The 271,450-nt window shown below is 44.7% G+C and overlaps 3 protein-coding genes and 1 long non-coding RNA gene across 6 annotated transcripts; 3 read left to right on the top strand and 1 right to left on the bottom strand.

The window, feature by feature from the left end:
- Window positions 1-4,437: 4,437 nt before the first annotated feature.
- On the top strand, window positions 4,438-127,081 carry ATP8B1 (ATPase phospholipid transporting 8B1). 2 transcript variants are annotated; one of them, XM_038525924.1, is made up of 28 exons: window positions 4,438-4,547; window positions 62,672-62,878; window positions 80,585-80,682; window positions 82,382-82,495; window positions 84,442-84,540; window positions 84,638-84,699; window positions 87,697-87,769; window positions 87,874-87,944; window positions 89,960-90,042; window positions 90,163-90,321; window positions 90,487-90,575; window positions 92,735-92,925; window positions 95,263-95,471; window positions 97,745-97,788; window positions 98,374-98,530; window positions 103,648-103,836; window positions 105,965-106,077; window positions 107,698-107,862; window positions 108,618-108,729; window positions 109,744-109,819; window positions 113,017-113,149; window positions 113,758-114,046; window positions 118,597-118,820; window positions 120,438-120,521; window positions 121,283-121,528; window positions 121,853-121,991; window positions 123,802-123,932; window positions 125,325-127,081. In XM_038525924.1, the coding sequence occupies exons 2-28, from the start codon at window positions 62,698-62,700 to the stop codon at window positions 125,544-125,546; spliced, it is 3,753 nt and encodes a 1,250-aa protein (XP_038381852.1). In that variant the 5' UTR covers window positions 4,438-4,547; window positions 62,672-62,697; the 3' UTR covers window positions 125,547-127,081. The 2 variants fall into 2 exon arrangements, with proteins under 2 accessions (XP_038381852.1, XP_038381851.1); XM_038525923.1 differs by having other exon boundaries at window positions 4,455-4,547; window positions 62,676-62,878.
- On the bottom strand, window positions 119,245-147,510 carry LOC111095132. The gene is made up of 3 exons (XR_005353443.1): window positions 147,472-147,510; window positions 145,476-145,561; window positions 119,245-120,562 (listed from the first exon to the last, which is right to left on the bottom strand). It is a non-coding gene; the product is annotated as an uncharacterized LOC111095132 (long non-coding RNA).
- A 20,856-nt stretch (window positions 147,511-168,366) lies between these two features.
- NARS1 (asparaginyl-tRNA synthetase 1) lies at window positions 168,367-185,633 on the top strand. Of its 2 annotated transcripts, none has more exons than XM_038525925.1 (15): window positions 168,367-168,525; window positions 170,120-170,202; window positions 171,950-172,015; window positions 172,116-172,208; window positions 172,296-172,385; window positions 173,693-173,771; window positions 174,581-174,651; window positions 177,333-177,419; window positions 178,615-178,836; window positions 178,950-179,149; window positions 179,572-179,707; window positions 180,655-180,768; window positions 182,855-182,986; window positions 183,316-183,447; window positions 184,554-185,633. In XM_038525925.1, the coding sequence occupies exons 1-15, from the start codon at window positions 168,483-168,485 to the stop codon at window positions 184,683-184,685; spliced, it is 1,680 nt and encodes a 559-aa protein (XP_038381853.1). In that variant the 5' UTR covers window positions 168,367-168,482; the 3' UTR covers window positions 184,686-185,633. The 2 variants fall into 2 exon arrangements, with proteins under 2 accessions (XP_038381853.1, XP_038381854.1); XM_038525926.1 differs by having other exon boundaries at window positions 168,369-168,525; window positions 170,123-170,202.
- An 8,726-nt stretch (window positions 185,634-194,359) lies between these two features.
- FECH (ferrochelatase) lies at window positions 194,360-230,350 on the top strand. Its single transcript, XM_038525927.1, has 11 exons — window positions 194,360-194,539; window positions 200,717-200,843; window positions 206,748-206,867; window positions 208,231-208,379; window positions 215,070-215,204; window positions 218,044-218,150; window positions 221,493-221,591; window positions 225,566-225,673; window positions 226,106-226,270; window positions 229,682-229,741; window positions 230,216-230,350. Exons 1-11 carry the CDS (start codon window positions 194,494-194,496, stop codon window positions 230,348-230,350), a joined length of 1,251 nt encoding a protein of 416 aa, XP_038381855.1. The 5' UTR covers window positions 194,360-194,493.
- Window positions 230,351-271,450: the final 41,100 nt, after the last annotated feature.

The following is a 271,450-nucleotide window of genomic DNA, read 5'->3' on the forward strand; positions in this document are numbered from 1 at the left end:
TACCTCCCTGACATCTCTTGCCTGTTAAGCATGGGCAGTAACAAAATAACCGAGACACACTTAGTTACCTGTTTTTTGTTTTGTTTTGTTTTGTTTTGTTTTAGTTACCTGATGTTTAAGGTTTCTTTTGCAATCCAACTTTTCATTTAAAACGGTGGTCAGAAAAAAAGAAGTCAGTAAGTAGTAAAGGAGGTGGAATTCCAGCATATTAAATCAGAAGGAATTTGGAAAATTATCTTTGCAGAGACAACAGACTTTATCATTAATATCTGTTGTCTTAAATATCATTTAAAAGAAAGTGGGACACCCTATTTGAAGCTTCTAATTCCACTTATTGCAAAGACAGGCTCACCTACGAGGTACCTTCTTACCATGTTTAGAATTCTGGAGCTGGTCTAGAAAACGGCTGGGAAGAATTTGCCTTCCAACTGAGTTGATCCTGACTGCCAAGCACAGGTTACAATAGCACCTAGTGGGGCATAAATACCTTTCCGCTGGCATTAAATACTTAATTTCAGTGACCACTGAGCTTAGTAAAGCACTGAATACAGGCAGTATCACCTCCCTTTAAACATTTCTTTTGTTCTTTAGCTCCTAGCTTGTAGAAAAAGATTCTAGGAAATGAATTTTCAGTAAAATGAGCTAGATCTTTTGGCAACCTCTCCAGCCTTCCTACCCACATCATGAAAATGCACAGGAGTGTTGCCAAGAAATGGGGAAGAGAGAGAGAGAGAGAGAGAGAGAGAGAGGAGAAAAAAAATCCCAAAAAGAAACAGGAAATTACAAAAGCTGAAAAGCATTGTTACCCTTATTTAGAAATGATGGTTTCTGTTAATTATTTTCCCCTGCATGGAATTATTTTCCCCTTGCAAGGTAAAGGGAATGGGAGTGGCTTCTAAATAAAACCAGAATGCTTATTTAATCCCATCAAGGTGCGCTGAGAAAGAAACGAAGAGGCTGGTGGGATCAGGGCTGCTGCCAGGACAAAGAAGTGACTCATGTAAGATACGTTTCAAAATCAATCTTTGTCGCATTCATTAAACACTTCCAGGGATTGACCTGGCAAGGCACCCTGAAATTTGGCATGGTTCTTTCAAAGAGGACAAAAGTCAGGACGTCCAGGTCATCTATTTCCTTTCTCAGCCATGGCAGCTGACATGATCTGAGAGTTGTCTTCTCAATGACAGGGAAGGTGACATGGGAGGGAAACTCAGTGGGACACGGTTTGAACATGCTTTGGTGGGTTCTAGGGGAGAGGACTGTTTTAATCTCTTAGCCCTGCTCTATTTTTATTATTTATTTTTAAATGTAAAGGTCAGTGAACTCTTATATATGTGTACACTCATATGACCATCACCCAGATCAAGACATAGGGCTTACTTTTTTTTTTTTTTTTAAGATTTTATTTATTCATTCATGAGAGACACACAGAGGGAGGCAGAGACACAGGCAGAGGGAGAAGCAGGCTCCCTGCGGGGACTCCTAGATCACACCCTGAGTCAAAGGCAGATGCTCAACCACTGAGCCACCCAGGCATCCCAAGATATAGGATCTTCATAGCATCCTAGAAGTCTCCCTCAGCGGCCTCCTCCCAGCCAGTCCTGTTCTATTTTTTTTTTTTTTTCCAGAACATCTGTCACCTTCTAAGATACAATTTGCCTGAGTGGTTCATTGATGTACCCAAGCAACTAGAACAGTGCCTACTATGTGCTATTGTTAAATGAATGAATCTTTAAAATAATGCCCATTATGTCCCCTTATCTCCACCTTTCCCCACTCTGTGTGACCTGTAGGAAAAACAAACTAGCTGGAAACCTTCAGTGTGTCCCCAGGAGAGTTAAATACAGCCACAGCGACATTATTGATCAGATCTGAGTGTAGGCCGCACTGGAGGTGTCTTAGTGTGGTCTCTCTTGTATGCAAGGTTTTCCTGGACAGCTTGAGCCCTTGGCTGGTAGATCTGTAAGAAAGAACAGAATCTTTCCTTTAGTCTAGAGTCATCTCTTGATTCTTCAGCTTACTAGGGCCTTTCTCCTGGTAGGGCAGAGGTCTCCTCAGAGGCCTTCCTTCCTTCTGACTGTAGCACCTACCTCGGAGCACTTGGCTCATGTCTGCGTTTCTGTCTGCCAGTCAGTTGCAGATTCTGGCCACACTGCGCCCTGCCACGTCTCCGCTGCTGTCCCTGAAGGCTCCTTCTCCTTCTTCCTTTCAGTGGCAACTCCTTCGGGACATTACATTGCTTGACTAGCTTCTTAGCGGTACCCTCATCTTCAGTCCTATCTTCTTTCAAACGAGTCCCATTACTTCCCCTAAAACACAACCTGGATCATGTCACCACTGTGATCAAGAGCTTTCAGTGCTTAGCAGGTGCTGTCAAAGGAAGCCCACACTCCCTAACCTGCCTTCAAAGGCTCCATTTCCCTCTCCAGCCTTCCGGATTACCACCGCCCTGCCAGCCACCTGGTGTTCCCCCTCGTTGCTCTCCGGGCCCCGTGTTTTCTGGCTTCTGTACCTTTGCTGTGGTGCTGGGTTCAGAAAATGGAAGGAAACGTTTGAGATCATCCAGTCCAGTCTCATTGTATAGATGGGCAAACTGAGGCCCAGAGAGACCAGCCCACCTAGTCAGAAGTCACGTGTGGCAGGACGCCTGGCTGGCTCAGCCATTGGAGAATGTGACTGTCCATCTCAGGGTGGTGAGTTCAAGCCTCACGTTGGGCTTAGAAATTACTTTAAAAGGGATTCCTGGGTGGCTCAGTGGTTTAGCGTGCCCTTAGCCCAGGGTGTGATCCTGGAGACCCGGGATTGAGTCCCACATCGACCTCCCTGCATGGAACCTGCTTCTCCCTCTGCCTGGGTCTCTACCTCTCTCTCTCTCTCTCTCTCTCTCTCTCTGTCTCTCATGAATAAATACATAAAATCTTTTTTAAAAATCTAAAAAAATACTTAAAAAATCAAGCTGGTCTAATGAAAAATGAAAAATTCAGCACAGTTTAGGGTTTAACAATATGGGTTGAATCTTACATATACCTAGAGATGAAACAGTGGCCTAGTCTTTGACTATCCTCTCCACCCAACTCTGAATCCTAAAAGGTTGGAACTTTGAGCCCCCTCGTTTTTTTGTTTTTAAAGATTTTATTTATTTATTCCTGAGAGACAGAGAGATGCAGAGACAGGCGGAGGGAGAAGCAGGCTCCTCCCGGGGCACCCAGTGGGGGGCTGGATCCCAGGACCCCCGGATCCCTACCCTCAACCACTGAGCCCCCCAGGCGCCCCTCTGAGCCCCATCCTAGGCATGGCCCGCTCGGAGAAGCCTTCCTCGAGCCCCCAGGTGGGCGTCGGAACTCAGGCCAGTGACCCGGAACTCTCTGATCTGCAGGTAACTGGATATTCACCCACGAATTCTATCTCCCCTGCTACATTTTAAGCCGACTCTTTGATTCCTCTGACTTTCTTCCGTTCTCCGCAGTGGCTCTTCCACGGCGGGTGAGCAATAGAGTCCGCGGAACGGGGGCTGCGGTGTAGACTCGCCCCGCAAGGCCGCTGCCGGGGCCTTCTCGCCCGCCGCTGCCCGCCCCGACCCCGACCCCGACCCCGGCCCGAGGCGCGGGCGTCCGTCCGCTCTCCGCCGGACCCTCGGGGCTCTGGCCTGGTCCCCCTCTGTGCACCGCCAGGCGCGGTAGGCGACCGCGCCCGGGACGTGCCTCGGCGTCGGGAGGGCACAGCTCCGCTTACGAGGGAGCCCGCCAGCTCCCCGACCCCGGGAGGCTGCAAAGCGGCAAAGCGGCAAAGCGGCAAAGCGGCAAAGCGGCGCGGGGCGGGCGGGGCGGGCCCGGGGAGGGGGCGCCCGAGGAGCTCGCGGCCACCCAGGCTGCCGGGGCCCGGCCAGGCGGGGCCGGGGGCGCGCTCGGGGCACGGCCGGGGGCGGGGGGCACTTGCCGGGGGACCGGGGCACCTGCCGGGGGGGGGGTGGGGCACCTGCCGGGGGCGCGCTCGGAGCACGGCCGGGGGGCGGGGGGTCCCTGCCGGGGGCGCGCACGGAGGGCGCGGGTCCGGACCCGGCGTGGCGCGCCCGCCCGCCCGCCCCGGGGCTCCCCGCCCGCTCGGCCCCTCTCCGCCCCCGGGAGGGACCGAGGGAGGGCAGACGCCCGGCACCGCCCCCGCCCCGGCCCGGGCCCCGGCCACGGCCGCCGAGAGCGACTGCAGGCGCCGCCCCGGAGCGGAGAAACCAGTTGGGCCGGTCGGGCGTGCGCAGGGCGAGGGCGCCGCGGAGGACGGGCGCCCGGGCGCAGGGCGCGGGGCGGGGGAGGGCGGGGAGCCCCTGGCGACGGGCGGGAGCCGGAGGAGTCGCCGCCGACTGGACACGCTGCCCGGCCCGGGGCCAGCCCCCGTGCGCCATGCAGCGCTAGCGCGGCCGCCGGGGCCGGGGCCGGGGCCGGGGCCGGTGCCGGGGCCGGGCGACGACGGCGGTGGCGGCGGCCAGGTGCGCAGCGAGCGCGCGGAGGGGCGCGCCCCCGACGGATGTCCCAGCCGGGGCCGGAGAGCGCCAGGTAAGGAGGCCCCCCGGCTGCCCCCCCCCCGCCCGGCCCGCGGTGCCCCCGAGCCGGCGGCCTCCCGGGATCCGGGATGCGGTGGCCGCAGCTGTCCGCGCCCTGCGGCTGCGGAGCCCGCCCCGGGGTGGGGGGGACCAGGCGGGGGCCCGGGACACCGGGCGCGTCGGGGCTGGCAGCGCGGTGCAGGAGGCCGGGAGGCTTCACCTGCCGGGAGCACACGGGGCTCGCAGGTGGCGTCTGGGTGGTTTGGGTTGGCCGCGCACCTGTCTGCGGTTCAGCTTTGGGGGGCGAGCCTGGCAGGACCTGCGGGTCCTCCCGGGGGCGGGCGGGATGCTCTGGCTTCCCCGCAGGGTCGGCCGCCCCTCTCGAAGTCCCTAACCCTGACCCTTAGGGAGCCGATGCCAAGGTGCCCGGAAAAGACCTTACTTAGCCCCTAATGCGCGCGGCGCACCTGCGGGCGGGGATGGAGGGCGCGATCGCTTCCGCCGCGCCTGCGGGAGGACCAGCTGCCCTCCCCGCGCCTTCGAGAGCTGCAGGCCCGGGGTGATGAGGAAGGGGGACACTGGCCTCCGGGATGGCAGGGACGTCCCCGCAGCTCCCGTGGCACTGCCCCGGGCCGTCTCCTTCCCTCCCCGGGGGATGCCCCGCGCTGTCACTGGGCTGGCGTGCGTGCAGCCTGGCGGCGCCGGGGGTGCAGAGGGCGGGGGGTGCTTCCCCCCACTTCCCCCACGTCTTCCCCAAGTGGAAGAAAAAGCGTCTAGTCGTCCGCCCAACTTCTCCGAGGGGGGTGCGCCCGGGCCCCGGAGCGTGGCCAATTGGCCGGTTGTGGGGGGGCGGGGGGGGGACGGGCGGTTAGAGGGGATGCGGGCCGCGAGGCAGGGGCCCTGCACCCCTACGGACCCCCCCGGACCCCTCCCCCGGTCCTCCCGGCTTCGCTCCCTTCCCGGAGGCCGCCCGGCCTGCGCCCCAGAAAGGATTCTCCGCAGCTTCGCGGTGCGCGGGCCTGCAGCGGGGTCCGGCCTCTGCTCCCGGGAGCTCGGCCAGGGCACCGGGCACACAGTAGGGCACGCGCGAAGGACGCTGCCCTTAGGAAGCAGGACTGCACGTGTGTGATCTAATCTCCAGGGATAGTAAATACAAGAGCATCTAAAAAAAAAAAAGGCACAGAAAATGGGAAGTCGTCTCGGGAGTACTTTTGTGTGAGATGTAAAATGCCTTTCCTTAATGCTGGGCCCGTTGGTGGAGGCTTTATTTGAACCTCCTATAAATACCTTTACGTGCAAAAGATAATTGATGCTTATTAGCTGATTGCTTTCTGGGGGAGAAGTCTGCCTGCAATTACTCTCTGAATTTTCTTAATGACTTTCATTATGTAGTGGAGGCTTCCTTGTTTTAATTTTAGGTAAGGAAACCTTAACCACTGTCTTCTTTTGCCGCTTGCTGGTGGCGGTGCTCTGGTAATTCTTGGTGGCTCTGGGCATCTGTTACGGGGGGTGACAGAGGTGCATAGGGCTTAATACTGGTGGTGAACAAAAATGCCATCTGTGTGACAGCAGCTCTGGCCGTTTTTAAGCTTTGCTTCTGGCTTTTTTATTTTAAAGAAGATGCTTGCCAGTGTGCACTTGTTCTCTTAGTGACAGAACGAGGAGGTGGGTTTTTTGGTTTGTTTGTTTTAGATTTTGTTTTTATTTTTTTTTAAATAAATTTATTTTTTATTGGTGTTCAATTTATAGATTTTGTTTTTAAATGGAGACTTTACAATAAGATTTGGTGGGGTGCCTGGGTGGTTCAGTGGGCTAAGCATCCTGCTTCTGCTAGGGTCCTGGGATGGAGCAGGACATCCTTTGTGCTCAGCTGGGAGTCTGCTTGTCCCTCCCCCTTTGCTCCCCTTCCCCTGCTCACTCTCTCTCTCATCCATGCACGTGCATGCACTCTCTCAAGTAAATAAATAAATAAAATCTTTAAATAAATACAGTAATGAGTTGGTAAAGCAAGTGGCTTAACGAAAAAGTCTGCCAGTGAAGGCAAATTTAATGCTGGCTCCGTGTTTCACCTGGATTTTAGTCTCTAGGATCTTAGCCTTCATGGCACCAACCAGCTCCTGCTCTAAGAGGTTTCTCACCCTCCCTGCCTGCCTTTCTTTTTTTCTTTCCATCCTTCCTTTCTTTTCCTTCCTTCTGAAAGCAAAGAGTAGTGGAAAACAAGTGAACTTAGGTTCCCACAGGTTTCATTCAGTTCTTTTACTTATTTGAGATTGTATGTGCTTTTAAGTTATATTTACTTTCTTAAAATCGACTAACCTTAGATAAATTCCTAATTTTTTTTTTTTACGATTTTATTAATTTATTCATCAGAAACAGAGAGAGAGGGAGATAGAGACACAGACAGAGGGAGAAGCAGGCTCCATGCAGGGAGCCCGTGGAACTCGATCCCTGGTCTCCAGGATCAGGCCCTGGGCTGAGGGTGGGCGCTAAACCACTAGGCCACTGGGGCTGCCCAAATTCCTAAAATTTCTGAAGCTCAATTTCCTCAAATAAGGGTATTATCAACTTCCTTTAGTTGTTTCGAGAATTAAATGAGAGAACAGGTGACTGTCCCTTATCCACAGTATTGGTGTTCCAGGGTTCTTACTTTCTTCATTAAACTGATATTTTAAAAATAGTACAATGCCCAGGTGTTTGGTGTATCTTTAATATTTTATTGCCTTGCTGGTTTGAATTCCTTTTTAGTTTTTCATAGAGGACGTTCATGAAATCCAGATGATGCTTATAACTCTAGGGAGACTTGAATCTACTATTTACCTTTGCTCTTGTGAATGCAGAGGAACTTGCTTTTTAGTTACCAGAACAAGTTTTGTGGGGTCCATTCGTGTCACGTCTGTCTAAAGAAAGTGCCTTTAAAGTACCTTAAGCATATAATTTTATTTTTTATTTTATTTTTTTAAAAGATTTTATTTATTTATTTATTCATGAGACAGACAGAGAGAGAGGCAGAGACATAGGCAGAGGGAGAAGCAGGCTCCATGCAGGGAGCCCAACGCGGGACTCGATCCCGGGCCTGGGATCAGGCCCTGAGCCAGAGGCAGGCACACAACCGCTGAGCCACCCAGGCGTCCCAAGCACATAATTTTAGATTTGCTTCTGTATTTGTTCCTAGATTCCTCTCCTGAGAAGTTTTTTGGGGGGCAGGGGGAGTCTTGTGAGTTTTTAGGTGTTTGTTGGCACCAATTAGTTTAATTCTATTCATAATACCTGTAGGTGTTTTGTTACTTATTAAGATAAGTAAAAATTAATTTGCTGTCAGAGAGTTTTAATAACATAAAAAGAAGATAGCTTATCCTTTATTTTGTTAACCAAATTACTCCTGAAACCCCATTCCTGTGCCCAGCTAAAAAGAATGCCCAATCTAAGATCTTTTGAGGTCCTATGTTACCAAAGACCTGGCATGATGAAGAATCTAGAAAGCATGTATATATAGAAGTCTTGTTTCTTGTTCTTAGCAAACAGGAATTATTATCTGATCACTCAGAAATACATTAGTACTTTCCCTAATACTTTTTTTTTTTTTTTAAGATTTTATTTATTTATCCATGAGAGACACAGAGAGAGAGAGGCAGAGACACAGGTAGAGGCAGAAGCAGGTTCCAGACAGGGAGCCCGATGCAGGACTCAATCCTGAGACCATGGGATCATGCCCTGGGCCAAAGGCAGGCGCTCAACCGCTGAGCCACCCAGGCATCCCTTCCCTAATACTTCTAAATGCATTGTGCTTTTAAATAAATTGTTTCCCAAACACACACAATAGGAAATATGTTCAGTAAATGGTGCCCTTGGCACCCGGAAGCAGCAGTAAAACAGACCCTGGTGACATGTGCTTTGGAGTCCTTTGAACTAGCATGGAATCCCGGTCTCACTGCTCTCTTAGCCCATATAACCTAGGGCAAGTTACTTAATCCTTCGGGCTTCAGTTTTGTTTTTTTTTTTCCCCTGTAAAATGGAATAATAATAGTTGTGTGATGAGTTTCAAATGAGAAAATGAGTCTAGCTGAATTTAGCTTGGTGCAGAGCTCAATAAGACATAATCATTAATATTACTATTGTGTCAGGGCGCCCAAGTGGCATAGTTGGTTAAGCCTTTGACTCTTGGTTTAACTCAGGTCCTGATCTCAGGTGAATGAGACTGAGCCCTGCCTTGGGCTCCACACGCAGTGTGGAGTCTGCTTAAGACTCCTTCTCTCTCCCTCTGCTCGTTCCCCTGCCCTTGCTTGCATGTGCTTGCTCTCCAAAACAAAACACAAACAAAAAAAATTATTGTCATTGTTATCGTGCTCAGTAAATATTTATTGCTCATCCAGCAATTGCATTTCTCCTAGACTGTGTAGGAACCAGGAATCACTTTGCATGTTAGTATTTCTTTAGCAAACATAGGTGACTATTTGCACCAGGCACTGGCAAGGAAGAGTCCCCTAGGATAGGGGCGAGATTCTGAACCTCCACATCCAAGGCTTGACTTCTGGAGCATAAGTGTCTGGGGACAGCATGAAGTTCCGTGGTCCTTGGTGGCTTAGAGACATGCCACTCAGTCACAGTCACGAGGTCCTGGGTTCTCCTTCTGCACGGTGGAGGCTCTTGGGACATATACAGAAAGCACTTCTGTGCCTTCTTTACCACCGCCCCCCCCCCCCCCCCCCCCCCCCCCCCGCTGCACCTCCTGTCAGCCTCTGTCCATTAAAAAAAAAAATTACTCTTCCGTGTTCAAAACTCAGGAGTTTCTGGAACTTGAGTCTTCCTGAAAGGATCTGTGCTCTCTGCCGGTGTCTCTCATTTGCAGCACCTAGTAAGCAGTGCTAATCAGAGACCCTTAGTACAATCTCATTAATTCATTTACAAAATGCCTGAGGATCTTCTCCAGGCACTGTCCTGGATTTCCTCCCTGCTTCACTGAAGTCTGTGAGTTTTGCAGAGGGCCTGAGTTGTGGGTGGTTTGTTTAATTCCTTCTTTGGTTAGAAAGGAGCCCTGGTGTTCTCTTCCCCTCTGCTCTCTGGATGTTGTCCTTTGCAAGGGGAGGCGGTTGCCTAAGACCCTGGAGGGTGGCCCAGCCCACTTCCAGCCCCCAAGCTCTGTGTTCCTTATCAGTCTCCAGACTAGTGAATTTGCATTTAAGAAGGGAGAGCTGTGCCCCAAAGTTGGCTGTCAGTGTGGGAAAAGGCACTGACTCCTGGGGTGGGGGTGCGGAGGTCACCCTTGGCCTGGGGCAGCCCTTCAGTGTCGGATGGCCACCTCCCATTTGTGAGACGGAGAATCCTGTCACTTCTGCATTGAGTACATGTGTGTCCTGACCTTTGGCTAGTAGCTTTGGTCTTTATTTACAGGGCTGTCGTTGATGGCTTTGCCTCTTTGCTGAGTGACTTTCGTTCCACCGGACTTGAGGTTTGGTTTAGAGCACACAGTATTTGAAATCAGTTTTCTGACCTTTACTCAAGTTGAGCTGGAAAAGCCTCATTGGAACTCCTTGAGCAGCAAGCGTTGTCCTCCCACGGTCTCCCACTGTCCATTCTTGCTGTTGGGGAAGCTCCCACAAGTTGGGTGCATCATGTATTTTATAAAGCACGGCCTGAGAGATTCTTACTGTGTCTTCTAGGGATGCACTGAACTACTGAGACCATCCCCAGACATATGGATATACGATCTGTGGATCCAGAAGAAATGTTTGCTGATTTCTATAAGAAAATAGATAACTGTCTTGGGTGGTTTAAATATTCACTTACATGGGAAGATGGGTCAGAGTTTATATATTTCATGCTGGAAACTATGGGCCTTACCGCCACATCAGGAGTCAATTTCCAGGCTTCTAGCAAATGTTATATAAAAAAAATCTGGGGGTGCCTGGGTGGCTCAGTTGGTTAGGCATCTGCCTCCGGCTCAGGTCCTGGGATCAGCCCTGCATCAGGCTCCCTGCCTCTCCCTCTCCTCCCCCTGCCACTCCTCCCGCTTTTGCGCACGCATTCTCTGTCAAATAAATAAAATTAAAAAACAAATTCTGGAACCTTATAAAACAAAGGAGGTGTGTAGGGTTCATCAGACAGGAGAGGTTGTGAGGATTATGTGAAAATATGTAGTCTATTTTTGGTAACAGAACTTCATGATCTCACCTTAGTGCAGAAGTTTATTTCAAGGGAATTTTGTTTTAGTTGTGGCAAAATATTTATAAAATTTGCTAGTTTTAGGGCAGCTTGGGTAGCTCAGCGGTTTAGCGCCGTCTTCAGTTCAGGGCGTGATCCTGGAGACCCGGGATCCAGTCCCACATCAGGCTCCCTGCATGGAGCCTGCTTCTCCCTCTGCCTGTGTCTCTGCCTCCCTCTCTCTCTCTCTGTGTGTGTCTCTATGAATAGATAAATAAAATCTTTTTTAAAAATTTTGCTAGTTTTAGTTTTTATCTTTTAAGGTTTTTAAATTTTAAATTTAAAATATATACTATATATACTATATATTGGCAAATGTATATACTGGTGCTCATCACATCGCCTGCCCTCCTAAGTGCCCTTCACCAGTGACTCCATCCCCCACCCACCTCCCCTTTTGTGACCCTCTGTTTCCTTCCAGGTGTCAAGAGTCTTTCATGGTTTTTCTTCCTCTCTGATTTTTTCCCACTCAGTTTCCCCTCCTTCCCTTGTGGTCCTTTTCACTATTTCTTAGACTCCACGTATGAGTGATACCATATGATAATTGTCTTTCTCCGATTGACTTACTTCACTCAGGATAATACCCTCCAGTTCCATCCATGTTGAAGCAAATGGTGGGTATTCATCCTTCCTGACGGCTGAGTAATAATATTCCATTGTGTACATAGACCACATCTTCTTTATCCATCCATCTGTCAAAGGGCATTGAGGCTCCTTCCACAGTTTGGCTGTTGTGGACATTGCTGCTGTGAACATTGGGGTGCAGTTGTCCTGGTGTTTCACTCCATCTGTATCTTTGGGGTAGATTTGCCTTTTTTTTTTTTAAGATTTTATTGATTTATTTATTCATGAGAGAGACAGAGAGAGAGAGAGAGAGAGAGAGGCAGAGACACAGGCAGAGGGAGAAGCAGGCTCCATGCAGGGAGCCTGATGTGGGACTTGATCCTGGGTCTCTAGGATCAGGCCCTGAGCCGAAGGCAGATGCTGAACCGCTGAGCCACCCGGACTGCCCAGATTTGCCATTTTTAAATGTGAATTCAGTGGCATTAAGCATCTTCAGAGTATCAGGCAACAATCATCACTGTCCATTTCTGAATTTTTTCATCATCCCATTCTGATACATCGTACCTTATAAACAGTAGCTCCCCATTTCCTCTCCCCACAGCTAATAATCTCTATTCCACTTTGTCCCCATGAAAATAAGTTTGTCCTTTTGCAACTGGCTTATTTCACCCAGCACAATGTCCTCCTGGTTCATCCGTGTTTTAGCAGATACCAGAGTTCCCTTCCTTTTCAAGGCTGAATAATCACGGTGTATACACCACATCTTGTTTATCTGTTCATCCATTGACAGACCCTTGGGTTGGGTCCACCTTTGGCTATTGTGAATAATGTTGCTATGAACATAGGCAAATACGTATTTGTTCGTTCATAGGAGTTTTTGAGATCTTATTTGGTTTTGTGACATTTATCTTTCTATGAAAGTGACTAGGATGGGCAGGCCCGATTTCCTCCCAAACACCTCCTCCCATACCAGCTTGGAGATAATGTGCGGAACTGCAGGGAGGATGGTTGCATGGAGGGCGTGTGAAGGGCATGACACGCTTCTCCTTTTCACCTGCAGCTGCTCTCGTGAAGCTGGTCCATGGAGTGGCCGACACTCTGCCCTGTGCCAGCGCAGGCATAAAAATCTCAGGAGGCCTGGCTCTACATTCTGGAGGCCTCTGCAGACCACAGCTGTCTTCCAGGACGACATTCTGTAGTAGAGAAAAAAATCCTTCACTTTCCCCCAGAGTTGACTTGGATTAAAACGAATGGGGTTTTTTGGTGGAAGGAGTGGAAGAAGGTGAGAGAAACTGATATTTAAATGTTTGAAAAATTGAATACTTAATAGAGTACAGTTCGACCTTAGGAGTAGAATCCATGGTTTTCAAGATAAGCTTCAAGGCCAAAAGTCAGTTATAGACTGGGGATTGGCCCCACATAGCACCTAATGTGTCCTTTAGGATCACTTGGACCAACACTCTTTTTGAAGCCCAAGGACATTTACTCAGAATTTTCCCATGTTGCATCTTTGTAATAATAGCACAGCAAGAACAGAAGCTTTTCTTAGATGATTAGAATCAGTCTATTAGGTTAAAGGTATCTTAATCTATATTTTCTAAGGATCAACAGACTCTCAGTTTATGTTCAGACTGTGAAAAGGTAGCCAAAAAAAAAAAAGGATTTTCATGTTTTGAAACCAGGTTTTCTTTTCTAAGTGGGAAAAAAAAAATTCTTCAGACTAAGCCCAAATACCACCATCCTTAGGTATATTCCCTCTTCCTGTCCTATGCTGGTCACAGTCACAAAAACGGTATTGGGGCTGCCATGGCTGATTTCTTTTTTTTTTTTTTTAATATTTTATTTATTTATTCATGAGAGACAGAGAGAGAGAGAGAGAGGCAGAGGGAGAAGCAGGCTCCACGCAGGGAGCCCAACGTGGAACTTGAACCCGGGTCTCCAGGATCACGCCCTGGGCCAAAGGCAAGGGCCAAACCGCTGAGCCACCCAGGGATCCCCTACTATGGCTGATTTCTCCGAGCTTCAAAACTTTTTTTGGTCTAGCTCAACTTAAGATTTTTAGACTTTTTTAAAAATCAATCTTAGACTTCAACCCTTCCATAGAGAAACATGGTGAACATTCTCAAAAGTCAATTTGAGAATCTCAGACTGTGCGAATGGTGGATACATAGCAACTAATGTGTCCTTTAAGATCACTTGGACCAACACTGTTTTTGAAGCCGAAGGACATTTGCTCAGGCTTTGTCTCCTGCTTAACTCATGGTCTCCCTTCCTGAGTTCTCTGGCCAAAGACGTACACTCCTGGTTTCTCCTAGACAGCTTTCTGTCTCCTCGGGCATTCCACAGAGTGGACCCTCTTCCTTAGCCTCAGAGGCCTCATTTATCCATCCTGCCAGTTGCCCACCAGATATTAAGAGGCACATCCTGTGTGCCAGGCACTTGGCATCCGTCGGTGAATCCAGTAGACGAAGAGCCTGCCCTCCTGGAGCTCACCTTCTAGAGGAGGGAGAGAGAGAGAGAACATAGCTACTGACAGTGGTAAAGGGGTAAATGATATGGTATATCTGAAGATAAGCACTAGTGGTGATAAAAAGAGAAAGCTGAACAGAGTAGAGGGGTTTGGGGGAGGGGGTCTGGGGAACGGGATGCAGTTGTAGCATGGAGAAGGTGACATTTGAGCAAAGGCTTAGCAGGGAGAGGGGGAACCATGAGGATCTGGGAGCAGAGTGTCCTGGACAGAAGGGACCGATTTCTCTGCGCAGAGGCCCTAATGTCCAGGCACTTGACTCCTGATTTGTCTGATGAAGCCAGTGAACAGGTGGTTGGCTGTTCCTCAAACCTGTGAGTGCGAGGGGTATGGGAGGAGAAGCTGAGAGCAGCAGGAAGGGGAGCCCCCACCATGCAGGGCTTTCCTGGTGCGTGAGGACCTTGGCTTTGACGTTGCGCAGGGTTGGGGGGCGGTTGGCGCAGGATGTTGCTCACTGGAGTAGCGTGACCTGTGGGCTGGTTGCATTTTAAAAGGGTCATTGTGGTTGCTGTGCGGAGATGATGGAGGAGGTGGTCCCAGGCAGGGAGACCAGGTAGGAAGCTGACCCAGGTGAACTGTGGATGGAGGCTTGGACCTGAGCGAGCTGCGGGAGAAAGAGAAAGCTGTGGGTATACTTAACAGGTAGAGCCAACAGGACTTCCGGACAGACTGGCTATGGGGTGCTAGAGAAAGAGGAACCAAAGATAACTTTCTTGGCAGAGCCTGGGCTGCAGATGGAAATCTGAGTTTCAAAGTGCTGTAAACTCAGTGGGCTGTGTTCAGGTCACTCACAATAAGTTATAAAGAAGCTCTTCAGAAATATATGTATATTTATGTAAAGTTTTGGTCCAGAGAGCATTACCTTTGCTTATCCTCAGAGCATGTGTTCCTACTTTGGTGCAGGCAGAGGACTGGTGTTAGAAAAAGGAAATGGGGGAATCCCTGGGTGGCTCAGTGGTTCAACGCCTGCCTTTGGCCCAGGGCATGATTCTGGGGTCCCGGGATTGAGTCCTGCATCAGGCTCCCTGCATGGAGCCTGCTTCTCCCTCTGACTGTGTCTCTGCCTCTCTCTCTATGTCTATCATGAATAAATAAATAAAATCTTAAAAAAAAAAGGAAAAGGAAATGATTTGCACAAAGCAGAGACCTTTACTGGAAGGAGATGGTCTGTAATCCACAGGATTTGTGGGGTCAGGGAGCCTCTGCTGTGAGGGAAGTCTGTGCCTCCAGGGCTGCTGTCAAAGCTGCTGCCCCCCTTGCTGTGTGTTGATGACTTGGGAAGGCAAGCTCTTCCCAACCCTCCAATGCAGGTAGCTGCCTCCATCTCCATCTATATGTTGTCTTTTTTTTTTTTTTTTTTTTTTTTTTTTTTTTAGAGAGAGAGTGAGAGCAAGTGTGGGGTGGTGAGGGGCAGAGAGAACCTCAAGCAGACTCCCCACTCAGTGTGGAGCCCAAGGCGGGGTTCCATCTTACTCCCTGGGGATCATGACCTGAGCAGAAACAAGAGTTAGAGGCTTAACCAACTGAGCCACCCAGGTGCCCCCACCCCTCACCACGTTGTCTTTCTTTTAAATGGCTTTATGGAGATATAAATCACATATCATATTATTCATCTTTTTAAAGGGTTCAGTCCAGTGGTGTTTAGGATGTTTACAGAGTTGTGCAACCATCGCCATAGTCTAATTTAGAACCTTTTCATTATGTAAAAAAAAGAGATCCTGTACCTGTTAGCAGCCCCCATGTTCTCTCCTCCCCTCAGCTCCTGGCAACCTCCAGTCTGTTTTCCAACTCTGGATTCAATGTATTTACCTATCTGGACGTTTTGCATAAATGGAATCATATAACATCTGTTCTTTTGTGATTGATTCCTTTTGCTTAGCAGAATATTTTCTTTTTTTAAGGATTTAAAAAAAAAATCTATTCAAGAGCATGAGAGAGCGCACAGGGATAGGAACAGAGTGGGAGAGGGACAAGCAGACTCCACACTAAGCATGGAGCCTGACTTGGGGTTTGAGCTCATGACTCTGAGATCATGACCTGAGCCCAAACCAAGAGTCAGACATTTAATGGACTGAGCCACCCAGGCGCCCCTGAGCAAAATGTTTTCATAATGCTTTACCTAGCATATCAACCACATTGTAACGTGTATCAGTATTTAATTCCTTTTCCTTTGCTGAACACACAAGCTACTTTTGTACATGATGCATTCTTGAAGAAAAACACAGGAAATGGAAATGTTAGTCACAAACAGATTGACTCTCGTGTTACAAGGGAATTGTTTGTGTCCAGACAGCTAAGTGTGTGTGTGTGTGCGTGTGCACACACATGTGCATGCATTAGTTTGCTCTCTTTCACAGTTGAATACAAACCATTTGGAACCTGTGAATGCACCTAAAGACCAGTGGCTTTCTGGTGTCCTAATGGTTTTCTTTCATTCAATGATTCAACAATTACTTATCAGATCCTCACTATGTTCCAGGGCCTGTGCCAGGAAACGGTGGTTAATAGAAGGATGAAAAAGGCATACATGGTCCTCCTCTGTGTGGAGCTTATAAGGGTCGATGGGGCGTGGGATGGCAGGAGTAGATATTAAGTAAAATATTGGACAAAAGAGATATGAAACAAACTGATACCAGAATTATAATCTACAATAAGCACTTAAAGGAAAATAAGACACTATTAAGAAAATAATGAGATCTGGGGTGCCTGGGTGGCTTAGGGTTAAGCAACTGCCTTCGGCGCAGGTCATGGTCCTGGGGTCCTGGGATCAAGCCCCACATCAGGCTCTGGTGTCTGCTTTTTCTGTCTACCCCTTCCTCCTGCTTGTGATCATGCTCTCTCTTCTCCCTCTCAAATAAATAAATAACATCTTAAAAAAAAAAAATGAGATCCTACTTGAAAAAGCCCCTGAGGAACCCAGATGGCTGTCGATGGCTGAATGGATAAACAAAATGTGGTGTATCCTTACAGTGGAATGTTATTCAGTCTTAAAAAAATAAAATAAAATCTCACACACGCTGTAATATGAGTGAAACCCTGATGTTTAAAGAGTCACAGTCCCAATGGACACCTCCAATATCTATAGACCCAAACCTGGACAATACATATTCCAGAACATACTCCAGATTTTGAGGAGTTCTTCCGTTTCTCTTGGAATGTACTCTTGCTATATGCGGCCTGTACTAACCACAGTTTGGCACCATGTTTGAATGTATGGCTATAGTGGACCCTGTCCTTAATGACACCTTTGAAGGTCAATTTCTTTTACTTTTATTTTTTTTTAAGATTTTATTTGTTTATTCATGAGAGACACAGAGAGAGGCAGAGACAGACACAGGCAGAGGGAGAAGCAGGCTCCCTGAAGGGAGCCAGATGTGGGACTCGATCCTGGGTCCCCAGGATCACGCCCTGAGCCAAAGGCAGATGCTCAACCACTGAGCCACCCAGGCGTCCCCATTACTTTCACTTTTAATGCTGACTTTACAGAGCTATGGCCATGTTAGAAATAGTGTTGCCCTTCAGATATTGACTATTTAGTGGGGGAATCCTACAAAAACAGATCTAAAGTACAAGGAAGTGATGGTTTTCACACAAGGTAAGAAATAAGACACCTGCCTTTCTGATGGCAGGTACGTGCAGCAGGTCCTGTTTTTCTGTTTTCCGTATTCACTTTTATGAAGAATTTTTTTATGTCTATGCAATAAATACTATAGATCCCTTTAGAATATTTTTCAAATTAGAAATGAGGCCTTTTTATTTTAAATGTTTTTTCCTTGTATTTTGAGAAAATTTAAATCAATGGAAAAAAATAATACCAACCTTCATGTACCTAACCACTGAAGTTTGACAAAATTTGAAGAGGTTTTAAATGAAAGGAATATTTTTTTTTTAAAGTTAAAAATTGGTAAAGCCGTACAATCAATAAGGCATTAAACCAGTTTTGAAAAAGAGGCTCCCAGGGTAGCCCCCGTGGCCCAGCGGTTTAGTGCCGGCTTCAGCCCAGGGTGTGATCCAGGAGACCCCAGATCGAGTCCCACGTCCGGCTCCCTGCATGGAGCCTGCTTCTCCCTCTGCCTGTGTCTCTGCCCGCCCTGCCCCGTGTGTGTGTGTGTGTGTGTCATGAATGAATAAATAAAATTTAAAAAAAGAAAAAGAAGCTCCTAGCAGGACCCAGCCAGAATAACAAAAGGAAATCTATGGTGTGTCCCCTGCTACCCAGCATCAGTGCTCTGGTGGGACTTTATGCTTACTTTTTATCAGATAAAGTTGTATTTTATATATCGGTTCCTTGGCATGTGTCATAAGGAAATCAGTAAGCATAATATGGCTTTAATTGTACTTGTCAGAGGACTAGGAGCATAAGTGTTGGTGACCGCTGCAAGAACAAAGGTCCATCTGATCATCAAGTAAAATTTTGTTTGCTGCAGTGTCTTAGGAGTGGTACAATGATCCTTAGAGTGCTCTTACAATTTATTAATGTCACAAAGTTCATGGTCTTCCAATTTTTACGTTAGAAAACGTCAAATCTTTCAAAACAATGTATTTTTTAAAGATTCTATTTATTTGAGAGAGCAAGAGTGAGAGCAAACAGGGGGAGGGAGAGGGAAAATGAGCAAAATTCCCAGCTCTTCCTATTTATGGTACGTTTACTGGATCCTTCCCTCCCCGACCTCTGCCCACATTGACCTCCACTTAATAAGTGACCCTGAGATTTCTATTTTATTTCTTTGCTTGTTTCCTGGACGGGTGCCCGTCCGATCTTTAGACCGACTCTGAGCAGCCTACATTTGCCCATTTCCTTAGTAGTGAAATTAAAATGGCAGAGTGATTAGTACTTTGTGATCTGGCGTTGGGATAGATTCTTTTTTTTTAAAGATTTTCTTTTTTAGGGGCGCCTGGGTGGCTCAGTCAGTGAAATGTCTGCCTTCAGCTCAGGTCATGTGGGGTCCTGGGATCCAGCCCCCCATCAGGCTCCCTGCTCAACGGAAAGCCTGCTTCTCCCTCCCCACCCTGCTCGTGCTTTCTCTCTCTCTCTCTCTCTCTCTCAAATAAATACATAAAATCTTTTTTTAAAAATGATTTTTATTTTATTTTATTTTTCTTAAAGATGTTATTTATTCCTTCATAAGAGACACAAAGAGAGAGAGAGGCAGAGACACAGGCAGAGGGAGAAGCAGGCTCCATGCAGGGAGGCTGATGTGGGACTCGATCCTGGGTCTTCAGGATCAGGCCCTGGGCCGAAGGCGGCGCTAAACTGCTGAGCCACCCATGGTCCCCTAAAAAAAGATTTTAAAAAAAGTAATCTCTACACCTAGTGTGAGACTTGAACTTGCAACCCCGAGATCAAGAGTCACATGCTCCACCGATTGAGGCAACCAGGTGCCGCTGTGACAGATTCTTATAAAGTCCAGGCTATTGTTTAAGGAGGAAAGCACTTAATGCAAAGAGAAAGGCTGACAATGATGTATTTGATTATTAAAATACTTTCAGTAGGAAAGGAATGTTTTCATTCCTGAGATTAATGGTGCAGTCGCTTCTACTAATGTTACCTGATTTGAAATGTCATTTCCCTCTTAGCTGGAATTCTTTTTTTTTTTTTTTTTTTTAAGATTTTATTTATTTATTCATGAGAGAGAGAGAGAGCGGGGCAGAGACACAGGCAGAGGGAGAAGCAGGTTCCCTGCAGGGAGCCCGATGCGGGCCTCGATCCTGGGACTCCAGGGTCCTACCCTGGGCCCGAGGCAGGCACTAAACCACTGGGCCACCCGGGCTGCCCTTAGCTGAAATTCTAATGGGACTGAGCACAAGCCTCTGTCTCAGGGTCCCCACATGTACCGTGTTCTTTGCCCGTGACTCCCTTCCCCCCTTACCTGCCGAGCAGGTGCTACTTCCTCCTGGAAGACTTCGGATCCTCCACCTCCCAGGTCAAAGTGAAGGCCCCCCCGTTTGTTCTGGTCCGTTGCTGTACATTCCTGACCCCGAACTCGCCACCTCACAGAGATGGCAGCTAGCTTTGATTTCCTGTGCCATCTCCGCTTGATTTAGTGGTGGTTACCTAGACACTGCTTTTCAAAGAACCGTCCGAGAGCAGCAGCAGCAGCAGTAGCAGCCACAGCCTTACTGAATTGGAAACTCGGGAGGTCGGGCCCAGCCATCGTGTCTGAACAGAACTTTCAGGTGATTCTGACGCTGGCTCTAGGTTGAGCACTGTTGACCTAGAAGTTTCTGGTGAGTAGAATTCTGAAGTCACGTCCGGGCAGGGCAGGGCAGGGCAGGCCACGATAGGATTCCCTAGTGACCTGCCTCACCTTGAGCAGGTGAGAGGCAGGACAGGTGTGGGCCCGAGGTGGTGCCATCCTTAAGGGTGTTGTAATCACGGGTCTATGTGTCTCTTCGCTCGGCTGTCACCTCCATGAGAAGACACCTGCTCCCAGATGTGACCCAGCCCCCAGCACAGTGTTTACCGTGTAGTAGCTGTTCTACAAGGATGTGTGAAAAGGGAGAGTCTCAGACATACGCCTTTTTCCACACTTAGAGGCACGAGAATTAGCTGCCATCGTTGGAAGATGTTCTCTGAGAGCAAATGTTGAAGCTGGTTGTTTTTGTAGTGATCTAGGGTCAGAAGAACCACCGGCGGCCTGATCAAGTGAACATTATGGCTTCAGTGCTTTGGTAAGATGCCAGGAGAGAATAACCATGTCCTTGGATCGTATTACTTATTAAAACAGTCACAAACAAAAGTTGGTATTTAAGATGCTTAGCACCGAATTCTGGTACATATTGCCATCCTTTGCAAATGCCACAAAATACCAGGAGTTATTTTTAGTTAGCTCCCACTTGGGGAAAAGTGGGCTCTTATGACATCTTGATTTGGAGAAGAGATCTTTTTACTAATGATACTTGGAAGCTTCTAGACCATTCCGTAACTCGGAGCTATCATGTACTTGCATACGAAGGAAAAACAGCTAACACCAATATCCACTCACTGCTGGGGGTTCTATCTTTATCATCAAAAGACAAAAAAAAGCTAATAGGTTTTCAAGATCTGTAGACTATATTGGGGTTAGGACAACGACAGTTGTCTCCTAGGTCTGGTTTTACTCAGCCAATTCTAGATGCTTGTCCACGAAGCCAGAACGTGAGAAAGTCGAAGCGATTTATGAGACTCTTACCCCGGGTTGGTTATGAACTTTCAAGACCCAAACCAGGCCCTGGCTTTATTAAGGACTGCAAAAGCATCCCTAACCTAATCAACCAGGGCGATTTGGGGCCCTAGGGGATGTGTTAGGTTGTCACAACTCAGGGGGTGCTACTAACATTGACAACACCCCAGGGACGCTGCTAAACACCCCACAACGCACAGGGCTGCTTGCACAACAAGGTGTCCCACCCGAAACGTGTAGGCTGGGGCTGAGCAGTCTCTCCCCACACCATGGACAGGAGTCGCCCGAGACACTGGTTCCCCAGGACTCAGTCCCAGCGTGCTTCTGCTTCCCTGGGGAAATGTTCCCCATTTCTGTGGCTTTCACTACCATCCACACGCCAGTTCCTGCGGAGTGTCTAGCCTGTGCTCTCCGCTTGTGGATCGCCAGAGCAGTGCGGTCACAGGGCATCTAGGGCTGACCGCCCCCCACCCCCCAACCTGTTCAGAGGAGGACTCCTCTCCAGCTGGTGCTAAAGCCAGACACCTAGATTTGAATCGTGACACCCTCCTCCCCCACATTGTATGCCTCCACCTCCATTTCCTTTTTTTTAAGGATTTTATTTATCTCTTTGAGATAGAACATGAGCCGGGGGGTGAGGCAGAGGGAGAGGGAGATGCAGGCTTCCCCCTGAGCAGGGAGCCTGATGTGGGGCTCGATCCCAGGACCCTGGAGTCCTGGCCTGAACCGAAGGCAGATGCTTAACTGCCTGAGCCACCCAGGCACCCCTCGATCTCCATTCCAATCCATCTCTTAGATCTGCTGCTTCTACCTCCATAGGGTCTTGAGTCCACCCGATTGTCTCCAGTGCCACCCCCTCCTGGGCCATCATCCCCCCAGAGTCCCCTAATGATGTCTCCATTCCCAGCCATTGCAGCCACGCAGGTCCTGGAGCACGTGTGTGCCCGGCTGCATCACCATTGCACTGGTGACATTCACCTCCGTCCCGAGGCTTAGCAGGCCCAGCCTGTGTGCTCCTGCCGGCTTCACGCTTGTCCTGCTTCAGCTTCTGGAGCATAAGGAGCCCTTTCCTGCCCTGGGCCGGGCACATTTGTTGCTTTCTCGCCTGAAAAGCTGTCCCCCGCAAGGACACCTTATCTTTTGCGTTTGGGCTCAGGGGTCATCTCATCTCATCTCTGACCACCCCCTATCAAAGCAGGGCTGTCCTGGGGTAAGCCCCTCGCTCTCTTTCTCGTCCCTTCGTTTGCTTGTGGGATGATTGGCGTGCTGCTCCCCGAGTCTGGAAGCTTCCTGAGAAGGGACCACCTCTGTCCTGCTCTCTAGAGCTCAGGGGCCCAGGGAATGGCTGAGGCTTCTTGTCTGATCACTATTTGGGGGATGCTGGTAGGCGTGGTTGCTGCCTGGGGGGCTGGGTGAGTGAAGGGAGACCAGCCTGCAGGGGCGAGGGAGGGGGTGGAAAAATGTCAGGCTGGAACACAGAGAAGGGAGTCATTCACTCAGTTCTCAGATGTTCAGGAAGCTTCCCAGGAGGGTATTTACACTGGAGGACAGTCTTGGCGAATGACTGGGGCTTCCCCAGGTTCAGGAAGTGATGAAAAGCTTCACTTGGGCCGGGGAAAATACTTGAAAGTAAATGGAGCCTAAAGAAATTCTGGCCTCTGACTTGGCCACACGTGGTTGCGACAGGCCATCGGGAAAGTGGCTACTTCCACGGTGTAGACCTCTGTCTTCTCAAACGTTAACGGTGCGTGTGGATTCCGGGGGGATCTTATGAAAATGTGATTTCAGGGTTGGTTGGAAGGTGAAATTCTGCAGTTCTCACAAGCTCTGGGTGATGCGGATGCTGCAGGCCTGCGGGGCCGGCTTCGTGTTGAAGGGCAGCCCTGTCCTCACGTGCCCTTTGGTAATGGTAGGAGACATGACTTCTGTGTTCTCTCCGATGCTTAATTTTCTTCTAGACCTTCCCATGGAACACAAAGAGAGGCATCTGTTGGCTTCATTTTAGGCAGCATCTACCAGCTGTATTTGATGACTTTAAAGTTCTGGTTCCCTGGGCTTACCTAGGTTATTTTTATTTATTTATTTTTTTTGGCTTACCTATGTTATTAAAGGAAGTAGAGACCTAAGCAGGGTTGCTTCTGAGTCCCTATGCTCAATACTGTTACCTGTCGTCAAGGGACCACGGTGAGCATGTTAGTACTCTGTTAAATATAAATCTGCTGAACTATTACTCAGCCTGCATTCCTCTGGGTGCGCTTGCCTGTAATCTGCACGTTATCTATTTTATGGTTTCTCTGCAGCACATTTGTTACTCGGACAGTCTGTTCTCTGCCACTTGTCATACTTCTGGGCAACCCCCGCCCCCACCGCCTCCCCTATCAGCCTGTGTATCTTTAGAAAAGGCAAACTAGTGTTAATCCAGGCCAGTCATCATTCAGAGGGTGCATCTGTTTTTCTTGAAAGAGGCGCATCACAGTCCAGGCTGAAACAAATGGATTTCACATGATCTGGAACCTGCCTTAAGATGTATAAATCAGCAATGGCTGAGGAGTTGTGTATGTGTGTGTGTGTGTGTGTGTGTGTGTGTGTGTGTGTGTGTGTTGGGGGGCTGTTCAGTGTTCTTGGGGTTGTAATAAAGGAAGTTCTCAAACTTGGCTGCACAATGGAATCACCTGGGGAGCATCTGTGAGTCCCCCCTGGGAGGATGGGGGGGCAGGTGTCACCCCAGTGGGGTACACCTGGGGGGATTCTGGTGCCTAGTGGAGGCAGAGAATAGACACCGTAGGAGTCTGCCCTCTATGGGATGTCTTTGAGGGCGTCAAAAATTCACCTGGGTTTATGGAAATGTCGGGAATCTTGGCATATGGGACAAGGGGTTGAAATAAATGAGCAGTGTCACTCAGATGCCCAGTTGGGTTCTGTGATGCATCACCTGTGGGCGGCCTTCGTGGAGTCCACCACCCCAAAGCTCACATCTATGTAGTGACTTGCTGATGACAAAGCACCTTCACCTGCAGTATCTTATATTCACAAGAATTCTAAAGAGAGGGCAGGCCACCTTTGTCCCTTTGGCCCTTTCTCCGAGGGACATGATTCTTTATCATTCGAGATTCAGCTGCAGTGTTCTCCTGGCCTGGAGCCCCTCCTGGGCCCTTCCCAGACTGTGTTAGGAACCAGGCTCCCACTGCAGCCAGAGCATGTTCTGCTCTCCTGACACTTCCCATATGGAACTCTTATGTTTTCTCTCCCTTTGAGGGTCATCATATCCTATTTCTCCTGAGGGTGTCTAACCGATGATTTAATTCATCATCCATCACTATTTTTCAGGTGGGGACACCAGGCCTGGGGAGATGAAATACCGTTCAGTGCTCACCTCCCCTAACCTGAGCCCCAAATTCCACTCGCAAAAATGAAGAGTTTGGGAAGTTTCTCTAACATCCCTTAGAGCTCTAAAATAGGTGGTTCTGTTTTATAATTTTAACTCTTCGTTGCAAAAACTCAACAAAGCTTTCTAGGCGGGTGTGACATGGTCTCAAGAAGAAAGAGTAAAGGTATGATCAAGGTAAGTCATCAACTGGCAGGAAAAGAAATCTGTATTCCACTTCAGCCCGGACCGGTGACCCAGTCCTGACTGCTGTGGAATAGAATCCCCTCAGGAGGCTGAGAAAGCAGAAACCCCTGTGTCCTACCCTTTTCTGACCTTCCCCAAGTGATTTTGAAGTAGACCAATGGGCACTCAAGGACCACTGCTTGCTATTCTGAACTTTGCTCCCATGACCAGCAGTGGTTATAGGAATGAACTTCCAGGTCCATTTTTATGAATTATATTTTTTAAAAATTTACCTTTTTTTCCTTTTTTAATTAATTTTTTAAAAAAGATTTTATTTATTTTTTCATGAGAGACAGAGAGAGAGGCAGACACAGGCAGAGGGAGAAGCACGCTCCCCGTGGAAAGCCTGATGCGGGACTCAATCTCAGGACCCCGGGATCACAACCTGAGCCAAAGGCAGACAATCACTGAGCCACCTGGGTGCCCATATTTTTTTTTCCTTTTAAAAATTTATTTACTTTTAAAGAGATTTTTACTTATTTATTTGAGGGAGAGAAAGTGAGAGAGCCTGAGTGGAGAGGGAGGGGCAGGGGGAGAGGGAGAAGTAGTCTCCCCACTGAGTGGAGAGCCCAATGTGGGGCTCAATCCCAGAATAGTGGGACCATGACCCGAGCAAAGGCAGCTGCTTAACTGACTGAGCCACCCAAATATCCCCTCCTTCTTTTAAGTTCTAATTCAAGTAGCCAACATATAGTACATCATTAGCTTTGGATGTAGTGTTCAGTTGTTTTTATGAATTCGAAACAGCTGGCTGACCCCAAAAGAGCCCCATTGTGCAGCCAGCATTGGCCAGCATAGTGCACCCATTGCTGAGATGAGGAAGGGGGTCGTCTGTCCAGGTCATGATGGAATTAGGGACGTGGCTACTGAGACCTGACCTCTGACCACTTAGAAATCCCTTTCTAATCAGGGAGGAGGAGGCGGGCTTAGTGTGGGCAAACAGAAGAGAAGAGGAAATGTGAAACCACATCTTCCTTCTCTTGGGCAAAACTGTTCAAGAAAAAATAAATTGTTCACCTATGATGTACAGTATTATTTGCATCAGGCAACTCCTTTGGGTAAAGCCAATGAAATTTTGAGCTTTGGGGCACTGGGGTGGCTCAGTCCCCTGAGTGTCTGATGCTTGGTGTTGGCTCAGCTGGTGATCTCAGGGCCCTGGGATCGAGCCCTGCGTTGGGCTCTGTGCTCAGTGGGGAGTCTGCTGAAGCTTCTCTCTCTCTCCCCCTGCCCTTACCCCATGCTCTCGGGCATGCTTGCTCTCTCTGTCTCTCTCTCTCTCTGTCTCTCTCTCTGTCTCTGTTTCTCAGATAAATGACTCTTAAAAAACTTTGAGAGTTGTAAAATGAGATCATTTCTCTGGCCTTGCGTATGACTGGCAGGCGATTGAAAATCCACATCGCCAATGTAATCTGGCTCTCCCCGGCCCAACATACACGTTGGTTCTGAGAAGTTTTCTTTTCCTTCCCCGCCCCCACTCCCACCCCCACCCCCAGCTCTGAATTGGAAGGGAGCCTACCTTGGGCTCAGCAGTGTGATAAGATCTGACTCCTAATTGTTAAATTCCCAAGCTGTTAATGTATGTCAACATGCAACAGGATGTTCCCTACAGCTGCACATCAGGACTTGGGAGCCAGGCCAAAGGGAGCCACTTGCAGAGTAAATCCTGTAAAACCTTCAGTTATGTTTATAGCCATTGTGAATGCAAGAATTTTCATTGTAAAAGGACTTTTTAAGGAAATTGACAAGTTAAATATTTTTTAATCCTTTCAAGGATTTACTTCAGAGTAAAAGATTAAAATGGCCTCATCCTTTACCTTTTCCAACTTCGGATTAAAAAAAAAAGTCTCCGTTTATTGATATCTCCAAGACAGTTTTACATCTACAGACAAACTTGTGAGTAGGAGATTCATAATAATCAAATAGGATCAGAGACATGGACTTAGGGGTCAATTGATTTATCTGGCTTTTCGACTCTGGCATTTATATGCTGCAGTGATTTATAGTGGGCTCAGCGAAAAGAGAATGTTTAATGTGATCACCCACCTGCATGTTTCATTTCTCTTTTGTTGCATAACACAGGCTAAGAATTGCTAATCATTCCCCCCCAAATAGGATATAAACACTATGTTCAATGGTGCTAAAATGTAAAAAATCAACATATCACACCAGGGCTGATACCTCTTTGATTTTAAAAAATTTGAATTTTACTTTTGCCCCTTCTGGAGCCTTCCAGTTCTGTGAGTGCTCACATCTGCCGGCGTTCTTTGGTGGGAAGTTGTGGTTTCCATTTTACTGCTAGGCTTCTCATGCTTGTTGCATGCGAGCTGTCTCGAGGGACTTTTTGCCAAATTTGGGGCCCTGCTAAAATGTCTCAGGATTCTCATAAGTGTAATTTGTGGCTTCTGCTGTTTCCTTGAGTAGGAGCCGGACCTGGGAATGCACTTGACATGAATAGAATGTGGCAGAAGGGATGGGAGGTCACTTCCAAGGCTAGGGTGCAAAAAAGACCCTCCTTTGACTTGCTCTCAGAGAGCCCAGCTACCCTGTTGGAAGCTGCGCTGTGGAGAGATGTGCATGGCACAGAACTGAGGGCGGCTCCCAGCCAGCAGCCCACGAGGAGCCAGATCCTGCCAGCAGGACTGTGGGTACGCTGGGAAGCAGAGCCTCAGGTCAGGTCCAAGATCCTGAGCCTATTACAACTGAGATAATACTTGTGTTTTAAACTGCTAAATTTGGGGGTCATTTGTTATGCAGCAGTAGGTAGCTCATACAAGGACACAGATTTAAGGTACAATTAAAATGTCCTCTGCTGTTGGGGCATTCGCCATCTGTCTAGTAAGCGCTAGAGTCTCTGGGCATCACTGGTAAACCAAGATGTGAACTCACCATTGTTATTTTCTGATGAAGGACTCCAACAAAAATAGTTTCCAAGCTTCAGTTTTGTCTCACGTATTTGTTGTCTTTCAGTTTAATTTTTTGAATAAGGAAAACACGTGAATGATATAACCTTCGAAAGGTATGAAAGGATATAAAGTGTAAAGTCAATCCTCCTCCTTCTGCGTCAGTGCCCCCCTTCCCCTCCCCAAAGTCAACAGCTGTTACCAGTTTATTGGTTACCTTTCCACAGAGAGTCTTTGCCTTTACCAGTGTGTACACTACATATGTGTACAGACCTATCCCGCCCCCACAAAGAAACCACGTGGCTGTGAAATTTGACTTTCCACTTGGACTCGAAATCAGGAATATGTTTGATACACAACCGATTGAAGACTTACGTAATTTCTGCCAATGGAGTCTGCCCTGAACTTAACAGATAAGAAATTAACTTAAGGAAACAGTTGAAAAAACCTTTGAGAGAAAGATAACAAGTTGTGTAATGATTGGGCCCAGGAAAGCTATCTGGTTTGTCCACTTGCCTTGGGCAGGGTAGTATTTAAAACATCCAGGTGAGCTGCTTTTAAGAGAGTTCCATCATGAAATATCTTCTTGATCTTTGGGGGAGATGGGGAGATGAAAATAGCTCTCCATATCAGAATATGTCCCAGACGGTGGCTCTAGACTTTTCTCCCTAAGAGCTCTTCATATTGAAAACTCAGGGCTGTGGGTGGGTGGGATTTGCTTCTGGGAACAAGTCACTTTTGGGAAACTAAGATGATTCCGGGTTAGCTGTGGAGAGAGTTCTCAGAGTAGATATGAAGAGAAAGGCTCACTCTTGCTCTTCTCCCTCTACTTTTTTGTACTGTCCCAGTGGTGGAGACTCTGGGTAACTGTTGTTAATTGTGTGGGTTGTGTCCCCAGCGGTGGAACAGGTGCTAACTCCTTCCACGGCTGGCCCCGCGACCTTTGTCACACGTCTTAACCTCTTTGTGTCTCCCTTTCCTCTCTGCAAGGTGAAGGGGATGAAGCTGTAGCTTTCAAGGATGGTGGCAGCCTACTTCACGTGGTATTTGAAGACCAATAAATGCCTTAGAAGAAAGATGCCTTATGAATTTGAGGTGGTTTTTTTTTTTTTAAGATTTTATTTATTTATTTGAGATTGAGAGTGAGCAGAGAGGGAGAGGGAGGAGCAGGCCCTCTGCTGAGCAGGGAACTGGATGCCGGGCTCCATCCCAGGACCCTGGGATCACGACCTGAGCCGAAGGCAGACGCTTAACCGACTGAGCCACCCAGGCGCCCTCGAGGTGGTTATTCTTATTACAACCACTACCTTTACAATCACAGGCAGCGTGCCAGACAAGTCACAACAGAGACGAAAAGAGTAATTGCACGGAATTCGCCTGAACACAGATGTTAGCTTTGTTTCCTTTATGTGTAGCTTCAGCTTTGAATTGAATTGAATAAAAAAAATATGCTCACCTGGATCGTTATCACAAGATCAACCAATGCTCTGCATTTATTTTCAAAGAACAGTAGGAGAAAGCATCCTACAAACAACCGTGATGGTGGTTGTTCAGTGACTCATGGTTCCTTTGACTGGAATCCAGTGTATTGTCTGTTCCTTGTTCTGGCGTCCCTAGTAGATATTTCTTTTTATTTGGAATAAGGCACACAGGAATGGATAGGTTTCAAATCAATGCTTACTTATGTCGCTGCCGTCTGACAGGCTCTTTCTCTACACATAGAAATCTGAGAGCCAGTTAAAGTTTCTTCAGTTGAGGCCACTCCTCTGTGACCCAGTGGTATAGGGTGAGAATTCCTTCCTTCCCGCCCCCTTCCTCCTTCCTCTCCCCTCTCTCCATCTCTTTCCTTTCTTCCTTCCACCAAACATTTGAGAACCTCCTGTGTGCCACTGTTCTAGATGTTCTGGATTCATCAGACAGAAAAAGAAACCATGACCCTGCCCTCGTGGAGCTTACATTCTCATATGGAGACAGTGAGAATAAGCACGGGAGCAAGCATATCTGAGCTGGTGATGAGTGCAATGGGGAAAAATAAGTTGGGGCAAGGAGTAAAGAGTGACAGTGAAGGAGGTGAGGGTTTAGGGCCTTGCACAGGTCGCTAGGGAGGCCTTTATCACAAGGTGCGCGTTCATCCAATCACCAGGTACCTATGAGCTGCCTACTGTGTGCTGGGCTGTGCCCTGGCTGCCCACTTAACCCCAGTGGTTAAACTCTGTAGCCCCCCGACCCCCGCCCCAGCTGTCCCTGGCTTTCCCTTACACTGTTTTCCATACCGCTTCCCAGCTGCTAACAGACCCTACGATGTCCTGACATGCCATCTGTCTTTCCCACCAGAATGTACGCTTCCTGGGGGAAGGGGGTTTTGTTTCTTCCACTCAGATCTATCCTCAGCATCTAGTGAAAGCTGTTGCTTCTCCCTCTGAAAGGCTTTCCGTGAGGCCCCTGCCTGCCCTGCCTTCACCTCCGTCCATCATCTTCAAGCCACAGGACCGTAGGAGCTTCCTGCCAGCTTGTCGCAGCCACAGATTGACTTCACTGCTCTCTGGAGTCCCTGGTCAGGGATCTCGCTTCTAAACAGCCTATCTGGAGAGGCCCCAGGCTCTTTACACAGATGGTTCCGTGACCACTGTTCCCCCACCTTCCCTGCTCTGCTGAGGCTTCAAACCCCAGAGCCATCCTTGCTTGTTCTGGGATGTCCCTGCCCCTTCCTGTGTCTCCACGTTCTCACTGTCCTCAGTAACCTCTCCGGCACAGTGGGCCTGTCTACCCGGAGACGGAAGGGTCAGAAGGACAGGTGTGTCTTGCCCACCAGCCGCTGACCGAGTACCTGTCAGAAGGCCTGGAGACACCTGTCCAAAGCACGAGGAGCCTCAAAAGGCCTCTCCTTGCTTAGCACACGAATTCCAAGTGCCTCTCACCTCCAAGGACTCCCCAGCCTAGCCTCAGTCTACCTCTCTAGTCTTGTCCTCAATCCATCTTCCTACACCTGCCTACACTCTGGTAACCTGCCTACATCCTGGCACCCTGTGGTTTCCTCTCCCCAACTGCCTTCCTTCTCCACGGTCTTCCTTCTCCACGGCCCAACTCCCGTAACTCCCCTCCTCTCTCATCCTTCCCTGAAGTCCCTGCTGCCTCCTGTGGCTCCTCCTAGCACCTGTCGTGCTACGTCACGGTGAGATGGGTGTTTGTCTCTGTGGCTGCCTAGACTGCAAGCGTATGAGGACGGGGCTCCTATTTTATACATCTCTGTATGCTTTCGATATATCGATTTTTATCTTTATAGCTGTGCATATCTTTAATATACTTCATGCTAATATCTCTAATTTGTTTATCACGTGGTGTTTGGGATTAATAGATGAGATGGCGGAGTTTTACATCTTAGGAGGCTTGTTCCTTGTGACTAATCTTAACTTTTTTTGGGAACACGCTGATAGAATAGAATTACAGTTTGACCTCAGCGTAGGAAGGTTTTCCTGTGGCGGGAATTCGGGGCTTGATAATGTGGCTTATTCATCTCAAAGCTAAAAGTAGAGCCTGCCTTTTTCCTCCTGAGTCTTTATCATGGGTTTCTGGGCCTCAAGCTGTGCTCTCTCCTGAACGAAGTTGTCCTGGCTGTTCCAAGAAAAATGCTGGGGATGCCCGTAGACATTACACGAAAACCAACTTCCCTTGTTTGACACTACTCAGATCTTTGGAAACTGGACGTGTTCTGATCAGATCACTGGTTTCCAATGTTGGGGATTATCATAAAATTTAGACCCGAGGCAGTGCCCCAGAGCCGCTCTATGTGTGGCCTGTGTGACTGACTCATAAGGCTCATCACGTACCAAAAAGGAAACCCTGCAATGGACACTTACTTATTGACTTATTTTCTATTAGGCTGTGTGCCCAGCATGGGGCCTAGTGCGGGGCTTGAACTCCTAACCCTGAGATCAAGAGCTGAGATCGGGAGTCGGACACTTAACCAAGTGAGCCACCCAGGCATCCCCTACAAATAGGCTTCTAAAGTGCAAATGCCTAAAAATAACTACTCAGCCTGATTTTTAGAAACTTGGAAACTTGATAATCTCAGATTACTTAGGAATTACGAAGAGGATGAATAGAAGGGTCAGAGGTAGAGCAGAGGAGGGAATTGTCTAGAAATAAGAGATGCACAAAGCCCACTGCCGAGGGGTGGGCTGTATGACGAACGATGAAATGCCATCTGCTTGTGCAAAGGACTGCCAGCCTCGCCTCCAAAGCAGGGGATTGTCTCCGAGAGAAATGGCTCTATGGGGAGTCTATGAAGCGGCTGTGGGAAAAAAAGAAAAAATGACCCTCTCAATTTTCCTATCAGCTATACTGGCGCTAAATCCAAATTTCCTCTTGATGAAAATTAAAGTCCACGCCCCTACTAGAGAGGGGACATTAAGTAACCCACGTCGGACTGTCCCTTTTCTGTTCTCCTAGCTCCCTTCAGCAGGAGGGCACCTGCAGAGGTTTCGGCCCGTGGACAGGTTGCTGTGCCCCTGACCTGGGCCTGCTGGCCTGCTGTTAATCACGAGGTCCCCGTCCCCTCTCTGCTCCTCTAGACCCTTCCTTCCCCGTGTCGCTCCTGTGTCGGTTGTTTGGTTCTGGAGGGAGAAGCCTTGGGTCACCCGCAGGCCACAGTGAGCCTGGTGAGGGGTGGGGAGGGGACGGCAGGGCGCCAGGTGACCAGCTTCCATGGTTCTGTCTTGTGTAGAACACAGGCCTCTCCAGGCAAATGAGCATTTTTTAAAAAAATATTTATTTATTCATGAGAGACACACAGAGAGAGAGAGAGAGAGGCAGAGACACAGGCAGAGGGAGCAGCAGGCTCCATGCAGGGAGCCTGACACAGGATTCGATCTCGGGACCCCAGGATCACGCCCTGGGCCGAAGGCAGACACACAATCACTGAGCCCCCTGGGCTGCCCGCAAAGGAGCATTTTGTGGACGACTCTGGAAAGATCCACCCTGACGTTCAGACAAGAGACTAAAATCTTTGGATTCCTATCGGCAGCCCGGGGTGAGGGGGCGCCTGGGAGGCCTGCTGAGCTGCTGTGCTTCCACCTGAGAGCAGAGAAAGGAGTTCCGGGTGCGACAGTTTGTGAGCAGGATATGCTGGAACCCGAGGGCCCAGATTTGAACCCGGGCTCTGTGGCCTACCAGGCGTGAGATCCGGGGAGGGCTGCTGGGCCTGTAAAGTGGGAACCACAGAAACCGCCTCACTGGGCCCCTGTGAGCTCCACGGGCATGTCCGCGTGTTCCTGGCACGTGGTGTCAGCTCAGAAAGCTCTGGCTGGTGTTGTCATCAATATGCTACTAAGTCAGAATGACAAGCAAACGTTTCTTGGATACTCTGTGCCGTTTGCTGTGTGTCCGGGCCCGATGAGTTGAGCTCTTCTCCATTCTCCACACTCCCATCTCGACTGTTCCAGGGCCCACGTTGGTGTTTCCTGCTCTTGAGATCATCCCCAGACTGCTTCCTGCTTTGCTCTGCGCCCCAAGGGCCCTAACGCTGCTTCTTGCTAGCCGCTGCAGATTTTGGCCAAACCAGGAATTGGTAAACAAATGGTCTTCCGCTTGTGGTGGTGGTTCGGTGTGGAAAGGCCATGGGCATCCCTGGAAAGGCTCTAGAGAAACTGGTTTTAACCTGAGGAAGGCTTCTAATCAGAGCACGGAGGAGGGAGCCAATTAGATCTTCATTTCCAGCCCTGCAGGGCAGATCTGGGCAGAGATGAAGCGCAGCGAGCAGGCCGCTGGACTGCAGGCCGGCAGGAGACAGGGCTGGTTGGGCTCCCCTGGGCTCCAGGGCTTTTGAGCAGTGTAGACACTCAGCCATCCTTTCTGTCTGAGATGCCCCCGCCCCTTAAAATGCCCGAGTCAGGAGAATGTTGAGCAAAAAGGCAACGTGGGGTCAGCCTTGATTTGCTTCCCAAAGGCACCTCCGTTGGCATGGGGACCTGAACGCTCAGACAGTCTTTCTCCTCCTTGGAAACTTGCCCACCAGGTCCTTCAAGGAGCAGTGAGGGGTGGCTCTTGGGTCTTGCCTACCTTACTCAGGCTGCTCAATTACTTTCTGAGCTTGCTAGAAATGCAGAAAAGAAAAAAAATCTCTGGATTTTTATTTGCAGAAGTCCTCACCCACCTCTGGCTTCCTGGGCTTTTTAACTGGCTAAAAGCGGTGGCTGGTGTGGTCGGCCCAAGGGTTAAATCTCTCTCGTGGGCGTGTGTTTCATTTTAGAGCATAACTCATTTCCTCCTTGCATCAGCTTCCAGTTGTCCTCGCTTGGGGTTTGTTACCAACTTGGCATGCAAAGTCTCTTGCCTTTTATTTTTAGAACTTAGAGTAAGGATTAGCAATGTAATATTATGAATCCTGTGTATTGAATTAGGTAGACTATACAGTAGAGAGAAAGCCTTAAAAGCTTAGCTTTTTTGGCATGTAAGCAGTAAAATGGCCTTGTAGAATTTTAATCCAGGGTTTATTGTCCTCCCTCAATTCCCCTGGCCAGTTATTTGGAGGATTTAGAAGTGACTTCGGAGAGTGAGTGTGATGCTAGGATTGTTCCTAGTGGCTTGGAGAAAATAGTCCTTATAGGTCTTATATAAGTGACGTCTGTCTAGGGTATTTATAGCTTGGATATATATTATGAGGATTTGCCAATTGTCTAGGTTTTTACTATGTGATTAAAAAAATTATTTTAGAGCTCTGTGTGTATTTGTGTGTTTTCCTTCATAGAGTCCCAAACCAGTTACGTGCTGGTTTAATGTGGTAAAACCAAGATGCCTGTCACGTCTTCAAGCCAGTTGTGCTTTTATCTCCCAGACCAGTACTGTCCAATAGAACTTACAGTGATGATAAAAAATGTTCTGTATCTAGTCACTAGCCACACGAACACTTGAAATGTGGCTAGTGCCATGGAGGAACTGGCTTTAATTTTAGTTGATTGAATAGCCTCACGTGGGTTCCTTGTATGGGATCTCACAGTGGACCGAGGCTGTTCTCACCTGAATAGCCTGTAACTCAGGCAGCAATTGGCTTTCTGAGAAGCTAGAGCTTGGATCGGGTGGGATGAACCTAGAATCAGAGGGACAAGTGCCATTGTCTCTTCACTAACCTCCCAAGGCAATGCCTGTGTTGGACATGAGCCCTCCTGGAGACGTCATGATCTGGCCTTTGGTCTTAGAGTTAAAGCCATCAACGCTGAAAGCCCTTTGTGAGACTCTGTGTTGCCGTGAGGATAAACTCTTAAGATCCTCAGTGCCCTTTAGTATCTGCTTACCTCTCACACCCTCACTTATCACCTTCCCTATTAGCCCCTAACTTCCTAGCACAGGGACTATCTTGTGTTCCAAGAACAGGTGGTGTGCCTTCTCCCCTCTCAACCTTTGTAAGTCCTGTCCCCTCTGCCTGCAATTCCCTTTCCTTCCCATTCACCTGCCTTTCTCCAACATGTCCCATAGGTCTTGGCTTAGAGGCCCAGTCCTATAGCACCTCCTCTAGGAAAGGCTTTCTTGGTCTCTTCTAGGACTGATAGGTGCCCCCGCTGGTAGGCATCCTAGGTAGAGCCCCATGATAGTCTCTACCACACTTGATTGAAATTGCTTATTTACCTATGCATCTCTACCTTTCTACTAGAGGGGGGGTCTCCAAGTGGGGTCCCTGGACCAGCAGTCTTAGCATTACCTGGGAGCTTGCTAGAAATGCAGACTCTGAGGCCTCAGCTAAGACCTCCTGAATCAGAAATTCTGGGAGTGGGACCAACCAATTTGCATGTAACAAGCCCTCCATCTAAGTCGGCTGCGGTTGGGTTAGAGGACTGCTGAGCTAAACCATAGCCCTGTGAAGATAGGGATCTCTGACTTGCTATTTGCCACTGTGTCCCTAGCACACTGCCTGGCTCGGAGTCATAGATCCTCAAGAAATATCTCCAGAAATATTCTGTTATTCTCTGGGCAACTTGTCCACTTCAGAGATTTTTTTAGCTGAAATCTATTTAAATCTCTTTGTTCTCTGGAGGAAAAAAGAACAACTGAGTACTTAAAAAAGAATTAGGGTAAAATTAAAACAACGAAATTCATCATTTTGACAATTTTTTTTCCCCATTTTAGCCATTCTTAAATGTACATTTCAGTGGCAGTAAGAACATTTTTATTGTTGTGCACCCATCACCACTAGCCATCTCAAGAACTTCATCTTTCCACCCTGGAACTCTGTACACATTAAACACTAACTCCCCATTGCCCGGTGTGCCCCGTCTCTGATAACACTATTCTTCTTTCTGTCTCTATGAATTTGACCAACTCTAGTTACCTCGTATAAGTGAAATCATAGTGTATTTGTCCTTTTGTGACTGACTTATTTTACTTGGCATAAAATCCTCAAGGATCGTCCATGTACCACACTTTGTTCATCCAATCACCTGTTGATGGACATTTGAGTGGTTTCTAGCTTTTAGCAGTTATGATTAATGCTGCTATGAACCTGGGTGTACAAATATCTACTCAAATCCCTGCTTCAGTTCTTTTGGGTATATACCCAGAAGTGGAATTGCTATAATATATGGTAATTCTGTTTGACTATTTATTTATTAAAAATTTTAAAAATTTTACTTAGAGTGAGGGTACAAGTAGGGGGGAGGAGCAGGGGTAGAGGGACAAGCAGACTCCACACTGAGCATGGAGCTGGATCCCACAACCCCCTGAGGTCATGACCTGCGCTGAAATAAATCAAGAGTCAGGTACTTAACCAGCTGAGCCACCCAGGTGCTCCTTTGATTTTTTTTTTTTTTTTTTTAAAGGAAACACCAACCATACTGTTTTTCCACAGTGGCTGCATCACTTTCTATTCCCACCAGCAGTGCACAAGAATTCCAGCTTCTTCACCTCCTTAACAACAGTTGTTATTTTCTGTTTTTGACAACCAAGCACTTAAGAGAGAAAAGCTAACTTGAGGATAATATCAGAGAAAGAGCTCCGAAGTTTCTTAAATGTACTACTTTAATCAGTTAAAACCTGTACACTGAGGACCTACTTACTGTACAAGAAGTTGTATTAAAAGAAAATCAATAGAGTTTCTTCCTTTTGGCCCATGAAAAGGTTTGTTGGGATTTGATGGGGTGTGTCGGGGGGAAGCATATGGAAACTTAAATGGTGGGATGTTATAGCTCCTGATACCATTTGTGGAAACAGAACTCCATCTTTAAAGAATGGTTTTTTGACAACTCTTCTGTCCTTGGCATTTATCCCTCTGGAAATGACTGAATGACTACAAAAGTATATGTTCAAGAAGCTTCATTTCCCCTAAGATTCTCATTGTTTTGGCTTCCGAATTTCATAGAATTTCAAGTACCAATTATCTTTGGACCAAGGGAAGTAATTTCTATCAATGCCTGGTTGTCATCTCTTAGAGTTCTTTCTTTTTTTTTTTTTTTCTTTTTTTTTTCATCTCTTAGAGTTCTTAAGAAAACTAATTTAAGGCTCTAAAGTCATTGTAATTGATCAAATCTGGGAAGCACATTACGTATCCGGAAATACCTATGGGTTTGGTAGTTTAAGTGACAGCGATCCACCCAGTCGGAAAAGATGAAAAAGCTAAGTGCTTTTAAAAGGGAAAAGTGAAAAAGCAAAAAAGTAGATTTGTTTATGGTGTGTTTATGGCCATTACACCCATGTTCTGTGTAAATATTTCTGATTTGTCCTAACTTCAGGATCAGTGCGTTATCAGCCGACTTCCCTCTCTCCTGCTGCCTTTTATTGTGTGCCCCCTCTCAAGAGCAAGTCCTATTCAAGGGGGTATTTATTTACTTATTTTTATTTAAATTCAGTTTGCCAATGTATAGTATACCACCCAGTGCTCATCACACCAAGTGCCCTCCTTAGTGTCCGTCACCCAGGTACCCCATCCCCCGCTCCCCTCCAGCAACCCTGTTTGTTTCCCAGAGTTGAGCATCTCTTATGGTTTGTGTCTCTAATTTTTCCTTAAGGGGTTATTTAAATCAGGAAACATGCATGTCATTGTACGTGTGTGTGTCAAGCCCCATAGCATGTACACCACAGGGACTGAACTGTCACATAAACTATAGACATTAGTTAATAGTTAATAATAATGTATCAATATTGGCTTCTCAGCTGTAACAAATATATGGTACTAAGCAAGATGTTAGTCGTGGGCAACAAGGCAAAGGGCTAAGAGGGTAGATGGGAATTCTCTGTACTTATTGTTCCATTTTTCTATAAACCTAAAACTATTTTTTAAAAAGTCTAATTGGGAAAAGCATGTTTTTAATTTGATGAAATTAGGAAGTGTAATGCCCGAAGGGATCTCAGACATTTTCTAGAAAAGCCTGAGGTCAGTCTACCCCTGCTTCTCAGTCCAGTTTCAGGTCTGGGTTAGCAATCTATTGTTTTTAGAAGCATTCCATGGGATTCTCTGTGTGGTCCTGTTTCAGAATGAGCGATCTGGTCAAGAACCTTTGCTTACAGATGGAAAATCTGAGCCCTGGTGGCCTAAGGCCATACAGCTGGTGCTGGCTACACCAGAGTGCAGGTCCTTCTCCACTACTTTGTACTATCTCAAGGACCTCCAGAAAGGCCTTTTTTTTTTTTTTTTTTTTTAAAGATTTTATTCCATTCTTTCATGAGAGACACAGAGACAGAGGCAGAGATGTAAGGAGCCCAATGTGGGACTCGATCCCGGGACCCCAGGATCACGCCCTGAGCTGAAGGTAGATGCTCAACTGCTGAGCCACCCAGGTGTCCCCAGAAAGGCCATTCATTTTAATTTAACAATTGCTTGAAGCATAGACAGCACAGTTACTCTGGTCTCTTAAAAAGAAAAAAAAAAAGGCAAGGATAGGGATGATTCAACTGACCCTTTGGCTGGATAATCGTCATATTTTCTCTTGTTTGGAGAAAATCTTTTCCCGCAAACTGCCCATCTGGGAAGGTGTAGATATTTTTATGACTTCTTCCACTTATGGTAATAAAAATTCTCAGTGATGACTGATTCTGGAGCATGTTATTCCAGTTAGACATACTGATCCTTTTAAATGCTTTCTCTAGGACAGAAGCAGTGTTTCAATTGTAGAGGAACAATTGCATTAGAATCCATTCAATCCAGATATGGGGTGTGTGAATAATACCTATTTCTGTTAGGTACATTTCTCTTAAGAAACCACTTCTGGGCACTAAACTTTTGTTTTTGTGATATAGTGGTGAACCCCAAGGGGAGGATGACAGCATTTTGTTAGAGTTTCATGAAAGGGAAAAGCTGTTGCAGGAGGTCGAGAAATAAAACTCTAGGATGTGCATTACTCATGAGCTGTATCTTGCAGAAGCCACTGGCTTCTCTTTTCCCGCAAGGGACAACAGTGTTCAGCTTGGGGAAGGTGAGAGAGAAAAGGTGAAGGTAGAGAGAGGCTGGCTATGGGAGGGGGTCATCAGGCATTTCTGGAGTGGGCACCACCCAGCATGCCCTGCTCCCAGCTGGCGGGGTCCTGGGGACAGGACTTTTCCTTTGGCTAGACCTAGGACAGGTACAGAGGTAGAAGCTCCTCAGATGGTCCATCCACCCAAGGCCTTACCCCATAGTGATTGTTTTTGAAATGTGAACCCCCTGAGACTATTAATGATATTACTATAGTGAATAATTCTGTGGCTGACATTTCTATTTCTTTTCTTTTCTTTTTTTTAAGATTTTATTTATTATTTATTCATGAGAGACACACACTGAGAGAGAGGCAGAGACACAGGCAGAGGGAGAAGCAGGCTCCATGCAGGGAGCCCGATGTGGGACTCAATCCCGGGTCTCCAGGATCACACCCTGAGCCGAAGGCAGGCACTCCACTGCTGAGCCACCCAGGTGCCCCTATGGATTTCTTCCAGGGAAATGATTTGTACACATACATGAATGTTTCTCTACTTGTAAACAGTGCATGAAAAGTGGCTTCTAAGTGATTTCCAGGAGATAGTAAATAAAAGAAGCAAGTGCAAAGGAGAATATATGTCTTCTGCTTCTGTACAAGAAAGATGAATATGGGGGCACCTGGGTGGCTTGGTCAGTTGAGCATCTGGCTCTTGATTTCGGTTCAGGTCATGATTTCCCAGTCGTGGCATCAAGTCCCATGTCAGCCTGCACGCTCAGTGAGGAGTCTGCTTGAGATTGTCTCTGTCCCTTCCCTACACCTCCCTCCTCTCTCAAATAAATAAATAGATATTTTTAAAAAGAGAGAGAGAAATATGAACTACATATATCTGCTTATTTTTATGAAAAGAAACACAGGAATAATAAACAGGAATCAATGAAGTTAATTACCAACAAGGAGTGGGTGGGGAAAAGAAGAGGATATGTGAGGGAGAGCCACTTGGCTGAGTATGCCTTTCTGCGGTGTTTTGACTTTCAAGAGCATGTTAATGTTCTACGTATTCAAAAACTAAATTTAAATCAATAAAAAATGAAGAGGAAAAAACCCTAAGATGGAAAATGAAATGAGATGAATGAACCCAATTGCTTTTCAAGTGAATACCACAAGCATGATGAAAAGGGAAGAAAAGAGGAAGAATCCAAGGAGCTATGAACACAGGATTTTGCCATAAATACCGAGTCTTAGACAAGATGTGGGAGAAAGACCAAAAACATCCTCAATAATTTTAGTGGCTTTATGTAGCGATATTGGCAGAGCAATTCCGAGACCATTTTTAGATGTTAACGTTGAGCAGATGAGTCGATGTGTTGTTTGGGGAGCCAGGTTTCTCACTGAGGGAGAAGGAACATCCAGGTAAGAGGTGAGAGAAGTTGTGGAGATCAGGTGGGATTAGAGGTTTTGGCACAAGCTCAGTCTCTGAAATATGTACATGCAGAAGCCTTCTCCTGTAACATGCCCGTGTTTGTAGGTGTATTTGTGTACATATGTGTGTATATGTCTTCTGTCCACCAAAGTGCCAAGAAGCAAAGACACCCCAGTAGCAGTGAGTGCATCTAGAGCCCAGACTTTGGTCTCTAAAGTCATTCCGCCACTGAAAGGAACAGGCTGCAGTGGGACAGGGGCAGTGAGCCTAGAACATCTTGTTACTGCTGCAAAGTATGGAAAAGCTCCAAGAATGATGGCGGCCTCCCAAAGACATACATGCCAGCTTGAAGGGACTCCCACTGGCCACACCTTGGGCAATTTTTTTTTAAAGATTTTATTTATTCATGAGAGAGACAAAGAGAGAGGCAGAGACACAGGCAGAAGGAGAAGCAGGCTCCATGCAGGGAGCCCAATGTGGGACTCAATCCTGATCTCCAGGATCATGCCCTGGGCTGAAGGCGGCACTAACTGCTGAGCCACCTGGGCTGCCCACCTTGGGCAATTTTGAACACTGATTGTAAGGAATTAGAAACCATTAGGAAAAATAGGCTTCCATACTGATAACCAGTTGATAGACAAGTAAGTGGGAAGAGGGGAGCCTTTGCTGACAGTGGAATGTTCAGGCTGGCTGAGGAAGGTGAAGGGCATGCTGGAAGTGGGGAGTCATGCTGTTGTAGCCATTATAGCCAAGATGGGATTGGGCAGGAATCCCCAGTGGATGCCATAACTAGGAAGAAATTTTGATAGAGTGTGGGATGTTCCCGTCATCTTAAAGTGTCTCCCCGCAGATTACAAGTTAAAAAAAAAATACACTAGAGAAACCAGACAACACTCTGCCCAAGTGATGAAAGTTAAATCCCCAGTGAAGGGTGGAGGGCATCATGCGCTTCCAGATGCGAGGTCCTGAGAAGGACCCGGCATCACCTATGCTATTGTTCCAGCAAGGGTGCATGACCTGGATTCAATGGTGAGGAAACCTCAAAGCCCAAAAGAGGAAGTCTCTGTTGAAGAAAAAAAAAAAAAAAAAAGGGTGGGGTGGGGACTGTATTCTTTAAAGACTCCAGTCATCAATGAATGACATCAGTGACCAAAAAAATAGAATGTCCAGATTAAAGGACTTGGCCATTTAAAGTAATTCTGGACTGGATTCTGGACTGGATCTCAGCCTGGAGGAAAAATACTGTAAAGGACATTGTTGAGTCAGTAATAAAATGAGAATATTTTAGCATGTTAATATTGGATTGTGTGAAGTTGATGGCTATATTGTGATTATGTAAGGGAATGAAAGAGTTTACGCCTAAAGCATGTAGGGGTACAGAGATGTGGAGTAGCTGATCCTCAAATTGCTCAGAGGGAAACACACCCAGAGTGAGGTAAGAGTAAAGCAAATGGAGTGAAAAGTTGGCAGGTGGATATGGGTCAACCACAGCCAAGACTGGTAATGTGGAACCAGTCTGTAGTTTGGCAGATAATTTTACTTTTCTAAGAAGTTGTGGCAAATCTGTGGCTCCCTTCTGTATTCGAATTCAGAGCACCCCCTAAGGATTAAGTTTAGAGGGTGCTTTCTCTCTTGCAGATAGAGAATTTGAAAATTACCCAGATGTGTCCCTGTTGCCCTTTGACATGCTAATTCCCTTGCTAAAAGGGGACAAGTGAGCAATGGAGCGAGGTCCTTACAAACACCAGTTCTGGAGTGAAGCCAACTGTGATTGCAACTCCAGCTTGCCGCTTACTAGTTGAAGCACATTGAGGAAATCGCCAGCCTCCAAGCCTCGGTATCCTTTTCTGTAAAATGGGAAGAGTGATGGTATTTGCCTTTCCCAAATTCAACTCCTGCAAGGACCGGGGAGGGTCAGGCTGGCTGGGTGAGGACCATAGCAAGAGGGGTGCAGTACGCATCATTCAGAAGGAGAGCTGCTACTCTGCCCCCACTGGGAGCCGTTTTGCCCAAGTGTTGCCAGATTTCCCGATTTAAGGAAATTTGGAAATCTGGATTTATATGCAAAATGAACGGATTTTTAAATGCAACTAATTAAAGTTTTCAACAAACAAGAAACCCTCAGTGAGCCAAACAGCACAGGGCTGCAGGTTGCATTCAGCGGCCAGGGGATGGTTTCTGCTCCAACCCCAGCGGGGTCAGGAGCTGGCCTGGGTGCCCAGGAATCTGGCATCCACTCCCAGCAAGGTGCTCCCGGGTTCTGGGCTGAGCGCCACCGCGACCCTGTCCAGAGTACCTAAAAGCATATGGAAGGATTCTCTGTATTAAAGCCCTGGAAAAGATTAGGGTATTGACCACTCCTGCCCATTCTTTAAAGGGTTAAAAGTTAAAAACTCCCTCTGGGAGCTTGCCTGTGTAAACAGGTGAGGCCAAGCAGCTGACCAGGGAGGGAGCCCAGCCTGGGATCCACAGATAGCGAAGAAATCAATCATTAAACGTGTAAATAATCAAGGATTAACTTGATTAAGCAGTCGATGTGAAATTTCCAAAAGCATTGGAAATTTTATCAAGAATTTTGATCTCGGTAGGAAAGAAAGGAGACAATTCCAGGGTCTTGTAACCTTTCCCTTCCCAGATGTTGACGTGGTTGTGTAATATGTGAGTTTTCCTACTTAAACAGGAGGCTTTCAGAGGGAGAGTTTAATAAAGCAGTTCTGATGGACGTGTAATATGTGGACAGAAGACTACGTTCGGCTCGAGGTTCTCCAATGTACAATTACACATTGTTGATAAACAACAGAGACTATTTTGGGCTGGCAGGTATAGCGTGTCTCTTGTTGGCAAGATCCACACCGTATATTGTGGCGGAGGTGTCAAATGTAAAGACGGTTTCTGTTTCTGAAAATAACACTTTCTCTTTCAGAAGAAAGAAAAAAAAACCCTGCTTTTATCCGTTATACAAAAATATGGACCGTAAGGTGTTCTATTAATATTATACTTTCAATTCCAGAGCCTGAGTTTTGTAACTGGTTTCCTCTTTGCTCAGGAGATCTGCAAAAGGAGGTAATGGAGACACCCGGGCTGCTTTGTTGTGAGCAGCTGGGAGAGTAAAATATTTAATGTTTCTCTCACGACTAGGGTGACACAGCAGGTTACGAGCTAGGTATTTCCCTGGCCATCAATGATTCAGATGAAGGTGAATTTGAGCCCAGGCATGGGCCGTAGTAGCTTCTCAGCTGTTCCTGAAGTGTCAGTTTGGTCACACATTTCTTCTCTTGGTGTTTAATCCTTCCACATAGGATGGGCAATGGCTAATATTTCTTGTGCCTTTCCCAGGGGCCCAGCTTGATACCAGGTTTTTTTGTTTTTTTGTTTTTGGAAAGAGAGAGCAAACAAGCAGGGGCAGAGTCAGAGGGAGAAGCAGGCTCCCAGCTGAGCATGGAGCCCGTTGTGGGACTCGATCCCAGGACCCCGGGATCTTGACCTGAGCCAAAGCAGACACTCAACCCTAAGCCACAGGCATTACTATTTTACCCATTTTGCAGATGAGCAAGCTGAGGAACAGCAGTGTTAAGGAGCTTTCCCGAGGCCCCCCATCTGGCAGGGACTGTGGCTCCAGCCTCTTCCCCCTGCACCAGAATGAGCTGTGGGCGTGCTAGGGATGCCGTGACCCAGCGCAGCGGCGTGGCCTTGGCAACTGGAGAATTTTGACATGGCATTACCTTCATTTTGTACATGAGGAGGCTTAGTGAGGATAATTTTCCCCCAAGGTGCCCCAGGTTGTAAGTGGTAAGTGATTCTCCCCCACTTGGGAAGTGAGAGTCCTGGGCCTTTAAAATTTACTATTTTCTACAACACCAAGCACCAACCAAGGGAGAATAATACAAAGAACGGGTTGGGCAGACAGTAAGTTCCAGTGCAAATGAAAAAGCCATTGCAGGAGGCTGTAGGAAAGGGCCAGAGGGCCCCGTTGCCCTGGCGAGTGTGTGAGCACGGTCCTGTAAGCGGATGGGGAGCAGAGCCACCTGCCACGAGGGGTGGGCAACAGGGAGACCAGGCCAGTTTCCAGTGCCATGTACGACTCATAATTTCCGCAGCAGCAGCACACGACACATGCCATCTGTCACAGCTCGTGACATCCTGACTAGTCTCACAGATTTCTCATTTGACCCACCACAGCCATTTCTCGAGAGCCATGAATTCAGAGGTCAGAATGTGTTGAACATTACGTGTATTTTGTATCTGGTCTAGACTGCAAATTTTGAATGTCATTCCAAGGAGGCCTCTTTTATTGGCAGCCTAAGAGTTTAAACAGGGACCAGCATCCGTAATCTGTAAATCTCATGTGATAACATATGCAGAAGTAGCTGCGTCGGGGTTGGGGCAGCATTGTTTTCTGTGCCTGAGGTTTAGACTTGGGAAAGCCAAGAGACAAATTCACCATAGCCAGAGCTCTAAGGTGCAGGAGGAAAAGGGAGGGTGCAGCCTTTGGGTTTGGGTTGGGGTGTTGCCCAGTAGTGAGCCCAGGGACAGACCTGCTAGGCAAGTCTGGCTGAGGAGTGCTCAGAGGTGGCCTCTCTTGTGGCCAAAAAACTAACTTTGGGTCTTACATAATTTGGCTTTTCATTGACTGATGACAAGGCCTGTATCACAACTTTGAAATATTAGGTAAATCCAGAGCATGGTTTTTTCAGACTGCTTTTAAACACATGCTGTGAAAAGATTTTAATTAGCTCCAAATATGTGAAGTTCAAATCTATGTGGTGTTTAAAGGCTTGTAAGTAGTTTCTTCTTGGGTTGTGCACTATACATACATATTGATTTCTGATTTGGTTACATTGATTTATGGGTTATTTAAGCCCCTCATTTATTCCTGGTGCTCTTCTTTTTATTCTTCTATTAATTTTTTTCTTTCTTTCTGCCTGCCTGCCTGTCTGTCTTTCTTAAAGAGTTCTGGGAAGTCAGGAGGATTATTTTGCTGAAATATCAAAGTTTAGGACAGGTTGATTTGCTCCTTTCGAAATTTATCCCTAACATTGGTTTGTGATGGCCAGTTGAGGAAATAGAGTGTTCTCGGGAATAGAGGTGGAATGGGAGGTAGATTGGCTGAAGATGAGGAGAGAGTCCTCTGAACAACAGAGCCTGTTTCCTCCCCAGAACTATAAGGGACAATTACAGTGAGCTCTGTTTCCTAAGTACAGGACTGATCTTCCTAATTCAACTCAGAGTTCTACAGTACACCTTCACCTAAATCACATGTTAAATATTACATAAGTATATAAGCATTAGTAATAGTAGGATAAAAGTTATAAATAGTATGGTGATTACAGTGGGGTTGAAGAAGTAATTTTTCTGTGTCATGGGTCCAGTTGGATTCAAGAAAGTCCATGCAAGAAATGGGGGTTGATGTCTGGGTCTCTGGAGAAAGGAGGTATGCAGAAGAACAAAAATATTCAAATGCGGTTTGGTTGGTTGGCTTACATTTTATTTCACTTCAGAGTTGAGGCAAAAGTTCTCCCTTTATCGTGGCTTTGAGAGTGGGGTAGGCATTGCCAAGCCAAACCCAAGACCTGACCACCGAGCTAAAACTCCCAAAAGGCACCCCAACCTTAAAGGGAAGCAAATGTTGATGAAGAAGAAAAAATGTCACCCGAAGAAGAAAGTTCTGGGATGAATTGGCATTTTTCCTGGGGTCATGTTTTTTAAGAAATGGGGTGGAAAGCTTATTTAATTGGTACTTCCTTAAAACCTCAAAACAGTTTGATGTTTTCATCAGTGTTGTATACTTCTACGGGTTTGTGTTTCCTCTCTTTTTTTAACGTTTTCTCTTAAAATGCAAATCAAAATATGTGTTTGTGCAAGGCCTGCATTAGTCATCCCTATCTGAGCCGCCTGTCCTTATTTGCATTAAACATTAGTATCTTCTGGGTATTTCCTCAAATAATTTTTATGTTCTAGTTAAGTAGCAAAAAATAGCACGTTTTATCTTTGGGAAATTAGAAGAGAGAGAAGAAAATATGGTCCTTTATGTCTTTTTTTTTTTTTTAAGATTTTACTTATTTATTTATTCATGAGAGACACAGAGAGAGAGAGAGAGAGAGAGGCAGAGACACAGGCAGAGGGAGAAGCAGGCCCCCTGCAGGGGAGCCTAATGCAAGGACTTGGTCCCAGGCCCCTGGGATCAGGACCTGAGCCAAAGGCAGACGCTCAACCACTGAGCCACCCAGGCACCTCCTGGCCCTTTATGTCTTAATTATATAATATAATGTGTTAACAAAAAGTAGCCACAGCTTTCCCTTTTAGGTACACAGTCATGGTGGTGGGCGGTGAACTGAGTTTGTAGACAGTAAGCGGTGTCTGACTTCACCATCCTCGGTAAGGGGGTGGGGGACGCCTTGTGACTAGAAGTACTCAGAATTAGCTTCCATAGAATCCAGTGTTGATTATAGGATCAGTTATTTTCTAAAGTGCTTATTTGACACTTCTAATGTTACCAGAACGGAGTGGTAAAAGAAAACAAAGCAGAAAACTGAGCGGTAACTACAGCAAAAAAAGATTTTTGAGAGGAGTATTTTATCACTGACATTATCCATTTATGGTGATAATAAAGTAATAAAAACTATCATTCTTTGGTTGGTTTAAATCTTCTATGGGGGATGCACTTTCTTATTACCTGCAAGCTGAGCCAGTGAGCCCCTCCTGCCCCCCTGGTCCGTGGCTGCAGTAGCTGTGGGCATTTGGGTGAGTTGCATTAAGGGTTCTGCACCCAGTCCCGACTGTGTGGGGGTTTTCTGCACCAACGAGCAATTCTGTGACACCAGCTGGGTGTCGGACAGCCTAGCACAATGCTGACACAGGCTACCTGGAGATAGCATCAGATCCCACCGGTTTGGGGCTGTCCCACAAGACTGCGTCACTCCCCACTTCAGATGCCAACTGCCAGTCCGGCTTAGCACCTGGTGCTAATGACAGACAGGCTATAGACTGGAGGTTCCAACGCCCCCCTTTCTGCGTTCAATTAATTCGCGAGAGCTGCTCACGGAACCCAGAAACATTTTACTTACTAGATCACTGGTTTATTACAAAAGGATATGACTCAGAAACAGCGAGATGGAAGAGAAGCACAGGGCGATCTCTGCCTTCTTCGCCAGGCGGATCACTCTCCCCGAAACTTCCTGTGTTCACCAACCCTGAAACTTGAAACCCTCTCCTTTTGGGTTTTCATGAAGACGTCATTACAGAGGCATGATTGATGAACTCACTGGCCATTGGTGATGGAACTCAATCTCCAGTCCCTTTGCTCCCCCTCATCCTTAGGTTAGCTGGTGCTTTCCAAAAGTCACCTCATTAACATAACAAAAGAACCTTATCACTCTCATCACCCAGGGAAATTCCAAGGAGCTCTGTGCCAAGAACAGGATGATCAAATACATATTTTTTCTCATAGATCACAATATCACATACATGAGCTCTCATTCTTAGTTCCTTGGGAGAATGGGCTAGGCAGTGGTCATATGTTTTGTTTGTTTTGTTTGTTTGTTTGTTTGTTTTGAAAGCCAAAGTTCTTTATTTTTTTTTTTTAAGATTTTATTTATTTATTCAAGGGAGACACACACACAGAGAGAGAGAGAGAGGCAGAGACACAGGGAGAGGGAGAAGCAGGCTCCACTCAGGGAGCCTGATGCGGGCTGGACTCGATCCTGGGACTCCAGGATCAGGCCCTGGGCTGAAGGGGTGCTAAACCGCTGAGCCACCCGGGCTGCCCCCAAAGATCTTTAAATAAAAATTCTCTAGTATTCCATAGTCAGATTTAAAAGAGATGGCAGCTGAACTGCTGGGTCCTGCTGTCCTAGGAGCTATGCTCAAGAGCACTGCCACAAGGCATCTCTGGAAAACCTCCTGACCAGTCTGGGTGGGGAAGGAGCAGGGTGGAGGCCAGGAGGAAACCAGGGAGCCCTAAGGACTGCTGCTCTCCATGCAATCAGATGGAAGAGAAGCACAGGGCAATCAGAGGGCAAAAGGCATTTCCTACAAAGTCAGAGACCTGGACTCTAGGTAAGGGTGGAGAAATTCTCCTGAGAGGGTAACACACACTTGCTCAGCTCATGGTGTGTCTGATTCATGCCCCTCCCCTTTCGCAGTTTCTACCCCGAGTGTCACAATCAGGGGATGATGTCAGATGGCTGGGCGCCCACCCATTCTAGCTCCAGTGCAGATTTAACTGTATGTCTTTTAGTTATTTGTTTCTTCAAATTAAATTACATTAACCGTCTCTTCCCCAGTTCACGCTACAGAGATATTAATAGGTACAGTTCAGGCACAGAGTGTTGTGACTAAGAGCATAGACTACTGGGTGGCTCAGTGATTATGGGTCTACCTCCAGCTCAGGTCATGATCCCGGGGTCCTGGGATCGAGTCCCACGTCGGGCTCCCTGCATGGAGCCTGCTTCTCCCTCTTCCTGGGTCTCTGCCTCTCCCTCTCTCTCCCTGTGTCTCTCATGAATAAATAAGTACACTCTTCGGGAAAAGAAAAAAAAGCATAGACTACTGACAAGGAATTTTATCCCGGTTACCACCCATATGTGCTTGGGCAAAGATCTTAATCTCTCAACCTCCATTTCCTCACTTGTAAAATGGGGATGATAATTTGACCCTCAACAAATGATATTAAGATAACGCATATCAAGCTCAGTCTCTTCTCTTGTGAACGCTTACCAACATCATCCCATGAAAACCCTGGGAGCTTCAGAAGCTCTATATTATAAGTGTTATCATAAGTTCTTATAACTATTAGATACATAGAAACGTTGGGCACTCCTGTTAGATACATAGAAACGTTGGGCACAAAATCTGAAAGCCAGAACAGATCGTTAGAATTACCCACTGTCTATAGGAAACTCTGGAGGTGGTTCAAGCCAAATGTGTTACCAAATGACATATAAAATATTAACCACATGTTTGCAGTATGGTCTTGGTCCAGAACTTTGGGTGTGAATTCAGCTGTCTGGGAAGAGTTTGTAATCTAAGTTGAATCCTCTAAGCTGACTTTAAATACAGCAGAGGAGACAGTGATTAAATATGAAATGTGGCCCTCATCTCTTAGACTTCCGGGATCCAGAACTTGCAAAGGTGCTTTCAAATGGAATGAGAAGTAAGGTTCTGTTGACCAGTTGCAGGCATTCATGAAACCATGACAGTGTCTAGAAAAATATCCACGAGGTGCCCCAATCATACTTGATGTATCAATCCTACATAGTGCCCACTTGAACCTTGGCATATGTTTATATATGAATATTTGGAAAATTTTAAATATATGTACGTATAATAAGAGTGCCATGAGGGAGTCTTATGAGGGTTCAGATTTTCAGTAGAAGCCCCAGACCTTTAAGATGCAGATTGCAAGGGATGAGGAACTACGAGCTTCGCAAATCACTTTGTCACTGGGCCTGTGCCCAGGGTTCTTGAGGTCTGTTGTCCTTAGTGCATGAAGGTCACTGGCTTGAGGTCTCCTTCCACACGTAGTGTAGGTCAGCAAGGGCTCTTAGGGGAAGAGAATGGACATAGACCAGATTTCATGGCATCTCATGATCGTTAGGAGAGAAGTGGAATCTTGCGTTTACCAATGTGGAAGGTACAATGACGCAAAGGAGTAAACATGGTAGGTTTCATCTTTCCTGCCCTGACATGCAAGCCATCCCTTCTCTGGCCACAGACACCATCTCTGGATGAAGCCAACCACTGGCTCTCATGCTGCTGTTTTTGGTTTTGTAGTCATTTGCAAAGACAGAATGATCATAAGGGAAGTGTGGGTGGGCATAGTCATAACCCTGATGCAATTTTTCACCCCCATGACAAATCTTAAGAAATTTGGGGGCAGGGCTCAGTGGTTGAGCACCTGCCTTCGGCACGGGTCATGATCCCAGGGTTCTGGGATGGAGCCCCATGTCTGTGGCTCCCTGCTTAGCGGGGAGCCTGCTTCTCCCTCTCCCTCTGCCCCTCCCCCCTGCTCATATATATATTTTTCTCTCTCTCAAATAAATAAAATCTTCAAAAAAAAAAAACAAAAGAAATGGTTCAGTTAAAAAAATTAATGGAAGTTGTATTGAAAACATTTCCTATGTTTCTATGGCTGTCATTTTTAAGGGCCACCCTAAAATTGTAATTTATAGAACCATTATCCCGTTGGGCTTGCAGGTGTTTTCTGTTCCTGCTTTTTATAGTTTACCATGACAATTAAAACTTTTGTGTGAATAGCTCTTTTACTTGTTTGTTTATATTGGAAGAGTCTCTATAAATGAGATCATTGGGTCAAATGTTATACATATCTCTTTAGTGTTCTTGGTGTGTAAAATGTTGCTATATTGTTTTCATGCCTAAGGAATGTGCCAGTTTCAGTGCTAGCAGCAGCCGTGTGTGTGTGTGTGTGTGTGTGTATGAGTGTGAGAGAGAGAGAATTCGTTGATTCAACCTTAGCCAACGCCTAGATGTAGTAATTGAATATTGTTAACCTAAAAGCATGAAATGGTGTCTTGGTTTTCATCTGTGTGCCTTTCTTTGATTTCTAGTAAGAGTACTCTTTTCCCTGTGTGTTTATTATTCCAGTGACCTGTATCTGCCCTTTCTACTTCCCCTTCTACTCAAACAAGCAATCCTAATGACTCTTAATGGGAGAATATAAACTGTCTCTTTGTAGATCGCAAGTTTTAAGGTTTATGTTTATTTCTGAAAAATTATGCCGATGCTTATGTCTTTCTGTAGTGTAGTCTTTTAACTTTTTATTTTTTTTTAAAGTAGGCTCCATGCCCAGCCTGGAGCCCAACGTGGGGTTTGAACGCACAACCCTGAGATTGAGACCTGAACTGAGATCAAGAGTTGGATGCTCAAAAAAAAAAAAAAAAAAAGAGTTGGATGCTCAACCGACTGAGCCACCCAGGTGCCCCTGTGTGGACACGTTACGTTAAATGTGTCCAATTTATCAGTAGGTTGGGGACTCTTCAAACATTAAAATTAATTTAACTCGACAAATTTATTTTTTTTTCACCTTTCAGGCAGCTATCAATTGTAAGACCCCTATGGTTTTATATTATGCAAGCATGAATATAACTTAAAAACCTAATCATGGGCACCCCGGGTGGCTCAGCGGTTTGGCTCCCGCCTTCAGCCCAGGGTGTGATCCTGGAGTCCCGGGATCGAGTCCCACGTCGGGCTCCCTGCATGGAGCCTGCTTCTCCCTCTGCCTGTGTCTCTGCCTCTCTCTCTGTGTGTCTCTCGTGAATAAAAAAATAAAATCTTTTTTTTTTTAAACCTAATCATAGAGGCAGTAGTAATGAAGTAAAAATAAGGCTATTGTCCCCACCAACTGAGAATGAAGCATGACTGCACAAACAACAATGCTTTTCCCCTGGTGACTTTCAGTATTTATTATAAAATATGCTGTAGATTGAGGCTGAGTCTCTAAAGTAAACATCTGGGGGAATTCTGGTATTATTATCCTATGGGAACAAGTTCTAGTCTTTTGTTTACTTTTTTCCTTAGTTTTCCAGACAAAAGAATGGCAGCCCCACCCGGTCTTAATTTTGAACACATTTTGCCACCACCCTAACTCGGGCCTGTATTGCTCTTCAGCTCTGTTCCCACAAGGGGTGTTGTTTCTGAATGTGGCTGCAGAGGTAATATGACCCGAACTCCTTGGTTTTACAGATGACAAAACCATGATGGGCGATGCTCGGTGTCCAGGGTGACCTCTGGCTGGTCTCCCTGTCTGGCTCTCACCTTCCGGGCCACCCACACACCCCCTCTGTCGGGTTAATCTTCCTGAAGCACCGTGCAGATCATGTCCCTTCCTTGTAGACACCTTTCCTGGTGCCTTCCACTGCCTGACAGAGAGCCTGGCCAAGCCCTCGTGGGCCGGGGCGGAGGACCCCAACCTGCCTGCCCCAGCTCTTCTCGGGCACCCCTAAATCTTTCGGGTGGGTGGGTGCCTCACACTGCCTGCTGCTCCGTCTTCACCTCAGCTGTTCCTCATTCCTGAAAGTCTCCCCCCCTCCATCCACCCCAAGGGCTCAGTCACCCCTGTGACTCTCATGTTCCCAGCTCAAAACACAGAGGAAATAATTGTTGATTTAAATACTCTCTCACATGATCTACACTGGGGAGCATGTATAGTTTCCCCACTCCTCAGCCTAGGGTAGATCCATCTGTAGATCACGAAGTTTGCTTTATTTTGCTTGCCAGATCCCCCATTTCTTGCGCTTTGGTTTTTCTCAGGACTGATGATGCTCTAAGCTGGTGTGTGGCAGGAGAGAAAGCAGTGGATGCTTGTAGCAGGGAAGCAGGCGCAGGTGCTTCCAGTCCGACTGCACACGTGTTGACTGTACCGCACAATCCACATAGCACACCTCGGCTCTGCAGTCGGAGGGCTTGGATCCAACCTGACGTTACCAAGCTGAATAACCTGGGGCTTCGACGCCCCTCTTTTCTCTTTGGTAGCATGGCAACAACAGTGCCTGGCTACGTGTCTCAGAATAAGTGCACGACGATTGTGAGAGGCGAGAAGTGTGAAAGATGCCTAGTGATCTGTAAGGGAATGCTTCTTTTATTTTTTTTTAAAGGTTTCTTTTTTTTTTTAAGATTTTATTTATTTATTCATGAGAGACACACAGAGAGGCAGAGACACAAGCAGAGGGAGAAGCAGGCTCTATACAGGGAGCCCGATGTGGGACTCGATCCCAGGTCTCCGGAGTCACACCCTGGGCCCAAGGCTCAACCGCTGAGCCACCCAGGGATCCCAGGGGATGCTTCTTATTAACAAGAAGTCATCGTCCTTGCTAGACGATGTTGGGGAGCTCATAGAGAGTTGGGACCACAGCACCAAGAAATCCTTTCTGTTTCACCAGGACCATGAGGAACCTGCCCTGCTCTGCGAAGTCAGAGTGTTGGGCTTTCCCTGCACCTCTCAACAGTAGCTATCAGAGTTGTATGGCATGACGTGGTCGTTGGCTTCCTTTGTGGTGGGCCATCAGAGGAGCCGAGGAGGAAGCTGTGACCCAGCCTTTTCTGTCCTGAGGAAAGGTCTTGGCTGATTGTCCCCACAATGGTGACATCCTTAGTTTTATGGGAGTTAGCGCAGGCTTCTAGGCTTCCTAGGTTTCGGTTTAGGAGGAAATAAAAAATATAACCCTGTTTGTCCTAGGGGCAGTAGAGTCATGTTTCGGTAACTGAGTAAAGTTTAAATTTAATCTAGATCTTAGATATGTTTTATTACTATTGCTTCATGAGATTGTCTAATTACAACTGTTGGATTTACTCTGCAGAGTATTGGGCAGATTCCAAGCAGGGTGTGACAGGTATCTGGACTCACTAGGATTACAGAGAAGATTTCTGCTGCCTCTTAGATTGGGTTTTTCTTCAAAATAACTTGGAGATAATCTTGCCACAGAATCATTATTATTCATAATTAATAACATGTGTGTTAGTTCTCTGTCCTTACAAACTACTCCAAAATGTCGCAGCTCAAAAAAACACGTTTGTTAGTCTCCAGTTTGTTTGTTTTTTAAAAGATTTTTATTTATTTATTCATGAGAGACACAGAGAAAGAGAGAGAGAGGGGCAGAGACAGAGGCAGAGGGAGAAGCAGGCTCCATTCCATGCAGGGAGCCTGACGTGGAACTCGATCCTGGGACTCCAGGATCACACCCTGGGCTGAAGGTGGTGCTAAACCACTGAGCCACCGGGCTGCTCTAGTTCCCAGTTTTTATGGGTGAAGAATCCAGCACCACTTGACGGTGTCCTCTGTTCTGGGGTCTCTCACAAGGCTGCAAGTTAGACATTAGCCCAGGCTGGGGTGTCATTCTGAAGGCCGGACTGAGGAAGGATCCACTTCCAAGTTCACGTGGTTGTTGGCAAAATTCATTTCCTTTCCCCCACCTTAAAAAAATTTATTTTGCAGTTTCACTGAGATATAATTAACATGTAACATTGTATTGGTTTAAGGTGTACAATATAATGTGATATATGCATATATTGTAAAATGATCACCACTGTAAGCTTAGTTAACATTCATCACCCTCATATACTTAGAATTTTTTTTCTCTTGTGCTAACTTTTAAGATCTACTCTGAGTAACTTTGAGATATACAGTATGTATTGGTAACTAGTCACCATGCTGTACATATCCAAAATTCATTTCCTTGAGGGTTGTTGGTCTGAAGACCCCAGTTCCTTGTTGACTGTTGCCTGGAAAGCCACTCAGTTTCTTGCCATGGGAGCCCCTCCCTCCATAGGACAGCTGCCTCATCAAAGCCAGGAAGGGGAGCAAGCTGGCTGGCTGGAAGGAAGTCATAGCCTCTTGTAACCTAATCATGGATAAAACATCCCATTACCTCTGTCATATTAGGTTGGTGAAAAGCAAGGTATTATGGGGGGAGGAGGGAAGAAAAGCAAGATACTATGTCCAGCCCACTCTCATGGGGAGAGAGTTACACAAGAGCAAGAATACCAGGTAGTGGCATCACTGATAGCATCGTGGATTCTCCGGCTGGAGCTGTAATTTATTATATTTAGTATAGAACATATAATAAAAACATGCCTAGTATAGGACACATAGAATCCTAATGCATGGGATCCCTGGATGGCTCTGTGGTTTAGCGCTGCCTTAGGCCCCGGGATCGAGTACCACGTCAGGCTCCCTGCATGGAGCTGCTTCTCCCTCTGCCTGTGTCTCTGCCTCTCTCCCTCTCTGCCTCTCATGAATAAATAAATAAAATCTTAAAAAAAAAAAAAGAAATCTAATGCACAAATTTATTATATCATGTTAAATACTTTGCATTATCAACAACAACAGCCATAGTAATATATTAAGAGGCAAAGGAGGGGCACCTGGGTGGCTCAGTCGTTGAGCGTCTGCCTTTGGCCCAGGTTGTGACCCCAGGGTCCTGGGATCAAGTCCCACATTGGGCTCCCCACGGGGAGCCTGCTTCTCCCTCTGCCTGTGTCTCTGCCTCTCTCTCTGTGTCTCTCATGAATAAATAAATAAAATATTTAAAAGATAATAATAGGCAAAGGAAATGAGGAAAAACACATGTTAGAAATACCCTTTCTTATTGAGGGCTTTAAGAGCCATGAAACCAATGATGTAAAATGAACAAAGATGAATTTTGTGAATCTTCCTTTCTAAGCTGGACATGAATCAAGTCCTAAAACAAAGCTGTCATTGACTGGGGACCTTTGGCCTTTGCCAGCCTCTGAGTTCCCTTTGTGTCTGCACACAGATCCCACCCGAGCCATGACAAAACTCAGCTTTTTGTCCCTGGCTTTCCTTCATTGAAATCTAGAAACCTTGTGATAGCAAAACTTTGTGCTTTTATTATTACTGACTTCAGACTTTAATCACAAGGGCAGAAAGAATTCTTTTCACCTGGGCTCCCTTTCTCTCTTTCCCTTACTGCCTCCCCCACAAAGGAAAGAGGGTATCATTCATTCATTGTCTTCGTAGGTAGTTGGTAGCTAGGTCTATAAAGGTGACAAATGATGGGTGTTAGAGTTCATGTTTGGAAACTGTTCTTTACCCGTTCGGTCTTTGGGGGTTTATGACCAAGAGGGCTGAATGAACAGTATGGAAAATGAAGCCCCACTTTATTCAGAGCAGGAAAAGACCCAAATCAAGCTCGGATATAAATGATGCCTCTCGGTTCCTACTGCTCCCCTCCCCCTGTACCCGGCACTCGTTTTTAGGCAAGACCTGCAGGAAAGTCTGGAGTCTGCTAACCAGACAGCTGTCTGGTCAGGGACAGAACAGGGAGAGAGGAGGACTGTTGCCAGAAGGCAGGGCCCCTCCTGGCTGTTGCTCTCACAGAGGTGGTAAGGAGGAAACAACCCACACACTATGCTGAACTTCAAACCCAGGTAGCAGAGTAACAGGACCTCCCTTAGGGCTGCAGGCTCTGAGCTCTATGGTATCAAGCCCCTTCCTTGGGAGGAGCAGGTGGCTGGGGAGGAAGAGGCGGGGGCTGAAGAGTCCTCCCCTGTGGTAGGGATAGTCTTTGAGTCTTTCTTGTACAAATCCCTGCCTCTTAAGGACTCTGAAAAGAACCCAGTGGAAACCAGCACGCATACCTGTATCTCCGCCCTGTGGGCTGCAGCTGGGGCCTTTACCACCAGGAGGGATCTAGACAAACCCTCACAGTATCTGAAGGTAACTACCCCCCACCCCTTTCTCTTCTTTAAAGGATGGGAGAAATAAGCTTCCAATAACCCACCCAAGTCATAAATTAGTGACTAGTAGACCTGGGATTTGAATCCAGACCCATATTCTTTCAAATAAACAATGTTGTTTCTCTGCTTGACCAGAAGCTGAATAAGACTGTTTTCTAATGATCATGTGACCAGAAAAGTCCTGGAATGCTAAGTCCTCAGTGAATAAAAAAGAGTAATGATGGGGCACCTGGGTGGCTCAGTGGTTGAGCATCTGCCTTCAGCTCAGGTCATGACCTCCGGGGTCCTGGGATCGAGTCCCGCATCGGGCTCTGCATCTCTCATGGATCAATAAATAAAATCTTAAAAAAAAAAAAATTGTGATCGATCTTTTGCCTTCGTGCTCTAACACCTGGTCACATTGGCTTGGACACCATGATCGTAAGCACATGGAGTCATGACAAAGTCCCGCACTGGGTGCACCGCTTCCTCCTGGGCCGAGGGCGTGGGCAGGCGTGTGTCCTCTGCAGTCACACAGCTGGCAGCACCTGAGACACTACCGTCCCCGATCAATAGGACACCTCTGTTAGGGATGTTGTTCGACCACCATACCTGGTGGTTTACCCCGTGTCCCCCAAGCCTGCATGGTTTACCCAGGGCGATACGGATATCCTCTGGTTGTGGGCCTTTGACATCGACCACACATTGCTGCTGACTCTTATTATCTTTTGTTTTAGTCCAAGGGTCAACAGACTTTTTCAGTAAAGAGCCAGATAGTAAACATTTTAGACTCTGAGGCCCTGTGGGGTCCATCATAACCATCCAACTCCGCCGTGGGGTCAAAGCAGCCTAGATGGTACGTAAAGGAACGAATAAGGTGGTGTTCTAATAAAACTGGATTTATAGGGATCCCTGGGTGGCTCAGCGGTTTAGTGCCTGCCTATGGCTCAGGGTGCGATCCTGTAGTCCTGGGATCAAGTCCCACGTCGGGCTCCCTGGATGGAGCCTGCTTCTCCCTCCTCCTGTGTCTCTGCCTCTCTCTCTCATAAATAAATAAATACATAAATCTTAAAAAAAAAAACAAAACTGGATTTATAAAAACAGGTGGCCGGCTGAGTCTGGCCTGCAGGCTGTCGGTTGCTGTGAGCCCCCTCAGGACAGAGGCAGAAGCGTCTCCTGTGTGGCAGACACTTGCCAGATGCTGGGGTCATAGTGATAAACACGGAAGATCGGGGCTCCCCATCCGTACTCCACTACCTTACCTCGGGCTGCTTTAGTTCTGTGTATGTAGTAAAATCTCAGGCAGTAAGTTCTGGATGGGCTTGAACAGTGAGACTCCTGAAGAGTCTCCGGGGTGTGCAGCTTCTGCACGGGGCAGTTCCTGTTCTGTTACCATGGCTGTCAAAGCTCTCCTCCTTCATCCAGCGGCTGTCTGAAGCCTTTCAGTGCGTGCTGGGGAGGGACTGTGGAGAGATGGCAGAGATGTCCTTGAGGGCCTTACCGAAAGCTAATCTGTTCCTTCCCCAGATCTTTGTGTGGCAACCGGACGATAGGCACGGAGTATTCACACAGATGGGACTCTGTTCTTGTGCAGCTTGTGGCCTGGTGCGAGAGGCAGAGGACAGATAAGGAAAAGCAAATGCATATTTAGAAACTGTGGTAAGTGCCAGGAAGAGAGAGAGGTGTTTGAGAAGCTAGTGGTAGCAGGATGAAGAGGGCAGATGCTTCTTCAATAGCATCAGTGGAAGTGGCTCTTGAAGTCGAGTTGATCTAAAGAATGAGAAATAGTAGACATGCAGACAAGTGGGAGAAGAGCATTTCAGGCGGTAGGAAGAGCATGTGCAAAGGCCCTGAGGCGGGAAAGCCCGCACTTGCTTAAGCTGAAAGCAGGGCCATGGGGCTGAGGATTAGTGAGCAAGAAGGAAGTTAGAAGTGTGCAAACCTCTCAGACTTGGGGCAAAGTTTGGATTTACTTTAAAGTATAGTAGAAAACCATAGTGTATTAATCTGCTTGGACTGCCATAGCAAAGTGCCACAGGCTGGCTGGCTTAAACCACAAGCATTTGTTATTATTTTTTAAAGATTTTATTTATTTATTTGACAGAGCGAGAGAGCACAAGCAGAAGAGCAGGAGAGGAAGAAGGCAGGCTCCCCGCTGAGCAGGGAGCCTGACACTGGGCTCGATCCCAGGACCCTGGGATCATGACCTGAGCTGAAGGCAGACACTTAACTGACTGAGCCACCCAGGCTTTATTTGCTCACATTTCCAAAAGCTGGAAGTCCAAGATTGAGGTGCCAGCAGGGTCAGTTTCTGGTAGGGCCTCTCTTCTTGGCTTGTAGTTGGCCACCATCTTGCTGTGGCTTTTCCTCCATGCACACATGGAAAGAGAGCTCTCGGATGTCTCTTTCTTGTCTTATGAGGACACCAGACCTGTCGGAATAGGGTCCCGCCCTTATAAAATTGGTCAGCCATTATTACCTTCTTAGAAGCCCTGTCTCCCATGTCACATTGGTGGTTGGGGCCTCAACCTGTGATTTTTTTTTAAGGGGACACAGCTCTGTCCATAACACATAGGAAAGCGCCAAGACGCGCGGGGTACGTGGAAGTTGATCACGGGAAGTCCAATTAGTGTCCCCTTGCAGCGTTGCAGGAGAGAGTTGATGTCAATCTGAAAAAGGGGTGGCGGCCATGGAGACGGAGAGGAGGGAATGGATTGGACGTGTGTGTTGCAGTGGAAGTGACTGGCCTTGCTATGTCTTGTGGCTCTAATGCCCAGTGTACTTACCTGTACCCCGTGAATAACCTGGAAGCCTCCAGAGGGTCTGTTTCCAGTACTAGGTGTGGTAGTCTGCACCATGCAAGCGCTTAATGAAGGTTGAGTAAGAGCACACATGGCTGCCATGTGCGGCCGCGCTGGTAAGAGACATTACAACGTTCTTCTAGGTACAAATTCATCTTCTAGGTAGTGCCTGCCTTAGAGGTGTCATGGTTTCCACCCAGAGAGCTGCTCATGTCACTGAGGGCTTCAAGGGAATTATTTCTTCCTAATTTTTCTTTGGTAGTGGTAAGGTGATGAGCTAAACCATTCCCATGCATGTCTGCATCACACACACACACACACACACACACACACACACACACACACACACCCCCGCAGAGAACTTCCACTCAGCTCAGAGCTCTGCCTTCCAAGCAGCCCACGCCATCTGGCCTGGGGTGGATGTTCCCATGCTGAGGTGGCTGGTTATGCAACGCCTTGCTTATTCTGGATCACATCCTTGTGGTTGTTGAATCCATTCCCCTTTGTCTGCTTGTCCCTCAACCTCGAAGGACTGAATCCTGTCTGAATGTGGGACGTCAGCATGGACACACTTGGCAATAATAATGAGGAGGAGAAAATGATCTCTTACAGAATGGGTCTAGGATACACTTAATGCTCTTGGCCTGGGCACCTAAAAATGGTCACAGTGGCTTATTTTATGTTACGTAATATAATAATAAAAAGCTGTTCCTATATGGTGCTTCCAGACTTGTTAATATTGTATACGTCCCCATGATGGAGAGATTAGGTCCTAACTTCTGCTACGTAGCAGCTGAGCCTGAGAGCCCTTCTCCGTAAGATGAACTAATATTATCTCTCTCACCCAGTGGTCCTATTTGACACACAGCAGGTGCTCAAATAAATGGTAACCAGTTTCATTACTTTTGTTCTGAAAGGTTGCTGGTGAAAGTTTTGCCTTTAAGGGTCTGGGAATTTTAAAGAGAATGTATTAAATTTAAATAATGGTGGCAGTATATTACAAAAACCACAAATAAGGCCAATGAAACATGTATTAAACTCCAAGAAATAGTTATTCACTAGCCCACAGAAAATTGGGAAAGCAGGAAAATGTTTTACACTGCAATTAAAAGGTTTTAAAACGGAATTCGCCTATGCTTAAGTCTGGTCATGTGATAGTCTAATATTTTACCTCCTGGTCAGGGGCAGGTACATTTTAGAAGAGATTTCGGGAGATGGAAAAACCTAAAAGGGAAAAATCCCCACACCCTTCCATTTGTTATTATAAATAACATTATTTCTAATTATGGAGATCATGTCAGCAACAATGACTTCACGTGTGTGTACTTACTGTACTGGAAGGACTGTATTGGGTACTTGCTACTTGCTGGAGGCTAAGTGCTGAATTGAGCACTTTGCACACATGATGCCTGGCAATTGTTGATATTTTGGAAAATGACTAAATGTGTGAGTAACTGAGACTATATTATACATATGGATTGTTAACTCACCTCTTAATTTACCACGTGTGGACTTTTGTGATGTCGTTAAAAATTCTTCTGATCGGGGCACCTAAGTGGCAAGTCAGTTAAGCATCTGACTCTTGGTTTCTGCCTGGGGCATGATCTCACAGTTGTAGGATTGAGGCCCACGCTGGGCTCCATGCTCAGCTGGGAGTTTGCTTGAGATTCTCTCTCCCCCTGCCTGTCCTGCTCTGCACGTACATGCTCTCTCTCTCTCTCTCTCTCTCAAATAAATAAATCTTAAAAAAAAAAAAAGCAAAAACTCTTCCAATCATGATCTAAATTGTGCACTGTCCCATAATAGGAGGGTATCACAATTTATTTACACGGTTGCCAATCACTGGATACACACGTTGCTTCTGAGTTTTACTGTTTTAAGCAAACCTCTCCTATAAATATTAAGTATTTCTTACATGTTCAGTTATGGCTGTACAAATTTAAATGTCGAAGATGCTAGATTTGATACGAAGCATGCAATCAGCCAAGTGGTTCCACGCAAGGCAACTGAGACCTGATTAAAACATATAAGAAACTGTAGGATATAGAAGATCTCTCCTAGGAAAGCAATTGTTTTTGCTGCAAATTTTTTTTAAGTAAGCTAGACGCCCAACCTGGGGCTTGAACCCATGACCCTGAGATCAAGGGTCGCATGCCCTCCCCGTTCAGCCGGCCAGGAGCCCCTTTGCTGCAAAATTTTAATAATCACTGCGCAAGTTATTCAAAGAGTGTTGGTTTTCTCCTCTGTAGAGCAGGAATGACAATAATACCTTCAGCGGGGTAGTGTGGGAAGTTTCAAGGAGCCAATGCCTCTCAGCATTTTGTGCAGGGCCTGGTGTGCAGTTAACACTAAATAAATGTGAGCTGCTATTTTTAACAATGTCAAGCACACAGCAGTGTGATGTTTAGATAAATAATGCCAGGCTGTATGTCTGTCATCGTGTAACCCGTGGTCTTTGTGTAAATATTTTCCTTATATAACTAAGGTTGTGCTTGTCACTTCTGCAGTCACTTTAAACAGTGGTGTGCACACAAAGCCTACATTACAGGGCGTGGGTGGTGGTAGGTAGGAAGAGAGGTTAGGGAGGGCTCCCAGGAAGTCCTTAGTAAAATGTGAGGACCTAAACTTATATTTAAAATGTATCACAGAGGGGATCCCTGGGTGGCTCAGCTGTTTGGCGCCTGCCTTCAGCCCAGGGCGTGATCCTGGAGTCCCGGGATCGAGTCCCACATCGGGCTCCCCACATGGAGCCTGCTTCTCCCTCTGCCTGTGTCTCTGCTTCTCTCTCTCTCTTTGTCTCTCATGAATAAATAAATAAAATCTTAAAAAAAAATAAAATGTATCACAGAGTAAAGTCTCAGAATATCAGCATTAGCAGAAACCAGGTATCCTACGGCGGTGTTTCTCAAACTTTGCCGACAACCCACAGTGAGAGATGCAATTGCATTAAGACCCACAATGCAAATAAATGTGTGTATGTGTTGGTTTTGTCAAACGGTTTCAGCAAGGAATTCTGACTCTCGGGATGCCTGCTGTACGCTGATATTTTCTCGGCTGTTTCATGTTACTTTAATGTAGGTTATGAGTTAAATTTATTTTGCTGGGTAGAGACCCACAATTTGAAATACTAGCTTAAATTTGCACGCGCTTTTAGGAAAGAGTTTGCAGCTACATTTTTGTTGTTGTTCTTACCAAAGCATTTAATCACTAATGAATGGTTTTGTTCTTATTTGCGTGATGATTTGAACCTTTGGGTCACTTTTCGGGACGTATTTGCTTGTGAGCGAGATGATGTTCTGTTAAAAGGGCATCGTAACAGGATGCAGCCAGAATTAAGCCAAACACTGGGCATGAGTCATAATTCACCCTGGTTTCTCTTTACTATAAGCCAGGTGCCTCCAGTTTGCCAGCAGCATGAATTCAGAAAGAGACTCAGAGACAACCTTTGAGGAGGATTCTCAGCCCAATGACGAGGTGGTTCCCTACAGTGATGATGAAACAGAAGACGAGCTGGAAGACCAAGGCCCTGCAGTTGAGCCAGAACAGAACCGAGTCAACAGAGAGGCAGAGGAGCAGCGGGAGCCACCCCGGAAAGGTAACCTCCCTGGGGCTGGCTGCTGGGTCCTGTCCGGGTCCGTCCCTGTGGGGCGGCGGCAACAGGTGCACAGGATGGCCGGTCCACTTAGATGGTCCAGGGGGCGTCTCCCTTCTCCAAGGATGCGGCTGGGACAACTGGTCGCTCGTGGCCCTCAGCCTGCTGGGCTGCTTGACCCACCCGACAAGGTCTGCCCGGAGGATGGGAAGTGGGGAGTTGCACGTTTAGACGAATTGGCAAATTCAGGTTGTTGCTGATTTGGAATTTGCTAGTTGCTGCACCCAGGATGCTTAGAGTCACCATGTCTTTTGCTTAGCCACTTGTGACCGTGAGATGGTTTGGGCTCCGCCTGCTATGAGGGGCCTGTCATACATGCAGCAGACGGCGCCACCTGCCCAGAATCGGGGGGCTTCCGGGCTGTGTCTGGACCAGGGGCCGGGGCCAGACAGCAACCGTTTCAGGCTCTGTGTGCCACGTGGACTCCGTCACATGCTCTCAATGCTAAAAATAGCCCGAGCCAGTCTGTCATTGGGGCTGATGAAGCTCTCTCCCCTGTGGCTTTTCCGTTTTGTTTTCTGCTGCTTCTCCCACCCTGGCAAGCACACGTGGGCTTTTCCTGTAGCTCCCCGCTCCCCCAGGGAGCCGATCCTTTCCTGCTTGGGCCCCAGATCTCAGGCTGAAAATATTTCTTCCACTGGTCCTCAAATTCCAACAAACCAACTTCAGTTTCTCATTTACAGATATTTCCAGTAAATTATTGCTTCTGACTCTCTGGATGCTGCCTCCACAGCCTCGGGCAGAGTAACCTCTGGTTATTCTTCTCCAAGGTCCCCGTCACTACCCCTCTGTCCTTGCAAGTCCCCCAAAGTCTGCTTACCTTGTGTCCCTCCCTGCTTCCCTCATCTTTCCTCCTGGCTTCTGCTCCTTGGTTGATGTGAGGGTTGTTTTGTTTTGTTTTGTTTTGTTTTGTTTTTTTAATTTTTTTTTCTTTTTCAAACCATTTTCACCTGTAGGAAGAGCAACAGGTGTGAAATGCCGCTTAGGGGAGGATTCCTCCTGCTAGGGCCGGAGGCTGTCGCTCTCCAGCTCTCCTGTGTGGGGAGCTTTTCCTTGGGCAAGGGCACGTGTCCAGACGGGCCTCAGCCTGCAGTGGGCTCCGACACCTGGCAGGCCGTCGACCCATGTATGCTGTTTGCTATCCTCGGTTTCTCTGTATGCAACATTTAGGATGACCAGAACTTGCTGTGGATTTCTGGGCATAATTTCAAGCTATCGAGTGTTAAGCTTAGGGCTTTCTGTCTGGAAGCAGAAGATACTAAAATCATGATAATTGGGCTGAATTAAAATGGAAACACTGCCAATCTGGACAGGAATGTGGCCTCTGCATAACAGGTCCGGACTGGATGTTGCTCGAAGGGCGATCAAGCCGAGGTAGCCTGACAGATCAGCCAAGGAGTTGCAGCTGACTGGGCCAGTGGTGAATACCATGTTTCTTCCTCATTCTTTCCCCCACTGAACCTCTCAGTTTGCTAGCACAATCTCGGAATCGCTATCCTATGCGGGTATCTGATGAGTTGGCGGAGAGCCGGCTTAGTGGGTTTCAAGGTGAACTGAGCTGTTGGTGCCAGGTGCCACGCTATAAGATGCGCGGTCCAGAACAACCCAGGCCTGGGGTTGGGTGCCTGCAGAAACGTCGGGGAAGCACGTAGTGGGTGGAAACTCTCACCTCTGGTTTTTTCCAGTCCGCCTTCACATCCTGGTGCTCAGAGCCCTTTCCTGATCATTCAGTTTGCAAGTCATCTTCCTTATAGATTTTTATGGTTAGAATCAAGGTCTCCAGGGAGCCCAGACTCAATCTTGCCTCCTCATAGTCATGTCCAATTGTGGGTAATAGTTTTAGGGGAGTCAAGTGCTTCATTCATTCTTTCTTTCCTTCAAAGATTTTTTTTTTTTTTTTGAAAGGCAGCAGAGAGTAAGTATGAGTCTGCTTCTCCCTCCTAAGCAGGAAGCATAACACAGGGCTTGATCCCAGGACCCCGAGATCATGACCTGAGCCAAAGGCAGACACTTAACCAGTTGAGCCACCCAGGTGCTCCCAACACACTTTTTTTTTTTTTTTTTTTAAGATTTTACTTATTCACAAGAGACACAGAGAGAGAGAGGCAGAGACACAGGCAAAGGGAGAAGCAGGATCCCTGCTGTGAGTCTGATGCAGGACTCGATCCCAGGACCCCGGGATCATGACCTGAGCCAAAGGCAGATGCTCAACCACTGAGCCACCCAGGTGTCCCCCATCTTTTTTTTTAAGATTTTATTTTTAAGTAATCTCTACACCCAGCCTGAGGCTCAAACACACGACCCCAAGATCAAGAGTTGCCCGCTCTGTGGACTGAGCCAGCCAGGCACCCCCCCCCGGGGGTTCTTATTTCTTAAAATTCCTGTCAAATGACCTTGCTTGTGACTTTGGAAAATATTATTATTCTAACACCTCCACCTGCCCTTCCCAGACACACAGAGGACACTCAGTAAGTGCTTGAGCCTCTCCCCCTGCATTCCCGCTGTGCCCTGCATGCCTCACTGCAGATCTGCTCCCCGTCCTCCCTCCCCCCCTTTTTTTCCTCCACACCCTCCTCCTCCCTTGTTCATTTCTTTTTGCATATTCCCACTTGGCCATTTCCCCAATTAAGATTGTGTCCTTCTGACTCTTCATTTTAACCATCCTCTGTCTTGACATTTGATCTGAAGGACAGTTTTCTTCAAAGAATTCAGTTCTTTAAGGGCACCCGGGTGGCCCAGCAGTTGAGCATCTGCCTTCTGCCTTCGTCTCAGGTCATGATCCTGGAGTCCCAGGATAGAGTTCCCCATCGAGGTCCTGCATGGAGCCTGCTTCTCCCTCTGCCTGTGTCTCTGCCTCTGTGTGTGTGTGTGTGTGTGTGTGTGTGTGTGTGTGTCTCATGAATCAATGAATAAAATCTTAAAAAAAAAAAAAAAAAAGGAATTCAGTTGTTTAGAAACCAGAGCATGGGGATGCCTGGATGGCTCAGTGGTTAAGCGCCTGACTTCAGATCAGGGCATGATCCTGGAGACCCAGGATCGAGTCCCACGTCGGGCTCCCTGCATGGAGCCTGCTTCTTCCTCTGCTTAAGTCTCTGCCTCTCTGTGTGTGTGTGTGTGTGTGTGTGTGTGTGTGTGTGTCCCATGAATAAATAAATAAAATCTTTAAAAAAAAAAAAGAAGAAAGAAAGAAAGAAAGAAAGAAAGAAAGAAAGAAAGAAAGAAAGAAAGAAAGAAAGAAACCAGAGCATGAGTCAGTCTGTGAAGTGCTGTCGGCCTGAGGAATGCCGGGGGCCAGTGCCCATCACAACAGAGCAGGCCTAGAAGTGTACGAACCACCATCAGTTCTTTGAAAGTATCATCTTAGTGCATGAAGTTGGTTTTTTAAAGATGCCCCAGCCCAAGTCAGTTAAGCAGGTGTTTCGAGAAACGTACCATGAGTGCTTTTCAGCTGAAGGACCTTTATTTAACTGTGTGCTGGGAGAACGTCAGTAAACTTAGTAGATGCTGTTAGAACGTGCCACAGAGGAGAGAATCCGGCAGATTCTACTAAATAATTTAATCCTTCATTTGCTTTGAACAAGGATTGGCAAAAACAAATGGGAATTTCCCCGCCTCCTACGGGCTGAACCCTCATGTCCTGATGAGTACATGAGAGCATCATTTCCCAGAGTGCGTTCTGGGAAACACAGCTTTTGGCTGATGCTCCAGGGCACCAAGACCTGTGGCCCCTGAGACCGAAAACTCAGAATTCTTGAATCTCTTCTTCTTCTTCTTCTTTTTTTTCTTTTTTTTTTTTTTTTTTTTTGGTTATTTACTTATTTATTCATTAGAGACACAGAGAGAGAGAGGCAGGCTCCATGCAGGGAGCCCAATGCGGGACTCAATCCCAGGACCCCGGGATCACGACCTGAGCCAAAGGCAGACACTCAACCACTGAGCCACCCAGGCACCCCCTTGAACTTCCTGGAGGTTAAGGTTGTCCATTAGCTTAAAAGGATCCAAGAAGCTTAGGCATTTAAGAAAGCGGTTTAATTTTATTCAACCATAGGTTCCTAAAACTCCTCGACTCTAAAATGCTGTGGGGTTTTTTAATTTGCTTTTTTTTTTTTCCATCCCACCATTCTGGTGTCCCCTTGGCCAACTCCTTGAGTAATTCTGGACCGATCTCGAGGTGAAGTCCCTGGGAATACATAAGTGCTCGGGAGAGGTTCCTGGGTGCACCCTGGCTCTTCCTTGTGAGCTGGGGATGGAGGGGAAGGCGGTCTCCTGCCTCCCCGGCCACACTGCCCTGTGGACCCCGTGGACCCCCTCTCCGCCTCCCCAGGCTCCACGGCCTGCAGCACATTCCTGCCCCTGCCCCTGGCTGGTGCCCTGCCTCCTGTTCTCATGGCCAAGCTTCTGGAAATGCAATCCTAGAGCAACACCCCCTCCCAGTCCCCTGGGCTCGTCCCCTCCCCAGGTGCCCCTCCACCCTGAGCATGAAGCACTGTCAGCCGTCACACTCCAACCTGGTCTCCCCGGAGCGCCTGACCTTTGTAATAGCTCGGGAGGTGGCAACGCCCTCTTGTCCCAGCACTCCTCCTGTCTGTCCTTCCTCTGGACAATGTTTACATCCCCCTTCGTACTGCCTTCTCTCCCCGGGCCTTCCTTCGGCGAGCGGACTCCCTTTAACCTGCTCACCTGCCTCGCCTCTGTGGCTCTCACGGACCAGGTACATGCTGGGGAGGAGGGAGGACGGCCCCTCTCTATGCCTCAGTGTGCCCACCTGGGAAATGGGCATAATATCGGTGCCTACTTCATTGGGTAGTTGCGAAGATTAAATCGGAAAATAGATGTAAAGAGTTTCAATCAGGTTCAGGCACAGGGCAAGTGCTCAGTCAGTGCTCTTACCCTCAGCCCCCTGCAGCCAGTTCCTCCCTTAAGGTCTTTCACATCACACTGAAAGTGTCCACCCTTCCCCATCATCTCCTCTCATCTTTCCATCACTGGACCACTTTCTTGACCCCTCTACTCAGGGGTGCTCAGATTCTCCTGGACATTCCACAGGCTGAAGCTGTGGATTCATTCTTTTATCTATCTATATCTATCTATTTATTTTTAAAGATTTTATTTATTTATTCATGAGAGACAGAGAGGCAGAGACATAGGCAGAGGGAGAAGCAGGCTCCCTGCAGGGAACCCGATGTGGGACTCAATCCCAGGACTCTGGGATCACGCCCTGGGCCAAAGGCAGGTGCTCAACCGCTGAGCCACCCAGGCACCCATGGACTCATTCTTTTAAACAGCTCCTTCTGTCCCCAAATCCAAATATGATGAATGTTTGGAGAGATGGATGGGATCCAGAACAGTTTGCTTTCCCAGCAATGAGTGTGCCCACAGATCGAGGAAACTTGGGGTGATTTAGGGTCACCCCGGCCCCTGCCATCCTGTAAGCCTTTCCCATGAACACAGCCCTCTTCAGCCTTTTCGTTTGCAGACCTCTGGTCACTCAAGCCGCTGCCACCCGCCTGCTTTCCCAGGCCCCAGTGACTTCTCAGGTGAAGCGTTGCACCTGGCCTCGGGTAGCTCAGCGCCCCCGCAGGAGCTCAGGGCAGAAATGTCTCCAGACAGAGGAAGCGGGGAGCTCGTGTTTCTGGAAGAGTTGAGGCATGCACACGGGAAAACCACAGGGGCCAAGCCAAAGAGCCCCACTCACGCGGTGACTCGGTCTTGTAATGGGTTGACCTGTGTGTCCTGCTCCGAGGGCTGGCACACTTGAGCTGCGGGTGGGAGGTGGGGGGAGCCCCGGGGGAGAGGGCAGAGGGGCCGGAGGGTCCTGGATCAGGGACCACGAGCAAGGCAGCCCGCTTGCAGTGCGGGGGGAGACCAAGGAACGCGGCTGTTGTGGGGTCACTCGGGCCAACTCACCCCCTTTCCAGCAGCTGCCACAGCGTGATCAGAGGCCGGGTGACTGGCTCTCTGTTGCCCGTCTTCCATCTAATGGGTCCTGTGCCACGCGGGTGTCAGGGCACCAGGCACAGTGGCCGGCGGGTTGCGGGGACCCGTGGCTGCGCGCATCAGGGGGTCAGCACAGGGCTGGAGAGGGAGTCAGGGGAGCCCCCGGCGGCCTGCCTGGGTCAAGGAAGGCTTCCTGGAGGTGCGGACACCTGAGCCCAGTGCTCAGTGAGTGTGAGAGGGGAATCAGGAACAGGGTGCTCTAGGCTGAGCCCACGTTCAGGGCACAGTGAGTCCGTTTTGGAGCCTAGGTGGTGAGTGGGCAACAGGCTGCTCCTGAAGGCCCCAGAGAGCCCCAAATGCAGCGTAGGCCGAAAGCGTGAGACGGGCAGGAGCCTCCTCCCCCCGTGGCTGCTCCGTGGCCGCTTGCTCCTCCCCGTCCAGTCTTCCTCGGGGAAGATGACTTCCCTGCTCTTGGGATCGGGCTCCAGCTCCGCCCCTGGCTGCTCAGGCCCACGGAACCTGGTTCTGTTGTCCTCTCCCGGCTGCCTGCCGCTGGTGTCCGGCCTTATTCACTGTGCACCTTCACCCAGTCCTACCCTCAGTTTCTGGTTCGTGCACACACACCCTCACCCCAGCCTGTGACTTTCCCTTTTTTTTTTTTTTTTTTTTGTTTTTAGAAAAAGACTTTATTTATTTATTTGACAGAGAGAGAACACAAGCAGGGGGAGCTGCAGGCAGAGGGAGAGGGAGAAGCAGGCCCCCTGCTGAGCAGGGAGCCTGATGTGGGGTTTGATCCAGGACCTGAGCCCCCCAGGTGCCCCAACCCTGACTTTCCCGATGCCTAGGGCAGCCCCTTCCCTGTGGGGGGCTCCTTCTCACCCTTCAGCAATCAGTGGAGTTGCCAAGTCTTCTGTGTGCCCCAGCCCAGCCTGAAGCAGAGCCCCGTTGGATGAGCACCTTGTGCTTTCCTTCATACCCCTCAGGGCACTTAGGATTACGTCCTTGAGTGACAGTGTGACTCCCACCAGACTGGCGGCTTCATGAGCCTCGGGGCCATGTTCATCCCATGCAAAGCACATAAAAGGCACTCCATAAATATGCCCGGTACATGGGTTTATTTGAGAAATCTCATGTTGGCAAGAGAAGGGAGAAGGGAGTAGACAGCAATCCAAGTAAAAACCGGTCAGAGCCTAAAGCATGATGGTCAGGATGGAGAGAAGGGCGACAGATCACGATCGATGTCAGGGGGTTGACGTTCATAAATCCCATTAGATCTGAGGGTCAAGAGAAGTAACTGCTGGCTTGGGCGTCCCCGTGGATATTCCAGGGATCTATTGCTGCATGAAAACCTCCCCAACTTATTGGCATAAAATCATCATCATGTTCACAGATGACTCAGGAATTTAGACAGGACATGGCAGGAGTGGTTTGTTTCTGCCCTAGGATGTCTAGGCCCTCAGCTGTGAAGACCTGAGGTGATTTAAACCACTGGGGCCTGGAATCCTCTGGAAGCTGCTTCACTCATATCTGGCACCTTTGGGTAACTCAAAGATGCAATTGGGTCCATAGATGGAAGCATCTCTGCATGGCTTGGGCTTCTGCCTGCATGGCACTGGGCTGCCATGGGAGTGTCCTACGGGGTGGGGTGGGGTCTGAAGAACTAGCATCCCGAAAGATCAAGATCAGAGCAGGAGCTGGCTGCAGAATTGAGGCAGCATCACTTGTACTCAGCATCCCTTGGTTACAAGAGTCACTGAAGCTGATTCAAGGGAGGGGAAATTAGATGCCATTTGTTGATGAGGGGTAAGAAGGTCACATTGCAGGTTGGGAGATACTCTTGCAGCCACCTTTGGAAAGTGCTTTCTGCCTCCGTGGATAACGGAGCCTTTTGTAGGGATGATATAAGGCGGGGGGGGGGGGGGGGGGGGGAGAGGGTTGACCTTTGGAGGTCGAAGAGAGAGGGTTGTTGTTTTGAACCTCACTAGTTAGGGGTATCGGTAGGACAGCCACTTGTGTTGCTGGCTACCTGGCAGTTGAAAAAAATTAAAAATAAAAAATATATATAGTAAGAAATGACCTGGAATAGAGCCTCTTCTTTGTTGCCGGGAAATGGTAGCATTTCAGATTCTTAACCACGAGGTCATAGCTAGCACTGAGCTGTAGTCCCCAGGCTGCCATCCCAGTGAGAGGCGTTGGTTGACCTCTGGGTTTTGCTGCACCCATGTAAGTGGCATGTTCTTAGGGAGAGGGTGACAACAGGTAATGGCTTTAGGAGAGGAGTCTCTCCAGTGTGTACTCGCCACCCCTTCCATAAGGGCACATACCCCCCCCACACGGCACAGCTGTCCCCCAGCACCTGGGCTCCTCGCCCACACACCTGCCTGGTTTCATACCTTCTTGCGCTTGAGCTTAGCAAAGACATGTGACCACTGTGTATGAGAACTAATTCTGCTTCTACAGCTTTGAAATTGGAGCCAATTCACACAGAGGCACCAATGTCATTTATCTCTCTCTCTCTCTCTCTCTCTCTCTTTCTCTTTCTTTTAAAGTAAGCTCTAGGTCCAACATGGATCTTGAACTTATAACCCTGAGATCCAAGAGTCACATGTTCTACCGACTGAGCCAGCCAAGTGCTCCCAAACTGCATTTCTTTAAAACTCTTCTCCAACTCAGACTTCTGTTGTTCAAAATTCCATTCTGGGGTGAAATGATCAACGGTTGGCAGTGTTCAAAATGGAATGTTCGATTCATCAAGGACATATATGGAGGAAGTTGTCCTTGCGCGGCGTGATTTTGGATTGGGTGTGGCGTCAACAAAACGAGGTCAGCTGGCTACCTGATGAAAGTGCTATCTTCCAAGAAGAATCTGGAATTAAGGATGTGGATTTCTAGAGCATCCATAAATTAATTTTTACCTGGGGTCAAAAAACAGATTAGCTCATTGAGATATGTAAGTCATAGGAAATCCATGAAACATGCTGGGGAGCTGTAGTTTCCACTCGAGTGGATTTTGACTTTTTGACACATACTCCATGTGGAAATTCCACTTTGTGGCTACTTACTTTTTGTGTCTAGGAAGCTGTGGGCTGCCTTCTACCACTTGAGCTTTATGAATACCCCAGGTGCTGTCAGCTTGTAAAATGAACAACGTGTGGGGCTGTTTCTGGCTGAGTGAGTTGTGATGGGGGAGGAGGTGATGAGACTGTGTTATCTCAGTTTATAGAATTGCTTTTGAGTAATGTCATTTATGACTGAACGTCCAGCAAGAAGCTCTTGGTCATAGAGACCTACGTGGTGGTGGTTTTTCTTAGTGCCAGTTTGAAACCTGATTCTCTAAAGTCGGTTTTTTATGCTCGATGTTCCCTTAGGAAGACACTTGCACCGACTGGGGCTTCTGGACCCTGCTGTCCCAAGAGAATCTTGTGGGGCGCTATTAAACTCCATAGGTGCCTGGGCTCAGTCCTTGGAGATGCTGATAGGGTAGGTCTAAGAGTGAGACAAGGGGGGGTCGATCCATATTTTAAAATGAATTCTGGGGCGCCTGGTTGGCTCAGGCCATTAAGCGTCAGACTTCAGCTCATGATCTTGGGGTTCTGGGATGGAGCCCCCTGTCGGGTTCCCTGCTCAGTGGGGAGTCTGCTTCTCTCCCCTAGCGCTTGTGCTCTCTCTCTCTCAAATAAATAAATCTTTTTAAAAAATAAGGTGAATCCCACCAGGTTCAGTCTTACGTGAGGACAATCGTCTGACTCCTCTACTGCACCTGCTCCTCAGAGTGAGGTCTCTCAGCCAGCCTCACCTGGTGCTAATTAAATGCAGAGCCCTGGGCTCCTCCCAAACCAGCCAGTCAGAATCTGGTAACAAGGTGATGAGCACACACATGAGGTCTGGGAATAATGGTTCTCTGAGGGAGAGAGACATTTATTTCTGAAGACCGTCCAAAACCCGAAGTCCTGCCTTGCTCAAACCCTGGGCCGTGTTGCTTCAGGGGTAAGGGAGGGCTCTGGGGAGGGCTTGTCCCCCTCGGGCAGGTTGGAGGCAGGAAAAGGCTGAGAGCAAACGCTGTCCTTGAGCAGTAGACGGCAACTTTGCCTGCAAATTAGGATCACTTGGGACCTTCACTGGGCTCCGCCCAGACTAAAGTAGAAATCCCTGGAGCTGGAATCCTGAGCATCGGGGGCCATAAAAGCCCCTCTTGGGGATTCCAGTAACGTTGGAAGCAACTCGTCTCACAGTCCAGGTGCATAGGAATCCATCTGGGATCTTGTTAAGATGCCATTCTGGTGCCACGGGGCTGGGATTCTGTGTTTCTAACTGGGTGTTTGGTGATGCAGCTTGTCCACACTCTGTGTAGCAAGTGCCAAGAACAAGGGGCAACGTTGCGTGTATGTGTTTTCATAAGCAAGCAGCAGCATTTGGCTTTTTGCTTTGCTTTCATTCTATCCATTTTTGAGTTCTTTTTGGAGGGGGGAGGGCGATGGGGTAGACTAAGGGAGCAACAGAGCTGAATGCTACCAACGCCACACAAACAGGCAGATGGACGTGATGGGTTGTTGACGCCAACCTCCTGCCTGCCCGTAGTTAGTGCCTTTCTCCTCTTCTCGAGAGCTGTTCAAACTGTCCCTGCTCCTCTGAGGGCGCCCACTTGCAGCCACCTCATCTCCACACACTGAGACACTCCAGGCTGTGCAAACCCTCACTCATCCTTCTGTGCCCCTCACCTGGGACGAGGAGCCTGGCCAGCCACCTCCTGCACCCCAGCCTCCTGCACTCCAGCCATCACCGCTCTCTTCCTCTGTTCCTCCTCCTTCAGGCTCTCTGTCCTGAAACCACCCCCCAGTGAGCCCAGCCCCCCTTTAGTTTCTTATGCAGAAGAAAATTCTCTTATTTCTAGAAGGCTACCAGCGGGACTCTGATCACCAAATCACTGGGCACCTTTTGTCCCTGCTTACCTGGCACAGCTCTGCTTGCTGTGGCTCATGGAGCTCTCACTTTGTAACACGAGTTCTCCTGATTCCTCCTTGTAGTCTCTTTCCTGGATTCCTCCTACCTAAATATCTACTCTTAGCTCTGTTTCCTCCACCTCATTTCCTACGTGGTCCATTCCCGCTCCTGGTTTCAACCCACATCTGCACGTCCAGCACCTTGTGATCTGTATCTCTCTGCCCTCAACTTCCATCTGGAGTCCAGATCTGTTTCTGTGGCTCTCGGATGGTCCTTCCCCCCACACATTCTAGAGGTATCTTCAGCTCACCAGTCCCCCCAGCTAGACTTCTACCTCTGTATCCTCTAGCTCGTCCATGGCACCGCTGTCCACCCAGTCACCCAAGCTGGCATCCCGGGGTCACCTTTCTCTCATTTTGATTTCGTTTTGATTTCTCATTCTTTCTGGCCCACATTCAGACAGTTGTCCTTCAGTTGTTCTTGAATCTGGCTTCAGTTCAGTTGTTCTTGAATCTGGCTTCTCTCCCTTTTCAGTCCCTTAGGTCTGGCTCAGGCTCATATCTACTCTCCCTTTGATGCTTGCAGTGGTCTTCTGGCCTCCGATGTGTTCCCTTCATATCCATCCTGCTCCCTGCTGCGAGTGTGACCGGGGCAAACTATGATCCCTCCGTGCCACTCCTGTCCTGAAGCCCTGTGGCTTGGCTGGGCGTCAGAACCCATGACCCCATAGACTTCTGTCTTTTCCTATGTTGTTCTCACTTGATTTATTCCCACCTGTCATCCCACTGCCTTTAGAAAAAAAAAATTTTTTTAAAGATTTTATTTGTTCAGGATCCCTGGGTGGCTCAGCGGTTTGGTGCCTGCCTTTGGCCCAGGGCGCGATCCTGGAGTCCCAGGATCAAGTCCCACATCAGACTCCTGGCATGGAGCCTGCTTCTCCCTCCTCCTGTGTTTCTGCCTCTCTCTCTCTCTCTCTCTCTCTCTCTCTATCATGAATGAATGAATAAATCTTAAAAAAAAAGATTTTATTTATTCATGAGAGACACAGAGAGAGGGGCAGAGACATAGTTAAAGGGAGAAGCAGGCTCCATGCCCGGAGCCCGATATGGGACTTGATCCCAGGACTCCGGGATCACGCCCTGAGCCAAAGTCAGATGCTCAACCCCTGTGCCACCCAGGCGTCCCTAGAAAAATATTTTTAAAAATAGTAAATAGATGGGAATCCCTGGGTGGCTCAGCAGTTAAGCGCCTTTCGCCCTGGGCGTGATCCTGGAGAACCCGGATCAAGTCCCACGGCAGGCTCCCTACATGGAGCCTGCTTCTCTCTCTGCCTCTCTCTCTCTTTCTCTCTCTGTATCTCTCATGAATAAATAAATAAAATCTTAAAAATAAATAAAATAAAATAAAATAAAATAGTAAATAGAATTGTGTAATGACCGTAAGAAAATCAAGCAACTTACACATTGGCTTTATATGTAAACCTATAGAGGGAAGGAATTGAATTGTAAGCATGTTGTTTTAGAAGGTGATACATACCTATAGGTCTAGTTCTAGGAGGGGACAGTGAAGATGAAGTCTCCTTCCTTGCCCTCTTTGTCCTTCAGCCGTGCGGTGTCCTTTCCCAGAAAGAAACTAATGTCAGTGTTTCAAACATCCTTCTGGAGATATACACACACTTATATGTGAAAAGAATACTTATAAATGCACATCCTTAAAAAAAACAAATGCACATCCTTGTATACCTACAGATACATAAACATAACCTGTGCCAGCACGTGAATTTGCATGCATCCCTATTTTGCATTACTTCTGTGTGTCCCGTAGCTGAAAGCACAGTAACGACAACACCTGCTTTGGCCCCTTAGTGTAGTTTGGAGATCTTTAGGAGTACACGGACAGCTGCTTTCTTCTTCTTCTTCCTTCTTCCTTCTTCTTCTTCCTTCTTCTTCTTCTTCTTTCTTCTTCTTTTGTTTATATGAAAGAGAACATGAACAGGGGGAGGGGCGGAGGCAGAGGGAGAAGCAGACTCCCTGCTGAGCAGGGAGCCCAACGCAGGGCTGGATCCCTGGACCCCGAGATCATGACCTGAGCTGAAATCAGACTCTTAACCGACTGAGCCACCCAGACGCCCCAGCTGCCTTATTCTTTTTTGCAGACTGGATAGACTTATTGTGTAGATGTTTAACCAGCTGCTTGTGGTGGCATTTGGGTTGTTTCTGATCTTCCTGATAACAGGGCTGCACTGCATAACGCTGAGACATGTCATTTATCCTGTGTCTGAATATATCCGTGGGGGGCAAATTCCTAGAAGTGGGATTGCCGCGTCAGCTAGTGCATGTGTGTGTGTGTGCATGTGTTTGTGTTAAAATCGACAGATGTACTCTTTACCGTCCACAGAGACCATGTAAGAGGGCCTGACTCTCCATTCTCTTTTCAAACCAGTGTGTCATCAGAATCTTTCCTCTTTGCCAGTATTTTGTCATTATATGCTAAAAATAGTTTTAGCATTATATGCTAAAAATAATCTCCCCGAAGAACTGCACTTTTTTTTAAGAACTTGAGTATTGTTTCACATATTTAGCCATTTGAACTTCCCTTTGTATAAAATGTCTCTTCGTGTCCTTTACTCATTTCTCTCTTCTGTGGTTTGTTGGTTTTTCTTTTTGATGTTCAACTTTTGATCTTTTTGCTCTGCTGGATTGTTGTAGTTCATACCAACCTGTGTAGCTGTTTGGTTGTTGGCATGTTTGTCAGCAAGAATTCAGAACTGGCTGTAAGGATGAGAGGGGCCAGGGGAAGCTTACTTTCTTTTCCAGATGGCAGTGATCAAAGGTTTGGGTGACAGTGGGAGCACTCTGAACATCATGTAACAATGTTTAGATGTATTGAATACACATTTACCAAATTTGGGGATGATTTGGGGCCATATCTAGCTGATGTCAAATACGTATCTGGACATATGCACTGATGGTTTTATGCAACGCTGTTAGTTGATTTCTTCATAGCTTTTTACCAAAGGGTCATATGTGCATTTTTTGCTGGTAAATTTATTATTTCTTCTCTTTTCTTAGTATTTTCATTCTAGAAAATGGGACAAGAGATCTTCTTTTTCTGTAAATTAGCCTACTGGTCCAAATGTCTAGTAAAGTTTTCTGTTCCAAGTGAGTAATTAGTAAATGTTTGATCAGAAAGACAAATATTTCCAAGTGCTGTTTTGCTGCCCATCCTAAAGGCATGTGCTTTAGCACAGCATTTCTCAAACCATGTTAGTAGGTGTTCCATGATTTTTTAAAAATGTGCCTGTGGTCACATTAATTTTGAAAAGCCTGAATTAAATAAAATTAAATAAATTTCTTCTCAGAGCCTTTAATATACCAGTAGTCCTTTGAATGTCCAAAAGAGGGATGCAGTACTACATGCTGTGTTTTACAAATGTATTTGACCACAGAACACTGTTTTCACTTTTTTTAATGGTCTCTGCTTGAAATATTCCTCAAGCAATTAGCATGACACTTAGAGGAGAATCAGAAGACATCAATTGGTTTGGCCTCTGATTTATCTGAATTATGCCAAACAAGGAACCTTGTTGGAAATGGGGTTATTGATTATTTGACTGCAATCAGATTTCTAAAATTAACTAGAAAATTCCTGTGGTTAAGGTCAGCATGTTGCAGATAAAGACATACTGGATACTCTCTCCAGCCTCCCCACTGTGTTATCACAGTGCAGAATTGAGAGACCAAGGTCATTTCCGGTAGACCCTTCCCTGCCCCTGCTTGAGGTCAGGTACCACTTTCTGTCGGAGGCATCTACATCCACGTGGGCTGGGGATGAGATGTAGCGCGGGACAGACAGAGGAACCACTGGCTGGGGGACTTAATTATGAGGGAAATTTCAAGCAAACCGAGGTTCCCTGGAGGTGAGGGAGGTGGAGGGATGGGGTCACTGGGTATGGACATTAAGGAGGGCACGTGATATAATGAGCGCTGGGTGTTGTATGCGACTAATGAGTCACTAAATTCTACCCCTGAAACTAATAATACACTACATGGTAACTAAATTGAATTTTTAAAAAAGATTTTATTTACTCATGAGACACACACAGAGAGAGAAGCAGAGACACAACAGGCAGAGGGAGAAGTAGGCTTCCCCCGGGAGCCCCATATGGGACTTGATCCCAGGATCCGATGATCACGCCCTGAGCCGATGGCCAGTGTGCAACCACTGAGCCACCCAGGCACCCCAACTAAATTGAATTTAAGTAAAAAAATTGAAACAAAAAAGAGCCACAGTGGGGACCAAAGAATCCAGCTCATGAACTAACCAGGCAACTTATTTTTTTCCTCTCGAGTTTTTCTGAGATTCATATTTTTATCCCTTCCCCTTGGCCTTTTCTTGTTTCTTGAGGAGTCCTGTCTATTTTCCTTCTCAGGATTCTTGAATTTTAGAACAGCAGCTCAGTGAAGTTCTGGAATACTGGTAGCAGGAGGTGTGTCACAAATCATCTGCGAGCTGAAGTAAACCATTAAAAGCACGTATATTTTCAAATGACCATAACATAGAAAGGATTTGAGATTACCCTATAAGATATCCTTTTTAACCTACTTTTATTTAGACCTCCTATGTGAGTGGGAAGGAAATGTTCTGATTGGGTGCAGTATACTCTGATTGTGTAACAGGTAATGCACATCGCAACAGTGCTTATGAGTTGTCTTATAGTTCCATTTAATTTAATTTCTCCCATTTGATAAATTTGCACCTCAGCTAGTAAGAGGCTGGGAGCAGTTCTATTTGTAATGACACAATCATTATGATGACCCAATGAATGGCAGCCAAAACGATACAAGAGGAATTTTCAGTAATAGGATTGTGTTTTTTTAAAAAGTAACAAGGTTAGTTATTTGCATTCTTCATTAGTTCACACTTGTCCCTTTTGCAGTATTATCTGTACTTCCTATGAGGGAAAGGTCTAGAAAACGAATCATTTAAAAAAATGAAATACAGTATTTTCAAAAGTATGTCTTTATTTTGATATTGTATAAGATGGATAACTTCAGAACTCTTTACTTGTAAATGTTCTTTAATATGTTCCCATCTCCAGAAATAGTTGAGTCCCATCAGTTATTAATATCCCTCCCTTACCAGGTGGCAGGGGAGAGAGGGGCCTATCAAAACCGTGTTTACCCATTCATGTAAATCCTACAAAGGAAGTTCATCCGGTGTGCACATGCAAACACGAGTCTGTGGAGAACCTGATGCCAAAGAGGTGCTTCCTGAACTTTCCTTCCTAATTGATGATATCCTTGTCTTGAGCCTTCATAGCAGCAGCATGCTTATGCCTTCCTGTTACAAAACCAAGCACGGCCTGATACTTGGCTTCCACCTTTCCTGATGGAAAGGTCAACCCTATGCTCATAAGCAACCCTCCCACATCAGCTCATGGGGAGACTTCTCAGGACGGTTTGGAGCATTGGTCACAAAAGAAGGCCCAGTCAGTAAAGCGAAGTGGACAGAGAAACTGGATTACTTGGCATGAGGCCTTATACATAGTAAACACTGAACAAATGTCAGCTATTGAGCTATATAGCATCATGGGACAGAAGAACCCCAAGGAGAATCAGGTTAGAAAGAGTTAGTACTGGGCGGTCAGGGGTGGCTAGGCAGAAGGGTTTCATGAGGCACCTACTGCGTGAGAAATGGTCCCCCCAGCAGTAGAGATGCTGTGGACTTTCTCAAGTTCCCTGGAATTTGGACATGTCGATTGAATGGACGAGTCCACTCAGTCCTAAGTGCATAAGGTAAGTCCGTGTGCGCTGATCTGTGATCAGGACCCAAAAGTGCTGAATTAGCTGGTGGTGGCCTTTTTCTTTGATTTACCCATTCACTAAATATTTAATGGGTTATAGACTTTACAAACCAAGTAGATGAGTTTGAAAACAATAACTTGATTTAATTTAGCTGTGACCTTCCTGGGCTCTGGCATTTTGCTTGGGTCCTGTTTAACCGAGGATTACTCTTTTAGAACTCCCATGTTCTGTGAATAGTTGGCCAAATTATGACATGTCCATGAGTTGACAAGGGTTGCTGTAACCAAGTGTCACAAACTGGATGGCTTCAACAGCAGAAACTTATTATCTCACAGATCTGGAGCCTAGAAGTCTGCAGTCAAGGTGTAGGCAGGGGGGTGCCTGGGTGGCTCAGTTGGTTGAGTGTCTAACCCTTGGTTTTGGCTCAGGTCATGATCTCAGGGTTGTGGGATCGAGCCCAGTGTTGGGCTTTGTGCTTAGTGCTAAGCCAGCTTGAGATTCTCTCCCTCTCCCTCCTTTTCTGTCCCTCCACTCAAGCTCTTTTTCTTTCCCTCTCTAAAATAAATAAATAAAATCTTAAAAAAAAAAAAAAATGTGTGGGCAAGGTTGGTTCCTATGGAGGCTGTAAGGGAAGGAAGGGTCTGTTCCAGACCTCACCCGTTGGCTTCTAGGTGGCCATGTTTCCCCTGTGACTTTGTCTCGTCTTCCCATTATGCGTATCTGTGTGCAAATTTACTTTGTTTTAGAAAGTCATCAGTCATACTGGGTTGGGGGCCACTCTAATGACCTCACATTAACTTGATCACATCTGCAAGAACCCGGTTTCCAAATAAGATCATATTCCATGGCACGGAGCGGGAGTTCGGACTTTAACAGATGAACCCAGGAAGGATGCAATTCAGCCCATAACCATATATTGCTAATTTTCTGCTTGACAGTCTTTTTTCTCTTTCTTTTTTAAAAGATTGTACGTGGCAAGTCAAAGCTAATGATCGAAGCTTCCACGAACAGCCTCACTTTATGAACACTAAGTTCTTTTGTATTAAGGAGAGCAAGTATGCGGTAAGTTGCTTTTAACTTTTTTTCTTTTAAAGATTTTTAATTTATTTATTCATAAGAGACACACAGAGAGAGAGAGAGAGAGAGGCAGAGACACAGGCAGAGGGAGAAGCAGGCTCCTGCAGGGAGCCTGATGTGGGACTCGATCCCGGGTCTCCAGGATCACTCCCTGGACTGAAGGCGGTGCTAAGCCGCTAAGCCACCCGGGCTGCCCTGCTTTTAATTTTCTAAATCATCTTTAGCAAAAGCCAGTTTTTTTCTGGTAGCCTTTATGCTTACCAGCTTCATGAGACCCCCTCCCCACGTTCCAGATAATCCCTGGCCTGGGCCTTTGATAATCATTGTCAGTTCTATAGAATATCGTTTTTATTCATCACATTAGTTTTCATGAAGGGGGTGGCTTGACACAGACCCAAACAAAATTACGTAGATTGGAATTGTCCCTATGTATGCACAGAGCTCTCTTAATGTTTTATATAAGAATTTATAATAATGTCACAGAAGCCTTATGTTTGAAAGTGATAAGAATTTGAAAGGAGGGGACGCCTAGGTGGCCCAGTGGTTGAGCATCTGCATGAGGCTTCCTGCAGGGCCTGCTTCTCCCTCTGCCTGTGTCTCTGCCTCTCTCTGTGTGTCTCTAGTGAATAAATAAATAAAATCTTAAACAAAAAAAAAAAAAAAAAGAATTTGAAAGGAGTCTTAATACCTCTCTCCCCCTTCTCTGCCTATGATAGATTTAGAGACTTTGAAGATATTTTTACCTCAAAAATCCTTATTACCTTTAGAATATTGTGTGAGAAATGGTCCCTGTCAAGTGTGTGCTTGCATGTCATAATGTATCTCTTAGTTGGCTAGGACAACTACAGCAGAGCCGCAAATGGGCTGGTCTAAGCCAACAGAAATTCATTCTCTTACATTTTAGGGGCCAGAAGTCCAAAATCAAGGTGTCAGAAGGGTTAGTTCCTTCTGGAGGGCCTGAGGGCGGGTCTGTTCCAAGCTTCTCCCCCAGCTTCTGGAGGTTGCTGACAGTCCTTGGTGTTCCTTGGCTTGTAGATGCGTCCCTCCAGTCCCTGGCTACATCTTCACATGGCCTTGTCCCTATGGGTTTCTGTGTCTGTGTCCAGTTGTCCTCCTCTTCTAAGGACAGCAGTCATTGGATCCAGGGCCCCTATTAATCCAGTGTGACTTCACTGTAACTCAGTTACCTCTGCAAAGACCCCATTCCCAAAGAAGATGGCAGTCCTGGGATTAGGCCCCAGGATTACGATTTGACCATATCTTTGGGGGCACACAATGCAACACTTTACACAGCAGCCTCCATCCCTCTTTAAGTAAAAGGATCCTCCTCTTCCAGCTTTGCGGTCCGTGTTGACATCTCTCTTTGCCCCATTTTCTAAGAGGCCCCGAGGAGTCAAGGAATCTGCCAGCAGCATCCACTGGGTCACAGCCAAATTTGCCACAGAGACCTTTTGACGGGAAATGTCTGGTTCTTGTTACTGTCTCTGTCCTAAGCCTCTAAGGAGTCATGGAGGCCTGGTTAGAATTAAAAGCATAAAGGAAATCTTAGTGTCTTTCTGGCCGATGTCCCTGTGTCACTGTAGGCCATCAGGCTTTAGGGATTTTTGCAGGTGTGTATGCACTGGGATAAATGTGTGACCTCACGTAGAATGACTTTGCTTTTTTCTTTTTCTTTTTCCAACAGAATAATGCAATTAAAACATACAAGTATAATGCATTTTCCTTTCTACCAATGAATTTGTTTGAACAGTTTAAGAGAGCAGCCAATTTCTATTTCCTGATCCTTCTTATCTTACAGGTAATGCCCTTTGATATCTTAAATCTGTTTTGAATTATGATGACTCAGTAACATTGAAGTCGTGGACATGTGTAATCTTGCAAGTTGTTATATTAACCTCAGGGGTCTGCAAGTAAGGGAATAATGCCTCGTACAGAACCAGCTCCCTGGTGTTAAACGAACAGGGAAAGGAAGCAAACGGAAATAGTTTAATTCTATATTTTTTAAAAATTCTACTTCATCCTGGTGTGAATGTTAGAACTGGTTTCCCTGAAATGAATACAATTAAAACCTTCACTTTAGAATTATTTGTTCCTTAAAGTTCTATTTTTTATGTGTGTGCTTGCCCTTGGTTTTTTATTCAGATGCTTGATTTCCTCAAGAATGTTATTTATTTGTATTAATATTTTGTTCGTAGTTCCTCAATTAATTATTTTTGCAAACTGTTTTTTTTTGTGGGCAAAAGGCCTAATCTTTTCCTGAGTCTTTTTCTCAATCGTGGCAAAGGATTCACTTATCTGGAGAGTGTTAATTTCACCTTTCTAGAAACTGCTGTTATAATCAAAGGAACTCTACACCCTCTGGGTACCAGAGTATCAGCCTTTAGCACCTGATGTGCAGGCTACAAAGGATAGCATAGCCACTTGGTTTTATCAGATTCTTTGCATCAAGCATTGGATTTGGAAAACAGTCTCATCTGCTGGGATTTCCTCAGGAAGGCTTCGTGAAGCTAAGAGCCTGAGTGTGTCCAGGTGGGGGTCGGGGATGCAGGGAGTGAGAGGAAGCGTGAGGGAGACATGGATACCGAACAGATTTAGTAGAATATGAAATCCACTGGCTTGATAGTATAGGATGGTCCTCTTATCAAGAGGGGCCTTTGAAACAGGCCTGTGTAGACACAAACACTAAAAATGGAAGGTGAAAATTAAATAAATAAATAAATAAATAAATAAATAAATAAATAAATAAATAAATAATTGAAGATGCTGCTATGTGATAAGTGAGCTATTTTCCTTCCTTCCTTCTAGCAAGGAAAATGCGATGTTACTCGCATCGATAACAATGTGGCAAATGATCTTTCTCTCTCCCAACCAACACCCAGTCCTCTTAAGATAGAGCAATTTAAATTAGAATAATAGGTATAACCTTAGATGGCCATGTGCTTGCCTTGTTACTTCCTTGAATTCTTGTACTCTGTGTTGGAAGGGCTGTCCTAGCCTCTGTTTTGCAGAGAAACTGAGGCCTGGTAAGGTATGGAACTTGCTCAAAATCCCAAAGCCCTAAGTGAGAGAGCAGGACAGGATTTGGGTCCAGGAGCTTCACTGCAAAAAGCCTATCATTTTAACCACTACATTATATGGCCTGACGATCCTTAGGATGATCACAAGAGAGCTTTACTAAACTTACATCCCAGTATTTTGTTCCAACTTGAAGCCTATCTTAATGGGGTGAGTGGGGGGCAAGGCTTCCTGAGGGGGCCAGCCTCTTTCTGGGCTGGATCAATAGTGAGGACCCCCAGAGATGCCCCGTGCAATCACTAGCTTTCACTACCTACTGCTGCCCTCACCTCCATCCTGAGACCCTCCGAGACCCCAGTCTGAGCCACCAGCAGTGGCGAGCCTGCCATACGCACGCCCCCTGAAAGGTAAAGGGCTGCTTGCTCCAGCTGCCTACACTGCCCACCCTCCTGTGAATTATGGTTTTCACAAGAAGTTTAGAGCTATTCTCTTTCAGCCTCCTCGATTTCCAGTTAAGGCCACAATGAAACAAATCTAAGGAGCAACCCCCCTCTGGGGTCTGTTCCAGGAGGCCAGAAGCCAGAGAGGGAGGCAAGAAGGGGGTCGGCTGGAGGCTCAGATGCCTTTCCTGCAGGCTCTGCGGGATGTAGTCTTGGCTGATGGTGGAGGTTGGGATCCGCAGGAATGTGTAGATCCTGGGCCCACGTGTCTACCTTGTGTGTCTTCCAGGCAATCCCTCAAATCTCGACCCTGGCTTGGTACACCACCCTGTTTCCCTTGCTCGTGGTGCTGGGCATCACGGCCATGAAGGACCTGGTGGACGATGTGGTAAGGATTTCTCGTGCAACTGTCTCCTCTCTGCGGTGGCGTGAATACCTTCTATTTTGAGATTATTAAAATAACCTTTCTCCTTCTCTCTTCTAAGGCTCGCCATAAAATGGATAATGAAATCAATAACAGGACGTGTGAAGTCATTAAGGATGGCAGGTACTGTGCCTGCCTTAATTTGCAACTGGGTTACAAGGACAGAATGGATAACCATGTCTAGAAACATGCTTAGGGATCACCACTCCAAACTTACAGGTGTCAGCACACCAGCCATTTCGCTGTAAGGGTCTCTCTTCATTCCCCAAGACTCGGTCCCCTCCTGGTGACCCAGAGGCTATAGCCAAATCGGATTGCATTGGATTGAGCGTGGTTGCCCACTGGGCCCTGTGGTGTCAGCATTCTTGTGTTTTTTGTTTTTTGTTTTTTTTTAAGATTCTATTTGCTATTTATTTGAAAGAGCACACAAGTGGGAGCGGGGGAGTAGGGGCAGAGGGAGAGGGACGAGAGGACTTCCGCTGGGCAGGGAGTCTGATGTGGGGCTTGATCCCAGGACTCCGGAATCCTGACTTGAGCCAAAGGCAGACACTTAACTCACTGAGCCACCGCGGCACCCCAGCACTGCTGTTTGCACGGCTCCTTCAGCCTGGAGCCTCCTACCTTTGCTGTTCCCAGATTTGTGTGTTCAGGACTTTGCTCAAACATTTGACACCTTTCCTGATTCTCCAGCTCAGGTGACCGCTCCCTTCACTGCACTTTCAGAGCATTTTTGCTTTCCTCTTTCTTATTATGGTGGGACTTTTATTAGAATTATTGGTGTCTGTGTCTCATGTTCTGTCCTGAACTGGAAGTTTCTCAAGGAGACCGTCCTAATGGTATTTGGTTAGGTTTTTTTTGTTGTTGTTGTTTGAGTTTTGTTTTTTGGTCCGACAGAGCCTCCAACACACAGAAAGTGCTCAACAAATGTTAAATAAACATTGTCAACTGTGACCAGCATGACAACTCACAGAGCAGTAATGAGTGGTTTTTTGAGCAAGCGCCTAGAGGCAGAACCACAAAGTCAAGTGCTAAAAATAGTGACTAAGAAAATGCCAAATCACTATGATGTACACCTGAAGCTGTAGGAGATTTTCTATCAGTTCTACTTCACTAAAAAAGAAAGAAAAAAAATAGTGTGAGGGCCTAATACAAAGACTTCTTCTGTGTCAACCCTGAGAAAAATAAGGTGATTTATAGGCATAGTTCTACTGTGTCTAATTTGCATATAGACTATGTCAATCTATAAATCTGTTTGGATGGCTTTGTTTCCTTTCCAAACAAATGGATTCTGTTCTGAAGGTTACCTTTCAACAAATCATTCAGAATTTTTGTAATGAGAGTGGTAAGATTCACAGCTAGCCTGCACAACTCTGGCAATAGCTCACAACCTGGCTAACTCACTCATAAAGAGTAGCTCTGAGTGGCCTTGAATGTGGGGGTCAGGGACGCCTGGGTGGCTCAGTGGTTGAGCGTCTGCCTTTGGCTCAGGGCGTGATCCTGGAGACCCGGGATCGAGTCCCACGTCGGGCTTCTTACATGGAGCCTGCTTCTCCCTCTGCCTGTGTCTCTGCCTCTCTCTCTTTCTGTGTTTCTCATGAATAAATAAATAAAATCTTAAAAAAAAAAAAAAAAAGAATGTGGGGGTCAGGATGCATATCTGATAGAGCAATGGCCCCAGCTCCCGCTGGAGTGGAGTCAAGCCTGTGTGGGCACTTGGGGGGAAACAGTAGGACCTCCAAGGGGAAACCAGATGTCATAGTGGAAGGGCCCAACAGAATTGCCTCTAATACCCCAAAGAGCTGTGGCGAGGTTCTTAACTTGTTCATTTATAATTTGACACTCACATGCAAATTCCAATTTACAGGTTTACAGATACTGAAATGTAAACCAACTGCAATTTCATTTATTGAAAGATGAGCCAAGTTTTTTTAAATCCTAAAGAATTGTGTCTTCAATTCTAATAAAATTGGTGAAATTGATGCGTAGGCATATATCTAAAATGTATTTTAAATGGAAAAAAAAACAACCCCAAAATATATTTTCAACTCCAGGTCTCTTTTATCCATAAAGTAATGGGAGGACAAACATGGTAATTGGATATCTGCCTCCAAAAACGGTTAAGTCTATTAGTTGTGACAGATTCATGCTATTAGGGATTATCTTTTCTATGTATGAAAATCTTTAAAACAGACTATGTATTTTAAAACTTTTTAAGATGTTTATTTGTTAGACATTTAAATGGGTATTTCCTAGGAAATTTAAGCCTGAAAACAGTCATCTTTTTATTTAATCTTGCATTTTATCAGTGTCCTTATTGGACTTATAAAAGTGCTACACACTCCTTGGAAAGGTTTGTTACACAGTAGGGAGGAGCCATGCTCTAAAATGCCAGTGGGGGGGATCCCTGGGTGGCTCAGTGGTTTGGCGCCTGCCTTCGGCCCAGGGCGTGATCCTGGAGTCCTGGGATCGAGTCCTGCATCAGGCTCCCTGCATGGAGCCTGCTTCTCCCTCTGCCTGTGTCTCTGCCTCTCTCTCTCTCTCTGTCTCTGTCTCTCTCTCTCTGTCTCTCATGAATAAATAAATAAAATCTTAATAAAATAAAATAAAATAAAATAAAACAAAATAAAATAAAATAATAAAATAAAATAAAATAAAATGCCAGGAGGATCCCAGGTGGCCTGTGGGGGAACAAGAATGCATTCCTACCTTCAGACCACCTGGGACCTGCATCCTGAGCAGGTGAGGGATAACCCAGAAGAGAGAACAGGAGAGGTAGGAGCAGAGTCCGTGAGTAAAAACAAAGGAGCAATCTGCTATCTCCTTGCCACACAATTTAAGTAGCTCAAGCCTCCGTTACATGATGTAGGCTGGAAGCACACGTCAAAGTGGTCACCGTTTCCTTTCGAGAACCACCACCACCACTTCCTTTAGAGAACCGCGATTCACATGACCACTTAATGTGCTTTCATCATTCAATGGCTGAACTTTTAGGAAACCTCTTCTTTGTGATATCCACGTTTTCCCCAGAATTGCTGGCTTCTAGAAAGAAGAATCCCCAATTGTTTGCCAGTCAGTTTAAGAAAGCCAATAAATAAACCATCATTGTTTTCAATATTTTAGATTCAAAGTTACCAAGTGGAAAGAGATTCAAGTTGGAGATATCATTCGTCTGAAAAAAAATGATTTTATTCCAGTAAGTGAATAAGCCCTGCATTCCTCACCCCATGTCCTCCCTGCCGCCCTGGCGGTCAGTTTGCCTTGGAGATCTCTGTTATTGGTGTGTTTTGTTTTGCACAGGCTGACATCCTGCTACTGTCCAGCTCTGAGCCTAACAGCCTCTGCTATGTCGAAACAGCTGAACTGGATGGGTAAGTGGGTCTTCGCTGGGCCTGTTTTAAGACTGACCTCGGAGGGCACAGTCATTCCATTGAAAATTGCATCTGAAAAGGAGCTCTGAGATCTGGCCTTGCCCCCAGCATTTGCGGGCTGTCTAATGGTGTTCCTAGCAGACCAGCCTCTCTTTTTTTCTCCTTTTTTTTTTTTTTTTTAAGATTTATTTATTTATTCATGAGAGACACAGATTGAGAGAGAGAGAGAGAGGCAGAGACACAGGCAGAGGGAGAAGCAGGCTCCATGCCAGGAGCCCGATGTGGGACTCGATCCTGGAACTCTGGGATCACGACCTGGGCCGAAGGCAGGCGCCCAACTGCTGAGCCACCCAGGCGTCTCTTCTTTTTTTTTTTTAAAGATTTATTTTTTTAATTTCATCTGTAAGTGGGGCTCTCAAACCTGCCCTTCCTTGCACTTTGAGGGAAGGTAAAATGATCGATGCCTGAGCCCTTTGTAAATAGCTGAGCAGTTCCAGACACATACAAGTGACTATCAATTTAATCTATTTCAGAAAAAAACTGTTTTTTTTTAAAGTATTTGTCAACAGACCATTTTTAATTTTCCCTGTGTTGGCTTTGTTACTATGCTACCACTTAAAGAGAAGAATGTTCTCCTTCTGGCTATTTTTGAATGCATTTATTGGGTGCCTACGATGTTTCATTAGCATTATGTATTAGCTACCTTAATCTTTTCAGCGACCTTATGAGACTAGTATTATTGGTACCTTGTCATTACCCATGAGGGAAATGAGACCCAAAGAGGTGACATAGCCTGTCGAGGGTCACACAGGAAGTGGCAGGGTTCGGACACTGCTCCCCTGTGCTGGCTCTCCAGGCTGGTGTCTGCATTTCTCCCCTGAGCTGTGAACGCCTTTCCTCATACCCTACAAGTGCATAATTTCTTTACGGAGAGCTGAAATCAGCTCAGGGAAACTAGGTCTGCTCTATAAATGAGTCCGTTGGTCAATCTTACGTATAAAACTGCCATTATTCCCATGAGTGAGAGATTCTGAAGCTTTCCAAAGGTAGCAAAGGTAGCAAAACATACCTGTCAGAAAAGCAGAATGGGAAGGTTGAAGGCCACAGATCAACTTCTGGATATATGGGAACCCCAGAGTCAGTGTTTGTCAACCCACAAAAGGACGTCCATCATGTGAGGGCAGCACTGCCATCCAGAACCCAAATGCCCAGCCTGACATTCCTCATTCCAGAGCATGCACCTTCCTTGCTCTGTGGGGGGAAATGCCAAGTATTGGGGGGTAAGGTTCCCACCTCCTTTCCTAGGTAGAATTATCATTCAGAGATACAGGATCCAGTTATTCACTCTGGAAAATAATAGGTTGACAGAGTCCAAACACTTTTGAAAACAAGTATGTCTTGTAGAATCATCTTAGTGTGATTAAATATTAGAAGCTAAGTTTTGTTTTTGTTTTTGTTTTTTTTGAAAAAAGATTTTCTTTCTCTATTTTAGAAAGAGAGAACACGAGCAGGGGGAGGGGAAAGTCAGAGGAGAGAGAGAATCTCAAGTAAGACTCTGCACTGAGCATGGAGCCCAACGCAAGGCTCGATCCCAGGACCCAGAGATCATGACATGAGCGGAAATCAAGAGTCCGACACTCAACAGACTGAGCCACCCAGGAGCTCCTAGGAGCTAAGTTTTTAAATAGCAGTTTGATAGTTTAGGCTGGTGGTGAAAGCTAAGTTAGTAAGAAAGAGGATAGGAAGCTTGTAGATGTCTCTGTCCCAACCATACTGGCCCACAAAAACAAATGGCGAAGGGGACCAACATTTCCCAAGTTAGAAGGTTTTCTGTAGCTTGAGAAATAACCTCACTAAACCCAAAGTTCCAAGGCAAACAGTTTGAAAATCGGAAAAGCTAATGAGTTAGCTTTGGCTTCTAGGTATACGTAATGTTACTTGGTACAATTTTCCTTCTATTCCTTCTCAAGCTCCAAGATTTGTTCATTTAATTCTTTTTTTCCCTCTCCCTTTAGAGAAACCAATCTAAAGTTCAAAATGGCGCTTGAAATCACACACCAGTATCTCCAAAGAGAAAATGCATTGACAACATTTGATGGTTTGTGCAAACACGTCTTACTTTGTTTTAATTTTTAGTTGCCCAACTCTGTCCCAATTAATTATAACCAGAAAAATCTTTCATATGTGAATCCTTATGTGAATCAAATTTTTTTCAAAGGTTTTATTGAATGTGAAGAACCCAATAATCGACTAGATAAGTTTACAGGAACATTATTTTGGAGAAACACAAGTTTTCCTCTGGATGCCGATAAAATTTTGTTACGTGGCTGTGTAATTAGGAACACTGACTTCTGCCATGGGATGGTCATTTTTGCAGGTAATTTCAGAGTTTCTTGGGAAATCGATCTGATATTTTAAGATTTAAAGGAGGGGATTGCTCCTCTGTTCATTCTCCATCAAAGCAAAAGAAAGAGTAATTTTATTGACATTACCCTGAATTGATTTTCCCAACTACTAATAATATTGAATTTTCTACTTTTAGGTGCTGACACTAAAATAATGAAGAATAGTGGGAAAACCAGATTTAAAAGAACTAAAATTGATTACTTGATGAACTACATGGTTTATACGGTACTTGTTTTCTATTTCAGTAGATAAGTGACTAGACTGCCATCTTTTGCTGTAATTTTTTGTATGCTTTTCTTATGCAGAGAAATCTAACCTCTCCAAGCCAAGTAGAAGAATGCATGAGGTGTTCCAAGGCTGGATGGGAAAGAGAGGACTCTCTTACTTTTTCTCAGAAATCCATATTTCTAATAGGAGAATCCTTTTCGGGATGGAAATTCCAGTTATAGGGGCCCCTGGGTGGTTGAGTATTTTGTTAACTGGAGTGACCAGTTGGAAAACCAGGGAGCCTGAGATAAGTTAGTGGGGCTGGACTCCAAGAGTCAATGTAGGGTTGATTTTATTGCTATTAGTTTCCCAAAAGCATAGTTCTCTTAAAAACAAACTCCCCCCCACCCCGCCCACACTCACATGATGTATATACTGTATAAGTCTACATATAAGGCAAGGCTCCATAGAAGGTGTGTTGAGGGTGCCCAAGACCACCCCCAGGTTTGGTGATTCACTAGGACTCATAGAATAGAGCATCTAGTTGCCCTCATAGCAATGACTTAATGTAACTTATTACAAAGTAAGATTAGCAAAGGCAAATGGCCCATGAAGCAGAGTCTGGAGGAAGCTAGGTGCAAACTTCCAAGAGTCCTCTCCCGGTAGGGTCACACAGCGAGACACACTTAATTCCCTTAGCAACAATTTGTGACAGCCCATGTGAAACATTGTTTATTATCAGGGAAGCTCATTAGAGACTCTGTGCCTGTGGTTTTATTGGGATGTGGTCACTTAGGCACCACCTGCCAGGCATGTAACCAAAATTCCAGATTCTCTGAAGGAATGCAGGTGGTCGGCATAAACCATATTGTTTTATACAGTTCAGCATAAGGAATAAGGAAACACATCCAAAACCTACATTCCCAGATGCCATCCAAAGGCCAACTTGCAAGCAGGTCTTTTAAGGATAGCATCTCAGGCCTGGTACCAAATATTAAGCAGTCTTCCGATTTCTCAATGAGAATTATTTTTTTCCCCAAGTTTAATTTGAATACATAAACTTTTAGGGACTTCTAATAGAATACTTTACATATGCATATTTAAATTCATATAAAAATAATATATTAATTTAAGAATTCTTTTTTCTCTGATCCCACATTTCATGAAAACTTTATTTGAACTTTTCACATGCATCTTCCATGTCATTGTCCAGGTTATGGCCAAAGTACTCACCACGAATCTGTCTCTCCTTCTGAGCCTCATGGTTTTGAGATATAGCACTTCTGGAATCTGTGTTTAGAAATTTATTTTCCTTTTTTTTTTTTTTTTTTGGTGTGTGTTTAGAAATTTAAATCTGCCCTATTTCTACCCACAAATATCAAATACCACAAGACAGTGGACTTTCTATCTCCTAAGTGTATCCTCATCATTTCCATAACAAAATACTTACTGTGCCCACTTCTTAAGTGATTTTAAACCTGAAATGAAATTTCTTTTAATTAATTAATTGATTAATTAATGACACAGAGAGAGAGCATGAGTGGTGGGGAAGGGCAGAGAGAGAGGGAGAAGCAGACTGTCCGCTGAGCAGGGAGCCCAATGCAAGGCTCAATCCCAGGACCCAGAGATCATGACCTGAGCTGAAGGCAGACGCTTGAGCTACTGAGCCACCCAGGTGCCCCAAACTTTAAGTGATGATTAAACCTTCAAGAATAATTACCCAAATCTGGGTGAAATTCCCTTAGCTTCTCTTTTAAAAACTTATTTCCGTCAAATATTTTCTATAAGCATCCCAAGTCAGCATTGTTTGAAACTATTTCATGCTAACCTGCCCTAAACAGTATATTATTCAAAGTAAAAGCCATTGATCGAATGCCTTGTAATATGAGGTTGTTTAAGAATTTGAATATAAGACACCACCTTCTCTTTTGAACTATAGTTTGGGGAACAAAACTGCACCTCCCTGTGTTACATAGGATGAATCAGTCAATGGTGGAACACAAAGAGGCTCTCAAAGCATCTCAATGGCACTTTCTTTCCTTTAAACGTGTTGTTTTTGCAGACTACTGAATTATCATCAGTATGCGAAATATTGAGGAAGGTTAATTAGCACCTGTGGCATTCTGCGGGTCGGCAATCTGCCTTCCGAATCCATTTAAAACTTTCATGTCTTCTAGATCTTTGTTGTTCTCATCCTGGTGTCTGCGGGTCTTGCCATCGGCCATGCTTACTGGGAAGCTCAAATTGGCAATAATTCTTGGTACCTCTACGATGGAGAAGACTATACACCCTCCTACCGTGGATTCCTAAATTTCTGGGGCTACATCATTATTCTAAACACCATGGTGCCCATCTCTCTCTATGTCAGGTAAGGCTGTCCTCTCTTTGGCCTTCTGTTTTAAGAATGTAGTACATTTTCTCAACTTCGCACCTTTATTTCTATCAATAATTGTTGGCCTTGGAGGCCATAAGGAACAGGTAAGAAAATAACATTCATTTCAGGACTGAGGAGTAATATAGGGGAAGGAACTTAACATTGGAGTGTCTGCTCGGTGCCGGGCACAGCACCTTGTACCTTGACCACTCTGCAGATGAGACTCCCAGAGTCCAGAAGTCACTCCCTTGGTAAGATTCCTTCTCAGTGGACTTCAAATCCCAAGCTTCAGAACGGGCCTTGGGAGGTGGTGGAGATTTCAAACGTCATGGGAAAACTTAGTTCTTTTCCTTTTCAGAAGCCTTTTCAACCTCTTAGCTGGCTCTTCCTTATTACCACCTGGCATATCCATCGCTTGTAAAATGCTTCCTGGCCACTGCTTTCCACGGGGCACACCCCTACCCCTGCCCTCATTCAGCCTCCCGAAATGTTCTGTTTCTTATCTCAGGCTCAACCACGATAGAGGAGTCAGAGTTCTAGCCCTGACAAATGGTTATCACCTTGCTTGGTGAGATTCCTTCTTCACTTTTTTCTTTCCTTAATACCAAAGTTTGCTGTCATTCACCAGTTGGATGTTAGACAACTGGAAGGGGCATTGTGCCTTGGAATATACTCAGCAGCCAAAGTCTACTCTGAGTTCCAATTAAGTAACAGCCCAGAGACCCACAGGATCACATACACTTCTGTAATTAGAAGCACTTGTTTTATTTTAATTTTATTACATGTGCATTTGTTTTATTTTTAATTTGATTACAGGTCATTACTGTTGTTCTTTCACCATGAAGGGGAGCCCTGGGGAGCCATGTGTTTGCAGTCACTTAAAAAAAACAACAAAAAACTGAGATGAGTTTTACCTTTGTTGGGGGAGCTGCTGAACAGATTATTTTGTTTAAAACCGTATATTGTAAAGTAAGCTACATATGTTGTTTTTAGTTTTAAAAGTCATGTCATGTGACTAATATGATTTCCTTATTTTTCTTGGAAATCAAGGTCCTTCTAGAGCGTAAGTTGGATCAGGTCATTCTGCTTTGTTTTCTACCCTGCGGTAGCTTTCCGTTTTAGAATAAACTCATTATTGAGGCCACACTATGAGGCACGAGGCCCAGTGTGGTCTGGTGTTCTCCCCCTCCTCCACCCGTAACCTCCTTCTCGTCCTTAGGCTCCCTTGATTCTCCTCAGTATGGTACCAATACCTGCCACAGGGCCTTTGCACTTGCTCTTGTCTCTGCCTAGGACGTTCTTCCCTCCTATCTACATAATTGCTCTTTCATTTCCTTCAGGCCTCTGCTTGAACATCACCTCATCACGCTGGCCTTTCCTGATGCGCTCCATTTTATTTTATTTTATTTTTTATTTTTATTTTTTTTGACACACTCCATTTTAAATGTCACTTCCGTTCCCTATCGGTCTCCATCTTCCCTTACCCTGCTTTGATTTTCCGCAGGGAATTTTCACCACATAATATATTTACAAGTTTATTTATTTGTCCTCATTAGATCATAACCTAATGGGGGTAGAGATTTTGTCTCTTTTGTTTATCGATGCGTCCTCTTTACCTAGAATAGTGTCTGTACACAGTAGGCCCTCAGGAAATATTTGTAGGGTGACAGAGGGAGTTGTTTTTCCATCTCTTTAATTTATTATAAAGACATCTTTTGCCCTTTTAACGTTTGCTGGATATGTAAACAGCTTCCTTATAACTGAGATATATTTAATCCCTTAGAATTTTAAAATTGAGATGATTCTTTTAGACTATCTTATTTGGGACATTCTTTAACCTTCTAAGAATTTAGGGAAAGAAAAGACTATGCTTTCTCACAGTGTGGAATTGCAATGTAGGAGTTATTTGCCAAAAGCCCTAGAGCCTACTTTGTGAGTACACAGGGTCTGTAACTTAGTGGACCCTCACCAGTTAGAGGGCAACATTCCAGTTGTCCCTGGGGATGATGGGAATGAGAGAAGAGGGAATAGGGACCACCACAAAGTCACCATGTCACAGTCCCACAGGGCTATGTGCTGAGCGTGGGGCACTGTGGCCAGATGTACACAGGAGTGAATAGGAAATCACATTAAACAAGGTGCATTGACCCTGAGCTGGAGAAAGAGGGGTCTGGTCAGGAGAACCCAGAGGCTGGGCACATGGGCCGCTGCACAGCTTGTCTCTTAGCAGATAAGCAGCTCGATTCTGTGCACGCAGGTGAAGACAAAGCCTGCCACCTGCCTGTCGTATCTGAGCGCCAACCAGAGTAATCCTTTGTCCTGTCTTCCTAGTGTGGAAGTGATCCGTCTTGGACAGAGTTACTTCATAAACTGGGACCTGCAGATGTACTATCCTGACAAGGACACGCCTGCCAAGGCGAGAACCACCACACTGAATGAGCAGCTGGGGCAGATCCATTACATTTTCTCTGATAAGACAGGGACACTCACACAAAACATCATGACGTTTAAGAAGTGCTGCATCAATGGGCAGATATATGGTGAGTGGAAGCCGTTGCTTGGTCCCAGGGAATGTGTGAGCAGGGCCTGCCTTCCCAGGATTGCTGGTCCCTTCCCCATGAACAACCCTGGTGGCCGAGTTCTGAAGTGGCTTTGCTGGTGGCATCGGGAACACGTGCACAGGAGAGGTCAGCTGTCAGAGATAGGCACACATTCCTCAAAAAATTAAACATAAAGTCACCGTGTGATCTAACAGTTCTGCTTCTTGGGGTAAACCCAAAAGAACCCGAAGCAGGGCCTGGGAGAGGTAGTTGCACGGGTACGTTCATGCCAGAGGTGTTCACAATAGCTCAAGTGTGGAAGTAGCCCAAGGGTCAGTTGGGGGAGGAGTAGAGAATGAAATGTGGAGGCGCATACACGGGAATATTATTCAGTCTTGAAAAGGAAAAGGTTCCGATACACGCTACTCTGTGGATGAGCCTGGAGGACGCTATGCTCAGTGAAGTGAACCAGTCACAAAAGGACACGTATAGTATGATTCCATTTGGATGAGGTAGAACAGTCAGATTTACAGAGACAGGAAGTAGGATGGGTGATGCCAGGGGCTGGAGGGCAGGGAGGATGGGAAGTTACTGTTTGATGGGTGCAGAGTTACCAGATGAAGGAGCTCTAGGTGGCAGTGGTGATGCTGCGTAGCAGTGTGACTGTATTCCATGTCATCAAACTGTGTACATTGTAAGAATGGTTGAGGTGGGGGTGGGGGTGTCTGGGCGGCTCAGTCTGTTGAGTGTCTGCCTTCGGCTCAGGTCATGATCCCAGGGCCCTGGGATGGAGCCCCAGGTCGTGCTCCCTGCTCAGCTGGGGGAGCCTGCTTCTCCCTCTGCCCCTCCCCCTGCTCCTGCTTTCACGTGGGCACTCTGTCCCCCTCTCTCTCAAATAAATAAATAAAATATTTTTGAAAGATCTTTAAAAAAAAATTTTATGTTATATGTATCTCCCCATAATTATTTTGAAAAAGTTGATTTCCATTTTAATATTCTGAAACATGCTGTATTATTTATAAAAATATTAAGTCTAATACTATATTCAGTTAGAATGCTCTAACTTTTAAATAAAGACTTGATATGATTTTGGGGGGGTTTTATGATTTTATTTATTTATTTGAGAGAGAGCACAAGTGGGGGGATGAGCAGAGGGAGACGGATAAGCTGAGTGTGGAGCCCAGTGTGGGGGCTCCATCCCACCACCCCAAGATCATGGCCCAAGCCAAAATCAAGAGTCGGAATCAGGGTCCTGGGTGGCTCAGTTGGTTAAGTGGCTGACTCTTGGTTTCAGCTCAGGTCATGATCTCAGGGTCCTGGGACTGAGCCCTGTGTCGGGCTCCGCGCTCAACAGAGAGCCTGCTGGAGAAGTCTCTGTCTCAGTCTCTCTCTCCCTCTGCCCCCTCCCCTGCTCCTCATGTATGGGTGCTCGCTCGCTCTCCCCCAAATATCTAAGCACATCTAAAAAAAAGAGAGATGTTTAACTGAGCAAGCTACCCAGGTGCCCCACTTAGTACAATTTTTAAAAAGAGCTATGAGAACACTGAGTGCTTTTTCCTAATGTGAAAACTATACTGCAAATGTGTTTTCACATAAGGAGCATCTCAGACATGAGGCACCCTGAGGACAGTGGTGGGGCACCGAGGGTGAAGGAAGTGCTTCTCATGTACATGGCAGCAGTCCCCTTCCAGCTGGGGGGTAAGGAAAGCACTTCAAAAGGCATGAGTCTGGCCCCAGAGAAGGATGTAGCACAGAAGGACAGAGGCACCGCAGTACTTGAACCTCTAGACCAGGGGGTCAGCAAACCTCTTCTGTCAAGAGCCAGATAGAAAGCATTGGAGCCTTTGCAGGCCATATATTGTTTGCATATATTGTTTGCATCAGATTTTCTTCTTTGTTCTGTTTTGTTTTGTTTTCACAACTCTTGAAAAACATGAACATCATTCTTCTAAACTTTTTTTTTTTTCTAAGATTTTATTTATTCATTCATGAGAGACACAGAGAGAGAGAGAGAGGCAGAGACACAGGCAGAGGGAGAAGCAGGCTCCATGCAGGGAACCCGACGTGGGACTCAATCCCGGGTCTCCAAGATCACGCCCTGGGCTGAAGGCAGGCGCTCAACCACTGAGCCCCCCCCCAGGGATCCCCCAACATCATTCTAAACTTGAAGGCTGTTCAGAAACAGGCTGAGACCGATAGAACCAAAGCAAGGTGAGGAGGGACCTCTGTACACAGAAGGAGACGCAATTGATTTTGTCCTGTTTGTTTCTCAGGAGACCATCGAGATGCTTCTCAAAACAACCACAGCAAAATAGAGGTGAGTCGTTTCATTTAAGGAAGCGTTTGGGGGTGTGTAGGAGTTGCCCCAGAAAATGGGGGCTTCAAACAACAGAGATGCATTCTCTCACAGCTCTGGAGGCCAGAGGTCTGAAATCCAGCTGCCAGCAGGGCCCCTCTCCCTCTGAGGCTCTGGGGAAGATTCCTTCCTTGCCTCTTCCTCACTTCTGGGCTTGCCTGCAATCCGTGGTGTTCCTCGGCTTACACTCCCATGCCACCTTCCCCGGTCACATGGCATTCTCGCTGGGTGTCTGGGTGTCTGGGTCCAGATCTCCCTCCTCTTCCACGGACACCAGTCATTGGATTAGGGCTCACCCTCGTCCAATAGGACCTCCTCTGAACTCGACTACATCGGCAAAGATCCTATTTCCAAAATTCCAACCCACAATAGGGTGTCTTTTTGTTTTAAGACAGGTGTGAGCCTCTTGACACTTACGAGTGTGTTAAACTCCTAAGATAGCTTTTCCATAAAGACTTGGCTTCAGAGACAAGCCCCTGTCATTTGGTAAGCCCACACGGACGTTTTCCAAATCACATCTTTGTTTCCTTTCTCCACTGCTTTCAGCCCGTTGATTTTAGCTGGAACATGTTTGCTGATGGGAAGCTTGCGTTTTATGACCACTATCTTATTGAGCAAATCCACTCAGGGAAAGAGTCGGAAGTTCGACAGTTTTTCTTCCTGCTTGCAGTTTGCCACACGGTCATGGTGGATAGAATTGATGGTGAGTGTTTCTCTGGCATCACGGACACGGGGGCCCCGTGCTTTGGTTTACAGGTAACTCTCACCTGGCGTGCAGATGCATGTAAAGCGGTAGGCTTGACGAGCCCGTCTTTACCCAAGCAGTGAGTGTCAGTGAGCAGTGAGTGTCAGTGAGCCTGATGGTGTGAGGGAGCAAAGGAGGAGACCAGCTCTCAGTTTCTGAAAATGCACACCTTCTTCACAGTTAACAGCTCCAAATGTGTTTATCACTTTGCAAGCAAAATCTTATCATTAGGAGAAATGATGGACTCTTGCCTTAGGCCAGAAGAATCCCAGTCTTCCCACCCTGCAGTGACCTGACGTTTATTGAGAGGGAAGAGTCAAGCCTTATCTGGGGCATAAGGGGAACTTTGAGCTCGAACAATCAGAGTAATTTCGGAGGGAATTTATTTTCTAGCTTCAGATGTGTTTGGGGTTTGAAATAATATCTACCAGGGGCACCTGGGTGGCTCAGTCGGTGAAGCGTCTGCCTTCGGCTCAGGTCATGAACTCAGGGTCCTGGGTTAGAGCCCCACATTGGGCTCCCTGCTCAGCAGGTGGTCTGCTTCTCCCTCTCCCTCTGCCCCTCCCTCTGCTTCTGCTCTCTCTCTCTCTCTCTGTCAAATAAATAAATAATAATCTTAAAAAAAAAAAAAGGAAGCAAGAGCACCCACCAGAGCCTGGGCTGACTTCAGGGGCCTTTCTCATTGGAAGGAGCATAATTAACGTGTATTTTTGCATGGGAGCCCACAAAGCTGACCTGCAGGTTCCTTCCCGAGCTCTGAAATGCAGCTGTGCAGCAGCTGTGTCCCGTGTCGGTGAGAGCGAGCCGTTCTTTCACGCATGCACGTTATGATTAGTTCTGTCAACACACCTGTGCTTTTTGTGGAACGTGCAAAAGGAGCCCTGCCAGCCCTTCGGTGACGGAGCACCGTCTGCCCGTCCCGCCTGCGCTCAAATCAGTGCAGCATAGCAAGGGGCCTGTTTTCTGCCCCTGCGGCGTCATGTGTGGCAGGTGTGAGCTCTCCAGGTGAGGAATATTCAGAGAAACTGAATGTGTGCAGCTCTGTGTGCCGTGGTGCGGCAGATCCCCAAGAAGCCCATTCCAAGGATGGCTGTACCGCCCCACCAAGCGAGATAGCCACAGAGTTCACGAGATAGTCCAGATGCCTGGAAGGTTATTGGGTTGGGGGGGGGGGGGGGGGCAGGAGGCACGCCAGGCCGTGAGTAACCACCGCAGAGGTCAAAGTCTGTTTCTAGCTGCGACCTGATCCTCTTAGGCCTTGACTCCTGCATAAAAGTATCCTGCACCCACCCCACCCCCCGCCCCAAAGTGTGTGGTGGTATCTTGAGAACTAACCAGCCGACCTAGGCAAACACACTTTGGTCTTATGGCCTGTGCTTTCTTCCCTCCTCCCTGGAGTGTTCTGGGAAGGGCCCCTTTCTGCTAGAGGTGGGCCAGCCCAGTTTGGGTCCCTGCCACAGCATGTGGTACAGACCCGGGTCTTTGGCCTGAGGGCCAGCGACCTCGGTGTTGCAGGCAGACGGTTGGCACCCAGGGTCCCTCCCAGCCTAATATCGTGCAGCCCTTTGTCCCACTGTCCGCTGAGGCAAAGAGTTGTACACCTGGAGGAGACTTCTTTCGCACAGTCTGTGACAGACGCTTGGTCTAGCCACTGTGCCTGGATGACAGCTGATCTCCAGGGGCTGGAGGTTAAAGATCAATTGGTTTTGGGTTTGATACATGAGGTACCTCAAAAGGGTCCCCTGGAAGGACCTTGGGAACCCCTCCTCCAAATATGATGGATAATCCAGACCCAGAAGGTGCAGGGACCTGCCTGACCCATGCAGCAGGTCAGACCCCCTTCTAGTGGGGTCCCCTTGCCATCCCCTATGCTGCGACACCTCTGCTCTTGCTTGTGCATTTTCTCTCGTTTGTAAGAATAATTGAGACTAGTCAGTCTTCTATGATGCGTCACATCAACAGGAGAGGGGAGGAAATCCTTCCATATGTGTTGCTGTATACAACAGACTAGCTCAGCAGGCAGTTTGTATGACCTGAGTGTTGAGTCCCTGTGGAGACACATGGGGACAAAGCATGGAGAGATGGCTTTGGTTTTCTACTGCTCTGTAATGAGTGACCACAGCTCAGTAGCTGGAAGTTCCCATTCATTAGCCCAGCGTTCTGTAGGTCAGAGGTCTGGCCATGGCATGATGGGGCTCTCTGCTCAAGGCCTCTCAAATCAAGGGCAAGCCTTGTCATGTTCTCGTCTGGAGCTCCAGGTCCTCTTCCAAGCTCATGTGGGGGTGCAGGACTCAGTTCTCTGCAGTCAAAGGCCTGGGGTCTTCATTCCCTGCTCTTAGGAGCCTCCCTGCTTCCTGGCCACATGGCCCCTTCCATCTTCAAGGCGAGCAAAAGAAAATCTCCCTTCCAAGAACCCCTTACACGCTTCGAATCTCTCTCCCCAGGAGAAGGCCTGTCCCTTTTAAGGGTTAACCTAATTAGGTCGGGAATACTCCGATAATGTCCCTTTTTTTTTTTTTTTTTTTTTTTTTTTTTTTTTTTTATAATCTCCCTATCTTGAGGGCAACTGATTTGGACCTTAATTACACCTGCAAAATCCCTCCCCAGCAGTACCGAGATTAGCATTTGAATAACTGAGAGGAGGTACATGTGTATGCCAGGGGGGTGGCAGGAACTGTAGGGTCACCTTTGATTCCTGCCTCCTGCAGAGGCTGTGTGAGAGTGGAGGGTGGAAGGCTTAGAGGCCCTTTCTCTCCCTGCAGGCCTTGACGTCATGATGTGCTGTGGTCAGAGGCCACATTTTAGGAGGTTGGAGTGGGGAGACCCTAGACCCCAGGGAAGCTGAGGGCCTGGGTTAGGGTGCCATCTGTGGGAAGGATGAGTGAGTCACAAAGGCAGGAGGCATCCGGCAGATGATTTGCTGGTGGGGAGATTGTTGGGGGGGGGGGGGTAGTCGTTGGAGAGGTAACTTGTTTCAGGGCTGGTACCCGCAAGAGGAAGCCAAGGTGGCAGGATTTGCAGTTTGAGCATCTTTTTTATTTGTGCTGGTTTTATGATCCATAACTTAGTTTCTGGGAGAAAAGAACGTCTCCCTGGTTGCCCCAAGGTGTACAGTAAACCAAGAGTTCTCTTCAGAAATGGTTTCTGAGGATTATTTTTTTAGTTTTCTTCCTGCAGACATCAAGTTGGAGTTTGGACCAGCTCATCAAGTTCCTTCCTGTCTGTCTAAGTCTGCAGTTCTGTGGCTCTATTACGAGAACCAAATGGAAGGGTTTTTTGGATAATGATAACGATATCAGTGTTTGTTTCAGATATGATTGTCTTAGTCATGGGAACTATACCACCTTTTATCATTGCTTTTTTTTCTGTTGGAATAAGCTTGCCATCAGCACGATGCAGTAGAACACTGTGCCAGCTCCCCTTGTCGAAGGGAGGGGTTGTGTTCCTGCTGCTGCTTGCTTAGCTCTGCTTCAATATTTTGCCCTCTGGAGTGTGTGCCTCTGTGTGTGTGTGTGTGTGTCCAGAATGGACAGATTTAGTGTGTATATTTGTAACGCTGGTATATGACCTTCTGGATGAGCAGGAAACAACCTAAATTGTCATCTTCAATTACTAATTGGGAGTTGATTTGTACTGATTTAATTAGTGAGCCATCTGAGCAGGTGCATGAAGGAGGCAGGTCCATGAAGGAAGCAGGTGTGTGGAGGTGCAACCATCCCTATAACTGGTAGCTGATTCACCCTGGAACATCCTTCCCGTCCGTGTAGACTGATGGTGTGAAAAAGCTGCCCATCCATCCATGGTCTGCATCTGGCTCGAACCGTGGTGGGAACACAAAATGCCTCTTCCTGTGAAAATTCACCTGGCCATAGAAGTACTTTTCTTTCTGCTTTAAAGCAGAATAAATTCAGTAGCAAAATGGAAAATATTTTTCAACTCTTTACCGAAGCACAGCCGTGTATGGAGACAAGCATATGGCTCAGTGAGTTTGCACAAACCAAATCCTCCCTTGTCATAAACACCAGATTTTAAAAAACCAGAACATTATGAATCCCGTAGAAGACCCTTGTGTTCCCTTCCAGCTGGTGCCCCCACCAAGGGGACTGGTCCTAACGTGGAATAGCCCTAACGTGGAATAGCCCAGGTTAGCTTTGTTGGTCTTGTGGCCTGTAAAATGCAGTCACGTAGCATAGACTTGCATGTCTGGCTTCTTTGGCTCAACTTGGTGAGATTTATTCCAGTTGTCGACATGTGCTTATGAACAGAAGGCAACTTTCCATTAATTAAACATCAGGAGATTGAACAGATTGATGCATTTTGAGGGTTTTTTTTTTTTAAACGGGAATATGGCTGTGGTGAAGTAAGCACACTCTTCTGGAGGGAAGATAAAGCGCACAACCCTTTTAGGAAATAAATGAGTGATGTTTGCCAACAGACTTAAAAATTATCAGTATTTGTCAGCTCGGTGTTTTCACTACTAGGAAGCTATTCTTAGAAAATAGCAAAACCTCCGTACACAGACAAAATTGTTATTTACCATGTTATTTTTGAGCGCAGAAAAATTTGGAAAAAAAGCCAAGTGCCTGTAACTGGAACATGGTGACATGTTTACATTCATTATAATAATGTTCAGAAAGAACTTTTAAAGCTATGTTAACATGCTCAGAATATAAGGTTAAAATCACCAGGATGCAAATGTATATTCAGTATGATAGAAACTACTACAGAAACAGGCATTTTCAAAAGGACTGGAAAGAATTATAACATAATGTCAATAGTGTTGTTTTTCCTCCAGATGGTGGGATTATGGGAAATTTTGCCTCCTATTCCTGGCCAGTTTTTTTTTTTCTTTTAACTACTGCTTTATATTACTGTTTATAATTAGAAATAAAACCTTAAAGTTTGAAAAGTGTGAATGTTGGCATACTCCTTAAAAATCAACGATCTCCTTTCTGGAGGGTATCTTGGACTTTGCAGAGCTTCCTTACCCCCCACGTGCACCTCAAGCGAGCCCTGGGTGGGGAGCCTGTGCCTGGTTTCACAGCTTTTCTGGTTTCCTCTCCTGCCTCTGTCAGGTCAGCTCAACTACCAGGCAGCCTCTCCCGACGAAGGCGCCCTAGTGAGCGCTGCCAGGAACTTTGGCTTTGCCTTCCTTGCGAGGACCCAGAACACGATCACCATCAGTGAGTTGGGGACCGAAAGGACCTACGACGTTCTTGCCATCTTGGACTTCAACAGCGACCGGAAGCGAATGTCTATAATCGGTAGGTCGCCCTCAAGAGTGTGTCCGTGTATCACTCATTTAGATGCTGCCTTTTGCATATTTTATTTAATGACACCCAAATAAAACAGGCAACGGAGGAACCATTGGCTCCTGGGAGATGTCCGGGGACTGGCTTGGTGTCCATCATTCAGGGGACAACTGCAAGTGTATCCGAATCTTGCAATTTTGACTCCACGACATGAGCTGCTGGAGTGAGGGTGGTGATACAGTGGGCGCTAGATCCACACACACGTTTGTGTTTTGTGAGGCCCTCTGAGCGCTGCTGCCTTATACTTGACATTAGGGAAGGGAGAGGCAGCAAGAGAGGGGTTCAGAGAAAAGCGAGGCTGTGCTAATGAAGCGAAAATGTACCTCCAGTCCAGGTACATGACAACAGGCCACCAAGTGGAAGGGATGACTGCTTCCCAATATTGAGATTCTTAAGTTTTAATTTTAAACAATACCAGACTTATAGAAAGACTGCAAGAATGGTTTAAAAAACTCTTATTGGGCAGCCCGGGTGGCTCAACGGTTTAGTGCCATCTTCAGCTGAGGTGTGATCCTGGAGACCCAGGATTGAGTCCCACGTCGGGCTCCCTGCATGGAGCCTGCTTCTCCCTCTGCCTCTCTCTGTGTGTCTCTCATGAATAAATAAATAAAATATTAAAAAAAAAACCAGGGGATCCCTGGGTGGTGCAGCAGTTTAGCGCCTTCCTTTGGCCCAGGGCGCGATCCTGGAGACCCGGGATCGAATCCCACGTCGGGCTCCCAGTGCATGGAGCCTGCTTCTCCCTCTGCCTATGTCTCTGCCTCTCTCTCTCTCTCTCTCTCTACCATAAATAAATAAAAATTAAAAAAAAATAAATAAATAAAATACAAATAAAAATTTAAAAAAAACAAAACTCTTTTATTCTCTTCCATATCCACCAGCTATTAGCATTGGCCACATGTCCGTCATCATTTTCATCATATACAGGTTCTTGTTTCCTGAACCATTTGAGAGTAAATTAGGGAGCTAATGCTCCTTTCCCCTAAATACGTCAGCAGGTATGTCCTGTGAACAAGAACATCCACTTATATATAAACAAAATGACCAGAATCAGAAAATTTAACAGGAAACAATGTTGTTATCTAATCTACAGGATGTTTTCAGATTTTATCAGAAATTTTCTTTCTTCTTTCTTCTTCCCTTCCTGGTTCAAGACCCAAGATTGCACGGTGCATTAGGTGATTGTTAACTCTGCTCTCCTTTAATTTAGAACAGTTTCCCAATTGTTTTCTTTCATACATTGACATTTTTGAAAAGCACAGGCCCATTATTTTGTCAAAAGTCTCTCGATTTGGATTTGTCTGATATCCCCTCATGATTGAATTCACGTTATACGTTGTTGGCAGGAGGAGTACGTGGATTGGTGCTGCGTCCTTCCCAGCCTATCACATCTGGAGGCCACGTGATTATTAGTGATGTGAGCTTCGATCACGCAGAAAGTGTTGACGAGCTTTCTCTACTCTGAGATTGAATTTTTAACCAGTGAAAATATATGGGTTCAACTGTCTGCTGAACTCTGAGTAGGCACATTTTGCTGAGTGCTTTCTCTGCCTAGCCCTGATGTAGGCTGATTATCATGCCCGGCATTTACCTTGAAGAATTCAAAATCGAGTTAGCTACGAGGCACATGCTATTATTACATGACCACACAGATCCCAAAACCTAAGAAAAAAAATGGCCATGGGAGTCATGTTATGGTCTGAGTATTAAAGGTAGTAAGTGTTAACAGATTTATAGGTAAGATTCCTATGACATAGACAAAGAAGGCATTATGGAAGGAACTAGCCCAGGGCATAGCACACAGTAAGAAATCAGTCAATGAGGCTGTAAGAACAAGTAAGAATATGAAAAACTCAGCTGACTAAGGAAATCTTTTCATATTTATTTCACTGTTACATTATATGTAAATGGTAAGCCTACTGACTTTGTTGAGAGTGAAATCTTTCTAGGAGCATTCATGATTTTAAACTAAGGGTGAATTACTAGCAGAGCAACACTTCAAATTAACTTTATAAATGTAATTTTCTATTGAGAAATCAAACCTACCTTTATTATTTGCTTTTCCTCCCCTTGCTACCAGTAAGAACCCCAGAAGGCAACATCAGGCTTTATTGTAAAGGTGCTGACACAGTGATTTATGAACGGTTACATCAGATGAGTCCAACAAAACAAGAGACACAGGACGCCCTGGATGTAAGTGTCATTCTTATTCTTTCTGCCGCAGATTACGAACTTCCTTTTTGAAACTATCTTGTAAGCTCAAATGAAAGCTCTGTATGAACTGTTGACCCTTCCCTTGTCTCGGTGTAGTTGTGTGGAAAGGGCGTGAATGTAGGAATACAGCAGGCTGGTTCTGGTTCTGCTCCTGCTGCTGACCTCCTAGGACATGACCATGGTGTCCTTTCTAGCATCCAGGTTAACAGCATCTGTAGGACAGGCCCAGGGTATTGATTGGTCTCTCTTCAGCGACCTTGAACAAGCTACAGAACCATAGCTGCGTGGCCTCCAAGAATCTCACCGACCTCCTAGTGTACAATGAAGGAAAGAAAGCATTCGTGTATGATGGGGAATGACAAAGCAATGCGGTAGATAATTGAGTTCTGATGCCTTTGTCAGTGAATCAGTTTGGTCTGCACTACAAATTTGTTATCTGAGGGGAGTGTAAACTTAGTCCAGTGATAATTTGCAGTCATTCAGAATGCTTCTGGAAATTTCTCTCTTGGAGTTGCCTACTAATCCTTATATTGCTTTGGTTCTGTTAATGATGGCAATGAAGTATGGAGAATATCCATCAGACCTGGTATTCCAGTTCTGCCTTTTTATTTGTTTTGTGTCCTTGGGGGGAAACTGAAGCGTTAACTGCCCATGTAAAAGAGGAAGAGGAAGTGGGTACATCCCACCTAGGAAGGTTGTTACAAGGGAAAGCATTTTTGCACGATTCCCAGCATTTAGTAAAGGGTAATTTTTTCCCTTCATTTTAAGGGTATGGTTGAGTTTTGGGGCTAGCCAAAGGTCCTTCAGGAAGAAGGCTGTATATGATGTTTACTTCTTGGGGTTGCATTTTAAGTTTAGATATGTTGTTGAAGCAGTTACAGTGGATAATTTCTCTTAAGCATATGAACAATGGCAATTTAATCAAACAGATGCAGAACCTTCCAAAGAATCTTTGAAAGCACATACTCAGTTGGGTGAACTAGTTCTGCCATCTTGGCTAGACAAGATGCAGCTGTGAAGTAATAAACCATTTTTATTGGCTCAAACTTCAGCTCTTTAAAATAGCTTAAATCTGCTCAGCATGATTAAATTTTCCAGATGCTCTTTTCCAGTAAAATGTTTTATCTTAGCTTTAACAGTGGCTCAGGTATTTCAGAATTGGTTTGAGGAAATAATGCTTGGTTGAGAGTTCATAGTTGATTGGTCTCGTAACAGTTTGTGGGAACAAGTTATAAAGTTGTGTTTTTAACTTTACCTGTGTAAACACAGGTCTGTGTTTACATCATTACACCCCAAGGCAGCTCGCTTGTCTGTTATTTTCTGAGTCATCATGAGAAAAAGTTTTCTTCATTCTAGTGACTTGATTTAGAAGAAATGTATACTTTTTTCTCTAATTTGGGAACTACAAATAGGATTCTGAGAATACTTAGACAAAGTATTGGTTAATCTCCTCCACAGAATGTATTTATTCAGAATTCAGTATCTTTCATGACTCTTTTTAAATTCTCTTATTGTATTACCTCAAAGAAAGATTTCAAACTTGATCTTGAATTACATAAAATTAACTGTTGTTTGTTGGATGGATTATCTTTTAAATAGATCTTTGCAAGTGAGACTCTTAGAACTCTGTGCCTTTGCTACAAGGAAATTGAAGAAAAAGAATATGAAGAATGGAATAAAAAGTTTATGGCTGCCAGTATAGCCTCCACCAACCGGGATGAAGCTCTGGATAAAGTGTATGAAGAGATTGAAAAAGACTTAATTGTGAGTTTTCACCTTCATAACGTGGTATTCTAACAGAACTGGAAGTTTTATTAAGTTTTGTTATATTTTTAATCTTATGCTTGAAAGATCATTCCAACTTCAGCATTTCAAATTGGTACAATGGAACTCCGTCATTTGGATTTCTTTTGTTCGGCAAGCAAAATAGAACTTGCCATTATGAGAAACCAAAAGACAGAAAACATTGAGATTCTAACCCAATTCTATTACTTTTATATCACTCATTAAAATGCGTTATAATTTTTACATAACAAACTACATATTACATTTTGAGAATCACCAAAATGATTTTTATTTTGCAAACTTTGAAATAAGATAGTTTATAAATGAAATTTCTCAAAATTAAATACATATTGCCCGTAGAGTTTAGATTAGACAGAAATGTTCAACAACTAGCTAGTATCAACCTTTAGTGAAAGGAAGTGGCTTGTGTCCAAGCCACTTGTGTCCAAGTAGTATGTATACAATTAAAGTACATTTTTAACGTCCTTAATTTTGTACTTACATTTTTGTCTTGGTAAACTACCTTAAGAAAAAAGTTTTTGAATGCTTTGGTTTTTGGTGAGTGTGAAACACAGCAGCCTTCCCTGTCAGTGCTGGCCAGCAGCCCCAGTAGAGTACCAAAGGGGGTGGATAATTAGCCCTTCTTCTGTTTACAGGTTGGCAAACTGCAATTACAGAACATTTTGAGCTTATTTGCTAAATCCTTTTTTTTTTTTTTTTAATGTACATTCCAGTTATTGGGAGCAACAGCAATTGAAGACAAGCTACAGGATGGAGTCCCAGAAACCATTTCAAAACTCGCAAAAGCTGACATTAAGATCTGGGTGCTCACTGGAGATAAAAAGGGTAATTCAATTTGTGGGGAAGCATATCTGTTAACTCCTTAAATATTCATAGCTCCTATTTCCCCTGCCCCAGATGACACTCTCAGACTTTGCATCCTACACAAATACTGACCATTTCTTTGAGACAGAGATGCTTTCTTAAGAAAACCTTCTCCATTATTCCAGCTCTTACTGACAGTATCCTTCTGGAAGGCCTCTCAGTAACAAGACTTTATGTCTTATAATTGAGGTCCTGGTTGTGCCATGCTGACTGTGACCAGTCCTCTCTCTCCAGCCAGGCGTGGGCTCCTCTCGTGAAAGGACCCCTTTTGCCCCTTCTGTCCTCCCCAGCACTTTGCCGTTTGTTGGATGCAGAATGGAACAATACAGAATGCTGACCATCAACTTTTGTTTTCTTGCCTATTTTATTGCTTGGAAACTATAAATTAAATTTTATACCCAAGGGATGATCTTAATTTTTAAATTTAGAGCTCTACAAGGAGTTGTTTGGCATTGCTGCCTCACCCTACAAGCCTCCCATGGAAAACCAGATCATTTCTCTTACTTTGACCTGGTTAATGGGTTACATACTCTGATAAGCCAAGGGAAGTCCTGACCTTAAACAAATAACAATGGGTGGTGATGGAAAAAGGGGAAAAAAAATCTCCAGTAGGGGCCCCATGTGAAGGTTTATGGAAGCAGTTATCGTTTTTTTTTTCCATAACAGAATGATGAAACCACAGGAACCGACTGTGCTTAATATTTCAATAAATATTGATTTATTAAATAACCAGTTCATGTATTTGATAATATAGTACTTTTTATAATTGAAAACATCTCAAACCAGATTTTGATTTCTACTTATTCTGCCACAGAGAAAGGACTTTTTTCCCCGCTTTGTGATTTCTATAATGTTACGGAAAAATACAGCGTATTTGTTTGAATCTAGCTATTTCATGACTTGAAAAAAATGCTCATGACTAGCAAAGTCAATTATTTATCAATAGCGACAACACTTCATGTTTTTCTGTTGTAGAAACTGCTGAAAATATAGGATTTGCTTGTGAACTTCTGACTGAAGACACCACTATTTGCTATGGGGAGGATATAAAGTAAGTAAAGGCAAACTCGATGCAGTAGACACAGCAGATGTGGAGAAATGGGAGCTAGACTTTACCTCAGACAGTTTTCCTCACATTTAAATGAAGCAAAGGAACCCCAGGTAGTTCCAAGTTATCATGGTTTGACCTTATTTTGAGCTGATTTTAGTGTTAGGGGCCTTCATTTGCTCGTTCAGGGGCCATTTCTCCACAGTTCTTACAGAGTCCTAAGTGCTTGCCTGCTGACTAAAAAAGTGAGACCAGCACATCACTAGCCAATTAATATGAATTCTATCCATGTGCTGCCTTTTCTAGAAATTGTAATTTTGAAAGAAACATAGAAGGAAAGAACCTCACGATTTTGCTTGGAAGGAAACATTTGGATGGGATGCACCTCTGGTCTTGTCTGGATGGGGCGGGATATTTCAAGGCGTAGCCTATCCTGAAACACTCCAGAGCCGAGTCACAGTGGACCTGGACACGTATAAGGAAGAGCTCTGTCCTATTATAAAGCTAGATGTGTGTTGCACAAGTTACCAGGCTGTGCTATCTTGACCAGGCTGTTCTATTTATTTCTCAAGTCTTTTCCTTACAACACCTCCCCCAGGCTATCCTAAAGGCCCAAAGCTGGTGGATGAGGGAGTTACACTTGATCTTAGCCCAAAGGCTGAGAAGTGATAAGATGATGAGGGAGTTGAAAGTGGTTGTTAATCTTCTTTCTAATGATGGTGATGGAGCTTTTGTGAGTTGTTCCAATACATTAGGCACTTGGCTAAGTTAGACAAACAAAATCAGTAGCTCTAACATCTGAATAGATCAGTTCTGTTTGACTGCATAAACCATGACCCTTTTTGCTTTTAGCTTTAGACAAATAAATACTAATGTGTTTACTTAAATAGTTTCTTGGTTTCAAGTGACTTGGCTAATTGCCAGATGGTTTTATTTCCTGTAGATGGAGGGCCTTAATAGGTTCTGGTCTCTCTTTCTAAAGTGTTGAAAATTGGGCCCTGAGCTAAATTAGAAGGTAAAATTTATGCAAGTAGCAAATTTTATGATCATGCTCTTGGCTAGATTTACCTTTCTAGAGGGCTGAATGATTCCATCCATCTTTCTAGATGGTTCCTGAAAGGATGATTCCTATAGAATGGTTTGAATTGGTAACTTTCTATTTTTTCTCTTCCAGCCTTTTAGTGATTTGTCTCGATCACTCCTTATTTTCAAGCTTATTTTCATTATTGAAAATGAGCAATTAATGTAGAAAAAGAATACTAGATGCCTAATCCTCTAGTGCAGTGGTTCTCTTTTTTTTTAAGATTTTATTTATTTATTCATGAGAGACACACACAGAGAGAGAGAGAGAGAGAGAGAGAGAGAGAGAGAGAGAGAAGCAGGCTCCATGCAAGGAGCCCAACGTGGGACTTGATCCCGGGTGTCCAGGATCATGCTCTGGGCCAAAGGCAGGCGCTAAACTGTTGAGCCACCCAGCGATTCCCCATGCAGTGGTTCTCAACCAGGGATGACTTTGCCTTACAGGGAACATTTGACAATATCTGGAGACATCTTTAGTTGTCATAATAGTGGAGGCAGGTTACTACTGGCTTCTAGTAGGTAGAGGCCAGGGATGCTGCTAAACACCCTACAATACAATGGACAGCCATATACAACAAAGAAGTACCTGGCCCGAGACATCAGTAGTACTAAGGTGGAGAATAGTGGCTGTGTGTGTGTAACAAGGAAAGCTCTAGGCTAAGAGTAAGGAGACCTGAGTTTTCATTGCCATTTTCCCATCATCTTGGTGCAGGCAATCACATCATCTCCCTTGGACTTGAATTTTTTATTTGTAACATGAAGAGTTTAGATTAGATATTTATGGACCCTTCTACTCCAAAATTCCATGACTCATTTTTCTATCACACGAATGTGATATATACGGTCTTCTCAATTATTTGTTGATATATAGATAGTACTGAGAATTTCTCAAAAGCAAACATAACTTTATGTAGGAGTAATCTTATTTTTGCCAAATAGTAGCCACTGTTTATAATATACTGGGAGTTCGTGCCAGGTGTTAAAATTCAGATCAAAATTGCCTTCCTTCTGTTGCTCATGAACACATTTTCAACTGTATCTTCCTTTAGCTGTCTTTGGCAAATAATGAAGCACCAAAAACATGGTATCCTATGGGAGAGGAATTAAACTTAATAAAATTATGTCATCTGGTTTAAAAATGGGCTAAAGACTTGAACAGACTTTTCTCTGAAGAAATCTACCAATAGCCAATAAGCATATGCAATGATGCTCACCATCACTAAAAATTAGGGAAATGCAAATTAAAGCCACAATAAGATATCACCTTATACCTTTTTAGGATGGCTCTTATAAAACAACAAGAACAACAACAACAACAAATAAACCCCAAAAAACAAATAAAAAGAACCCAGAAAATAACAAGTATGGGCAAGCATGTGAAAATTGGAACTCTTGTGCATTTTTGGTAGGAGATAAAATGGTGCAGCTACTGTGGAAGACAGTATGGTGGTTCCTCAAAAAAATTAAAAATAGAATTACCATATCCAGCAATTCTACTTGTGGATATATATCCCAAAGAATTGAAAGCCAGAATTCAAAGAGGGATTTGCACACCCATGTCCATAGCAGCACTATTCACAATACCCAAGAAGTGGAAGTAACCCAAATGTCCATTGACGGATGGATGAATAGATAAACAAAATGTAGTATATTCATACAATGAAATATTATTCAAGAGGAAGGAAGTTCTGAAATGTGCTATAATAGGAATGAATCTTGAGGACAGTGAACTAAGCCAATCACAAAAAAACAAATACTGTGTGATTCCACTTATAGGAGTTATCTAGAGTGGTCAAATTCATAGAAACAGAAAATAAAGTAGTAGTTACCACAGACTAGGGGTCAGGGGAAATGGGATAAGGGGAATTTAAATAAAATCACCATAGTTTCAGTTTTGAAACATGAAGAAGGTCTGGAGATTGGTTACAAAACAGTGTCAATATTCTTAATACTATTGAAGTGTACACTTAGAAATACTTACTTTAGAAATTAAGTTTAATAGAAATTTTATGTTTTTTTAACCACAACTAAAAAAAGATATTATAATATCAAAAGTATCTCACAATAAAGGGTCTATTTATAGTCTTGTATGCTTAAACACTTAAATATCTTTCCCCCAGTGCTCTTCTTCACACAAGGATGGAAAACCAAAGGAATAGAGGTGGAGTCTATGCAAAATTTGCACCCCCGGTGCACGAACCTTTCTTTCCATCTGGTGAAAACCGTGCCTTAATAATCACTGGTTCTTGGTTGGTGCGTATTATTACTCTGTCTGTGCCTTTGGCTTAAACTAAAGCAGTTCACCGTGGACTGATTTTAGATGGTTTTCCCATATTAACTGGCAGCTTAAAAATCTCTTAGCCTATAAATGAACAGGCAATTTCCCAAGTGTGAGACTTAATATTATATGATCTATGAAAGGAATTATATCAGACTGGTAACAGTGGTTATTCGTGGTTTGTCAATCAGTGGATAATTTAAAATTTTCTTCTTTGTACATTTTTGTATTTTCTGAATTTTACAGTAAATAGGTTTTATAAACAAACAGTATCATCAATGATATAACCCAAGAACCATCCTTCACATGATTAAGGTCTTGGGAATGGTGCTTTTATTAAGACTGATTGATTGATTGATTTGAAAGAGAGAGAATGTGAGCACACAAAGGGATAGGAAGGAGGAAGAGGGAGAATCAGACTCCATGCTGAGCAGGGAGCCTGATGTGGGGCTTGATTCCAGGACCCTGGGATCATGACTTGAGCTGAAGGCAGATGCTTAACCAACTGAGCCACCCAGGTGCCCCGAGGGAATGGTACTCTTCATATAAAAACTAAAATGGTTGTAATCCTCTCATTTCACAGAATGAAATTCTTCTGGAGAAAAAGACCAAGAGAAGTAAGATTCTGAAGCTGAAGTTCCCAAGGACAGAAGAAGAAAGACGGATGCGGACGCAAAGTAAAAGGCGTCTGGAAGCTAGGAAAGAGCAGCGACAGAAGAACTTTGTCGACCTGGCCTGTGAGTGCAGTGCAGTCATCTGCTGCCGGGTCACCCCCAAGCAGAAGGCAATGGTGGTGGACCTGGTGAAGAGGTACAAGAAGGCCATCACGCTGGCAATTGGAGACGGGGCCAATGATGTCAACATGATCAAAAGTGAGTCTTGCCCACGGCCAATGCCCCTGGAATTACCAGAGAGAAGAAATGGCAGGGGTGTTTGGGGGGTAGTTTTTGCAAATGTCACTGCTTAGGCTTTCATAAAGCCGATGTCTGACAAAGGCACTTACCCATGATGACGACACCTGTTACCCTGCCCTCAGGAAGCTCAGGCTACCCACTAGGAGAGAGCAGGTTGGTCAGTGCCACTGGAGAATGCCAAATAGAAGTCGAGTTTCATATGGGTGACTTGGCCTTCTTTGTTTCCCTCTTTTATGTACATGTGATTTGGTTTGTTTTCCCTTTCTTGCTGTTTCTCCTCCTTATTTCCTTAAGGTGTATAAAAAAAATTCTGCTATTTAATAAGTTTTGCAAAAATCTCTGCTCAGCTTAAATTGCTGAATTCTCTTTGGTATCTGTTGGAGAGTATTTTTCTTTCATTTAAGCATCTTTTTCTGGGGCTTTCTTCTTGCCCTTGGTAAATTGGGGGACCTAGTATGAGCTCAGGGTAATACATGTGGCATTGAAACAAAGCTTCAACATGGTCTCACCATCCTCCTACCTTCCTAGAAGACCGTGAAGGGTCTTTTCCCTGGTTGGAGGATCCTAGGTCTTCACAAGGTGAAGAATTCAGTCCCATTGTGTAGAAATACACTGTGCTAGAATTAAAGCATGCAGAACCAAATCCTCATCAACATGTCTGAATCCTGGATTTTTGTTGTTTTTTCCTCCTGGTATAACTGTCCAGGAGAATCTTGTAATGAAAAGGCCCCAACTAGTGAGACCTGAATACTTCGTTCTGTTGCCAACATGCTGTGTCACATTGGGCTCATGCTCAGGCCTCAGCTTTCTTATCTGAAAACAAGAATATTATCTTTGATGTCATCTCCAGTTTTGTGATATTATTAAGATGAACCGTCACATGACCACACGTGTCCTGCTATGCTGAGTACCTTAACTGTATAATGTATAACCAGAGTTCATTCAGCCTATTTTGTAATTCATGTGTCTCTTTCTTTTCTTAGCGTCTCTTCCTCCTCCTCCTTGATCTATACTAAGAATATTCCAACTTTATCTTCCTCAGCGGGAGTCAGCTATATGACGTATGTCTTCTTGCTTCTTTATCATGTGTATGTCTGTGGTCGCTGCCAGTTTAATTCCTCTCTAGTGCTGTGCATGTGCTCACCCTACCATAGGGCTAACATTTCTTAATACATCAATTTCTTCACAGCCAGTTCTAGGTTATTTTCCATTGTATACCCTTGACACAGATAGTTGTTCCAAAAGGGCAAGTAACTCAAACATTATTTTTATAAAATTATATAAAGTGACAATGTAGACTTCTAGATGTTGGAGAGAGAGAGGTTACCTTGCAGATTTACCATCTGACTATGTGACTTAGACTTGAACATTTTTTTGTTCCTCTGAATTTACCAATTAATAATGAGAAGGATCACAAAGAGTCAACATAAGTAACCTTATAGAGACTTGTTTTCTGAAGTTTTTCCAAGAATTTTATTAAGCTCTGTTATATGTCAGGTCTTTAATATAAACAGGGAAGGGACGCCTGGGTGGCTCAGTGGCTGGGCGCCTGCCTTCAGCTCAGGTTGTGATCCCCGGATCTGGGATCGAGTCCCACATCACGCTCCCTGTGAGGAGCCTGCTTCTCCCTCTGCCCATGTCTCTGCCTCTCTCTCTCTCAGTCTGTGTCTCTCATTAATAAATAAATAAATCTTAAAAAGAAATACAACAGGGAACATCCATTTGGGATGAAAATCAAAGAAACGCAGGTCTCCTTGGAAGTCAGTAGCTTTATCCAAGTATTGATAGTGCCTTTTAGAAAGACTGGCATCACTTTCATCTGCATAAGAGACAATATACAGAAATTATATTTGTTTATAAAGAAGTAGAATGAAATTTAAGTGTCCAAAATTCTGTCCATTTGTTAGCATGTTCCATGTTTAGTACTGTAGCCCATTACAAGTTGAGGGAATTACAACCCGCCATGTTTTTGTGCTAGCAAGGATCCAGGGACCCTCTTGGACTGCCTGCCCTCTCTCCCTCTCTTAGGTCTGAAGATGTCTGTTGGCTGGTGGGTGTTTTTCCTTGGTCTAACATGCTAAGAATGAACAAGGAGACAGAGGCAGAACTGACTTGAGGAAATGATGGGTTTGTTAAGCAACCATGAAGGAGCCTACCAGTGAGGCATCTGAAACTACAATTTTGAAGCTTTAGGAAAATCCAGGTGTCTATATTTAGATAATAGGGGAAAAAAAGTGAGGCCTTATGAAGTACATCTATTTAGTTGCCTTGAATCCCCTGCGAGCTGTGGCAGTGTTCACTTCACATACTGTCCCTGGTGTGCTCTGCTGGGCTGGACGTCAGGGCCTGTGGCAGGGGTTCCTTCTCCTGGGCTCCAAGAGATTCTCAACATTTCCCTTTGTTGCTTGTTCAGGAAAGAAGGCCACGGTTTGGTAGGAAAGAGCAGTTTGGCAGCTGTGACTAGTCATAAGAAATATTTATGTGTTTTGAAAGAAGTCGTAAATATTGAATGAGACATGCAATTTATTCTATTTTTTTAGAATTGCAAAATGTTGCTGAAAACTTAGGTTTGGCCAAGTCACTGTGTCGCTTTGTATTTGCCAGACCTTGGATCCTACCACTATGGCTTCTTTTAGTTGAAAACCTTGCTGAGTTGGCAGTCACTCCCTGGGTCTAAGTAATAATAGGTTGTGTTCTCCAACACACGTTCTCTAACTGATCTCAGTAGGTCTTTACTTCTATGCCTTTAAAGACCTAGGTAAAATTCGTAATTCTCTAAGTTGAAACTGACTACATGACTATTGGAAGGATGGATAAAATTGTGACTTTCATTTTTATCCCTTCTGGAACCTTTCCCAACAACAACAACAAAAAATTGTGCCAGTTAAGGTCATGGTGGGCCATGATTAAATGCTACAAGTTTAATAGTATCCCAGTTAAGACACTTTTGATTGCGAATATTAGAGAACTAAAGTAATAATAAAGTAAGCTTAAGACAAAAAGATATTTATTTTAAAATATATAAAGATGGGGGTGCCTGTGTGGTTCAGTTAGTTAAGTGTCTGCCTTCAGCTCAGGTCACGATCCCAGGATCCTGGGATCCAGCCCCATGTTGGTCTCCCTGTTCAGCAAGCAGCCTGCTTCTCCCTCTGCCTCTCCCCTCTGCTCCTGCTCTCTCTCTCTCTCCCAAATTATAAAAAAAAAAAAAAAAAAAAAAAAGATGATGTTTTGTACCTCCCAAGCAGCCAGGCCTCAGGAAGATGCTGGAACCAGGACTTGAAGCTGCACCAAGAATCCAGTTCCTGGTTTCTCCCTCTATCTATACTACTTTACTTCTCTGCCCCTCAGGAAAAAAAAAAAAATAGGGATCCCTGGGTGGCGCAGCAGTTTAGCGCCTGCCTTTGGCCCAGGGCGTGATCCTGGAGACCCGGGATCGAATTCCGTGTCGGGCTCCCAGTGCATGGAGCCTGTTTCTCCCTCTGCCTGTGTCTCTGCCTCTCTCTCTCTCTCTCTCTCTCTCTCTCTGTGTGTGTGTGTGACTATCATAAATAAATTTTAAAAAATTAAAAAAAAAGAAAAAAAATATACATCCATCCCACAACTCAAAAATGTATACAAATATACCCGAATCTTAATTCCAAAATGTGAAAGAGATTCTAATTGCCCCAGCTTGGGGTTTTAGTCAAGGATAGTAGAAGAAACAGACACCACTGGGTACTTTAAGGAGGAAGTGATTAACACAAGGAACTAGGTACTCATAAAAACTCTGGATGGACCGAAGAAGTAGGTGCTAGCTTGAGTCTCTAACACCCTAGTCACTCACCAGAGGAACTTCTAGCTTTGAGACTCCTTTGAAGGGCTTTTGAGTTGAGAAGCTTTTGTCTATCAACATCCAGGCAGCTGGAGAGAGGATATGAACTCTGCTGCAGAAATGCCAAGAAGGGAAGGGGTGCTGGGCTCCAGTGCTTGCTTTGATTTCCACTTCCAGTGGCTCAGAACAAAAGAACCCAATTCACTAACAGAACCTAGCTGCAAGGGAGTCTGAGCAATATAAGGTTTTTATTTGCTTTCCCACCCTTCCAATAGAACAAGGGTGGAATGAAGGTTGACAGAGCCAATTTGTAGTATCTACTACTGAGGACATATCTGCCCACAGCTGACTGAGCTGTGGCCGGGGAGGCAGGGCCACACAGCATGCATGGACTCCTTGGGTTCACTACATGGGTGGGAAGGATAGCTTATGAGCTGGGCCGATAATCCAGGTGGACTAAACACCTACCTGAGATCTTCCATAAGTACTTTTATGAGGCCCCATCATGTGCTCTTTTTAGCAACTTCTATCTCTGACATTAAGTTGAGTTCAGAAGCTGGGTGGGGGTGGTGAGTGAGAGTTTTCACATGTATTGCTCCATGAATGGTTTGTTTTGTTGTGGAAACATTTTTATCACCTTGGGGTTTTGCCTTAAAATTAGCTTATGATTCTCAATGTCTTCTCCTCTGCCCCACAGCGGCCCACATCGGTGTTGGAATAAGTGGACAAGAAGGCATGCAAGCTGTTATGTCAAGTGACTACTCCTTTGCCCAATTCAGATACTTGCAGAGATTGCTGTTGGTGCATGGCCGGTGGTCTTACATAAGGATGTGCAAGTTCCTACGATACTTCTTTTACAAAAACTTTGCATTTACTTTGGTTCATTTCTGGTACTCCTTCTTCAATGGGTACTCTGCACAGGTAATAGAATAATAATTATTATTATCTGATGAGTAGAAGAAATCTTACATAATGGGACACCTGGGTGGCTCAGTGGTTGAGCGCCTCCCTTCGGCCCAGGGAGTGATCTTGGGGTCCTGGGATCGAGTTCCACATCGGGTTCCCTGTATGGAGCCTGCTTCTCTCTCTGCCTGTGTCTCTGCCTCTCTCTGTGTGTCTCTTGTGAATAAATGAATGAAATCTTTTAAAAAAAAATCTTACATAAGTAAAACCCTATTTCTGAAAAAAATATTTCCCCTCCATACTTGCAGGGTTTTTTTAAGATTTTACTTATTTATTCAGAGAGAGAGAGAGAGAGAGAGAATGAAAGAGAGAGAGGCAGAGACACAGGCAGAGGGAGAAGCAGGTTCCATGCAGGGAGCCCGATGTGGGACTCGATCCCGGGTCTCCGGGGTCACACCCTGGACTGAAGGCGGTGCTAAACCACTGAGCCACCCGGACTGCCCCACATACTTGCAGTTTTGATGCTCTATCTCTTAATAGTTGAGGCACAGGTTGAGATTATAGATGACTCATCTAAAAGGTTTCTGGTGCTTTAAAAATACTTTATTTTGCCTTTAAGAAGTTGGGATTTTGTTTCTGGTCTTCTGGCTTTTGTTATGTGTCTTTGCCTTCACTCTAGATTTTTTTCCTAAGTTACCTTGCCATTAAGAGTAACAACAACAACAACAACAAAGGGGAGGGGGACAAATTATTCGGCATTGAATGTATAAAGAGATATTGTGACCAAGGCTAAAGGGATTATATAAATTTTGGTTGATCACAGATCTGTTATTTTTTTTTATTGGAGTTCAATTTGCCAACATATAGCATAACACCCAGTGCTCATCCCATCAAGACAGATCTGTTATCTTAATCTGTTGATTTTTGTTTGAGTTATTGCTGAAATGGGAGTGTTGAAATCATGATAGAGCAGAAAAATATCATTAGTAAAACTGAACCTATGTCAGTGCTTGTGGTTGTCCAAACTTCTGGTGCTTTGTCACAGACAGATGGTATCAGAGGAGCCTCAGAGACCAAGGGCCTTCCTTCTGCTCCCGCGTAGGACTGAGTAGAACTGGTGGTGATAAGCTTATTCCCTCTCTGCCACCCTAAGGACTGATGTGCGCACAACCCTGCTTATCCCTTTCAGAAGCATATTTTTAATATTCAAATTCTGCCTCACAAAACGTTTACATGGAAATGCAGGACCTGCAAAGTAAAAAAATGTGAATGATACCTTAAGGGCTTTTGGAACCAGTTTTGTTTTATGTATTCTAATTCATTAATAAAGGGATATAAAAAGGCTCAGCACCAATGTGTTTTCCAGCACTATTCAAACTGAATGGACTCCTTCTCCAAAACATTTTTTGGTGTCTGTTCTCCGTTTTGAAGGAAGGTTTGTTTCTGTGGAACGGTCTTTGATTCCACCCATTCCACTGAACCCAACTCACATCTTCTGCAGATGTAGACAAGGGGTGTTTACTCTGGCTGGAGTCCCACACATCCTGGGGCCTTCCCCACTTTGAGAGAGATGAATGCATGTTGACGAGGCTGGCAGTACATCTTGGTTTATGAGACTCTGTAATCTCCCCGCAGACGGCGTACGAAGACTGGTTCATCACGCTCTACAACGTGCTGTACTCCAGTCTGCCCGTGCTCCTCATGGGGCTGCTTGACCAGGTAGGCGCCTCATGTCACCGTGGGACACACGGAGCACCTGTCTGAGAAGTTAAAAGCAGTTATTTCAATGCATTCTTTTCAGTTTTTACTTCTTCCTGAGAAAACCCTATTATTGTCCTGTTAGGCTCAACCAGAGTTAACTGCTGTGCTTCTTGTATTATAGTAACAAAAGAGGATTTCTGTGCCTGGGTTGAATTCATTGCCAAAAAATTTTCTTGTCTTCCTTTCGGACACTAGGAGTTTCCTGTTAAGACACCTGACAGTTTAGTATGTCTGTGTAATAATAACTTACTTTAAAATTATTTTAATATTTCTCTAAACTTAGATGTTTCATTCCCAAATTAGTCCACATTCTATCTAGTAGCAATTCTTAGAGAAAGTACGTTAATGATTAAAAATAATTTGGAATTAACCCATCAACTTGTACGTAAAAATACCTTACAGAAAAAATTAGAATATATTCTCCCAGGAGGTAAAAAAGCCTCCCTACACTTTGTTGACATCACTCTTTGCTCTCTTTCTACAAGCAGCAATGTATCTGTAACTTCCAATGTATCTAGTCCCTTTCTTAATTAGATATCAAATATTGGTGGACTAAAGTAAAGAGGTTGATCTCCATGCCGAAACTGCTCAGGACTTATCTTGTTGAGTTTTTGCTTTCCTAAAACTAAGTTGAAACTCTTCGTGAGATCTAAATTGGAATAGATCTTGGAGTTCTTAGATTCTGGATGGTACACAACTAATTGTGTTTTCCCTTTAAGGATGTGAGTGACAAACTGAGCCTCCGCTTCCCCGGGTTGTATGTAGTAGGACAAAGAGACTTACTATTCAACTATAAGAAGTTCTTCGTAAGCTTGGTGCATGGAATTTTAACATCGATGATCCTCTTCTTTATACCTCTTGGAGCTTATCTACAAACTGTGGGACAGGATGGAGAGGCACCTTCAGACTACCAATCTTTTGCTGTGACAATTGCTTCTGCCCTTATAATAACAGTCAATTTCCAGGTACATGGCTTTTGTCAACTGTTTTCAGTATCTGTTAGTTATCTGTTTTCTGTACACAGAGCAGTGTGTGCATCCACCTGGCTCCCACTCTCTGTCCAATCGAGCCTCTGCCATCTTATAAAATATGAATGCTATCTTCACCCCTTACACCAAGCACATTTCCTACTTCTCGCCTGAGCCAAGGGTAGTTTCTGAATGTTGAGTAATCAAGCCAAATCATGTCTAAATTGTTGAATTTGAATTCTATTTTCAGAACCCTGAGATCCTTTATTTCTTGGTAACTCCCCAAAATGAGTGTTCTGTTTTTCTCTGGTTTCCCAACAGATTGGCTTGGATACTTCTTACTGGACTTTTGTGAATGCTTTTTCAATTTTTGGAAGCATTGCACTTTATTTTGGCATCATGTTTGACTTTCATAGTGCTGGAATACATGTTCTCTTTCCATCTGCATTTCAATTTACAGGTTGGTATTTTCTAAATTCCCTAAATAAAGGTATAGAAAAATGTTACTAGTTTAGATTCTGACATAACCTCTAAGTAAAAACACAAAGTGTAAATTATTGTTAGTGAAAATTAATGTCCTGACTGGCAACTGAATGACAGTGGTAGGCTGGAAGTGGGATAATGTGACAGGAAGAAAGGAAAATTAAAAACTTTGTTACGTGTATCTGTTTAGTTAGATAGTACCCACCCCCCCACCCCACCCACACACACACACACAAAATCTAATATGGTAGATTATTGGGAAATTGAGTATACGTGTATTGCTGGTAGCACTATAATTTTTCCAAAGCACTATCTGGAAATATGTAACAAACTATAAAACTTCTCATACATTTAGACCCAGGATTTCCACTTAGAGAAAACACCTAAAAATAAAACATACCAATTTTTGGAAAAGTCAATTTGTACAAAGATTATACTACCACAACACTTCTAATTGTTTAAAAATGGAAATAATTCAAAGACATAATAATAACATTATATTAGCTAATCAAGGTATGAGTCCCATGTGATGAAATTCTAGAATTCAAAAGTGGAAAACTTGTCACATCTTTAGAAAACTGTATGCAGAGCAATAAGTAAATTTACAGAAATAGTTTACAGCTATATAAAATCAGACAAATGATAAATGCTACAATGAATTTGAACTATTTCATACATACTATAAATTTTAAAATATCACGAATTGGAATTTACAAATTTCTTAGTTTATTAAATAGAGTAGCTTGGATTCACAATGGGGAAAAAAGTCCCCATAAACTAGTTTCCCTGTAAAAAATTAGTTTGGGTTTTTTTTTGTTTGTTTGTTTGTGTGTGTTTTTTACAACCAGTTGTAAAAGACAGTTGTTATGGTAACCGTTTTCTTGGGATTGAGTTCATTTTTTTGATGATTGTTTTTCTTTACTGACTCTGTGTTTTAAAAAACTTTGTACCCAGTTACTTAGAATATTCCCAAAGGGACTGGGTTTTTTAAACACACATTTAGCACTGTGAAAGCACATTTAAAAATAAAGGCCATTATTTTTTTTTTGTATATTTTTTTATTGGAGTTCGATATTAAAGGCCATTATTTTTATAAACTTATAATGTAAATACAGAAAACACTGTGATAGATTTGGCTCTAGGGGATGTTAATTGTAAATATTTTAAAATTGGGTAGTTATATACGATTGATTACCTGGTTGTATGAATTATTACTTCCTCTGACCTAAACTAGCTGCTGACCTGCAGTGGAAAAGCATGGTTCTAATCAGATGGATATGGGTTTTAATTCAGGATTTGCTATGGCTAGTTCTGTTACCCTGGGAAAATCTTTTTACTTCTCCACAACTCAATTTCCTTGTGTGGCAAGGAGGATACTATTCATGCCTCAGAGCTAATTAAACGGCATGACCTGTATAAAACACCTAGCATAAGGTCTGTCAAACTAATGGCAGGGCTAGTTGCTACTGTTATTTGGAATTTCAAATTAAAACTATAAATTGTAAAGTGAATTCATAGAAAAATTTATTAGTATAAATTGCCTAATTTTGTATTTTTTCCTAATGCAATGTTGACACTTTCTTTTCCCTTTTCTAGTTGTTCAATAATGTACATATGCCTTCCTAATTCTGCTTTGCTTAGCCCTATTTTTAAATGCTCATTCCTTCAGCAGTGATGGGATGTTTTGGGGAGGCCAATCTGTGAAACTTGACCATAGATAATCATGGAATATTCACTCCGCCCTTAGGATGAAGGACCCCTGTGATTTATTCTCCATGTTTTTACAGGCACAGCGTCAAATGCCCTGAGACAGCCCTACATTTGGCTGACCATCATCCTGACTGTTGCAGTGTGCCTGCTGCCCGTCGTTGCCATACGTTTCTTGTCTATGACCATTTGGCCATCAGAAAGTGATAAGGTATAGAAAAAAATAGTATTCTCCTCATTCTGAGTGCCCCTCACTGAAAGCAAAGCATGTCCCCAAGGCAGCTTTCCTGCAAAATTCTAAGTTCATGGCAAGTTTGGCATGAATGTTTTTTAATACTACTTTAACTCCATCTTGCAAATAAGTCCTTTGGGACTGGGATTTTTGTCTACGTGCTTTTAATTTTTTTATTTAATTTATTGTGTGCTTTTTATTTTAAACATTATGAAAAGGAGAATGATATAATGACTCCTTATAGATCTATACTCTCAACTTATAATATTAACATTTTTCCCTACAAAGAGGTTGAGGTTTTTCTTCATTTAAAGAAGAATGTTACTTCTGGCAGGATCCTCTGGGCTATAAGTTGTGCAGATGATAATGTATCACTTCAACTGCATACTGATTAGTAGGCTTCAGTGACTAAGACCTTAATCGTCAAAAAGAACTGGGATTCTTTCATCTGCTAGTCTCATTATAGCTTCACCTTGGAGCTGGGGGTCAGCTTGCAGTTCTAGGCATCTCCTCCCAACACAGGACTGTCCTGGGGAGGACAGGAGCTTGCTTTCTTTTTTCTTTCTTTCTTTCTTTCTTTCTTTCTTTCTTTCTTTCTTTCTTTCTTTCTTTCTTTCTTTCTCTCTTTCTCTCTTTCTCTCTTTCTCTCTTTCTCTCTCTCTCTCTCTCTCTCTCTTTCTTTCTTTCTTTCTTTCTTTCTAGATTTATTTATTTATTCATGATAGACAGAGAGAAAGAGAGGCAGAGACACAGGCAGAGAGAGAAGCAGGCTCCATGCCAGGAGCCTGACGCAGGACTCTATCCCGGGATTCCAGGATCGCGCCCTGGGCCAAAGGCAGGCGTTAAACCGCTGAGCCACCCAGGGATCCCCAGACAGGAGCTTTCTCTTAGGAGCTGGGGAACTGCGCATGGGAGGGCTGGGCCCACTTCTCGCAGGCCTCCTGAGCCAGCTGAGCTCCCACGGCAGCTCCTAGACTGTGCTGAGCAAGGCAGGACCACCAGTCCCACTCCTGGAAGTGCCATCCACATCCCAGGAGGCACGAGGCTGAATGCAGGAAAGGGGGTACTTAACTGTGTTTTCATCAGGAAGGAGCGTCCCCTAGATCATGTTTTTCCACTGACACGATGCAGTGGCAATAAGGGTTCTCTGGAACCTGTACCCCTCTAACTTGTCAGTGGAAGAGCTCCATCACCTCTCTGTGTTGCCCCATCTACTAAGCAGGCTAGTGATGCCCCTTAATTAAATGAGACATTTGGGACAGGTAACCCCTGCATGTTAGCACCTGCCCACCTCCACCTTGCCAGTTCTCTGCTCCCCCATCACAGACCTTCAGTGTCACCATCACCCTGTCCCCTCTGTCCCCTCTGTAGATCCAGAAGCACCGCAAGCGGTTGAAAGCAGAAGAGCAGTGGAAGCGGCGGCAGGTGTTCCGCCGGGGGGTGTCGTCCAGGCGCTCGGCCTACGCCTTCTCCCACCAGCGGGGCTACGCGGACCTCATCTCCTCGGGGCGCAGCATCCGCAAGAAGCGCTCTCCCCTGGATGCGATCATAGCCGACGGGACCGCGGAGTACAGGCGCACAGTGGAGAGCTGATGCACCTGCCCCGTGGCTGCCGCAAAACAGTCACACACACACAAATGTCTATTTTTTTATGAAAGACTCTCAGGACTTTAAAACAAACAAACTGAATTTGTCACGAGGATGTTAAAAAAAAACACTAGCTTTATAAGCAAGCTACTTGGGCTGGCTGGACTGTTGCAACAGCGAAGAAGACCTTTTCAGAAGTCCTATTCTTCAACTGATTGTGTTCATTTTGATTCAAAGGGAACGTTTTAAATCAGTCTCCACCCAGGACGACAGAATCACAAAATGTCTTATATTTCAATTCAAATGGTACTCACCGTAAAATTACATTTAGATCATTCCTACCTGGGATCTTCAACATGAATTTCCCAGAGGTTGCTTTCTTCCCCATAGGCTACCTTATTAACAAAGATCTTTTATTTATAAGGGCAAGGACAAAAACATGCATGAAAGTTCATCACCTGGAAGCTAAGTGGTCCAATAACTTTTTCAGAGTTGATAATGAGCTGCAGGGTTTCCTCTTCTCATACATTACTTCACATTTCATCAGTACAAGGTTTCCATCTGCTCGGTTTACTACCAGGTTAAAAGTGTGCATCATGTGGGTTTATTCTTACTTTGCATACTATTTTAGCCGCTTCCTTCCCTACTTCCATTTTTAAAAGATGTGTTGAAATATTTATGGGCTTTTTAAAAAAAGTTCTTAAACTAAGGACATCAGTGATAAATTGTGATTTTTTTTTTCTTGGTAAAGCTTTCTTTTGAAAAGCAAACTCTGTGCCTGCCTATGTATATTTTATAAGGGACTTGAACAAAAAAAAAAAAAAAAAAGGGACTTAAACAGAGGCCTCACGTTTTCACTCATCTTAGTCTTAGAAATGTGGCTGCCAACAGCCTTTTCTCTGAAGACCTAACACTGTATCCTTTATAATTGAAAATGATTTTAAGCGATTATGGAAACTATCCTCAAAGAGGCAAAAGTTTTTTTTCTAGAGGCTTTCTTCTGTGTTTTTCACATACCAGTTTCCATATTCTAGTGAAGATACAGAAGTGTTTTCAATAATTCTGTTCTCTACCATTAGGTTGTGAATGTTCACAGTATCTGTCCCTTTGAATTCTTATGAGAAAATCACAACATGTACATAGTTCATATTCTAGGTATGATAAAAGAATGTATGGCTCTTTTTTCTATGGAAGTAAATTTCTGGAAGTTTACAACTTTATCTTGTAAATAAAAAAAACTAAATTGTTTTTTCTTTTCTTTTCTCTCTCCCTCTCTCTCTCTCTCTCTCTCTCTCTTTTTATTTTATTTTATTTTATTTTTTTGGTAAAGCAAAGTTTGCTTGTATAATTTCAGTTTTCTCTCCTGTTTTGTGAATTGTGGGAAAGGTCGACAATTCAAATGTGTCAAAGACTTACACTGTTGGGTGCAATATTAACAATTTTAAAATGCAAATTGCTTTGGATAAATTATTTCTATACTCTGTAAATCTGAGATTTAATGTATATTTTTGTTTAAAAAATAAATGCTTTAGTAAAATCTTTGGAAAGTATCTTTTAAGTAGGATATATGGCAGAAGCTAGGCCTGCAAGGTTTTTAAAGAAACACAGGGGTCCCCTGGTGGTGAGAAATAAAAGTCAGGGGCAGGATACTATGTATCAGGGGAGGAGTGAGTGAGAAAAGGCCAGCAGACTTTGAAAGGTAGAGGGTATGGATCTATAGGTGGCAAGAGCAGTTGTGTCCAGGGAGGGTGCATCTTCAGATACTTAGATAAGGCACAATTTTAGAACTCAATTCTGAGGGTAGAATAAAAGCAAAGGTAACCTTTGAACAAAAGTAGGGGCTGGGAAGTGAGCAAATGATCAAAGGGAAACTAGGATGTTGAAGAGCAGGAGAACTGATGAGAAGAAGAGCGGTACCTGAGACTTGAGGCTGGAGGAGGGCTGAGTGTGATAAGCCGGCTGCCGGACAGGCCAGTCAGCGCCCCAACAGTATGCCATGACCTCACTAAAGAAATGGAACTATGCCACAGACTTTTTTTTAGAGAGAGAGAACATGTGTTGGGGAGGAGAGGTAGAAAAAGAGGGAGAGAGAGAATCTTAAGCAAACTCAGTGCTCAGTGCAGAGTTGATATAGGGCTTGATCCCAGGATCCTGGGATCATGACCTGAGCCAAAATTGAGTCAGATGCCTAACCCACTGAGCCACTCAGGTGCCCCAGGACTTTGCCTCAGAGATGGAGTTTCTCTGTAGAAGGACATCAGTGGGGGACTTGTTTGGGAGGCATAATTGCCAGCAGATGATGAGAGAGTCACAGCCTGGGGGGCGGGGGTGCTTTATAAGGTGGGAAATTAGGACCTCCCTCTGCTATTCCCAACTGACAGTTGGCTTCCACAGCAGTAATTCAGACAGGTCTATCTATATCAGGGCAATCCTTTGGAAATGGGGTGAAAGGACAAAGGACAGATTAGACTCTGCCAGAGAAATTGAGAAAAAGTTCTGAGCAGACCTGAAAGTCCCAGAAAGAAAAGAAAAGAAAGAAAAGAAAAAAGAAAAGAAAAGAAAAGAAAAAAAAAAAAAGAAAAGAAAGAAAGAAAAGAGAAAAAAAGAAAAAAAAAGGAAGAAAGAAAAGAAAGAAGAAAGAGGCCACTCTTTCCTCTAGGATGTCCTACTATATTTACAGTGGTTGAGAAATATATGTTTTTAATCAAAGAGCACCACCTAAAGGTTCTTACTGATGATCAGTACCAGAAACTGTTCAGTAATGATATCCAATGGGGATAAAATAGTTCTTAAAACACTCCAATGTAAAAAAAACACACACAAAAAAAAAAAACTCCAATGTGATAGCAAAACCAAATGCACCCCAATGGACTCTGTTTCAGCAACTGTTGCCTTCATGTGATGTGAATGAAATCTGGGAAAATTGTAAGACAGCTTCTAAAAGTCCCATCAAAATTAACTAGGAAGTTCTGGTTACAATAAAACTTCTGGTGCATTTTTACAAAAAGGCCTGCCAAAAAAAAAAAAAAAAAAACCACTGTAAAAATGACTTTCTTGAGTTAAATTGACATTTCTTCAAAGAAGATATATTAAGTGGCCAGCAAGTATATAAAAAAAAAATCTTCAACATTAGTCATCAGGGAAATGCAAATCAAAAAATGCAATCAAAACCACAATGGGATACCACATCACAGATAAATAAAAAAGGAAGGGCGCCTACGTAGCTCAGTAGAGTGTATGACTCCTGTTCTCAGGGTTGTGAGTTCAAGCCCCACATGGGGTGTAGAACTTAAAAAAAAAAAAAAGGAAATAAGTGTTGGCAAGGACACTGTGGAGAAACTGGAACCTTCATCCATTGCTGGTGGGAATGTCAAATGCTACGCCCACTGTTGAAAGAGTTTGGCAGTTCCTCTATAAGTTAAATAGAATTGCTATATAAACAGCAATACTCTAAAGTCTATACCACAAACCCCTGAAAACAGGTACTCAAATACTTATACGTGAATGTTCACAGCAGCCTGACTCACAACAGCCAAAAGGTAGGAACAACCTAAATATCCCATCCACAGCTGAGTGGATACACAAAATGTGGTATATACATATAATGGAATATAATTTAGCCATAAAAAGGAATAAGGGCAGTTCAAGATGGAGACTTTGGAAGATCCTGAACTCACCTCCTCCCATGGATATACCAGATCTACAGCTACATACAGAACAATTTCCTCTGAAAACGAAAACAAATGCGGAGGGACCCATAATGTGGGGCAAACAGCCCACACGGAGGTGGGTAGGCAAGACAGAGATGCAACCTTTCTGAAAACCCCACCTCCAGCATTCAAAATCCAGAGCCTCTCCGTCAGGAGTGAGGAGCTTGAACGGCATGTTGGGAACCCCAACTTTTAAGGCCTACCCCTGAGAGATAAACCCCTAAAACTTGCAGCTTTTAAAGCCAGCAGGGTTTGTATCCATGAGGCCAGGAGGGCTAGTGTGCAAGCTAAGAAATGGCTCAGAAGGGATCGGGCCCTGGGCCTCCCCTGCACACCAGAGCCCTGGGGCAGAAGCAGCAGACTTGATGTCAAAGAGGCGTACTTCTCTTAAACCATCCACCTAAGAGGCAGGCATCTAAGTTAACACACATCTGGGGGCCGGCTGGGGTACCCACCAAGGATGGAGGCCAGTGGACACTTTTTAATCTAGGCACCATCTTTCCGCATGCCCCCTGCTGCACTCCAAAGCACCAGTATCTCCCTAAGGGAGGTTTTACATGCATGGGGTACCGTTTTTATACCTGGCGCCCCAGTTTTTACAACTGACCACCCAGTGGATGTCTCTTGATCACCTGTCTCTGGAAGCCAGCAGAGCCTGCATGCTGGGGACCCACAGGACTGTAACCATTGCAGAGACAAGTTCATGGCCTGCCACCACCACCAGAGGACTGCTCAGATAGCAGATTAAAATATAGGCCTAGTCTTTATGTGATAAAGGACTATGTACTTGTCCCGGAGCTTTGGCCTGAAGGGCAGGCCTCTGGCATGGCACACATCTAGAGGGATTCTCAGGGCAGGGAGGCTGGTGAACGTCATGTTTACCCTCTTTCTCTGCCTCCCTCCAGCTTATTGGTATCTCCCAGAAAGGAGTTTGTACCCTCATCTGGTGCCCAGGTTTTTGCAGGTGCAATGAGGTAACACTTCTAGATTGCCTATCACAGGTCACATAGGACTGTAACCAACAGAGAAAGAGTTTTAAAATGTCTACCATTTCCAGAGCACAGCAAGAGGCAGCAGTCCAAGGAGCCCGGTTTTTCTATGGCTTACCATCTATAGATGGCCCTTCACTGCCTAGCTCTGATGGCCAGCAGGCTCTGCATTCTTGTATTCCATAAGACTCTAACAAATGGGGAGGCCATCTTTGGCCTGCTACAAACTCCAGGATACAATACAGATATAAGGCTAAACATCCCTCTTCCCCCAGGTTTTTTGTGATAAAGGACTATTTGCTTGTCCTGAAGCTTTGGCCTGAGGGGTAGGCTTCTGGTTTGACATATATCTAGGGACCTACTAAGATTCTGTACTGGGACAAAAGTCAGGAGATGCCATCCTATGCATTCCATCTGCCTTGCTTCAGATTACTGGTATCTCCCAGAAAGGAGCTCATATAGTTGTCTGGCACCCCAATTTTTGTGACTGACACTCAGGGGACACTACTACGATGCCCAGTATAAGTAGCCAGTGGACTTAATGCTTACAGTCCTATAGGACTATATATATTTCTATGATTCAAAAGCTGCTGTCTGAGGGGTCTGACTTACAATCTGCCTGAATCTAGGTACTGACTTAGATTCTCCTCTATGAGACAGCCAAAGAATATAATCAATGAACTGAAAAATAACCAGAGGGGTTCAACAGTAAACTAGATGAAGAAGAAGAAAGGATGAGTAAACTCAGATATAGGGCAGTAGAACTCACCCAATCAGAGCAGAAAAAAAGAAAAGAAATGAAACAATGTAAAAAGTAGATAGCTTATAGGACTTATGAAACAACATCACTATATTGGTTATAAACCACCAAAACTTGCATTACAAAGTTCCAGAAGAAAGAGAAAAAAGAAAGGTGGCAGAAAGCTCGTTTGAAGAAAGAACAGCTAGCTGAAATTTTCTCTAACTTGGGGAAGAAAACAGACATCCAGATCCAGGAAGCCCTGAGAGTTCTAAATAAGAACTGAAAGACTCAAACCAAGACACATTATAATTAAAAGGTCAGAAGTTAAAGATAAGGAAAAAATTTTAAAAGCATCAAGAGAAAAACAATCTGTTGTGTAAAAGAGATTTCCCCCCATAATACAATAAGCAGATTTTTCAGGAGAAACTTTGCAGACCAGAAGGGAGTGTCAGGATGTATTCAAAGTGCTGGAAGAAAAACATCTTCCAAACTTTCATCCAAGAATATGGTGCCTGCCAGTGTTTTCATACAGAATTTAAGGAGTGATAAAGAGTTTTCCAGACAAGCAAAAGCAAAAATGAATTCATCACCATTACACAGGCCTTAGAAGGAATCTGAAAGGGACTTCTACAAGCTTAAATGGAAGGGTGCTAATTAGTATCAGGAAACCACAGAAGTATAAATCTAACTAGTGAAAATAAATATATAGTGAAATCAGAATCTAATGTAAAGGGACGCCAGGGTGGCTCAGTGGTTGAGCTTCTGCCTTTGGCTCAGCCCACATTGAGCTCCCTGTATGGAGCCTTCTTCTCCCTCTGCCTGTGTCTCTGTCTCTGTCTCTCTCTCTGTGTCTCTCATGAATCAATAAATAAAATCTTTAAAAAAAAAAGAATCGAATGTAAAGGTGGTAGATTAGTTGCATAAAAAGCTTGTGTGAGAGCTAAAACACAGAAGTAGAGACATAGTGAAAATAACTGTAACTATAATATTTTAGTGACAGATACACAAAATAAAAAGACTTAACCTGTGAACAAAAACATAAAACTGGTAATAGGAGCGGTGGTTAAAAGTGTAGAGCTTTAGAAGGTATTCAAATATAAGTCATGATAAACTTAAAATACATTGTTCTAAGTTGTTACATGTAAGCTTCATGGTAACCACAAAGCAAAAACCTAGAGTCCATATACAAAATATATAGAGGAGGAGAATCAAGTGTACCACTACAGAAAATCACCAAATCACAAGGGAAGAGAATAAGGGAATAAAGAATAAAAAGAACAGAAGAACTTCAAAACAACCAAAGGACAATTAACAAGATGACAGTAAGTATATGCATATTGAGAACTACTTTAAATGTAAAAGAACTAAATTCTTTAATCAAAAGACACGGAGTGTCTGAATGAATAAAAGACCCATCGATATGCTACCTACAACAGATTCACTTGAGATATAAGGACACACACAGACAGAGAGTAAAGGGATAGGAAAAGATAGTCCATTCAAATGGAAAACAAAGGAAAGCTGCGTGGCTACAGTTATATCAGACAGTATAGACTTAAAAACAAGGGCTGTAATAAGAGACAAGGAAGGTCATTACATAATGATGAAAGGGTCACCCTCCAAGGGGATATAGCATTTGTAAATATTTATGCACCCAAAAATAGTACCAACAAAATATATAAAGGACATACTAACAGACATAATGAGAGAAATAACCAGCAATACAATAATAACTACAATATTTTAATACCCCAGTTTCATCAATGGATAGATCATCCAGACAGAAAATCAATAAGGAAACACTGGCTCTTAAAAATACATTAGACCAGATGTATATATATATATATAACAATCCATCCAAAAACAAGAGAATACACATTCTTCTCAAATGTACAAAGAACATTATCCAGGACGGATTATGTTTTAGGCCACAAAACAAGTCTTAATAATTTAAGAAGACTTAAACCAAATCAAGCATCTTTCCTGACCACAATGAATGAAACGAGAAATTACAAGAAAATCGGAAAATTCACAAATATGTACATGTTACACAACATGCTACTGAACAACCAATAGTCAAAAAAATATCAAGAGAAATAAAAAATGCCTTGAAACAAATGAAAATACAACATACCAATACTTATGGGATGCAGCAAAAGTAGGTCTAGGAGGGAAGTGCACAATAAACGCTTACCTCAAGAAACAAGAAAAATCTCAAAAACAAACAAACAACAAAAAAAACCCAATCTAACTTTACACATCAAAGAACCAGAAAAAGAAAAACTGAGCTCAAATTTAGTAGAAGAAAAAAGTAACAAAGATCAAAGCAAAGATAAATGAAATATAGACTAAAAAAGCAATAGCAAAAGGTCAACGAAACAAAGCTGATTTTTGAAAAGATAAAATTTACAAATCTTTAGACACACCAAAAGGAAGTGGCACCACTGATCATAACAGAATACTATGAAAATTATACTCCAACAAATTGAACAATCCAAAAGAAATGGGTAAATTCCTAGAAACCTACAAACTACAAGACTGAATCATAAAGAAAAAGAAAATCTAATCTTCTAATAAGAAGACTGAAGCAGTAATCAAAAACCTCCCAACAAACAAAAGTCCAGGACAAGAGAGCTTCATTGGTCATTTCTACCAAATAATGCCAATCCTTTAAAACACTTCCAAAAAACAGAAGAAAAAGAAAACTTCCAAATTCATTTTATGAGGCCAGCATTACCCTGTTAGCAAAACAAATGAATATACTACAAAAAAAGAAAATTATAGGCAATATACTTGATGAATGTAGATGCAAAAATCCTCAATAAAATATAGGCAAACAAACAAACAAAAATATATATATAGGCAAACAAAATTCAGCAACAAGGGATGCCTGGGTGGCTCAGCAGTTGAGCATCTGCCTTCGGCCCAAGGCGTGATCCTGGAGTCCTGGGATGGAGTCCCGCACATCAGGCTCCCTGCATAGAGCCTGCTTCTCCCTCTGCCTGTGTCTCTGCCCCTCTCTCTCTGTGTGTCTCTCATGAATAAATAAAATATTTAAAAACAAAAAACAAAAAAAACAAAATTCAGCAATATAATAAAAGGACCATACACTATGATCAAGTGGGATTTATTCCAGGGATGCAAAGATGGTAAAACACCCACAAGTCAATTTAATATAGCACACTAACAAAATAAATGATGAAAATCATACAATCAACTCAATAGATGGGGAAAAAAAGCATTTGATAAAATTCAATCTTCATTTATGATAAAAACTCTCAACAAAGTGGGTATAGAAGGAATGTACCTCAACATAATGAAAACCATATATGGACCCACAAGTAACATAATACCTAATGATAAAAAGTTGAAAGCTTTTCCTCTAATATCTGAACAAGACAGATGCCCACTACTCTCTCCACTTTTACTCAATACAGTGTTGGAAATGTTAGCCAGAAAAATCAAGCAAGAAAGAGAAATAAAAGGCATTCAAATCAAGAAGGAAAAAGTAAAACTGTAACTATTTGCAGATGACATGACATTATATATAGAAAATCCTAAAGACATCATTAAAAAAGCCTTTTTTAAAAAAGTCAGTGAAGTTGCAGGGTATTAAAGCAATACGGAAAAATCTGTTGCATATCTCTACACTAATAACAGAGTAGCAGAAGAAAAATTAAGAAAACAATCATATTGACAGGCAGCCTGGGTGGTTCAGCGGTTTAGCGCCGCCTTCAGCCCAGGGTGTGATCCTGGAAACCCGGGATCCAGTCCCACATCGGGCTCCCTGCCTGGAGCCTGCTTCTCCCTCTGCCTGTGTCTCTGCCCCTCTGTGTGTGTGTGTGTGTGTGTGTGTGTGTCTCATGAATAAATAAATAAAAACTTTAAAAAAATCATATTGACAACTGCATCACAAAGAATACCTAGGAATAAATTTAACCAAGGAGTTGAGAGACTTGTGCACTAAAAGCTATAAAACACTGAAAAATGCAATTGAAGATAGCACAAATAAATGGAAAAGGTATTATGTGCTCCTGGAATGGAAAAATTAGTATTGCTTAAATGTCCATACTATCCAAAGCAATCTATAAATTTAATGAAATCCCAATAAAAATTTCAGTGGTATTTTTCACAGCAACAGATCAAACAATCCTAAAATTTGTATGTAACCACAAAAGACCCTGAATATCCAAACCAATCTTGAGGAACAAAAAACAAAGCTAGTGGAATCATACTCCCTGATTTCTTTTTTTTTTTTTAATATAAGATTTTATTTATTTATGAAAGACACAAAGAGAGAGAGGCAGAGACACAGACGAGGGAGAAGCAGGTCCCCTGCAGAGAGCCTGATGTGGGATTTGATCCAGGGACTCCAGGATCACACCCTGGGCCAAAGGCAGGCTCAACTGCTGAGCCACCCAGGCTTCCCAATGCTCTCTGATTTGTAGCAAGGTTACAAAGCTACAATAATCAAAACAGAATGATATTGGCCTAAAAACAGATACATAGATCAATGGAATAGAACAGGGAAATAAATAAATAAATCCACATATAAATGGCCAATTAATTTACAGAAAAAGAGCCAAGAATATATAATGGGGAAAGAACAGTCTCTTCAATGAATGGTGTTGGGGCTGGGGTGCCTGGGTGGCTCAGTGGTGGAGCACCTCCCTTCGGCTCAGGTTGTGATCCTGGGGTTCTGGGATCGAGTCCCACATGGGGCTCCCTGCATGGAGCCTGCTTCTCCCTCTGCCTGTGTTTCTGCCTCTCTCCGTGTGTGTCTCTCATGGATAAATAAATAAAATGAATAAATGGTGTTGGGAAAATTGGACAGCCATATGCGGAGGAATGAAGCTGGACCCCTATGTTACACAATACACACAAACTCCAAGGAAGATGGTGGAGTAGAATTCGAAGCTCACCTTGTCCCACAGATACATCATCCACATTCGTGCAACTAAGCCAGAAAGTGACCCAAGGACTGGCAAAATGGCTCTCCAGAGGTAACTGGAGAGAGGAGGCTACCTCAAACATGGTAGAAAGGGTAGAGACGATCAGAAACCAAACCCACCCCTGCGGCTGGTGGGTTTGGGGCATCACAAGCACAAAGGGAGAACAGACCCCACACCAGACCCCCCAGAAAGGACCTGCTCTGGGAAGACAAATCCCCATAACATCTGGCTTGGAAAATCTGAAGGCACTTAACACCGGGGACTTGAAAAATCAGCAGGCTGGCTGTGGGAGAGTCAGAAGACAAGGGCCATAGGAAAGTCTCTGTTCTTAAAGAGAGAGAATAAACAACCCCTCAGAAATACAGCAGAAGCAGCAGTTTGAAAAATGTCAGGAGACCCTGGGGAGCAGGTTCATTTACTAATCTCAAAACATGCACTGGGCGGGCAGAGATCTTTCAGAGACTCCCCCTAAAGATATAAAAGAGCTGCTGGGCACCGTTTCTCTCCCCTTACCCCAGCCTAGATACAGGATTACTATGGGAACCAACGTGAGCTCTTGCCACCTAGCGTGCTCACACCACATCCTGCCCCTGCATTCTCCTGGGGACTGCCCCATCCAACTGCCCCACTCAGTGGGAGTCCATTCAAAGCGGCACCACAAGCTTTGATGTGTCTCCGTAATAAAGATGCCTCCAGGGCCTCCAGGGAAGGAACCCAATTGACGGACCAGAGAGGGAAGTATGGACAAAAATCTAAGACACCTGACCCCCTTCCCAGCACTTAGAAGAGGAGGAGAAGGAAGACAGGCAGACATTGGAAACCCTAAATCCACCACCCAAGCACAAGCATCAGAACCAATGTCCAACCCGCTGCCTGCTCCTCTGCCTCGCCAGAAGGGCTGAAAAGCAGCCAGGGGGAAAAAAATGCCTGTTTCACAGGAGGGAGAGATAGGAAACAGAAAGACTTTGGTCCAAACTCTGAATCTGCCTCGGGCCTTGCCAGGGCTTCCCCTGGCACCTCTCCCTCCCTCCATCTCTTCCTCCTCCTCCTGTTCCAGCACCTGGGCTGCTCCTATACAATCCTCGGTGCCTCCAGCATCAGCTCCTGCTCCTCCTACCCCTACTATCAAGGAGCAAAAGGCAATGCAGGCTGGCAGGATACCCCTGATGAAGCTCAAACTGGAGCACCTCCAAAAGTGGCATGAGGGGCCCAAAGGCTCCCCTGACCTTAAATGGCCCACCTCAGATTTCCCCACAACAGCTCCAGACAAAATTGACGGTGGGGAACAAATTGATTGACATTTTTAAAAAAGATCTTAGTTTTAAGTAATCTCTACACCAATGTGGGGCTTGAACTCACAGCCTGGAGATCAAGTCGCATGCTCTACTGACTAAGCCAGCTAGGTGCCCAGATCGACTTTTTAGTAAACCAGGTGCAACATATTCAATATTAAAACTATTTCAAGGTTGCTCATTTAGTTAAAATAGACATGTCTTTTAGAGTTGTCAACATCAAATATTAATACAGATAACCTGCTTTTATTCTACCTTAATTCATTAGCTAAATTTGTGTTGTATCTGTTGTGATTTGTCAACAATAATGACTTTAAATGATGATTGATTTTGTCACATGAAGTTTACATGGGTAATTCAGAAGAACAAGTAGGTTAAATATATTAAAAGGTTTACAGCTTTCAATATCTTTGGTAGTTTAAAACTTTGAAGTTTTGCTAGATAAAATGATAAATTGGTTTAAACTCATTGGATACCTAAGTCTTTTCCAAATAAGATAAAATAATAAAACATTAAATACTAAACATAGGTTTACCTACTTTTGTCTTACAGGAAAACTAAAGATAATCTGGGTTTCTTAGTAAATATGTTTTGTGCTTTATTAAAAGACTGTACTATGAAGAAACACGTTTTTAGAAATTATGAAATGTATTTATAAATGTGCCAATCTAAAGAATGTGGGTATAACAGCTTCTCAATTGCTTACTACTTAGTTTCTACCACAAATTAAGGTTTCTAAGCATTAAAAATACTGATATATGTATATATATACATATATATACAACCATATATACATATATATGTATATATGTAGTCCAGTAGTCATATGTGTATATATATATATATATACTGGAAATAATAAGGAAAATATCTCTGTATGTAGGAAAAGTTACAGATATGTTTTTGGTAAGATAGAGTATAAGGGATAAAAATACATTTTTGTTGAGGGAAAAGAAGGTCATTCAGTCCTGAGATGACACTGGTTGCTTAGAGAGAAAAAAACTTAGGACAAAATCTGAATGGAAAAGAAAATTGTAGGTTTGTGAAGGGGAATCTTTAGAAAAAAAATATTATGAGTGCCCAAGACTAAGACTGGGATGAATGAGTCTCAAAAGTACACTAATATGAGACTAAATTTGGTTTTTCTTTCTCTTAAAAAAGCAAAGTTTTCCTGGATTGTTGGTCTGCTCTTGATAAATTATAAACCAATTTTTTTTATCCTTTATCTGCCCAGAAAAAAAAAACAAGGTTTTTATATTTGTTTTTATCAGGTCCCTGATTACTTAAGAAAATGAAATCTTCTCAACATTAAAGGAGTTAAGTTTTGCTAACAACTACATAACCCTATGTATTTGCCTTTGGAATCTTTTGTTGCCACCTTGTTTGAATAAATAATTAAATATTAAGTTTAAAATGATCTATGATCTTATTTAGGCATGTGCTTTAGAACCTTCTGAGATTTCTAACAAACTTCCCTAAAAGTCAGAAAAAAATTAGGAGACATCAGAATATCTCCCAAATGAAAGATCAGGACAAAAATCATGGCAAAGTGCTAAAAGAAAGGGGGGAGGGGTGGAGAAACAGAGATAAGCAATGTGCCTGATAGAGAATTCAAAGTAATGGTCATAAAGACACTTACTGGACTAATAAAGGAGTGGAGAATCTCAAGGAGACCATTAGCAAAGAGACAGGAAAAAATATTTTTAAAAAGATCAGAGATGAAGGACTCAGTAACTAAAATTAGAAATACACCTCAAGGAATAAATACTAGACTAGAGAAAGCAGAATAACAGATCAGTGACCTGGAAGACAGAGTAATGGAAAGCAACCAAACAACAGGAAAAAAGAAAAAATAATAAAAAATGAGAATTGGTTAAGGGAACTCAGTGACACCAACAAGTGTAATAATAGTTGCATTACAAGGATCCCAGGTGGAGAAGAGAGAGAAAAGAGGGCAGAATATTTATTTGAAGAGATAATAGCTGAAAACTTCCTTAATGTGGGGAAGGAAACAAAAATCCATATGTAGGAAGCATAGAGAGTCTACAACAAAATCAATCTGAGGAAGGTCACGCCAAGACACATAATAATTAAAATAGCAACAAGTAGTGATTAAGAGAGAATTTTTTAAAACAGCAAGAAAAAAGAAAAGAGTTGCATACAAGAGAAACCCCCTAAGGCTGTGAGCTTAGTTTTCAGCAGAAACTTTGCAGGCCAGAAGAAGGTGCTGATTTGTGCTAAAAGGGAAAAAAAAAAAAAAATGAAACCAAGAATACTCTATCCAGCAAGACTATCATTCAGAATAGAAGAAGGGATAAAGAGTTTCTCAGACAAACAAAACTGAAAGGAATTAATCATCACTAAAAGACCCTTACAAGTAATGTTAGAGGGCCACCTGGATGGCTCATTCAGGTGGGCAGCCAACTCTTGACTTTGGCTTGGCTCATGATCTTAGGGTTGTGGGGTCAAAACCCACATCGGACTCCATGCTCAGTGCAGAACCTGCTTGTCCCTCCCCCCACTGGCATATATACTCTCTCTGTAAAATAAATAAATAAGATCTTAAAAAAAAAAATGTTAGGACTTCTTTGAGTGGAAAGGAAATGCCACAATCACAAGTAAGAAAATTAGTAAAGGAAAAAATTCACAGGTACATACAAACTTTTATTATAATAAAAGTAATAAATCAATCACTTACAAAACCAATATGGAGATTAATACACAAAAATAGTAAAATCAATGATATCTATAAAAATTAGTCAAGGGATCCACAAAATAAAAGCATGTAAAGTGTGGTGATATCATATACATAAAATGTGTGTTTGTGTGTGGGGGAGGGGATAAAAATTTATTGCTTTTAGAATGGATTCAAACTTAAGTAACCATCAGCCTAATATAGACTGCTATATGTACAGAATATTACATATAAACCTAATTTGAACAGATAAATTACTAGCAGTAAAATTGAGTCAATAATCCAAAAGTTATCAACGCATAAAATTCCAGACCAGATGGCTTCACAGGTGAATTTTACCAAACGCATAAGAGTAGAGTTAATAATAATAATTCTCAAACAATTCCAAAATATAGAAGAGGAAGGAAAACTTCCATATTCAGTCTAAGAGGCCAGCATTGCCCTGATAGCAAAATCAGATAAAGACACTATTAAAAAAGAGAACTACAGGGATCCCTGGGTGGCGCAGCGGTTTGGCGCCTGCCTTTGGCCCGGGGCGTGATCCTGGAGACCCGGGATCGAATCCCACATCGGGCTCCCGGTGCATGGAGCCTGCTTCTCCCTCTGCCTGTGTCTCTGCCTCTCTGTCTCTCTCTGTGTGACTATCATGAATAAATAAATAAAATCTTAAAAAAAAAAAAAAAAAAGAGAACTACATGCCAGTATCTCTGACCAACATAGATGCAAAATTTCTTAACAAGATGTTAGCAAATTGATTCCAACAATACATGAAAAACAAAAAGAAAAACAAAACGCCAGAGATACAAAGGTGGTTCAACATTTGCAAATCAATCAGTGTGATACATCACATCAACAAGACAAAGGACAAAAATCATATGATCACTTCTGCTTCATTTCAAATGCAGAAAAAGCAGTTGACAAAGTATGACATCCAGACATCCATTCATGATAAAAACCTCAACAAAGTATGTTTAGAGGGAATATACCTCAATATAATAAAGGCCATATATGAAAAATCTACAACTAACATCATACTCAATGGTGAAAAACCTGAGAGCTCTTCCCTAAGATCAGGAACAAGACAAGGATATTCACTTTCACCACTCTTATTCAACATAGTATTGGAAGTCCTAGCCACAGCAATCAGACTAGGAAAAGAAATAAAAGGAATCCAAATCGGTAAGGAAGAAGTAAAACTTTCATTACTTCCAGATGACATGATTCTATATTTAGAAAGCCTTAAAGACTCCACCAAAAAAACCACTTGAACTGATAAATAATTCAGTAAGGTCACAGGATACAAAATTGATATACAGAAATCAAATCCATTTCTCTACACTAATAATGAAGTAGCAGAAAGAAAAATTAAGAAAACAATCCCATTTACAATTGCACCAAAAATTTTAAAAGTACCTAAGAATTAACTTAAGAAGATGAAAGACTGGTACACCAAAAACTATAAAATAATGATGAAAGAAATTAAAGATGATACAAACCAGTGGAAAGACATTCCATACTCAAAGATTGAAAGAATCAATTTGGTTAACATGTCTATACTACCCAAAGCACTCTACAGATTTAATGCAATCCCTATCAAACCATCAACATCATTTTCCACAGAAGTAGAGCAAATAATCCTAAAATTTGTATGGAACTACAAAAGAATCCAACTAGCCAAAGCAATCTTGAAAAAGAAGAACAAAAGTGATAGTATCACAATCTCCAATTTCAAGACATACTACAAAGCTGTAATTATCAAAATAATACAGTACTGGCACAAAAATAGACACAATGATCCATGGAACAGAATAGTAAACCCAGAAATAAACCCATGCTTATATGGTAAATTCATCTACAACAAAGGAGGCAAGAATATACAATGGGAAAAAGTCTCTTCAACAGATGGTGCTGGGCAAACTGGAGCTACATGCAAAAGAATGAAACTGGACCATTTTCTTACATCATACACAAAAATAAACTCAAAATGGATTAAAGACCTAAATGTGAGATCTGAAACCGTAAAATTCCTAGAAGAAAACATACGAAATAAGCTCTGTGACATCAGCTATAGAAACGTTTTTCTAGATATGTCACCTTTGGCAAGGGAAACAAAAATAAAAATAAACTATTGGGACCACACCAAAATAAAACCTTGACATTTACAACAGCATGGATGGCCCTTGAGGCATTAAGCTAAGGGAAATGAGTCAGAGAAAGACAAATATAATATGATCTCACTTATATTTGGAGGCTAAAAGCAAAAAAAACAAAAAAAACAAAAAACAGGGGATCCCTGGGTGGCTCAGCGGTTTAGCGCCTGCCTTTGGCCCAGAGCATGATCCTGGAGTCCTGGGATCGAGTCCCACGTCGGGCTCCTGACATGGAGCCTGCTTCTCTCTCCTCCTGTGTCTCTGCCTCTTTCTCTCTCTCTCTCATAAATAAATAAATCTTAAAAAATTTTTAAAAAACTAAAACAAAAACAAAACAAAAAAACAAAAAAAACCCTGGACCTCGTGGATACTGAGAATAGACTGGTGGTTGGCAAAGGATGAAGGGTAGAGAATGAAAGATAAAGGGGGTTAAAAAGCACAAACTTCCAGCTATAAAATAAGTCATGGGGATATAATATGAACAAAATGTCTATTTGTTCTATAGTTACTACTATATTGTATATTTAAAAACTGCTAAGACAGTAAATCTTAAAAGTTCTTATCATAGGGCTCAGTTGGTTGAGCATCTGCCTTCATCTCAGGTCCTGATCCCAGGGTCCTGGGATCAAGCCCCACATCCGGCACCCTGCTCAGTAGAGAGCCTGCTTCTACCACTTGCCCCTGCTTGTGCTCTCTCTCTTGCTCTCTCTCTCTCAATTAAATAAATAAAATCTTGAAAAAAAAAAGTTCTTGTCCTAAGAAAAAATATTTGTAAGTATGTGTGGTGATGGATGTTAACTAGACTTGTAATCATTTCACTATATATACTAATATCAAATTTTTATGTTGTAAACCTGAAACCAATATGTCACTTACATCGATAAAAAAAATTATTTTTAAGAAGGAATAAAGTGCTGGGGCTCCTAGGGGAATCAGTTCAGTTAGGCAGCTGACTCTTGGTTTCAGCTCATGTCATGATCTTGGGATCCTGAGATCAAGAGCCGAGCAGAGCTCTGTGCTCAGTGCAGTCTGCTTGAGATTCTCTCTCCTTCTCCCTCTGCTTCTCCCTATGTGTAAGCATGTACGTGCGCTTTTTTTCTCTCTCATAAATAAATAAATCTAAAAAAAAAAAAAAGAACTAAAGCTCTAGTACATGCTGTATGGTGGGAGAAGTTCCAGCACATTATACTAAATGAAAGAGGGATCCCTGGGTGGCGCAGTGGTTTAGCGCCTGCCTTTGGCCCAGGGCACGATCCTGGAGACCCAGGATCGAATCCCACGTCAGGCTCCCTGCATGGAGCCTGCTTCTCCCTCTGCCTATGTCTCTGCCTCTCTCTCTCTCTCTGTGATGACTATCATAAATAAATAAAATTTAAAAAAAATAAATAAATGAAAGATACTAGATTCGAGTTTACATATTTATGATTCCATTTCTCTGAAATACCCAGAACAGTTAAACGTATAGAGACAGCTATTATATTGTAGTCAGTGACTAAGGGTAAAAGGGAATTATAGTATAAGCCTTGACAGTTTTTTGCTATTGTTTTTGTAATGCAAACACCTGACTTGAGCTTCAGTTGCCCCAGACATCATTCACTTCAAGAAGAGATCTGAAATAAACACATGGCCAGCTATAGCTTTTTTTTTTTTTAAGATTTATTTATTTATTTATTCATGATAGACATGGAGAGAGAGAGAGAGGCAGAGACACAGGCAGAGGAAGAAGCAGGCTCCATGCAGGGAGCCCGATGTGGGACTCGATCCTGGGACCCCATCCTGGGACCCCAGGATCGTGCCCTGGGCCAAAGGCAGGCGCCAAACCGCTGAGCCACCCAAGGATCCCCGACTAGCTATAGCTTAAAAAAACAAAAACAAAAAACAAAAAAACGAGGCTATCTCAACTTAGGCTCTTTTGTTTGAGAGATCTTGGTTGATTTTGATAAATAAACATTGGAGCCACTCACTTTTTCTCTTTCCACACTTGTTTTTTTCCTTCCACACTTTAAATTCACATTTCTATATTAAATTTGCCAGCAGTGGGAGCCTATGAAATCATAGACCACCCCCAACTCTACACCCCAATAGAAGCAGAACCCCTTGCTGTGTAGCCCCAGGTATGCTGTATAATTTCCAGGTCCTGTAGATAATAATTTTTTTTTCAGTTTTCTGATGCATAGTTTATAATCATAATAAGAACTACAAGAGTAGATCCAACCATAACACTGGTTATAGGCTGAGATCATCACACAACAGAGGCAGGGAGTGAATTTAATGGGTCTGTTGGTCAGGGTTCCCCAGAGAAGAAACAGTGCCCAAAGGAAGGATGTACATATGCATGTACGTGCAGTGGGGAAGGGTGGGTGAGCAGAGAGAGACTGGTTAATTGGCTCACACCATTGTGGGGGTTCCAAGTCTGAAATGTGCAGGGCAGGAGCCTGACACGCTAAAATTCCAAAAGAGGCTGATGTTTCAGTTTTGAGTCGAAATGCTGGGAACCAATGCTGAATTTTTATGCTGTAGTGTGGAGGCCAAATTCCTTTTTCCTTGGGGGACTTCAGTCTTTCCTCTTAAGACCTTCAACTGGATAAGACCTGCCCACATTATAGAGGGTAATCTGCTTTAGTCAAAGTCTATTGATTCGGGGCATCTGGGTGGGTCAGTGGTTGAGCATCCGCCTTTGGTTCAGGTCGTGATCCCAGGGTCCTGGGATCAAGTGCCACATCAGGCTCCCCACAGGGAGCCTGCTTCTCCCTCTGCCTATGTCTCTGCCTCTCTCTGTGTCTCTCACAAATAAATAAATAATTCTATTGATTCAAATATTAATAATACCTGCATAGCAACCCCTAGATTTGTATTTGACCAAAGAATTCAGCACCATAGCCTACCAAGTTGACACATAAAATTAACCATCACAATTGTAAGGGGTTTTTTTTGTGTGTGAGGGGGGATAAAAACGTTTCAGAATTTGATAGATGTGATGGTTGCCAACACTGTGAATGTACTAAATGCCACTGAGTTGTACACTTTAAAATGGTTAATCTTATGTCACATAAACTACTAGAACACTTGATTTTCTCTTTGTACAAAATAATAACAATGCAAAAACCATGTAAACCTTCAAGATTATAGTGATTATTTAGGATCACTTCAAAGATCTTTCTTTACTCCTACATATAAACAAGAAGAAGTAATGATACCTCCAACAGACATGGGTGGATAACTCACTGCCCATTTCCAACCCCCTTCTTTGTTGCCTGCCTCCACTACAGGCCGGAAGTGTAAATACCTGCTTTCCCAAACTCCCTTGTAGCTAGGGATTGCTACATGACCTACTTCTAGCCAATGAAACAAAAGGAGAAGTGTGATAGGAAGACTTACTTTACTATGCCTTTGACCACATCTTACCTCACCTCACTTCTTCCATTGGATACGAATGTGATGCCCAGAGGTCTGGCAGCCATATTGTGATCATGAGGCAAGAAGCCATCCTGCTAAGATAGCAGAGGGAAAAAAAATTAGGTTACTGACGTGACTGAACTTCTGACTTCCTACCTCCAGGTTACTTCTATGTGAGAAAAATAAAGTCTTATTGGTTTGAACTGTGTTAGGTTTTCTGGTATTTGTGGCTGAAAGCAATTCTAAATGATACAATGCATGGAAAAAGCAGCAAATCCAAGAAAAACAAGAGATTTAAAGAGGGAAAATAATTTGAAAACAATTAGACAAAAAAAGACCCCCAAAAAACCCTCATATAAATTAGAGACATAAAAATCACAAGGAAGGAAACAAATCTATCATTTTTGAAGGGGATATGGTGGTATTCTTGGAAAAATCTAAGCAATTCAACTAAAAAAACAGTACAGTAATAATTCAACAAGATAGTAGAAACAAAATAAATACAAAGATAGCTTGCAATCTTACAAACAACAAACAGAAGACATGATGGGGAAAAGATCATAACTGCAATTAAAAAGACAAATTACTTAGGGATAAACATTATAAGACCTATGTGAACAATTTTAAAACAGTAGCATATTCAGGAGAGGTGAGCAAATGAAAGGCATGTTATGTTCTTTTCCAAGATCTTATGCCACATAGAGTCAATTCTCCCTAATTTATAAGTGGAATATCATCCCCATAAAAATGACAACAGTTTCCTCTCATAGGCTGATTGTAAAGTTTATACAGAAAAACTAATAAGAGCCAGAAAACTGATAAAAGACAAGAGGAGACTACCCTACCAGATAATAAATCATATTTAAAAAGTAGTTTGTGTTACTTTTTTTTATTTTATTTATTTATTCATGAGAGACACAGAGACACAGGCAGAGGGAGGAGAAGCAGGTTCCATGCAAGGAGCCCAATGTGGGACTCGATCCTGAGAATCTGGGATCAGGCCCTAAGCCAAAGGCAGACGCCCAACCACTGAGCCACCCAGGCATCCCTAAAAAGTAGTTTAAACAGTGTGATTCTGATGCATGATTATACCGTCCATGGAACAGAACAGAAAGCCCAGAAATAGACCCAAACACATAGGAGCTCACTACACATAAAGGTGGTATCAAAGATCAGTGGGGGTAAAGACAGACTTTAATACAGGGTGTTGGAACCATAAGAAAACAAACTGGTTATCATACAAGGTAGTAGAATAAACTCCAAATAAAAGATTTAAATGTAAACAAGAAAAACAACTCAAAAAAGTACTGGAAGAAAAACATTAGAAATTCAAATATAGACTAAGAGAAAGCCTTTCTAATTAAGATTAAAACCCCAAAGCCTGATCAAGTCCCACATCAGGCTTCCTGCATGGAGCCTGCTTCTCCCTCTGCGTGTGTCTCTGACTCTCTTTCTCTCTGTGTGTCTCATGAATAAATAAATAAAATCTTAAAAAAAAAAAAAAAAAAAGCCTGGGGGCATCTCAGTGACTCAGTTAAGCATCTTCCTTCAGCTCAGGTCACCATATCATGGTCCTGTGATTGGCCTTGCCTGGGGCTTCAGGCTCAGTGGGAAGAATCTGCTTCTCCCTCTCCTTCTGCCCCTCCCCCTGCTCATGCTCGCTTTCTCTCTCTCTCGCTCTCGCTCTCTCTCAAATAAATAAATAAAATCTTAAAAAAAAATCCAAAGCCTCCAAGGAAAGGCTAATGATTTCAAATGTATAAGGATGAAAACATTCCTTATGGAAATAAAAAAAAAAAGATATAAACAACGTCAAACAGCAAAATGGGAAAAAATATTTGCAGCTCAAATCAAAGGGCTAATCTCCCTAATACATAAACACTTCTTTGGAACTGAAAGATTCTGATAATCCAATAGAAAAAAAATGGGCAAAGTACATGAATTAAAAAAAAAAATCACAGAAAAAGAATGGCTCCTAAATATGTGAAAAGATGTTTAAACTTACCTGTACGAGGGGTGCCTGGCTGGCTTAGTCAGTGAAGCATGCAACTCTTGATCTTGGGGTCATGAGTTCAAGCCTCATTTCGGATGTAGAGCTTACTTTAAAATAAAAAAAAAAATAAACTTATACTAAAGAAATGCAATCCCAATCAGTTTTAATGCAATCCCAATCAAAATTCCACAAGATTTTTTGATAAAAATTGACAACCTGATTCAATTTCAATTCAACTGACAAGCTAAGATTCAAATGGAAATGCAAAGGATTTAAAATAACTAAAATGAGAAAGCAGAATAAAGTTGGAGGGGCTAATACTACTTGATCTCAAGAATTACCATAAAGTTATTTTTATCAAAACAGCATAGTATAGGCCTAAAGATAGCAAATAGATTAATGTGACAAAATTAAAAGTCCAGAAACAAACCCACACATATATGAAAAAATCAATTTTTGACAAAGGTACAAAGGTAGCGAAGTGGAGAAAGGACAGACTTGTCAACAAATCATGCTGGAACATTTGGATACTCATATGCAAAAACAAAAAACAAAAAACAAACAAACCCTAAACAAAACCTCCCACAAAACTTAGATCCATACCTCATACAGGCAAAAGACTTGAGCAGACACTTCAACAAAGAAGATAGTGCTCACTTTGGCAGCACATATACTAAAAACAAAGAAGATATAAGAATGATGTCATCAAGATGGCAACAATGTCTGTTCTTGACTCTACTCCTCCTTCACAAGGAAATCAACTAACACTATTCATAAACAAGATACCACTGAGAGAATCCTAGAATCCTAGAGAGAGGCTAAAGCACTCCCTGCAACATAGAGGCTAAAACAGACCTCATTAAAAGGGTAAAAGGAGAGTTACACACTGACCTCATTACCTTTCCCCATGGCTGGCACAGCAACAGGCTGAGAGGTCTCCACTGAGCCTCTAGTTCCTCCAGGGGGAAGAGAGAGCTCAGGGTGGACACCTAGCTCCCCAGCATTGGGGCTGCCTCCTGGGAGCCTCTAATTGGACTAACCCAACAGGGATCACAGAGGAATCTAGAAGGCTCAACTAGGGCAGCCCCGGTGGCTCAGCAGTTTAGCGCTGCCTTCAGTCCAGAGCCTGATCCTGGAGACCCGGGATTGTGTCCCACATCAGGCTCCCTGCATGGAGCCTGCTTCTCCCTCTGCCTGTGTCTCTGCCTCTGTGTGTGTGTGTATGTGTCTCATTAATAAATAAATACAATATTTAAAAAAAAAAAAAAGACATTCCGAGCTTATGGACTGGAAGAAAAAAATATTAAAAAAAAAATAGAAGGCTCAACTACTGGAGATCTGCAACAAAGAATGGGGAGTGGCGTGCAACCACCAGCACTCAGATCTTGTTAGATCAAATTCCTACCCGCAGCATCCACGGAGCAATCCCAATCAGTGGTTTTTGCTTGTGCAGAGCCAAGCTAGTAGCACCATCTGACCAGGGAACTCAAAAGGATACAGGTCTGCCTGATGGTAGGGTCCTCAAACAAGGACCTTTGGAAGCCCTGTCCCACACAGGCGGATGAATGAGTCACAGCCTGACACACAGTTGGCTGTAACTCCTGGTTCTTCCAGATCAGGAAGCCTGATCTGGTTCACCTATGACGCTGTTTGGAACTAGCCTGGGCAGAAGTCATAACCCTGCCCATTGCTGAATGGGCCTGCCCAACCGGAGAACCCAACCACTGCACACAGGAACCCACACAGCTCCCAAACAGCCCTGCTTACAGTGGCTTTTAAACAGAGTGCACAGCCCATTGTTGTGCCCAAGATTGCGAATCCGAGAAACCACCGAGGAGCTGACACTGATGCAAGTACAGGAGGGCTTATTAACAAGCTCGAGCTTGGGTCCAAGCTCGACACAGCAGAGCAGGGGCTTGGACTCCGAGGTGGGTTCCAGCTTAGTTTTATGGGCTGGTCTAGGGGACCTTCAGAAGGGGTGGAGGAATTTCTCAAGTTCTGTTTATATTCTGATATGGGGCTTTCAAGAGCATTAAGCTCTGTTCTCATTCTAATAGGGGGCTTAACTGAAGTAAGGTAAAGTTCAGCTCTTATTCACAGGAGCCTGAGATGGCTGTACTTGTGCTAACACTGAACTTAAGGTGGAATGGCTTTAATTTTCTTGGCCTTCGCACCCGTGGCTTTCCCCATCTGTAGAGCAAAATCAGTGATGGGGCCAGGAATTCAGTGCAGTCTTGCCTGATTAAGGTTCACAAACAATGAGCTGCGTAGCACCTGGGGCCCATCCTGCTGCTCCACCAGGGCAGAGAAGCTAATTCATAGTTCTATATATTGCTGAGTATAGTACCCAGTCCTGACCAGAAAACCCAGACAAATGTAGAGCCTGGGTATCCCACCACCCCAGCCTCAAAGCTTGGGCAGTGGCCTCGAACAAAGAACATACCCTGATAGCAGGTCCCATCTGCCCCATGATGTTATCAGCAGGCATGTCCAGTAACCTACATTAAGCTGACTGGTAAAGAACTATCCCTACTAAAGTGAACCTATAAAGTCTAGAAGAGAAAACTGCTCACTCAAATCCACACATGCAAATATAAGGAATCAAGGATGATGAAAAATCAGGTAAATATGATACTAACAAAGGAAACCAATAAAGCTCTGATAACTAATCCTAAAGAATTGGAGATCTATGAGCTGTCAGAAAAATAATTTAGGAGTCCTCTTAGAGTTCAGTGAACTATAAGAACACACAGAAAGAACACAACAAAACAAAATTAGGAAGACAATGAAGTACACTAAATAGAAAGCCTCAAAAAAAACCCCATAACATAAATCCTAGAGCTGAAAAATGCAATGACCAAAGAATTTAATAGTTTCAAAAGTAGACTCAACCTAAAGAAATGCAAAAGAATCACTAATTTAGAAAAGAGGACATTTGAAATCAGAGAAGCAAAAGGATAAAAGAATGAAAAAAATAAAGAAAGCCTACAGTACTTACAGAACACAATTAAAACACCTTCACAATATCTGTATTATGAAAATGCCAGGAGAAGAATTAGAGAAAGGGATAGAAAACATAGTTAAAGCAATAATGCTAAAAATTTCTCAAACTTCTGTAGAGAAATGGGACATCCAGATCCATGGGGTCCAAAAGACCCCAAATAAGTTGAACATGAATAGAGCTACATTGAGATAAATTATAATTGTCAAATGTCAAAGACAGAAAAAGAATTCTAAAGGCAGTGGGAAAATAGGGAAGTTTCATACAAGAAAATCTCCATAAGACGATTGTTGGATTTTTCAACAGAAACTTTTTGGGCTAGGAAAAAGTGGGATAACATATTCAAAAATGTGGAAAGAAAAGTATGTCAACCAAGAATTTTATACCCAGCAAAGCTGTCCTTCAGAAATGAAGGAGATAAAGCTCTTGTCTCCAACAAGAGCTCAGGAAACTCATCACCACTGTACCTGTCTTACAAAAAAAAAAAAAAAAATACTAAAGGGAGTTCTTTGAGTAGAAGTAAAAAAGACATGAATAAAAATAATAAAAACATAAGAAGGTAACATAAAATTTGCTGGTAATGGTAAATATATAGTCAAAGTTAGCTTCTATAATATGGTAAAGAGGTTTTTAGTTCACTTACAACTCTAGATTAAAAGTTATAAAACATAGTAAGGGCATCTGGGGGGCTCAATGGTTGAGCACCTGCCTTTAGCACAGGTCATGATCCCAGGGTCCTGAGATCGAGTCCCTCATCAGGCTCCCCAAAGGGAGCCTGCTTCTCCCTCTGCCTATGTCTCTGCCTCCCTCTCTGTGTCTCTCATGAATAAATAAATAAAATCTTTTAGAAAATAGTAAAAAATTTCCTTAACTACAATAATCTGTTATTGGTTACACAATATATTAAAAAAAAAAAAAGATGTACACCTTAGCATCATGACCTAAATTGTGAGGGGGAGGAGAAGTAAAAGTGTAAAGTTTAGGAATGCTATGGAAGTTCTTCTCAACTTGAAAATGGGTGATATAATTTTAAGATAATTTTTTAAGCCTCATTGTAACCACAAGGGAAGAACATGATAATGAAGTCAAAGCATACTGATACCAAAAGACATTAAACACAAAAAAATACAGTAGGATAAGAAAAAAGGAACAATGGATCTATAAAACAGCCAGAAAACAATGAACAAAATGGCAAGTCTTTACTTATCAATAATACCTTAAATGTAAATGAATCAAATTCTCCAAATAAAAGTCATAGATTGAATTTATTTAAAAAATAAAAACAAAAAACAAGACCAATGATAGACCCAAAGATATGTTGCATAAAAGGGACTTAGATTACCCTTAAAGAGGGATCCCTGGGTGGCGCAGCGGTTTAGTGCCTGCCTTTGGCCCAGGGCGCGATCCTGGAGACCCGGGATCGAATCCCATGTCAGGCTCCTGGTGCATGGAGCCTGCTTCTCCCTCTGCCTATGTCTCCACCTCTCTCTCTCTCTCTGTGTGACTATCATAAATAAATAAAAATTAAAAAAAAAAGATTACCCTTAAAGATACACAAGACTAAAAGTGCAGGAATAAAACACAGTATTTCAAGAAAATAGTAATCAAAAAGCAACTCCTCAAAACATTCCAAAACAGAAGTAGCTATGTATGTATCAGACAAAATAAACTTCAAACTAAAAATGGTAATTAGAGACCAAGAAGGTCATTATACAATGACAAAGGGGTCAATCCATCAAGAAGCCATAACAATTATAAATATTCATGCACCCTATATCAGAGCACCTAAATATACAAAGCAAAAACTAAGAAAGCTAAAAGGAGAAATAAACAGCTATATAGTAACAGTTGGGGGACTCTAAGATCCCGCTCTCAACAATGGATAGATTTTCTAGATACAAAATCAATAAGGAAACAGATTTGAAATGGACTTAACAGACATACAGAACATTCTATCCAACAACAGAACACACAAAGTTCAGGTGCACATGGAACATTTCTTAGGATAGACTGTATATTATGCCACAAAATAAGTCTCAGCAAGTTCAAGAAGACTAAAGTCATACAAAATATTTTCTCTGACCATTGTAGTATGGAACTAGAAATCAATAACAGAAAGAAAACTGAAAAATTCACAAATATTTGGAAACACTCTCTTCTACAACCAACAAATCAAAAAAGAAATTAAAGGAAAAATTTAAAAAGTATCTTGAGACAAATGAAAGTGGAAACGCAACATACTAAAACTTATGGGATGCTGCAAAAGCAGTTCTAAGAGGGAACTTCATAATATTAAGTGCCTACAGTAATTATAAAAAAAATCCCTGATAAACAAATTAACTCTAAGCCATAAGGAAAAAGAAAAAGAACAAACTGAGCCAAAAATGAAATAATAAAAAATTATAGCAGAAGTAAACCAAACAAGGGCACCGGGGTGGCTCAGTCAGTTAAGTATCTGCCTTCAGCTCAGGTCAAGATCTCAGTGTCCTGGGATCAAGCCCAACATCAGGATCTCTACTCAGCAGGGATTCTGTTTCTCCCTCTCCCTCTGTGCTCGTTCTCTCCCTCTCTTTCTCTCTCTCAAATATAAAATAAAATAAAATCTTCAAAAAGAGAAAAAGAAACAGAGGACAGAAGAAAAATAGAAAAGGTTAATAAAATAAAGAGTTGGTTCTTTGAGAAGATAAAAGGACTCAAGTCAACAAAACTGTAAATGAAAAAGGAATTATTGCAACCAATAACACAGAAATACAGAGGATCATTAGAACCTACTACAACCTATGCCAAAAAACTGGACAACCTAGAAGAAATGGAAAACTTCTTAGAAATATGCAGTCTACTAATTATGAATCAAGGAGAAATAGAAACTCCAAACAGACTGATGACTTGTAAGGAGATTGACTTAGTAATCAAAAATCTCCCAGCAAAGAACAGCCCAACATCAAATGGTTTCACTGATGAATTTTACCAACATTTAAAGAAAGATTAATGCCAATCCTTCTCAGACTCTTCCAATAAACTGAAAGGGAAGGAACATCTCCAATTTATCTTATAAAGCCAACACTACCTTGACAGGAGAGCCAGGAAAGGACACCACAAGAAAAAAGAAAGGAAGGAGGAGGAGGAGGAGGAGGAGGAGGAGGAGGACTACAGGTCAATATTCCTAACAAAGACAGACATAAAATTCTCAAAATACTAGCAAATCAAATTCTGCAGGACATTAAAAATATCATTCACTGTGATCAAATGAGATTTATCCCTGGGAGCAAGGATGGCTCAGCATATGCTAACCAATCATTGTGATACATTGCATTAATAAAATGAAAGAATAAATCATATGATCATATCCAGAGACACAAAAAAAGCATTTGACAAAATTCAACATCCATTAATGATAAAAGCTTAAAAATTAGGTGTAGAAGGAACGAATCTCAACATAATAAAGGCCATATACAAAACAGCCCCACAGCTAATATACTCAATGGTGAAAAGTTGAAAGAAAGCTTTTCCTTGTTCCAAGAACAGGAACAAGACAAGGGTGCCCACTCTTAAAATTTCTGTTCAACACAGTATCGGAAGTTCTGCCCAGAATAACCAGGCAAGAAAAAAGAAGTAAAAGGCATCCAGAATTGGAAAAGAAGATGTAAAGTTGTCTCCCTTTGCAGATGACATGATTTTATACAGAGAAAGTCCTAAAGACTCCACAAAAAAAACTGTTAGATCAACAAATTCAGTAAAGTTGCAAAATACAAAATAGCATTTTTTAAAAGTAGCATTTCTATATATTAACAAAAATAACCCAAAAAAAGAAATAAAGAAAACCACCCCATTACAATAGCATCAAACACAATACTTAGGCATAAATTTAACCGATAAATACTTAGGCATAAATTTAACCGAGGCGGTAAAAGATCTCTACTCTGGAAACCACAAGACATTGATGAAAGAAATCAAAGAAGACACCAATAAATGGAAAGGTATCCTGTGCTCATGAATTGGAGAAATTAATATTTTTTAAATGTCTACACTACCAAAAGCTATGTGTAGATTCAATGCAATCACTATCAAGATTCCAATGGCAATTTTTATAGATGTAGAAAAAAACAATTCTAAAATTTATAGGGAACCACAAAAGACCCCAAGTTGCCAAATAAATAAAATCAAAAAAAATTAAAAGATAACTTGCAGAATCAAAAGGCAAATCAGGGATCCCTGGGTGGCGCAGTGGTTTGGCACCTGCCTTTGGCCCAGGGCGTGATCCTGGAAACCCGAGATCGAATCCCACGTCGGGCTCCCGGTGCATGGGGCCTGCTTCTCCCTCTGCCTATGTCTCTGCCTCTCTGTGTGTGTATGTGTGACTATCATAAATAAATAAAAATTAAAAAAAAATCAAAAGGCAAATCATATATGTATCTGATAAGGGGTTAATACCCAAAATATACAGAGGATTCATATAACTTGATAATAAAAAAATGAATAATGTAATTTCATAATGGGCAAAGGACCTGAGTAAACAGACATTTGTCAAATGAAGACATACAAATGGCCAACAGATACATTAAAAGATGCTCAACATCACTAATCAGGGAAATGTATTTTAAAATCACAAGGAAGGGGATGCCTGGGTGGCTCAGAGGTCGGGCCGCTGCCTTCAGCTCAGGTCGTGATCCAGGGATCTGGGATCGAGTCCCACATTGGGCTCCTGTGAAGAGCCTACTTCTTCCTCTGCCTATGTCTCCGCCTCTCTTGCTTTCTGTCTCTCATGAATAAATTTTTAAAATCTTAAAAAAAAAAATCCATAAAATCACAATGAGGTATCTCCTCTCACCTATTATAATGACTACCATCAAAAAGACAAGAGATAACAAATGCTGGTGTATACATGAAGAAAAGGGAACCCTTGTGCACTGGTAAGGTTGGTAAATGATGGTAGGATTGTGAAATGATGCAGTCACTATGGAAAACAATATTGAGGATCCTCAAAAAATTAAAGTAGAACTACCATGTGATCTCACATTCTACTTCTAAGTATATACCTGAGGGAAATAAAAGCTCTACATCAAAGACATACCTGTACCCACATGTTCATAACAGCATTATTTATAATAGCCAAGACATAGAAATAATCTAGGTGTCCATTGTTAGATGAATGGATAAAGAAGTTGTGGTGTGGGACACCTGGGTGGCTCAGTGGTTGAGTGTCTGCCTTCCGCTCAGGTCATGATCCTGGGGACCTGGGATCGAGTCCCACATCAGGCTCCCTGCATGGAACCTGCTTCTCCCTCTGCCTGTGTCTCTGCCTCTCTCTCTCTGTCTCTCATGAATAAATAAAAATCTTAAAAAAAAAAAGTTGTGGTGTATTGTGTGTATGTATATATACACAATGGAATAATATTCATCCATAAAAAATGTGGAAATCCTGCCATTTGCAATAATGTGGATAGACCTTGAGGGCATCATACTAAATGAATTAAGTCAGGCAAAGAAAGACAAAAGTGTATGATCTCATTTATACGTGGAATCTAATAACAAACAAAAAACCCAAAATCATAGAAAAATAAACCAAATTTGTGGTTACCACAGGTGGATATGGAGAGGTGGGGGAGCTGGATGAAGGATGTGTAAAGATACAAACTTCCAGGTACAAGTAAGTACAAGGGATGTCATGTACAAATGGAGACCACAGTTTACACTGCTGTATAAAATATATGAAAGTGTTTAGAGAGGAAATTCTAAGAGTTCTCATCATAGAAAAATAATTTTTAAAATTTTGTGTCTATATGAAATGATGGATGTTAACTTATTGTGGTAATCGTTTCACAAAACATGTTAATCATTCACTTATACACTGCTGTACATCAATCATAACTCAACAAAACTATAAAAAATGAAGATATACGTATGGCAAAATAACACATGAAGAGATGCTCAACATTATTAGTCATTAGGGAAATGCATGAGGACCAATACAAAGGAACATGAGAAAATTGTTTGGGGTGATGGATATCCTCTCTATCATGACTGTGGTGATGGTTTGGCAGGCATATAAATATGTTAAAATATACCAAATATGTTAAAATATACAAAACATTTTAAATATGTGCGGTTTGTTATATATCAGTTATACTTCAAAAGAAGCTGTTTTTAAAAAATCAAGGAGTTGGGATGAGCCCTGAGTGTCATATGTAAGTGATGAATCATTAAATTCTACTCCTGAAACCACTACATTAAACGTAAACCAACTTGAATTTAAATTAAAAAGAAAGGAAATTAGGAAGTGACATTTAAAAATGGAATTATCTTTTCATTTTAAAAAGTTTGTCTTTGAACCATATGAATATTTTATCTACTCCAAAAATGAAACTAAAAATCAACATTCTTTTCAAGCCAAGGAAAGGTGGTTGGAGTTCATATTTTTCCTGCTTAAGCTACAAATCCTCTCAAAAAGAGAGTCTCCCCAGCATACACATTTCCCATTAGACCAGCAATCCTGAGCTCTTTATTCCTCCTGGATGACAGACAGGTAGTTTCCTGTTCAATGTTAAGGACTAAGAGGTGTGTTTTGTTAGGTCATTTATATGCAAATGTTTTCTCTGCCCACAGAGGAGTCTGGATAACATCCTAAGGACAGGCAAATAAGCAGAAGCTCCAATAGAATTTATAAGAATGTGCCAGATTCAAAGACCAGTAAATATATATTATACACAGCAAATAATTTGAAACTGAATATAGTTTGTATATTTAAAAAAAATCAAACAACACCTAAGACCAGTGTAGGTTTGTCTCTACACTATTCAATCATCAGCTAAGATGACCTCAGTAAGTAAGATGCTTGGGAAGAAATAACTCAGTTTTCCAATCATCAGGAATTTGGCCTCAAAACGTGAGTAACATTAGGATGCAGCTGTTGACAATAAATATTAGAGGAAGAGGATCTGCTGTGGAGAGAAATCCAACCTCCTGACCAAGCTTTGTGGTTAAAAACCCAGGGTGCTCCTGCCAAATTCAGGATGTAAGTCACTCACTCCAGGTAACCTGCTCATGATCTCCAGCTGGGGGTGATTATCAATGCTCTTTTGGCTCCTGATTCTATTAAGCAACAGCAGCCTTTCTGGAAATGTGGTCACAGCCCTGGAATGCCTCCCTGTTTCTTTTTCACCAGAGGATGAAAGATCTCGGATGTGGCTTGCGAAGCCAACATGGGAGGGTTCTTTACTCCTGAGTATTTCCCATCAGGAATCCATTCTCCCAGGTCCTGAAACTCAACCTTGAAAACAAGAGGCCTGACACCGGAGGGGGCCCTTGGGCTTGCTCTTGACAATAGAAACTGACAAGCAGCCAAATGGGAGTTCCCACAAGGCTTTACTGGGGCTTCTGCTCCAGCACCAGGGAAACAGCAGCACGGAGGGAAGAGTCTTTAGGTTTTTCGGGCTGGTTCCCTGCAGACAGGTCAGGGAGAGCTTTTAAAGAGCCGTAGGGGGATCCCTGGGTGGCGCAGCGGTTTGGCGCCTGCCTTTGGCCCAGGGCGCGATCCTGGAGACCTGGGATCGAGTCCCACATTGGGCTCCCGGTGCATGGAGCCTGCTCCTCCCTCTGCCTGTGTCTCTGCCTCTCTCTCTCTCTCTCTCTCTGACTATCATAAATAAATAAAAGTTAAAAAAAAAAAGATATTTAAAGAGCCGTAGGCAGGAAAAGGGTGATATCTGAACATGCAGAGGTGGAGAATCTGCAGCTCTGCACTTAAAGGTCTCACTTCTTCAGGCAGGGTATGTCTAATTAGCAAATTAAATCTCTACCCTTGGGCAGGATTTTTATTATAATGAGAAAGTCAGGTCCCTCTTGGTGTAGACTGGTTTGGGCTGGTCTTTGACAGCTTTTGTAGTAAACAACTTCCCTCCACATTCCCGCAGGATATACTATTCAAGAGGCGCGGAGTTTTCACTTTCTTTCCCCCACCCCCCTTATGGAGGCAGTCAAGCAACGCTGGATTTTGTGGTCAGGGGACCCCAGTCCAGTCCTTCCTCATCATTACCACTCTGAGTGTTGTGACCCTCCTTATTCCTATGAAGAAGGGGCTGAAGGACTCATCTTCAAAACCTGCTTCCTGCTGGGTCAGGGATATTGTCCCTACCCTACCATGGAGGGGTCTCACTGACTGTTCTAATGATTTATAAGGACTCAGATCCTCCTGTAGTGGTGTAGGTTGGAATCCTTGCACCACTGCTAGCTTGACTTGGAATTACTGAAGGCTGGAAGACACAAAGTTTTCCAGGAGGTTAAAAACCCAGGACCCAAAGAGTAACAGCAATAAAAATGTCACTAAGCGTCCAAGGAAAGGCAAGAACCAAGTAACATTTGGTAGGTACCCTCTAATGGAGTCCCAGGTGGCTTGGGCAGTGGGGTTGTTAAATCTGTGTAGCCTGTTGGAGGATGATGTCAGCCTTTTGTTCCACCTTTCCAGAAGCACTGCTGAAGCAACAAGATGTATTTGTGACAGTATCTATTTCTCCTTGTTCAGCCAGTACATAATCCAAGGCTAATTGGTGATCTAAGACCCTTGAAGTCAGAGAATCTAATGATTTTTGTAGAAGTTTAAAATCCTGTCCTGGGGCAGCCCAGGTGGCTGAGCACCACCTTCGGCCCAGGGTGTGATCCTGGAGACCCAGGGATCGAGTCCTGCGTCGGGCTCCCTGCATGGGGCCTGCTTCTCCCTCTGCCTGTATCTCTGCCTCTCTCTCTTTGTGTCTCTCATGAATAAATTTTTTTAAATATCTTTAAAAAAAATAAAAATAATAAAATCCTGTCCAGTTTTGGCTAATATCATGGACACAGTGGCTATGACCTTTTGTATGAGATGTTGTAAATTAATTCCCTACCTAGTCCTATCAAGGAACCAACCAAGATGATTATTTTGGTAATCAGTAGACCCACTGTTTGTCTGGATCCCTTTGGTGATAGCGGAGTTGTATAGGGGTTATTGGAGAATACCTTAATATCCTCAGGGCAGGGAGTGCAATATACCCCACAGTCCCATCACCTCTACTATGATTAGTATCAAGGTACTGAACCACTATTCCCTTCCCATTTACCATTTGTAGGAACATTATTCCTTTAGCTAAACCTAAGAGTCCTGGGTGGCGGTGGTTCTGAAGGACCCAGGGATGAGCATTAGGGGCAGTCACAAGGACTATTTGTCATTGTCTCATTGGTTTTCAGTGTTGGCAGTCCAGCACATCCGTGGCCCTGTGTAACAGCCCAGGTAACTACACCACCACGGCCATATCTTCTGGATCTCACAAGGTGTCGGAACTACAGATGGTAATATTGTACATAAAGGAGGAAAGGGATCCGGGGTAGGGTTAACTACACCTTTTGGTGGGCAGGTTCCTCTTGTAATCTGGCTATAGATGAGGGTCCTACAAGAAGCACAAGAGGTATTATGTGGGGGTAACCTGGGATCTACATTGGTTTACCAGGTCAGGGCTGATGGATTAAAACAGTTTGTTGTGGTCACGTTAACGGGTCTTGGGTGGATGCAGAGACTGGGTTCGTATGAGATTTGTGGTCTCTGTAAATGGGGTGTTTTTGGACCTAGAACCATTCTGTGGAGTACTCCCACCAGACTCTGCCTCTGTTACTATATCATAGACCTTGAAGGCCTCCTCCACCAAATTTGACAGTGGAATCCAAGGGCCAACCTCCCACTTTTATCATTTTCTCCTAACGTTTGGAGCAGACTGGGTAACAAATGCATGCCAGCGGGGATCCCTGGGTGGCGCAGTGGTTTAGCGCCTGCCTTTGGCCCAGGGCGCAATCCTGGAGACCCGGGATCGAGTCCCACGTCAGGCTCCCAGTGCATGGGGCCTGCTTCTCCCTCTGCCTATGTCTCTGCCTCTCTCTCTCTCTCTCTCTCTCTCTCTCTCTCTGTGTATGTGACTATCATAAATAAATAAAAATTAAAAAACAAAACAAAACAAATGCATGCCAGCAATGCCCTTTGTCCACACACTCCAGGTCTGGGTCTGCCTTCTTCTGAATATCTCTCTTACCCAACTCAAAGACTACCAGGTTTTCATCCTTCCCATGAGTAATCTTTCTAAACTTATCCTAATTTGCAAGTTTTGGACAAACAGTATAATGCCTCATTCTAGTTTGGTCAATATTGTTCACAGCATCCCAGAAGGGTCTTTTTCAGGGACCACTTCACTGCCTACCCAGCAGACTTGGTGGTAAGGATTAGCGGTTACTGGACCATCTGCACACTCTCTGGCCTTTCTCCTCACGCGACCTCTTTCATCAGGGGTGCAACTGTGCCAGAATGACACTGATGCCTGCCAGGTCAGCAAGAACACCAGCCTGTCTGACAAACTCATCCCTAAACTTATCAGGATTTTCTGAAAATCTACCATGCCTTTCTTTGCACATCCCTAGGTGTCTCACAGAAAAAGGGACATGCACTCCAGTAATTGCCCCATCCTCATCAACCACCTCCCAAAGGGGAGAAAGACCCTGGGGTGGTGGCAAGGTAAAGGAGTGAACCAGCTTGGAGTCTTCCTAGAATCCCATCAAGGATAGTGCTCCAGTGTGGGGGGTTCTGGTGCTTTAGGAACCTAACTAGGATAAGGTACAGGCTTAGGGATTGAAGGGGGTGTTGGAACAGGAGGCTGAGGGGAGCCCACTGGGACCTGAAAAGGAGATTCTGAATGGAGATGGTTTGGAAGTAGCTGGAAGATCCATGAGCAAATCTGGCTCAAATCCTTTGGGGGTGGGGTAGAAATGGAGGCCACACATATACCCCAGGAGTCCTGCCAGCCAGGGTCTCAGTACCGTTTCATAAAGGCCTGCACATAAGGGATTTCTCCCCACTTTTGAAACCATTTACCAAGCAGATGCAATTGAAAAAAAATTAAGGGATCCATTTAGTGGCTTTTTTTTTTTTTTTTTTTTTGATTACCCAAAGTGTACTGGGGCCAGGCCCAGCTAGAAAACTAATTTCTTTTTCTTCGAGCCATCTAATTTGAACTGGTCCAATTATTAAGCATGCAACCCAAGGGGAAGTCTTTTGGAATCCTCTGAGCATTTCTTATATTCACAAGTAATTTTCTGGTGTGCTACTATCAAGGAAGTACACTGGATTAGGGCTTCCAAGATTGAGCATCTTCGGGATACATGCCTACTCCCAGGCCCAGTTACTATGGGAATAAAGGCTGTGGAGAAGAGAGAGAGACAAGCAAGTACAGAGGGTCCCACAGTTCTGAAATGTGTCCCAGCAACCTCCTCGAGTTCCTCAATCTCACACCAAGTCCATGTCCTGCTCAATCTTTTTTTTTTTTTTTTAAGATTTTATTTATTTATTCATGACAGAGAGAGAGAGAGAGGCAGAGACACAGGCAGAGGGAAAAGCAGGCTCCACGAAAAGAGCCTAATGTGGGACTTGATCCCAGGACTCTGGTATCATGCCCTGAGATGAAGGCAGATGCTCAACTGCTGAGCCACCCAGGTGTCCCATCCTGCTCAATCTTAACCTGAACTTTCTTTGGGCTGAAAAATAATAAAATGGCTAACCAGACAGGCAGAAAGAGAGCAAACAGATTTTAGGGTCAGAGAACACCTGTGCCCGTGTATTATTTAGGCCATCTTCAGAGGACAACGAGATCTAATCTGGTGACAAATTCTTGACTGGCAAGGCAACGAAGAAACTGGCACAGATCCTGTCCCCACAGACAGGGACAGAGGATGGAGAAGCAGCCAGGAGTTTTAAAGACAAAACAGGGAGTCTTGAGGTTGAAAGTGGGAGTGGGTGAAGGAGGGAGCTGGAAGCAGGAACTGGAGAAGAGAAGAAGGAAACCAAGCAGGGGCTGCGGGAGGCACTCTGCCCACTGCCCATGGGTGGATCAGGCTGGGGGAGGCGCCTGTTCAGGCAACTCAGAACCACAGAACAAGAGGAGCAAGAGAAAATAATAGCTTTCTGTGACTATCAGATGCATACCTCCACCAAGTTCACTTGGTCCCTATCAGGGGGAGCCGGTTCCACCAAGGTCTGCTCCGTTGGAGGCAGGCTGAGAGGAGCTAAGCCGTAGCTGTCTGGTAGTGGCCCCACAAAGTATAAGAAGGAGGGAAAGGAGTATGGAAAAGAGGAGGGAGGTTAGAGGAGGAGGAAAGGGAATTGGGAAGGAAAGGGAAAAATCACTGCCTGAAGGAGAGTAGTGGGAACCCCAGGACACTGGAAACTGACTTGGCGCAGGGACACTGTTGCAGCCACAAAGGGATTGCATCCAGCTGCCCCAGTGGGGCCCAGACCCTCTCCCCTAGCAGGTGAAAGATCCCCTGGGGCCTCTTTGTAGTCCCCAAAGAAGAAGGACAATGAATTAGGTTCTTGGGCTCTCTGAACAATAGAAACTGACCAGAGGCCAAATAGGGGTCCCAGCTTTGTTTCCGGTCAATTTGCCAACTGGGAATTGCCTTGCACTTTCATTATAAAATGGTTCTGCTTAGCCAACTGTGGAATGAATAAGCCCATGTATGGAAATCCTATAGGAGGTTTCCAGTTACCATCAGCTTTGGGAACTCCCACCTACCTTCAGCTTCCTTATTTAAATTTTGTGTGACCCCCACAAAAATGTATACTTATTGAAGAGTTTAATAAAGGTAACAAAACGGGCCCTTTTTAAAGGGAAAGTTTAAAAATAAATAAATAAATAAATAAATAAATAAAAATAAAAATAAAGGGAAAGTTTTGGTTTAAGTTTCTGGAAAATTTGAATCAAGATTCCATCCCAGCAAACACTTTGAATAAATATAGACCCAAAAGGGGATCCCTGGGTGGCTCAGCGGTTTGGTGCTTGCCTTTGGCCCAGGGCACGATCCTAGAGTCCTGGGATCGAGTCCTGGGTCGGGCTCCTGGCATGGAGCCTGCCTGTGTCTCTGCCCCTCTCTCTCTCTGTGTGTGTCTATCATAAATAAATAAATAAATCTTTAAAGAAAAATATAGACCCAGAAGGTCCTTTTTTTTTTTTTTTTTTTTTTAGATTGACTGGATTTGTGTAAGACTTGGATATTTCTCAGGATTCCTTGGGGTGAAAATACTTTCATGACCTGCTCCTACAGGCAAAAAACAAAAACAAACAAACCAAACCAAATCAAAAGAACAAGAAACCCTGCCTGATAAACTAAGAAATCACCAGCTGAGACCCGTTGGAGACTCACTAGGACCTCAACTTCTGCTGAACTGATAGAGCGGTTGTTTTCCCGAGGACACGATTCTGCTTGTGCACCCAGCACCTTCTCTCCATTTTACTGTCTTCACCTTTCTGAAAGGCTCTCCCAAGTTCCCATCATACCCAAGACAATTAAGTGAAGAAACTAGCCCAAGCTGATGCTCACTGTGCTTTTAGAAAGAAAAGGGTAGGGACACCTGAGTGGCTCAGTGGTTGAGTCCCTGCCTTTGGTCCAGGGTGTGATCCTGGAGACCTGGGATCAAGTCCCACATCAGTCTCCCTGTGTGGGGCCTGCTTCTCCCTCTGCCTGTATCTCTGCCTCTCTCTCTCTCTCTTTGTGTCATAAATAAATAAATAAATAAATAAATAAATAAATAAATAAATAAAACTTTTTAAAATTTTAGAAAGAAAAGGCAGGCTGGAGCATACACAGCCTGGTAAGTCTGTACCGGGACTGGGGTGCCTCCAGAGGGCAAAATGTAATCACGGAAGGTTCCCAACTAGAGAATGAAATGGTTAGGTTTATGTTTTTTAAGTGTTCTCCGGAGCCAGAATGGAGAGTAGACTGGAGAGCTAGGGGGGATCCAGAAGATCGACAGAGGGGTTGGCAGGACAGAGGATACGACTTGAAGGGTCCTAGAGAGAGAGCACAGGGCAGTTAGAGGGCTGTAAGGGAGGACTAGCAGAGAGCTCTTATTTAACAGCTTGAAACAGGGCACATACTGAGAGGTGGGGCAGTGAGAGAGATCTGCAGATTCCCAGACCTTTGAGTGCTGAATTCCTGAGACCTTCGGGAGGTGAAGAGAGGAGGTGGGTGAACGTGGAAATGGGGCAGGTCCACCGACATCCCTCAGCAGTCGGGTCAAAAGCCTGAGGATTTGATCTGGGCTGAATCATGAAACAGGAGATTAATTAACAATGACTACTGATGCCCGTGGCACCCTAACTCAGAAGACTTACAGGATGCCAAGCGTAGAGCAGGCATTTTTGTTCACCTAAACCCCACAACCTTTCCAAAAGATGATCATTTTACAGTGGAGAACTCTGCGGCTCACAGAGGAGAAGAAACCTGGTGAGGGTCAGGGAGGCAGAAGTCTGGCCTCCTATGTACCTGGGTGGCTTTGCAGCCTCATCTACCTCCTTACCAGGAAGCATCAGCAGGGCTTCAGAATGACTTCACTTTCTTTCTTTTTTCTTTCCTTTTTTTTTTTTTTTTTTAGGAGACAGTATATACTACGTGCTCATAAACAGGCAGTTCACAAACATGAAGGAGCCTGGAAATCACTGAAATAAACTAACGAGCAGACCTGCGTGCTTCAACTTTACAACGGAAAGGGAAGCTACGTTTACGATTCCTTAAACTGCAGAGTTTCACTGTAATGCGGACTCCACTTTCTGTTTGCATTTTCAAAAACTTTTTTTTTTTTTTTTAAGATTTATTTATTCATGAGAGACACAGAGAGAGAAAGAGAGGCAGAGGGACCAGAGGGACCAGCAGGCTCCCTGCGCGGGACTCGATCCCGGGGTCCCGGGGTCACGTCCTGGGCTGCAGGCGGCGCTAAACCGCTGAGCCACCCAGGCTGCCCCCCAAAAATGGTTTTATACAGGGCTGAGATGCCTGGACCTCCGCTCCCCGCTCCCCGCTCCCCGCCCCGGGATGGGGGTAAAGGAACCTGGGGGCGCTTATAGGGACGTCCACCTCTTCTCTCTCCGGAGTCGGCTTTGAGGAGCAAATCGCTAGGAGCATGAGACACCACTACAGACACCAGGGCCGGGCCGCCCGGGAGCTTCCGTCGCACGTGCAGCTGATGGGCGGAGCCTGAGGGCGGGACCCGGCGAGCCCACGGCGGAAATGCCCCAAGACGACATGGCGGCGCCGGCGTCGCGGGCCCTGAGTTCAAACGGGCAGTCGGCTACGGTGGCCCCTGAGGGCCATTAGGGTGTCGGATAGCAACTCGCAGCTGGAGCCCGCTGGAGTGAAAGGGGTGTCAACCCAGAGTGGGACAACCCTGAGTGGGTGCAGTGGTGGAACCATCGAGGACCAGGAGATGGGGGGCGCCCCAGCTGGCCAGAGGCGGATGAGGACACAGAGGAGCATTGCATTGCATTCATTGCTTATTCTTGGGAGTGACCCTTACAGCGATCCTGCAAGGAAAGTTCTGCTTCTGGAGGGAGGCTGGACTAAGGGAGGCCGTGGGCCACTTAGTGCACGAAGGGCATCCGGTCGATAGTTTCTTGGTGCCGCCTGACCGGAGCCAGGTACAGCCAGCCTGCAGCGAGGGGGCTGCGAGAATAAGTAGGGCAACCTTACTATCTCCCTTTGCTCTCCTGCCTTTGCTCCTCGCCTGCTGTACGGATCAGAAGGCAGAGAGCATTCGTCAGCCTCTGGGGGCCCAGGCAGGGCGGGTGAAGAAGAGGAATTCACCTGGCTGGACTGCGGCAGGCACTCCAAGATGGTCCCCACCGAGCTCCATCTCCTGGTGCTCACCCCCTGGGGTAGTCCTCTTCCCTGGTGTACTAGGGTTGGTCTGTGTGACCCACAGAATAAGTAGAAATGATGAAATGTTATCTCGCTAATCAGGTCACAAGAGGCACTGCAGGGGCGCCTGAGGGACTCAGCAGTTGAGCATCTGCCTTTGGCTCAGGATGTGATCCCAGGGTCCTGGGGTCGAGTCCTGCATCAGGCTCCCTGCAGGGAACCTGCTTCTCCCTCTGCCTGACTCTGCCTCTCTCTGTGTCGCTCATGAATTAAAAAAAAAAAAAAAAAAAAGAAAGAAAGAAAAAAAAAGAGGCACTGCAGCTTGGGTGTTGGTTGCCATGGAAGGCAGCTTTCTAGGATGGCCACCTCAATCCTCACCTCCTAATAGTCATGCCCTGATATAAAACCCTTTCTTTGAGTGTAGCCTGCACCAGGTGACCAGATTTTAACAAACAGAATATGGCCAAAGTTAAGGATGTCACTTCTGAGAGTAAGCTACAAATGACTGTGACTTCCCTCTTGCTCGCTTGCTCTGATGAAGCAAGCTGCTGATGGAGAGGCTCACCGTGGCAAAGAACCGAGGCCAACACTCAACTGAGTGAGTGTGGAAGAGGATCCACCGCAGGTGACACTTAAGAATCTTAAATTATGATGCCTGCAGTCCCAGCTGACACCTGGATTGCAGCCTTTTGAGAGACCCAGAGCTGGAGGCCCCAGATTCCTGGTCCACAGACAACATGAGAAGCCAAATGTTCTTTGAAGTTTGAGGGTAATTTATTATACAAAGATAGGTAACTAATACAGCTTTCTCGCTCTTTGATCACTTGCTTTGGGAGGTGTCAGCTGTCCTGTCATTAGAAGCGCCATGGGGAGCCTGTCCCGCAAATAACCTAGGCCTTCTGCCAATAGTCCTGTGAGTGAGCCTGGCAGCAGATGCTCACCTAGCCAAACTTGAAGACCGCAGTCCCTGCCCCCAGCGTGATTTAGGAGACACTGAGACCGGATCCCCAGCAAAGCCACCCTTGGGTTCCTGACTTTCAGAAGCTTTGTGAAGTAGTGAATGTTTGTTTGCTTTAAGCTCCAAAGGTTTGGGGCAATTTGCTTTGCAGCAACAGATAACGAGTATGTGTGCGGGCAAACACAAAACGTCAGCAAAGAGGGAAAAGGGGAAGTCCATGAAATTGGGCGAAATGCTCTTGAAGAAAAGTGTTTGGCTCATATTCTCCTAGAGTCGGAACCTATGCATGGAGTTACGTTTATTTTCTTTCATAACACAATTCAGTTTTCCTTTGACTGAAGGACAAACTCTGGTATTCCACTTAACTGAAGAATGGTGTTAGTTACCCTTTATTAATTATCTATTAGGTGCTGGGCCATGAACTTACATCCTCCTCCACAAATAGGGGAATTGGAAGCTTAGGTTAGGTAATTTATCCCCAAGCAGTTAGTAAAAGGCAGAGCCAGATTTCCAACCAGGTTTGAAGCCCTAATTCTTTCCAACAGCATCATGGTGGCCTCCCTATTAGCGATTCTTAGAACTTTAAATAAAAATACTAATAATCCAAATGCTCAATACAGAAGCACTGCACGCTCATCCATTTAAGTTACGAAGTTAAATCACCTTCACGGTTCAGAACAGGCACTGCAGGTGAGATAGGCCTATCCCCGTGCCCCGAACCCCCACCCCCACCCCCACCCCTTGTGGTTGTTGCTTAATACATTTAATGAGGACATTAATTCCAACAGCGTTCCAACACTGGGGGATGTGGAATGAACTTTTTAAAAAAGATTTTATTTATTTATTCATGGGAGACACAGAGAGAGGCAGAGTCACAGGCAGAGGGAGCAGCAGGCTCCCTGCAAGGAGCCCCACTCGGGACTCGATCGCAGGACCCCAGCATCACGCCCTGAGCTCCAAGCAGATCGCTGAGCCATCCAGCCATCCAGCCATCCAGGCCATTTCATTCCCTGGAAGGAAATTTTTCATCTGGTTTCCAAAAAGGCGCCAGGGCACCGACAGCTGGGGCGGAACCGAAGCTTTCAGCAGGGAGCGCGGAGCAGCGCGCAGCCCCTCCCGGCGTAGGCGGCCAGGCAGCCCGGGGGGCGTGGGGGGCGGGGCGCCAGACCCGGAAGTTGCCTCTGCCCGGCGCAAAGATGGCGGCAGCGGCGACGCCTGCCCGCCTGTCGCGTCCTCTTGTGACCAATGGCGCGGCGGCGCTCGGGTGACTCACTGGGGCGACCGATGCATGACGTTCTGATGCAACGTCCTAGTCGAGGAAGCCGCCGGTGCACGTTGCGGTGACAAGGCGGCAGAGTGTGGCGGACGATGTCCTTGGAGGCGACCGGGCCTACCGCGGGGATGGTACTCGGTGAGCGAGGCTCGGGGACCCCGGGCTGTGGGGGCGCGACGCGGGGCGGGAGCCGAGCTGCGGCCGGCCGCCTGGCCCCCGGGGGGGGGTCCCCCGCTGGTTATGGGGAAACATTGGCGGGGGAGGGGGGAGGGAGAGGGGAATGGAGGGGAGGGGCCCCTCGCTGTGCGCCGCCCGGTCCCCGGCCTGGGCTGCCGGCCGCGCCGGCCGCGCCGTGACGTCAGAGTGTCCCCCAGACACGTCACCTCTTCCGAGCGGCCGTCCGCGGAGGACCCGCTCCCACACATGCTCGTGTCCACGGAGGCTTCCGGGGAGGCCGCCTGCTGCGGCTGCAAAGGGAGAGGGGCCCCAGATTGATGTCACTGTTCACACTAGGCGCGAGGCCTTCTGCGGTTTGCCAGGCCCAGAGCTTATTTTTTTTATTTTTATTTTTTAAAGATCTTATTTATTTACTCATGAGATGCACAGAGAGGCAGAGACACAGGCAGAGGGAGAAGTAGGCTCCATGCAGGGAGCCCGACGCGGGACTCCATCCTGGGTCTCCGGGGTCACGCCCTGGGCCCAAGGCAGGTGCTCAACCGCTGAGCCAGCCGGGCTGCCCTTCCTTCTGATCTTTAAAGGAAATGAAGGGAACCCCTTCACCTACCTTCAATGGTTGGTGAATGTTTGCAGAATGTTTGCAGGTGGCTCAGCGGTTGAGCGCCTGCGGTCGGCCCAGGGCGTGACCCCGGGTCCTGGGATCGAGTCCCACGTCGGGCTCCTGCGTGGAGCCTGCTTCTCCCTCTGCCTGTGTCTCTGCCTCTCTCTCTCTCTCTCTCTGTCTCTCATGAATAAATAAATAAGATCTTTTTTTTAGGAAAAAAAAAGTAGAGATCAGAAAGACCTGATGTTTATTTGGCATCAGCGCACTCTCACTGGGATATCTAGTTTGTATGTGTTATTTTATCTCGACCTCAGTACCACCCTTCAAGACGGGTATATTTTTTTTCCCTCCCCCACTCATTTTGTACAGTAACGACAGGTTAAGTGAATTCCCTAGGGTCAACCTGGCTTTTAAGGTACAAGGACATCCAACATTGCAGTCTGGTCTGGCCAACTTCAGAGCCTTTATCAAGCAGATATACAAACAGTATCACAAATTAAAATCATCAAGGTTATCTTGAAAAGCTGAGTTTGTAACTACAGTATTTTTATGTGATACATGTCGCTCGATAGATGTCACTAAAATAGAGGTGTGGGAAAGTAATTATGATTTCTTTTGTACTGTGGTCATTTTTACTAATCAGATGTGTGTTCTATTCACAAAGATAAAGAGTTGGGGATCCCTGGGTGGCTCAGTGGTTTAGCACCTGCCTTTGGCCCAGGGCATGGTCCTGGCGACCCGGGATTGAGTCCCACGTCAGGCTCCCTACATGGGGCCTGCTTCTCCCTCTGCCTGTGTCTCTGCCTCTCTCTCTCTCTGTGTCTCTCATGAGTAAATAAATAAAATCTTAAAAAGAAAAATAAAAGATAAACAGTGAATGAAGTAGTTGCAGTGTGAAGTGACTAATAATTACTGTCCAAACGAGTAACTTATTCTCCTTTTGTAAAACAGCAGAGCTGTATGTCTCGGATCGAGAGGGAAATGATGCTACAGGTGATGGAACCAAGGAGAAGCCTTTTAAAACAGGCCTAAAGGTAGTGTCTCTTCTCATTAGGAAAATGACTACATGTATTAGTGACTCGTGTCTATTATTATTTGGCTTGTCAGTAACTTTATTTCAAGGACTAGATTTTGAAGAGTATTTTCAGGAAAGCAAAAATGAGGAACGTATACAGCTATGTAGCTTTAAGAGTATTGGATGAACAAGTCTAAACTTAAATTCGAGCACTTTTAAAAGGTGTCATATTTCCTTTCTTACTATGCTAAGAGACGACAGGCTAAACTCACTTGAGAATTTTAGATCCTGAGAAACAATAGTATATTAGTAAATTAGCATTCTATGTTTAAGCTCCGGGCTCACAAGTTACAAGTGTCTGCTCTGAAAAATGGGTCCATTCTTACTGCACTGATCCCAATTAGGTCATTGAGTCTCAAGACTCAGGTCAAGGCTCAGGATCACATCTGGATTCCAGTGCTAAATTCACTAAGAGGCCCCTTAGGAGTCCGTTTAGAAGAAATCTGGTCATGAACTTAGTGGGACTAGGGGAAGCTGGGTCTTACCTTTTTCCTCTCCCTCTCATTTCCAGTTGAGAACTGACAACACTGGTAGGTGAATGTTTGCAGAATGTCACTATTAGTAAATGTGTGCCATTCTGACTTAGGGAATTACAGTTTGGCTTGAAACTTTAAATTTCAGTGATAAAAAAGGAGAGATCAATAGAGTGTGTCAGGAGCAAATTCCTAATGATTTATAAACATCTGTCCAAAGCCTAATTATTAAAAAGAAGAACTCTCTTAGATGTGTTTAAAAGATCCAGGTTCCCTCCTCTGCAGTGATCATTGAATTGGCATTAGTGTTAAAACAAGTGAAAAGTATTTTCCAGGTCCAGAAACTAGACCTTTAGTTTCCGTAAGCTTCAGATCCTACAACTGTTAGGGTTCTTGGCTGACTTAATCAAGTAATGCAAACTGTATGGTATATGTGGCACAGCAGTACCTGCCATGTTCTCTGATTTATGAAGAGAGGTATTCTAGATACAGGAATTTTTCAAATTAAATGATGCTTAGCCTTTTATGTTCTTAACCATTATTTTTGTTTCTGAAAGAGTTTCAGAAACAACTTCCCTGATTTCATAGTGAAGATTAACCATTTAGATGAGATCTGTAATTGGCTTCTACTGTTCCCACAGTCACTTAACATCTATTGCTTCTAGTGCTTGTCTTGGGAAACTGTATACAGTTGGCCCTTGAACAACACAGGATTAGAGGCACTGACCCCTGCAGAGTCAAAAATCTGTGTATGGCTTCTGACTTCCTAATAACATACCAGTAACATAAGCAGTCAACACATATTCTGAATGTTGTATGTATTCTATGCTATATTTTTACAAAAAAGTTAATTAGAAAACAGTGAATGTTAAAAATTATAAGAAAGAGAAAATACCTTTATAGCACTGTAATATATCCATGGGGGGAAAAAATCTGTGTGTAAGTGGACCCACGCAGTTTAAACCCGTGTTCAGGGATCAACTGTATTGTGTAGCTGCACTTGCTAGAATTGTTTGTGAAAAGACCTGAGGGCTTTTACTTTAAGCAAAATATTCTTAGTATGTCCAAACAGTCATTTTTTCAACATCCACTTTTGGCTGTTGGGGTCAGTATGTTTTTCTTCTTGCCTCTTGATACGTTCTAGGTGGTTAAAGTTCCCTCATAATTGGGATGTTCTTTTGATTTCAAATACTGTACAATGTTAAATTTTCTCTTTCTCCCTTCCTACCCAAGGCTTTGATGACAGTGGGAAAAGAACCGTTTCCCACCATTTACATAGATTCCCAGAAAGAAAATGAGGTAGGATGAGTCAAAAACTCTACAGAATTATATTTTGTAAATAAATTTTCATCAGAACATAGTTTCTTGAAAAAAATTAAACACCTGTTTTTTTCTCTAGAGGTGGGATGTTATTTCTAAATCACAGATGAAGAACATAAAAAAAATGTGGCATAGGGAACAAATGAAGAGTGAATCCCGGGAAAAGAAAGAGGTGAGCAATGACTTTGCCATTGTGGAATGTTTTTTAAGATAGAATACTAGAAACCACGTTAACACGTTGCTTTATTGTTAAAATTAGGCAGAAGATAATTTGCGAAGAGAAAAGAACCTGGAAGAAGCAAAGAAGATTACCATTAAAAATGATCCAAGTCTCCCAGAGCCAAAATGTGTGAGTGTGATACTACATACTGCCCCAAATATTGCAGATGTGCCCCGTTGGACTGTCAGTTCTGTATTTGAGGGCCGTGCCGTGTGGCTTGCACCTTCGCACTGTTCTCCCTGCTTTTTCTTTTAGAAGGGATAGAGACAAATAACATTTTAGAGTTATGAGGCTGGTTCTTTTTTTTTTTTTTTAAGATTTTATTTATTTACTCATGAAAGACCAGAGAGAGTGGCAAAGAAATAGGCAGAGGGAGAAGCAGGCTCCATGCAGGGAGCCTGATGTGGGACTCGATCCCGGGACTCCAGGACCAGGCCCTGGGCTGAAGGCAGGTGCTCAACTGCTGAGCCACCCAGGCATCCCATGAGGCTAGTCCTTTCAGGGGTTTATTTTATTAAAGAGTTTAATAATGAGGTGTTGAGTGATTCCTGTCCTGCCTAAAAGTTAAGTGTCCTCCCTCTCTATCTGTCCATTTCCTCACCGTAAAATGAAGAGGTCAAAATCCATGATTTTCATGATTTTTTTAAAAAAAAGATAAAATGTTTTGTGGCTTTGTGAATTGGATTCCACTGTATTTTTTCTAGAACAGATGCTGGGCTGCGAGTGGACATGCTTAGTTGTTTGTTTGTTTGTTTGTTTTTAAGATTTTATTTATTTGAGAGAAAAAGAGAGCACGAGCTGGGGAGGAGGGGCAGAAGGAGAGGTAGAAACAGACTCCTCGCTGAGCAGGGAACCCACTGTAGGTCTCGATCCCAGGACCCTAGGATCATGATCTGAGCCAAAGGCAGACACCTAACCTACTGAGCCACCCAGGTGCCCCATGCTTAGATTTCAAATAGTTCTTACTGCTGATATATTGTCATCTTTTTCCTGTGTCCTTAGTGATGAAGTTGTCTTAGCTGCCTTCACCCTCCCCGTCCTGTACTCCTCTCCCGTGTCCTTACTCCTCCAATCCAATAGCTAGCCTTGGTTAGCTTCTACCATATGGTGTCGGGAGGGACTGTGAGGGTCGAAGGGCTCTGAGCAGAATCGTGTTTTTGCTATTATGAATTTGTTTATTCATTGATTTTATATAGCAGTATCTGAAATTCCAGATGGTTCTCAGTATCATCAGTTTTGCAGTAAGAGAAAGAAGACTTGTTTGGTTTTTTTTAACCCCTCCAATATGGTACACCTTTGTAGAAGACTGCAGTTTTGCATCATTTGTAAATTTTTAACACTTAACTACCATCCATCTAGTATTAGTGGAGAAGTTGGTATGTGATAAATTACGTGATTGGTCACTTGTTTTCATTTCAATGATTTCAATTTCACAGGTGAAGATTCATGCACTAGAAGAGTACAGAGGCCAAAGAGTAAAGGTGTTTGGCTGGGTCCACAGGCTGCGTAGGCAAGGTAAATGGTATAGCTTTTCTTTTCTCTCTCTAATTTTAAACATCCCTGGGCTAGATGAAGGACATAAAAACATTTACTTGGGTGGGGAATATTTTCGTTTGCGATGCTAGTTTTTAAAAGAAGATAGTGGATTATATCCTAAATTTGTTCTTATATGACTATTATAGGTTTAAAGAATTATTAAAATATTTAACTGTAAGCAATCACAGAAATCAGGAGTATCCAGTAAATATTTGTCTAGTTGAATTTAATTATTTAATGAAAAGCAGGGGATGTATTACAGGAAGTGCAGAGTCAAATCTGATTTATTTATGGCAGTGGTGTTGGCTTTTATAATTAGTGTGTTTGTATTCTGTTTCTCTCAGTCCTGAATTTTTGCTTTCTCTTACTATTTTTATTACCTGTATTTTATTGTATGTAGTTATCACATCCTTCATAAAAAGAGATGGGGCATAAATAAAAAGTGATTCTGTGCAGCAATATTTATGCATCTCCCACTGAGCTCACAGTACTATGCTAGGCATTGCAGAGGATTCAGTGGTGGATGAGATGTAATCCCTCGTCTCATGTTAATAATGGTTTTGCTTCCCCATTATCATATGGACCATGAAGCTCACACAGGATTTGGAAGTATCTACAGATACTGAGTAGTAATGTTTCTGATGGTCACTCGAGAGGAAGGGGTCACTCAGGGAGGTTTGAACTCTTAACATCTAACTGTGGAGTTACCTGTTACAAGATTAAATTATGAGAAAGTACTGTAAGTGCCTTGAGAACAGTCAGGCTAAATTTTTCTTTCTCATTTTTAGGAAAGAATTTAATGTTTCTGGTGTTGCGGGATGGTACAGGCTATCTTCAGTGTGTCTTGTCAGATGATTTGGTAAATATTTTTTCTTACCTGTAGCTGAAAGTTCCTCCCTCCCCCCCCCCCCCCAAGTTCCTTTATTGTTAGTTTTGGGAACTTTAGGATCTGTATATATACTTTAAACTGTTACTATAGAAAATTTCCAACACGTAAAAAATAGAACGGTGCAAGTTGACCCTTGAGCAACATGGGCTTGAGCTACATGGGTCTGCTTGTGTGGGGATTGTTTTTACAGTACTGTAAGTGAATTCTGTCTTTGTTGTGGCTTTCTTAATAACATTTGCTTTTCTCTAGCTTACTTTAAGAATATAGTATAATACACATAATGTATGAAATATATGTTAACTAGGCTATTAAGTTGTGGGAGACTCAAGTTATGCATGGATTTTAGATGGTCATCCCTAATCCCCAAATTATTCAATATAAAGAAACCTTGTGTGCTCATCACCCAGCTTCGGTGAGGTCTTAGTTTTAGCTGCTATAATAAAGTACCATAGACTGGGTGGCTTGTAAACAACAGAACGTTTATCTTTCATGGTTCTCCAGGCCAGAAGTCGAGCGCAGAGTGTCCGCATGGTCATGTTCTGGTGAGGGTCCTCTTCCAGGCTGCACACTGCCAGCTTCCTAGAGCATATTCTCATGGCAGAGGGCAGAGAGGGGGAGCAACCCCTCGTACCTCTTATTAAAGGCACTAATCCCACCACCTCATCTCATCCTAATCACCTCTCCAGGGGCCCACTTCCTCATATGGGCACAGTGGGGCATAGGATTTCAACAGAAGGATTTTGAAGGGATAAAAACATCAAGTCCCTAACAAGTAACAGCTGATGTACTGGCCAATTCTGTTTGACTGCTCACCGCTTTGACCCTCTAGACATCATATCATCTCGTATAAATATACTTACATATGCATCTCCAAGAAAAAATAGCTTTAATATAACCATGCCCATGTGAATCACACTCTCCGCAGATGAAGACAGCTCCTCCAAGTATCCAGTCAGATTCTCCCACTTTATTCATCATGTCTTTTTACAGTTGTTTGGTTTGAATGAGAACCCAAACCAGATCTGCATTATGGCATTGAGCTGCTACGTCTTTTTTCCACTCCCTCCCGCCCACCCCCCCATAGCAATTTGTATGAAAAAACCTAGTTGGTTGTCCATTGGGACTCCTCCATTCCAGGGTATCAAATAAAGAATAGCTACTTCGTGGGGATCCCAGGGTGGCTCAGCGGTTTGGCGCCTGCCTTCAGCCCGGGGCATGATCCTGAGGACCCAGGATCAAGTCTCGCATCGGGCTCCCTGCGTGGAGCCTGCTTCTCCCTCTGCCTGTGTCTCTGCCTCTCTCTCTCTCTCTCTCTCTCTCTCTCTGTGTGTGTGTGTGTCTCTCATGAATGGATGAATAAAATCTTTAAAAAAAAAGAATAGCTACTTCCGTGGTTGCATGCTGAGGGGTCATCTAACACATTCCTCTATCCTCTGTATTTCTTATAAGCTTATCAAATTCAGGTTTGGGGTTTTTTTGTTTGTTTGTTTGTTTTTTAATTTAGTTTGGTTTGATTTTTTTGGCACAACTACTTCCTGGGCAAAGCTATGTACTTCTCATTGCCTCACATCAAGGCCACATAATGTTCTCTTTTCTTTTTCTTATGATTTTTTGATAGTCGGTTAAAGTGCCGATAAGTGGTCCCTCCATTATAAAGTTACTCATGACTTTAATCCTAATGATTTTAGCAAGTGTTGAGGATCATAGTCTAGGTGGATGGTTTATTATTTTAACCGTCTGATTTTTTTTTAACCGTCTGAATTTTATTTTATTTTTTAAATATTTTATTTATTTATTCATGAGAGACATGGAGAGAGAGAAGCAGAGACAGGCAGAGGGAGAGGCAGGCTCCATGCAGGGAGCCCGACGTGGGACTCTATCCCAGGTCTCCAGGATCAGGCCCCTGGGCTGAAGATGGCGCTAAACCGCTGAGCCACGGGCTACCCTAACCGTCTGAATTTTATTTTATTTTTATTTTTTTAAAGATTTTTATTCATTTATTCATGAGAGACACAGAGAGACAGAGGGAAAAGTAGGCTCCATGCGGGGAGCCCTACGTGGGACTTGATCCGGGTCTCCAGGATCAGGCCCTGGGTTGAAGGCAGTGCTAAACCGCTGAGCCACCCGGGCTGCCCAACTGTCTAAATTTTAAAATAAAATGAGCTGCTCAGATATTTTTAAGAGATGTGGGCTACTGTAATTTTTGCATATGTATTTACGTAAAATATCTGTTTACATACATATTTTTCTGTTGATGAATCCTTCTTCCACAAAAGTAGCTATTCTTTTTTTTTTTTTTTTTAATTTTTATTTATTTATTCATGATAGTCACAGAGAGAGAGAGAGAGAGAGAGAGGCAGAGACACAGGCAGAGGGAGAAGCAGGCTCCATGCACTGGGAGCCCGACGTGGGATTCGATCCCGGGTCTCCAGGATCGCGCCCTGGGCCAAAGGCAGGCGCCAAACTGCTGCGCCACCCAGGGATCCCAAAAGTAGCTATTCTTTATTAATACTAAAAAATTGATGGCTATCTTGTTTTACTAGTTTTATACCAGGGAACTTGCATGTAAGTAATCCACTTAGCTTTCTGTACAGCAGAACATACATTTTTAATGTCAATGTAAGTAAATCTGAACTTTAATCTTTTTATAGTGTCAGTGTTACAATGGAGTTGTCTTGGCCACTGAGAGCAGTGTTGCAGTGTACGGGACTCTAAATCTGACCCCAAAGGGCAAGCAGGTAAGTAGGTTGAATTTCTTTTTTTCTTTTTTTTTTTTTTTTTAGTAGGTTGAATTTCTTACTGGGTAAATGTTTCTTTGTTCTCCAGTGTTTTTATTTAAACTTCTGGTATTTGGCAAATTAATACACAGATGTGATATAATTGCTAAGTTTAGTATGCCTTTTCCAGTGGAAAAAATGTACACTGTACAACTCATATGATACAAATTCAGAGATTTCCAACCTTATGGAATTCCTCAAGTAATCTTCATGGGCCATAGTATAGCCGCTTTGCTGTGAATGCATGAATCATTTTTCAGCCAGTAAATTGAAGTAAAACAATCTATCCAAAAAATTTCAGGAGAGAAGTGTAATCTAAATCTGAAATTTTCTGAATAGAATTTGAAAGTCTCTTTTAGAAAAAGGTAAATATAATTCTGATATTCAGAGAGCTGTTTCTTTTCTAGCCAACAGTTACTTGTTGGTAATTACTGTTCAAATAATTACTGTGGTTATATTTGTTGGCTGGGAAAGAAAAACAAATGTGACATATTAACCACCAGAGGGAGCCCTTAGAGTCTTCCTAATAGACTAGAAATACCAACATTGGAGAGTCTCCCAGAATTCATGGAAAGGAACCTACATTAAGTATGAATATCTGATTCAAGTTCACGGAAGTAATGTGATTTGCAAAATTTAGTTGTCACAATGTGTTACTTGCTATCCAGGGTTTGGCACCAAGATAATTGTATATTCTGTGCTGTGTAGCCTCTAAAATGAATTGCTTTAATGGAATTACTGGGAGAATTTGAATTTCTCTCATATATCTGTTCCAAAGAGAAACAACTTTCAGTAAAACCTTTGCATTTAAGGATTTTCAGTGTCAATAAAATGTCATTTTAAATTATCAGGCAAAGACTAGGAAGATACATGGAATGATAACCGTGGTTAGTAGTTACTCCAATTTGTGAGATTATCATTTATTTTCTAGTCTGTGCTTTTCTTTTGTTTAAAAATTTGTGTGCATTTACTCTGAAAGGAAGATTAAATACCAAATCGGATTTTTGGGGCTTAGTGTTTCAAAGGGTAGGCTAATAATGGTCAAGTCTAAAAATAACTTACCAACAAGTTTGACATAAATTAGAATCTCCAGTAATGTTAGTTTTTTTGTCTCCTCCTTTCTCCCCGCTGCCTTCTCCCGCCTTGTAAAATGTAGGCCCCCGGGGGCCATGAGCTGAGCTGTGACTTCTGGGAACTGATTGGGCTTGCCCCTGCTGGAGGAGCTGATAACTTGATTAACGAGGAGTCCGACGTGGATGTCCAGCTCAACAACCGACACATGATGATCCGGGGAGAAAACATGTCCAAGATCCTGAAAGCACGTTCTGTGGTCACCCGGTGCTTTAGAGATCACTTCTTTGATAGGGGGTACTATGAAGTAAGTGTATATCCATCATCATTTGCAAACGGTTGATACCTTCTGGCATTTTTAAACTGGAATAGTGGCCCTCACAATTGGCCTTTGTTTACTCCTCCTCTGCATTTGAACAGGTTACTCCTCCAACGTTAGTGCAAACACAAGTAGAAGGAGGTGCTACACTCTTCAAGCTTGACTATTTTGGGGAAGAGGCATTTTTGACTCAGTCCTCGCAGCTGTACCTGGAGACCTGCATTCCAGCTCTGGGAGATGTGTTTTGTATCGCACAGTCATACAGGGCAGAACAATCTAGAACACGAAGGCACCTGGCTGAGTATGGAATTGTCTTCTTATTTTTATTAAAAAAATAATTTTTAAGAAAATATGCTTAGAGAAGCAATCTTTATGTAGACAGATGATGACTACATTTAAAAAAAAAAAACTTGGTATACTAATAAGGCATGTAGAGGGAGGGCAGTTGAACAAATTAATGAAGGCCGTGTATGAAGTCTTGCCTCCTAGGGAGCAATGGTCTCTTATTTCACTTGCCTTGATCCTTCATGTGTTAAGGAATAAACAAGAAATGACTATTCAAGAGGGAAAGCTAGGGGCTGTAAAACTAATTTGCCGACTTGGGAGTTGGTTGGCGGCGCTGCAATTTTACATTTCTGGGCAGTTTTGCAATGTTAAAATCCTTGCTTGAGAGAAACTTGGTGGAAAAGTAGAGTGCCTCCCAGCTAGTGTCCTGTTCTTCAGATACACTCATGTGGAAGCAGAGTGCCCTTTCCTGACCTTTGAGGAGCTTCTGAACCGATTGGAGGACTTGGTTTGTGACGTGGTGGATAGAGTCTTGAAATCACCTGCAGGAAGCATAGTGCGTGACCTCAACCCGGTAGGTGTACTGTTTTATGGAAATGCAAAATCATGATTTTTTTTTTTTTGGAAGGAAATGATGTCTTCACCCTCAATTTTTGTAGATTTAGTAGCTTGACAAGTTTTGAAATAAGGAACTAATATATATACGTGCATATATATATGTATGTGTGTACATACACATTTTGATTTTTTAAATAAAATGGATATATAGTAGCATGTTTCAGGTATACAGCATAATGATTTGATGATTGTATATATTATGAAATGATTATCATAATAAGTCTAGTTAACATCATTACTAGGGACACCTGGGTGGCTCAGCGGTTGACCATCTGCCTTTGGCTTAGGGCATGATCCTGGGGTCTTGGGATCGAGTCCCACATCGGGCTCCTGCAGGGAGCCTGCTTCTCCCTCTGCCTGTGTCTCTGCCTCTCTCTGTGTCTCTTATGAATAAATAAATAAAATCTTTAAAAAAAAAAATCCGTACTTGCTTCAGCAGCACATATACTTAAAAAAAAAAAAAAAAAAAACTCCATTACCCGACATTGATATATTTGTTCTTTCTTAAATGCACCCTCCTAAGATCTACTATCTTAGCAGCTTTCAAATTCTTAGAGTATTGTTAGCTGTAGTCACCTTGCTGCACATTATATTCCTTACAACTGGCTTATTTTATAACTGGAAGTTTGTACCTTTTGACCACCTTTACTCATTTTTAAGAGTAAAATTTGACACCAGTCATTGCCAATAATTTTATATTTTAATTTACATAGGAAGAGGTCATGTATACTTTCCATTTTTAGGAATGTCCTGTTTGTGTTCTAGACTGAAATAACATTTTATTTATTTTATTTATTATTATTTTTTTGAAAAGCATTTTATAGTAATGACGAATAGTTTTCCTTAAAATGGAAATTTTAGTGTTACGGTTTCTTTATATACATTTTTTTCTTTCTATTGTAGAACTTCAAGCCTCCCAAACGACCTTTTAAGCGGATGAACTATTCAGATGCTATTGTGTGGCTGAAAGAACACAATATAAAGAAAGAAGATGGAACCTTCTATGAATTTGGAGAGGTATGCATTGCTTGTTGTTTCCAGGGTAGCATTGCGCTTATTAAGTGGGTTGCTACTTTGGTTAATGAACTGGTAATGCAGGAGGAAGCTGCTTATTGTCAAATAAATGGTAACATCAGAACCTCCTCCTTGGGGTTGTCTGAGGATTCACTGAGTCAATAGACGTAGTCAGCCTCAGAACAGTACGTTTCTGTAGTGTTCGGTAAATATTAGCTCTGTGTTAGCCTTCACAGCTCGTCTTTTACCTCTTTCTTCTTCCACGATCAATCCATGCTCTTGACTTACTCTAGTGGCAATTCTCTGGGCTGGCAGGATGCTTCAGAAAGCTGTACATTTGAAAATTCTATGCAGAATGTTGATGTGTATATATTCATTTTATTGGTCTGGAGAAAATATCTGGTTCTTTCAAAAAGGATGCTTCCCCCCAAAGGAGTGTATTAAAACTCCTTCACATGGAGAAGAGTCAAAGAATAAAATAGCTATTGGTTAAAATGCAAAACCTAGAGAGAAGACCTTGCTGGGGAAGGTGGTCTCGTGTCCCAGATACACTGAGCGGATATATCTGGAAGTGTGGGTTGTTAGCACTTTCAAGCCCTCTTCTCTGTGCATTTAACCATTTCTTACATAGTATTTGCAAATCCATTTTATAGGTAAAATAGGAGCAACTACTGCTAACTGTAGTTTTTATTTCTAGAAGGAATTTACAGAGAGAACAAACAGTATATTAGGCCTATATAAATTATTCTGACCATCTCATAAATTCATTTGGTGGTGTAAAATAACACAATTTTGTATTAAAAATTTAAGAATTGTCATTACCTAAAATTTGGCAAAGTAGTGTGATGGAGCAGAAGGAGCACAATCTTCAGAGTAAGAAGCCCCCCTGGGCAGCTTAGCTCCCACCTGTGTCCTTACTGCCGAATAATGGAAGGCCAGTGACCCCTCCTTCTGCTTTCTTATCTCCACCTTGGAGGTAACGTCGGCTTTGCAAAGTTGTGAGGACCCAAAGCTAAATAAATTCTTAGCAGGGTACACCGTTCAGGAAGCCCTGGATGCAGGTCCACATACACTGTGTGTTGATGTCATTGCATGCACGTGTGAATACCAGAGTAGATAAGTGGTCTTCTGACTTTTTGGAATGTGTAGTAAGACTTTTTCTGCCAGTTAGATCTTGCTCTAGTAGGTGAAGCAGATAAAAGCTAAGAGACCAGAACTATCCCGTTCATCTCCCATTTCCTTCCTTTGCTTGAGAGAGCACAGTCCTCTGGGGACTGGGGCTTGATGACAGCTGTGCCATGTGATTGCTAAGCTCTATTTTGGTTCCTCGATTAAACAAATCAATGAGTCTTGTCAACTTCTCTCAATCGGTTTGTACTGGGACAACAGTTTTCAGTTTTCAGTTGAAGGTATGTGTGGTTTACTGAAGGATGTTTTGAGATAGAAGCAGAATAACTTGGTTCATCATCATCTAACATTTCTTAGCTAAGTATTCCAGGGGTGGTTACACTTAACAAATTGCACACTGGTTATTTGTCTTATGAATCTGTCTTACTATCATTGAAGCCATAATGATTTACTCTAACAAGAAAGAAGTACAGATAACAGGAGAGTTTAAAGATTGGTGTTATTAATAACATATTCTGTGCATAGATCAATGATGTTCTGGAGCATTCACTGATTATCTTATGCCTTATGGGACCAAGTGGACCATGCTTGCTTCAGAGCTAGATAAAACTGGCCACTGAAAAAAAAATAGCTACGCAGTATCTAGCCCTGGTGATAATGGCTTGAGTGGTTTTTTTGGGGGGGGAGGTTTCATTCCTTCAGCAGCAGGCCCCTGAGATCTACTGTAGAAGGAAGTAGATCTTTTTGCCCTTGGTTTAATTAATAACTGCTTGTGAGTTTTAAAAATATCTTTACTGTTTTTGGAAGAAATTGTTACTTCCACCCATATGTATGGGTTGTGGATGGGTGTGTATTCTCTGCTTTGTTACATTAATAAGATGAGGGGCTGCTAGGGGTGAGAGCTGCTTCTGTCTTGTTGCCTTCCAGTTGTAAATGTTAATGAAGTCTTGTTTAACCTCAGGACATCCCAGAAGCTCCTGAGAGACTGATGACGGACTCCATTAATGAGCCCATCTTGCTCTGTCGATTTCCTGTAGAGATCAAGTCCTTCTATATGCAACGCTGTCCCGAGGATTCCCGCCTTACAGAATCTGTCAGTTTGTGATTCAAATAGTATCAGTAATTTTGCTTTCAAAGGGGGTGGGGGCTGCCAGTGGAGTAAGATAAAGCTCACAGCAACCATTTCATTATACATCTAGAACAGCAGTATTTAAAGAAGTGGCTTTTGTCTTCTGACCAGTCAGAAGTATTAACAGAGTATTTAATACTCTGTTAAATAACAAGATTTGAAGATTTGAATATTATATAACCAACCATAGTGCTCCTTTAGCTAAGAGTTTAATTGTGATTTTCCTTGAAACTAGAGCTGTGCCATGCCTGGTAGCCTGGTAGTAACTGCATTTTATTTACTTGTTTTTAAAGGTTGACGTGTTGATGCCCAATGTTGGTGAGATTGTGGGAGGCTCAATGCGTATCTGGGATAGTGAGGAAATACTGGCAGGTTATAAAAGGGAAGGAATTGACCCCACTCCCTATTACTGGTACACAGATCAGGTAAAAACTGTTTTGTTTTTTTTTTAACACTCTTTAAAATTTTTTCATTATAATCTGTATAAATTAGAATTTTTAAAAGAGAGTTCAGTGCGGGACTTTGGAGTTTGAATGAGCTGTATATTCAGTTTCATGGTTATAATGTGGCATGTGACTATTGCTAGTTTTCTCTTTATCTTAATAACATGTTAACTTCATTTGAAAAGTACTTAACTGCTGGCGTTGCTCAATGCTACTGAGTTTTTAAAAATTTGCTGTTAAGGGATGCCTGGGTGGCTCAGGAATTGAGCATCTGCCTTTGGCTCAGGTCCTGATCCTGGGGTCCTGGGATCAAGTCCCGCATCAGGCTCCCCACAGGGAGTCTGCTTTTCCCTCTGCGTGTGTCTCTGCCCCTCTCTGTGTCGCTCATGAATAAATAAGTAAAATCTTTAAAAAAAAAATTTATTAGATCCTACCAATATCTAGTGCTATTTTGCATTTTCCTCTGATAGAGACATAGACTTCATTCCAGGGTGACACCTATTCCCTGATTTATTTTTCATATAAAATCATTTCAATATATGTGGTTCATGAAAGCATATCGATTTTTTTTTAAGATTTTTATTTATTTATTTGCTAGCACGAGCAGGGGGACAGGTAGAGGGAGAAGCAGGCCCCTGGCTGAGCAGAGAGCCTGCTGAGGGGCCAATCTCAGGACCTGACAATTACGACCTGAGTTGAAGGCAGACACTCAACCAACTGAGCCACCCAGACACCTCACATAATAGATTTTTTTTAAAAAAAAGATTTATTTTTTTATTTCAGTCAGGGAGAGAGCAAGAAAGAGAGAGAAAGAGAATGAGTGGTTGAGGGGGGCTGGTTCAGAGCGAGAAGCAGACTCCCTGCTGGGCAGGGAGCCTGACATGGGGCTGGATCCCAGGACCCTGGGATCATGATGTGAGCCTAAGGCAGACATTTAGCCTACTGAGGCACCCAGGTGCCCCTGAAAACATATACATTAAGGGTTGAATTCTTAACCACAATAAACTAACTCATTTCACAGTAGAAAATTTTAAATATTTTAGACAAAATTTTAAACATCTATTCTTCTTTCTCTTTTTTTTAAACAGAGAAAATATGGCACATGTCCTCATGGAGGATATGGCTTGGGCTTGGAACGATTCTTGACCTGGATTCTGAATAGGTATCACATCCGAGATGTATGCTTATACCCAAGATTTGTCCAGCGTTGCAAGCCATAACTGATTCCTCCAGAAGCATTAAGGAAAGAAGATAGTTTATGAAAGGAACAGACTGCCTCTTAAAAAACAAAAAACGAAAGCCAAAATCTTCCCTTTTTTATTCCACTGCTGTATGTATATCCATCTCTTTTTTTTCCCACAAAAAGCAGTCAAAATCATGTGACTGTCAAATGACATCGGTGTTCTCATTTTAAGAAACACTATCCATCACAAAGCTTGGAGGAAATATGTACATGCCATGTTACACTACAGTTGTAAGTCCATATCATCCTTTTATCCAATTATGGGATTTAATTTTTGCCTCATATATAATTAAAGAGATTTTAATTATGGTTTAAGACATTCCAGTAACTTAATCTTTCCGTCCTGTTAAGTGTAACTGGAATTCTTTATATGATTTTGTTGTATGAGTGAGTTAGAACAAAGATCTTGAGGAAAAACTGATAATGTGTAGAAATCTGCTGATATTAGAACACTATAATTCATTGATACTGGAATCAAAGACAGTTTTGCATTGGTTATTAATCTTTTCTAATCTGTAGAGCTGCTTATAGTTCTAAAACATACAAATTGATGTGGAGGAAGCTGTAAAAAATGAGGATTTTGCGTTAAACAATTTGAAATAACAGCAAATTCTTTTTGTTGTTGTTCCTTGCTTTAGTTTAAGTTAAAGAGGCAGAGTGATCTTCTCGCTTTCCTGATAGTGTCTAAGTAATTAAGAATAAATAAGTTCCAAAAGAATTTGCAGCTGGAATCTTAATGACAACTGTATGTGGCCGTTTGAGTCTCCCCACACTGTGACTCTAGATCTAATCTGTGCTACCATATTAACTCCTAGCAGGAATGGCTTCATTTCAGATTTGGTACATTTCTCTCCCCAAATGCATGTCATGTGTTCTCAATAGGCTGTATTCCCAGCAATCAATAAATGGACACACATGAAAACTGTTTGCTGGCTTTAATTTTTCTAAAGCTGAACATCTCAGTGTTACATTGGTTCATGCGTTTTGCAGTTTTTAAATCTTTTCATTTTTCATGATGTAATATGCAAAGTTAGATATTACTGAATTTAGCAGGTATTACTAAAAACACGTGGTAATGGAAAGGAATAATTTTTTAAAAATTAGGTGTGGGTTCTAGTCACATCTTGTAACCTTTTGTGTGATTTTTTGGACACATCAAATTATATCCTATTTTTCAATTAAGTGAAATGACCAATGGAAATGGGGCATTTATAGCATATTTGGTCTGTATCTTTAAATAAAAAATACTTGTAAGGGGATGCGTGGTTGGCTCAGTGGTTGAGCATCTGCCTTTGGCTCAGGGCGTGATCCCGGGGTCCCAGGATCGAGTCCCACATCGGGCTCCCTGTGGGAAGCCTGCTTCTCCCTCTGCCTGTGTCTCTGCCTCTTTCTCTGTCTCTCACAAATAAATAAAATCTTAAAAAAAAACAAAAACTTGTAAGAATGTGAATGAGCTCTAATTGGATTCCTCTAGCCAGTTCATGTGATCAGAATTTAAGGAAGAGATGAGACTCAATTAGCCAAAATTTTAATTGTGTAAATGAATCAAAAGTTGTAAATATGGAGGGAGAGCTGTGGAATTAGGTGGGGATGAGAGCACCTGGGTGGTGATGACATGATGCAGGGAATGTGTTTCCCCCTTGACTGTGTAGTTGCTGGTCACGGCCCTGTCCTGTGGCCCCGCATGTGTCCAGCCACAGATACCCCGGTTCCGAGTTCCTGCTCCTATGGAACTTTCCCCTCACAGCTCTTTCCTTTTTTTTTTTTCTTGTTTTTTTTTTTTTTAAAGATTTTATTTATTTACTCATAGAGACACAGAGAGAGAATGAGAGGCCGAGACACAGGCAGAGGGAGAAGCAGGCTCCACCCAGAGAGCCTGATGTGGGACTCAACCAGGATCACGCCCTGGGCTGCAGGCGGCACTAAACCGCTGCACCACCAGGGCTGCCCCACAGCTCTTTCCTGATGTGGCTCTTTAAAATTGATTCTCACGCCAAAATTCCCTTTACCTTTGCTACTCATATAGCCGATCTGCTGGACGTTTTGGAGACACATGGGAGGCTAATACTTCAGCAAATTGAATGACTTGGGTATTAACTCCCTCTTCCTAAGGGTCCTGCCACCACTTTCAGCCACCCAGGCTTTCACCTTGTACTCAGCACTGCCGCCTCCCCTGCTCCCCCGCCTCCCCGCACCTGCTTGTCTCTAGCATTTCCTAATAATTTCTTCTTTAGTGTATAGAGCAGTTCAACTGTATCAGAAGCAACCTTCCAACACATTGGAATCACTTGCGGACCTTAAAATACTACTGTCTGGGTCTTTTCCCGGGCCAATTTGAATCCACTTTTCAGGGACGGGCTCATGATGTTTTTTCAGAAGCTCCCCACAGGAGGCTTTTGCAGAGCTAGGTTGACCATCACTGAGTAGCTCCCTGCTACTTCTAAACTCAACCTTAAGGGCAGCCCTGATGGCGCAGTGGTTTGGCGCCGCCTGCGGCCTGGGGTGTGATCCTGGAGACCCGGGATCGAGTCCCACGTCGGGCTTCCTGCATGGAGCCTGCTTCTCCCTCTGCCTGTGTCTCTGCCTCTCTCTCGCTCTCTCTGAATGAGTAAATAAATAAAATCTTTAAAAAAAAAAATAAACTCAACCTTAAACCTCTCTTATTATCACTGCAGGTCCTCATTTATTTCCCATTAATCACTGTCGTTGAAACGGGAAACTTTGGGCAAGGTGAAACCTGTTCAATATCGACCAAGGGCTACAAAAACCCCATGTGTTTCCTTCCATTTAGCTCTCAAGGCATATTGAGAAGTTCTCAAAGTTACAACAGCTGCCACTAATGCGGGAGTGCTTTGTGTCAGGCCATGCCCTATCCTGTGCTTTAATCCTCATGATAACCTGGGATGATCTCTGTTGGCCCTGTTGACCTTGACATAATGGCTGAGAAAGGTCAAGAAGCAGGCCCAAATGGGGCTCCTGGGTAGCTCGGTTGGTTAACTATCTGGCTCTTGATTTTGACTCAGGTCACGATCTCAGAGTCTTGAGATCGAGTCTACATTGGGCTTGGTGTCTGAGAGTCTCCCTCTGCTCCACCCCCCCCCCCCCGCCCCTCACCCCCAAGAAAGGTGCCCAAAGCTGCACAGTTAGTAAGTAGTGGAATAAAGTTTTCAACTCTAAATCTTTTTTTTTTAATTTTTTTTTAATTTTTTTATTTATGATAGTCACAGAGAGAGAAGAGAGAGAGGCAGAGACATAGGCAGAGGGAGAAGCAGGCTCCATGCACCGGGAGCCCGACATGGGATTCGATCCCGGGTCTTCAGGATCGCGCCCTGGGCCAAAGGCAGGCACCAAACCGCTGCGCCACCCAGGGATCCCTCAACTCTAAATCTTGAACTACTTTAAACTTAGAATCAGTATATTTCATTCAGCCCTTCTAGGGAAAAAAACAATGTCATGATGTGCAAATACTGTACAATTACAATCAATTACTGTACAATTTGGTCATCGTTGGTGAATTAAATGATTTGGTTTCTTTCCTTAAAAAAAAATTTATTTATTCATGAGAGACACACAGAGAGACAGAGGCGGGGGTGGGGTGGGGAGCAGGCTCCCTGCGGGAAACCCCATGCAGGACTCAATCCCAGGACCTCGAGATCAGGACCTGAGCCAAAGGCAGACGCTCAACCACTGAGCCACGCAGGTGCCCTGACCCCTGTTTTTTTCTTGCTAGTTTTTGGGAGTTTTCCTCAACTTTTCCCCCAATCCTTCGCTTTTTCATCTCTTAGCAGATGAAGGGGAAATTTTTTTTTTAGTTTTTATTTTGGGCTCAGAAAGTTCCATCTTTATGATCTCTTATCCAGCTTTTCTTCCTGCGTCTTCCCTGATTCCTTCACGTTGTCTTCTACGTGACTGGGTCTGTGTTTCACCTGTTAGAGGCTTTCCTCAGTTGGCGGGTAGTGTTTAGTTACCTGCCGCGTGTGTGGGTGGGAGATGTGCACCTGCTTTGCCCTGCACCTGATGCGTTGGGCCCAGAGCCCTGTGTGGCCTCCCAGTACCCTCGCCTCCAGCCAGCCACTGGTGCACAGGGGGCATCAGAATTGGAGGGCAGGGAGGTCCGAGGTTCTCAAAGCCAGGGCGGTTAGGTCAGGGTTGAGGGTCACAGTGAGAATTGAGCCCAGATGATGCAGGGAATACACTTTTTTTTTTTAATTTTTTTTTAAGATTTTTACTTATTTGAGAGAGAGAAAGCTAGTGAGAGCATGAGCTGGGAAGGGGGTTAGGGAGGAGCAGACCCTTTGCTGAGCAGAGAGCCCAACTCGGGGCTCTATCTCAGAAATCTGTGATTATGACCTGAGCAGAAGGCAGATGCTTAACCGACTGAGCCACCCAGGTGCCCCAGGGAAGGCACTTTTTAAAAAGTTGCATTAAAATTTTAACACTCATACAGGAAAGGGCATACATCTTAAGCATGCAATTCCATGAATTTCCACAAAGTGAATGCATCCTGTACCCAGCTCCTAGAATGCCTATCCCCGAACAAAAAGGCAGAGAAAGGGCCAGACCCGTGCTTGCATGAAGTGGGGCCTCAGAGGGCTGGCTCCTCTGTGATATGAGACCTAGAAAATTGGCCAAGGAAGGTCCAGGAAGCCTGCCATCTGTCCAGGGCTCTGCATAGGGCATGAAAGCTTCCTGGAAAGAGTCAACTCCTCTGGTTCTTACACACCTGCAAGGAAGGACAACCAAGCTGATAAAAGAACACCAACCCCATATATGACCGACCGGTGGGATCCCTGGATCCGGGCAGAGGCCAACCAGAAAGGCTCTTAGGGATCCTTCTACCACCCAGGGAGCAGAGAACTCTGGAAAAAAAACACTCTTTGCCCAGTATGAACTTAAAAAAAAAAAAATACCCACAGGAGAAAATGAACGAACCCATAGGAGAAAATGAACACATTTGGTCATGCAGTGTCTTAACACTGGCTCAGGAGCTGCGGTTTCTTTTCCTCACGACACAGTGAACCTCTGAAGCGTAAGCCTGGATCACTCTGCTAGAGGGAGATCACCCCATAGAACAATCTTTCATCACCTACAAAGTCCTGCATCAGTTGGCCCAAGTTTCTTGCTACTCGCCTCACACACTCTGCTCAAGACCCATGGGTCTCCTTACTGTTCCTCAAAGGTCTTGTTGGGAATCGTGCCCCTAAAAAGATATGTTGAAATCTTCACCTCTGCTCCTTGCAAATGTGGCCTTATTTGGAAATAGGGTCTCTGAGGATGTAATTAAGTTGAGGTCAATAAGGTAGGACCTTAGTCCCACATGACTGGTGTCCTTGAAAAGGGGAAAGTGGTTCCCCTTTCCCCTTTGATACACAAAGTCATGTGATGACGGATGCAGAGATCAGCGATGCAGCTTCGAACCAAGGAACACCCAGGATTGCTGGCTCAGATGCCACCTGTGCACAGAGGCCATGTCTGATTGCACGACCGAAACCAGCAGGTCCTGCCTCTCACCACTCCTTTGGCTCTTTTATTTTTCCTCATGGTCCCTAGTCCTACCCGACATTATATTGCATACCTCTGCTTTATTGTCGTCTTCTTTGCCTTCAAAAACGTAAGTTCCCTGGAAGTGGAGACGAGGCAAGCTCCCCATGCCTACCTGTTTCATAAATGCATGAGCTCCTTGAGAGTACAATTTACCCTTTGCTTTCCTAGCCTTCCTGTTGCCGGATACAACGCTCTGCTTATCGTGGACTCAGGAACTATGTGTAGATGGGCTAATAACCCCATCATCACTCGTGGGCCTCAACTCTGCGTGGTGAAGCGTGGAAGTCAAAATGCACACCTGGATTTGGTGGCCTGGATTTGGCCTGGATTTGGTGGCCTCTTTGCTGTAAAACGATTGTGGGGACAATCGATCCGATTTCTCTGAGTGATCATTATAGCTCACCATTTGTCTGCCTCACACAGCCACTGTTTCCCTTGTACTGCACAGCACTCCTCCTTGCCCTGTTGTTTCTCTGATTAGGAGACAGAATTGAGTAATCTAAATTTAGTGTGTGCAGCTCAGAGGTGCCAATCATGACAAATAATGAATTAGGTGATCCCCCTGCCCTTCCCCGAAGCATCGAGCTGAAACCAACAAGTTCATTTGCTTTAGGACCAAAGGCTGAACTCACAGTGTTGTCTGTGACAGGCGAGTGCTTTCTTCACTAATTAAGTCACCGGGCTTGGACAAACCCTCTCCGGCTGGTGGGGGTGCGGCTTATCGAGGTGGCCCAGAGACTCTGCCTTTGGCCTTCTGCTTGCTAATGGAAGTGGTCTATACCTTTGTTACAAACATGTAAGCCAGAAAATAGGCATTTATATATACACATATGCATATGCACACATATAAATCTCATATAATTTTATACATTTCTTTAGCCCTTTAAGGACTTTTCTGGTTTTCTTAGTAAACCCACATTTAGAATTCATAACTTCCAGGTGACATAGTCACTTAAGCGTCCACCTCTTGGCTTTGGCTCAGGTCCTGACCTCTGGGTTGTGAGATCAAGCCCCACATCAGGCTCCATGCTCAGCTTAGAGTCTGCTTGAGATTCTCTCTCCCTCTCTCTAAGCTCACCTCCCACTCTGCTCACATGCATGCACGTGCATGTGCTTTCTCTCTCTCTGTCTCTGAAATAAATACATAAATATTTATAATTCACCATTTCTGGGTTAAGAGCTGTGGGTTTTCTTTCTTTTTAAAGATTTTATTTATTTATGATTCAGAGAGAGAGATTGAGACACAGACAGAGGGAGAAGCAGGCTCCATGCAGGGACCCCGATGTGGGACTGGATCCCTGGACCCCAGGATCACGCCCTAGGCTGAAGGTGGGACTAAACCACTGAGCTACCTGGGCTGCCCAGAGCTGTGTTTTCTAGTTTTTAAAAGGACCTTCATAAAATACATTTTATCTGCTTTCATTTCATAAAAACATAAGCATTTACTTTTTGGAAAGCTATTATATTTGATGTTTGTAAGAAATAAGCCATAGATTAGAAATAATTTTTATGAGACACCTGGGTGGCTCAGCTGTTGAGCGTCTGCCTTTGGCTCAGGGCGTGATCCCCGGGTCCTGGGATCAAGTCCCACATCGGGCTCCCTGCATGGAGCCTGATTCTCCCTCTGCCTGTGTCTCTGCCTCTCTCTCTGTGTCTCTCATGAATAAATAAATAAAATCTGTAAAAAAAAAGGAAAAATAATTTTTATGATGTTCTGTTTTTTTTTTTTTACGATGTTCTGGAAAAATAATGAATTTGTTTCCATCTATGACCCATGAATATTTATTTATTTATTTATTTATTTATTTACATTTTAATTTTTGGACCTTGAGTCTTAATATGTGGATCAGGGGGTTTTATATATGAGATATTTTGAATGAGTTTTTTTCAAGTTAGTAAAAATGAAAATAAAAGATGTAAATACAGTATTTGAAACAGTGCTAATTAATTCTTTAAAATGTTCTTAAGTTGACATATTTAATAAAGCATGTGTTGCTAGTTCCTCTCTGGTCAGATACCTGTCCCAGCTGTTGATTATGTGAGATTTTGGCACCTTGGTGCATTGCCACTAATCATCAGCATTTCTCTAGGAGGGGCAAGAAGAACCCTGTTATCTCCATCTAGCAGAAAGGGCACAGCCCTGGGTATGGAAGGGTGACTTATCCAGAGCCTTCCAGAGTAGCTGAGAAGAGCCCATGCATATCAGATATCTAACACCCTCAGCCTTACCTAGATCTGTCTACACTTTGTCCAGCACAGCAGTTCAAAATGTGGAGGTGTTTTTTGTTTTTTGGTTTTTTCTTGTTTGTTTTTTTGTGCAGCTTGCTTAAAAGAAATGGATTTAAGCTTTGGGTAGAGAAGTAGATTATAAAGATCACCTCTAAAGGGAAAATTAAATGCATGTAATTTTCATCACGAGAGAAGAGAGTTAAAATATATAGGAAAGCAGTTGGTACTTGGAGCAAGTTTTACTGTTCATTTCTCAGGGAATGTCTCCTGCTTGGATCTGGAGATCATGTAGGTAATATGAAAGATAATCTATTTAATATGACATTTTACATTTAGCTTATAACCATAAGCTGGACCAACTTCAATAATAAACTAATTCAATCAGAAACATAAATTTTATGCTACAGATAAGTGATTTTTAACTCAATCTAGATTCCAATATTCCTCAAAGCTTGTCCCCTTCCTTCCATCAGGCCTTTGTCCAGATGTCAGTGAGATCTCTGACCCATCAGTTTCAAATGGCACTGGTGTCCGTCCCTTCTCCCATCTCCCTCATGTTGCTTCCTTCTTTCTAATGCTCATCATCATCCAAAATAATACATATTCTGATTATTTTGTCTACCCCCATGTAGGCCCCCTTGCCTGCTTTGTCCACTACTGTCTTTCCAGGGCACACAGTAGGTGGTCAATGGTTGCTCAATGGATGAATAATGCCTGAGACCTTCCTGTTCCAAGGTTGGTCTTGTACTCCAAGATGCACAGAGCAAGGGGCAGGGTGGGCAGGTGGAGGTGTGAGAATGCAGGGATGGCTAGAAATGAGGTGCCCATTGCCCTCCGGGATTGGGGCCAGAGGGCTACCTTGCAACGGGGCGCAGATATACCTGCAAAATTCACCACGCCATCCCTCCTAGAAACGCATTTGCCAGACAGTTTCCCTTAAGTTTCCTTCTTCTCATCTTAGCAATGTAATGTTTGCTTCCTGGTCCCACCTTGTCAAACTGTGCCATAGAGAGAGGTTTACAGAGCAATTGAAGAATATGAAAAAAAAAAAAGAAGAAGAAGAATGTGTCATTCGTGACTGCCTCCTATAAAACAGTTCCTTTTCCTATTCGGAAAGCCGAGCATATAAAACTGGGTCGGCACAGTTTTTTTTTTTAAAGATTTATTTATTTTATGAATGATAGACATAGAGAGAGGCAGAGACACAGGAGGAGGGAGAAGCAGGCTCCATGCCGGGAGCCCCACGTGGGACTCAATCCCGGGACTCCAGGATCACACCTTGTGCCAAAGGCAGGCGCTAAACCGCTGCGCCACCCAGGGATCCCCCTGGCACAGTTTGTAACGACGCAAAAGCAAACGGGAGAATTGAGGCAAAAGCATCCTCGTAAGCTCAGTAAGAGTGGGGAAAAAATGTCCGGCAAGTCCTTTGCGGAGTGGTGACTGCGGTGCCTGCCTTGGTTAGGTTGGGAGATGCAGCCGCGGCCTTGGTTCAGGGAGATCGGGGGCGGGGGGTGGGGGGCTCCGGTGCCGGGAACTGCAGGGAGCTGGGGCGCCGCAGTAGCGCGGTGCGCGGTGCGCGGGCCCCTCCCCCTCGGGGCGCGCTCCTGCGGGGCGTGTCTTTCTCTGGCCCCGCCCCCGAGGCCAAGGCCCCGCCCCCGAGGCAAGAGCTCCGCCCCCGAGGCCAAGGCCCCGCCCCCGAGGCCAAGGCCCCGCCCCCGAGGCCAAGGGCCCGCCCCCGAGCCTAGGGCTCCGTCCCCGAGGCCAAGGCCCCGCCCCCGCCCAGGCCCCGCCCCCGCCCAGGCCCCGCCCCCCGGCCCCCGGCTCCGCCCCCGCGGCCGGCGAATGAGCAGGCGCGCGGCGCGGGCTCCGGGGCGGCGACGCGAGGCCCGGCGGCGGCGGCGGCGGGTGGCGGTGGCAGCAGCTCGCGGCGTTGGCGGCCGACCCCGGTCGCGCGGCGGCGGGAGGAGCCCCGGGCCGAGGCCGCCCCGGGAGTGCTGTCAGGCGGCACCAACATGGCTGCGGGCCTGCGAGCTGCGGGCGCCTGGCTCCGCGAGCGGCGTAAGTGAGGCGGCGGCGGCCGCGCCCGCGGGGATCCCGGGACGAGGTGGCGCAGCGGGCAGCCCGTGCCCCCGCCGCTCCGCGGCCCCCCCCGCCCCCCGCGGTCCCCCCCGGCCCCCGCCCCGCCGCGGCCTGGGGCTTCCGGGAGCGCCTCCGCGCGGCGGGGCAGGGGCGGGAGAGGGGCCGCGCGGGTCCCGGGGCGCTCGGGCGCGGGGCGGCGGGGCGGCGGGGGCCTGGGCCGTGCCCGAGTTCCTCAGCGCCGCAGTCTTCCCGGCAGAGCCCGCGGGGGTCCGGCGCCGCCGGGAGCGTGGCTGGAGGGCGGGGTGTCCGCAGGGGTGTCCTCCGGGGTGTCCGCAGGGGTGTCAGCACCGCCGCCGAGGTCCGCAGCCCCGGCGCCCAGGCCCCGCCCACCTCGGGCCTCGGCCCTCACCTGCCGCCGCCCGGCGGAGTGCGCGGCTGTCTTAGGGATTCTCGAGAAGAAGGCAGACTCCCCGGCCACCGACAGGCTGGTTTGTTTCATTGATTGATGCACTGGATACCCAACAGGCCTGCTTGCTTGCTTTATTCAAAAGATCTTACTTATTTATTCATATAGACACAGAGAGGGGCAGAGACCCAGGCAGAGGGAGACGCAGGCTCCACGCAGGGAGCCCGACGCGGGACTCGACCCCGGGTCCCCAGCATCACACCCGGGGCTGAAGGCGGCGCCAAACCGCTGAGCCACCCGCGCTGCCCTCTTTTCTTTATCTGAGACAGACAGAGAGACAGAGAGAGAGAGAGAGAGAGAGAGAGCAGAGAAAGGGAGAAGCCGCCTCCCTGCTGGGCAAGGGAGCCCCCCGCCCTCCCCCACCCAGCGCGATCCCGCCCTGAGATCAGGACCTGAGCCACCCACCTGCCCCACCCAACCCGTGTCTGGTGCACATCTTGAGTGTAGGGTGTGTGCAGGATGAGCCCAGGAGAGTTTGCGGGAGAAATAACCTGGTTGGGGGCGGCCGGGGTGGCTCAGTTAGTTGAGCGTCTGCCCTGGCTGGGGTCGTTATCCCAGGGCTCTGGGGTCGAGCCCCCCATTGGGGGGAATCTGCTTCTCCCTCTGCCTCTGCCTGCCGCTCCCCCTGCTTATGCTCTCTCTCTCTCTCTGTCAAATAAATAATTGAAATCTTAAAAAAAAAAAAAAAAAAGAAAAAAGAAATACCTGGTTGGGACACTAGCTCTGCAGCATTTTTAACTGTGATCCCTTGAACAGGGCACTCACCTGCTTTGAGCTTTGGTAAAGGTAAAAGGAGAAAGGTTAATACTTCACAGGCTTGCCATGAAGGTTAGCTGGATACAGGTAAAGCACAGTGCCTGTCATCCAGGAGAAATATTGAGACCCTCTAAGTGTTTATTTTTATTATGTGGAAGGCTGGGGCATACCTAGATGCTTAATTAATGCATCTGAATGGTGACGGGACACAGATTTGGCTTTTTTTTTTTTTTTTTTTAAGATTTTATGTATTCATGAGAGACCCAGAGAGAGGGGCAGAGACACAAGCAGAGGGAGAAGCAGGCTCCATGCAGGGAGCCCGATGTAGGACTCGATCCCAGGACCCTGGGATCACAACATAACCCAAAGGCAGATGCTCTACCACTGAGCCACCCAGGCATCCCTTGACTTATTTTTCCAAGAAGTTCCCTAATTCATTATTCTGGCACCTACTGAGAGAATCCACTTTGAATTTCCATGTCTTATTGCAGGTGCCTATGGTTTTATTGTATTTATTATTATTATATTTATTACCAAGGTGCCTTTGTGAGGAAAATAATAAGGACCCAGTTTATTTTTTTAATTTTTTTTAAAGATTTATTTTTATTTTTTATTTTTTTTAAGTTTATTTATTTATTTATTCACAAGAGACAGAGAGAGAGGCAGAGACACAGGCAGAGGGAGAAGCAGGCTCCATGCAGGAAGCCTGATGTGGGACTCGATCCCAGGACTCCGGGATCACACCCTGAGCCAAAGGCAGATGCTCAACCACTGAGCCACCCAGGCGTCCCAGGACCCAGTTTATATCGCGGGTCAGATTACTAAGGGTTTTGGAAGCGAGAGGCATTATCTTCTAAGAAGACAAAGTGCCGTGCCAATAATGGGGCTGAAAGATGAATTGAATTAGTGTTTTCTTTCTTTGGCCTTTTCTTTCTGTGGCAAAGTCTGACAGGTTCTATATTTGAGGTCATAGAACAATTTGAGAAACTTTAAAAGATTTGTTGTCCAGGTTATAAATAAGTAAGCGGAAGGATTCAGAAACCATAGCAAAAGTGGATCTGAAGTCCAGTTGAATTATGGACTCTGATTTTAAGATGTGGTTATAATACTCTAATCATCTTGTTGGGAAGAAGGAATTAACATCTGGGTTAAGAAAAATTGAGTAGTAGTTTGGAAATGAATTCTGAGAGTAAAAGTGCAAAGTTTTACACTATATTTTTAGCATATTACAGAATCAATAAGAAGCTCCTTGGGGTGGGCCCCATACTATGTATGCTACATATTTTATTAAATTAGAAAATTGGTAGATCAATGAATTGTTTTTTCTTTTTGCCTTTTCAAATCTTCTACACTAAGCATATATCTCTTTCATAATTAGAAAAAATTTTCTGGAATAATAAAGAAGAGTATCCGTGTTTTATTTTTTTATTTATATTTTTTTGTATCCGTGTTTTAAATTAAGGACAATAGAACATCTTCGTGCCATGCCAGGAAATAATTATTTTTTTCAAACCTCCTCTCTACAAGCGTTTACTAATAGTCACACTGTAGGATGTTATTTCTGTTAATTTTGAAAATGGTAAGTATTTTTATAAGTAACTTTTGAAATAAGCCTCAGCTCTTATGTGATAGAAAAGGGCTCTATTATGTATTTAAGTACTAGTGTGCCTTGCCTTATACCCTCCCTGCCCCACTTCTAAGCATCCAAAATATTAAATAATTTGGTTTTGGAGAAACAGTTGTTACCCATGCACTTAAGTTACAGATATACTTTTGAATGCTTTACCTTTTGAGTTTGTCCAGGAGTTACAAAGTTCTGCTTTCTTTACATTCTCTTCTGCATTCTCCTCATTTTACCGCCTTTGTGGTTTGTAGGCCTTCCAAAGGTAGGCTAGAAGTTCATTTCATAGGTAGGACTAGAGTACCTGGTCTTGGGTCATAAGTGGGCAAGTCCCTGCTATTGAGTATTCTTACGTCTTGTTTAACTACATGCAGTGTGCCAGGCATTGTTCTTGGGGCTGGACATAGATTTAAACATTTTTCCTAATCTTTATGACAGCCCTTAGGGTTGGCCTTGTCACCATTTTACAGATGAGAAAAGTGAGGCTTGGAGTAGTTCTTTGAGTTGCCCATGTATAGCCTGTTTGGTTGTATCCAGGATCTCCACTTGATCTGTCTGGCTCTGGAAAAAGTACACTCTATGCCACACAGTGCTGTGTGTGCCTTTGGATTTCCTCTCTCTCTCTCTTTTTTTTAAAGGTTTTATTTATTTATTCATAAGAGACACACAGAGACACACAGGCAGAGGGAGAAGCAGGCTCCCTGCAGGGAGCCCAATGTGGGACTCAATCCTGGGACTTCGGGATCACACCCTGAGCTGAAGGCAGATGCCCAACCGCTGAGCCACCCAGGCGTCCCTCTTTTTTTTTTTTTTTTCCTTCTTTAAAGATTTTATTTATTTATTTGAGAGAGAGAGACAGCATGAGCTGGGGGAGGGGCAGAGGGAGAAGCAGACTCCAGCTGAGTGAGAAGCCCAGGATCCTGACATCAACACCTGAGCCAAAGTCAGATGCTTAATCAACTGAGCCACCCAAAGGCCCCTGCCTTTGGATTTCTCTTAAGCTGTGAGCAGAGTATATTCAAGAGTCTCAGTTGGCCCTCTGAATAAGTACTTTAAACTCCTTTAGCTACATGTGTACTAATCGTTTGGTCAGAAACTACTCTTTGTTTCTCTGGGAACTTCAGATCATTAGGGGAGAGGAGTGGTATAGAGAAGTTCTTGAGAGGTGGTTGTGTGAGCCCTAAGTCCTGAGCACAGAGGACCCATTATTAGCAGCGTTACCCTGAGAATCTGTCCAACCACAGAGGATTTTGTAAGTGTAGGGCATGGCAATAGTTCAGCAACTTGAAAAGTTACCAGCTCCCAGATTGGACTAGGGAATACTAAAGTACTAGTTGACGACTCTAGTCAACTCACCCCGATTCCCTTTTACCACTTCCTTTTTGAGAATCACAGGAGGAAATCTTATTACGAGCAGTCAAATCATGTAATGCCCGAATTCTATTCCGATGCCCCATGGAGTCCAGTGTAATCTCATTCATATAAGGCATTGCAGACATTTGGGCATGATTGAGAACCTGGTTAAATCCCATGCAGTTCAGAATTGAACTTGTCTAAAATAAGGGGATATGAGTTGGTTTGAGACTTCATTTGAGCGGAATTGAACTTCCTTATGTCAATCTTTGCACTTCCACTTTGAGCTAATAAGGACTATTCAGCACAAGTTCACGTAATTGGCTCTGTTGGGAATGTGCACAATATGGATAGTTGGAAATCTAAGGGGCCTGGAGATACCATTCTCCTATATCATGTAGACAGAGTAGGTGAAAAAGAATCGGACCAGGTGTAGTCCCTGTGCTCTAGACACTTACAAATGAAACCACTGCCAGCACTAATCCTATGTGGCAGGTGCTGTGCAGAGTGCATCACTGGTCTTATCTGTTGTGATCATCACATGGATCCTGATAGTGAGGTGTCATCATTTTACTGGGAAACTAAAGCTCAGAGTATAGCCTGGCCCCAGTCACATTACTAGAAAGTGGCAGAGCTGGATGCAGTCAGATCTGCTGATCCACAGCCCTCGTTCCTCCCCAGGACTCCTCTGACTCATATGTGGAAGGGGTCTGACCTCGAGCTGGTTTCAAAGCAGCTGGTTTGAGAACGGGGAAGGGAGGGCATGTGTACCTTGTGGGGCCCAGCGGGCACCACTGTCCCGCATTGCCATCTTGAATACCTGCATAGGTTCAGTTTAATTTCGCTGAATGTGGTTTAAGGATGACTATTCTTCATGCTGCAGCTAAGGATGGCCACGGACTCCCCAGTTCAGGAGGGTTCTCCAGGCCCACACCTAACTCGGAGGGGCCAGGACAAGATGCACATGGAGAGCCACGTACCATATGTGGGGATAACAAGCTGACGACCTGTGAGATGTGTTTTATTCTCCACTACTGGCAACTAGACCTTCCTCACCACCTGGCAGGGTGCACTTCAGGGTTCTTACGGAAACGTCACGGCCTGGGGAGGGTTGCCCCTGGCTTGTAGGCTTCCCTGCTTCTCTTTCCACTGCCGGCTCCACCCTGTGTAGTGAAGGGTCTTGCACGTACACCAGAGTGGACGCTCCAGTCTGTGTGTTTAGGCTCTGTTCTTATCCCTGCAAACAGCTTCCCCTCTGGTCAAGGATTGCTAGTGCTGATGGCACAGTCAGACCTCAGGAGGCTAGATCTAGGAGGGAGGCCTATGCAGACCCTGGCAGTGGGTATGGGGCTCTGGGGACAGGCAGTTCTGGCGTTCTGGGTCCTGGGAGACCGGTCAGGAATGTGGGTCGTGGACTCCGGGGTCTGTGAATCCTTGGCTGCATACTCCATGGGGGGAGCTGCAGCAGGAGGAGGGCCAAATGGGCCCTCTAAAGTAGAGCTCTCACCCCTCGTCAGGGTCCAAGGGCAGTGCTGGGGTTCTCAGGACAGGTGCTTTTTGGGAGAAGGCTTATACACAGATGAGGTGTATGCAACTGCCAGTCCCAAGTCAGTGGCTCTCAGCCTGTCCTGCAGGCTTGTCGCCTTTCATATGAGCAGCATGCTGCTGCCAGTAACTTCCAGAAAGGTGCAGTGATTCCCATGAGGGATCTTGTCGAAATCTGCCAAGGCCAAGTGAGGTGTGTTTCTAAAAAGGCTGGTGCGGGTCCTGAGAAACCACCCTAGGGGGTGCCCCCCCCAAGTCTTAAGTGCTTTTACCCACATGCAGAGAAATGCTGGGAAAATCACCTGTGCTACAGCATCTCTTTAAATTTGAAATCCAGGACCGATACCCTGAGGACCTCTTCCAAAGAAATTACTTCCCAGCTAGATTTCATGCTGCTACTTTAATTTTGTCACAGTGATGCATGGCGGCTCAAGGGCCCACCAGCCATGGAGGTGCCAGTCGATTGGAGCCACGGCGGTGGCTGCCACAGAAACAGCCCAACGTGCCAGAAGCCTGAAACCTCAAGTTCAACCGGGGAAGAGGTATGAATCTAATTTTAGGTACTAATAAGAACTTCATTGTTGATGCAAACACAATGAGAGAGTGGATACAAGCTGCCTTAGGAGGAAAGCTGCCCAGGAATGCCAGTAGATAAGGAATGGGGTGTTATATTCTTGGCTTTCTTTCAATAGCTAGAAGACTACAGATTTCACACACACACACACACACACACACACACACTCATACACTCCTAAGATTTTAAATTTTTTTTGGAAGTTTATACAGATTTAAACATTTTAAAAAAAAAACCTTTTTTTTTTTTTTTTTTTTCTGGCTTTATTGAGGTGTGATTGACAAATGAAAATCCCACAAGGCTTTTGTTAAAGGACGCATAGCTCAGAACAGTCTGCAGATCATGTAGCAATTTAGTTCTGGAATATGTCATGGAACACAAATTGTACGTTTGCTGGAAATGTACTTAAGAACCTAACATAATTACACCTATGAAATGTATGTCCTGTATAGGATAAAGAATAACTAATCTGTCAAGAATTTATGTAGTAAACTCCACCCATTGTTTTTCACTGTTAACACAGTGAACGTAATTAGAAATGACGTAATATGATTTGTGATTTGTTAAAGAAATGAAAACCTGCTTCATACTTTGCCCCTGCTGTTTGCTGGTGGATGTCAGCAGGCATGGCGTTGTTGTTGGGTGTCCCCTTCCATAACAGGAGCCTCGGCGCTCCTTAAGTCTTCCTTGGTTCAGAAGCAACACAAGATTCTAAAAGGCGGTCATTTAGATGAGTACACAGCAGTAGCACTCTTCAGCACTAGCAGAGCGGAAGAAGAAAGGTAGCTGTGAACTCTTAACTCCTTGGCCTTTCTTCTAGACCAGAAGTTCCATGGAAGCGATACAGCTATGAAAATAAATAGTCTTATTTCGTGTTTATTATTTTTTATTGTGTGATCCTGGGGACGTTGATTGAATACTGGGTAAACCGAGGTTTTGGATGGGATAGAGCCTTAGGGGTGGGGCCACAGATCATCTCTTTTCAACTCTCTGGCCTCCTAAATGATCGAATCTGGTGAGGAAAACAGAAAGCACAGTTGCTGTTTCTGTCCTGCTGACATGGACACCATTTCCCCCATACCTCCTTGGCGCCTTTTGTCTCACTTCAGCCATGATACAAAGTACAAAGTACTTTAAGTACTTAGGGTTTAGCGTGAATATTTGGTATAACCTGAAGAACTTGATGCAGTGTGGCATCCTGGGAGAAACATTATTTCATTACTGTTTTATGCCAGTAGCAGCAGCCTTATAAATAGCCTTAATATTAAAATCATTAAAATTAAATTAAATAAAAATCTAAAAAATACATAAATTCCATTAAGTAACTTTACATCACATTTACCCAAAAGAAATGAGTTCATTTTAGGAACTATAGACAGGCAAAAAAAAATAAAATAAAATAAAAAAAAATCACTGATTGAGAATTTTACCACCTAGTATTTTTGTCTCTATAACTAATGATATTTATTCAGTGTATGTTTACCAAAATGTGACAATCCTGCACATACTGTTTTTATAATTTCTTTTTAAATTCAATAAATATCCACCATGTAAATATAGATGTTCACCATTACTTTAATAGCTTAAGAGTATTTAATTTCTTACTTTTTGTTTTTTAAAGATTGTATTTATTTGAGACAGATTGCAGAAAGGGTTGGGGAGAAACGGAGAAGCAGACTCCCCACTGAGCAGGGAGCCCGACATGGGGCTCGATCCCAGGACCCTGAGATCATGACTTGAGCTGAAGACAGATGCTTAACCAACTGGGCCACCCAGGCGCCTCTTAAGAGTATTTTATTGGATCATAATTTATCCATTCCCACGTTACACGGCACTTATTTCTGGTGTTGAAATAATAGAAATGATGAATGTTTCTGTGTATCATTCTGGTCCCAGACGTTATGAAGGCCTGTGCTGCTTAGTGCTCAGATGAGAGTGGACGAGACGGTGCACTAACCCTCCACTAGACCAGGGGTCAGCAGGCTTGTCTGCAAAGGGCTCCATAGTGGGCCATTCAATCTCTTTGCTGCCATTTAACTCTGCTGTTATAATGTGAGAGTGGCCCATAGAGAATCTGTGAAATAATGGGTGGAGCTGCCAATAAAACTTTATTTACCAAAACAGGGTGATTTGACTCACCGGCTGTAGTTTGCCAAACCTTGTCTAGAAGCAGCACAGATCCTCAGGCTGATTACATCTTGGAGGTTTCACGAAGAGGTAGATTTTGTTTCTTTATCTTTATGTATCTTTATGCTGACTCTATACAGTGTAACAGAATGAAGCTGTTTGTTTATTAATTGATGATCTTAAGTTTATGAATAATTAGTAGTTAAAAGGAAAAGGCTCATATTTGGAGAGTCCCAGAATATAAAAATGGCAAAATGTTGAAACCATTTCAAGTGAGAAATTTTAAATATGTTATGCTATTTACACTTTTACATTCAAACAAAGGGAAATTGACGTTCAGAGCTTGGTCTCAGGTGGGCTCTGTCTGGAGAGGAGGAGAGACAAGAGACTGGCTAAAGCTTTACACTTCACATTCTCGAATAGAGGGTGTCAGACTCGGACAGCTAATGCGCCATTCATCATGCACAACACAGTTTTGAATTAAGTGCATGTGTATTTAGGTATTTTCAAATTGTGTGCATCTCTTTCATGTGTAAGATCAGCATGGTTTACAAAACATGGGTTTGCAGGGCAGAGTAACATCCAATTTAAAGCCACTCTTGTTTGGAGCTCAGGTGTCATAGACGAAAAACAGTTCTAAATCTCGTTTGCACATTGATACCCTCTGTGGCTTAGGTAAGTCTCTTAGCTTGGGGTTTCTTAACCAGTAATCTATTAACTGGCAGCAGTCCATGGAAAAATGCGCTTAATTTATTGTGAGTCACAGATTTTGAGGGTGAGAGACAAGATCCCAGAACACTGGTGGTCTAAGTAGAAAGATTAAGGGAGTATTACAATTTTGCAATATAATGAATCTGGAATTTTCAGGTATCAAGAAAAGAAAACTGAATATCAGCTTATAAATTCATTGCTAGGACTTTTAGTCAGAGGAAGTGGAAAAGTTGTAGGACAAGGACATATAGTTGCTTGGTTTAGTAAAAGGGAGATTAAACCCCCATCCGTGGTTCTCAGTAGAGGGAGGGGGGTAGCTTCCCCTCAGATCCCCCAGATGTATTTGGCAATGTCCGGAGACATTTTTGGTTGTCACAACTCAGGGTGAGTTGTGTGCTATTGCCATCTAGCAAGTAGAGGCCAGGATGCTACTGCAACCCTGCAATGCACCACACAGCCCTCCACAGCAAAGGATCAGCCAGCCCCAAATGTCAGTAGTGCCGAGGGAGAGAAATGCCGGTCCAAGACAATGATGTGAAAAGGGAACTTGGTTCATCCTTATAATGGGGTCTGCGTTGGAAGCCCTCACTTCACCGGGATGCAACATTCCCTTTACTCCAGGAATTGGTTTTTATTTTGAGAGTTAGGCTGAGAATTCAGATTTCTTCCTCATTCACCTGTACTGTATTTGCTCAAGGAAACAGTTTTCAAGGCTGTATAAATTTGACACACTCTGCTGCCTCACATTACACCAAATGTTGTTAGCGTTTGTTTAAAAATTGCAATTAAAATGTCATTGTGATCGCATTGGCTTTAGATTAGGAATGGTCTTCCAAACAAGAGCCATCTGGGCAGGATCGGCTCAGTCACTGCAGCAGTTAGAGGTGGTCTTGATGTAAGACGGTTAGAAAGTGGGGCCTTAGGAATCCCTGGGTGGCGCAGCGGTTTGGCGCCTGCCTTTGGCCCAGGGCGCGATCCTGGAGACCCGGGATCGAGTCCCACATCGGGCTCCCGGTGCATGGAGCCTGCTTCTCCCTCTGCCTGTGTCTCTGCCTCTCTCTCTCTCTGTGACTATCATAAATAAATAAATAAATAAATAAATAAATAAATAAATAAGAAAGTGGGGCCTCTCGGTATTTGTAATGATGGTGTTTTATTTTTTTGTATTTGAGAATCTACTTGAGAGAGAGAGCATAAGTTGAGGGGGAAGGGCAGAGGGAGAGGGAGAAGCAGGCTTCCCAGCTGAGCAGGGAGCCCCAATGTGGGACTCGATCCCAGGACCCTGGGATCATGACCTGAACCGAAGGCAGACACTTAACTGGCTGAGCCACCCAGGCGCCCCAATAATGGTGTTTTAAATTGACCTCAGGCTGATTATTCTTCAGCTGCTTCATCAAGAATGAATAAAGAGTACATCCATCCATAGATACAGTGGAATATTATTCAGCCATAAAAGGAAAGTAGTACTGATTCATGCTATCACATGGATGAACCTTGAAAATTTTATGCTAAGTGAAAGAAGCCAGACACAAAGGGTCACGTATGTGATTCTATTTCTACGAATAGCAGATCCATAGACCCAGAAAGCAGATTAGTGGTTGCCAGGAGTGAGCAGAAGGGAGGAAGGGGAATGGCTCTAGTGTGTGAGAATGTTCTTTCAGGGCAATGAAGATGCTTAGGAACTAGATAGTTGTCATGGTCACATAATTTTGTGCATATGTTAGGAACCACTGAATTGTTTAAAGTAGATTTTATGGTATGTAAATTATATCTAAATTCTTACAAATACAAAAAAAAAAGCATGAATGGAAGAAACACTCCTTGTCCTTTAGTGTGTGCCCCCCCCCCCCCCACCCGCCCCGCCACAGACATTTTCACTGCCGTCACAGGGCTGGTGTTCATGGGAGCACACAGGCCTCCAGTTTTCCAGGGTCTCATCTCTGGCTGTGACCTCATCGTTCCAGGCCTCCAGTCTTGAGCTTCTGGTAGGCAAGGAAGCATGAGGGAGGCTCTTGGCCCCACTCTGGCTCCACCTTGCACCTGGAAGGTGTTGAGGAATGGAAGACTCATCTTGGCCTGGCTCTCCTTAGCCTGCAGGCTCCAGAGTCACTCTGGATGTTAGAGGTTTATGGTTTGCACAGTCCTTTTGTTTATTTAACTTCCCCAAAACTGCTTGGTTTTTTTTTTTTTTTTTTTTTCTCTTCTTCTTGCTGGTTCAGTGCTTGATTCTTCAGCCTGGGACCTATCTGAATAAGTTAGAGCAATTTCTTGCAGGAGTCCCCTAAGCAGTGGCTCTACATGGAGGATGGAGAGGTGAGTGCCAAGTGAGAAGTGTACTTTATTGTACCAGGAGACACTGAAGAAGTAGTAAAGGCAGGCTCTGGAGAAGGAAGGAGAGTAGCAAGAAATAATTTGTCAGTAAAAATTTAATTTAATAATTAACTAAAGAGAAGGGAGCAAATGAAAGAATTAGACGTGGGCTGGTATTATACTCTGGAAGTTTAAACTTTGGGAAACCCACGGCTTCTTGGTGTGTGATAGAAAGTATATGTTCTGGATCATGCTAAATAACTAAGCACACTATTTAATTCTCAAAACAACCTTTTGAGATAGTTGGTGGACTCAGTTTTATAGATGAGGAAACCAAAGTTTGGAAACACCGAGTAATTTGTGTATTCATAAGGCATTGACATGAACAGTTGCTCCAGCCTCTGGACAATTATAGATTTACACCTTGGCTCTCAGTCCCTAAAGAAGGGGATCTTTGTTCAGGCCTGATGATTTAACGGAGCCCAGAGAAGACCAGCGTCACCGATGGTGCCAGGGGACTGAGGTCAGAGTCAGAGCTGGGACTGTACAGAATCAGAAGCCTGATACTTTCCCAGATAGGTAGCCCTGTGATGCCAGCAAGCAGCTGTGTAGGTTTGTACCTTTGCTTTGAACAGATTGGATGTGAGTTTGCTAGCTGAACCAAGATTGTAACCTGGAGGAGAAAGAAAGTTACAAATCAACCATTGCTTTTTATTTTCTGTAGGAAGCCGAAAACGGGAATATTAATGCTAAACATGGGAGGCCCTGAAACCGTGGGAGATGTTCACGACTTCCTTCTGAGGCTCTTCTTGGACCGAGACCTCATGACACTTCCTATTCAGGAGTAAGACACGTATAAACACCTGCACTTATTCCTAACTTGTGCCTTGCATCTTGCCTGAACCTCAGTCCTTTGGTTTCAATAACTAAATGGTTTTAATGCATATCTGATACTGGTTAGAGCAGCATTATTATTTTCCATTAGGTATAAGAAGGATGTGATAATGAAAGAATTGTGAGGGAGAGAGAAAGCAAGTTGGGGGGTTTCTTTTTCTTTTTTTTTGGGGGGGGGGGGTAGGGTTCTCTTTGAGCCCTTTCCTTCCCAGAGCTCTGGGAAGGCAAATTGCAGTTGCCTTGACACAGCTGTAGTCCCTTTAAAGATTGTTACACATATATTTGTACTTGGCACTCAGCAGCTGATTAATAGGGAAACATTGGTTACGATTCATTTGTACTGTAAATATGGACTGTGGCTCTTTCCTTTTATCCCTCCCTCCCTCCTTCCTTCTCTTCTAAAATAGGTTCTTGTAATGAAAAATTTATACATGCTTATGATAAAAAGTGCAGATAGCAGAAAAAATGTTCTGTAAAAATCAAGTGTCCCACTTTTTGGGCTCCAACACTTGCCTGGGAGGTTACAGATGTAACCAGAAACAGAGAGATCTGTAATTGTACACATGTATTTCTGGTTACATTCAGAAATAGTTTCATGCATGTGCAGGCATATATGTATCTTTATAGAGATGTAGGTATATATGCACATATGTATATACCTCCTTCCTTTTCAACACAAATGTGAATATGTACATTATTTAACACTTTGTTGTTGTTTTCTTTTTAAACTTAACAATGTATCTTGGAGATTGTTCCATAGCAGATAAGATAGATCTGGTTTTTTTTTTTTTTTTCCATGACTATATAGAATTGCATTGTCTGGTCAAACCTTAATTTATTTAATCAGTGGCTCACTGGTAGACATATAGATTGTTTACATGTTATAATGAACACTCATGTGGTTTGTGTACATCTCTGCTCACATATGCAAATATATCTGTGATTAATAAGCATTTTCTTAAAGTAAGAGGGATATATGCTTGCTAATTTCTTCTATATCCTAGTTCCTATAGGTGTAGGATCAGGAAGTGTTACAGGAGTGACTAGCACACCTCTAGGATCTGTGCATGGGTGTTTAGTGTCCTGAATCTTCAGGGTGTGTTGCTAGAATAACATGGGGGGCAGCAGTGGCTTTAGTTTTCTCTCTCTAATTGAGGCCAAAACAGTTAACTGTTGTCACTCAAAGCTACTGTTTTTAAAGGCTTGATCTTGGTAGGATTTTCTTACAATTTTGCTCATCTTTTCTATTGAGTAGTTTCTGAGGTTGCTAAAGTGGAATAAAATCCACTTAACCTACCTGTTAAATGATTTAGCAAGCTGGCACCAATCATCGCCAAACGCCGAACCCCCAAAATTCAGGAGCAGTACCGCAGGATTGGAGGCGGGTCTCCCATCAAGATGTGGACCTCCAAGCAAGGAGAAGGCATGGTGAAGCTGCTGGATGAGTTGTCCCCACACACAGGTACAGTGCTTCTTAATCAGCATCTCTCTTGGCTTGTTCTTTCAAGGGAGATAGAAAGTCTCAACACAGATGCAGTTCTGAGTACCCGCCGCCCTTGATCTGTGGGGGTTCCTATATGATGCATGGTCCCTTAACTCTGTTCTTGATGCATTATCCTTTGTCCTTGGCCATGTGGTCTGTTACTTCCTTATGTTACAGATGAAAGAGCTAGAGATTTGGAACATTAGTTTCAAGAGGAAGCTTGAGGTGTGTGTTAAACTGAGCTAAATTATAAAGAAGAGGCCACATACCATGAATAAAAGATGCAGATCACATTGTCCCAGAAAGAAATCTTTGGGAAATGGATTGGGGATGCTGTTAGTGCCTTTTCTTTCTGTGTGGAAAGCTAATTAGAGAACACAGCAGAATTAGCTAGCTGTCCCGGCAACCATTGGGTGGTGAACAACTTTCAGCAACTGTTCTCCGCGGTCAGCAATACTGGCTAGTGTGCAGTCGTAAAGAGGATTGTGTGCAGCTGGTAACCGTCCTCTGAGAACCTCTAATGCAGAATAATAATGTGGATTATATGCAGAATAATGTGCAGAATTGAGCACTAACTACACGAATGAATTGTAAGTGCTGTATTTAACTGTGTTCAAGACACGTTCAAGATTGCAGGACACACCCTTATTCTTACATGTGCTAAACAAGAAACTCCGCCAGGTAATTTTAAGACGGTAGACGTGGACCAATATGAGAAATGTTAAACCCAGAAATATGCACGTGAGGCACATGAAATACATTCATTGCAGATGCATTTTGGGGCTTCAGAGTCAGGAGAGGAGTGTGACACAGCGGGCACCCAGGGCAGTAGCCCCTGCAGGCGGGACCAAAAGCATTTCACTCCTTTCTGAGAAAATACCGTTGAGTGTCACCTCAAGCTGTTCTCAGAAGCTACCATTTCCTGTCTCATACAGGCACAAAGGCTCTGGCTCAGCTCATCTCACTTGGAAAATTGTTCAGTCATGCTTCTGAATATTGGGTTAGCTTCCTGCCTTTGCCTGTGGCTCAAGGCCTTTTTTTTTTTAATTTTTATTTATTTATGATAGTCACACAGAGAGAGAGAGAGAGAGGCAGAGACACAGGGAGAGGGAGAAGCAGGCTCCATGCACCGGGAGCCCGACGTGGGATTTGATCCCGGGTCTCCAGGATCGCACCCTGGGCCAAAGGCAGGCGCTAAACCGCTGCGCCACCCAGGGATCCCTGAAGGACATTTCTTACACAGTTCAGGCCTTCGTACCACAATATATCTTGAAAATGTTAGGGGGGGAAACTTGGCCGTGCCCTACTCACACCTGCTTGAGAGAGGACAAACCGTCTAGTCATTCACAGTTTATCATGATAAAAGGTTTAGTGTGAATCAGATCTCCAGTTGCTGTCTTTGATGAAAAAGGGAGGTGGCAAGATGCCATTTTTTTTCTGTTGACATTGGTAGTACAATACCCATCACCATCAATGATCCCAGCAGAGGGCCACCTGGGTGGCTGATTTGGTGAAATGTCTGCCTTGGGCTCAGGTCATGATCCCAGGGTCCTGGGATTGGGCTCCCTGCCCAGCGGGGAGTCTGCTTCTCCCCACTGCTCGTGCTCTCTCTTGCTGTCTCTCTCTCAAATAAATAAATAAAATCTTTAAAAAAAAAAAAAAAAAAAAAAGAAAAAGGATCCCAGCAGAGGTTAGACTTTGAAAAAAGAATACAGATGGAGGGCATCCTTCCTACCTCCCCTCTCTCCATGGTGAGGCTGCTGGGTTGTCTCATCAGACGGGCCAGCTATGGCCTCAGCCTCCTGGGTTGGCCTGGAGAGTCCCATGGAATGAACTAGATTTAAATCCCTTACTATCAACCATCTGATTATTTTAATCTGTGGCCATCTAATACAAAGGAAGTTACATCATCTAGATTCCCTGCTTTGAGGACCAACGAATAGTAATATCCATTAAATGTTTTCATAGTCCAAATTGGAAGTGATTTTTAAAAAATCAGTTAATAAGCATTCTATTTTATAGAGACTTATGAAAAAACAAAGTCTATTATTCTTCACTATAACTTTGGGCATAAGTTTAGGGTATCCCCAAAGCACCATCAGCTCAGTGGTTTGCCTGTCTAGTCACTAAATCATTACTATTGATTATTGAGAAGTAGTCTCAATTTAAACAAAATATCAACTTTCCTCCTTTCTCACTCCATTCACTGGCCCATTTGATCCCTCACATACCTACTCTTTCATGCATTAATTCCCACTTCCGTCCAGCCAACCACCAGGTATTTATAAGCACTGACCACAGGTCAGGTACAGTATAGTGACGAGGGCTAAGTAGTGAATAAGTCACACCCTTACCTTCATGGATTGGAGTTTCCTGAAGGCAGGCAGTAAATAGTCTTAGGGGCTACGTTTAGTTTCTCTGCATCTGGGAAGCTTGTCCTGGGCCTGGTCTTGGGAGGGCTTTGGTACTGATGACCTATCACTGTCCTCTGTGGCCACACTTGGGACCCTCTGAGCAGGCAAGTTGAATAATTGCTACCCTGCTTGGTTGATGGCCACCTGCGGTGTGACACCCCAACCCTACAGGGCGGGAGGGTGAGTGGCCTCCAGACCTGCTCTGGTGGGTATGGCATGGGTGCTTGATAAAGGCCAAGACTGTCCACTCATTCATTCCTCAGTGGTGCATTGAGTGGCCTGCACTGTTCGATACTGCTTTTCAAAGTCAAAAGACGTGGTTTCTACTTACGAGAAGCTTCCAGTCCAGTGGGACCTGCTTTTGCAGCCTAGTCTGCTTGTGGGGCAGAAAGGAAATCTTTTAAGACTTACCGGAGAGATGCTATACAAAACGAGTATGAGGACCAGTGATCACACAGAATGCCGATGGAGGAAAAATAAAATAGCCTCAAGGTTTGGAAAGTGCTTTGGGGGAGCTTTGTGCTGCAAACCAAGATTATCAGGTGTGGCTCTGTGGCTCTGCTAGGGGCTCGTCCCATTACCTAGAAAAAGATTCCTTGTCCTGCTAGTTAACGCTTCACAGAATGGGCCTGAAACCCAGACATGAAGATCCAGGTGCCACACCCTCTTCGTGTGGCTTTTTCTTCCTGCTTTCTCAGTCCCTCCCTCCATTCTTTTCTTTCTCCTTCTTCCCTTCTCATACTTTCACCCCAAACCATAAAGTGTACTTTTAGACCATTTGTCTATTTCTTTTGGGAAAAAGTTCTCTTTAGGCATTAGAGTATGATGATTACAAACAGAAATGTTCCAAACTCTCATTTTTTAGGGACGTAGTTGTTGCTTAGTAGCTCGTATAGAAATTTCAGCTTGCACTGGCTTTGTGTAGAATCGACTATTAACTCGTCTGGTCAGTTTTACGAGGGAATATACCTTGGAATTGGTTTCATATGGCCACACCCCATTACAGGAATTGAGGGAATACAGAAGGAAATGGATGAGTCATTTCATGAAAGTCTCAATCTAAAATGCATTTAAAAAATGATTGTTTAATTATGTCGACGGACAGCTTTTCACGAAGCTGTAAGTGCGTGCCACTCCATCGAGTAACTCAGTTGTTCTTTACAGGAGGCAGAGTGGGGAGGACCTGGGCTCTGTTCAGATGGAGCTGGTCTCCCCAGTCCTGATTGTAGGACTTCAGGCAGATGAGTTACTACACTAAGCCTCATCTTGAAAATGGGGGTGATAACAGCACCCCACTTCTAGGATCATTGTGAATAATACAGAAGATAATCACAAAAAGCATCAGCCTGGTGCATGGTGCATGATAAAAATTCAGTAAATGTGAGAGTTTATTATTACTCACCGTTGGCCTAGGGCTCACGATGTGATGCACCTCAAAAAGCATTATGCTATATACTTCACACCTTTCCCTCAGAGTCATGTACAAATCAGACATTTGAGCTGTCGTACAAGCTAAATGAATGAGCTAGCAACTCATGAAGTTTCTCTGCTCAAAAATCCAACTCTGAGTTCCTTTTTTTCTTCTTTTCCTGGTTGCCACCGAAGACTCTTGGCTGGGCTGCGGGGGCTCCAAGGGTAGACTAGGCGAGGCTGCGACTTGTGTGTTTTGCGGTCCTCCCGGCAGAGGTGCTGCCTGCCGGCTGTGGTATGGGTTAACATCAGCAGGCTCCTGCTGGTGACAGCCACCTGCGGTGTGACACCCCAACCCTACAGGGAGGGTGAGCGGCCTCCAGGGAAACATTTGTTCTTTCTTCAGGCGAGGCCCGATTGGAGACCGAGCACGTTGCCATTCTCCTGCAGTCTGTTTATGCGGGCCACCTTTAATCGAACAGTTTACCAAGTCTTATCTGTTCCTTCCAGAGTGTTTTACCCTCCCTCACTTCAAAGTGAGGTCACCACCCAGCCTTTATCTGCGGGGGCAGCCACTCTACCTCTCTTGTCTGCAGTGTTTGAGGAACTCCCAGGCCCCAGGCATTTAGGCTGCAGCTTTTCAAAGGTGAAAAGAAAATGCCAGAAGCTGGTTAGCCTGCAGCTTTGGAGGACCTTCCCATAGCAATCTAGTGGAAGAATTGTCTCAGAATAGATTAGAAGAGAAATTCCTCTTCAGCCTGGGTCCCCTGGAGCTCCTGAGGCAGGGACTTGGTAGTATGACAATTGACAGTTTTCAGATGACCCTCAAAATCTTCAGTCGGTTTGGAGTTTGCTTACTGCATCATGCCCTTTGGTCCACTTTAACTGCAGTTCATCATTTTACGCAGAAGAACGTAAAATTGATGGTCGAGGAGGAACAGAGTGCTGAAAATGACTCCCTGCGTGCCCCTTCCTTACTCTTTTCGGGGTCCCCAACCAGAGAGTATCAGAGCAGCCCATCCTTCCCACACACACACGCTCCTCTGTCCTTGCCCTGGTCCGCACCCGTCCTTGGGAATATGTGCACTGACTGCCCATCCCCTATGTCCCGTCCCTGAGGAACGTTCCATACAGATGTACAACCGGTAAACACGTCACCTTTTCCTTCCCTTTCACCGAATGTTTCTCATGGCTGTCTTGTGTCTGTACTTAGTGGCAGCCCCTGCTAAGGCCCCGGCAGCTGCATCATCTTGGTTCTGCTCTGACTTATCATTGATGTAGCGGGTTCTCAACGTCATCCCTGAGTGGGAGTCAGGCTTCTCCTACGAAATGACAGGAAACTTTCAGTTTTATGATTTTAGAAATGCTTAAGAAGTTGTGTTGTGGTGCATGCTTTTAAGATCCAGGACAAACAGGTGAAGGACAAAGGAGGGATAGGAGAAGAGGTGTGTAGGGAACACACGGGGAGGGAAGACAAGGGCATACACCAACTTGGGCTGTTACTTCCGATCTGAATTGGTGCTTCCAATTCAATTCAAGCGTGCTTGCTTGCTTTCTCTCTTTCCTTTTTATAAAAATTTTATTTATTTATTCATGAGAGACTCACAGAGAGAGGCAGAGACACAGGAAGAGGGAGAAGCAGGGAGCCTGATGTGGGACTCGATCCACACCTTGGATCACGCCCTGAGCCAAAGGCAGATAGATGCACAACCACTGAGCCACCCAGGTGTCCTTCAAGCTTATTGGGTTTCTTTCATCTATTAAATGAGGAGAATCATTTCAGTTGATGGTTATTGATGGATGGTTGTTGAGTATCCCAGAGCTTATGCTGGTGACTTGGGGTCTGAGGGAACAGGAGGGAACCCCGGTAGTTGGGGGGCCAGGAGGGGGCATGGGCTGAGGAGTGGTGAGACCCATGTGACACTTCAGCTTGACTGTCTGCTAGGTGTGACTTTGGGCAGGTTCATTAGCCTTTGAGGGTTTCAGTTTCTTTACCTGAAAAATGGGATTTATTTTTTTTAAAGATTTTATTTATTTATTTGAAAGAGAGAGAACAAGCAGGGAGGAGGGGCAGAAGGGGAGAGAGAGAGAGAGTGAGAAGACTCCCTGATGGGCAGCCCTGGTGGCTCAGCAGTTTAACGCCGCCTTCAGCTCAGGGCATGATCCTGGGGACCCGAAATCGAGTCCCACATCGGGCTCTCTGTATGGAGCCTGCTTCTCCCTCTGCCTGTGTCTCTGCCTCTCTCTCTCTCTCTGTCTCTCATGAATAAATAAATAAAATCTTTAAAAAAAAAAAAAAGGAAGACTCCCTGATGAGTGGGGAGCTGAATGTGGGACTTGATCCCAGAACCCTGGGATCATGACCTGAGCAAAGGCAAACACTTAACTGACTACACCACCCAGGTGCTCCAAAATGGGGTTTCAATGAAAGAAGAAATACAAGCAAAGTGTCCACTGTGGTATCTGGTACGTTAGAGGAGGTTGCACTTCAAGAATAATTGCTAGTTCTTTCTTTCCTTCCTTCCTTTGAGTCTCTCTTATCTCAGCCAAGGGCAGAGAATACGGAACAGAAGTTTGAGTTTTAAAAACCACTGTGCTTAGCAAATGTGTGTGTGTGGGTAGGGGGAGGATTGTGGGGGGAGGTCGATCTCGGAAAATAGTGGTTAAATGTCCATGCACTGACTGGATAAGATCCGAGGAATATTCTAAACTTAACCCACATTATCAGCCTCACAGGAAATTGTGTTAACTGTTCTTTGTTCTGGGCTTTGCCTTATGTTTGGTGACTCTGAGAGATCTATATAAAGATTAATACTTTCTCCTTTCCACACATGCTTCCTAATAGCCCCTCACAAATACTATATCGGATTCCGGTATGTCCATCCTTTAACAGAAGAAGCGATTGAAGACATGGAGAGAGATGGGATCGAAAGGGCCATCGCCTTCACGCAGTATCCGCAGTACAGCTGCTCCACCACAGGTGAGGCTTCACCTTGACAGTGAGGGTGGGGGTGGGAGGAATGCCTGGCCCCATCCGCAGTCACCAGGGAACCTGAGTGCGGAAGGACAGGATAAATCATCTTCAATTTGAATGGCAAATCCAGCCTGGCTGCTTTAAACATGAGGGTTCAGGTCAGTCTATTTGAAATCTCATGGTTCATCTGTCCCTTGAGTTATGGGCCAGTCGGCCACGAATTACAAATGGTGGGTGGAAGGTGGTTGTCGCTAGCGCTCGGTACCTTAATGTAGTTATGTGATGGATCCGTGATGAACCTGAAGCCTCGTCCTTTGTTTGCGTAATAAACCTTATTTTTATGGCAACTGTAACATTCTTAGTAATGTAGCAAAGGTGATAGCTGTTTCCGCTTGGAAAGCAGAGGTGCCCAGGTAGCATGAGAAATATTGGTATGTTTTTTTGTGATGCTTCATTTATGGGCTGGCTTACTGGTTAAACCAAAAGTCAGCTGGAGGTTCCCTTTGTAAACTTCTCTCAGTGTTCTAGATTTTGGAAGATTATTACTGTGTGTTGTTCCTATAGATTTAACTGGAGCAGGAGAATAATCATGTTTGCCCTCTCTATGTCATTGGTAATAGGTAAAGCTTCTACTGTTGCCCACAAATACATTTCATTGTGTTCTATTTCAGGGATTGGAGTCAGCACATTTTGACTTCCAAATTGCTTTTGGATGTTAGGGCATATTATTTCTATAATTATCAAGAGAAATAAAAGGTTGTTGGAGGAAATGTTCAAACCCTGTTGTGTGCCTTAAATGCTTGTTCAGAGCTCCTATGAAAATGCCTGAGTTCTCAGACATCTCAAGAGTTTGAGTTGTGACTTCCTTTGGAAATGGATCTCTGTAACACAAGATGTCTGCTAATAATGTTATTGGGGAAGAAATCAGATTTTATAAGTTTTTAAGCATACTTTTGCTTGCTTTAAAAAATACTTCTCAAATGTCGGGGTACTTGGGGATGGCTCAGTTGGCTGAGTGTCTGACTCTTGATTTCAGCTCAGGTCATGGTCTCAGGGTCATGGGATTGAGCCCTGTGTCGGGCTTGTGCTCAGCATGGAGTCTGCTTGTCCCTCTCCTGCTGCTGCTGCCCCCTCCTACCCCCGTACTCTCTTTCTCTCTCAAATAAATAAATAAAATCTTAAAAGATACCTCAAATGTAGATATCTATTGTCAACATTAGACAAGTTAAGAAGATGGTTATTGGTACGACAGAGGATTGACTGTGGATTTCATTTCACAACTGACTCTACCAGTGGGTTTCAGGTGTCATTGTCTGTGTGGCTTTTCCCTGGTACATCTCACGTGAAAGGGCAGGTACATCTTCACTCAAGGATGCAAAAGCCTTTGGAAAGCACATTCTTTCTTTGAGGCCACGAGAGTGTTGTTTCCCTGCTGTACCATTTGGGCACACTTTGTTGTGGTAGAGCCGGTATATCCTGTGTATCAATAACACGCAATTTTTTTTAACACGTAATTTTTTAGTTCTATTTTCCCCTTAATTACTGTTTCTGGTAGTTTATCAGATGTTTCTAAGTGACCCAGAAGAACTAACGTGGCTTCCGGAAGTCCTTCTGTGGCTTCAGAAGTCCTGAAGATGATAATTGCCTGTACAGTGTGGCTTGCAGTATGAATATGCCTGTGACTGTGTGATTTCTGGAGAGATTGTTGTCAAACCCACAGTGGACTCCATTTGGATTTATCTGACTCATTGTATTCCGGAATGGAACTTATTTATCTTTTTGAAAATTAAGTTTTAGGCTAAGTATACATTTGATTTAACTATGGGCTGTATCCGGGCTCTTATTTTAATCTGGGGACATATCAGATAAGCAGTCCTCATCGATACAGAAACCGGTGGATTGGTGTTGGGAAGCAGGGAAATATTTTGGAACATTTGCCCTATGTTAAGATTGAGGAAGAGGCTCCGAGTTAGGCTTAGTTGCATAGGATTAGCCTTGGCCTGGATGCCAGCTCCCCTAGGCAGGAAGAAGTTGCATTCGGTTGGCATCATCTGCCTACCTTCAATCTTTGAATTTTCGTGATTTTGACCTCCTGGTTAAAAATAAAAGTTTTGTTAGATTACTTGTAAGAATTTGTTACCCATTTAACTTATTCTGGGGAACGATGATAACCTTGTAGAAGCAGATAAAAATAGGGAATACTCATGCAGACCTAAATAAACTAGTCTTCTTATCAACAAGTCATTTAAAAACATGGTTATAAAGCTTTTATTGTAAGGGAGAAAATATGCACCTCATACTATTAAATAAAAATATCCCAAGTACTTAGGATACAAAATTGCACCCATGCTAAAATTACAACTTTGTGAAACAAAGCAGCCATACAGGAAAATAATAGGAAAGAGCTATGCTAGAGTCGAATGGTGGCTGTAATAGCATCCTGGATCATGGCCAGTTTCTTTTTTCCTTTCTTCCCCACCCTCTACATTTTCTGCTGGGGTTGATTACCTTCATAATGGGGGAAAAAATTAACCTGCTTTCAGATGTGAGACGAGGTTCCTGCAAATCACTGCAGCTTATATTTCATAAATCCTCTGCCATCGTGTTTCTCACTAGAAATGGCCTCACTAGTCTTTGAAAGGCCATTGCAATTGATTGCTTTTTAGTGATCTTCATTTGCAGGGTAGTTAAATCCATCTGCATTTTAGAGCGTTGAAATGATTGTAATTAGACCGATTGAGTACGGAAGCAGTTACCTATTTCGCACTTACTGCCTTTACTAGTCTGTTTTTCATTTTCATTATAATCAACACACATCTACTAAGTGATCCCCTGTATATTTCAGGGAGCAGCTTGAATGCCATTTACAGATACTATAACAAGGTGGGAAAGAAGCCTGCGATGAAGTGGAGCACCATTGACAGGTGGCCCACACACCCCCTCCTCATTCAGGTAAGCTAGTGGCTGCCGGCAGGCTCTGTTGGCCCAGCGTCTGGAGTGGGTCAGCTTCTAGTCCCTGCCTAGTTGGTGCTGGCCTTCCGCGCCTGACCCTCCTCTTCGCTTAAATTGTGTGCTGGGATTTGAAAAAAGGAAAGGTCATTAGAGACTCAACTTGTTATGACAAGAGAAAATAAATTTAAAGGTGAAAGGTGAGAGTCTTTCCTTTCTTTGGATTAACACTGCTAGTTACAAAGTATAGCAGAATTATATCTTGAGTTTTGTGTTTCCCGATATCCAGGATGGGAAAGGTTACACAGCATGTTTCCATTACTTTACATTTATGTAATGAATGACTGACGAATCCTGTATTTTATGAATCCTAAGGATGGACAAATCTATGTGTTGTGACATGAAAATAGATTTAATGTTTCAGTTGAGAAAGCCATATTATAAGAAATTTCAGATTTTCCCCATATTATATTATACTTATAATATTTCCATTAAGAGATGCTTGATTTTTGGAGAATCTGTTAAAACTACAATTCAAAAGCCAATAGTTTTGGATGGGTGTCACATAGACTCTTTTGCCATTTCTACATGAGAGTAGGATTGGTAATTGCCCTAAAATATACACATATAGTTTTGTTCTGCCAGAGGGGGCTCCTAGTTGAGGTAGGGGACATAGGACGTGATTTAGGACTCATCCAGTTTATGTTTCATTCTGTGGACATTCTATGGCAAAATACCAATTGGAACATTTTTTTTTTTTTAAGCCTGGAGTCACTTAGAGCCTCTGACCACTAGGTGGGGCTAGACATCGTTAAACGCAGACTCTCCCCCACACCCCTCCCCGGGGCAGGCGATGCTCCTTAGGCGCAGAGGTGATGGGGTGGGGGGGTGGGGTGGGGGGGTGGGGGGGTGGGTTAACACTTGGGTGGAAACACAGGCTTCAGTGAAAATGACAAGGAGGTGCCTTCCCTTAGGGCTCTGCCCTCTGGGCCGCGCTCCCCTTGGCTGTGCTGCCGTTAGCCCTGTGGGAGCCCCAGCGTGCCCCCACTGCTCTGCTCCGGGCAGCCTGGGCCCGGGAGCCTGGGGCTTCAGGTCAGCACTGACATGTGGTAGCAGGGAACCGAGGGATCTGCACAGCATCTGCCTGCCCTGATCCAGTGAGTAATTAGATTTGCATTAAAATTCAGCCCTTTGAAAAGGGGGGAAGCAGAAAGATGGAAAGGTCTCTTAACTGAGGAAGTCTCCGTTCACAAAATGAAAGGGCATTTTAGAGGCATTTATCTGCCCTTCTAGATGGCGTGATTGAAGGCTCTGAGAGCCGCCTGCCCCTTTCATTCCGCACAGAGATTGCACACAGAAAATACCGCAGACCGATTGTGGATGATCTAAGTAGCACTTCTACTCGCCTGTGACTCCTCAGTTTTGACGGCGGCTTAGCGTCTGCCGTAAGCCGTAGCAAATTGTGTTTCTGCTCGCACTTTTGTTGAGATGAGAAAAGGAAAAATGCTAAAATTCTCTGGAAACAAACATTTACGGATAGGCTTTATTCTTCACATCATGTAGCTGATGTGAGGAGGTTTGCTATCTAGCAGAAATTTAAAGAGAGACACGTCAAACCCTAAACAGAAACTAAAAACACAGTTGAAAACGAACACCAAAAATATCATTTTACTGCGCCTTTTCTCCTGGTTACAAGTAGTAGCTCAAAACCGTTATTTTACTACCGTCCACCCAAGTACTGCTACTTCTTGAGCTGCCGGGGTAATTGGAGTAAACGTAGGCTCCAGGCTCCTCTGTGAACTTGATAGCAGGCCTCCTTAGCCGCTCTCTTGTCCGACCAAATGCAGCCCTCCCTGAGCATCCTTAGTTTCCAAGCACTGCAAAGACCACCAGAAAATACTGGTTTTGTTTATGTCTAATCTTACCACATTTACTCTGAAGATGAATTATAAATTTTGGAAAGGAAACTCTCTAGGCACCGTCTTGTACCTTAGTGCATTTATTCACCAAATTTTGAGGGTTTGGAAACAATAATATCTCAGTGCTGATTAGGGAATTATTTGCTCTTCTTATAGTATCAAACACTGATGTATCAAAATCCCAAGAAGCGCAGATGTATGTGGTTCTGGTAAATCATCCTTTATGATTCCTTAAAAAGCCTTCTTATTTGGGAATAAGTTTAAACATGCAGAAAAGTTGCAAGACTGAGAATCGTATAGGAACTCAACTGCCTAGATTCACATATTATTTGCATTTATTTGCATTTATTCCACACATTTGCATTATTTGTGTGTAGATGTCTGTGTGTATACATTTTTTTTCCCTGAACCTTTTGAGAATAACTTCTACCTACAAAATCACCCTTAACACCTAAATGGCAGGGATCTTCTCTGCCTTGACCATGGTACAATATTCAACTTCAGTAAATTTAACATGGATACTTAAATTCATCTAATCTACATTCATATTCCAATTCTGTCAATTGACCCATTAATGTCCTTTGTAGCATTTGCTTTCTGAGTTAAGTGACGAAGAATGATTAAAGTGTAAGATGAAAGAAAGCCTCTTCAGATCGGGTATTTCAGCACCTATTGATGTAAATCGGAAAGAGCCAACTAGACGGAGGGAATTAACTGGTCTGGTGGACAGAGCTTTGGAGGTGGAGGCAGGGCCTGCCTGGCAGCCCAGGTCCCGCAGATGTGACTGAATGGGCCCCCACGTCGGCCGCTCATCCCCCCTCTGTGAATTTAATGAGAGTGGTACAACCTCTCATCTGTTGTGATGAAGGTTGTTACAAAGATCGACTCAGGGAGGATACTGGGCTCAGAAGGAAAAGGTCGTAAAAATAGAATAGTATTTTCTTATTCCTCTACTATTTGTGTCTAATGTGTTTTAACGTGATAGGCCTAAAAGCCAAACTGAGGAAGATTTAGAAAGAGCCTGTAAGCTGTTTTCCTGCTAACCGAGCAAATGAGAGGTCTTAAAACAACTTCTCCTTCCCATCTGTGTCTTCTTTCCATCTGGAAGTGTGCCCTGTTCCTCCCGAGGGGAAGCAGATCCAGAGCGTTCATTTTCAGCGAGCCATTAGCGAGCTTTAGAAGTTTCCCATCAAATTCCCTAGGCCCCTGAAACCGTTATGAGCCATTTTGATGATGAACCAAAGCAAGAAGAGACTGTACTGTTTGCAGTTTTTTTTTTTTTTTTTTTTTTTTTTAAAGAGAGTTCCAAGTTTTTGAGGGTTGCCAGGAGATTTTTTTCGCAGCTCTCATTTTAAAAATATTTTCATTTCCTTCTATTTCTTTCTTCCCACCTCCTTCTAATCCTCCTTTCTTGCCATTCCCGCAGTGCTTTGCAGACCACATAGTGAAAGAGCTGGACCACTTTCCACTTGAGAAGAGAAGTGAGGTGGTCATTCTGTTTTCTGCTCACTCGCTGCCGATGTCTGTAAGTAAGAGCATTTTGTCGGATGACCTAGTGGTAGAGGATTTCTGAATGTGCCAATGGGAACCAGCTTCTAGAGTGCCCTGAGCCCAGTGCAAGGACGAGGTCTAACATCTCCGACTTATGTACGTGCTAATTTAACTAGACTCATTTCTTGAAACCTAATAAGAGTTCAAATAATAATATTGTGAATAAATATTGTCTTAATAAACCCCTTTAAAATAACTTGAAGGTGTGTTCACATACAGGAGTTTTCAGGAAGTGGGACAGGGAAAGGAAGGCTGCCTTTGGCTGCCCCGTTGAAGGAGCTCACCTGCTGTTTCGGTCCACGCCTGGCACTGAAGGGCCTCCTATCGCACCAGGCCACCTCCTGTCCCACTCCTTGTCAAGACCCAACAGGGGCTGTTTGAATTCCAGGAAATGATTACAGTGTTTAATTTCCTAGGCCTTGAGCCCACATTTTAATTTAGCAAGGGGCTGTGGAGTGTGACCTGGGTGCTCCTGCGTTCTTCCCGTGACACTATGTGTTCACTAAAATACCACCTCCGAGCCGTAGCTTGCTGCATATTTGCCAACGAGAATGATCGGGCTGTGTGGTACATGAGGTGCTTGGAGTCAGCGGCCAGGTTCAGCAGCTCAGAACTATCCCTGGGCCTAAAAACCTTGCTTTCAAAGCCAGAGAGGTGGAGAATTACGCCTTCGGAGGTGTCAGGAAGAGTTTGACTCCAGAATTAATGGAGTTAACCTGCATGGCTGGGGCCACTCTTCTCCTCCTCCTCCTCCTCCTCCTGGGTCTTTACTGCCACCTGCTGGTCACCGGGGTCGAGCCCTTACAGCTTCTCTGCTGGGCCACCGCCACCCAGCAGGTGCTGCATCAGCTGTAGGCAGTAGGCAGCCCGGGGAGACCAGTCTCTCTCTGCTGGAAACCTGCCGAGTTTATTTTAACAAGTTCGTATTCTCCCTTGTGGGATCGTGCACATCCGCTTCACATGTCCATCCTGCTGCTCCACCCGCATCCTTTTCATAGCTGTCCTAGGTGTGATGAGGCCGTGTCTGAAGTGCCAGAAGGGAAGCTCTTGAACTGGGAGATGAGGAAACACATTTTTGCACATGAACGATTCCAGGTGCTGCCTTCCCTTCCCTCCCCACCCGCTGCACTTCCTTTCTTCCCCGCAGGGACCCAGCATGCCACTGCCAGGTTTCTTTGCCGCACAGGGGCCATGCAGGGCTGAGAAGGGCCGGGAAGACAGCAGGACAGTCAGGGAAGACAACTGGTCTCTTTTTCTTTTTTTTTTTTAATAATAAATTTATTTTTTATTGGTGTTCAATTTGCCAACATACAGAATAACACCCAGTGCTCATCCCGTCAAGTGCCCCCCTCAGTGCCCATCACCCATTCACCTCCACCCCCCGCCCTCCTCCCCTTCCACCACCCCTAGTTCGTTTCCCAGAGTTAGGAGTCTTTATGTTCTGTCTCCCTTTCTGATATTTCCCACACATTTCTTCTCCCTTCCCTTCTATTCCCTTTCACTATTATTTATATTCCCCAAATGAATGAGACCATATAATGTTTGTCCTCCGATGGAACTGGATGGTATTATGCTGAGTGAAATAAGTCAAATCAGAGAAGGGAAGACAACTGTTCTAGGCTTTTCTTTCCCCTGCACTTGCTTCTAGTGACTTTTTCCTCCTTAGTAATTTTTTATTTTTTTAAGATTTTATTTATTCATGAGAGACACACAGAGAGAGGCACAGACACAGGCAGAGGGAGAAGCAGGCTCCCTGCAGGGAGCTGGATGTGGGACTTGATCCGGGGACCCCAGGATCATGCCCTGAGCCAAAGGCAGACGCTCAACCACTGAGCCACCCAGGTGCCCCTTAGTGACTTTTTAAAGATTTATTATTTGGAAGTAATTTTAGACTTAAGGCAAAGTTGTAAAAATAGTACAGAGAGTTTATATATATATAAGATATATAATATATATATATATTATATATCTTATATATATATGCCCTTCCCTTAGCTTCTCCGCGCTGACCTCTCCGTAACCGTAGTACAGTGACCCAGAGCAGGAGGCTAACAGCGTGCAGTGCTGTGAGCCTAAGGCCAGGCTTTATTAGATTTCACCACTTCTTCCACAATTTTCCTTTTCTGTCTGGGATCCAGTCCAGTGTCCCACGTATCTTCTCAGTCTCCCTCAATCTGTGACAGTTCTCATGCTTTCCTTGTTGTCAGTGACCTTGAGGTTTTTGAAGAGTGATTTAGTGGACTGTCTGCTATTTTGTAGCAGGCTCCTCCATGGAAATTTGTCGGTATTTTGCCACGATTAGGTTGAGGTTATGTAGTACTTGGGAGGCACAGCCCAGGGTGATCCGTCCGTCTCAGTGCATGATATTGGGTTGCATGATGACAACATGTTCTCTGCTGGGGACGTGATCCTTGGTCATTTGTCTATGGTGGTATCTGCTGGATTTGTATATTGTAAAGTTACCATTTTTCTCTTTGTAATTTAAAATATCTTAGGTGATGGACACCTGGGTGGCTCAGTGGTTGAGCGCCTGCCTTTGGTTCAGGTCGTGGTCCCTGGGGTCTTGGGATCGAGTCCTATGTTGGGCTCCCCATGGGGAGCCTGCTTCTCTCTCTGCCTGTGTCTCTACCTTTGTTTCTGTAAACAAAGGTAGTAAATAAATAAAATCTTTAAAAAAAATAAAATATCTTAGGTGAGATACTTTGAGACTATGCAAATGTCTTGTTCCTAGACTTGTGCCCACTAATTTTAGTATATACGCCTTCAGTATATCTCGCTGGTAGAAATTATTTCTGTGTGGTTCTAATGGCGACTTTATATTTCCCTCATTCATTCTGTATTTAGGTTTCTAATGTTTTTTTTTTTTTTAATTTTATTTATTCATAGACACAGAGAGAAAGAGGCAGAGACACAGGCAGAGGGAGAAGCAGGCTCCATGCACCAGGAGCCTGATGTGGGACTCGATCCTGGAACCCCAGGATCACACCCCAGGCTGCAGGCGGCGCCAAACCGCTGCGCCACCGGGGCTGCCCTCTAATGGTTTTTTAAACTAACTTTTAGTAATATCATAAAATAGTTTATCAATATTTCACTTCAACAATAATTATTGAGCACTGTTGTATCTACTATATTCTAAGCTCTGTTCCCTCCTCTGTCATATGGGAATGAACAACATAGACAGAAGTCTTTGCCCCAGAGAGTGGGGGTGGGAAACAGATAATGAACACACTACAGGAGAAGATAGTATGGTGTGTTAGGAGGCCACAGGTGGTATGAGAAGCAATAAAGCAGTGTGAGAAGTTGGGGAGTCAGTACACAGCTAAATGTTAAAGCAGTGAAAATAAAATTCCTGTTGAACATTTTTACGAGTATCAACAAGCTGTTGGGTCAGGATCAGTCATCAGACATTCACTGTGCACAGAGCACTCACCTTATAGTCCGTTGCTGTGGGGCCCATGGGGGGAGGACAGGGATCAGGAGTCACAGGTGGTATTCTCGAGGAGCCTCAAGTCTGAACCCATGTGCTGCTTCTCCCCTCCATCTTACTCCACCAGCAGTTGCCCCTGTGTTGAGCTGGCTCCATGGACTCCGCAGGTCCATGAGCCATCCATACAATACTCTCAATTCCTGCCTTCCCTATTTCAGGTGGGGGAACCGAGAGACCCCTCCTCCCTCATTAGATATTGTCAATCTCCCATGAATAACATAGACGTAGAATTTAACATATTCATAGGTACTTAGAGGTGAGTGAGTGCATTGTTCTCCTTTGGCCTTTGAGGAAACAGATCCAAGCAAGTGAGGTGATTGAGCTCAGATTGTATCATCATTAGTGTAGAAGACAGAAGGGGGGACTCCGGTCCCCGGCTCACGCCACCTCACTGCGCAGTCTGACGCTCTTGGAACCCTTTGCAGTGTTGGTGACTGAACACCTGTGTGTCTCTGCTGCAGGTGGTCAACAGAGGGGACCCCTATCCTCAGGAGGTTGGCGCCACTGTGCAGAGAGTCATGGATAAGCTGGGTTACTCCAACCCTTACCGGCTGGTTTGGCAGTCTAAGGTAGGTGGCTTCTGCTCGTTTGCCAGCAGTCAGCAATTCTGAGCACATTTATTTTAGGACTTTGTTATAAAATGATAGATTCGGCTCTTTCATATACGCAGAATGTTCTATAACCTGGTGGCTCACCATGAGCAGAAAGAACTCTGCAAGCAGGTAAAATGGAGGGGAAATCAAGTGACTAGTTGAATGTCATTGACTCAATGTATTATTTTTAGTTGTAATGACAGAAATGATCTTTTCTTTATATTATGCCAACTTCTAGAAGGATTCAAGCTTAATATAGAAACAGCAAAGCCCAGTAGAGCAGATGTAAAGCGTGGCCCTCCCTCCCACCGGGAGGCGTGTGTGTGTCCAGGGCAGTGGACTGTGGTGTGTCGGAGGCTCAGGGGGAGAAGTGGGTCCCTGTGTGCATTCCATCCTGCTTTCCCACAGGTTGGTCCAATGCCCTGGCTGGGGCCTCAGACAGACGAGACTATCAAAGGGCTTTGTGAGAGGGGGAGGAAGAACATCCTTTTGGTTCCAATAGCATTTACCAGCGATCACATTGAGACCCTGTATGAACTGGACATCGAGTACTCTCAAGTTCTAGCTAACGAGGTGAGTGTGATTATTAGTCCCGCTAATAAACTGTGATTTGTTTTGAGAGGAAACTTGCTCTGCAAGGATGTAATTGTATCATTCAAAAACACCGGTCAGTGGTTAGCAGAGGGGAGGTGGGTGGGGGATCAGTGAAGCAGGTAGAGAGGATTAAGGGTACGACCTGTCTTGATGAGCCCTGAATAATAGGCAGAATTGTGGGGTCACTATATTGTACATCTGAAACTAATATAACACAGTATGTTAACAATACTGGAATTAAAAAAATATTTTGAAAGGATTAAAAACAACATATCGTTTGATATATATGTTTGCATGTAACATGGCCTCATTGTTCTGAATAATACTTAACCTGAGTTAATCCGAGCACATCAGGTTAATTCCATGTCAGCAGGAAGCACTTTTGTGCCTTTGTGAAACCAGATGCCCAGGCATCACTGCGAGCAACATCATTTTGTCTAGTTTGAGTTCCTGTACTACATGGAAGTGATAAAAAAAAAAAAAAAAGCAACAAAAAAACCCTGTGCTTTCTTAAGAAAAAATAATTGTACTTTCCACCAATTTGGAGGAAAAGAACTGTATTGTGCTATCATTCCTTTTCTTGGCCCAATAGTGCCCTTTATTTGGGGCTTTTACACAGTTTCTTGCTGGCTTTTGAGGCGTAGAAGAGTCATTGTCATGAAAGAGAAGACCGTAGAATCCACACTGAAGCAGTGTGTGTTGTAATTCCCTTGACCTGCTTCATATACTCACTCAATTAGCTGCGGTGTTGTGATCAATCTGGTTATCGAAATAGCAAATACCATCCTTAGTGTCTTGTAATGTAAGATGGATGTGAATTATCATTCACAGTGGAGAAAAACTTACTGTTCACCCTTCTTATGGCTTCGGAGGGCCGGCCTGAAACCTGAATCCAGTGTATAGCATTGTTACCCTGGGAATCTTGGGACCCAAGAGCCCGTCTGGCCCCATCCTCTGCCAGAACTCCCGATCCTGGTCACCCCCATGCGTGATTGATGGAGGCCTGGCCTCAAAGGATGCTTCACCCTCTCCGGGACTGGGTGGCAGGTGCAGGGCAGGGTGAGAGTGGGTCGGGGAGAGCTTTAGCCAGCACCCAAGCCCACAGGTTTTTGTTTATGCAAGCTGGTCATCAATTAAACGGTGAGGAAGTTAGAGGGTGCCTAAATTACTTGTCAGTAATTCTGATACAGAATTACGGCACAGTTGTGATCGGCTAAAGTGAGGTTGCAGGGTTGTCCGTGGATTTCATGTAATGGTGCCTTCCAAAGCCTACCCTGACTCTGGCTGCGCATGAACTTCCTAAAAAGACTTCACGTGCAGATATAGTTCATACCAGTGTGTTTGGAAAATAAGATTTTGTTTGTATTGAACAATAATTCACACTCATTAATATCACTAAAATGAGTTTATTCCTTAGTAATCAAATGGGTTAATGGTGACTAATAAATTAGTCCACAGAGAGAATAAAGAAACTACGTAGCTACAGTTTACTTCATTGTTTCGATGGGAGAATATGTTTAAAATGACTTTCTTTAAAAGGTAGTTTGAATTTTTTCCCAAGATGAAGTTACTGCTTTTCGAAAATAAAAATACTAAAGAGCTCAGACAATTCAGAGAAGGATCACATAGAGAGTAGAGCTCACTCAGAATCTTACCCCTGAGAGGGGCCGGGGTGGCTCAGTTGGTTGCATGTCTGACTCTCGATTTCAGCTCAGGTCCTGATGTCAGGGTCATGAGATCCAGCCCGGTGTCCAGCTGTGTGCTGGGCATGGAGCCTGCTTAGGATTCTCTCTTCTTCGCCCTCTGCTCCTCCCCTGCCTCCCACTCTCTCTGTCTTTCAAAAAAAAGGAATCTTACCCCTGAGAGATAGTTAATATTTTGATAAAAATAAGTCCCCTTTTTTCTCTAAATATATGTGTGTACCTTAATAAAAATGGCATTCTTCTACATGTTTAACAAAAATGGCATTTTATTCATATTATTTTATAACCTGTTCTCCCTTAAAAATATCTTATGGCTCTAAATCAATAAATGTAATTAGATGTACATAATTATTTTTAACAAATCCTTGATCAGTATATGTTTAAGCTGTCTCCAACTTTTTACTTTCCTGAACTGTTTTGTAATAAGCATCATCTTCTTTTCCTTTTTCCAGTTGTTTTCTTAGGGAAAATTCCTAGAAATGGAATTTAAATATTGGTAGAGATTTTACTGGATTGCCCTACAGAGTTGTATCCTTTAACTCTCCCGCCTGCGGTGTTCAGGAATGTTGCCAGCATTGCTTGTCCTGCTGTCACTGACTTCTACCTGGAGTTTTAGAATACAGTTTTTTTTTCTTTTGTTTTAAAGGTTTGTTTATTTATTTGAGAGTCAGTGTGCAGGGGGGTGGGGCGGAGGCAGAAGGAGAGAGAATTAAAATTTTTTTTTAATTTAAATTCAATTTGCCAACATACAGTATAACACCCAGTGTTCATCCCGTCAAGAAGGAGAGAGAATCTTAAGCAGACTCCACAGTCAGCGTGGAGCCTCACATGGGGCTCGGTCTCACAACCCTGAGATCATGACCTGAGCTGAAATCGGGAGTCGGTCGCTTAACCAAGTGAGCCACCCAGGCACCCCGCATACAGTTTCTTTTTAGGTTGAGAACTCTGTGTTTGGTGAATCTCTGCATTTTCCCCATGCCAGTTAAAGCTAACTTAAAAGATGAATCTAAAAGCCACAGCATTTCAGAAAGGGAAAGAGAAGATCTTAACTATCTGAGTGAACAATAATTAGGTGCTCCTTAATTATTTGGGGAATAATCAACTGCGTATTAGCAAAGGTGATAGTAAAACAGTCCTCAGGCTTTATTTTGGATTTTTCTACGTACGAATATATTTAAAAACCCCACTCTGCATTGGATCCCATCTAGGTTCAATATACATGAAATGCATCTACCTCTTTTGGGCAGTTGGAATCAAAACAGGCATAAAGATTTATTTAATTAAGGCAACATTGTGCTTAGGTAGAGTCTGTAAAAGTGTGCATTAGAAAGGTGGAATTAAAAAAAGAATCATAAGCAGATTTGGATTACTTGAGAGTTCTGTCAAATACAGCCTCAAAAACGACTTGGAAACTGAAAACCTATGGGAAGATAACAGGGTGGGGGGAAGGAAGAGAAATTGAGAGCAATTTTATGATAACGGAGGTGAAAATCTACATCCGTGTCTGAGCCCGGGACGGTTTTCATTTCTGAGTCATCTGGGAACACTTTGGAAATCAGACTTTAAGCTGGGTATGTATCTAAGTTCATTTATTTATTTTGTCATAGCAGTTTCTTTAAAAAAAAAAAAAAAGAAAGGAAACTAAAACATGGATGTGTTTTTCCTTCTTTTTTCTCATCTGATTCAGTGTGGAGTTGAAAACATCAGAAGAGCAGAGTCTCTTAATGGAAATCCATTGTTCTCCAAGGTATCTATAGTGTTACAACCACTTTAGTAGAACATATCGGAGAGAAATCCTCTGAGAAACTCTTACAGAATATTGGTTTTCTCACATATTAGAACATTTTGAGTTCCAATTAATTACAAAAATAAAATCGAATTCCTTATACTCTTGCTCCTTTTTCCTTTAGATAGCCCCAATTTTCTGATTCCTCCCACCTCTGACTATGTCTAATTTAAGACCTGCCTTTCCGGGGCAAGCCTTAGCAGGTGGGGTAAGAGGATGTTCTTCTCTAAAATCTCTATTTTAACTTTCCTCTAAGCTGGGGATCCTGAGCAAATGAAGATATTAGAGACTCCAGTTCAAAGCAATCATAATTCAGATGAAAAGCTGCCCTCCGCCACCCGTGGTTATTGGGGCCGATGGGAGGGGGAGACGCATGGGGAGACCGCAGACGTTTTGCTTCTGAGGAATCTCTGCTTCTTGTCGCCCGTCTTCCAGGCCCTGGCCGATCTGGTGCTCTCACACATCCAGTCAAACGAGCTGTGCTCCAAGCAGTTGACTCTGAGCTGTCCGCTCTGTGTAAATCCTGTCTGCAGGGAGACTAAATCCTTCTTCACCAGCCAGCAGCTGTGACCCCCGCCCGAGGACCCCGCGGGATTAGGCAAATGCCCAACCCCCAGATGCCCCTGTTGTGGAGGAGCTGTATTTAGGGGCCAAGGAAGACAGTTACATCGGGATCTGCACAGCCTTTGGGCACAAATTGTGTGATTTCTTGAGGAGCAGACTCTGAAATCCTTACTAGGGTTTTCTGTTTTTCTATACCAATGCAGTAAGCATTTGTATGCCCCCTCTGCGTGTAAAGGTACCAGTTGGGAATGTCCACTGGGTTATTTTAAAAAGGAGTTTTAAAAATTTCTCTTAATAGATGCACCCATATTTTAAATAGAGATTTTGGTTTTATTGCCCAAAAAAACCTGCCAGGGTATAGAGAGTCCCCTCTCTGGGCTGTCAGTGTGAATGCGATCTGTTTACAATCTTGTGCATAGAGCTGTCCTTGTTTTTGAAGGGAACATAGTTAAGTAAAGGAAATATAATTTGAAAGAGAACTGTTACCCGACCTTTCCCTCGGCCCACGGGTTCCAGAATGCCGGTGAGGTGGTGTGGTTGCCTGTAGTGGCTGCTTTTGCCAGTGATGTCACCGTTAGTTGGCCATTTGGGTACTCACATGTGAGCCTCACTTTCTTCACCCTAAAACCAATCAGGTGCAGACTCCAAAAGTGGTCTGAGAGTCCCCAGGCATACAAGGCTGATAAAATGTAGAAACCCAGCATTTGCCATCCATGCCTTGGTGAGGATCTTGGGTCCCACTGCTTCCTGTCTGCAAGGCCAGTGATCCCAGGATGTGCTGACATTGGGCTTCATCTTTATAGCTCATCCCAGGACCCGAGTGAACCTTGCCATGGAGCATCTTCTTTATTTTGGTTGAATGTCTTCTTTCTGCCTATTTGTGTGAAGCCTTATTTTTATAAAGTCAGCTATGTTTTGTAATCTTGAATTCTTATAGTTTTTATCATAAAATTATATAACCCTCCTATTGGAAGTTTGAAAAATAGAGAAAAGAGAAATAACCACTCTAATGCAACAGCTACTAATCATATTATTATATCTCATGGCAGTCTTTTCCTGTGGATATTTTTAATGCCGTTGTAACCTTGAATTTGTGAGTGAAGGGTTGCTCTAAAAATGTAGAAATAATGTGAGATCAGAATCTGATCTCCTATACTTGGATTTAAATGGATTAAAAAAATCTCTGATGGATCCGTAATGAATTTGTAATGATTACCTTCTCTTTCCTCTAGGCTCTAAAACTTTGTTCTTCAAAAGAGCGTGTCTTTGATGTTTGTAAAGCCGGTTCATAAAGTGGAAGTATTAGAGGAGCCATAGATCTCCTATATTTGGGATTTACTATATTAATAAATATTATCACATCGTTAAGATTTTAACCATTTGATTCATGCTCTCTGTGAAGTGAAAACTAATGCAAGTCAATTAATAATCAAAATTATTAAATAGGGGGAATTTACTTTGGGATGCAAGAAAAGAAACAGGCCATCTGTTTTAGTTAATAATTTTCCCACACTGATAACAGCTCTGAAATTTGAGTAAGGTGTGCATTTTTTTTTCCAAATTGGTCTTCCTATTCGTAGATTGTGTTTCCGGAGAGAGGTACAAGGCATAGGTAGTGGGCTGTTTCCATCAGCTTCGGGGGGATTAGATTTAAGCAGTAGATTGAGTGACTGTCCCACGGTGAAGTGAATGCTCTGGGTTAGTGGATGGCCCCAGAGGGCAGCATGTGCTTGCAGCCGTTCTCCATGTGTCCTCATGTCTGCTGCCACTGCTTCACGGTACAACACATGTTATGATGCAGATGTTACAGAAAACTCCAAGAGCTCTTGCTAGGATATCTGAAACCCCTCGTTTGCTAAGGAAGCTTCTGACTCAACAGTGAGTGGGCTGTCTGGAATAAATCCGTGATTCTGAGCAGGACCAGAGCGGCCCTTGTAGTGAGAAGCAAAGGGGGTGGTACTGGGATCCCCGCTCATGGCATGTGTTGTTCTGGGGAGGGTCACCTGTGGCTTATTAACCAAAGATGGGTAAGGGTCACACTCGAGGGCTCGAGGGGGGCAGGTGGTAGGAGACCGGTGATGCTACTTGTCCACTTTGAAATCCAAGCGTTTGCCCTGGTGATTATCCAGTGTGCTGCTGGCAGTGCCTTCGAGCTGCGCCTACCGACACCCTGGCTTTAACTGAGGAATCAAGCTATAGAGGAGACTGGCCGGCGTGTGACAAGGAGGCAGTGCAGCCTGCCAGGGGTCCTTAGAGGCCCAGCTCCCTGCAGGTATAGCCCAGGAGGAAGGAATGCTCCTCAGGAATCTGCATTCCTGAACGACTTAGCTTTTTTTTAAAAAGATTTTATTTATTTATTCATGAGAGGCACAGAGAGAGAGGCAGAGACACAGGCAGAAGGAGAAGCAGGCTCCATGCAGGGAGCCCGACGCGGGACTCGATCCCAGGACCTTGGGATCATGACCTGAGCAGAAGGCAGACGCTCAACCACTGAGCCGCCCAGGCGTCCCACGACTTACCTTTCTTAAAGCTAACAGAAATGTTTGCACTCAAGGCTTTCTGCTTCAGGAGACATGGAACTCCTTGTTAAAAGCCCTTCACATGCCCATCAGTCACTTTTTGGTGCTGACCCACGGTGAGCCCTCCTGACGTCCGCCGGTACCCCAGAGTACACATCCTTGCTCAGGAAGCCCATGAAGAGAATGTTACATTTCTCTAGGATTCCGTTAAGTTTTTCTTTATGACTGAAATCCTATAGACGATGACTATGTAGATAGGAAGAGAAAGTGGATTTCCTGCTCCAAGTTGCCCAAATTAAGCCTGTCAGAAGGTGCATTCTCTCCACAACCCTAGAGTCGTATTAGGTAATTTACAGATTCAAGCTGATCTTGAAAACAGATGGTTTTCCTCTTAATTTCTCTTTGAGAAAAATACACTGATTTGGTAGGATGAGTTTCTTAGTTGCATTTTTCCGCCCCTTGGCTCATCTGTTCTCATCAATTGGGTATTTAATCCAAGAAACTCTAAGGTGTGTAAGAGAGGCCATATGCTCCATCAGATGCCACCGTGTTTATCCAAAATACATTATTAAACCATGAGGGTGAGCCACACCACCGAGGAGGGGCAGTGGTAAGACCTGCTCCTGTCCCAGAATATAGGGAACCGCATGGGTCTACAGTCCTAGAACTCTGCTGTGCTCATTCCTCCGCTCTGGGGGTGGGAGGGCCTGGGGGGAAGGGGCCAGCTTGCATGGCTGTAGCTGGCGGGCGGCAATGAAAGCTGGCAGCCGTAGCAAGAACGCACGTCGGTATGCGCAGGCGTGGGTGCAGGTGCATTAGGCCGGGGGCCTCGGGACACGTGTTGAGTACCTTGTCTTTAGGCTCTTAGCCTAGCCTGAGAAACCCCTTCAAGGTCAGGATCCTGAAGATGGCAAAGGAACAAGCTTCCCGACACTAGGTGGAAATGGGAAATTGGTTGAGCTGTCACAAGCTGGAAAATAAAATTCTGAACGGCTGCTAAAACTAGGGCCCCGAATTATAAAACCATCCAGATTCTGAGTCTCAGTAGCAATATGGGGACTCCTCAGAGGAAAACAAGAGCTGACCGTTCCTTTGCTTATTTCTAAAAATTATAAAATTAAAAACACGTCGTCAGGGTCATGCCCCAGAAAGGCTTTGTAAATATTCTCAGAAGTTTTGTCCTAATTGCCTAATAATTGAGATTCCTTTGTAACAAGCCCCTTCCGCAGCGTCCCAGTCCAGGTGGCTTTTTGCGCCACGCTTCGTTTTATAGAAACTAGTGTCCTAAGGTTTCAGAGCGCATACATCAAATGGGTTGAATCTGAATCAAGAAACCTGCATTATGCCTGAATCGCTGCCAATTAAAATATTTAATCATGTCGTAATATATTTAACCAAAATGGGTAAGGGTCACACTCGAGGGGAGCACGTTAAAATATTTAATCATGATGAGTTCCTGGTTAATTCGAATAGTGGCACCTGAAAACTTTTGATTGTTTTGTTTTGTTGCTAGATTTCTTCCAGCCAGACAGCTGTGTGGTATGACCGTCGTCCGATCTTTGCCTTAAAAGTCGTGCCTCTTTTCAGAATCCCCCTTACTTTTTTTTTTTTTTTTTAATTTTATTTATTTATGATAGGCACACACAGAGAGAGAGAGAGAGGCAGAGACATAGGCAGAGGGAGAAGCAGGCTCCATGCACCGGGAGCCTGACGTGGGATTCGATCCCGGGTCTCCAGGATCGTGCCCTGGGCCAAAGGCAGGCGCTAAACCGCTGCGCCACCCAGGGATCCCCAGAATCCCCCTTACTTTGGAAAGGATAAAGCGTGCCGACCTATAGGCACCCACCTGAGTCGTGGGGACAGGTGGGTGCTCGAAAAAAAATAAGGTGACATCGTATTTGCCGCGTGGCCCTAATATGACCAGCAGTAGTGGGCCGTGCGGCGCTCCCTGCGTGACAAGAGTCTTCAGAGAGGCCTGGGGTGGGGGGGTAGGTGCCCTCTGGGGAACACAGTCGTAACCTAGGGTCCCCAGGGGGGAAGAAAGCCTTTTGCTTTTGCTGTGGGAATCTTATTAAGCCTCTCTACCCGGGGAAGGATGTGGAAAACAAATGTAGCCGGTGATAATCCATTTCTTACGACACACTTTGATGGTACTGGCTTACTTGTTTTTAGCTGAAATCATTAGCTTCCATTTTTAGCATAACAAACTACCGGCTAAATTAGTCTACAGTAAGCCATTAAGATGGATGTTGGAATTAAAAACATTTTTGGAAAAAAGCCTGGTTGGAGCCTTTGTCCTAAGCCCTTGGGCAGGAATCAGGTCCTGTTTCTGGTTGCCGGACAGCTGTCACTCCGACGTGCCTGGTGCACACTCCGCCTGCCGCTCCCGGTGTGGGAACACACGGGTCAGCCTTTCTCCTTGCGGTTCCCCCTGTGGGTCAAAGCTTGCCTGGCAGGTTAAGAAGCAATAGATTTTGGGGCACCTGGATGAGTCGGCGCTTGAGCATCTGCCTTCGGCTCAGGGCGTGATCCCAGGGTCCTGGAATCAAGTCCCGCATCGGGCTTCCTGCAGGGAGCCTGCTTCTCCCTCTGCCTGGGTCTCTCTGCCTCTCTCTCTGCGTCTCTATGAATAAGTAAATAAAATCTTTAAAAAAAAAAAAAAGCAATAGATTTTACCCTGAGAATTTGTGAAGATGTCTGTATTTTTTACCTTTCTGTGGTAGATAGTGTATAGTGTATATACAGTATGTAGTGTACAAAGTATAAAGTGTATATACACACACACAGAATTGACTGCACAAGCATATAAGCAGGGGTGCGCAGGCCGATTGTTAAAATGTCAGGTTGTTAAACAGCAGTTGTTAAAAATTCTAGATCTTAAATCATATTATTTTTTTTCTTAAACCGTATTAAAAACAAAAGTAACAAATATTCAAAATTCATCACTTCTCAATTCTTTTGCCACATTTTATTATGTTTGTGGTCGCGATCATTTACGTTTAACGTGCCCGTATCGTGGAAATGCTGTATACGATGAGTTACCGCGTTTCTCTTTCCAAGCTGGTTCAGTGACGTCATGGTAGGCTCACAATTGGCTGTGATGGGGCTGTTTCCACCGTGGAAGTCAGCAAACACTATAAATTAGGACTTGACTGTGAAATCAGCAAATACTATAAATTAGGTCTTGACTGTTTTGCTGATTATTATCTAGACCTGAGAAAGTGATGAAAAAATATTAGTGATGCGGATGAAAAGTCACACTGTGAATAGCCCCAAAACTTGAAATACCCTTCCACTGTTTAAAAACTGTTATCCGATTCACCTAAGTGAGGTTTCGACATACACAGAAGTTGTTTGACGTGTGTTACGTCCAACAAAAACAAACAAGTCGACACTCCTGTCAGAACTCTACCTGTGGACCCATTGCAACCAGGGGCTGGCTGCAGAGGCAGGAGCTTGGTAAAAATCAACAAAACGCTTTCTTGAGGAGCAGCTGGTGCGATGGACCCTACAGTGAAGAGTGGCCGGTGGTCTATCACTACTCGTACGAAGCGTGCCTGACCTGCGGCGCACTGCTGACGTCCACAGTGAACCTTCGCTCACACGCAGACGCGTAGGTGATGGTTCCACAGGCCTGCTTGGCCACCGTTTACCAAAACACTAGTGCCCGGAAAGGAACTTTTTGGGGGCGATGGGAATGCCCCCCGTGGACTGCGTACTTGTCCTCGGACACACGGCCCCTAGACGGTCCCCTCCGTCGCAGTCTGTTCCGAGTGGAGGCCACCCCATGGTGAGTAGGAATTTTATCTTTGTCGTAGGCTTTCTAGTGGTGTCCAACAAAATTCCCCGAGCCCACCAGCATCCCTGGAAAGTGGACGCGTGGCTCTCCCAGGCAGTTGCAGTCGGGGGCGGGGGGGGGGGGTCTCAAGAGGAGGGCTTGGCTCCACGGCTCCCCTCCCCGCCCCCAAGAGCTGTCACCAGTGAGGGCCACGCACAGCACTTGGGACTTGTTCAGGGAACGTGACCTGCTCTGTCTTAAGATCGACAGTGGCGCCGGGGCGCCCGGGTGGCTCAGTGGTTGAGTGTCTGCCTTCGGGGTCCCGGGATCGAGTCCTGCGTCGGGCTCCCCGCATGGGGCCTGCTTCTCCCTCTGCCTGTGTCTCTGCCTCTCTGTGTCTCTCATGAATAAAATCTAAAAACAAAACGAGGGACGCCCGGGTGGCTCAGTGGTTGTGTCTGCCTTCAGCTCAGGATGTGACCCCGGGGTCCCGGGATCGAGTCCCACGTCGGGCTCCCTGCATGGAGCCTGCTTCTCCCTCTGCCCCTCTCTCTGTCTGTGTCTCTCATGAATAAATAAAATCTAAAAAACGAAACAAAACGGCGTTCACGTCCTGCTTTGGTGTCTGCCCGTGCAGTCCTGTTGGGAGCAGGGGTGTGGGGAGGCGGACCTTAGCTGCTACAGATGGATTCTGATTTCTGAGACCCGCCAGCAGTCTCAGCGGGCCGGAGGTGTTGCCCTCCCGGCTCCCTGGGGAGGAGGAAGACGCCCTGGCTTCCAGGGTGCTCAGCTCCAGGCTGTACAGACTCCCACCGCGGCCCGTCCCAGGCCACCTTTGCGATGTCACCGATGGCAGACTTGGCAAGAGATGCCAGTAACTGGCTTTCCTAAGGGGGTAAGAGGCAGCTCCCGGGCCCGGCTGCCTCTCATCCTGGCCAGAGAGTCTGCTTCCCAGGTGTTCTGGAGTGTTCTGGAATGTTCCCCGGCCCCTGAGCTGAGCAGAATGCTGGAGGACCCGAGCCCCGGCAGGGGAGGGGTCGGGGAAGCCAAAGGAGGCCCGAGGCAGGTTGCGTGGAGAGCCCCAGGCGCAGCAGGCGGTGCGGCGCTGCCCGCGGTGGACAGGCCTGAGCGGCCGAGGCCCTGCCCCGCCCGAGCGCGTGCTGCCTGCGGGCGAGAGACGCGCCGGCTGCTTCTTACCGTTGTCTTTCACGTGCGTGCGTGTGTGTGTGTGTGTGTGTGTGTGTGTGTGTGTTTGAAAATCTCTGGAGTTCCAGAACCTCTCGGCCCACCTGGAAGTGTTGCTGTGAGCGTCAGCCGAGACCCTGCGGCCAAACCACATCGCAGGCTGGAGGGGGCTTTGCGGGGTGGGCGACGACTAAGCTAGTGAGGCTCTACGACGTTGGGATGTAGTACCTCGGTCGTGATTTTTAAAAATGTTTCTCCTGTTTGAAATCCTAAAAGATGAGAAAGCAAGAGAAATACAACGAAGAAGAAAAATCACCCAGAAGCTTAGGACGCTTTGATGAATTTCATCACACACTTTATGCACGTACGTTTTACACACTGTGATTTCTTAGAAATATTCCCACTGTTCCTCCTCTTTGACCGTTTACCGAATTCTATCTCCTAGACGTATTTTATGGGTCAGTACGCATTCTCTCGCAACGCGGTGTCAAGTGGCCACACGGAATTATATTGTATGGGCTATAACATAGCTCTTTTGCCACGTCTCCATTACTGCAACTCTATCTTATTTTCATTTTTTGCTTATTTTTGATCAACATCCTTATAGATAAAATCTTTGGGTGTCTCCTCAGTGACTTCCATGGGAAGAATTCCTAGATGCGGGCATTCTGAGTCAAGGGATATTTTCTGCAGATTTTTTAGGAAAGGGTTCAATGAGATCACATGCACAGCGTATTTAGTAGAGCGTGATGCTCAGCATGTGTGCGTGTGTGTGTGTGTGTGAGAAAGGCCCCCTAAACGCCAGCTACCATTGTGTCATTCATTTGATTAGCAGACTATCGCTGTACTGCTCTCAGTGGTGACTTTATTCTAGGAGGTGCAAGTTTACCGTGCTGTTGTTCGGGGGCATCATGAAGAGAGCGTGATGTTATTCCAGATGTTCAGAGCGCTCCCAGAGCCTCCAGGAATCAGGGATCAATTCTCCAGTCTTCCCTTTGATGTTCTTTGTTGCATTTGCTTTTGGTCACTTGCCCTGAGAAGGTCACGAGGAGAGGGAGAAGAGACAGGCTGGAAAGCTGTCAATCCTTACTCATCGATAACTTTTTTTTTGATCCTTTTTTTTAAGATTCTATTTATTTATTTATTTATTTATTTATTTATTTATTTATTTATTTTTATTTGAGACACACAGAGAGAGAGAGAGAGAGAGAGAGGCAGAGACACAGGCCGAGGGAGAAGCAGGCTCCATGCAGGGAGCCCGACGTGGGACTCGATCCCGGGACCCCAGGATCAGGCCCTGGACTGAAGGCAGGTTCCAAACCGCTGAGCCACCCGGGCTGCCCACTCATCGATAACTTTCTCAAGAGTTTGAATGTTGAGAGAAAAGTCAGGTCTCGGGCTAAAATGACCTGGGGGCTTGTGGGGTGGGCTTCACTTACCCTCTCCGGGTCCGCAGGTGCCCGAGCATTGCCTGCGCGTGTCCCGCACGGCCCGGGCCCCGCGTGGCTCTGAGCCAGGCTCCCGGGGGGCAGAACCGGCCTTCAAAGCCGGGCAGGCCTCCAGCTCAGGTATGGGCCACATGGACACAATTGTCCCTTTAGGAGAGGTCGGCGGGTGGGGGGTGTTCCTTCCCGCTTCTACGGTCCTGGAGGTTTTCACGTCCACCCCGGCCCACTGCGGGGCTGGGCCAAGGCCAAGTTGCCCATCAATATTTTAAAGTAGCGGTGTTATGAAATTTATGGAAGACGCACAAAGGACAATTCCCTGAAGTGACGAGCCCGTGGAGAGGGGATGTTGGCTAAAAGGAGATTTCGCTTTGAAACAGTGTGCGATCAGGTGCCACGCTGCGGAAACCCTTTATATGCACGGGCTCCGAGCGTGGGGGCGAGGAAAAGCTGACCTGGTTTCAAATCCCACCTACAACTGTTAATTTATTTGGTTATCTATTAACAGTCTCCTGGCAGCTTACTTTTATGTTTAAAATTAAGTGCTTGATTGATTATTTTCTAGAACAGTGATGGGATGTTGTTCTATACTTAAGCCAATCCATTAGTGGGCTCTCTCATTACTGATCTCTTTTTCTTTCCTTTCTTGGTTCATTGTGTGTGTGTGTATGTGTGTGTGTGGGTGTGGGTGTGGGTGCGCACGCGTGCGTGTGCGAGTGCCTGTGTGTGCACCCGAAGGCTGGGAGGGTCGGGGCGGGAAGGAAGGGGGTCTCCGTTCTGAAAGTGGAAGGAAGTGGGGCTTTTCTATGTTCCCCAAACTACACGTCCACAAGGATTTTGCAGCATCCAAGGCGAGGTGGTTCACTCTGGGCGTGAGTCACAGGTAGGAGTAGAGTCCCAGAGGAATTTTTTATCATGGGAATCTCTTTTTTTTTTTTTTTTTTGCATGGGGTGGGGGATATCTCATTTTATCAAAACCCTTGGTGTAAGCTTCTATTTGAAAAAAACCTCTACTCTCATTTTGTCTGCTTGGGAGGCATCTTTAAATATTTCCGTATTTCTTAAGATTTGCTTCTGAGGACTGGAAGTCTATCACTTTTTTAAAAATTGGGTTTATTAAATATATACATGCAAAAAAAATAAGCTTTGCAAGGCAGATCCTCAGGGCTAGTGTGTTTGGGCAGGTTTCTCAGGGTCCTGGTTGCTTACTCCCCCCCCCACCACCACTGTTAGGGTGGCCAGGTATGGCCTCAGGTGGCCTGACACCCAGGCCTGTTGCGTCTGGCCGCCCAGAACAGCGCCAGCAAAGCAGGATCTGGCCTGCGTTCTATCCGGAACAGGTTGGGAATCACCTGAAAGAAAGTCTGAAGGGGCGACAATCAAATGAGCCTCGTGTCCAAGGGCACAGTGGCAGGGGTCAGCTGTGCCATCTCTTCTCACCCGCCCTCGTTTGGGGTAGACGGTCCTCCCAGTATCCAGGTGAGCAGCACAGGTACAGGGAGGGCTGCTTCCGTCCAGCAGCGGGGACCAGAGCTGTGTCCCCGGAAGTGCGGGCCTCTGCCCTTGGCCCCATGACCTGAGTGTTCAGCAGGAACAGGCGGGCCATCATCACCGCGGACCACGCTTCATGTTAGAGGCGTTATCCTAAAAATTTGCACGGGTAGGGGAGTTTTGCAAATCTAGTGACACTTCTCAGGTGTTTGGGAGGGATTGGAATCTGAAGGAACCCTTGTGGGGAGTAAGGAACCTTCCTCCCACACCCACCCGCCCTTTGGCTCCCTTGGAAATCTAGGGTCTTGACTCAGGCCAGGAGGCGTCCGGGGGCAGTTGCCAAGTCTTACCCAGAGAAAGAAACTGGGTGCCGTCAAGCAAAAAGTGCATGGAGTGATAGTCCAAAAAGCCATTCCTGGCAGCTTTACGATGTAAAGGGCCTGAGGACAGCACATCGGGCCTGGGCTGGGGTTGGCGCTGATTTACCAAAGGGCCTTCTAGCTCTCACGCTCCCTGGAAGGACGATTTCCTGCGGACAGAACTTTCTGCTGTGGCCTCTGACGTGGCAGCCCTGCCGACAGGAACGCCGTCTTCCTTCCTTGGGGCTGAGTTCCCCGTGACAAAGTACTACTGACTGAGTGGCTTTAAAAAAAATTCCAGAAGGGAGCCCTCTCCAGTTCCAAAGGCCAGAAATGCAAAGTCCGGGCGTGGGCAGGGCTGCGCTCCCTCCGAAGGCTCTGGGTGACCCCTGCCTGGCCTCTCCCAGCTTCCCACGGGTCCAGGTGCCCCTGGCTTGTGCCTGCATCACTTCAGCCGCTGCCTCGTCTTCACGTGGCCCTCTCCGGTGTCTTCCGTCTTTTACAAGGAAGCTTGTGGTTGGATTTAGGGCTCACCCAGACGATCCAGGATGCTCTCATCTTGAGATCCTGAGTTGAATCTGCAAAGACTCTTTCCCCCAAATCGGTCACATCACAGGTTCTGGGGGTTAGGACACAGACATGTCTTTCCGGGGGACACCATTCAATGCCCCCCGTACCCCCTTCTTGCCAGTCCCAGAAAGCACTCCCCCACACTCCTTAGGATCTGCTGGGTTCACATCTCCCCCTTATGAGGCAGCGTTGCATGGTCAGAGCAAGGAAAGGGGGTCTCAGGGCTGAGGTGGGTGGTGACAAGCACAGGCCTGGAATCCAACAGAACCTGGAACCCAATCCTGGTGCCCCGGGTACCAGGTGTGAGACCTGGGCAAGCAGTCAAAGCTCTCAGGACTCTGGTTCCTCATGTCTGAGACCAGGAGAGTGACGTCGTCATAGAGGCAAGCCGACGTGGCGTGTGACAAGCACATGCTCTGGACCAGAGTGACCACTTGCTACCATGGCATCACTATGGACTGGGAATAGAGAGACCTGGCTTCCAGACTGTTCCCAGCTAGCCACGTGGCCTCCTGTGGGCCCCCTTGGGACAGGTAAGGTGCCCGAGCGTCTACAGACTGTATGGAAAGGCGGTGATCCAACGAAGGCCTTTGCAGCCACAGCGGCCTGGGGCCCTCGGTCAGGCAGACCCTGTCCAGAAGTCTGAGGTTTGGGCAACTCAGCGTGCACCAGCTCTCATCCAGTTCACAGACACTCCTTGGGCCGGACTTCTAGAATAGCCTGGAGGCCTTTGCAGACACTTAGCGATAGTACTGGCTGCTGAGCTATCACTTGGAAAACGGTTTCAGTGGGTTGTAGTTCTCTTCCCCTGAGGAGGAAATAATTCATGGAAGCCCTGAGGGAAAGGATAGGGTTACAGTCTGCTCTCCTGTGCCCAGCTAAGAGTGTCCAGAACCAGAAAAATGGTGACAGAAATCGCGCTGTCCCAGCACATGGGCAGGGCCCGTGCTGAGCAGCCTGCTGGAAAGAGCATGATTTGAACTCACGGAGGAAGAAATGGAAGCTCAGGGAGAGCGAGTGGCCTGGGTGAGGACTTCCAACTGTAGGACCAGGCCTCTTCCTTTCTAGACTTCTTTCTGGGATTCTTATTCCGTCTGGCGTTGCTTTTGGGTTCCAGTGTTTGGGACACATCTTTATCAGACACAGCTGTGCTACTGTTGAGATATAATCAAAAATATATTCCCTTCTCCCAGGGAAATTCCAATCTGACGCAAAGGTAGAAGCGAAGGAGGAGCCTGGAGGAGACAGTGGAGAGAACTTCTTCCAAGTGGAAGACCTGTGACGGGAATCTGGGTGCTTCTGTCTACGTCTTCAGTTTTGCTGTGGAAGAGGACACGCATTTTATTTGCAAACCAAGTCTTTGTTTAAATATTTTATTTATTTATTTGACACAGAGAGAGAGAGAGAGAGAGAGAGCACAACCAGGGGAGCAGCAGAGGCAGAGGGAGAAGCAGACTCCCCACTGAGCAGGGAGCCCGACGTGGGGCTCGATCCCAGGACCCTGAGATCATGACTTGAGCCGAAGGCAGACGCTTAACCGACTGAGCCCCCCAGGCGCCCCTCAAATCTTTGTTTTAAAGGGTAAGGCACATCTAGTTCCTTTCGCCCCGCGGTCTGGTCTCTAAGCACAACCTTCACTCATACAGACTCACTTGGCAAAGTTCTACAGGTCTGTTTCCCAGTGTCCGCATCTTACCCGCCAAGCTAGATACGGCACATGTAGGGACTTATTTTTTAGAGAAGTAAGACTTTAAGAGTCGTGAAAAACAGGAGGCCCTCCTGCTCAACAGCCTAACTATATGGATAGAATTTCTCGTCAATTAAAAAAGGGTCTGACCTTTGCCCGGGGGCATGTGTGCCAGGGATTAGGCACCGCCGAAGGACACAGTGTGTAGGACGGGAGGTGACAGCTGTTCTACAGAACGTGACAAGTCCTCATCTTTCCTAACGGCTGCCTGCTTTGCTGACTTTGAGACTGCTTCTGAGGATGGTTCTGGTGGCCAAGGAGAAGGCTCTTAGCCTTTGGTGGCTCGCACTCATTTTTCCAGCTTAGCAGCGGGCAAACCTTCAGAAAAGAAAATGCTTGATTTTCAAAAAGTGGCGTGGTATTGACCAGTGTGCGCGTGTGTGCATCTGTGAGTGCGCGTGTGCGCGTATGGAGGCAGTGAGGGGGGGAGGACAGGAAAACAATTTATAAATCACATCTGGCAAATCCTTCCACTCTGAACCGGTTGTAAACTAATTTCTTTGCTATTCTCAAGCTTTGATTTATGCGTTGGGATCACGGGGTTTGTGTCCCTTCTTCCAACCATCAGTTTGAATTTAGCAGGGTGCTCCATAAAAATGTTGGGTGATTTGCATGCTCTGGGCTGATTGAGTTGCATTCTTTATATGACCATTTTTAGATGGATTGTCTCTCTGGGCCTCTGTGCTTTTGTTTTCTGGGGTTCAGAGGTTACATCAAAAACCTCCCTGCCTGCTGCCTGATATGACCTTTGAACTCCAAAGGGCACAGGATCATGAGGCCATAAAATCAAGCGCAAACACTAAAGGTGTCATTCTGATTGTCCTCCGAGGACAGGAGTTTAGGGCTTGATCACATGACTTGGGGTAGAGGAAATACTGAGAGAGCAAAAAGCAGGGAACACGGACATCTGAACGTCAATCCATAGCCTGGAAGGATGTGAAAAAGCCTTCGGGGGGGGGGGGGGCTGGAGGGGGGATAGACATTGTGCAAATTGCTAAAAGTGTCCACTGCGTGTTTCTCCAGGCCATTTCTGGTAGGACAGCTCCGAGAACGTCGAGCAAGCCACATCTGCAGACTGTTGGGGTAAGATGTCATTTTCCAACTGTGTCACCACAATCTGGGTCGCTTTTCGGTCTGCCGTCCACCCTGGCCAGCAACGAGGGCAGCAGGGAGTCACCGGGAGGGGGTCTGTGCGCCTTCAGACTCTCAGGAAGGACAGGCTGAAATCTGAGAGCCGCGGCCTGCGTGGCTTGGAAGGAAGAGCTCTAGATTAGCTGTTGGTTTTTTTTAAAAGGGGAAGAAGCACTGGCTCAGTGTCAAACCTCCAAAGAGTATGTCATTAGAAAGGGGAAAAATCTATTTGGAATAATGATAAAGGTCTCCTTGTGGCTGGCTAGCATTTCAGGGCAAACCAAAACAAACATGCAAGGGAAATGCAGCGGAGCCCTGCAGGGCGCGGGGTGAAGAGTGGAGGCTCGGGCTCGGGTTCCTTGACACCAAATAAATTATCCAGAATATTCTAAAACCATAAATGAACTTCTACTGATTTATGCAGAGGTTTCCGAGGTCTTTCAAAAATGCATGTGAGGAGCATTTTCGCTCCCCAGTGGCATGGGAAATGTTCTACAGCAGCAGAAAGGAGCAGAGCTGAGCGCGGCTGAAAGCCTAGAGCTGCAAATAAGCTGCCATCGTGGAAAAAAGCCCATAAACAGGATCAGGAGCAGGGGGAGGGGTCGTCCTTGGAGAGAGGTCAGGGTCCGCTCTGGGTTGCACGGAGTGGGAAACCGAGCCCCGTGACAAAGGTGGTCCAGAGACATCTGTCCCCAGATGTTATTCTCATGCCCAAACTGAGCAGAGGGGAGGAGGGCTTTTTTTTAAGGGTGTGTAGAAATCTGAGCTCCCCCCACCAAGGGCACGGAAAGGGGACACCCCCCAATCTGAAACTCAGACGGAGGCTGTGGGTTTGAAGTCCTTAGAAACCCGGGCACATATTTGAGAGTTTGGGGCTAAATTCTTGAGAATGGGCTGCTGCCAGGGGGCGAGGGGTCCAGGCAGGGGAGAGGCGAGGGAGGACGGAGGGCAGGGGTGCAGCGGGAGGGAAATGAGAGCCCGGGAGGGAAGATGGCTCTCACCAGGGTAGCTGGTTCTCAGGCTGCAGAGGCCTTTGCAAAGTGCATGTGGGATGGAGTCATTTTCTTTGGCAACGCCTCGGTGTTCTACTCACTCCAGGCCCCAGCACTTGGGATTAGTTCCTGGGAAGAGCCGAGCCGCTGGAATAAAAGGTCTGTCTGTTTCTGCGTCTCCCAGGAGCTAATCTGAAGGCGGGGACTCCGAGTGCCAAGTGTTTGATGCACCTGTGGTTTTGAAAGGTGGCATCTGCCCAGGGGTGAGCCCTCGCTCGGTCTCCTCTCTCCTGGGGTCACCTGCCCCGTCCCACTACACCTGCTCTCCCAGAGGTCAGGGGGCCGCACTTGGGTCCTTGGGCTTTCTTGGATCTGGGCTGGTGGCAGTTTAAATGCTGGAGGTTTTCTGGTCGGTTTGATGGGAAAGGGGAAAGTCTGAGGCTGCAAGAGCTTAATGATCACCGGACAATCCGTTTGAGCCAGTTGGGAAGGAGCCAAAGAGCACTTTCTGGCAGGTCCTGCTTTCTTTCTTTCTTCCTTTTCTTTTCTTTTTTTTTTTTTAGGATTTTATTTATTTATTCATGAGAGACACAGAGAGGCAGAGGACTCAAAAGCCCAGGTTAAATGCCCCCGCCTCCGGGAAGTCTTCCTGGACCAGCCGTGTCAGGGCGATCTTCCTTTGCTGATTGCGTGGAGCGTGCTCAGTGTGTATGATGCTCCGAGTCCTGCTCACACCTAGCAGGCTGCACACGCCCTGCGTGTGCATGGACTCGGTCCAGCCTCTCGGCAGCTCAGTCAGCGACTCCTCCAGAGCAGGGGCTTCATCTCTCCTCCCGTTCGTCCCCTTCTCTAAAGACTTTTCTCGGTTAATTGCCGTATTGACTTCTTGGGTGCACCACGCACCTTCCTCCAATGGACGTTCGTTTTATGAGACGCCTAGGGGGAGAACAGTGATGGCACAGCCGCCCGGCTTCCCCACGGCAGTGTCCCGTGAGTCCTCAGATATCCACGCAAATGCCAGCACAGTCCCTTGTCACCCGTACCCCGAGGTGCTCTCGGGGGGCCGAGGGTGCAGCGAGTTCAGTTTTGAGGAGTGTGTGCGAGAGTCAGCCTGGGAACAGGGGCCCCGACCCTTGGGCCCACCTGCACGGATCCTGATGAGCCTGATGGGGGACTCGATCCCCGGACCCCAGGATCATGACCTGAGCCAAAGGCAGACGCTCAACCGCTGAGCCACCCAGGCGGCCCTGTCAATTCCAAATTAGTGGGAGAGGACCCCGGATTGGCTAAACGTGCGACCAGTTATCTAGTTTGGTCCAATTAGCCAATGGCCAGTGGGTGCAGGGAGAGGGTGAAGGCATGAATTACAAGCCTGGCTATTGCTACTCCTTTAGGTTTGGGGTGTGTTTCCTAAGAGTGGGAGGTTGTGAGCTGGGCAGACAGACGTCCCCGAAGGTGACCGGGACATCTCCTTGTGCCATTATGGTATCAAACTTTACTACAACTGTTCGTTTTGAGGTCTGTGAGCTCTTGAAGGGCGGGGACCGTCATTTTTGGAGACCCCAGGGTTTTAATCATATTTTTAATTTCCTACATTTTATGATGCTCTGACGTCTTGAGTCCTTGCAGACCCAGGAAGGGACTACCCCTCCCAGGGTTAGCTAATTCCCAGAGATAACAAATAATGTATCTGCAGGCACGCCTTTGATATGCAAACCAACCAATCCTAGGTCCACGTACTCCAACCACCTCCTTCCACCAGGACACTATCTTCCTGCCCCAGATCATCCGCCCCAGGGCCAGCGACGGGACCACCGGGAGCCACCCGAGCCAAGAGCCTGCTGAAATTCTTGAAACTGTCCAACCTCAAGCTCGCTCAGCTGCTTACCCCGCCTCGCCCATTCCTTCCCACGAAAACCACAATGAAGGCTTTTGCCCATGACTTCCCAGTTGCTCCTTCTGTCTCCTGACCGGTGCCCGTGCTTCTCTGCGTGGCCCTGCGTGATGTGGCCTGCTGTGCCCTCTCCTCTTAGCAGCTATAAATAACGAACTCTCTTTTCCTTTTTCCCCCCTATGTTTGTATCCCCCCATGTAAGAGGCAGGCAGGCGCCTTATATAATGTATTTGGGATGCCCGAGGGGTCCCTTGTACCCCTTCTAAGTCAGTACCCACCCACCCAAGGGTAACCACTCTTCTGGAACTTCTGTGAGTTTTATTTACTTATTTATTTATTTATTTATTTATTTACTTATTATCTATCTATCTATTTGACTTCTGTGAGTTTTAGACGTTCTTGAACTTTGCACAAAGCTAACTCCTTTGCATCCGGCTTCTTACGCTCGTCATTGTTCTCTGAGACTCATCCCTGCTTCTGCAAGTGTTTATAGCTTGTTTTTTGTTGTTGTCGTTGTTGCTGTGTGGTGCCCCCCCCCCCCCCATCAGGCTGGGACCTATCGGGCTCTCGGGTGGAATCTAGCAAGCTCTCTCTTCGGTGGTGCTTGTTGCCTGGTCTGTTGGTCTCAGCAAGCCGGGCTAAAACCAAGATCCTCGGTTCATTTTAGAACACCTCGGCACCTGGCACAGGGCCTGTCACGTAGAAGGCCAATGATAAATATTTGCTGAATGGCATAAGTGGGTGGGTGCATGAGCAGAGCCTTGAGGATTCAGTGGGGACCGGGCTGTGACATCCTGTGCAGGATCCAGCCCGAGGGGATGGACGCCTGGCTTACGTCTCCCATGCTCTTGCCTCTGTCCTAGGAACTGTAGGCAATTACTGCGGGATTGCAGAATGGAGGGGCCAGGTGACTCTCTGAAGAGGAGCAATCAGACTGAAGACCCAGGGCGGGAGAAGTAGGTGTGAGCCGCGCCTCCCCGACCACGTGGGAGCCCGTCACGGTGTTTGCAAGTGGCAATGATGGATGAGCATGCTGTGCGTTTACGTCCCCGTGCCAGGCCTTTCTCTCCTCTCCCCCTCACAGTCTCTCCCCAGGATGAAGGATGCTTGGCATCAAAGAACCGTTGTCCCTTCTGCTCCGAACTGGGGGAAACTGACAAACTCCATGCTAGTTCATTAGACCCCTCGATGAATTATGGGAAATGGACGGAAATCCTGACTGGAGCACCCTTAATGAACCCAGGAACTCCGGTGATGGATGGATAGATGGAAATGAACATTAATCTACTCTCAGCCACTCCGATGATGTCATTTTTAACCAACCGTGAACATCACCCAGAAGCCAACCTGGAGACAGAGCAGGGATAGTGGGGGGGCGGGGGGAAGGGGTGCATCCAAGGGGGGAATGTTAACCAGGTTTCAGAATCCTGACAGTGGATCCGGCTACGGGTTCATTTAAATGCTCCGCTTAGCTCTTGAATTAAAACAAGACAGGGCTAAAACTTTAATCAATCCGGTTCAGCCGCCACACTCAGGCATGAGCAGAGAATAAAATGAAGGTCACAGGAGAAGTCCGGGGGAGAGAATTTGACAGTCCGTGCAGATGAATGGGCCTATGCCAAGTGGCCTTTGAGATGAAAAGGAGGCCCAGGCGGGCAGTTCATTTAGAGCAGGAGTGGCAATCTGTCGACTGCGGGGGCCAGATCCCCAGCCCTGTTTCTCTAGAGGATGCAGGTGTGCATGTGCGTGCACACCCAACTGCCCTAGTGGAAAAATAGGTAACAAACTGCTAAAACACACACACACGCCAAACGAACCCGAAAAACCCAACCCAAATGCTCTCCTTCCATGTCCATTTTGGTGTACGTGGTGTTTCTTCACGGAGCTTGCTGTGGCCCGAATGCCTGAGGAGTTCCGGGATGGGGTGGGGATCTCGGAACTGGTGCTTACACCTGGCCGGCCAGGCCTGCGGCAGCGTGGCCAGGAGGGCGCCCGGCATCCCGCCAGGGGCCGTGCGCAGGGCTCGGTTGCGGTGGGGGCAGCTGCCTTCCACGTGCTGGCGAAGGTCTCGCGGTGGGGGGAGGCCAGGGGGCGCGGGCCCGGCAGGGAGGAGCCAGGAGGGTACCGAGGGGGCCTTGGGGACGTCGCTCACAGCCGGTGTGACTGCAGCCAAGACATGCCCTTTGTGTCACCCCATCCTCATCGCCTTGGCTCTTCATAGCCAGAAACGTAGATACCTCTACTCCAGGAGAGGAGGAGAGAGGCCGTCTGTTGAGTAAGGCTGCCTCCGTCCTGTCTATGCAGAGGGGCTGATTGCACCCCGCTTCCTGCCAGTTCTCTCTCCCACCATCCGCCCCCCTCTCCCTCCCTCTCTCTCTTTCTCTCTCTCCCCCACAGTGGCCTCCTTGCAGAACCGTCTAGGCCAAGACACGCTCCTGCCTCAGGGCCTTTGCGTTTGCCATTCTCACTTTCTAGAACGCTTGGTGCCCAAATACGCTCCCGGTTCCCTTTCCACCCCACTGTTTAAACATTTTCAGAGGGGCCTTCCCTGACGCTCGATGTAAAATCACACCACCATCTATCACTGTCTGTCCTGTTTTGTCTTCAGAGCACTTATCACCACCGACGTGACAGATGTGTGAACACGTGTGGGTACGGGGCTTATAGTTTTGTTTCTTGTCCTTCCCTCATTAGGGTGCCGGCTCCGGGAGGTTGGGGCCTTGGCCTCTTAGGACCCCCCCGTGCTCGGAGCAGTGTGTGTGCCCCAACACTCGCTGAATGAAGGATCTTGGCTGTGACCTGCCCTCCGGCTGCAGCCCACACCTCTGCTTTGGCACCCGCCGTAGAAGCCCCCCCATCCCCTCTACCTCTCTGCTGCCTCAGCCCAGAGAAACTTTATCCAGCCTGGGGCAGAGCTGTCTGGCTGTCACAGATCACATATTGTTCCAAATCTATTATTTATGCCTCAACCGTATGCCCAGAGTCCTTCGGGCCCGAGGCTTCTTACACTCAAAAGCCACGCTTTGAAACACATAAAGCTCCCCCCGCCCCTTAAAACTCCAGTCTCTGCTGTGAGTTTCCAAAAGCCTATTTTGTAACGTAGAAGCGAAAGCTGGATTCCTTACGGCGTTTTGCAGTGTCATCACTTCTAAGGCAGGGCCTGTGAAGGTCCCTGTGGTGGCCGGTGCCAGAGGGCAGGCCAAGGGGTGAGGAACCGGGTGGCTTTGGTACAGCAAAACACTATCTGCCTCGTACGGTGTAGAGAGGAGCTCCCATTAGTGTTGCGAGTGTAAATGACTCCAGTAAAAGCTCTCGAAAAGCACTTTCAAATAGAGGCTAAGGAATTAACAAACACAGATAAAAATAATAAAACCCAGTACAACCGAGGATGTGGGGAAACAACGGGTTGCCGACGTGGCACTCATATGCTCCAGGATTTCTAGAGAGCACCCTGGCGCCACGGGAGCTGGGAGATGGTTGGTCCTGGCAGTGCGTTGCTATTGTCCCCTGGTAATCCTTTCTGGGGAATACGCTCCATGAGTATAAGCCAGAAGGAGCAAACGAGAAACCAAAATGTGTTCAAAGATAATAACATGGCATTATTTAGCAACAGTGAAAACACCCAAGACAGGACAGTAGTTAAGCAGCTAGATCTGTTAAGATAATAGCTAAGGACAGTAGCCAAGTCTGGGGTCAGGACAGAGCAACTGTTTCAACAAGCATCATCAGACCTGGGTGGCTTATCACAGCAAATGTTTCTTTCTTGCCCACGTCACAGTCCACCTTGGTCAGTCGAGTCTACTCCACGCAGTCACTCAGGGACCCGGTTCCTGCCACTTACTGGCGCCATCATTTTCTCCCTGTATCTGGCAGGTGCATGGGGGAAGGGAGGGACAACAGAGAACCCCAAGGGAGAATTCACGGACCAGATTTGGAGTTCTGAGGGCAGCATTAGGACTATCCACACTCTAGTGGCCGGAGTGTAGTCATCTGGCCACACCTACCTGCAAGGGAGGCTGGGAAATGTGGTGTCCCTACACGCCCAGACAGTAATGGTGATAGGGTTTGGTGAACACACCACAATGACTGCACATGGACTCTGCTGACATATGGGAACTGAAATATTAATTAATATTAAACAGAAAAGGCAGGGCACAGAAGCACTAATGAGGACTAGTTACTAACAACTATGTAATTACAACTATGTGTATTCACCAACTTGGAATGATTTTAGAGTATGGTGTGCTTTGCAGTTGTGTAGGGTCTTTTCTCCTCCATGAAATGAGAAAGCATGATGAGTAGACAGAACGGTGGACGTGGAATCCTGCGACCAGAGGTTGCGCTCCATTGTGCCATTTGCATTTTTGACACTTTTTCATGAAAAACACTAAAGCTTATCTCAATTATTATTTTCTTTCTGGCTCTACGGTAAGTGCCTTCCTTGCCACTGAAATTATTCCACAATATTAATGTCTTTACAATACGCCGTTCCGTAGACATGTCATAACTAAAACCACTCTCCTCTTGGAGGACATCGTTTCCGTATTTTCTTTTTGTAAATTACTCTCTAAAAACGTCTTTTACAGACATTTCAGCCCACATTTCTGATGACTTTTTAGGATTGAGTCCTTAAAGAGGAGTTACCAGGGCAGGGAGTTTGATTATGTTCAAGGTTCTGGATACACGTTGCCAAACCACCTTCCAGAAAGGTCATATAATTTATATTCCTCTCTCACTTCACCCCTGCAGCATCTGGTGCTATCAATCTTTCTCTTGTTTTTGCCAATTTGATAAGCAAGGAGCTGTATCTGGTGACTGTTTTTAATTTCTTTGATTACTTTTTTATGGCTGAATAGCTTTTCTTATGTGGATTTGGCAGACATTTGTGTTTTCTCTTTTGTAAATTGTCTATTCATAACTTTTACCCATTTTTAAATTTTGGTTTCTTATTGATTTGTTCAGATGTCTTATGTAGTAAGAATATTAACCTTTTCCCTGCGATGTGTAGGGCTTATATTTTTTCAGTTTATTGTTTGCTTTTATCTTTTATATCTGGACACTTAAAATCTTTGTGTGACACAATCTGTTAGTCTTTCTCCCTGTGACTCCCTGCATTGTTTTGTGCTTGGAAAATGCTTTCAATGCAGAGATCAGATAAATAAATATTTACCTACATTTTCTTAGAGTTTTTAAAGTAATTTTGGGGTCTTGTAATTTTGGCGTGGCTGGAATTTATTTTATTTTGTCATGTGAAATGAGGAATTAGATGTTTCCTGCCACTGGAGAGCCAATTTTCCTAAAATCACATTTGAACAATATATCCCTTTTTCACTGACTTGTGATACCTCCTTTATTCGCTATGAGACTCTTATTAAAATGCAGATTTGAGAAGCGCAAGGTGGAAATAATAACCTGTTACTGAGCACCGAGCGTTGTCGTGAAAATCGAATGAGACAAATCTATGTGAAGGGGTTTCGCAAATTCTGAAACATTCTACAAATGCTTTGGTGGCTCACAAAAGTAAAGAAAGACAAAGCAAATGTAGATGCCAAAGTGCCCACCGTTTCTGTACAGAAAACACACAGGAGAATGGCCAGGCAGCTATTGATTACTGAGGGTTTGAACCACTGTGAGGATTATAAGGCCTTTTGTATTTTCCTGTTTCATAGTTGTGTCTCTCTTGGCTCATATTCACATCTTGCCAAAGCCAGGAGAAGAAAAGGTGGGCTGTTTTTCTCTCAAGTCTTTAAAATTTTTTTTTAAAATTTATTTATTTGACATAGAGAGTGAGAGAGCACAAGCAGGGGTAAGGGCAGAGGGAGAGGGAGAAGGAGACTCCCCGCTGAGCAGGGGGCCCGATGTGGGGCTTGATCCCAGGATCCTGAGATCATGACCTGAGCCAAAGGCAGACGCTTCACCAACTGAGCCACCCAGGCACCCAAGTCTTGTAAAGATGGGGAGAGAAAGGGTGGGAGGTTACGGTACAAGAAAAAATGAACAGCGGAAATTAAATTCAGGCATTGTCTAGAGATTTCATTGTCCACGTGCCCCGGGTCTCCAGATGACAACTGGCTGGATTCAACGGATGGGTCAACAACGCCAGGATGGACCGAGGAGCTGCCGCCAGCACTGCTCTGGGGCTTGGTGAGAGACACCTGCTCAAGGAAGGCGGGCTAGCTCCTGGAAAAGCCAAGGGAACTAAGGCGATACACGGCCCAGGTCCAGGTGGGGTCACAGAAGAGCCGGTGGGAATTGTAAGTGCTCCTGGTGTTGGGAAGTAGGAACAAACAACCAAGAAACCCCTCAAATAACCAACAAAAGAGAAGGGCATGAAGAAATGGCAGCAGATGGAATGACTGGGCTTCTTCTGAACGAGAACAGGCCTACCTGGGGGAGGTGGGGTGGGAGTGGGGGTGGGGGTGGGGGTGGGGGAGGCAGCCACACGCCGGGGACCCAGGCTCGCGCGGACACACTGAGCCACGGGCAGATTCTCCAATCTCCAAAAGGAAGCTGTTCCCCAGGAGCAGAAACTTAGGGACGGGAGTGGGTTTGTGGGGAGGTTTGGGCAGAAAAGAAGGAGTGATGGACAAATGGCTGGACATTTTTGCATCACTTCAGCTCGTCATACAAACTCTCAGTTGAGAGGGGTCTTCCAAACATCCTGTGTTCCAGGTGCTTAATCAGCTCTGGGCTGGAGCACTCCTGATGGACCTGATCTGTGGGTTTTCTGGACTGTGTGTCTCTCTTGGGTTTGACAGTGCTCCAGGAATGGAAAATCTCCGACACCCTCACTTGCTTGTGGATTTGATCACGCCCATCCCCACAGCGCAGGTTTCAGGTTCCCTGCCCTCCTGCTGCCCCCACGTTTCCTCTTCCGTTTCAATACAAAGCAGTCATGGTGCTCAGTATTCAGAAAGCTGTGAGTCTAGACAGGGTATTATTAATTTTTTTTCAAGGAGGACAATGGTGAAAGAGCTAATATCCCCTCCGCATGGCCCTGGGTAATTTTTTTTTCTGTCATTTTTAAGGATGATGCACAACGTGTGAATATGGGCCACAATTGAGGCCTAATTATGATTCTCCAGTGAGAGTGCTGCATTTTGGAGGAAGTCTTAACCGAGCACTTAAGCAGTAATGCCTCTGAGCACGCCACTGTGGATTTGGAGGAGAGCTTTGATTCCTGCACCAGGAGCAGACGACTCCCACGCTGCTCCCACAAGCACTTTTATCACCAAGTTATTAGACCATTATGGTCTACGATTGTCTTTTACCGCCTTTGATTTTTTTCTGTTGTCAGACGTGAGGAAAGTGATGTGTAATACGATCCAAAATGCCCTTGTTTGTTTTAATCTACTGTTTTAATATATTATGGCTTCCTGCCATTACCCTTCTCTGGCAGGGCCCTAGGGCCCCTTGGAGATGGTGCAAGTCTGCAATATGCCGGCCACTTTGGGGCTTTGGCCCAGAGTGTGGACGTGCACGCTCCTGCCAGTTGGGGACGCTGCCGAATGGACGCTGGATGTCACCAGGAAGGAGGATGGCCTGGGCCCTGGACAAGTGCAACTGGCCCCCCAAAGACATCTCTTAAAAGCACTGAGTCCCAGAAAGTGCTTGCATGGATTTGGGGTTCAAAGCCTTCTTGGGCTTGAGGTTTAGGCCAGTTTCCCCAAACCCAGCTTGGCATCGTTGAAGAGAGGCAGTTGCCTCCAAGAAGTGTCTCAAAATCAGACTTTCATAGGTTAGGGTGTGGTTCTGGGTGATGTGTCATGTGACAATTGTATGAGAAACTCTAGTCTTGGCTCTGTCACTAAAACTGGGCAGGTCCTATTTCCATTCAGGGCCACTGGGTCCCTCATCTCTAAAAGGAGAGTGTGAGATCTAATGTCCCTTTCATAATTCCCAGCCCTTTCCCATAGGCCCCCTGTCCTCTTGCCAGTCTTCTGGTGGCATATGAGTACTTTATACCTGGGAAGCTGTTGGCTCATGAAGGCTGTGACCAGAGCTTTCTGTGCCTCCTTTGCTTTTGTGGTGATCATCAAAGTCATTCTGGAAAATTCTCTGGTCATTCTGGAAAGTTCCTGCTCTACTCCGCATGCCGGCCTGGATGCTGGCAGGGGTGTCGGTCACTCCTCTTGGCCTTTAGTGTTCAGGACCTTAAGATAAGACACGTGCTTTGAAACCTTCATTTAATCATCCAGCAGAATTTCTTGAGGATAGCATATGTGTCAGTACGTCAGTTTTTCTCCTCCTTGTATCAACCCCATGAGACATGCAAGAATGATGTCTATGCCTCTTTACAGCTGAGGCAGCGGAGGCTCAGAAGTGTTAGGGCTGAAAGGGACCACACAGAGACTGAGATCCCTGTCCCTTCACCATGAGGCCAGTGTTCTCACACCATATCTCACACTAGATGACAAAACACAGACAAGCACTTGGTCCTCAGTTCTCCTAAAGCACTCATTGTTAGAGAAGGAGGGGGGAAGAGTTGGCAGTGTCTCTATACTGCCCCATAAACACCCCATAAAAATGTTTCAACTTAAGAACTTTGGAGAGGAAATTGGAAGGCATGTGCTTGGGCTCTGTTTAAAGTTCCATTGAGTCAGATCATCATTTGTCAGTGTGAAAAACCTGTGCCTTGGCTAACAGAAGTTCCACCATGAAGATCAAATTCAAAAATCAAAAGTTCGCTCATTATCTTTTGGGCAATGATGGCTTTAGAAGAGGAGGGACATTTCCCTTCAAGATAATTGGTCTTTGGATTCAAGATGGCAGATGAACACAACATCCCAGTGTAATGACAGTGAAGACACCCACAAATGAATAAATCCGTAACAGCACCAAGAATGGAAGTGGCTGCACTTGCAGCCCAGAGATTCTGATTTCTGTAAGAGATTCAATTAATAAACCAAAACAGAGATATATCCAAAAATGATGTGAGAGATATCTGGAGAAGGCTAGGGCTCTTCACATGTATGCTGAGGCCTTATAATAAGACCTTCTAAAGACTTTGGCCATGTGGGGTGCCTGGGTGGCTTAGTCAGTTGAATCGTTGGGCTCTTGGTTTCAGCTCATGTCATGATCTCATGGGTTATGGGACTTGCATTGGGCTCCCTGCTCAGCAGGGAGTCTGCTTGAAGGGTTCTGTCCCACTCCCTGCACACACACTCTGTCTCTCTCTCAAACAAACAAATAAATCTTTTTAAAAACCCCAAAACTTGGGCAGTGAGTGAAGGGAGGGGTATAGGGAGACGCCAGTTCTCAAGAGTTCACCGTCAACTACTAACATTGCCCTCATTCAGGTGAGAGCCCAGGTCATGTGTGGAAATGTACACCTTTTTGGAGGGAACCCATCATGGCTGCCTGTGTTAGTCCCCTGTTTCATGAGTAAATACAAACGGGGAATCCAAGACAGTGAAGGAGACAGGCAGTATGCAGAGAGAAGACTGATGTGAAAAATGAAACCCAAATTTCAAAAAAAAACCTCAGGACTGAAAAGGTTTTTTTTTGTTTGTTTGTTTTTTTTTACTGAGGTATAATTGATGAAAGAGGTTTTAACAATCTGATAAGAGTTTTCAGAGAGATCCAAGATCTCCTACCCATAAAGAAAGAACAGGCTGCTGTGAAAAAAGCCTATAGAAAGTAAAAAGAATTATTGGAAATGAAAAATATGACCACCAGCATAAAAATCGAGCAAGATGGCTGAAGAGGAAATTTACGAACTCTCTCAGAGCAGAGTAAAATGGGGAAATGATGAAAAATATGAGAGGAAGGGGTGCCTGGGTGGCTCAGTGGTTAAGTGTTCACCTCTTGGTATCTGCATAGGTCATGATCTCAAGGTCGTGGGATTGAGCCCCACATTGGGCTCCACGCTCAGCACAGAGTCTGCTTGTACTTCTCCCTCTGCCCCTCCTCACTGCCCTCTCAAATAAACAAATAAAATTTATTTTAAAAAATAGAAAAAAGGAGAAAATTATGAGAGGAAAATTCGACATAAAATATCTGTACAAGAGTTCTAGCATTCGAGTAAGGAGAGGTCCAGAAAAAAAGAAGAGGAGAGAGGAAATGATGACATAGGTTATAGTGTGAGCATCTAACAATGAAAAACACAAGTTTTGAAATTTATAAGTCATACTAATTTCTGAGCAGGAAAGTGAAAAAACACTCACATCTATAGGTGAAGCAATACAGCACAAAGATAAAGAGAAAGTTCTAGACCTCCATTGTCAAGTGGAGTAGCCAGGTACAACGTGTGGCTATCGAGCGCTTGAAATGGAACTAGTCTAGATTGAGGTGCAGCGTGACTATAAAACATACACTAGATTTCAAAGGCTTAGTATGAGAAAAATAATGTGAAATATCTAAATAACTTTTAACTTTCTTAATGTGGCTGTTTTTTTTTACTCTCAGCAAGAGAAAAGAAGCACAATTAGAAATGCCAAGAAAATTATTGAAAAACTAAAGAAGAAACTTTTTTTTTAAGAAAATATTTTATTTATTTATTTATTCATGAGAGACAGAGACATAGGCAGAGGGAGAAGCAGGCTCCCCACTGAGCAGGGAATCTGACATGAGGTTTGATCCCAGGACCCTGGGATCATGATCTAGGCTGAAGGCAGATGCTTAACCGACTGAGACACCCAGGTGCCCCGTGGGAAGAAACTTTTGGTTCAAACACAAATTAGCAAAAGTGTGGCCTGATCTTGAGTGCTTGATGGAATAGAAGAGGAGCCATTTGACCGTAATCCTTGGGACCTTCTCCTTTGAAAAAATCAGTAGCAGATTTCTTCTTCAATGGATCTCATCAAACGGTTTCTTTCTTTTCTTTCTTTTCCTTCCTTCCTTCCTTCCTTCCTTCCTTCCTTCCTTCCTTCCTTCCTTCCTTCCTTTTTCTTCCTTTCTTTCTTTTCTTTTCTTTTCTTTTCTTTTCTTTTCTTTTCTTTTCTTTTCTTTTCTTTCTTCTTTTCTTTTCTTTTCTTTTCTTTTCTTTTCTTTCTTTTCTTTCTTTCTTTCTCTTTTTTTCCTAGAAAGAGAGTGCAAGGGTGGGATGGGGGGAGGAAGGACAAAGGGAGAGGGAGAGGAAGAGAGAAAATTCCAAGCGGCTCAATGCCCAAGGAGAAGCCCGACCTGAGGCTTGATCTCACAAACCTGAGATTCTGACCCTAGCTGAAATCAAGAGTCAGATGCCAACTGACTAAGCCACCCATGTGTCCCTAATCACACGATTTCTACAGTGACTAACAGTCATATAATCACCTTCACATAGTCATAATTAAATGGTTACTAGTTTCAGTTTTTATAATCAACACAGAACTTTAATGTTATAAAAAAGAATGTACATGTGATAATTGACATGGTAAAGGTAATGCTCCAGTTGGCAGAGTTCAAGTTGGCAGCAAGGGGGTGGGAAGGCGAGTATAGGGGTGCAGCTTTTCTCATTTTACTTTGGGATGAGGCAAGAGGTGTTGCGTAGGGAAGGTGGAACAGAGAGGATGATGTATAAAAGTGTATGTTTAAAAGTGTAAAGGCAGGGGATCCCTGGGTGGCTCAGCGGTTTGGTGCCTGCCTTTGGCCCAGGGCGTGATCCTGGAGTCCCCGGAATCGAGTCCCCCATCAAGCTCCCTGCATGGAGCCTGCTTCTCCCTCTCTCTCTCTCTCTCTCTCTCTCTCTCTATGTCTATCATGAACAAATAAAAATAAAATCTAAAAAAATAGTGTAAAGGCAACTGATCGAGAAAATAAACAAACTATCATAACTGACAAAACTCAGAAGAGGGAGAGAATGGAATTGTAAGCTAAATTCTTCCTCTCTCAAAGGGAACAGAAAAGACTTGATATTATCTACCAGTGGGAAGTCCAAACATTGAGATCTGGGCATATTGTTTAGAATTATGGTACTAATTTGGAAGATTGAAAGACAAAAGGTTAACAGGGGTTTCTTCCAAAGTGTGGACTTGGGTAGAGGCAGGAAGGGTGAGACAGGTGGCTATACTTTTCATTTAATGCCAGCCCATGTTGTTTGAATTTTTAACTCCTATGCATGTATTATCTTAGAATATTTAAAAAATAGACATATTTACGAAAAAATTGGTGTTAACAATCGGTGTAAAGAAAGCCCTAGTTAAAGAATTGTTTTTCCCTGATGGTAACATTTGCTAGCTCGAGTCCTTAGCTAATGACGTATCTCCTTGTCCTTTGGGGGGTCTCTACTCTGCGGCTGAATTCCTTTTCTTTGTGCGGATGCTCTCCATCATTCTAAATCAACGCATGCACTCAACAGCACTATTTAAGCCGTAATAAATATTGTATCAACATTCACAGGGGATGGTATGGAGAAATGAGAGTTCATGGGAGAGGGACTCTTGTCATGGCCATTGTGTGTGTCGTCGTTCAAGAGATGGGCACAGAGAGGAAACAAATTTTCACTGAGACTCTAGAAAATCTGATGGGGAAATTCACAGGCTCCTTTTATATTTCCTTGGGAAATAAGGAAAGGGGAGAAAAGCCAAGGGCTCTGTGGGCTGCTCAGGGCTCATGCTCCCAGCTCCAAGTAAATCTGCCTTAATCTATCTCTTCCATCAGGCTTGTAGGTTCTGAATGTTCTCAGTAGCATGGTCATCAGAGGCCATAGTATCTGGGCACTTCTCAGCCTTCCCATGGGGAGTGGAGCCCTTGTTCTGCTGCTGTACAGGTGCCGGCACTTGCCTGAGCCACGGGGTGGTATCAGCATCCCCAGAAGCTGGCTCGTCATGGCTCAAACCGGAGACACCGGGCCCCGCTTCTCAAAGAGCACTGTTCATGCCTGCTTTCTACTTCCACCAGTTCTCTGCTAATGCATGTGCTGCTAAGACTCAGTTCTTGACCTCACGTTTCTTGCTTTGTTGGTTGGCTCTTGGCTCCTCTAGCCCCCTGGGCCTGACTCTTCCTAACCTTATTTCCCACTTGCCTCTAGATCTCATGTCCCACTAGGCACAAGATAAGATGCTGGTGATACAAAAACGAATACAATTCAGCTCTTACTGCCAAGCACCTAAGGATAAGGGTTAGTTGCCAGAAGAACCAATCTTGAATAGAGGGTTGGAACTTTCATTTCTACTCTCGGATCTCCTGGGAGGTAAAAGGGCTGGAGATTAAGTTGAACCACCAGCGGACAGTGATTTAGTCAATCCTGCCTGTGTAATGAAGCCTCCAGAAAAACCCAAAAGGAGAGAGTTCAGAGAGTTCCCACACTGCTGGACATGGGGAGATTCAGGGAGAGCGGTATGCTCGGAGGGGGCAGGAAAGCTCCGCTCTGTTTCCTCAAACCTTGCCCTACACACCTCTTCCACCAGGCTGCTCCTGAGTCCAGTAAGTAAAAAGTTTCTCTGAGTTCTGTGAGCTACTCTAGCAAATGAATCAAATCTGAGAAGGGGGTTGGAGAACTTCAGTCGATGGCTGATTGGTTAGAAGCACAGGTGGTGGGACGCTTGGAAGGCTCAGTGGTTTGAGCATCTGCCTTTGGCCCAGGCCATGATCCCAGGATCCAGGATCGAGTCCTATATCAGGTTCCTGGCATGGAGCCTGCTTCTCCCTCCCTCTGTGTCTCTCCCTCTTTCTCTCTCTTTCTGTGAATGAATGATAAATAAATAAATAAAATCTTAAAAAAGATGATGAATGATGAATAAAATCTTAAAAAAAAAAAGCACAGGTGGTAAATGGCATGTGAAGGGAGGGTAGTCATATAGGACTGAGCCGTTAACCTGTGGGGTCTGATGCTGTCTCTGGGAAGATAGTGTCAGAAATGAGTTGGATTGTAGGATGCCCAGCTGGCATCCAAGAATTGCTTGCTTTTGGATGTGTGGGAACCCCTCCTGCATTGGAATTTGGGCATAGAACTCTTAGTACATCTTAGAGTATTCATTTAAAACACATTCACATTACTTTATAATGTTATTTAACCATATTATGTACGTACCTTGACTCTCGGTTGGATTTTGAGCTTCTGAAGGAAAGTGGATCATTTTACACGTCACGCGTGCTGTGGTTGCTAACATAGATGCTTGGGCCCAAATGAAGAGGGCTCATAATTCTCCGTGAAAGGAATAAGGAGACAAACATACTTGAGTGAGAATAAATAGACAGTAAATATTGTGCTGTCTGCACTTTTACCAACAGGAAATCTCCAGGAGTGGGCATTTTTTATATTGTCTCTTGCAAATCACTGAACGCAGTCATTGAAATTCAACTACAGGGCCAGCACATTTGAAAGAAGTCTGATCAAAATGCAAAGTCTATGTACGCTGCCTCCAATGACTTCAGCTAAGTAAAAATAAGCCTAGAGGGGAAAATAAACCTTTTCCCCGAAACTTCACACAGGGAGAAAGTAGAAAGTTTCCCAAGTTTCTGAAAAATGACTGGTAGTTCCAAAGTGGAGTTTGATTAGGAATGCCAGAAGCCAAAGGTGGTTTCGAGCAATAATGGGGCAATTGGGAGGCGCGGATACCTGACCCAAGCTGGGAGAGGGAATGATAGAAATGCAAATCTGCAAATCTGATGCTGCTCCTGGATCCCCTGTGAAATCGAAACACCTGGAGGCAGAATCGATTTCTCACTGTTAAGTGGTGCCTGTATTTTCTACATGTTGAAAGCACAGAGGTGGGTAACTTTCAAAGTTCTCAAAAAAAAAAAAAAAAAAAAAAAAAGACAGGTAAATGGCTTAAAAATCATTGCTTTTGCCAAACCACTCTTCCTGGCCTCTCTCTTCCCCTGGAGGTTTGCTCTCTCTATCCACCCTTCCTGTCCCGGCCAGAGTTTTGCAAGCCCAGTGACTACTCGGTTTGCGATGGAGTCCAGGCTTAGGAGGGAGGGGAGCACCAAGAGATCTAGGGCCAGTGGGGAGCAGGCCTGGGTGCGGCTCTCAGTAGGAGGACCCCAGGGACCTTTGGGAAAAGCCTGAAAAAGCAGAGAAAGGGCATCAAGGATAAATTGCATCTGCTTCAGAATTTTGCTGAAGGCCTGCTCTGCATACGTACTGTGTGTGCGCGCGAGTGTGTGCGTGTGTGTGTGAGTGCGTGTGTGTGTGTGTGTTATTGATCCGATGACTGTTTTCTGTTTGCTTGTTTGTTTTTTCCTATGTTGAGGACTAAAGCATATTTAGGGCATGTTGTACGAAACTGCTAAGATTGGAACTTTGCTGGGAACTCTGGGACTGTTTCCTCCAGGAGACAATAGACACAGGTAACTACTCACCAAGGCAGGGCTGCTCCTCTCAGGCCCAAGCTTGGAAAGCCTGAGGGTGGAAGGGGAGCGGGCTGTCACTGTCACACTGTCACACGGCAGACAACTCGTAGCCTCAGTCTAGATTTTTGCTGAGCTAGCAATTCTGAAAAGCTGGGAAACTGGGGGTAGGGAGTGGATACAAAGAAAGGCACCCCACTCCTTCAGTGTGGCTGCACACAGTGACTGCCTTCCAAGGAGGATGGTGTGGGAGGGGGTCGGAAGCAGCAGGGGGAAAGTGACAACACTGTCTCAGCCAGGTGATTGAAGCCAGAAGTTGGCAGTCACGGTGGCCTGCCAGGGGGAGTCGCGGTGGCTGTATAAACCCTTGATTTGATGTGAGGAGGATGGCACTTTACTTCTGTGATTTTCCTTCCCCAAGCCCTTAATCCTAGTCTAATCATAAAGAAAAAACCAGACAAATCCCAAAAGAGAAACTGTATGAAATGTGTGGCCAGTACTCCTCAAAACTGTTAAGATCATCAAAAATAGAGTAAGTCTGAGAAACTGTCTCAGCATAGAGGGGCTCAAGGAGACATGATGCCTAAATGTAATGGTATCCTGTGACAGAAAAAGGATATTAGGCAAGAACTAAGGAAATCTGAATAAAATATGGGCTTTAATTAAGAGTTCATTAATTGTATGTAAATGTATTAATTAATTATTCTGTTAATTGTAGCAAATGTACCATACTAATAGTGGAAACCAGTTACGAAGTATGGGGAAACTCTAAGGACTGTGTTGGCAATTTTTCTATGAACCTAAAACTGTTCTAAAAAATTAAGTTTATTTAAAAAAATTAATGTGCATATGAGAAGATGCTCAACATTCTTGGTCATTAAGGAATTGCAAATCAAAACCAGGAGATGTGACTCCACACCCAGTAGGATGGCTAGGATCAAAGAAACAGACCATTACAGATGTTGATAATGGTGTTGAGAAACTGGAACCTGCACTGTTGATCGTGAGAATGTGAGGCGAGGCAGCTGCCAAGACAGTTGATGGGGAAAGGATATAATTTTTAACAAACGGTGCCAGAAGATTATGTAGAAGAATGAAGCTAGACCCCTACCTCACTCCACATACAAAAATTAACTCAAAGTGGATCAGAGACCTACACATAAGAACTAAAATGGTAAAACTTAGAAGAAGAAAACACAGGTGTAAATCTCCACGACGTTGGTTTAGGAAATGGTTTCTTAGATATGACATCAAAACCACAATCAAAGAAGAGGATGTGCAAAGTGGGGGGAGTGAAAATAGATTGGAACCCCTGGGGTGGGCTGGAGTCCACATCTGTCCCTCACTGTCTCCAGACCAACTTCCATGATGAAGGTGTGGGAAGAGCTCATGCCCTTCACCGTGGAGCTTAGTCGCTGGCTGATTTAGAGCCGCTGAAGGAAGATGTGGAGCAGGAGCCACAGGATGGGCTGCTGCCCCACACAAGCGAGGAGTCAGCAGAGTGGTGACCCCATATTTGACCTACAACAGCGCTGGAGCCCTGCATCAACCTTCCTAGTGTTAGAAAAAAGGTGTGGGGTGTACCGCTTTACATCTGGCTTCTAGATCTTCTGCAAAATGTCTCTTATGGCTCAGGCTACACCGGAATTAGGCAGGTAAGGAAACTCTGGGGAATAAAGATCTAAGTAGACACAGTTCCAACCTGCCACAGGACCTTAGCACCCTGTCAAAGAGCTCTTCTCCGCTGCTGAACTCCTGTTTCAGGAGCCCGCAATATCTTATCTCTGCATCATCTCTCCTGGCCCTCTGTTTCTGCCACTGCACTTATTGAAACTTGCTGTTATTACTCTACATGCTCATTAGCTTAGTGATTTATTAAATATCTCCAGGATATCAGTCTATCAGCTCCCTAGAAGCAAGGACTTTGTCTTATTTACTTCTGAATCTTCAGAATATAATATTAATGATGATGAAGATGTGGATAAACAGTCATAATGGCCATCATTTACACAGCTTATGTCCTGTGCTAGGCCCGCTGGAGTGGTTTATGTATGTGAGTTTTTGCTAATTAGACATGGGGCCTGGCAGAGAGCCCATCCTCTGCCTCTGACCTGGACTCCTATGCAACAATGCCCATTGGGATTTCCAGGGCTCAGTTCAGTTGCCTATAGACACATGGGAGTGGATGATAAGGGATAGCATAGGGGTTATCCCTTATTTTGAGAGAAAAAACTCACTAGGAAGTGACTTGGAGTTTTTGCAAAATCCCTTTTCTGACCTGAAAGGGCTATTATTCTAAAGAAGACTTTGTCCCACCCACCTCCAAGAACATTTGGCCTTCAAACGGCCCTCCCGTTGCTATTGGGAGCCTAACCTAACCCTCTCCGGGGGCTCTCCACTATCTGGCCAGCCCCTTTGACATCCCTAGATGGCCTTCTGGGCTGCTTAGTTCCATCTGCCTGACTGCCAGGGCCCATTGTCCAGCACTCACTAACTCTGTGGGAATGGACTTCAGCTGCAGGACGTTGGAGATGGCCATCTTCAGTGTGGAATGTTTTTGAATCTTCTTTAAAAGTTGCCCTTAAAGACTCTTTGCTTGTATATCACTGATAGGCACCTATTATTTGTGGTTATATCACTTTATTGATCCCCACGTCCCATGGGCAAGCTGAATGACTTAAGTATGAGTAATACCATAGTGGAGCACCAGCATCTCTCAGAAGAGTCAGGTCTCCGATGTGCTTCTGTTTCTCTTCTCTTGATTTATACTTGAAGCTGTTTTTGGAAAAAGGAAACATCCTTCAAGTTGAAATTATTTTAGGGACATCTGGGTGGTTCAGTTCGTTGAGGGTTTGCCTTTGGCTCCGGTCCTGATGCCAGGGTCCTGCGATAGAGCCCCGGGTCAGGCTCCTTTCTCGGTGGGGAGCCTGCTGCTCCCTCTCCCCTCACTTCTCCCCTGCTCATACTCTCTTTCTCTTGTTATCTTTCTCTTTCTCTGTCTTTCAAATAAATAAAATCTTTAAAAAATTATCTTAAAAGTTAAGAAAACAAGTTAAATAAAAGGAGATACCCCACAGCCCACCAAAACGGATGGTAGCACATTCATGAGTGAAGGAAATTCTCCTGGGGTGGAAATCTAACTTTGGGTACCCCATCTCCTCTTTTTGTTTTAAGCCTTTCCTTTTATTAAAAAGATATTTTATTTATTTTTTCACAAAAGACACACAGAGAGAGGCAGAAGCATAGGCAGAGGGAGAAGCAGGCTTCATGCAGGGAGCCCGATGTGGGACTCGATCCCAAGACTCCAGGATCATGCCCTGAGCTGAAGGCAGGTTCCCAACCACTGAGCCACCCAGGCGTCCCAAAGAAAATACCTTTCAAAGGAAGTGCTCTAAGAAGACTCACATGCTGCTGGTGTGAGTGTAGACTGGAGTAGTCTTTCTGGAGAGCAGTCTGCCTATACTTGCTCAAATGAACTATCCACCTATTTTATAGCCAGCAGTTCCACTCCTGGTATTGACCCTACAGACATTTTCACATGGGCAGTATGGGGCCGTGCACAAGAATGTTCACTGTAGTGGTGTTTACGGTGGCTGGGAGTGGGAGGCAATTTGGGGGGTGGTGGATGGGTAAAATGTGGTGATGCCCTATGTGGGTAACCATATAGCATTTAGAGCAATGGGTGAGTATACACAGCAACATAAATGGAGTGATGAATGAAAACTGAGTGATGAATGAAAACTGAGTGATGAATGAAAACTATAAGAAACAGAATGAGAGCTCTAATATAATATCGTTTACATAAATTAAAAATTCATGCACCAAACAATACACATTTTATATGAACAAACACACACACACACAAAGCTAGGGTAGGGTTGCTACGGGAACAGAGCGAAGTGTCCACCTCTTGACATTGCTGACATCTGAGGCTGGAGGATTCTTCTCTGTGCAGGGCTGCCTCATACCTTGTAGGATGTGTAGCCACATCCCTGGCCTCCCCACTGGATGCCAATAGCACCTCCTTCCCAGTTAGACATTGCGAAATGCCTCCTGGTGGGGAAAACCATCCCGGCTGAGAACCACTGGTATAGAAATGAAGGATAAAAGGGAATGAATGAAAACATGTATGCAGGAGGTTGGCTTTACGGGAAAAGTAAATAAACAAAAATGAAGAGGCAAAGAGGGCAATATTTAACCTGAAAGATTACATAGTCCCTGGTGGGGTGTCAGAGCAATCAGCACTTCCCCTGTCACATGCCATAGCGGCCACTGTCCATTCCACTGTGCATGCAGGAGGGAAAGACTTGTTCTTTGCTTCTTAGACCCCAAGCATGACTTGATCCCGAGTACGACATGACTAAATTTATTCTGGAAGATACAGCTACTCTCTGCAGAGAGCCTGCTTCTCTCTCTCCATCTGCCTGCCACTACCTCTGCTTGCGCTCTCTCTCTCCCTCTCTCTCATAAATAAATAAATAAATAAATAAATAAATAAATAAATAAATAAAATCTTTAAAAAAATGAAGGGAGAGCAGCTGTGCTTCTGGAACAGTGGGCCATGAGCTGTCCTTCCATGGAGGGCACTGCGTCTTGTCTTCTGCTCTGCTCTGCCTTGTGAGTGGAGTAGAAGCGCCACAGACCTACTCTCTTGATCTCCTTTCCCCTCTGCTGGACTCGCTGTAGGACCTGAGCAAGCTGAGACCCAGCCGGGAGAGAAGCGGCTGAGGGGTGGTGGCCAGGCATGAGTACTTGTGGGCAGAAAATGGTTTTGGAAGCTGCCCATGGCTCTGGAATTGGCCTTACAGCAGATCTTAGAGAGCACTGATTTTTCACCTTGGGCAATTTTTCTAGGAAAGTAATGTCTCTAATTGTATTTAGGCCAGTTTTGAGGGGGAAAGAGGACTTTTATGCTCCTGTCTGGACTTCCTTTGCCATAAAACCCACTGGAAGAGTACCTTAGATCTTGTGAAATTTAAGGCTTACAAACCTATGTCATAAATTTAATCTATATGGATGATCTTGATCTTGGGTATGGTAGCTGGAGTAATGTTGAAGACAGATTTGGGGACACGACCCTTGACACACCTCTGGCAAAAGAGCTTGTAGAACCCAAGCCCTTACTTGCCAAATCCAGGCCCTACAGCATTATACTAAGCGACACACTGTCATTCTCCTTTACTCTCTTCTCTTTTTCCTTTTCTCCTTGTCCTCCCCCACCTCCTGTTTCTCCTCTTATCTTCCTCTTTATCCTCTTTCCATAAAACGTTAAGGGCAAATTACAAGAATATCTAAAGCAAAGCCGAAAAGGTATGAGTGACTAGTTAATTAACCATAGAACCAAGAGACCTTGATCAAAGTTCAAGTGTCAAAGGACCAGGAACGCTTTCTCATACTGACTGTTACGGATTGAATTGTATCCTCCAAAAATTCATATGTTGAAGACGTAAGTGCTGGTACTTCCAAATGTGAGGTATACCTGTTAGGTTCCTACCTATTAGGAAATAGGGTCATTGTAGATGCAATTAGTTAAAATCAGGTCATACAGGAATAGGAGAGGCCCCTAATGCAGTATGATTGGTGTCCTGATAAAAAGGGGAATTTTGTACCCATATACACTGAGAGAACATCCTGTGAAGGTAGAGACTGGAGCCTTGTGTGTCTACAAACCAAGGAATGCAAAAGATTGCCAGTAAACACCTGGAAGCTATGAGAGGGGCCTGGGACAGGTCTTTTCCTAGCACCTTCCACAGGAGCATGGCCCTGCCAATACCTCTGGACTGTTGGCCTCTGTAACAGAGAGATTAAGAAATGATTGCTATTTTAAGCGAAGTTTGCCCTAATTCGTTATGCAGTAGTAGAATACTAACTCACATCTGAAATCTCCACTCCCAGATGACTGGCTGCATTCCAGCAGCAGGATGGGGAGGGAGCCAGGCTAAGCAGGATGGGGTGGCCTGAGCCCTTATAATTGGGGGTGCAAGCATGTAAAACAAGAGGCCACCTCCTTTGATGGTGTTGTCTCTTGCACCACAACTTGCTTTCACACTGCTTTTAACAACTGTTCATTGTTGTCATGACCATCATGTTAATGAAAAGATTGTTGGAAAGATACTAATTTTATGAGATATGCTCAAGAGTAGCAATGATTTCCCAACTTTCTCTCTACCTTTGGTCAGTTCATACTCTGTTTCCTTCCCCAGCACCTGCAACAGGCTGAGGATGCTATGTTCTTCTCTTGGGGGATGGAGGTCCTGGCCTAGAGTACTGCCTCCCACACACCCAGGGCCTTCAGCCTTTGTCCAATTTGGATCCCTCTTCTTGTGTAGCTGGGTCACAATTTTAGTTCAGCTTGTATCTTAGATATTTAAAGAGGATAGAGCCTCTTAATTTTCTATTTCTGATACTCAAGAGCCCTATCCAGTGTTTAGGGGAACAGGTTAGGAACGTGGTTTTATCATTTCATAGTATCTCTGTCTCTTACTGTTCAAACAATCTGCTTTAGGAAATAGTTGAGTCTTTTAGATTTCCTCCCCTTTCCTTGCTCCTCCTCAAGCTAGTGTCTGTTTTTTTGTTTGTTTGTTTTGTTTTTTGTTTTTTGTTTTTTTGTTTTTTTAGAGGAGGGGAGAGTGGAGTGCGGGAATGCATATAAGTAGGTGTGTTAGGTTAGGTTCTCTGGGAGGCAGACCCTGAGACCACAATGTCTACCTCTAGGAGGTTTACTGGGAAGTGCTTTTGGGAGCAGTCCCTGGGAGGGGGAAGGAAGGCAGGACAGAAAAGAGGGAAGTTACCTGGCAGTTTAGGGGGAAAGTTCAATTCAGGAGGATTCTATTAGGAAACCCCTTTCATCATAAATCCAATGCATGTTCTCCAATTCAGCTCTACCAATAAAACACATTTTTAAAAAGACTTTCTTTTATGTGTCTCTTTTCTCAATTAGTTCTGAATTCGGGAGAAGACAGGAAGATTTTTTTATTGGTCTGAAAATCCAGCCAGAGTGGTGAAGGTGGAGATGGGGATGGTGAGGACCATTCAGAGCTCAGATGAAGTTGCTCAAAGATAGTTCTGTCAGGAGATGTATTTGTAGCCACTACTTCATACGAATACCAGCTGCTCTCTTTGTGGTTTCAATTTTGCAGCTCTATTAGTATCTTGGGACTCCTGGGTGGCTCCGTTGGTTGAACGTCCAACTCTTGGTTTCGACTCAGGTCATGATCTCAGGGTCATGAGATTGAGGCTCACTTTGGGCTCCACACTCAGCAGGGAGTCTGCTTGCAATTCCCCCTCTCCCGCTCCTCTGCCCCTCTCCCAGCTCACACATGCTTGTGCACTCTCTCCCTCTCTCTCAAATAAACAAATCCCTAAAAAAAAATAAAAATTAAATTAAAATTCACTCTTGCGAGCACTTTGAGTACACAGAGCCAACAGTGAACGCTTACTCACTCTGTATGCTCCCCAAGGTTGGGAAGTCCCAAATCATTAGTGTCAGCTCCCTGGAGTTCTAAGCATGTGTCCTGAATGGAGTTCCCCAAGGGGGAAATGAAGACTTGAAAATGGGAACAAGTTCTGAGCGGCCATACACTATGGCATCAAGCTATGAACACACTGTGGAGATGTTGAAAGGGCACTTGAACTGTTTACCTTCACTTCTCCCAGTGTTGGGTCCTTAGGAATCAGGATTTCCTACTGAAAGGACACAAGGGGGCGCCTGGGTGGCTCAGTTGGTTAAGTGTCTGCCTTAGGCTCAGGTCACGATCTCAGGGTCCTGGAATCAAGCCCTGCATCTGGCTCCCTGCTCAATGGGAAAGTCTGCTTCTCTCTTTCCACCATGTGTGCTCTCTCGAGCACTCTCTCTCTAATAAATAAATAAAATCTTAAAAAAAAAATAAAGAAATGAAAACGCAGGAGTGGGAGTCACCAGCTGTGTGTACTAATCCAAGCTCCACTAGTAACTGAAGGAAACTACAGAAATGAGAGCTTAGCCCTGGAGTCAGGCTGCCCGGTGGTGCCCTGCACGCAGCAAGTTACTTCATCTCTTAGCCTTGAAATCTTCCAACTTTAGCTATTGTTTAACTTTATGAGCAACAGTGATGGATTATTTAAGAGGCAGCAGATATCAGAGGTGGAAGAGGTTTTGGTGTCATCTACTTTAGACTTGGCCTAGCACTTTCATTCTCTAAGATGATCTCTGTCCAGAAGCCTAAATAAATAAGGGTGTGCCATTTGGGAAAGAAAGATGCCAATAGCAGGTAAGAGGGATTCCATTTTAGAATGAAAGACCATGCTATTTCAAGATCTCCATGATTGGCTCCAGGGTCACACGAGGACCAGTCCTGCATGTGGCTGGGGTAGCCCAGAATTCCTCCAGGGTATTAGCAGGAAGAACTCATGCCTTCCCAGTGCTTCCCACCAGCTCTGCACATGGAATGGCTTGGTTATCAGGTGCCAGTGGCTGGGAGTTCATCTGCCAATAAAACAAGTGTCTGAATCATTCTGGTTCTATGGCAGAGTTTTTCAATTATATAAAGTCAGCCTATCAGTGATGATACCTACACCGCAAGTTTGGAAGTTGTAGTTTTTTCATAAAATGAGCCCAAACTATACAATGAAAGAGTATTTGAAAGAGTTGGCACTGATTAGGGTGGGAGTTGTGGGGAAAAAATGGAGAAATAGGAGGCTTTATAGTAGTGTTTTACAGATTTGGCCAGACATTGGAATCTCTAGGGGAAATTTAAAACATAAAGATGATAGTAGATTGCCAAAGAAGAAGAAGAAGAAGAAG

Source organism: Canis lupus, chromosome 1 (assembly GCF_011100685.1).
Source record: "Canis lupus familiaris isolate Mischka breed German Shepherd chromosome 1, alternate assembly UU_Cfam_GSD_1.0, whole genome shotgun sequence".
Lineage (NCBI taxonomy): Eukaryota > Metazoa > Chordata > Mammalia > Carnivora > Canidae > Canis > Canis lupus.

Coding starts and splice junctions, on each gene's coding strand:
- ATP8B1 (XM_038525923.1), top strand. CDS start 4,519: ATGTCCCAGCCGGGGCCGGAGAGCGCCAG. Junction 103,837..105,964: donor GAAGCGAATGTCTATAATCG/GTAGGTCGCCCT, acceptor CCTTGCTACCAG/TAAGAACCCCAGAAGGCAAC. Junction 113,150..113,757: donor TAATCACTGGTTCTTGGTTG/GTGCGTATTATT, acceptor CTCATTTCACAG/AATGAAATTCTTCTGGAGAA.
- NARS1 (XM_038525925.1), top strand. CDS start 168,483: ATGTCCTTGGAGGCGACCGGGCCTACCGCGGGGATGGTACTCG. Junction 172,209..172,295: donor AATCCCGGGAAAAGAAAGAG/GTGAGCAATGAC, acceptor TGTTAAAATTAG/GCAGAAGATAATTTGCGAAG. Junction 179,708..180,654: donor TAGTGCGTGACCTCAACCCG/GTAGGTGTACTG, acceptor TTTCTATTGTAG/AACTTCAAGCCTCCCAAACG.
- FECH (XM_038525927.1), top strand. CDS start 194,494: ATGGCTGCGGGCCTGCGAGCTGCGGGCGCCTGGCTCCGCGAGCGGC. Junction 208,380..215,069: donor TGAGTTGTCCCCACACACAG/GTACAGTGCTTC, acceptor GCTTCCTAATAG/CCCCTCACAAATACTATATC. Junction 225,674..226,105: donor GGCTGGTTTGGCAGTCTAAG/GTAGGTGGCTTC, acceptor GCTTTCCCACAG/GTTGGTCCAATGCCCTGGCT.